We start from the raw sequence: 243,964 nt of genomic DNA, 5'->3' as shown, positions 1-243,964 counted from the left end.
TTTATCTCTACGAAGCCATTATAAAACTAGTGAACAAGAGGATATTTTAAAATAGGCAGTCCAGGATAAAGACAGAAGTAGGTAAAGAAGAGGGGAGGGCAAAATTCCAGGGGGGTGAGGAAGGGGAGGGGGGGAGGTGAACAGGTACAGTTTTAGGCAGACCTGGCATACGCCTCGGTTATAGCAAATAAATGACTCGTTATTCACTCTTTTTATACTTTATTTTAAAGTATTTGCCTTAGCACAGATTTACCTTGCTTTGCAGCTGGTCAATAAAACAAAAAAAGTTAACATTATGCAGGATTGCATCAAGTGCGGGCTAATATTTGCCACTGGAGAAGCTCAACAGATTATTGAGCCATGCTCTTCAGAGGCTGGGTAAATTTTGCAAGACTGTCTCTAGAGCTGTATGTTTCAAATATAGTTCAAGGGGTTTTTCTTTTAACTCATCTGTTGTTTCCGTTATTTCATCTTCAGCAGTGACCTCAAGAAAGTGTGAAAAACATAACACAGCTCTTTCCTCATACATGTCAGGAGCTGCTTAACTCAAAGACAGGTCTGCTGCTATACTGTGGAAAACCCTTGAGTTTGGGGCACATAGATCTGATATCTAATTTCTTTTGGGGTGGTAGTACATATTGCACACCCTTACATCTCAGCCCAACATCATAACTAGGATTTTGCAGTTAGAGAGTTACCATGCAGGGAGGCCCAGGTCAATTTCCACTTGGACTACAAATTGTGAATGTGAACCCAGTCAAGTCACTTAGGGCCTGTGAATAGGCTCCTACAACTGACGACAAAGATAGCAATTGTCAGGTAATCTTTTAAACACCTTTATAAATTAGGCTTCTGTAGTGACCTTTGATAGGTGCTAGGAGCAGGCATTAGGGTAGAGGTCTAAAGAAGAAATCATTTCCCTTTTTATGTTCCACCTCCACTGTCCTTTCATTATTTTGAAGTTAAGCTATGGGAGGGAGATCTTCATTGTATGTTCACTGTTTTTAAAGCACCTGGCTCCACTATTTGGAAGAGTTTTGCTTTCCAAATGACCAACAAGAACTGAATTTAGAGGAAAATAGCCTACCCCTCTTCCCTGCAGACTTGCACATCTGGTTCAGACTTGTAGTAAGAAGAGAAATTAGATGACTAATAGAGGTCTATGAATGAAGCAGATGTGTGCTTGTGCCTGCACACACGTGTACGTTGGATACAGAAGAACTGAACCTTTTGGATTCAGTTAAATGAGGCAGAAGGCTAGCAAGAAGTACCTGACTATTTGTTATAGTGGTTTCCGTGTCACTTGTAAAGAACCCGTATTTATGAAGCCCACTGTGAGAAGTCTGATAATGAGGAGTGCCTTGTTGCATGCAGTAAGTCAAGAAAGACAGCTCAGCACTTACTCTTCCATTGTCCTTTTTTTCCTCAGATGGAATCTGTCAGAAAATCAATTTAGAAATTAGTGGTTTGGAAGTGGAATCCCATAGATCTGTAGTGCTGTGTTAAAAGTTGTCAAAATTTATTAGTATCTTTAAAACATTTAGTGGAAAGGCTAAAACCTTTTAAAGGCCAAATAGAGAAAAACAGAGTAAGCCAATCTTTTCAGACACAGGAACAGATAAGTATTAATGTACAGGCATTTTAAAATTCTGAGGGGAGATAACTCCCCACAATATTTGCATTTTATAGTTTAAAATTGTCAATATTAGTGCACGTTAAGTAAGTTAAAATTTATTCTATTTCCAATAACTTCTTTGTGATTAGTTGAATAGAAAGATCAGTGAAATGCCTCAGGCTCCCAGTCGTTATGAATCTGTTTTTCTATATTGATTACTGCAATGTACATGAGCAACAATGGTCAGAACAGAACATTTAGCAGTGTGGTCTGTGGGGGCAGCAAGTTTACAAAGCCATTGAAAGTGGTTTTGAAGAGAGCTGACAGATTACTACAAAGATTATCATTGTTACAGTCTCAGTGGGAGTCTGGTTTAATCTAATTAACATGACAGTGGCAACACAATGACAATAAAAATTAGAAGGACTAAAGAACTCTTCTATTATGTAGCCAGGGTCTGACTGGAAAAGAGAGATGTGATGAATGCAGAACAGGAGAATGCTTGAGAATGACTAATAGATCAGAGAAGCTTTTTTTTTTTTTTTTTTTTTTTGTACTCATAAAATATGGGATTTTTTTTTCTCACAGTGTGCTCTAAGCACCAATTTAAGGTATTCTGAATTGGCCTCTCTCTATTTACATGCCTTTGAATTGACTGAACTAGCAAAATAGCTTTGGTCCTCTGAATCATACCTAAGTTAAATGTATAGAATCAGCTAAAGCTGAAGTTTCTGTTCAGGTTCAAACACGTAAAAATAAACTCCAATACAATTTGAAGTTGAGCTTAGGAAGTTAAGCAAGAGAAATCGCAGAAGGTATGATTCACAGATTCCATCATGAAAACAAAAATCCAACTAAGTTCTTAAAAGCAGATTTCATTAGTGTTTTTTTGTTGTTGTTATTTGATTGGTTTTAAAAAAATCTGTCGTGTGTTTCCACCACAGCTTTGGAATATAATAATTGAAGGGAAAGGAAGGAAGGAAGGAGGAAAAGAGGAAGGAGTGATTCTCTTCAAATAATGATTCCTACACATCTACAGGACTAGGGTACATTAAGTCATACCTATTTTTAAAAAGAACTTGTGTTGATTTGAGAACTTTACATTTTCTCAAGGGTCAAAGCTAGAGGTTCTGAAATACCTTGAAGTTAGTGGAAGCAGGTGGGAGAAAATTGATTTTTTTTTTTCCATGAACCACAAAAATCAGGCTTTTCTTTTGTAATAATTTGTCAGCAAAAGGAGAACACTTTATGAAGAAAAGTTAGAACAAGTCTACTTCAAACCCTGGAAACAATTTAATGAATTGGCTTCAAACAGAATGCTGTTTGAAAGGAGTTCTAGACATCACTAATGATAAAGTATGTTTTCATGGAAGGAAACTGTCAATAAATACCAAAATATTTGCTTCCATAAAAAAGTAAGCATTATTGGAAGCTTTGTTACGTTCTTTTGTATTCTTTACTGAAGTGACTACTGTGTTTCAGGAACAGATTTACTGAAGTATATCAGAGAGTAGATGGTTTCAATTTCTAAAGTTTTTGTGGCTTCCTTTTCCATTAATTTCAATAATTTATTTTGCAGAATTCAAGTGGGTTGGTGTGCATCAGGAGGTCTTGAGGGGAGGGATGACCTAAATCCACAACACAATTATAGAAATAGCTTTCACAAATTTCCATGCTCAGCATATATCCTGGCCTTAAACGCTTAAGTCCAGAAGGAACATTTGGAGCCACATTCTCCTCTTCCCCTAGGAGATATAATGTAACATTACACCATAGGTTAGTCAGACAAACAGAAATTGCAAGTGCCTTTTTAGGAGACTTCATTCTGTCACTCACCACTGGCCCAGGAAGTTTACAGCAAAAAAAAAAAAAAGAGTCCAAAGAAGTAAGCAATGCTGAGTTCTTGAGCAATGAAACTACAGAGCAGTTTTTTCCCCAAAGCAGCTGAAAACAAGTTTTTAATATATTTTCTTGTGAAAGAATTTACTGTAGTATTGTGTAGCTATTGATCAGAGAATAATCAAACAGGCCACCCTGCAGAAATATTTTTCAGATGCCTAGAGAGAATGAACAGCCAGTACCTATGAATTTTTACTGAAGGCAGGCATATACTTCTCATCCAAAACCTACAATGAAAAGGCCTTCAAAAATGTCAAGACCTAATATAGTAAGAATTACAGCAGAACATTAGCCAGGAGTCAAAGCATTCCCTGTGTTGTTCTCAAACATGCAATTTCTCTCCTTTTTAGTTTCTTGCAGCTTTTTGTGAAAAACTAGAAAAATATGCTAAAGACAATTTTTGGAACATTGAACAGGGATGAGGAAGCAGTGCAAGCAACTTGACAGAATATGCAAAAGGCAAGGAGGAGGAAGGAAGTAGAAGAGAAAGTGATTTGGCAATCAGCCCATGAGAGGAGGATATAGAAATGTGGTGATTAACTACTACCCCCATATTGTTTCCTTTTATATGAATGCCTAAAATCTTCAGAGTTTGTGCCCTACCTTGCCTTTTGTGGGATTTGGGACCATGCATTTGCATCTCCAGATAAAGAGGTGGGTTCAGTGTCACTTACACCAGGGGCAGAGGACACATACATGGAGCAAATTTTCCACTTCAGAGCTACTGTTTCAGATAGCTATAATCTCAGCTGGATGACCTGATGGTCTGCTATTAGGAGGCAGAAGTCAAGTCACATCTCTGAACGTCTTCTACTGAAGATGCAATCATCCCTCTGTACAAATTTTCTCAGTTCAGAACAGTGACACAAAATGTCTCCTTTCATTGCTTCTGCTGAGCACAGGTTCAATCACTGCTGCTTAGCTATTGCTGCCTTGCCATGGAAATGGAGTAACAAAAAGGCTGAAGGCAGTGCAATGGTGGTGAGGATGCAGTGAGACTCAAATCGATTGGCTTCAACTTCAGATGAAGTTGACTCTGTGAGGGAAAAGGTAGAAGAGGTAAAAGAATTACGTTGAGGAGGTAAAGACACTAATACTAGTCATGGCGTTTTGTAGCAATGGTAATTATTGTCAATAAGCCAGACAACCAGCAGGGAGCTGGGCCATGGTAGGTTGATGATACTAGGTATAATTTCGCTTTGTAAAGACAACTGCCTGATAACTATACATTGACAAAGTTAAGGTTGCCTAGAAGCCTTTCAGAGTGTAATGAGAAGGCACAACTTAAGTATCTGAAAAATACGAAGGTAAGGTTTGCTGGGTTAAGAGTGACTTTTGTACTGCAGGGCTTTACCAGAGGAGTGGGAGGACGCGGGCGGATACTTTCTCCAGCCAGAACAGCCTACACAAGTAAACGAGAGAGGGCGCCAGATAGCAAGGAGTACTTTTAGCGTGCTAACATCTCAATAAAATAGGGAGGGGAACAGCTTGTTTGAAATCTAGGCATAGGTTGTATTTTCAGTGGGGTAGGGTGGATAGCCAAACATCCACACTTGGTAGCTACTGCATGCAACATTCATTGTAACAGTTAAGACATATGAGCATTGACCAAAAAGTATGATTTCTTGCATTCGTGCCAACCCCTCCAGCCTTTGTTCAACCAGAAGAATGGCCTTTGCCACTCCACTTTAAATAGAAATGTGAGAGCAAACTCGGTAGAAACTCTACAGATTCCTTTATTTTTTACTGTCACTCTGGTACCTCAGTTACAACCATGTGATACCAGTCTCTACCCTGAATTGGTTCCTTGTGAAACTAGAAAAATCCCAGAGTTTTGTTTGCAAAGACTTAAATCAGCACAGTCAGAGTTGGCTCTCCGTACTCCCAGGATATTGAATTAGGCTGTATGCAGCTAGGTTACAGCTTCAGCTCTGTTCATTTTCAGAGCTGCAACCAGCAGAAGGTGCCTGCACTCAGCAGACAGCAGAACCATTCAGGAAAGAGGACACTGGAGCACTGTCAGACAGGGTCTACCAACTCCTTTTGCAATGACAAATCCAGGATGCACGAACTGGGCTGAACAGCAATTACTTCTACCTGTCCTCAAACACAGCATGCTTCCTATAAACATCTTCATGCTTGGTGGACTTTCACAGTCCTTCAAGTGTTTATATAGGTTGCATTTGACGTAAAGCTTTTACTGGGCTATCTTTAAGTTTATATACTCAAACATCTCTCCTATTTTATTGCTCTGAAAACCTACTGTAAAGAAGTCTTTTGTGCACCACTAGTAAAAATCTTCAGAATTCATTTCTTTGAATCTTTTTCACCACTGGCTCCCTCACAGCTGCAATTACAGTCTTGCCAAGCTAATACAATACTTTTCCTCACCATTCCTTGCAGCTACACCTAAACATAGCCAGCACAGTTGTCATCTGTGCAGCTCACTCTAGTGATAACTGCCCATGATGGGGACCAGAGTTAAGGCTGCCTAGCAGGTACTTCAGTTTCTGTTTCCTCGTTTTCAGAGGATTTTCATTTTGCACAATGCAGGACTACGAATGACTCAAAATATTACCAGGAGCCCATGAAATCTCTCCTTGCCATTTGTTTTTGTCCCTGGATTAACAATGCTACCAATGCCCTCAGCTGGGAGCAAGCAGCAAAGTGGCTAGCAGTGATAACAAGAAGAAAGAGGCACAAGTGAGAGTTTGACCTCACAAGCTTTGTTTAGATGGCTGGTCCTTTTTAGTGTTTCCTCTTGTTATTCTTTCACATATTTGGGGGAATAGAAGGGGACTGTAGCCAAACCATTATACATGTTCATTCCATAATCTAAACATTTTTATCCGCTCTCTCTCTGGCAATTGTTTAAGTAGCTATAGTAATATGCCAGAGAAATGGACGCTGGAGTCTAAAATTTTGCAAGATTTTATTCTGGGCAGTGCACCAAGTACCAGGTAATTGCTGGCAGAACTACAAGATTAGATTTGCATTCTGCTTTGAGTCTACAGCAGTGCACAAAATGAGAGTCAAATAGAGTCCTTCAGGCAGCAGCTGGGGCACTTAGAGCATGATTATAATGTGTAGGAAAAGTCCTAGAAAAACTTTTAAAATGGGGTGGCCTCCTGCCTAATTCCTTCATTCCCAAGTACTTGACAGAGTACTTCAAGACTATCCAGTACTTATGGAGGCTGTGCAAAGGGGCAAGAAGAGGGTTTATGGCTGCATTTTAAGTTTTTTGTTTGTTTGTTAGTTTTTGTTTTTGACTTGGACAAAAACTAGCCTTGAGGTAGTTCAGTTACTATATATTTGGCATGACATCATCAGAAATAAAACAAGGCCACTGCTGGTTCTTTTATTGGTTATTTAGACAGGCAAGTGCTAATTTGCTTATCTGACCACATCAAGAGAAAACACATTAAGTCTAATACAAACAAGTTGCTTCTAGGAGAAATTCTGTCTGGGTATAAGTAAAACAAAGTTACATGGTGAGAACAATTAAAGATTGGAATAGGTTGCCCAGGGAATTGGTAGAATTTCCCTTACTGGAAATATTCAAGATTTGGCTTAGCAGTGCCCTGGACAACATAACACAACAGCCATCTTTCCAACAGAAGGTTGGGCCAGATGGTCTCCAGAAGTCCTGTCCAACCTAGATTCTTCTCTGATCTATGATAATACTCCGAATCATTATGTTTCAAAGTAAGTTGGAATAGCGGAAGAAGGTTTTTATTTTATCTCATGTCAGACAGTGAGGATTCCAGTGCCTACTGAAATACTAACTTTATTGTGAAATGGTAAAGGAAGGAAAAGCAATGGTTGCATTGCAATTACAAACATTATTGCAACCAACTGTGGTCATAACCAATCTGGTAAAGCTACACTGCATAGATAAACAGGAGAATGGAGGCTTCTGCAAAAAAAATCAAAAAAAGTCATTAAAAGATTTTTTTTTTTTTCCCTGAAGAGCACAGCTTTATTGCACTTAGATGTGCCAGTATGTTCAACCCTGTACAGCAAAAATACTGGAGTTGCAATGATGGATGTGTGTGTATGAAAACAAGCAAATTTTAAGTATTATTCTTTCCAATAAAAGCATAATAAATGCAGATATTTAAACTGCTTAAAAAAAAAAAAAGAAAAAAAAAGAAAAAAAAAAGAAAAAAAGAAAAAAAAAGTCTTGATAGTGATAGAGCTTTTCCGTTGTAAATAGATCATTATCATATAGAAATGCACCATTTAGACCAAAATGAAATATTAGATACTTTCTGAATTCTGCACATCAAAACTGTATGTTTCAGAGCTACTACAGCAAACCATTGTGTCTGGTACTATACAAATTAGCATTAAAAGAAACATAAACAACATTGCTAGCTTGGCCACGCGCTTTACATGTGTACATAAATTGCACAGCAGTAATACAGGAGTTGTCTTTTCTTTTTCTTTCTCTTTTCTATTTTTTTTTTAGACTTAGTTACCATAGAAGAAGGTAAAACAAAGCAAAGCTTATGTGACCCATTGTATTACAGACAGACATATGTATTTTGCAAGATACAGCAACTGCTGTAATGATGGCTAGAGCAAACACAAGCCAGATAACAAGATAAAGAAATGGATTACTTGTTACCCACATTAACAACCAGAAGAGTGACACAGTAAGTGTAAGAAAATCAGTGCAGAGGTACATAATATGCTGGTCCATTACATTTGCTCTCTTAGCTAGCAATGAAGAACTATGTGTCCAAATCTTACTACCCAAATAAATCTTGGTTATAATTATTTGCTTAGATTCTTGGTTCCTGCTTCAGCATAAGATACTAGTTACAATTAATATGCCAGTTAGCAGTACTGCAGCAGATTCTGTGCCGTTGATGAGAAAATGTACTACAGTGAGTGCTGGAATGAGGGAACTGCCCTTTAGACCTACTTCTCTTGCCTGGGCAACTTCTTGCATGACTGCAGATGAGCTGGAGAGGAGCACGAGGCTAACAGGATTACAAGGATCAGCAGGCACCTCACCCACTGACATGATTAGTACATTGTGCCCTTTGTTGTGAAGGCTTATCACTGCATGGCTTTCCCATGTCAGAAGCTAGGCTTGTACGGATAGGTTTATGAGAAAGTAAAATGCTCCGAGAATCTCACCTTCATGAGCAGAAGAACCTGTAAACATTTTGGAATCCATTTACTACAGTTAGAAACCTAGGAGTGCTAAGGTTTTCATAACTTATTTAGAGAGTAAATTAAACAGACAAGACAATAACTTCTGAGGATAGGGAGGAAAAAAAAAAAAAGAAAAAAAGCCAAACTATTCAGCTCTTCTTTGCGTATCAGCAATGCTTTTGAACTCTTGCAACACATACAGTGTGCAAGATGGTTTAGCAAATCCCTTTTCAATCACTATGTATGCTGTCTTGGATAGGCTCCCAATAAGAAGCTTCTCCATGGAAAATGGAGACTTGGAACAGGAAGAGTACATTTAAACCCCGTGCTTAGTCTTAATGAATGGTGAGGGGGGAGGGAAGGGGAGGAGGAAAGGCAACCGAAACCATCTGTGCCCAGAAGAAGCAAACCCAGATGTCATGGGGATTTAGTCCTCTCCTTCATTAATCATATCTGCAGGATCATTCAGCTTCTGCAGCACATGCCTGCTGTATTTTTGAAGGATAGTTAATAATATGCGAACATCAGCTCACTTGGGAAGAAAGTTTTGGTCACATCTTTGTTAAGCAAATGGAAACAATTTCTGTTCCAAGTAGAATCATGCTATGATTTACCTAATTAAGATGAAAAATGACAAGTCTAATTTGTAAATTTTCATGTCTTCCCTCAATAAAGGCTGTTTAAAGATAGTGGAATGCCTCTTTTGTCTGATGCATACAGTGGCACATCTTTTATTTGAACAAGAAGTATTTGGTTTTGCTCTTTAGCTCCTGTAGGACCAGTTGAGGTGTTTGGTTTGATCATGCTCTCTGCCAGCCAGGATACGGAGTAACTTGGATATAAAATTTCATACTGGCTTTTAATTTCCAAACATCCCGAACAGGGTAGAGCCACCTACATAATAGCAATAGAATGAGAAGTTTCCCTCGTCTTTACAAAGCCAGGCAGCAGTGGAAGTCACTCAGCCTGTCTCCATCTACCAAACATCACCGTACCTGAGCCTTTCCATTGCCCGTGCTGAAAAGCCTCCTGCAAATACCAGCCTGTAAATGCATTTTCACCACTTACATAGCTTTTCTTTTTGTTTTCGCAGGCAGATGTGGTTGCCCTTTTGAGGAAGTAAAGAATCCACTGGATCTACAACAGATAGATTTTATTGTGAACTTCCCACTGAGATCAACAGATTAAGCTGTGCCTTCTAGTTTGCCCTTCTACAGCTGTGAAAAGTGTAGTTAGCTGTGGTTTTATTTACTGGTTTCCATATGGCATCCCTGTTTCAAGGTGAGGGAACAAATCCATGCATTTTGTCTGACAATGAGGAAGCTTGCCTCAACAATGAATTTGCAAAGGATTCTGTGTTAGCTGTTTTGACAAGAATGTCGTAACAAATTAAAATACAGCCTCTGTTGGCAGCTGAGCAGGAAGGATCACCTCTAGCGTTGTCATTGAACAGATTTCATAACCTAGTGACTAAGAAGACAAGGAAATGGTGTTTGAATTTACCAGATATGATTTGTGTGTTTAGTAAACAAGAACATTTCAACATATAATTTATTTTAATTTGTGCATATACAAAAAATAAATAAATAAAAATTACTTGGTCACTAGGACAGGCAAATGGAGACATTTCTAGACAGCAGCCAGAGGCAATTCTCAGCTCTAGCATTCTTTAATTTATAGGAAAGAAGATTGAGAATCACATGTTAAGAATTCTGAATTTCACAGCCCTGTTCAGAGACTTCATTCCTTTCCCAGATACCCTTACTCCATTCTCATATTATCCTAACAAACTGAGTTTCCTTCTTACTGATTCCCATTTGTATTTGGTTCACTGAACCTCTTTACTTTTCCTGTTCTTCTAGATACAGCATTGCCTCTCCAGCCTTCCAAAGGCAGACTCCAGCTTCAAAGGCTGGTATCAAAAGAACAAGATTAAAATAGAGCTCTCGTTAAGTTCTTGACATGGCAGGAGAAAGGGCCAACAGCTCCTACAGTAAAAAGAGAGAGAGAAGGAGAAAAGAACAGGGGAACTGTTCACCACAAGGCTGGAGGATAAATTATTTCAAAGTTAAGGTACGGTGCAGTCTCTTGTTTTTGTGAGGTTACTGGTTTCAGAGGATTTTTCTGTTTAAGTTCACATGGTATTCAGACTGCTCTTCCATCTCCATGACCAGAGTGTCTAGAGCCATACTCAACAGAATGTTTATTTGTAATAAATCAATTTTAGAATGTGTTTTTAAAAAGCAATCTCAGTATGCAAGTTAGTAAAATGCCGTACATACTAAGAACTTGTGTATTCAGTTATAAAAAAGTATAACCTACTCAGAATATGTTCACAGGTTTCTGTTTGCATTTCAAGTGAAATGGGAACCAAGACAGTGTAGGGCCTTTACAGACACAGAAGAGCACAAACTTTCTCTTGAGTGTACACAGTTAGCAGGCTGCCACTCTCCTAATTTTGGAGAAGCAATTCTTAAGCAGCATGCTTATGTTCTGCTTACCTAGTGTCTTTAAGGCCCAGGTACTTAAGTCCTCAGGAATTTCAGGTACCAAAAAGCAGAAAGGTCCTAGCCATCATTTACAATGTACTCTATTTTACTCTTCAATGACTAAGGAGAGTTTTTTTACCCCAAGTGTTCTACCTTTCCACTAAAAGTATGTATTTCTGAGGAATAAGATGTGTGCTGTTTGGATACTAAGGCTGGAAATTTTAGATTTGTAGCAATGCAAACGTCTAGTTGAACCTCCCAGAGCAGTAGCTAAAGCACGTCCAATTCTTACCTTTTTTACAGTTATTTTATCAAAATACTACTTTTTGGATCCCCAACCAACTGTAATTCTGTTAGAGTGTCTTCCCCAGCTAAATTTTAAAATCTCCTTCTAGCCCGTTGAAAATAGCTTATAAGAGTAATATTTTTCTGTTACTTATATGGAAGGGATTCAGAATATATTTCGCCCAACAGCCTGACCTGAGAAAAGGGCTCCTTTAATGTTTCGATGTGTCTTCCTAGTATTTATTATATGCAGCCTGGTTTTGACTTTCAGACAGTAATGATTAACAATTTCCTCTAGCAATACATAATTATTACATATCCTTGATGATTTTATTATTGCTGCTCTCTTTGTCAAGAGCACATTGTTATTTTGCTTACAGCAGTCAGCATTCTTACATGGCTACTTTCTCTTGGAGAAATCTTGCAAGGTAGTTTTGGATAATTACTTCTCTCTCCCAGAGGATGTCATGTGCATTTCACTTAAATGGTTCTGATAAGGTTCTGTGCTTCTGAGACAACCAAAAAGTTGTGGGAGAGTACACACAGGATGAACCCTGCAGCTCCCTCTTAAGCAAAGGCTGCAGTCAAGTGCTGTTTTGCACCATGTCAAAGCAACTGGTTCCTTGCACGCGTTACAATTAGAAAAGAGTTGGTATGCAGGGGAAGTAACCAGAAATGGCACAGATTTTATCGGTCTCTCTGATGAGCCATCTGCAGTTAAACAGCCTTGTGGTCATGGTAAGGACTGCGTGACTAAAAACCACTCAAAGTGTCTTACTTGTATGGTGTAACTATCCGTGTTGCGATGGATCTTGTTGTCATGTTTATGTCTTAGTCACATCAGGGTTACATTACAGGTCCCCCTACAGGGAGATAATAAAGAAGTGAGAGAACAAGCACAGAGACAATCTCCTTCTGCTTCCTCTCTCAAAATAGAGCTGGAGGCTGATACAAAATAAGGCAACCTAGTAACTGTGCAGTGCATTTTTTTGAGTATGAGTGCTTCTAGTATGTTCAGTGGCTGCCTCATGGGTCCAGACCACGTAGTGAAGCCACAACAGCCACCAGAGATGGATCTTCACTCCCTTGTTTGGGAGGAGATGCCAGTAGGGTATTCTCCACCTGGTTCCGTCGTTCACTTTCTCTGTAAAATGGAAGAGCTCTACCACGTTGCCCTTTAGGATGTCACACAAAACAGCTATTTAGAGAAGTAACTATTTAGTAGATAAGTGAAACTGATTTTTCCCCCTCAAAGATCAGGATTTCACAGGGAGGGGAAAAAATCAAGGAAAATGCTTGCTTTGTTTTTGCTGGTGGTATTTTTGTTTTGGTAGTGTCACTTTATCATTGATAGTTGCTGTATGGCTGTGCTTCATCAGATTAAAATCTAACAGGGCCAATTTCTCATCTTAGAGAAAGATGGGTTTGTTATTAAACAGTAGAGAAGTAGGACCATTTATATCTGTTCCAGACCTTGCTCACATTTCTCATGGTATCTTTTGAGATGTTTAAGGTACAAACTTTGATATTAAAACACAGCATTTCCTTATCTTAAAAGGAAAAATATGGTCTTTAATTAGCTAGCATTTGTGAAATGCTTGGGGATCAGGTACTACCAAAGTGTAAAGTGTTGTAATTAAAAAAACTGTTCAGTTTTAATTTTGTTTTTACCTTCATTGTAATTAGACAGGGAGGTTTCCCATTCTGTACACATGCTGACATCTTTCTTGAGTATTAAGCTTTTGGGATTTGGCATATTTTCATCTGCTGAATGGCGAGACAGAACGATCCACTTTATGGCTCATGAATTTTCCATAGGTTCCCTCTCCACTCATGGAGCTGGCTTGCATCTTTCATGTCACTGTCCATTATGAAAGGCTTCTCAAATACATTTGATAAAAGATATGCCACACCCACTGGAGGCCAAATTCTTCTGAGTTAAAGCCTTTAAAATGCACAACAGCACATAACATGTTTCCTCTTTGTCATCTCCTCACACAGCTCAAAGATGCACGATGAGCAAACCACAGCAGCCCCCTTTCTGCTTCGAGCAGGGCGTAACGATGAAATACATTGATGAAAGACTCCACTTTACATCACACCTCTAGAAGCGCAGTTCTTTTAGTGTTAGGCTCAATTCTCAGCTGAGATATTTATAGACTTGGGAAGCACTGCTTTACTGATGCTCTGGATGAAGCCAGTCTCCTTGGGGTAGGTAAGCAGTCACTCCATCACACTGCCGTGCAACCTGCATGTGCCTAGAGAGAACATTGAATAGTGAGAACTTGCACTGAAGTTGCTTTCCATCAGCTTTAAGGAAGATGCTGTTTAGCAGAACACTGAACTTGGTATCGCATAAAGGCTTCCATGTTGTCTTCAGTATTTTAAATCCAATTGAGTTCAGTGTTTGTTTAAAAACTGTAAGCTTTTATGTGAAAGTTTTTAATCATCCTGTGATCAACTAAGTGGTAAATTTTTGAATGCACTTAATGCACAATCAGCTTAAGCAGAACTTATGTTAAAAAATTGCAGGAGGTGACAGATGTGGGCAAGTAGAATTAAAAGTGTTTATGTGTAAAACACAGAACTTGCAGTCACTACGATTCTGAGAAAGTCACGTATGGTAAAAAGCCACGCTGAAATTATCGTTCAGGGGCATGGAGATGCAGGTAGCCGAGCTGCGGTGCCCTGCACTGTGCACCACAGCTGCCTGTCTTTTGGAGACTTCCAGGGACGGCGACTCAACCGCTTTCCTGGGCAGCCTGTGCCAACGCCCCACGACCCTCTCAGCGAAGAACTTTTGCCTAGCATCCCACCGAAACCTCCCCTGGCACAACTCGAGACCGCTTCCTCTCGTCTTAGCGCTTGCGAGAAGACACCGCTCCCCGCCACGCTACCTCCTTTGGGGTAGTTGTGGCGAGCGGCGAGGCCTCCCCCGAGCCTCCCCTCCCGAGTGACTGCCAAGTAACGGCTCCCCGCGGGCTTTGCCCTCCACCAGCTCCGGCGCCTGCTCAGGCCCCGCTCCGGCACCTCCCCGACCTCACGGCACTGCTCGAGGCTCGGCCGCCCCCCGGTGCTGCCGGCCTCCCCCCCCCGAGGGGGCCGGGGGCGGCTCCGGCCGCCGGGGCCCGGCCTCCCGCTGCCGGCGGCGGGCGGAGGCGGCGCCTGCGGGAGCGGCGCGGGGCGGGCGGCGGCGGAGCTCCGAGGCCGCTGTGCCCGGCAGCCCCCGGCAGCCCCCAGCCGCTCCGCGTTCCGCCGCCAGCATGGGCGGCTCTGCCTCCAGCCCGCTGGACGACAGCAAGTGCGCCTACATCCGAGGTAGGGCCCCGGGAGCTTTAAACCCCAGGCGGCCGGCCCCCGACGGCAGCGCGGGGCCGGGGGAGCGGTGCCCGGAGCTGGGGCTGGGGCTGAGGTTTGGCCGGGGTCGGGGTCGGGGTCGGGGTGAGGTCTGGTCGAGGTCGGTGGGACTGGTCCTTTTTTTTTTTTTTTTTTTTTTTTTTGGAAAGCCCCCTGAAGGCGGTGGAAGAACGGCGAGGGTGGCGTTTGGGTGGGCAACTGAGGCTGTCAGCACAATGTTTTGTCCCAGCGAGGAGTTAGGAGAGACGAAGCGAGAACCAGGCTCGCTTTAAATGTGCGCGTGGTGCTGTTGAACTAGGAAAGGAAAGAGCGCAGTGCTCCTTTTGGGGGGTGTGTGCGTTACTCGAGCACCAGCAACTGAAAGACAAAAAGCGTTTTGCTCCCACCTGGCTACCTACACTCCCCACCAATGCGGCAGCAGGTAGGACACTGGAAAAAAAAAAAAAAAAAAAAAAAAAGCAAATCATTTTAAGGCTGGAGAGTTGCAAGCAAAGTACAAACTTTGCACGCACTGGGGCAGCCCTGTTCCAGTGCGGTGCGTGGGGATCCCAGCCACAGCCGCTTCTCTTGATATCACAGCAGATCTTTCAAGAGATTCCCAGAGCAGGCAGCACTTTCAAACGTTAGATGGCTCAGACCCAAAAAGCAATTGGCAAAGCTGAGGGCCTCACACACAGAGATTTTGCTGTGGTGTCCACTCAGTACTGTCATTTTTTCCTGCCCCGTTGAGGGTTGTCTCAGGTTCATCTGAGCCGAGCCACGAGGGAGTAATCTCTGTGGACTCCATTTTCGTTGGCACTTGCTCCCATGTTGCAGCCAAAACAGCACTTAGACGCTGGAGCCTTTCGAGTTTTCTGCTCCGTATCTGTATGAAGGCAGTTGGGAGTGCCTGAAAAGCCTTAAGTGGAATTACTGAAAAAAAAAAAAAAAAAAGAAAGAAAAAAAAAAGATTCAGGGAGCTTATTAGCTTTTCAGTTGTACAAGAGGAAATCATGCTGATCCTTGGCCTGGACATCATTCTCCACTAGAACGGAGAACTCGTGTCAGAGGGCTGTGGAGATCTTGTCTTTCAGTTGGGTGTGAGGCTGGGCTGGATGTGAATATCTCATGGCAAGCGTGCCACTGCTGTGCCGAGAGCACATTGCACACAACCGTATCTTGCCTAGCACATCTCTGCAGAGCCAAACGATAAAGCGAAATCATCGTGAAAACCACACTTAAAGTGTTGGCTCGAGCCTGCTGTCCTTGCTGGAAGTGAGAGTGCCCTGCTTATAGCTCTTGCTTTGAAAAATAATGAGGCGCTTTGTGCAGAGGCAGCCCATAAATTATTACTTCCAGAAGGAAAAGCAATCAGGAAGAGCATCTTAAGTCGAAACGTGTCTCGAGAGCGCAGCTCGCCAAGCCTACCGCTTATGTCAGGGCTGGTGTCAGTATGATGCAGACCCCACTCACCATCCCGCCGTGTTCTGGGCTGATGGGTGGCAGGAGCTGGTGCCACAGTGAGCTGTCCTCCATCAGGGAGGAAGCTCACCAAATTTCTGGTGCTGTAGCTTAAGAAAAAAAAAAAAACAGAACACATTTTTAGCTTTTTAAAGGTTAGGTGGGTTTCTCCAGGGTGCTGGGAGTTTGTTTTTTTGTTTTATTTTTCCACTCCAAATATGATGCTGGGGGGTTTGTAATAAAAAGGGAAGGGGGATACCTGCTCTTTGTCAGTAAAGCAGCTGGTCCGTAGCAAGGACAGCTCTGGTGAGGGAGCCTGTGAGACATCAGGCTCGGGGAAACACCAGCCTCATCAGACAAGTTGGAGACGTGGGTCCAGAGAACATGATGGGAGCATCCGACGCCCAGTTGTGCTTACTGCCTGCAGAGGCTGCAACTTCCCCTTAAACCTGCTCCAGCTTCTCTCTTCCTAAGGAAGAAGTGGTGGCGTTGAACCAGCCTGACTGCGAGTTGCAGAGCGCTGCCTGTGTTTGAATGGGGGGCTTGTGGGGTTTGCTGCTGGGAATGAGGTGGAGGGGATTTGGGGGAGAGTGGGATGCTGCGTAGTGCCAGCAAAGGGGCGGGCAGGCAGGCAGGCCACATGTGCTGCTGGGTTACCCATGCCGAAACCTCAGCTGCTTCAAAGATGTCCTCTGTTCTGTGCAGCCTGCTTTTCTAACCATACCTATGGTAATTTTTTCCACTTATTTAGGATCCTGAAGATATTTTAATGTGCATGTGTTATAAGCAGAAAATGTCTGATTTTTGTCTCTCTGAAATTAAAGATTCTTTGTAGGATTTTGGTGGGACTATAGTTGAATTATTCAGGATGATAAGATGCAAGCAAAATAGAGATTAAAAAATGATGGTAATAACTCACAGACTGGCAGTTGGTCATGTGAAAGGATTTTATTAAAAAAATTCATGCTCCCGGTTTGATGAGGCATGGGCTAAACCTGTGATGGGAGGTGTTTGTTGCGTGATTTGTCTAATGATGTTTAATGAGTGTTACACCCAACAGGGAGTATGGGCTGGTAGCAGGGAGTTACGGACTCAGGGTGCAATTATGAAACTGGGGAAAAAGATGAAAGTGTCAGGAGAAACAGCTCTCAGTATGCCCTGAGAGTCTGTGCTGGAGATTTCAAAGGGAGCTGATAGAAATGTTTTGATTTGGGTCTCTGCTGTTAGACAAGGCACAGCCAAGCGGGGCAGTGGCACAGCGGGGAGGAGGAGGGACAGCCCTGGGAGCTTCATGGTTTTCCATCTCTGTAATCTCAGTGGGGCGGTGGTGGGCCAAGCTCTGCTCTATCACATGTGGTCTGGTGTGACCAAACATTTTAAAGTTGGAGAGGCAGAGAGATTTCAAGGGCTCAGTGTCAGCTGGTACATCCTCAAAAAAGCGTGGCATACAAAAATTGAGGTTCTCCAAAGGTTGTTTTTTTATACTTGACCATATCTGATCTATCCATTGCTGTAAAAGTAAAGCTGTCTGGAGGACAAGGCTTTGTAGTCAATTGCTTTTGATTTGTTTGTGTGTTTAAAAGCAGTTTTTCTTCCTTCCTTTCCTTCTTTTCCGTCGTTTCTTTTCTCACCCAGGCAGATGGGGCAGCTCTGGCCAAGGGGCTCGGTGATGGTGCTGCGACTCCTGAGGGTTTCCTCATTGTTCAGGACTTTTTTCCTCGCAGACCTTCCAGCCATTCTTCTTTTCATCTGACAGTGAGAGCTATTACTTAATGTCTGCAACAGATTTCTTTCTGGTCATTTGCTTTGCCTATGAGTTTCAGCATGGTACTAATTAAGATGGGATTTTTTTTGCCCAAGGATAAAACACTTTTGGTGTGTTCCTGCAAGATGCAGCATAGCTAGAAAATGTGGATGGTCTCCTCGTGTTCTGTCGAGTTTTAGAGGCTGAAGAGGAGCCTGGCGCACCCTTTACTTAGAAAGCAAGATAAGGAAATTGGCTGCTTTGGAGGAAGCCGTGTGCACACATACCATCAGTGTTATGGAGACAAGTCCTGCCGACTCAAGGAGAGATAACCCAAGTGCCTGACACAGCTCTGGAAGCAAATCCTTGCCAGCAGCCAGCTGGTGTGCACATAGTCATAGGCAGGGGTGCTGGAGGATGGGGGAATAACTTGGAATTAATTGTGGAAAAGTTGGCCTTTTTTGGACAGGCACTCAGCCTGTATATTTGATTTTCTGCTTTAAACTGTCGTGCAGTCCTTCTGGTTTTAATTTGGTGGACGGCTGCAAGTACAACAGAATTTTGAGAAAATCTGGCTGTATTTACTGCCTTTTTTCTCAGCCTGTTCCAAGTTATGTTTTGCTGTTTTTTGGAAATCCTCTCTCTCGATTTCTACAGGTTAGCATAACTGTAAGAGCATGCACAGTAGGTGTAAATAGTCACGCAGAATGAGGAAAAGGAATGGAAATGTGTAGGAAATTCAAATTAGAATATGGATATGAGTTTCTGTTCTTCATTATGTTCACCTTGCTAAGCCTATCAACTTTTTGCAGATCTTATGAGATTTTGAAGAAAGATCCTTTTGCCTTTACTTGCTTTCTGAGAAGTTTTAGTCCTCAGAGGGGGTGTTGCCACTGGAGCCAGTGGCAGATTGTCATCCCATGGTTTTAAAAACTGGAGCCTGCCTGTATTGTAAAGGAGAGCCAGCTTCTCTTTGGTTCTTACACCCTTTAATTCTTGGGGATGGACGCTTTATCTTAGCTTTTGACTGAATACAAGCAAAGGCTGTTGAGGGGCATGAATGATGGGAGAGGTATTTGCCACCCAACTTGAAAAGAATTTACTGAACTGGGTAACTTGCTGATTTCAGCTTTGGGAGGCTAAGGCAGGAGGCACCTTTTCTATTCAGTTTCCATTGCTCGCATAGTCTCATTTACTAACTTCTTTGAAAAGTACTGCCAGCAGTTTTGGAAGTCTGCAGTCAGGTTCTTTTGCAACCAGCATGGTACAAATGAGAATTTCCCTCATTAAAGCGGGAGCTAAAATTTTGTTCTTCAATTTGCCAGTAAAAAGGTTGTCTGTGCTCACACCCCATTCCCCTTCTGCAGGCGGCCGGAGGTTTTCACAAAGCCAAAAATGTCAGGTATCCATTTTCATGGCATGGTTCCCACTCCTGCCATGGCAGGTAGAGAGCCGGCTTTGGTGCCTGCCCTGGCTGGCCTGGTTGGCACAAGCTCTCTTCCACCAAAGCAATCTGTGTTGCTTATAGGAGAATGAACCCTGTGCTATGTAACGCTTGCTGCGGAAGCTGGCTTCACAAACTGGAGGGTGGCATCTTGCTGGGAAATAAAGTCTCTTTGTGGTACTGTAGGTGAAGGTAAAACTCAGTGTGGAGAGGAAGGCATGTACATTTGTGCTCTTTGTGTAGAAGCTATGTGTGATGTTGAATTAAGCACTGGGCACTAATGGAAAGAGCTTCTTAATAGGGAAGTGAGCAACGCACTCACACTGGCCCTAAAACTGTAACTGAGAGTCGCACCATAAACGTGGTGTCTTCTTCTCTTTTGTGCTTGTTCTCCAAAATCGTGAAGATTTGAGGATCTTTAATTGGCACAGCTTGGCCAGAAATTATAAGACAGTCTTTGCATTTGATAGAAATTTTACAGATATTGAGAGGAGAAAAAGAAAACTACAAGATAGCCTTTCAGATGATTAAAGCAGCTTTGTTGTTGATGCCCTTAGGCAGTAACAGCTGAAAAGCCAGTGTCTGGATCAAGAACGATGATATTCATAAGCAATGTGGTCATGGCTGCTTGTAAAGTACAGCAGCATTTCTTTTTCCAGCTTTTCCCCTTGCATATAATAAACATGCTGTTCTCTTCTCACTTAATGAACAATAAAAAGTAGCTTCAAGCTTATGAACATGCATGCAAGCATTTTAGTTGCTTTTGCACTTGAAAGACAGTGATGAAACACGAGACTGACTCCTATATAAAAGCATGATTAAAGCTTGTTGAAATGGCTGAGACTTGTATGAAGAAAGGATTAGCACGTTTGGGTTTTCTAAAGATTTATTGTGTACTTTATGATTAGTCTTACACGTTAGAAAACCATGGTGATGATTCTGTGCTAGTGCTTAACTTGATACACCTAACCTAAGATATTGATGAATTAATTTCTCCAGGTATTTAACATGATTTTAATTTTTGAAATCCTGAGCATTGTTTGAAACTGTGCTTCTCAGATATTAGTTACAATATTAGGCACTGTCAGGTGCTCTCCTATTTCAGATAACAGTAAAGCTTTAAGCTTACGGAGTAGGCCAGTGTAGTGCTAGCAATCCTACTATTCTGTTATTGCACCTTTTTTTTTAAACTAGATAAATGTCTGAGTTAGCGATATCGGGAATTAGAAAGCAAATGCAAGGCTGCCTCTTATTTTTTTTCTTTTTTTTTTTTTTTTTTTTTACTCCTCATTAGTTGGTTAAAAAGTTAAAACACATTTAAGTTTTAAAAATCTGTAGGTTACTTTTGTATGGTTTAGTTCTTCCAAGACACAAGAGAAATAAGAAACAAGCTAGTCCAACTTATTTTCAGAATACATTTACTAATCCAAAACCACTTGTTAGAAACAACTCTCTGAACCCTCAGATGTCTAAATCCTAATCCTGTTCTTCTGCCTTGCCCTGAGCATCATGTTTCCCAGGGAGGATGCAGGTGCCACGGAGGCTGCTGTGGATGCTCTTGGGTGTTAACATAGTTCCTGCTCACCTCCAGATCAGCCCTGTGGATGCTGAACAGGGGAGGCATCGCCTTGTGTGTCACAGCCTGGCCACGGTGGCTGGTAGATGTTGGCTGCTGGCTGTTGCAGGTGCCCGGGCATGCTCTGGGGTCTGCAGGGGTGCCCATGTGCCAGCCCGTGGGGCTGCAGCAGCTTTGCTGCCGGCCCGTGCCACGTGACACAGCAGGATGGCCGCAGCAGTGGGGCGCAGCATCGCCGTGATGCCTGGGTGCGCAGCAGCAGCAGAGGTTTCTGGCTCACTACCCAAATCATTCATCTTCCCAGGTGCGAACTGCATGCTGTCCTTCAGGGTCAACTGTGCTTTTGAAATGTATGTGGTCAATATGTTTAGCTGAGCTTCAGGCTGTGAAGTTCTATGCTCTCTGCTGACACCACCAGTGGCAGCGATGCCTTTGCAAATGACAGCAGGCTCATAAGGATACCATTGGCAATGGTGTAAGGCAATCAATTCCTATTCCCCCTGAAAATGCCTGTTTTTGGAGGTTCATTCTGTGTCATGATTCTGAGGTCATTACTCAGGTTGAATGCAGATCCCGTGCATTAGAATCACAGAATCATTAAGGTTGGAAAAGACCTTCAACAGCATCTGGTCCAACCATCCCCCTACTACCAATGTCATCCACTAAGCCATGTCCCTAAGCACCACGTCCAACCTTTCCTTAAACACCCCCAGGGACGGTGACTCCACCACCTCCCTGGGCAACCCGTCCCAATGCCTGACTGCTCCTTCTGAGAAGAAATGTCTCCTCATTGCCAACCTGAACCTCCCCTGGCACAACTTGAGGCCATTCCCTCTAGTCCAATCACTAGATAACTGTGAGAAGAGGCTGACACCCAGCTCACCACACCTTCCTTTCAGGTACTTGTAGAGAGCAATGAGGTCTCCCCCAAGCGTCCTCTTCCCCAGACTAAACAACCCCAGTTCCCTCAGCCGGTCCTCACAGGACTTGTGCTCCAGGCCCTTCTCTGGACACATTCCAGGGCCTCGATGTCCTTCTTGTAGTGAGGGGCCCAAAGCTGAACACAGCACTCAAGGTGCGGCCTCACCAGAGCTGAGTACAGGGGGACGATCACCTCCCTGGTCCTCCTGGCTGCACTATTCCTGATACAAGCCAGGATGCCACTGGCCTTCCTGGCCACCTGGGCACACTGCTGGCTCATGTTAAGGTGAGCATCAACCAACACCCCCAGATCCTTTTCCTATGCACAGCTTTCCAGCCACTCTCCCCCAAGCCTGTAGCACTGCTGCATGGGTTTCTTGTGGCCAAAGTGCAGGACCCGGCACTTAGCCATGTTGAACCTCATCCCATTGGCATCGACCCATCCTGTCCAGGTCCCTCTGCAGGGCCTTCCTACCCTCCAGCAGATCTGTGCCCAAATTTAATGTTCACTGTTGTATGTGGGATGTCTTGATCCTCACAAAGAGCATTCATGGTACAACACGTAAGACAATCCTTGTTCCTGGTTGCTTATTGCTTACACAGGCAAAATATGCAATGCAGAAATAAAGGCGTGAGAGCAGGCAGTGCCAGAACGAGGAGGAACCTGGTGCAGGGTCAGGCCCCTGCAGGGTTACGTCTGCAACATGAGGCAGGGATCGGCTGGACCATCAGGCACTAGTGTACTTCCACAGTCAGCGATAGGAAGAACTGGCAGTGACTTCTTTTTGTTATAAAAACATCTGAGGTTTCCCAGTGAGGTTTGTTTTGCTCACGCCAATGAAGTGGCAGGTTTTGCGGAGCTCTGTCTGTGCCTGCTGTTTCTGAACACCCCCTGCTCACAGTTGGGGACGGCTCATTTGCAGGACCCGTGCCTGGAGCTGCTGTTGGTTTGAGCTTTGAGATCCCAGCTGAAAAAATTGGCCTCCTGTGATGAATCTGGAAACCTGCTGTTACCAGAGAGCTTTTCCCTACTCTTCAGAGACATTTGGGCACCATTTCTTCAAGTTTACAAAAGGTGCCACCATCAGCCTGGCACTCAGCATGCAGCTACTGAGTAGCACTCACCTTTAGCCCCTTTCGTTTGTTATCCAGTGGGGTAATCTTTAAAGCTTTATGGAATACTTGCCTTCCTTTTCACCAAACCACAGCTGCTGTTTGTGCTTTGGTTCTCCTCTGCAGAGGTTTTTGGTGGTGTTGATGAACCAAAACCAGCTTCTTGAAGAAGCACTGGGGACATGAAATATATTAGATGAACATTGTCTAAAGACAGACCTGCGTTTGCTGGATGTGATACAGTGGATCCTTGAATATTTCCATGTATTTTCTAGTGGTCACAGTAGAGGGAAAGCAAGCTATTATCATCCCTGCGCAAAAATTTAATGGCAGGGTCTGTGCAAATGAAAAAAACAAAAGGCTTTTTTGCTCTTAGGAGTATTCTATAAAGTAATATGAGTGTCCGTCATTTAGTCTGCCAGACACTTTCCACTGTTTTCAATTGCAAATGAGGCTTTGCCAGTCTTCAGCTGTTCAGACTGAAGTTTCCGTGCTGAGTGTCTGCCTCCAGTTGCAATTTTGAGAGAACCTCAGCTAAAGGTTTTTTTTTTTTTTTTTTTTTTTTTTTAGGATTAAGCTAAATAAAACATGTTTTTCCTCAATTTGGATGCTCCATTGAGCATCTCAGGCGTATCCTGGGCTAGGAAGGAAGGTGTTGGGGCTGCAGACATGGAAAAGGGACAGCTCTTACTTCTCAGAAAGAAGTATTTCTGAGCACTGCCAATGTTTACCTGCCCACCTAAACCCCATTGTTTCTAAATTTGCCCTCTGTGCAGTCTAGCAAATAGCTGCAAAACCCACACCTAACAGCTTGTTTACCCTTGTAGACAAAAGCGAAGCCACAAAGCAAACACAGCTTTCTGCTGTTTATTGTATTAGCAGAAAAGGTCCAGGGATCTGAAGTCCTCACCTCACCATGGATGCCTGAGGGAGACCAGGATTCGAAGGCAGCTGTTTGGTATTTTTTTTTTTCTATTGGCATTATTCAGTAGAAGGCCCCAGATTTGGTAGTTTAATTCGATTTTTTTTTTCTTTTTTCTTCTGAGGTTCCCTGCAACATACCTGATGCACTGCATAGCATGCTGCAGGCACTGGTCCACTGCTTATCCCCCTGAGATGCTCTGTTGGCTGGTGGCAGGAACTGTGGCTGTTCATTTTGGGCAGGCAGCTTGACAAGCCTAGTCCTTCACTTTTTAGGGAATTGTCCATTTTAAAGCTCTCCCTGGATTACCGTGGTGCTCAGCTGTGGCACTTCGGTAAATCAGAACAAGGAAGCAGCAGGGGCCACCTGGGAGTGTCTGCCCTAAGTGACACCCACCTTGTCCAGCCTCATGTCTTGCAGCAGACAGAGAGGTAGGATCTAGTCCTCAAGGGTGGTATTTACTTACCTTAAATATAAACCAAGTCCCTGCGATTTCCAGCTCTCCACAAACTTAAAGAGCTCCATGATGATAGGGGCAACCGTATCAAGATGATGATAGGATGTGATTTTAGATGCAATTGTGAAGAAAAGCAGCTTCAGCCACTGTTGCTTGTGCTCCCTTAGTCTGTACCCAGGAAGCAGCAGCAAAATAAGTGGCACAAGGAGTGTCTGAGGTTGTGGTGATTCACAAGCACACCTGGAAGGAGATACCCAGATGTGAGAGTTGCGTTTGATGTGTCCCCAGGGATCAACCCCCAAATTGTCCAGGTTGTCAACTGATCCAATCTTATGGTGGTTTTCACAGTGCTTTAGTTGGGGAAAAGATGCCTGGTTGTAGTCAGTATTTTATGGTACGGCTGACCTGATTTTTGCTCACACACCTGATTTATTCCCAAAGCACCTTTCATCCTTTGCACTTAGAGAGGCAGCACTATATTTAAAAAAAAGAAAAAAAAAAAGAGAGAGAGAGAAATATTTAATGATGCGTTTAAAAGTGTTTCAAATTCACATAGAAAAGGGGACTGAGTGAATTAAGGGCACAGAGGAGACGCAAGTTCTTGATTTTCACGTGTCCTTTAAAATACAGTCATGAGCCAGAAGTGGAGATCATTTATTACAGTCAACAGGCTGGAGGTATTTCTCCGTGGCACTGTGGCCCACAGAGCCGTGGAGACCCTCAGTTGCAGAAGACAAAACAACCAAGTTATAAAGCAGTGCCAAGTGGAGGTCTGTTACACTGCCCCACTTTTAACAGAGCAGGGAAGGCAGAGACTATACCATCTATACCATCTCCAATGGAGTGATGTTGAAAAAGTCATTCCAAAACCAAAACTGAAAGCAGCAAATGTCAGCCAGCCTGGGGAAGGCGCATCCACCTCCTGTGCTGGTTGGGGTTAGCAGACCAGTCGTGTGTGGAGGAAGGGATGATGTGCAATTGAAAACAAAGGTGTAAATCCCTGGAAAAGCCTACATGCAAAAGTAACACAGCTGCTGGATTGCTGATGAGGATTTGTGTTTTATACAGCCCACAAAAGAAAGCTGGCATTTCATGGAGCAGACCTTCGAGACATTGTGCTGAAGCATACCAAAATGAGTGCTATGTGGGTGCACACATGGTGTATCTTCCTATGCCCTCTACGGGAGCCTTGCGAGACTGGAGCCAAGGGTTGTTCAAGCATGTTTTGGTTTAAAAAAAGGTAAACAGTCAGAGATTCCATGAAGTGACCTTATATGTGCTGCCTAGAGGATTAGATCCAGGAGAATTGAACAGATGAAGCCAAGTGTGCATTCTGTGAAGGATGGACGTGTCTGTTTGAATATCAAACGTAAGGAATGTTCTGTTTATCTCAAATATAAAAAAAAATACTCTATCCAAGCAGGCTGGCAAGCTAGGATAGCCTCCTTGTCCATTTGCTCAGCTTGTGGTATAAATTAAGCATCACAATTTGGGAAGGGCTCTGGAGTCTACTGGTGGAAGGCCACAGGATAGGCATTGCTCCCAGTATCCATGAGTTTTCTTGCATTTGACCTCTATGTGGAAGGTATTCAATGTTTGTATCTCATGCCAAAGTCTCAAGTCAGCCATCACAGCGTATTTAATAGAATAAATTGATCTCTAAAAAATTCAAAAGCATTTTGAGCCATAGAAGCAAATCATGTGCTAGGTAGAAAGTGGTGTTAATGGCTGCTTCTGTCAGCCTGTTGCTCAAAAACAGACTGAAGGAGTGTGGAAGGCCATGGGAGTCAGTGTGGACTGGCATGGGATTTGATGCAGTTTGGCATCCAAAAATCAAGGCATCATGAAAACTTGAATTCTAATTTCACTTCAAGATGCATAATGCTTTTTAGAAATTGCGGTCATTAGGATACCTCAGGTCAAAATGCCCATCAGTCCCAACTATTAAAATTGTTGGAACTTAATACATTATTTCAGTTTAAAAAGGTATTTATTTTAGGGAAGTATGTCCTTTTTGATATAATAGTAATGAATACAAGAAGTGTTTTAAGTTGTAAGTGCCTACAAATAGAGTAGGGAAGGAAATACAAAGCCATTTCAGATGTCTCAGTTCCTGCTGTGCATTCAGAAGCATAAACACTCCCAGCGCTTTGCAGTCTGTTACGTTGGCCACACTGCATTTTTTTGGCCACTGTTAGGATTTGTCTCTCATTTCTTTCATTCCTTTTGAGATAAGTATTTTAATTATGTGGTGTATGTTTTCCTTATGGAATGGCTGCAGCATGCACGCGTGGTTTCGTGGTAATGTAGCTGCTGAGCAGCCTGAGCAATGACCATGGTATTATGTTAGGACTGCAGTTCCTTTTGCAAATTCACTTGTCCTTATTACCGGCTTTCTTAGAAGCTGTAGAAGAAATCCATCCTTGCTGTCAGGTGTAGTTCATCGTTCTCTACCACTAACCCAGTTCCTTCCTGCTGGCATCAGGGTCCAGCTGCTGAGACCTGATGTCCAACTGGGTACTGCCACATCCCACCAAACCCAGGGGGAGTGCCCCAAACCCGCAGCTGAGGCTGCATTGCAGTGAAACACTCCCAAGATCTGCAACGAAACAAGGAAGGCCCTGATGTGAGTTTGTCACTGGCTTCCCGCACACGTGGAAACCACAAAGTTGCCCAGCACGTCTTGTACCAGAGTGGGGACGTCTAAAGCTGACAATGCTCAGAGATGCAGGGGAGTTACCAACGTAAGCAAACATACAAAGTGAGTGTGCTGGTAAGGGTGTAAGATACCATGTGGTAATGAGCAAGAGCTTGTGGTTTGTTAGTTATTAATCTTGCTACATGGCTTTTTCTTAGGCTTCCTTAAATATTTAGGCAGCAGGAAGTGTGGTCAACTGAAAAGCTGCTGCACTGCTGTGCCTGTTCCCTAGCGCCTGGCATTAGCAGGTGCTGGTTTCATGAACACAAACTGAAATCAGACTTTGCCTGGGAGGCTGCTCTTGCATATCGGGTGGTATAGCTGAACACTGTCAGGGGTTTCATGGTTGCTAGCTGCAAAAGAGCATTTTTAAAATAAAATCCAGCCCCTCTAATCACTGAGGTGTCTGGAGTTCTGCTGTTGGAAGAGACACACAATTTTCTGAGAGACCAAACAAAATGTAAATCAAATGCTGAATTTGAAGATACTATACAAAATGTCAGGGTGACTTTCTGTGATCATTGCATGCAATAGCATAGACTGAATTAATGCCAGAGATGTGAGCGTGCACAGTCTTGGAAGGATGTGAAATCCATATTTCAGATGGGGCCCATCTCTCTATTCATAGTTTAAACTTCTTTTGGATGATGAGAATGGAGACATCTGTAAAAAGTAATGTCCCCTTTCCTTCCAGAGTAAGACTATGAGTTTTCCAGCTGTTGGCTAAGACAGGTTTTCCTGTTGAAATAGCTTTTGTCTGATGTAAGGCTAAAACAATATGGTTATGGTAACTGAAAATATTTCTTTGTTGGTTCTGTCCCATCTTAGTTTTACTTGTAAATCCAAGTATTTTTGTTCATTGTTGCTTCTCATAGCAACTGTTCAACTGTTTGATTTTTAAAATCTTATATAGTTTTTATCAGCAGCATGCACTTTACTGGAAATGGGAGTATTGCTTATATTCTCTTGTATACTATTTTCTTTGCCATATAGTGTGGCTAATTTTCTTTTATCTTTAGAGTGGATTCTCATGATCTTAGAACATGCTCTTACTTTCCTTCAGAAGTCCTGTCATCGTGAATAATGCAAAAACCAGGCCATAACATTGATTCATGTGGTTGTTGGTTGCAACCACAGTAATATGGACTGTGCCATGTATTTGTCAGCTGACGCTATTCTATATTCACATAACATGCCTAGAGATCTTTTTTTAGATCTGTAGAGTTTAAAGATTAGCTTATTTAGGCATCTCTCAGATGTGTAATTATTCTGGACTGAATAATACGTTAACCAAAAGATATGTAATTTATATGCAGTAGACAAGCAAAGAAGACTGTATGTTTAAAAAATGAGCTTTCCAGAGCAGTTTTGCAAAAATGATAGTTCTAATGCATTTAAAAGACTTTTATTTTTATTTAAATAACTTAAGAAAAAAGAAAACACAGTGAAGTGCAGGTTAGTGAAACAGTTTTACTTTTTTGTATCTTTTGTGTTTCTTTACTTCCTATAATTCTTTTTCTTTGTTTGTTTGATTTCAAGATACAGCATTCTACAAATAAGAGGAGCCCTAGGAAGTGAAGAATGGAAAAGGCATGTTAGCTATCTGTTCAGTTTAATGCCAGGGCTGGATTATCTACTCCAACTTTGTTCCCATTGCTCTGTACTAGTTGTTCTTGAATGAGACAAAATTTGATGCATTAACTTTTTGTCACAGAAAGTTCTTCTGAAAAACACTAAGCAGATATTTTTAATAGATCCATGCAAAATTTAAAATTTTAGAACTTCCTTTGGCATTTAAACATTTGGTATGGTTCTGGAGGTGCTAAGCACCCACCTCTCAGGAGGTTGCTGGTATCCAGCAGTTCTGAAAACATGAGGAGTTGCTTCACACTAGTGGCACCAGAAGTAATTTTCCAGAAATATCTTTGAATCTTCAATCAAATATAGTAGTATCCTGTTAGTGACAGAGATAATTCTAAAAACGAGGTAATTATATGGACCTGAACTTGTTACTGATTCAAAGGAACTTGTAAGAAGACTTGCATCTCCTAGACTGTAGTTAGTGGTTGTTAGCTGGGGCACACGTTTTGTGAGGGACATCCTGCATGCAAAAGCGGAAACGTTTATGTTAAATCTGAGGCTTGTGTTGTCCTGACCTCTGAATTTCTGAAACAGGAAAGTAAAAATCGTTGACCCACTGTAAAAGCAAATTTTTGAAGCCAGAAGATTCAGCCTGACTTTGCTCATCAAGCTCCATTTAAAGTAGAGACCATAACATGCACTTTTTCAACACTGTCTTTCCTAACAGCCATGTTTTTGCATTGGAAATTACGAAGAATTCATGAGTCATATTGGTGATCTTTTCATTAAAAAGCTTTCCAAAATTCTTGGCTTGTTACTCTTATTCAGTATTCCTTTTCACTGTTCGGCTTTTTAGTTAACCGAGAGCTGGCTCATTTGCATGAAGCTGCTGGCTTTATGTAAAACCTGTGGTGAAGCTGTTGGTGGAATAATCACGCAGCAGGGCCTGAAAGGGTAAAGAGTGAAGAAGTAATGTCCTGGTGTACAAAGATTTGCTAGTACATGACTGATCAGAAGAGAGGATTGCACTGTCTAGTAGAGAAACGAAGAGATTTTTAGGAGTAGTGGTAAGGAATAGGAGAGTCTTCCAGAGGTGTTTTTTTTTGTTGTTTGTTTGTTTGTTTTTGTTTTTGTTTTTGTTTTTTCCCCTTAGTCCCCTAAGTAAAACACTTTACAAAGCACAGAAAGATTGATGTGGACAAACAAAACAGAAGACAATGTTCCCCTCCAAGAGGAGAAGTATCCATGTTGATAATAACTCAGATAGGGTCGACGGGGGAGCACTTAACAGAGACATGATGGGAGAACTGCAACTTAAAAAGCCAGAGCTGTAAAATTGATCATACAAAGGCAAGAACACCAAAAGTAGACTGCTAGTGCGCTAACTGAGGTATCACCACCGAAGACACCTGTAGGTATGAAAGCAGGCCATTTTAACACGTTCTAGTTTTGCTGCCTGGCCTGAAAATGTTGAACATTTAGATATATGTGTTGCTCCAGGCTGTGGCATGTGGGCAAGTACTTTGGTATGTCTGTGCATGGAGGTCCCGCTGAAGATCTCAAGGGGTGCAGGGTTACTGTGAACCTGCAGGAGAGCACTCACCTGCCAGACCATTTCCAATTATCTCCTTGGGAATGAATTTCCTCTTCCTAATAATAACCTGACCGGCTGTTTTTCTAAGCCTAGAAGCTCACGTGGTCCTACTATACAAACACAGTGCTGGAAGAAGTTGGTTTTGATTTGTTTTTTTCCTTTCAAGTTGTGTTGAGTTGTCACAAACACTTCTGAATGTGAAAGATAAATGGAGAGGAAATGAGGAAACTTTTTTTAAATTAAAAAAAAAAAAAAAGGAAGGAGCATTGAAACTTTGAGGCGAAAGAACTGAGCAGCCAAGGAGACTTAAACACATGTGAAGTGAGAGATACAATAGCTGACTGTTGATTCTTCCCAGGAAGTCTTCTTAGAAATGGAAAAAGAAACCAAACAAACACCAGCACTAACCCCATTGTCTTCCCAGCGATCCTTTCATGAACACGTGAGAAACTGAAACGTGTCCAGGTGGAAGAAGAAGTATGTATACCACTTGGCAGAATGTCAAGTGGCTGGGCTGTAACCCCTCCAAGCTTGCTTCCACATCTGTAAGTGGGGATTTTGTGAAATCAGCTGCACGGAGGAGAAGAGATGACTTGGAGACACTACCTGTGGAGCTGCATGCCACCACCATCCCTTCACAGCCAGCAACACCAGAGCAATGTCCTCCTGTGAGTCGCAGTCACACACTCTGTGGGGTTCTGCTGTTTCTCTGAATCACAGCTAAAAAAAGAAGTCTGAGAAAGAAAATAAATACTCTTCAACAGTTTGCTGGGGCAAGGAGTAATTAGACCTTAAAGCCCAACATTTGCACAAGAGTGACTCTAAGATAAAGGTTTGGCTTTGTATTTGTCCTCTGTTATTTTTCCATCAAAATCTTTCTGAACACAGTCCTTTTCCTTTTTTGTTACATTCCCTTAATGTATGGCCTTGTAATCTGGGAGCATTTCTTCTACCTGTGATGCTCTGGATTGCTGGCAGTGGCTGGTTATAGGAAGAACAGATCTGGTGAACATGAAGGCAATCTTTTATCTTTGATACTTCTGCAACTGTGGAAAGTTGAGTGTTGCTTTGGTTTTTACTCGAATCATTCTTCTGGAATTAATTCTGAATTTGACAGCAGGTGTATGTTTATTAATTGGATACCAGTTTTAATCCAGAAGAATCAGAGGCATAAACTCTGCCAAGTAAGGAACGATAGATTAAATTTAATGGGTCCTTTGAGCTTTGGGAAAAAAAAAAAAAACACAAAAAAACAAACAAACAAACAAACAAACAAAACCCACTAAATATTTCGATCATTTTGATACCTTCTCTTACAGTGCTTTGGAAATACTGGAATCTTGCATAACTTTGTGTGGGAGAATAAAGGCAAAAGGAGGCCACTGACAGGTCTCCCATGTTCAGAAGCCCCAGACAGCCAGAGGGCTATCTCCTGTCTTCTCTTTGCTTGTTCTCTTATTTTCTTTTCAAATCCTTTTGTCTTATTTTGTCTGCTTCTGCCAATGGATTGTCCCTGGACTTTATTTAGCAGGGGCTTTTAGAGCAGCTGTATTGGTTTTGAAGGGAAAACTTGCTTGGCTCTATTGCAGCCAATTCTGTTGCTTTTGCACCCATTTCACAGATGGACCTAACCCAAACTGAGACTGGAGCAGTGAGCAGCTGCTGCAGCTGAGCAGAGCCTGATGAGTAAAATGAGAGCAAAAGAGAAAAACAGAAATACTCATTCACACAGAGGTTGTTTTGAAGTGTAAGAGGACATTGTTCATGGTCTCCATTTTTAGCTGAGCATCAACACAAGCTCACAACTAACCAGACATTTCCTTAGCTCTGAAGAACCCTGAGTCTGGGCGGTTAATGTTCTGGTACCACAGTAATAAATAGTATTCTTGGTGTTTCTAAACTAACTTGAACTGTAAAGCTTGTTTGGAAGCCTTTTAGTATAACAGAACTGTAATTTCCCTCTCATGTCTGTAATATGCAGAGAAAAAGAGGCTGTTGTACATGGGGTTTGGTGAGCAGGTTTGTGTAGTAATTGCACACCTTTTTCCTAGACTCTTAACCTGAACTGATGCTATCTTACGGCAGTGGGAAGGAGCCTCCTTCCCTCTGAGCACCAGACGAGGCTCCAACACTTCTTCCCGTCTCTTTTGCAGAAATAAAAATGCAGTGAATCATGTGGTTGACCTGGCTGGACAATATTATCTTCTGCAGAGGAGCAGAGAAGGGTTTGTTTGTAAAAGGGCAGGCTATTAGTTGCATGAAAGGTGCTTGCTATAATACTTGGAAGTTTTTCTTTCAGAGTGAATGCAATATTTTTCATGGCATCAGTTTTTTATCCATTTATTTCTCAGGATTTAGCAAATGTGTTTAAGGACATTGTTTTTCTAAACATGACAACAGACTATCAGCAAGGAGAATTTGTCTAGTTTGGGTTAGATGAGGCACAGAAAGATTAATCAGATATTGGGGAAAATCACTTAGAAGTGCCAGAACTAAGAAACATTTCTCTGCTGATTCATTTCTCCAGCTGAAAACCACCAGTCCACACTGGTCACTATTCTGCAGTGCTGAGTGTGCATATGTACGTATGGTATAATGAAAATACCTTTCTCAATATGTTTAATGCAGATACAAAACAGATTACTCAGAGTAAGTAATTCCGGCAAGCACACAGAATATTTTCTGGGATCACATAACTGCACCTTACAGCGTAGTGCTGTGAAGCATTTGTTTTTTTGTGTAGGTTGTGCTAGCCATGGACAATTCCTGCTGTAGCATCTTTATTGCCAGCACAATCATGGTGTCATGATTGAGATTATATATATATATACATATATGTATATATATGTGTGTGTGTGTGTGTATATATATATATATATATATATTAGTTTGTCCATTTTAAGAAAGGGAGCAGAGCACTAAGTTGATTCTTGCTTTTCACAGGAAGTTGCCTTTTTTTCCATATAACAGCCTACGTTGTCAGCTAGGGATGACTACTTCTATCTCCCTTGCTGTTTGAAATACACATCTGTTATTTTTCCCCTCTCTGGTTAATAAAGTCTGCAGCACAGCTATCACTGTGGTTTCGACTTAGAAGAACTTCCTGGAGAGCTCTAGCAGAGATCCAATTTTAAAAATACGCATTTACTGAGAAAGCAATGTGTTGAAAGACCACAAGAGGAGGATGCTCGAGAGCTTGCTGCAAAAAGACTTCTGCAAGCCTCTACACTGGAAGTGGGAAGGAGGCAGTCTGCGGCACCCGCTCTGCACCACGAAGGTGCCTTCTCCTGGTGCACATCCTCACTTTTTGCTGACCATCCTGTGCATCGTGGGGCTGCTTGCTATGGAGGTCATCCCCTGGGCAGGTTTCAGTAATGGGGCATCCTTCTGGTTCACGCCTGAAGCTTGAGCCATCACCAGTTCACATCCCATCTTCTCTCTGAGGGGAAGGGCCCACTGGCAAGCTGTTGGCACAAGCTAAGGACACCACACAAAGCTGGAAACGGGCCCCAGCTGGTGCACCACTGACCTAAAATGTATGTGGCTTGGGCTGTAGGTCAGTGGCTTCAGGAACCTGTGTGTTGAACCTGTTGGTCTTTTGGGGTTTGGAATGGCAAGGAGCTGCTCTATGGCTGCAGTTATTTCCTGTGGTAAAATTAAGAGACTGGGCTGTGACATTTCAAAAGCTGTCAAAAAATAAATGCCTCTACTTTGAGCCCTGTGTGTAATTTAGTTCAGAGGTGAATCCTGATATATTTTTACTTTTTTTTTTTTTTTTTTTTTTTTTTTGCATGTAGGCTTAGATACAGTTCTTTGCAATCCATGACATTTATTCATTTTCAGTGTACATGGAAGCAAAAGAGAACAAAATGCCTTACAATTCAGTGAGAAAAACTGCAAGGAGATGGGAACCACTGGTACCATGATTCTTCTCTTAAAATCCACGTGTAATGGAACAAAATATTAATTTGGGATAATGGCCTTTCGCTACAGCACTTAAAAAGTGATGCACAAATGGAAGAGCCAGTATCCTGAGAAGGCCGTTTGGGTTGACTCAGACTGGACTAGTGGTGAGCAGAGCTACGGTGAATAGAGGGAATAAAGGGAACTTTAAGAGTCACATAGGGCAATCTCAGCATAAACAAGAAGCTGCATGGTAAGACTTGTTTGTGCACTCAGAGTATCCTATAGGCCTTTGAATGACTTTGAATAGAGCTGGCTGCTATGGCACAATTTTGGCAAAATCATGAAGACGTAAGCACTAGCATCTCCTTGATCTGTATGAGCATGTTGCATTGCACAGGATTAACCTTGTGCAGGCCTGCATGTCTACAGCAGCGTCCATATATTTGGAAAACTCTTCAATTAGTATTTTGTGAAGATGGTTGCTTCTGTTATCTGTATCTCTGACATGAGCAAGTTTTCCATTATTTTATCTTGTGGATGGCTGGGCAGTGAAGTAAGTGGCTGCAACGCCTGTCACCCGCAGGGGAGGGAAGAGGGGATACAGCATCCTGATTTAAAGGGTGATGTGGCACTGGCTTATGTTTTCGGAAAGCTGTTTAAACGTTCCCAAAAAATGTTCTTGTACAACTGCTGTAACATGTACTGTGATGCTGCGATCCAGGCTGAAGAAAGCTGTTTAAGATGCCTTTGGTGTCCATTTAGTGGTTCGGCCTGTGGCTCATGGAGGTTAAAAACACACACACAAACAAACAAAACAAAACTTTAAAATCATTGACCTTCACCAAATTAGCTTAATACAGAGCATATTTTAGCTTCTCGTGGCCCCCAAGAACTAGATTAGGTTCATTTGTTTTGTTAAATCCCTAGTTCTTCTGGTGTCTGCGAAATAAGCCTCTAAATAAAGGAGTGTCAGATCTTGCTCCTGTTGAATTTGACCATGCGTAACTGTTTCTAGACATAGCTGTGCTGCTTCTAACCTCATTACCAATAAAGTATAAATTTCAGCAACTTTAATGATAAGCTCCTCTGACACGGTGTTAATCAAACTTTGGTTCACGTTGAGCTCATTTCTGCCTGATTAACCACAAGCCTTGGCCTTTATGTAATTTATGCCTATTGTGGTTTTTTTCTCAATCTGACAGAAATGCAAGGGCAGCTCGTGAAATGTCGTCTATCCCCTAAATGATGATTTGATGGTAGGGGTGATGCAGAGCTCCCAGACCACCCCACCACTTGCTGTTCAGCAGTTCTGGAGAAACTGATGTCCGTATCGTGTACGCCTCACGGAAACAGCCAGTTGCTCTGCCATTACAGATTGATGCTAAAATCTATTTCTCTGGGCATTTCCATCTTACAGCAGCTGGCCTCAAAGAAAATACACTTGCAGCATGTGAAGGAGGGACTTGTGTGCTTCTTGAGAAAGGCATAGTGTGGAAACAATGTGATTGCAATGGAAATACCTTCAAGAGAATTTCAGGTTTTAGCAGAAGCTTGTGAAGGCGTGGAAGGCGGGCTGTTAATGATGGGTAGCAGCAGATCAAAGGTGTGATTTGCTGTCTGTCTGTGTCCTTTCTGTGAATTTCCCAAGAAGAATTTTCTTGATCCAGGTCCGGGAGGGAAATGTGTCTGTAGGAATCAACCTTTCAGTGTGACTTCGTAGATGAAACACCTTTAAGCAGGATTAGTGCTCTGTATTTTTTTCTGTATTTTTAACAACGAGGAGACAGTATTCAGAAATGGGAGAATCCGTAATTAAATCACAAGCTGCTCTTGCTATTGGGAAAAAGAGCCTTTTTTGTAGAGTCTGTGGGGTCTGACTCACTCAGCTCTGTCTCTCTGGAATACAAGATGCTCATGAAGTTGCATAAGAAGAACATTACAGGTGTATAAACCTATTGAAATCTGTCGTCATTATGCAACTCAGTATAAAATCCAGCCTTGCTTTACAGAGCACTCAGTAAAGAGCTATGTACTCAAGCTGTAGAAAGGGAGATCAGCGAGGCTGGAACAGAGCCTGTTATGTTTGGCTCTTCCTTTGCTGTGGATCATGAACTCACAAATGTGTTTGTTTAGCTTGCCCAGAGAGAGGAGCTTAACTTTTGGTGGAGCACAAATTCCACACCCACAGCCTCAACAGGCAGAGCTGCAAAGAAATATTTTTTGTTTGTTTGTTTGTTTGTTTTGTTGTTTTGTTTTGTAACACATAGAGAACATGGGCTAAGCACCCAAAGAGTGCTTATGTAGTGCTTATGTGCTGAGATTTAGGAAGAGGATGATCTGGGGTATTATTCTATCCTATGGCTTTAGTTTTGGGTGACTAGCTGGAATTTTACCATTGCAATTCAGCATCTGCATTCCAGGTGGACAGTTCGGGGATCTGTGTGCACACTGATGTGGTTGCAGCATTATACATTTTTTACGAGAGTAGTCTCCATAAATACAAAACAAGGCTGACCATAAATATTGGGTTTCAATATTTTATCAGGTGCGAACAGCACTTTACAGTGTGTCTGCATCGGGGAAGGGGTGGCTCCGCTAGGGAGCTTCTTGGTTTGGCTGAACAGGCACAAACAAACCTGCAGAGTTGTGATTCACCCAAAGCAGAACATGGTGTTTGTGTCTGTCATCTCTTTTTTCATAACAGATATTAAATGGCTCACGACTAATCGGAATGCTATTTCTATAAATAAAGATCAAACCAAGGTATGCTTTCAGCAACAAAGAGAATATTTTGTGTTGCCTCCCTTTACATGTAGGACGAAGCCTAGGAGCGCTTGGAGTTAGTCAGATGTAACTTCTAGGTGGTGCCATCAGTACTGCATGAGAAAGACCACAGAAAAGAGGGAATCCGTGGTAATTTCCATGACACTATTACAAGTCCCAGAGCACTGGAAGCTGGTAGGCACTGTTAAAGAAGATATCTCGATCACTTTCATGGCTTTTGTGGTTCACAGATGTATTTAACAGGTGATGGTGAGTATGGTATTGCAGGGGCAGGAGAAGCGGAGGCTGTTTCTTCCTCTACACAGCAAGGATCTGACATGTTTCAGAGCTGCTAATACTGAAATCTAGCTTTGCCAAGTCACAGAGCTCAAGTAAAAGCATCACAGATTTTAGACATTATCTCAGTCAAAGGTTGTATTTATCTTGGATGTAGGATGGAATTGTCCCTTGAGGTGAAGTCAGAAATTATTTTCTAAACTCATTTCACTGCTACCCTGATGGGCTAGGAAAAGATTTTCTGTTTTCTTATATAGGTGTGTATATGTATGTATAGCAGTAATTTTTAAGCTCACTACTGAACTCACTGAGTATCGTTAAGGTACGTGGTAGGAAGAGCCAGCACATCCCTGGCTGTGGTTTGCACGCCTGGATGGTGAATGTTTGTATGGTCACCTCATCCTTTTAGGTTTTCTTCTGGCAGCTCTGCTTGCAAGCTTGTGGAAGAAGCACAAGGAGAGTGTCGGTCGTTCCCAGTCTGTCTCAGCACTTCACAGTAGTTTGAAGTGCTGGGCACTCACCAAGTACAGTAGTTATTGTTTCTTTTATGTTTTATTTTGTCTAGGCTTTGCTTTTATACAGCAAATAATCTAAGGATTTTTAAAGTTGCTGTCCCATGGGGCACAAAGTATATTTTCCAGAGGGCTTAAATGGTTTAAGAAGATAAATCTCCCCACCCTCCAGAGGGACTTGTTTTTTGAAAGCCCCTCTCAGAAGCAGTCATGCTGCAAAGAAGGGTCCTGGCAGCACCCTGGTGCCAGATGCTGGTGCTGAGGGGCAGTGGCAGCCCTGGCGGCCAGCTCTCGTCTCTGCCCCTTCCTGGCTCCCACATGGCCACAGCCCTGTGGCTGGGAGTGACTCAGGGGGCAACCAGCAATGCTTCGTGCTTCCGAGTGCAACAACATCTGTTTCTGTGCTTCAAAGACGCAATGTAATGTGGGCTAGATTACTGGACTGAGTGCAGGAATGGTGCTGTAAAGCAGGAGGTGCAGCGTGAAGCGATAGGAGGGTTCGTTCTCTAGCAAGATCTGAACCCTCAGCAGAGGGTGAGCATCCGCAAGCACAGGCCCTTTGACAGAAGTCCTTCACCCCCTATCGCTGTTGTCTTCTGCTCATAGTTCTGGTTGCATGCAGGCTTCTACTGGCGGTGATCTAATTTTGTATTCTCTGAGGAGAAATGCCCATTTTGCTGCTGGATACAGAGCGCGTTTACACGGGCTGGAGTTGTGCCGTTGCCAGCCCAGCCAACTGGGAAAGTTGGCCTTGCTTCATATAAACAGCTCAGACTAAGAAAGCCACACTAAATTTGGAAAAGAATGAGGGGAACTCATTTTTCAGCAGTCCTAGAGTATTTTATCTTGAGTTGCCCCATGTTATCATCTCATGGGAAGAGATTCTAGTACTCATTGCTGTTTCCATCATGTTTATTTTCAGATAGCATATTTTTATCTTCTGTAAACCAGAACATTTAAAGATCCACTGGCAAACAATGGATCAAGGGTCTGCTGCTCTTCCCGCCTGCAGCTTGTGTTGCAGTTCCTGTGGATCCAAATGCTGTAGGGTCAGGTCCTCAACAGTTCAAGTGGCATTCACAAGCTCATCGAAAAAACTTTCCATGTAGTCTCAAAAGCATTTTTAATACTATGATCCTTTGCAAATAGTGGTGCCAGGACTAGAAGAAACAGCATGAAACATTTGCTCCTTGCGTCATTATTTTGATTGATAATATTCTGCACAGAAAAATTGCATTAATGTCATACTTCTTAGTATATATATTGTGAATTGCTTAGTTCCTTTCTTTTGGTCCATGATACTTTAAGCTAATCTAAGACATATTTATGCTGAGGAATCACCCTTCTGCATCGATTTAGCCATAATTGAAAGCCTTTGCCAAAATTACAGGTATTTCCTGTGATTGTTGGGTGTTATTCTAACACCAGAATTTTGTCCTTGTCTCATTTCCTCTAAAAATTTTTACTGCAGGATGCAGGCAGTAGGGACTTACAGAGTCAAGTGATGTCCAGCGTCCCAGAGCCCTCTGTAACAGATTAAGAGGCCACTAAAAGCTGGAGAAGAAAAAGCCAGGGTGGAAAACAGGGGCAAACCCTGCCAGTGGCCTGAGCAGGAAACTCCACTGGGGCTGGGGCCAGCAACATCCTACAACATCCTACTGCTGGCAGGGACTGTCCACTTTGTGAATTAAAAAAAGTATGCTGTAAAGAAGGTTTTGGGAAGCCTTGTCCTTATTTGGAGAATAAGTTTGTGCGTCTGCCCAAAGCAGGCTGGTTTTAAAAGGCTGTCAGATGGGCAGGGATGTTGTGCTTCAGCAGCACTGATATCCTGCTATTATATGTGAGCACATCCTATAATTACTAATCTCAACAAATCTGGTCGCGTAAAGCTGGAGGGTTGGAGTCTAGATGCTGATTTAGGTCTGTCCCACAGCTGAATTTGTGAGAAACTCACATACCTGACAACTTAGCACGTCCCTGCGGAAGCCTCCTCAAAGGCTGCAGGCAGGAGAGCTGTGGGGCTTGGAGATAACCTGGAGATAACACGGATGCAATTGCAACTATTTGGAAGTTACGGAATGGGCAGACTTTATAAGAGACTCCCTTACCGGGTTATACTTCCCTAAATCTTTTGTTATTGCCTGTCTCTGTGAACTCCTTAGCAAACTAGCTATTTTCCCTCGGCAGTCTCAGCCACTCAGGTTGGATTTGTAAATGGAAATAATGGAGCCAGAACTGTTAGGTCTTGGACCATAACACCCAGTACACCAGAACATTCCACGCACTTACAGTCATCCACAGCTTTCCTTTCTTTAACCGTATTTGTTTTGATCTTTAAAATTATTTGAGATGACAAAATGCATGGACATCCTGGGAACTGTGAGGGTATATAAACTCCCTTTAGGTGTATGTGTTTGTGTGTGTGAGAAATGGCAATAAAATCCATAGTAACACTGGAAATTTTTCACGATTACTTTAGAAGGACTGTGGTTATGTGCTTGAAACAGCGAATATGACAAGACCTTTCTATGAGTTCGTCATAGCTGCTCCATACTTACAGCCTGTTGTATAAAATACAGGAACATCATGAACAAGGAATCCTTTTAGGTGGCTGCCTGGTGGGTGGCTGGGAGCGTTTGTCTGTCTGGGTACATCACCACAGGGGGCAGGTGGTCCAGACCCTGAGCACTGCCTTGCTTCTTGCTGGTTCCCGTTTTACCCTTCAGGAGTGCTGAATGTCGGTCATGGTTTGGAAACGCATGCATATAGAAGGCTTCAAAAAATCACAGTTTGGAAACTACCTATTTTTGTCTTACTTTTTTTTTTTTTTCCCCCAAGTGGGATAAGATGTAATTTTGAAAGTGTCAAAATCGTTTGAGGTGTGAAATTATGTTTCTGTGTCCTGTGCTCAGAAGAAACCTTTGTCACAGGGCTCCTTAAAACAAAGAAAAATGGGCTGTCTCCAGTATCCAGGCTGGTCTCCTGTATCCAGGATGTGCTTCCAGAAATCTAGATCATAGTCCAGGTTTGGGATTTTGCATTGCTTTAGAGTCACATAAGGACACGTGACTTTAACTTTTAGCTTCATTTCCCTGTCTGTAAAGCATTATTATTTCTTTGATAGGGTTAATGAGTTAATTACTTGTAAATTTCTGTAAGATTTCCTGAAATTAGACCCTCAATGTGTTTACTGCTGCTACTGCTGCTGCTGAGATCTTGATCTTAGCAAGACAATACAAGATTAATGTTTCATGCGATGTGACTGAGTATCTGTTTACATTAAAACAAAGAAGGGGCTGCAGTGCCCAAGCCTAGAAACCATACTTTGTCAGAGCTATGAGTTGGCTTTAAAACCTGATTATGTGATAAATTTGGGTAACATATCTAAGCACTATCCAGTACCAATTGTGTGTGTTTCTTTGGAAACCTTATCAGCTATCAAACATCTGACTCTGTGGCAGTATGTTCCTGGGAGAGACATAGAGCATCTTTACTTAAAGTAATGGATTTGGGGTATGTTTTGCCCACTTCTGTCACTCCTAGAATTAAAAAAAAAATATATCAAAAAATCTGTGCTTGTGTTATCACAACAGCTGAATGCAATGAACCCTCCGTGAGGGTTTCCTGACCTGCTGTGCAAAAAGTGGCCATTGGTACAGTTGAACAATATTTTAGGTTGGTGGTGATAACTGCTTTGGTTCTGTGTTACAGTTCCTGAGCTAATGTATATTAAATGTAGTTAATCTTTATTTCTGCTTCAGGAAAAACAGAAGCTGTCATAAAAAACTTCAGCCCACACTACAAACGCCAGTACACCGTGGCTTTCTGCAAGCACGTGCAGGATGAGCTGGAGCAGCACCGTGACTCCCAGTCACAGTTCCTCAAAACCAAGGTAGGAGGACATGTGGGCTTGGCCCCATCCAGAAGCTGCCATACAGCTCTGCCCTCTTGCATGAAATAATTAATGCATTAACTATTTAAATAACCCATTTAGTAGTTGTAAGGTATGGAAAGTGTGATCTGGAAGAATATTAGCTACCAACTGGGCTCGGTTTTCTTGTTTCCCCAGTGTTGAATGCCCTCAAGTAATGTTAATAGGCGGTACAGATACTCAAAGCTTCTAAAAATCAAGTCCATAATTCTTGCAAAGTTATTTAGATGTTTCTCTATGTAAATACACAGAATTTAAATACCTAATAAATGGGTATCTAGGACATTTTGTATGTGTACTTTTGTTTGTATCACCCAAGTTTACGCAATAAATTTGCAAGTGTGGATGCTGGATTTGGTTTGGTTCAGTTTTAGGTGGAAAAGATGTACTTGGGTGTGGGTTTAAAGTTTATTTCTGAAAATTTTTCTTAGTTTTGGCTGTTTTACAATGTACATCTTTTGGGAGGACATCATAGGAGAAAAACCTTAACGTGTTTCTGGTACAAAGTATGCATTTCATAAATGTAGAGTTGTACACTTGGGCAAAACTAGTTGTTTCCCGATGATTGCAAGGTTTTGCAAGGATGTTGGGAGAGCTATTGTATGTTTAGGGCAGAAATTTAGGTAGGAAACTCAATTAATCCTTTCAGCCATGGTTAAAGGATTCTTTAAAGAAGATGATCATAATCCCCTCTGTGAAATAAGCTACAGAGAGCTGATTTTTTATTAGAGCACAAGAGAAAAAGAGAGACAAAAGTCTCCTTATTAGAGGAAAATGTGGAGTACCAACCTTTAATATAAAGAAGGTTTAAATCTAATTTTTTGGCTGTGTTCAAAATCATGGATTTCTGATGCTCTAGAAATGAGTAGGGAAAAGATGTGATGTAGAGGGTACGGTGATAGAAAAGCAGTATCTTTCAAAAACGTGTGCCAATTATAAGAGCACAGGTGTAAAAGTATTACAAAGAAATGTGAAATAATTGACTGTTTTGTAACAAAACTTTGCTGCATCAAAGAAATATTTTAGTGCATATTGGAAAGTAGGCAATAGTGATCTATGTCATTTTACATTCAGCATATCAACTGAAAGGTACATAAGAACATCTCTGCCTCAGAAATCTGAAGGTAGTGCTGAAAGGCAGAGCTTCTCTGCTGCCTCATCACCACAAACTACAAGAATTTGATTGTTTGTGTAGGATCTGCCTGGTTCAAACTGATGTGCATTACTCCAGATTTCATTTGAAGATTGAAAAGCCCTCGTAGCAGTCTTACAGAAATAAAAGCTTCAAAATGTCCAGTAGTACAGAGTCATTTCAAATCTAGAAAATTGTCTTTGCAGCCAAAGGCAGAAGCTGGGACAGTCTTATATGAAACAGAGTTGCTGCATTTTGCTGAGGACCTGAAGAAGTGGAAGGACAGATATGTTGTTATCAAAAATGACTACACTGTGGATTGCTTTGAGACCAAAGAGGTAAACTCTCCTTCCTGTTATGTTCTTCTACACTCCCAAAAAGACCAAGGTCTGATGAATTTGTTGCTGCTACTGTCTTTGTTTTAAGCAGTAATAGATGAGATGCTGTCTCCAGAAAGGCTGCTTCAGCCTTGTGGAATTGGCTGGAACTTGATAGGGATGCCTGAGGGTACAACGAAGTACCTTTCATTGGCCATAGACATTTGCATAAATTCACAAATCACACAGCACTTTGAACCTTCCTTTGAATATCACAGAACACTTTTTTGTATGTCATTATAATAGGTCACCAGGTTGGGTTTTAAGTAGAAATTTTTGGGTTGCTTCAAGCCTTAGTATAGTGAGGCTTTTTGTTATGTGGCTGCTGTAGTCAAACTAGCCCTGGCTGACAAATCAAACAAATAAAGCTTAGCAGAAAATCCCATCCTTTTCCCCTCCTTTCAGTCCCTGACTCTTCACCATGGCTGATAAGCATTGAGAGAATATTTTTAAATACATTTTTTACTTAAAGATGTTTTAGACTTGACACGTGCGATGAATATATCTGAAATTCAGTCTGACAAAACCTCCTTCATTTGGGGAATGCATGCATTAGCTTTGAAATGGTATGGTTATTTTGTGTTTTCCCTCTCCTTAAATCTCAGTTTTGACTCCCTCTGTCTTGATTTTCCAGGCCTACCTGAAAGGACTCAGCCCTAAATATCATATTGTTCCTGCAGGGGGCAAAGTGCTGACTTCAGAAGAAGATTACAATTTACTGTCTGATAAACATTTTCCAGATCCTGTTGGTAAGCCCTGGTAAAAGTTTAACTGCCAAACCTCAGGCTCTTTTTCTTACACAAGCCACTTCTGGGCAGACATTGAGGCTAGACTTTAAAGTAGATTAACAAAAGATGCACAGAGTCAAATCCTAATTTCAAAGTGGACAAGCATAGAAGATGCCACAAACTAAAGTTCAAAGAAACGCTGGCTGTGTTTTTTTCCAGTATCCCTACACAAACCCTTTGGAAGCTGTGCAGAAGCGGAGCAGGAACCACACTACCATTGTTTGCAGGCTTTGTTCATATTCCTGGTTTATTTGTTCCATTTTTAGATGCCAGCTGCCTGTGTTGATTCACAGTTGATAATATGTCCCACAGAGACGGCAGGAAGGTTGCTGTTGCTGGATTTGTTGTTTCTGTGACAGGAACTGCTGGGATTCTGCCTGCCCCCACTCCAGTCCTTGAAGATGAAGAAAGTTCAGTGTTTGAGGGACCAGGTCTCTCCATGTTGTAGAGTCAAATTTGGAAAGGGATAGGGGCAAAAAGTAGATAAGTTTTTTGTTTTGTTTTGTTTTGTTTTGATGTCCTGTCTCATACTACTTGACTTATGAGTGCTGGGAGGTGTCCCCAGTACACCTTTTCCCAAGATGGTACCACTGGCATAGGATGGTCAGAGGCTGGCATGGGGCAGCAGAGCCCAGAGGTGTCCTTAGCATGTCACCACAGCTCCAGAGGAGTCAGGGATGAGCAATGTGGAGCAGCCCAAAGCCACTTTGGCCTTCCCATGGCTCTCCCTCTGCAAAGAGTGGCTCAGTTACTCTTTTACAGCCTCTCTGCCCTTTTGTGCAATGCTGAGATGAACGTCTTTTGGCTCTTGATGCACAGCACTGAGACAAGATTAGTTATATTTGTTCATCTCTAAATGGTGTTGTACAGTATCCCCTGCACACAGTGACTCAGGTCAGGCTGCAACTGCAGATACTTTATGCTTTCTTTGCTTCACCATCAAGGGCTTGAAGTGACAGTCCGTCAGGCCATGTTGCAGCTCTGTTTGAAAATCTTGGACACAGGGAAACTGCTGATGTTCCTTCACAATTTAATGCAGTTTGTTTCTACATGGACTGTAGAACTGTACGCTCCTTTATGGTCTCTGTGTGAAGACACAGAGTTGCCCAGTATCTTACTTACTTGCCATGAAAACCTTTTCCCTAACAGTTACAGTCCAGTGATATAGTTTTCCTTGAAATTTTACCAAAAATATGTAGCTTCTGTCTACCTTGAATATAAAAACAAGAGGACATCAAGCTGCTACAGTATAACAGGGAGGTAGGTGGCTGATGCCAGCTGAGTTTGCTGGTCCTAGCTGTGTCCCACTGAAACCTCCCAAACCACTTGGATCAAGACAGGACCTCTGATTCTAAATTTTGATTTTGACATGTCACATTCATTGTTCAACTCTAGCAAAGGTCTCTTGTTTTAACAGTTCTGTCTGTGCTGTCATAGAAAAGAGCCAGCCCCCAAGAGAGCAGAAAATTCTAAGCTGAGATGTGTTTTGTGTAGGGTCAAGCGAGAAGGAGGTTGCTCAACCCTTCGTTCAGCTGCCTAGAGAGTTCCCAGTGTACCTGTGGCAGCCATTCGCCCGACACAGCTACTATTGCTTCCAGGAGCCAGAGGCTCAGAGGCAGTTCAGCGCGGTGCTGAATGACTGCGTGAGACACTCAAATCATGGTGAGTACAAAAAGGATTTCTGCCTGTACATCATTTACACCAGTGAAAATTTAAGTAGCTTATAATAGTTAAAAAAAAAAAAAAAAAAAAAAAAGAAAAAAAGGTATGAAAATGAAAGTCACTTATGAAAGCTGTTCAATTTTCACTGCCTGAGAGAATGCATTAACATACCCCTTTTTCTTGCTTTGCTGAGAGCTGTTGGGTTGGATTTGAGCTGCAATGTAGTAAGCATGGAATAGAAGACATGGGAATGACTTTGAAAGTGGCACTCTCCTTTCTGTCAGTTCATGTGAAGCCAGTATCTTGATGCAAAATTATACGAGTTGTTTACTAAACATTGCAAGTCAAACTCTCACCTGTGTTTGCAAGCTTAGCAAATGCAGCATAAATCTAGTAGACCATGTGTGTACAGCATTGAGGGAATGCAGTCCTCCAGTACACATTTGAAGTCTTGTCTTGTACATATATCTCCAATGGCCAAACATTTTCTGTTTTTGTTGGGTGTTGAGATGGCAGCTCAAGTCCTCAGCCAGGGTAGAGCCTTGTGAGTGGAACTTGAAACCTATGTAAGACATGGTATTGATTGTTTGCACAAGGGCACATTTTAAATATGACTTTCTGAGCACATTAGACTATAAAATTTGAAAAAACACACAAACTTGTGACTTGCTAGGAATATAAAAATAACCTTGCTTTCATGAAAGTGGAAGAGCTTTGGATCCTTTATGAGTTGGATCCTTCAGAAAAAGAAGTGCTTTTCACTTTTTCAGATGAGTGAGTTGATGTGATTTTTCTTTTTTTCATCAAGCTGACCTGATTCCCCCATTGATGTCCAGGCTCTTCCATGCCTTTAGTGTTGCTTTCAAGTCCCATTTACTCCTACTGCCCTCCATGGGAGATGGAAACAGAGAAACTTCTCCAACAATTTCATCTACTTGGGCCTGAAGCCCATGCTTGTAGATAGATGAATTGAGAGTGCAATGTGTAGACGGTCTGTTTTGCTTACAGCAGTTGCTGCCAGTGTTTTTTCAGCTGTTGCTTTTGTCTGCTGGTCATCAGTTTCACCCTATTACCCTCAGACAGTTGTCTCACGCTGTCCTCCCCAGATTCTTCCCATTTGCCACCTCTTCTGTCTTGTCTCCACTGCCAAAGAAAGATATTCCTGGTCCCCTCTAAGACTCCATTCCCTGATGACAACACACATAATTCTATTTCTAGGCAGTCCCCTAAGATGCACAGTTATGTGCCTAGGGCTGGGTGGTGGCTGGTGGCAGGCACCTTATTTGCAGGACGTGCGGGACTCCCAGTCCTGATGCTCATTCTGAAGGTGGAGAGACTCAGCGTGCTGTTCTAGCACTACCAGTGTCGTACAAACCAGACAAAGCATCTCTGATACAAATCTGTGTAGGCGTGGGGAGGCTGAGGGCTAAAACACTGTGGTAAGCAAATACCCAGTCATGGGGACCATAAAGACTGTTTCATTACTAGATTAGCATATGCTAGAGGCAACAGTCTAGAAGGAACACACCTTCACTTGGCACTTCCAAATAGTTCAAGTCTATAGTCTCAATAAATATTCCTTTTATAGCTCGCAGAGGAACCCACGTTCCCATAGTGTGCCTGAAGGCAAAGCCAGCCTCTGTGATTTACAGTTCTGATTAGCCTGCTTTTAGCTGTGGTCATCCAGTATGAAAATGCGCCAGACTTTGGAAAGCTAACCCTTTTTTCCTCACCAGGGTTTGGTAAGGAGATGGGGATACAATCAAGTTTTCCTGGCACTGTGAGTCCTCCATGACTCGAAGCCTGTTCATTAGGTTTGGGTTTTTTGTTTCCCTATTCTGGAGCAAGTGTAATAGGCTTGAAAAGATTTTGGCAGCCTTTGTGTGTTTTTTTTTTTTTTTTTTTTTTTCCTTAAAGTTCAGCACATCACTCTAGGGCACAATTCTGAATTGGCAAAAGCTAGGACTAGATGACCTAACAGGTCTTTTCCATCTTCAGTGCCTGCAAGTCTGTGTTTTATTATATTTCATATGGCTCAGCTGTTGCTCATTTATGCATCTGTTCTAGGATTTATTCCTCTCAGCTTTTTTTGTGGTCAAGTTATTATCGAACAGAAGATTTTTAGTGACACCAGAGTACCTTTATCAAGGCTCATCCTTTCTGTCACATTATTTCTGCTTGACAGACTGGGAGATAAAGACAGTCTGTATTAAGACCTACTGTTACAATGGTAAACACGAACAGGTTTTTATAGCTAAGTAAATGGGACCCAGTATTTTCTTGATTTCTTGCAGTTGTACCATCTCCTAGAAACCAAAGTGTCATCAGTGGAAAAATTATCACTGTCCTGCACCTCAGTAACCTTAGCTCTGCCCTTGAAGTAAACTTCTTCAGTGTTCTTTTTTTTTTTTTTTTTAAAGGACTTCATATTGATTTATATTAGTTCCTGTGTGACTGATATATTACTTTATTAATACTTTTTTTTAAGCTTTATTTACAACCAGTTCCATCCACAAAAGACGGGCATCTGAACAACTTGACAATGTTATATATACGTGCAGCAATACTACAGATTAATAAAGCTTGTGATACAAATGTAAGCTGTGTTCTTATATTAAAGAAAAAGTGAAAAGTGAGAAGAAATGTGAAAAATCCTTAAAGTTTGATTATGGAATAGAATTTAGTGGGATGAGGAGCACTGGCCAAGGCAGCACTCTCCCCATCTCTTCATTGCCAGGGCAGATTTGGCAAGGGCAGGAGAAAAGCAGATGTAATGTCTGATCGGAGGCTGCCTTTCTGTCTTTTCTATAAAATAACACCAGGAGTTCTGGAAAGGAGTGTATCTTACTGGGTTTCAGCCAAAAATTCAGAGGAGTTTTTAGTTAAAACCGGTTTTCTCCCAGGAAGCAGAATTAAATACCGTCTCTCACTGAACACAAACCTCGAGTGAATCAGCGTGTGGTTTTGACATGGGAGCTACTCTGGGATTCAGCTATTTACTCTCTTTAGAGTCTCTCATCTTAAATAACTGGTCCGTCCTGTGTTTCTGGGTTTTTATGTCGGAACTCCTGGTCAGAAGAATAATTACAAACGTGTTTGGATTTAGGGATTAGTGCTTGCAGCTATGATTCAGGTGTGTGGACTGTGGGGTTTTCATTCCCCCTCAAATTTTCTATTGTGTTCACCTTTCCTTTATATTAATTGATGAGGGTTTGTAGTTTAAGGAGCAATGTTATACACCCTTCTTGAGTGCAATTCAGATAAAGCATATTAAAAACCTTTAAAATGTGGCTAAACCAACCAGGACCAGATTGGCCATGGTACCGTAAATATTCTAGCTGAACAGGATGTGTACACCGAGATTCTGTGAATTAGCCTGATTTTGAAAGTTGAGCGATGGATTAATCTAAGTACAGAAATCATCCAAGTTCAGTGATTCATCTGGGGAACTCCCCTTTTGCTCTTTGCAAGTTGGCTTTTGTGATGCCTCAGGATTTGGAGAGGAGATCCAAATACTTTGGGGGTTTTCAGCTGTGAGGATGTGTGATTAAGGGCTCATTGCTGAAAACACAAATACCCAGGGAGCAGCAGAGGAACCCTGACAGAATAACAGAGGAAAAAGGAGATGAAGGGGGCCAATTAGGTGTAAACAGGAGGGTGGTGAGTCCAGTCAAGCCCCACACTGCTATTTGCTTGCGAGTGAAGCCTGTGTACATGTATACCAAGTGGAATTAAGGATTTCAGTGGGCTGCATTAATGACCATTGCATGCAACTCTGAAGTGCCATGATTCATGGAATTTTACCTGCTGTGCACGTATATAGTCTTCACTCACCAGCAAAAATCAATCCAGAATATTTGGCAAGTAGGAGAGGAGGTGTGCGAGGCAGCAACCGGACAGACCTGGGAGAGGGACTAAGCCAGCTAGTGAAGAGAAGTAGGGGCCTGAGAGTTACTGTCGTGGGACTAAAGCATGGACCTATCTGTGGGGCAGGTAGGGAAGGATGTCACAAGAGCTGCAGCTACTGGTGCTGCCAGATTTGGCAACCCTAACATAAGCTATGTTTGCGTTTGATACTCTTTTCCAGCAGAGTTCGAGTCAAATAAATTTCAAAATTTGTTTTTACCATTCAGTGTGTGGCCCTTCTCCTGTTAAAATTAATAGTTATGAAACTTTGCTTCTAGGGAAGAAAAAAAAAAAGCTAACTGTAAATTTGCACACTCAGTACAGAGGTGCTGCTATCTAATCTTGGCAGTTATCTCAAAACTTCTTTACAAAAGCTCCATCAGAAAGCTTCCTTCCCTCCACATTGTCCAGTTCTCTACCAACACCTTCATAATTAAGGATTTCAGTGGGCTGCTTTAAGGAACATTGCATGCAGCTCTGAAATGCCATGATTCATTGCTCATTGAATTTATCCTAAGGCATAGGATATAAAACATAATGGGCATATTTGCTGCTTTCTAAGCTTTTTGACTATTATGAATGAAAGGGTGAGCTAAATTAGTTAAATGACTTGAATGTGCATATATAAAGATAATTTTCAGGGGAAGTCTCTAAACAGGGAACTTGGGGAGCCAAAAAATACTCATGGCAGAAGAGGCTTTTTCTAAGCCAGCAAATACAGAGGAGTCAATCATAAAATGTGGTGAAGAGTAATAGGATTTAGTGATGACTCTTCCTAGAGATAATTCCACATACAAAGAAGAAAGCACAGTTCTCTGGGCACAGTGCTACACAATTAAGCTTTCAACATTTGTTTATCTGTCCTTGTGCTGTGCAAGACTTGCAGTATTTTCCCAGGGTGATCATAAAGCCTTCAGTGTTTCAGCAAAACTGAAAAATAAATGTTTAAAATGGCAAATGTGTCAAGACAAAAGAGAGCTCTCAGAAGAAGATGCAGGTTCAAGGGCTACTAGAAAACATGTTCTGATCTTAGTTGGGACACATTCACAATGTAGCCACTGTGGGGTTATTGATTTTAGTAAATAATTCGCATTGTTCACCACAGTAGAATTTTTTTTATTTTTAAAGACCCTTTACTGCATTGTGTCAAATATTTTGATATATTTGTTTCAGTTTTCATGATCCCTTCCCTTCCCTTCCCTTCCCTTCCCTTCCCTTCCCTTCCCTTCCCTTCCCTTCCCTTCCCTTCCCTTCCCTTCCCTTCCCTTCCCTTCCCTTCCCTTCCCTTCCCTTCCCTTCCCTTCCCTTCCCTTCCCTTCCCTTCCCTTCCCTTCCCTTCCCTTCCCTTCCCTTCCCTTCCCTTCCCTTCCCTTCCCTTCTCCCCTTTCCTTCTTTCATTAGGTAGGCTTCTCCTTTCCTATACAAGATTACCAGCTATTGTGTTTCACTTGGTATTTGCTGTTAAAAGAGAGGGCCAACCAGTTGGTGTTGGGATGTAGGGAAGTCTGCGTAATGGGAAGGAAAATATAACTAGCTAATTCTGGGAGATGCAGAGTTTCACTTCTTGTTTTTATATTCTTTCATCTGGTTTGATTTCACATCCGTATCTTGATAAACGCCCTCATGACACAGGAAGCTAGGGGACTTTCAAAACCATATCCTGCCATCTCCAATTTCACCATAACTAAAAAAGTAGAGAAAAGATACATTAAAGAAGTACAACAAGGAAATGTATTAGGCAAGAGAGAAATACAAAATGTCATTTTTATCCTTATGCAGGACATTCTGGCACAGCTTGGCTATGATAGGAGAGCTGAGACAGCATCAGGTTTACTATCTCTGTAATGTTTTGGATTGCCACCAGCTCTGTCCATATTTCCTATTTCAACTCTAAGTTTAGCTCGCAGTTGTTTTTCTCATAATTATTTGTAGCTTTCCTACATGGACGTGTGTATAGTACATACAGGACTTACCAACTCTTGGACTGTAATTCAAAATAATTACTGAAGTGTTGGTAAAGGTTGAGAAAAGGACATTTAATATTCAAGCTGAAGGAAAGGTTGGCTGTATCAGGAGAAATACTGTCTTTGTTAGACACTTCCTTCTCCTTGTCATCCTCTTTACTAGCTATGTGCAAATCCCTGCCTCTGAACCTGGTTCTGTACTGCTTGTCTTTATCCCTGTACAGAGCAAGGCATCTGTCATGAGTCCAAATAGGACTTTGGAAAGATTTTTGAGTCTTCATGTTACAGCCAGGTTGGCTTTTCTTCTCTGGGGAGGGCAGCTGAAGGAAAGAATTTTCTTGTTCAGGTATCTTTATCAGGATTATCTTTCTCAGAAACTGTGCAGAATGACCAATTAAAGTAGAAAGGAGTAGGAAATTGCAATTGCTTTGATACCCTGCAGGTTGTTTTTTTGTTGTTGTTGTTTTGTTTTGTTTTGTTTTTTAATGTTAAAGGAAAATAGCTTTTCTCTAGGATGAAAGCGAGATCTTTCTGAAGGTTTGCATGATATTTTGGGTCTGGGCAAAGGTATAACATAAGCAGTGTTCAGCCTTCCACCTGTATGTCCCCAAGCTGGGACTTGCATCTTGACTTCTCTCATTGCAGCTGCTGTACTTTAATTAATTAAATCACTCTATGGTTAACAAGATCAGATCTCCTGTACTCCACATGAGTAGCTGAGGTGATGGCTGGTTTGTGCTATGTCTCTCACCTTATCCACAAATCTAAATATGCATTCAAAAGACGTGTGTAAACTGCCACAGAAGTATTAACACTGTCTTAACATTCAAAACCATTTTCCTATAAATATGTTTGACATGGCTTGTGGGGTGCTACAAAACCCATGAAATGTTTTAGAATGCAATATAGAATTTTATGTATAATTTGCTTAAAGTGAGACTATTTTTCCTACTTGTGGTATGCTTTTACTCTGCACATTATTTCCTTTGTTGAGTGATTGACTTTTCCAGTAAGCCCCTCTGGCTTGTACTGTAGTTGGGATTTTCAGTCTGTGGGAGGTGTATTCATTCTGAAATGACAAGATGATTAACGTGTGTAAAATCCTAATTGTGACCGTGTTCTTCCTACCTCTGTCACCTCCACACCCTGTTTTTATCTTTCTTCTCTTGTATGTTACAAAGCAGGGGGTGGTGCAGAGGAGACACTGCCTTGTGCCCACCACCTGAGCTTGGTTTAGTAGCTGTGAAGATACCCATTTGTGCAGGTGTAAGGCTGTATTTGGGCTGCGGCTTCAAAGGTCAGTGGCAACAGAATGCTCATCTTTACCAGGAATACAGGAGATGGTTTGTAAAGCACTTGGAGATTATCAGAGATGAATGAATCTGTGGTTTAGACTATAAAACACCAGCCTGATGTTCCCGGCAGAGGGAGGTGCCATGTAATCTGTCTTGTGCTGCTTTGAACAGCTTTAATACAGGCATTGCATGCTGCAAAGCAATCATCTGAAATGCTGCTTTAATGTTTAGGAGGGAACTTGCACTGCAAAACTTTATTTGCTATAAATACTGTGTATTATTGCAGGGTTGTATCCTGCTTGGAAATGACCTCATTTAGCTTCTGTTAGTGGTTAGCAGTTTTATACCACATGGTCTGTGAATCATACGGTACTACATTGCTCTCAGGAAAACATCAGAGCTGTGAGGTTGATGCTTCTCAGACCCAGGACATTATACTTCACTTCGATCTCAATTTGGGGTAATAATATGACAGGACTCCATTTTGTAAATTTAAACGATATGTCCTTTTATTCATATAACTTTTTTCTGGAGGGGCCGTAGCTGCATTACAAGCCCTAGGCAAGCCATCTTTTCCTGACATCCAGTGCCTTAGCTCTTCTCATCTCTCCTTGTTCAGACAGATGGATTCACTTCAGTTTTCTCTTTGGGTTGGGACCATGTTTGTTTCTTGGGAGACAGAATTTTTCGTAACTTCAGCCTTTTGGAGATGTTGGCCACTAGCTTTCTTACCATTTTTTGGTAATATCTTACAAGCAACAACTCTTGAAATGTGCTGAGAACTTGGATGGTTGCTTTTTGCCATCTGATAACAGGATGATAGGCTGGTCTTGCTTACTTGTGCATAACAGACTCAGGGTCTGGGCTCTCTCTTTGGCAATTCTCTGCGTCTTGTCTGTCGTTGTCTGTGTGATGGTATCACTCACACACCTCCTAGTAGAAAACTGCTCATCGTTAACAGAAACTGCATGAGCAACAGACATTAACCACTGCAGTCGCTACCCACAGCAAATAAACCCCAGGCAGGTATTACCAGAAAAATGCTGTTATAGGAAACCTGGGCTAAATAGATCACTCTTAGAAAGGGAAACTGTTCTTTGTCATGTTCATTTACTTTCTTTTGATGGGCGTCCCCTAATTGTGGTGGTGGGAAGTTGGCAGAATGATTCTTTAACTGCAGGAACATCTCTTATTCCCTAATGTTCTCCAGATGCCTTCACCCAAATCTGTTGGTGTTTGGCACTGTGCAATAGCTTTTCTTCAAGTACCAATACAAGAGATAGAAATGTCCTGTGTAGTGAGATGGCTAAGACACCACACTTTCTGAAAATAAAGCCTTTTTTTTTTTTTCAGCAGCCTCCTTCTAGTTTTGGGCCGTGTGTTTTCTTTTTTACTAGTCTTTGTTTAAAAAGAGCTGAATTTTAAAAGAAACTCAATTAGATTTTTTGTTTTTAATTGAAGAGCATGTTTAATGCAAAACAGAGGAAACACAATAATCTAAATGTATTTTAAAGAAACAGATGCCAGGGGAGAGGGGGATGACTCGGAAGGGCAAGAGAACTGAGAAAAGTTTAATTTGCATTTCTTAGCGTAAAATCTGTCCTGTTGAGGGTAATGTCCAGTGGAAATAGTAAGTGGTGGAAGCACCATCTTTTGAGACTGCTAAAACCAAAGGTAGAACACTGAAAATCACAAATATTTTTGAGCTTTATTCACCTCCTACTATTCTGTTCATAGCATCACAAGAAGCACAGCCCTTCGCCATCACTGTACAACTGGAGATACTTCTTGTCCCAGAAAAATGCTACATAACAGGATCAGGAAGAAACAGCTACAAATAGATGTTTTGGCACTACCTTCATCTAAGCCAGGCTTTGACCAAATAGATGAGGAAGCAAGAATATGTTACTGTAAGGTCATATAAAATTAAACACAATTTCTACTAATTCTCATATCCCCAAAATTATAGTAAGTGCCGAATACTCTCCCAGTCAGCGAAAATCCACCAAGCTCAACTTCGCTGCCATCTTTACGACCTTCCAGTGTGCATCCTCCTGCCTTGACTTCCCCACTCCTTAGCTGAGGTCAGTCTGTCACTTTGAAGATTTGAGGTGGTATTCATGGGTCCTGTGGTGTTATGAGAGGGAAATAAGAATAACAGGTTGTTAGCACTTCCCATATGTGAGGAAGAGACATCTGACCAAAGCTGCAGTTACTGAGGGTAGTAGGGAGGAGCCAGGCAAGGCAACCTTCCTACCTGTGGGCCTACATGTGATCATCATGTATAAATACTGCCATTGCTAGATGCCAGATTGCTCCTATTATCAAACAGAGTTACCTGCAGGTAGAATTCAGGAACCATATGGAAAGTAATGCTCTCTGAATACAGATTCTCACATTAAACTGTACACAGCTCTCCAGCTCGGGAACATATACATCGATGTCATCGATGCTGCAGGAAGCAGAGGAAGCCAGGGTGAATTTCTTCTGAGTTCTGGTAGTCAGATGATGGGCATTATGTCAGAATCAGCTTTTCTTTAATTAAAACCTTTGCTCTGTGCGCTGAAGCTTCTGGATTCTGTTTTAGCATTGGTTCATCTATGTCTTGTTTGGACCTCAGCTTTTTGCAAAATGCCAGCTGTAAAGCTTAGATTACTCTCAGTGGTTTAGTGAGATTTGGTGAAGCACTTTGTCCACAGTCAATATCCCCCTGCATTATTATTAACAATAAAAGTAATAAATTTACTGTAAGAGAAACCTGTAAGGGAGAAGGGCATTTGCAGGATTGCAATATGGGCACTGCATTTGTTTTGAAGGATGACATACTCAGTTTTTACACATCATAAAATATCCTGACTGCAGCTCCTTGGCTCTCTGAACAGCTTCATGCTGTAATGCTGCTGCTGCGTCCAAAAATGAGCGAGTCCCAGTTTGCAGGATTAGTCAGGATGCAGAAGGGAACTGTGAACTCTCGTTGTCCCAGCAGAGCAAACCACCCCATAAATTGTGGGAGGTGGAAAATTCTTGCTGTCTGGTTATAACATCTGACTGCAGTCCCACCAGGAGCTGCAGAAGTGTTGCCTGAGCTTCCCAAACACAGCCTTTTCCATGCGGTTGTATGAGAGGTACAGAAATGAGCTGTGCTGCTGCTTATCGGAAGACTTTATTTGTTGACTTCATGTTTGTTAAGTGAGTAGATGATATGCCATGTGTCTTCAGACACTTATTCCCATTCTGATTGTTGCATGACCATTTTAGTCTACTTTTTCATGCTGCAGTAATGAGTTTTAATAGTTTTACTAGTAACTATTACTTTGCAAATAAAACTGGGTATTGAAACACTTTTTAACAGCTAGCCTGGCAAGTTAGGATATGTAATGTTAAAGAGGCACCTCCCCTCATCCATAACTAAGAAAACGAGCATCTGAGTGATTAATCATCAGCGAGAGACCTGATGCAGCAGCCTGTAATACATACAGGTAACAAATTTGAAAGGAATGGTCGAACACAGATTTCCTATTGTCCAGATTTGCTGAAAATCCACAACTTTATCTAGAGGCAGTGAGATCTAAGGTACTCATCTCTGATAACAAGGTCTATTTCTAGAAGTTTTTGCACACAGTGTTTTGACCGGTGGTACAAGACCTATGGCTGTCGATGAGACTGAATCCACCAGGGCAATTAATTCTCACTGCTGTCTTTAGACACATGAGAAGTGTTTGTAAGCCACAAAAATTGTTCTGGTAGCCCATCCTCTGTCCCAAAGGGCTTGTAAATGATGTGCCAGCAAGATGTGTATCTTCAAACAGAGGCGCAGTTGGCCTGTCATGGGAGAGCACATAGTAACTTGAGACTGAAGATTTCCTCTGTTACTTGACCATACAACCAGACATCTGCCAAATGATGAACAGGACCTGAAGTGTATAGCCTGGAGATCCTCACTAAGAGACAGCAAATCCAACAGTGGCAGAAGCATCAGATGCAGCTAAAATTGGGCATGGGGCCTTCTAAGTTAAGGGTTCGGCACCAAGAATTCATCAGTGCCCACTGCACTCTTTAGTGGGTGTTGAGGAGCCCGGTCTTTTGTGCATTGTTTTGATGAATTAAACTTTGAGATTTTTTTTGGTGGGGGGAGAAGGTTTTAATGTACTTACACACTGCAGGGAAGTTCATGTCTACAAGACTCCTTAGACACCTTTCTGCAGTACTGAACAAACTCAGCTGTGTCTTCGTGAGACATGCCAATGTGGGGAGATTTATGAAGCCAGTGTGTTTCCAGTTGTCCTTCCATCTTTTCAATAGGAACTTTACAGCAGTTACTCTATGAATGAACTGCCTGTATTCTATGTTTATAAAAGGAATGTATTGTTAGTGGTATCTTATCTGTGTATGTTATTTAAATTAAGCTCCACACTTGGGTATTAAAAGACAGTCTCTATGTGGCTTTTCTTGTTTTAAAATCAAATAGACCAAAGAGAATTTTGTTTTGCTCTCCACAAATGTGCAGATGTTATATCCATTAGCAGCTGGAGAAGCTGTTTGGGTAACTTTCCAAGTGCAGACGAGCCTGGATTAAGCACGTAGCATGAGTCTGGTACCCGTAAAGCCTCTCCAGCCTTGTGCTGGCGGACATGCAGTAAACTTTATGGCTTGCAGTGTTGTTGTGGAAGATTTGCTTGCTAACTGCTTCTTGTCCAATGACAATTAAATGTTTCTGCCCCTGGCTTTTCCTTTCATAATGAGATGTAACAGGAAGGTGGAGCAAGAAGGCTATACATGTGCACTTGAGAAATGAGACTAAGTATTCAGTCTTGCCCAGGCTACCCAAAAGAAAAGTACATTTTTCCATTTTGAGGGAGGCAGCAGCTGGCCTGAGCAGAGGAGAATAAGGTACATCACACATGTGGAGCAGATGTTTCCAGCTTTTTCTGGTTTTGAAAGCTGTATAGATGGCACAAGGAAGAAAGTGGATTGTGATAGTCCTGTACTGCTCCATGGAAAGAATAGTGATGTGTGTTACCGTATGCCTTTACCTGTGAAACACATAATGCGGCACTGTATCTCAGATTAGCTTCTAAGGAGCCTGGAACCAATGGAAATAAAACACTACACCACCAGATGACTCCCATGCGTTTTGTGGGAGTCAGACATGGATGATCCACAACCGCCTCTGCACCCAGCTCCCCTGGCATGCTCCTCTTTCTGCAAGCAGCGGGGGCAGACCCATTACTGGCAATAGGTGCCAGCCAGATCACTTGAAGGGGAAGCCTCACAGTGAAGCACTCGTCGTCCTTTCTGCTGATGAACAATTGTTCCTGATACCACAAGGGTTTACCACCTGCCCTGTTCACAGCTGCAGTTTCTGCTTCCATCTCCCACGCGCCTTCCTCTCTCTTGCACGTAAGCAAGGCTACCCCAACAGCTTCTTCATTGTTTTCCTTACTTTGCTGTTGTATAATGGAGCTGGCTGCCAATCCATCTTCAGTCCTCTAGCCTTGTCATAAACTGCTAGATCTGATTTACAGAAGCCCTGGTTCTTCCCTGCTGAAATCTCCAAGAATGTGCTCTGCAGCTCCTTTCAGCTTGGGTACAATTCCCTTTTCTCAAGCCATCTCCCATGAATGCGCCTCTGTCTTGTCTCCATTGCCAACAGCTTCTGCACGGGCCAATGCTGGATGGATGTAGTTGTTCAGTGTCTTATCTCTGATGCAATCCTTTCCTCCTATAGAAAGTGAGAAAAAAATGCTTAAAGCAATTACAGTAGGCCTTGAAGGATAAAGCTGCCTTTCTACTTCGAGCTGTTTTTATAGTAAGACTACCATAATTGTGATGTTCTCCTGTGTTTACTGGTATAGGAAAGAATTTATGATTTGAGATTTTATGCAATTTACAGTTTGATATTGTTCCCAAGAACTATTCAAATGAATTGCTCTTGTTCTTTTAGCATCTTCCTTCCACTTTTCTATGGGTCAGGGACAGTCATAATAGAGAAAATACTCCCTTGAGTACACAGTTCAAAACTTGATGATCTTAGAGGGGAGACTTGTCAGCCCTGGCAAATCGTCACCTCAGCAGGTCCAAGATTCAGCCCTTTGGATGGTCTGTTGTCCCTTTTGGTTAGGAGGGAGCACAGCTGCGAAGAAGGAAAACATGTGAGTCATGATGGGAGGACTGCAGGAGTTGCAATCTCCCCAGCCAGGCCTGGCTCTCTTCTGGTCAGAATATCCAGAGTTTAGTTCTGGGAGGACAAAAGTTTTTAGATGCAATACAGTTCTTCAGGTGGAGTGCTCTTCTTTCATCAAAGCTGCTGTCAGAGGACATTCTTCTCGTGGCAGTGAACAGGCTGATTCTACAACTCCTAAACTGGTATTTTAACATCCTGGTTTGTGATTTGCTTTTAAAAATGCTACAAATCATGGAGATAGCAGTGAGTAAATGGTTGGGATTTTACGTGCCTGCTGTTCTTGATTGATCAGCGTGTGGGGGTGAAGAAATTGATCTCTCGGGACCTCCAAATACCTGCTAAACAGGAATGGTATCTACGAAGTGGCAGCATGAGAATGTTCACTGTGCCTCAGTTTGTATAGCATACCTTCCCGTAGCAGTGACTGCTTTCAGGGAAAACTCTGAAAGAGCAAATTCTGACACTGATCTTAAACCTCATTGCCCACCATGCAGATGTAGCTGATACAGTGCTGTTTTCAAGTAATGAAGCATTGGTAAAATAGTTGTACATTTCTCCTGCTTTCCTTTTTGTGTAAAATGCATGGAGGAGACATTTGGGGAATTACTGTAGAGTTAATCTTCTGTGTTCCCCATAATGTATAAGCTCTGCATAAGCCCTGTATTGCTCTTGGTGTGCATACAAGCCTTCTATAAAGCTTTTGTCATTAGAAGGTTTCACAAACAAGTCAAAGATATGTCTTGCTTGACAGGCAAGGCTTGAGAATTTATTCTCTGACTTCACATAACAATTGCTTATACATATCAGTATCTTGAAAAGCAGTATACTTACCTTTGAATTAACATTCCCCTTCCCTTCTAACATGCACACAATAGGACTTGAGCTGATCAAGGCTGTAAGTAGTTAACCTTGAAGAGGTGACAATAAACTGCTATCAGTTTGTTTTTCCCTTAAGATAATAATCCTTACAGTAGTCCTGAAGCTCTGACTCAGCAAAGGCAGTGCTCAAATTCCTGAAGTATTTCAGCTGTGGTTTCTCAGCCTGAAATTCTTACTCAGGTTTGCCAAATGGCCTCATGGCTCTAAGGAGCTTTTCCACATTTTGAGACAGAGGGACTGTTTCTCCCCAGATTATGGCAAACTAGTTCTAATGTGTGACTGCTATTGCAGCCTTCATTAGATGTGGTTTAATGTGCTGTAATGTGAAGGAGACTATTGACTGCAACTATCTCAAATGTCTTGCGGATTGGAAAGAAGAAATTGCCTGAGATATAATTACTGCTGCATGGCTGGTTATCCGGTATTTATAAGAGCAAACTAGTTTAGCCACTTGTTTTCATTTTTTTCCATGCTGTAGTCCCATTTGTACAGCATAGTGCCCCCAGGCTATCTTCATTTCATGTTCTTGGGACAAGCTGCCATCTAGCAGTAGTAGCTGTGGATGGTAACTTGACCTGTGGTTAAACATGCCTGAAATATCGGGGAAAAGCAACGCAGTTTTGTCAGAAATGTTGTTCTTAATTGGTAAGAGCACAGAGCTTACTTTGTCCTGGTCTGTGTTTTTGTATGCCCATGAAAAAATCATGCTGATCATCGATTCCATAATAAAACAATGAAATAGAAGATTACTGGGAAGCAGTAAGTCAGGGTTTAGCAATTTCTCAAGGGCATGCAGCATGCTGTAATGCGCTGCTTCTCAGATGATTATCACTACCTTAAATTCATAAAATTTTATTTTAAATGTAAGAAGCGGAAACTCCCAACTTTAGGACCTGCTGTCAAAGTCTGCCCATGTACCATCATACGTAGCTTATAGGTATAAAAGTAAGGGATGAGCTTTCATGTGTTAATGACTGCCTTTTCAAAATCTCTCGCATAAGAAGCTTGCTGTAAAACTGTTATCTTTTACTGTGTGGTCTATGTTATTACCTGCTGATACTGGTTTTACTTATCAGCTTAAATGGGCTGGCTTATGATAGTTTATATGTGGCAAAATTAAGCTTCTGAATCTTAATGAAACCCCAATGGTCTTCAAACACTCAGGCTTAGTAAATGATTGGAAAATATTTCTGCTGGATGCACATGGAATAAGAAAATGGATTTAAAAAGGATGTTTATTTTAAAGGTTATTTATGGGTAAATCCTTTGTACTACCTTTTTTCTTTCCCTTCAGATTTCCTCAAGCAGACCACGTATGAAGTTGAGGCATTCTTGGAAGCCGTTCAGTTCTTCCGGCAGGAGAAAGGCCACTATGGGACGTGGGAAATGATAACTGGCAATGAAAAAGAGGTAAAAGAATATCATCCTAATTTGGGGACGCTTTGGCTATAGCAACTCTGAGGGTAGTGAAGGTTGTAAAGACTCTTGGGGAAAAAAATTACATTCCAAAAAAATTCTAGTAGGTAGAAGTTCCCAAAATTTCAAGGCACTTCTTATTGATATGTAAGAAACATTTATATGTTAATAAACTGTTCCATATTTTTTTAAACTAAAAAGTGAAAGAAAGTGTGCAGTGAACTAAAGTTGTGGTGCTCATGCTGGAATATTGGGATGGCCACATTTCCACAAAAGGTTCTACCTTCATCTACTTTATTTATATGAGCTGTATTTACCACATTGTCAGTGGGTGAATAAATGCTGTCTCTAAAACAAGGTACTTTCTACCCTTTCTGTATTTTCTGTATTTTCTATACTTTCTGTATCTTACTCCCACATTTGGTATGTTTATAGTTCTGGTAAATCAGCGAGACCAAAAGTGCTATACTCCAAACTCAGAACACACGGTTTGCATGCAGCAAACAATTGCTGTCTGCTGCATTGGACTGTGCTCTGCTTTTCTGCCTTCTGAGATCTTCTGTAGATAAGAAACGTATGTTCTTCTGTTGCTATTACCTTTGATACTAAACACAGCAGTTTCCAGTAACTTGTGGTCCAATGCCTCCAGATACCATTGCAGGAGATGAGGCTTTATGGAGAACAGAAAGGCACCAATGCATGTGTTATGAAGAATTTCATCATTTTGTTTTTCCCTGTTCTTTGAGAGTGAAGCTTTTAGATCTGAGCAGACAAACTGATAGACCTACTTCTCGTGCTAGCCTTCTGAAATGGAGTATTGGATAGCAACAATTACACTGGGAACACCAAAAATTTGTGTGTTTCAGTACTTCAGAAATGAGATGTGAAGCTTAGGGTCGAGATCCATACTGAGTGAGTGATCCATACCTGAGCGAGCAGCTTTGAAGCACTGATGGCAGATGAAGTAACTCTGCTGGTCCTTCTGGCATCACTCCAGGTGTATTTTAGTGCAATTAAGACATTATTTGTGCCCTGACTTATACATATGTTTTTTTTCCAAAGCACTGAGCGCTCAGTAATAAATATTACTTTAGTACCAGCTGCTGGGTGTTTTCCTTGATGAAGCCTGGCATCCCTTTGGGAAAATGGAGAAAAGTCTGATAGTGTTCATGATACAAAACAAAACGGGTTTTGTTTTGAGAAACCAGATTATTTATTTAGGAAAAGTATACTTTGGAAATGCTGAAAAATGTGGAAACTGGAAAAGAATTTATAAGCAGTGTCTTTCGTGGTGCTGTCATGTCAGGGACTGAAGTTTTCTGCTAACATCTGATAATAAATACCACAAAATAAAGAGTTCCATCATTCCAGTGGAGGGACTGAGGGTTTTTCTCTTTTTCCCTCCTCCAAAAAGTTACGGAGCTATTATAGAGCTAGTTTCATTTTGTGTTTTATTTTGTCTGCTTCTTGCCAACTCCTTATTCATAACCCATACACCTCAAGAGAACTGTAATCAGAAGACATCCAGAGTAGTTACACCACTATCTTCTTAACAGTAATTCATTCTTTACGTAGAGCATGTTGTCATGCCCATTTCGATCCAGTATAATAATTGTTTTAGGCAAATATCCAAGCTAAGTGAATGGTTTGGAACAAGCAGGCTACAATTTGTTGCTTTAAAGATTTCTGCAGAATGCCAATAAATATATCTACTGACATTCATTAATAAAGGTAGACTCTCCACAGTATTTTCTGAAGCAGTCATTTCATTAGCTCATGCAATTCTGCCTTGGTACTGCAACATGAAGGTAGCAAAGCAAGGATGCAGTAACTCAGCTGAAGACCTATTATGTTTTTGGGGGGTTGTAAGCATTTCTTTCCCTTGTTTTGGTTCTTTTTCATTTTTAATATTTTATTACTAACAAAGGATATATTGAATTACAGGTGCTGTTTCTGTAGGTAAGTGCTGAAAGAGAGGGTTAAAACTGGGGATTTTTTGACAACACTTGTTACAAGCCACAGAACAGCCACACAGTGAGAGCACTACAACACTGTTACTTTATTCTAGCATAACTCCATTGATCAATACTACATCAATGTAGAATAACTTATTGGTGAATCAAATAAAGATGGATAAGGCATTAAAAAAACTAAAACCCCTATGGTGTACCTTTCAGTAGAGCAATATAAACCCAGTCCAGCACTTCCTAAAAATGTTGCTGTAGAGCTCAGATTCTTCAGAATGTGTTTGATCAGTTGTCACATTTATTATTCTGTCCGTGGTGCTCCAGTTTGGGTTATTCAGGAGATTATCTCTTTTAAGTGACTCAGTAGTTTAGGACCTGAATTAGTCCATTGGTTTTGATAGGTATATTTGAGTCAGGGTAGCTGAATCCAAATGATGCTGTAGCATAATCTATAAGTACTTGAGTACAATAGGATATTGCATACTGTAGATATAGGCGTATTAATAAGTAGGCCATTGTGTTAAATTTCTGTAGGGATTGCTTTATGCTAATGAAATACTTTGTGTTATGCTATGTGGCATCCAGTCAGAGCCCCTTCTTATTACTCTTGCTGTCTACATTTCTTCCATTTCCCTATCGTGTTCTTGGTGCATCATTGAACTCTTTATAGCAGTAAAGGAGGAGCATGTCACCACAAAGGGAGTTGTTCTTGCATCCAGAGAGCCCTTTGGTATAACAGCTGGAGGAAGCAGTGTTGCTCACTGACTGCAGTATCAACTACGTCTAAAACCTGCTCGAGCAGATATAATATGTGAGGTTGCATGTCAAGAAACACTGGCACTCTACTCTCTCACTTTTTCTGCTTTTTTTTGGTAGGGTTACTATGTCTCTCTTTGATTTACAAGATTTCCACTGCACTTCAAAGCATTCAGCGTGCTGTGAACAACCTTATATGTGCTGTACTGTCAGGACAAATGAAAAACCTTGATTAAAGGTTTATGTGCCATTCTGTATAGCATGTGCACAATAGTACTGCCTCTGTCATCATAAATGAGCAGGTGTGCCTCTGTAACTAAGAAACTGTACAAATATACCTGGGCAACATCTATGAACAGGAAATAAATGTGTCCATAAAAAACAAGATGCCCCTCCTCTGAATCATGAGTACAAGTAATGACTGAAACAAACATGGGACTGAAGTCTTGAGGTCAAAATTAAGACACCTTACTTAGAGAAATTCAAGAATCCAGCATATCCCCAGCACCACTAGATGCCCCAAAAGGAAATGCATTCAGAGACCCGAGATCACAAAGAAATAGAAATGGGGCAGATCCCCAAATGAACTTCCTCCCTCTGCAACCCCAGTGGATTGCCTTGTTGGCCAACAAGAGGAAAACGCAGAAGGAAGAGAGGTCTCCCAGCTTTCTCAGGCCACGGATAAAGTGTCATGTCCCCCCCTCCCACTCCTGTCCCCCCACCCCAAAAAAAAAATAAATAAGAGGGGGGGGAGGACACACTAGACAAGTACAAAAGACTTGTGTTTGTTGTAACTCTGTGTATGTATTGCTAGTTTGGGGTGTCAAGCAGTATGAGCAAGAAATAAGTTGTAGCTCAGACCTAGGCAGAAGAGGTGCAAAGCCTGATGGAAGTGAGTGATTCTGGACAAAGCTTGGTGAGAGAAAGAAATTCTGAAATGAGTGTGGTGAATGAAGCCAGGAAGCTGTCTCGCACTGTTTGATTATTTCTGCATCAAAGGCGGCAGACTTTGAAGTTTCTTCTGTACAAAGTTAGGTGAGGCTATCCAGAGAGCTATAGGACCAGAGAATAATTTAGTTAAAAGGGGATCTCTGGAGGTTATCCAGTCAGTCCCACACTCAAAGCAGAGCCAACTTAGGGGCCTTGTGCAGTTGAGTTCTGAAGATGCCCAAGGCAGGAGATGGCACAGCTTGTTCCTATAACCACCCTTATGGGAAAATCTTTTTTTAATAACCAATAGGTTGTAAATTAGGAGACATTACATTTAGGTTGGACATTAGGAGACCTTTCTCCTCAAAAAGAGTCATCAGGCATTGGGACGGGTTGCCCAGGGAGGTGGTGCAGTCACCATCCCTGGGGGTATTCAAGTAAAGTTTGGACATGGTGCCTAGGGACGTGGTTTAGTGGGTGACATTGGTAGTAGGGTGATGGTTGGACCGGATGATGTTGAAGGTCTTTTCCAACCTCAATGATTCTATGATTCTAATTAAATTTTCTCTTGTTTCTGCTTGTGGCTGTCATCTTCATCCTTTCCCTGTGCACCTCCCAGCAGAGTCTGGGTCTGTCTGCACGGTGTCTCCCCATATGTGCTGTGGACAGCAGTAAGGCCTCCCCTGAGCCTTCTATTCTTAAGGCAGAGCAACTCCACCTCTACCCATGTCATGCGCTCCATCCACTGACTGTCTTGGTGGTCTCCGCTGGACTCATTCCTGTGTGTCACATCTTGTAATGGGAGCCCAACACTGGACACTGCTCCAGATGTGGTGTGACAAGTACTGAACAAAGGGTAATGTTCTCCTCCATTGACCTGCTGTTGCCCTTTGCTGCAAGAACACCGTGCAGACAGATGCTGAATTTGCTGTCTGCAAGGATGCTCAAATCCTTTTCTGCAAAGCTGCTTTCCAGCCAGTTGTTGCCAGCCTGTACTGGTGCCTGGGATTGTTCCATCTCAAATGTTGGACTGTGCATTTGCTTTTCCTGAACTTTATGAGGTTTTTGGCCCACCTCTTTCTTCAGCCTGTCTAGGTCTCTGAATAGCAGCCTTGCCCGCCAGCGTATTGACCGCTCCCCCAAATTGTGAGCATCTGTATTCCCAGTCTGATGTCTTTTATTTCTGATTGGAACCAGCTGCAAGCCTGAGTTGCCACTTAGTAGCTGGGTTCAGAAAGGGTGATGCATCTCTTCTACAGCTGAACCCTGCTGCAAACTGAGAAAGTTACTGAAAGGGAAAAGTACTCAGTGTTGATTTAGAAAAATACAGCAATGAAAAACAGACAATATACTTAAATAATAAAAAGTGGGGCAACGATAACTTTTCCTTAGTTTTTCTACATGCCAGCACAAATACTTGAATGGAGATTTTAATGTATGTAAATTCTACAATGTGAAAATTTTACTGTATTTGTACCAGTTTTACTGACAGAAGTAATTATTTGAAAAGTTTTTCACGAACTCCATCAGCTATTCATTTTATCCCTTTTTCCTCTGGATAGCCTTGGAGCTAATGAATCTCTTGTATTATGCTACACTTCTTGAAAAAAAAAAAATCAGAGTAGAATTATTTGATCTACAGATTACCCCAATTTCTGTATTCCCTTTCCAGGGGATACCAGGTTTTACTGGGACCTCCCATCCTTGTGTGAATTGTGAAATTGGTGTTCACAAGAAATACTCCTAAAGATCCACATCAGTATCATTCTATCTTGCTTTTTTTTGGGTCAAGAGTCATAGAATCATAGAATGGATTGAAAGGGTTGGAAATGTGTTGGAAGGGACCCTAAAGATCAATTTGTTCCAACCCTCCCATGCCACCCACTGCATCAGGTTGCCCAGGGCCTCATCCAACCTGGTCTAGAACACCTCCAGGGATGGGGCATCTACAGCCTCTCTGGTCAACCTGTTCCAGTGCCTCACCTCCCTCTGAGTGAAGAATTTCCTCCTAACCTCTAATTTAAATCTGCCCTCTTTTAGTTTAAAGCCATTATCCCTTGTCCTATTGTCATCTGCCCAAGCAAAAAGTTGCTCTCCATCTTTTTTATGAGCCTTCTTTAAGTATTGAAAAGATGCGGTGAGGTCTCCCCAGAATCTTCTCCAGGCCAAACATCCCCAGCTCTCTCAGCCTTTCTTCCTAAGAGAGGTGCTCCAGCTTCTGAGCATCCTTGTGGCCTCCTCTGTACCCACTCTAACAGCCCCACATCCTTCTGGTGCTGGGGGCCCCAGACCTGGATGCAGAACTCCAGTTCTGCACAAGGGCACAAGGGCAGAGCGAGGGGCACAGTCACCTCCCTAGGCCTGCTGGTCACACCTCTGTTGGTGCAGCCCAGGATGCAGTTGCCCTTCTGGGCTGCAGGCACGCACTGCTGGCTTGTGATCCGCATTTGATGTCAAAGGCCTTGCAGAAGTCCAGGTAGATGACATTCGTCATTTTTCCCTTGTCAACTGATGCGGTCACTCCATCAGAGAAGGCCACCAGACTGGTCAGGCATAATTTGCTCTTGGTGAAGCCATGCTGACTGCCTTGGACCACCTCCTGCATGTGCCCTGACATTGCTTCCAGGAGAATCTGTTCCATGATCTTTCCAAGCACAGAGGGGAGTCTCACCAATCTGTAGTTCTGTAAGTCTTCCTTTCTACCCTTCTTAAAAACAGGAAAAAGTCACTGTTTTGCCCCAGCAATTGCTTAGAAGTTCAGGGAACAGCTGCAGAACTTACTTGCACCAGCTAGGAATCGAATGCAGGTAACAAGAATGGGAATTTTGCATGATACCACTACACCACTGTTGCTGCAAGGTATTTTCCTATTAGAAGTGTCCTTTGGGTGATGAATCTTCAGAACAACTTCTCCTCAATGATGCTTCTGGGAAGGGCATCAGTGTCTCAGAACAAGGTCAGCCTTGAGAAACAACAGTCATTATAACAGTTTTTCAAACGTTTTTGATACAGCTGACGTAAATCATTTTAGCTCCATTGTTTTTCACATGGCAATCTTTCTAACAGCATACAGTAAATTTTGATAGACATCTTTGTTTGTCATCTTGGTTCATGTTGTTAGTTGATGGTCTTTCAAAACCTGTCAGAGGAAGATTCTTCAGATGGAATTCATACCTGATATTTTAAAAACAGTCCTCCTGGCAACCTGGGACAGCTAAGCTGTTGTGTGTTTGGGGTTGCCTATATTTACATGTCATTCTGTGATGCAAGTGCTCAGTTTTTAGATGGCAAACAATGTATGAACAGGTCATTTTAATCTCATAACCATATAGATCTTGAGCAACCTTGTGATGGAGGAACTCCTTCCTAACCTTCAGACGATGATCCTGCCTAAAATGAAAGGAAAGAGGAATGACAGGAAGCGGGCCTGGTTTGGTGTAAGTATGAATATTTCCAGAGTAGTTGCTTCTCATACTAATTGTCTGAATGTGCTGATCCTAGTCTTTGCTTATTAATTTAATTTGAATTTAGTTTGTAGAAGAAACATATGGCTTAGTCCAGCAGCAGGTTTCAGAAGGACTGAGTACCTTGAAAGAAGAGTGCAGAGAGTTTGCAAAATCTCTCGAAGGAACCATTCGCTCAGACATGGATCAGATTCTGAACTCCAAGAACTTTTTAGCTGGAAAAATCAAAGGTTAGTAGGAAAACAAATGTGTTTTGGAGCAATCCTTAATGTTTCCCATTGTGCTGCTCAAATTACCAGATGTCTTTGTTTTGAAATCCTTATGTGTTTTGAAACTCCATCCAGAGATGCTCATTTTCAGAAAACAAATGCTTTGAGCCCCTGCTACCCTTGATGGGAACTGACACCTGGGGCAGCTGCATCTGTGAAAATACAAAGTCTTCTCAAGTTGGAGCTAGAGCTGGCAGGTTATGAGTATCCTGATTAGAGTTGCGTATTCTGCTTTAATTTTTGCTTGGACAGCTTTGTGAAATGAAGGTAGAGATTACATGAGCATAATTTAAAGTGTGGTGGTTTTGACCTTATGTCAAGAAATGCTCCACACAAATAGGTTCTGGTTAAGTGACAAGTTCATAGGATACCAAAGCATGATTAAAACAAAGAGCTTTTTAAATGATGTCAAACTAATATGGAAAAATATATATTTGCTATCAATGTAAAAATTAGTGTTAAAAGTAGGCAAACATCAATTGATGTTGCTTAAGTTAACAAATAAATAAATAGCTGATCACTTAGGAGCTGTTTTGATAAATCTCAGAATGTTACATTGATATTCTCAGATAACAGCCTAGGATGCTTTCAGTGAACTGTGGAGTACCAAGGTCAGATAAAACCATGTCCAAGCTTTGTGCAAACTCCCCAGTATTTACCAATACTTACAGCTTCCCTTTCCTCTCCTCTCACAGTGCTCCCGTGCTTCTAGTTTGCTTAGGTGGGGCATAGGAAAAGATGTTTCATTGCCACTCGAAAAACTAAACTCTCCTTTCATCACCCATGTCATCTCTGAGAAGGTGTGACTCAAGAAAAAAATACGGGGACATTTAATCCATTGCAAAGTATATCAGTTCAGATTACATTTTTCCCTGTATATCTTAGTGGCCTAAAATGTATCCACTGTATTGTCTTATGCTCCAGCCACTGTTTCTGAGCCTGCTCAGAAATGCTGCACAGAAAATATCCAGCCATTTCTCACATCCATATTGGAGGAGCTTATGGGTCCCGTGAGTTCTGGATTCACTGAAGTTCGTTCACTTTTCGATAAAGAAGTTAATGAAATCATCCAGAACTTCCAGAAGACAAAAGATACCACAAAGCTAAAGGAGGTAAGACAAAAATATAACTAGAGCCTTTTATATTAACACTTTTCTACCTAGAACTTGAGTGACAGCAGTACTTGCTTCCCAGAGTGGTAGTATATTACTGCTTTGTTCGTGGTCTAGAAAGTCTTGTGGCAGTTGTGCAACCAGACTGTAGATAGCAGAATTTGTTTTAGGGCCACTCTTATATTCTCTACTTAAAATTGGTTTCCAGCTGCTTTTTCTCAAAGCCTGTTTTTCCTCCACTGGAATGCAGAACGTGGATCAGCTGATGAACCTGCCATTCGATTCTGTGAAGATGGAGCCTTGCTATCTCAAAGTGAACCTCCTCCAGGAGCTCCTTCAAGACCTCAAGAGTCGCTTCAAGGTCTACCACATTGACTTTGTGGTTCAGAGGACACAGAACTTCATGCAAGAGGTACTGTAAAATCCAGTTTTTCCTCTTGAGAGAACAGGTTAGGTTTGTTCTTCTAAGCTGCTTCAAAGTAATCTTGATAAAGAGCTGTGCAAGAGGCCCCAGATATATACCAAGAAAAATGCAGATTAAAAAAAAATGAAATAAGAGAATTGCAGCTAGAAGCTCATTTTCACATTTATATTTGTGACATTGGATGCGTGAGAGACTTTCAGTAAATTACAAGAACTTTGGATGAATCAACACTTCCCATGAACCTTGACATTCTGAATTCTTGGTGTCTTAGCACCCGGGAAGGTTGCGCTTATGCCAACAGGGTAGCTAAAATCCACCTGATTTTCATTCTCAAGTGTTTATTTTTCAGGAAGAGTCCTGAATAATTTTAACAAAATAGAGTGTCTCCTTCTCCTTCTTGATAGTTTATTTTTTCATGAATATAAAATAAGGCAATTAATGTTAAAAATTGCCAATTTCTTTGACACAAATGATGTCTCAGGATGAAGCTATTTTAACCAATTTCACTTCTCATGGGAATAGTTGAAGTGAAATCATTTCATCATTTGAGATGAAAAAGGAATGTTGCCTTTTTTTCCCCTCCAGTGTGTACTGGTATAAGCTGTAATTTTGCTTTGCTTTTATTTCTTCTGGATCCCTGACCAGAAATCTATTAAGACCTGGCCAATAGACTTGCCATTGCCAGAATGCAGGGCAGATTTGGCCTTATAACAATATGTTGAATCCTGTGATTATAATCCATAGTTAAGAAATTAGGTAATCTAGTTGGTCATTTTGTGAAATGGAGGTCATCTTGTGAAATGGAACTGGTTCCCTCCCGTGAAGTGGGAGTTATGAACATGGAAAGTAAGTTTCTAGCACAGTGTTTGGATAGGGTTTTCCTAAAAGCAGTTTTTCTAATTACAGCAATGATCAGCAGCCAACGATTTAATCAGAAATAAAATCCTGATTTCATGTCTCAGTCTTTCAAGGAAACCATTCCAAAATGCTGCTCAAATAAAATGTCTTTCAGTAAGTGAAGACCATGAATCAAGACAAAGAATTAGACAGAAAATACATCCTGTACAAACCAAGTTTTTATTTTTAATGTAAGGAAACAAAATTCACAATAAATAAGTTAAACAAGAAATAAATAAGTTAAACGAGAGCAAAAGTTATTCTGAAAATGCTGTTATTGTTGCTCTTTAAAAGAGGCTATTATTTTTCTCATAAAAATAATAAGTAGCTTCACTTTGTGACATTTTCACATGGACATTTATTTTATCAACAAGTAAGGTCAAACATGTCTGTGCTCATGTATTTTTAATATAAAAGAATCATTCGGCTTAAGTCTAACTTGGGTGGAGTATTCCTTCTTTCAGTGCACAGTTACAGGCTTGGGAGCTTGGCATCCTCTAGTGGTCAAGTTTAGGGAATTTAGGAGAGAAACACTCAACTAGTGTAAATAAACCAGTTCCAGTATCTTCAGCAAAGCGATGCCAGTTTATGATTTGCTCCAAATAATAACACAAATAAAAAGTGAGTCATTCATCTTGGAATTAGTCTCAAACTTAACTATACATTGTTCCTGTCTTTGTATTGTATAGGAGGTCTTGCAGTGCCTTTAACGTATGGCCTCCTGATACATGCACAGATTGAGTAGACCTCCATCTTCTCCATTTTTATCTAAAATATAGTCTATATAGTCTAATTTCAAGTTTTCTGCAAAGTCAGTTGTAAAGATGACCCCTTCAACATGAAAATGTTACTAGTCTAGGAGGAATTGAAAGGGTGATAAACTCTTATCCATAAGTATCTACATACTCATTTACAAACTACCTCTTTACTACAAAGTCCTCTTTACTATATGATGAAAATCAACTGGTACATTCCCATGAGATGTGAAGGAAGACCCAGCAGTAACGATGGCTTCCCTATGGATGTCCCCATCCCCGTCCAATAAGAGTAAATTAAAAATTGAATGGAAACACTACTTAAAAGAGGCAAAGCCTCTCTAAGTAGAAGTAATTACCACTTGCAGAACATTTTTTTTTCTGAAATATCTTCCTGTAGTAAGGGTTTTAATGTTTTTAATGAATCTTTGGATAACTTGAAAAGATGAAAGATGGCAAGTAGCAGCCTAACATAATTCTTGAGAAAATATTGCTCTATCTGAGATTTTTGCTGATAACTATTTGTGTTATAAGAAAAGCTACTCATTAATGACTTTTTTAAAAAGTCTCATCTACAGTATTACATAGTAAGACCAATAGGATCTGATAGCAGCCAATGATAGTCTTATTAGGGATGAATTTTGTCTGTGGCCTGTATATATAGCCACTTGATTCTACTTCTTGTCTTTGTCACCATCTGCTTGGATAGTACAATTTGTACTATCCAGTACTAATCTGTACAGGAAAGCTATTATATTCGATTAAAGATACTAAGGCTTAATTTCTTTATTTACTGCAACATTTCTATGCATGTTAGCCTTTAGAGTACTAAAATAGAGAGTAACAAGAGAAACACAATTTTGGGACAATATAACTGAACCTATTCTGAATAAGTTTGCGAATACAACTTTTTATCAGACTTTCTGGTATTGACCCTGCTTTATGCTCAAGGTAGAAGTTGAGGTAGTTTCATTTTCCTGTGCTCTTGCATTAATGTAAGAGATTATTCTTTTTGTTTTCCAATTACAAAGCTGAGTGTTGCAATCTAAACTGGGCAAGGCTTTTCTTCCCCTTCCACGATCGTTTGAAGCACTTGAAAATATGTATTGATTTTGATTTGTTGATTATTCTTTCTCCGTTTCACCTCTCAGAAATACAATTTAAGTTAATGGTTACATTTATCAGGTTTCTTTATGTATGTAGACATTTTGTGCTCGTTGTCTTTAAAATATATTTCTTATTATTATTCTTAGCTGATGGAAAATGCAGTTTATACTTTTGAGCAGTTGTTCTCTCCAAGTCACCAAGCAGACTCAGCGAAAGTTGCAACAACCATTGAAAAAGTCAAACTGAGAGTACTGAAGGTAAATGCTACAGCTTTTGTGCAGTAAGATCTTGTGTTCTGCCTTTTAAGAAACCTAAAGAGAGCATCTCTTACGTGAATTTACCTGAGTATTTGAAAGAAGATACCTCTTACTGTCTGGTGGGAAATGCTGATTTGGTGGCACTTAGCAAAGCTGCTCATTTTGGGGGTAAAACCAAGTTCTGGGCAAACAATTATGAGTATTTACATGTGCAGTCGTTTTAATTACTATTAAATCAACTGGAAATGATGCTGTGGATGGGAGTAAATAATTTTATATTAGTTTACAATCAGCCTGCCCCTAGAATTCATTTCCCATCAGTGCTAAAATACCTGGAGAGAGCAAGTATGAGGCTGTGACAAAAAAAAAAAAAAAAAAAAAAAAAAAGAGAGAGAGAGAGACAGAGAAAGAGATACCAGAAATCTCTCTGATCTCAGAGTATTTTTCCAAAAGCTGGAATAACCTGCATTGGAATTGAAACCCCTGAATGTACCAATGATACAGTATCCCTTGGTATTTCCCTGTCACCAGTTACAGGTTAACAAGAGCCAGTTTCTTCTGTGAATGATTAATAACACCAAACATGTGTGGACTTGCTTCTCTTCTTGTCTGTCTTTAACAGCAATATGATTATGACAGCAGCACTATCCGGAAGAAGATATTTCAAGAAGCACTAGTACAGATTACTTTGCCCACAATGCAGAGGACACTGGCTTCAACATGCAAACCAGTAGGTTACATTACTGCTCTGTGAGTAAAACAAGAAACACAAAACAACAGTAGTAAAAGGCAAGAAAGGATTAACACCTTGACTATAAATCTTAAACTGTGTAAAGCTGTTTTCTCTCATGCCTATTTGGACAAAATATGTTTATATTTGCCAGTTTGTGGATTGATGTAGTAGCATGGTACAAGATGTGGAATGGAGTGAAGATTTTGGGACACATGGAAGTTGCATATACAGCTTGCTTCCTCAGAGATAGCTGCAGACCATTGCCCATCCCCATTTTGCTTCTTCCCTAGTGATCTGAAGTCCCTTCAAACTGAACTCCTCTCTCTATCTGACAGTTGCCAGTTTAGGTTCTGAGTTTGTCCCTGTGTTTGGCATCCCTGCTACAAGCTGAAATTTGATCATTTGGAGAGGGCAGCACCCAGAGGCACCACTGTGACTGTACACAGACTCTGCTCACAACCTCCTTCAAAACCAAGAACTTGCTTGGGCAGCAGGAGCACCAAGCAGACAGGCCATGGGCTGGTATTCAGTGATTTTAAATTGAAGTAATTGTGTCAGCAGTCAGGAAACAAACATACAGGGACTGTCTCTGTTGTCCTTAATCATTCTGGTAGGGTAGTACTCTGCAAACACCAGCTGCAGATGTTATCAGTGTGGCACATGAGGGGCCAGCTGGAATGCTGTTCACCTTGGCTCAAATTGATTAGTCCTTACTTTTCTTGCAGACCACGCACATTCACTTGCATTTTCATTGTAGCTGATGGAAGATGACTACCCTAACCCATCCCTGCCCTTTTGTTTCCCTGATGTTCATCAGTTCCCTGAGGCTCTTGCTGAGCCTCTCTAGCTTGTTTTGGTTTAAAAAGCAAGTGTAAAACCAAGTGTTTATTCAAGTTATGCTTGTAAATCTTTGAGTACAGATCATTCAAACTCAGGACTTTGAAAAATGTATTTAAAATCACTCTCCTCTCTATGTCATGCTACATACTACCATATCTCCCCAGAGTAACAGTTGCAGTAACTCTTTGCTGAGTGTCAGCAGTGCCTTCAAGACATGGTGTTCATGCACAGGGGTGAGCAAGGAAACAAAACTACTTCATCCCCTTAAATATAGAGTGTGGAGTCCTATCTAGTGTCTCTGCCATACAGGGCCAGAGGAAGCAGTGGTGGTGCAAACATCCCAGAAAACTTTTGTATTTGTACCTATGCAGAAGTGAGCAGCTGGCTCTGGAAGCAGATGTGTGTAACACAGCTGACAGGCCCAGTCAAGTCTTGACCTTCTAATAGAGCCTTAAAGAACATCTAAGGCCACCACCCCCCCCCACCATGGGCAAGGACACCTTTCACTGGACCAGGTTTCTTAAAGCCCCACCCAACCTGGCCTTAAACACTTGACTTTAAAGACTTAAATCCACCAGATGTTAGTCTGTAGGTATCCCTTTTAGAAATGGGCAGCAGTCACTTCATTTTCTTTTTATGGACCACCAAGCTACTTCCTAGTGATCGTGACTCACTTATTGCATAGATATAGCCTACTACATATAATTCGGTAAGCTGAATATGTTACACACCTATTACAAAAAACAAAACCAAACCCTGGATCTCCCATGCTCACTGTGGATTTGCCTCCTTGGACAAACAGTGAGTGAGGCATTTCCTCACCAACTCTTTATTTCAGAATTGTTTATTACAGTGCAGATGACAATGATCTATAGTGCTTCTAAATGTAATTGTAGTGTAAGAACAGTGTTTGGTAAGTGCATAATGAATTGTGAAAATATATACTTCGTTTACTCATAGTTCAAAAGAAGCATTGCAAGACCTGGTAGATGCAGGTGCTCTACTGAAGTAGGACATTCAAAAATCTCTGAAATTGCTGTGTTTTTATGCATCTGTTCCTTTCTTCTGTGTCTGCACAGGAGCTGCAGAAATACGAGCAGTTCATTTTTGCTGATTACACTAGCGTGATCCAAGTAGAGAATGTGTATGAAGAGATTTTATATCAGACACTGCTTGAAGAAACCCTGAAAGGTGAGGATACACTAGAAGTGACAGTAATAGCATTTTGGCCATTGGCCGGTGGTGAGCTATTGGTCCTGGCAGTTCTGAGCCAGGTCCCAGCTTTGCCAAAGACCAGGGATTACAGTGCTACTGTTTGGATTCAGCTCACTGAAGATGTGTGGTGAGCCCTAAAATTTAAATTCATGTAGTGACATTACTAAGCTTGGGAAAGTCAAAATTACAGCATGGCATCAGCATATTTCTGACAAAATGTAACCTTCATTTTATCTTGATTTCCTGGGCCCAGGAGTGAAATTATGCTCTTATTTGTAAAGGCCTGGTGACATCTAATGGCAGTGAAAATGAATTTCCCCAAATGAAATGTACTGCCAGGTGCAGTTTCCCATATATTCTTGATGCAAGTGCAGTACACCGGGCAGATGTCTCTGCTTGTGTGCCAGAAAATGAAACCATGCCAGATGGTATATAAAGATACATAAAATATTTGTATCTCTCTGGATCTGTCTGCCTATCTATATGCTAGATAAAGACAAGCTTCTGTGTTACCCAGTGGTCTTTTGTGGCACAACTGTTCCAAAATATCAGTATAATAATTAATGTAATAAGCACACTTTTGTTCATGTATCCAGTGTAATCACTTCTGCATTTAAACATTACCTTTGTGCACTGCAGGCCCTCTGGTACTTTTGTATTACTGCAATTACAAGTTTAGGTCAATACTGAAGTCCCATTAATGAAAAGAGAGAAAATTCTCCCCCCTCCACAATAAAGATAAACTGAAAACAAGTTGAAAATGAAAATTACTATTGTTTGTAATATCAATATATATGACATTAGAAACTCAGGGAAATAGTGTACCTTCCTTGGTGTACTTCTGTCAGTCTTTCCAAACCGTTTTCTGTTTTATTTAGTGATAAAAGAAGCTGCCATTCTGAAGAAGCACAACCTCTTTGAAGATAATTTGAACTTGCCCTGTGAAAGTGTGTCCAGTTTAACTGACCTGAAGACCCCTTCAGGATCAGCACAAACCACTCCCGCTAAGAAGCCTTCCACTGCCAGAGTGGAGATGTCAGATACTGACACTCAAAGTGAGGAGACACTCATTGTGACCGAAAAGATTTCCTGGGAGAAGGATCACGATGATAGCAAACCATCAGACAAAGAGGCAGTCATTTCTGTTAATATGGCTGGTAATCAGGCAAGCAAAAATGAAGAAGTGATCATTACAGATATCAGTGAGAAACAGGAGTCCCTTGCAGCTACCGTTACGAAACAAAAAGTTCCAGAGGAAAATACTGCTTTGGAGAAGGAAGACATGGTGAAAAAAGACTTTGTAGGGGACACTAAGACAGAGCTTACTACAAAACAAGAAGTTGTGGAGGAAAAAGTAGCTTTGGAGACTGAAAATGCATTCAGAGATTTTGGAGTCAGCCCTGAAAAAGAACTTAAGGTACATGAAGAAGCAGTAGAGGAGAAGGCAACTTCTGAGAACAAAACAGCAACGGATGCAGCGTTTGATGGTGGCACTGAAAAAGAAAGCAAAGTACAGGAAGAAGTTGTTGAGATCAAGCTGACTTCCCCACATGATAATGTAGTAGAAGCAGAGATTTTAGGAAATGACGAAATGAAAATCAAGGTAGAAAAAGGGATTATAGAAGAATTATCACAGAGTGAAAATGCAGTAGGAACAGGGCTTGAAGAGGAAAGTAAAAAAGAAAATAAAGGCCAAGGAGTGAGTATTGACATGAGGGTTACTTGTCAGGATGAAAACACAGGGAAAGGAGGTTTTGAGGAGGATTCTGAGAAAGAAAGCAAGTCAGAAGAAAAGAGTTGTAAATCCCCTGATGATGTGAATGAGATAAGGAATTTGCTGATGGCAGTAGTTGAATTACCAGCAGATACTCCACCTGAGAATATAAAAGAGATTTGTGAAGGTGAGATTTTAAAGTTGCAAGAGCATGAAGGGAATGAGATAAGCAAAATAGCTGCGGCAGAAACAGAAGTAAGACAGATGATGATGAATAAAGATGCAGCGGAAAGCACGGAGTTCAACGAGGACCGACCGCCTTCATCTAGTTTGGGGACAGGTGGTAAGAATTTAGTGAATGTGTCCAAGGCGGGCTGCAGTACAGCACAAGTAGAATGGCTGGTGGAAATCTCAGATACACCTCAAGCGGTAAAATCAGAAGTCGAGATGAAGCAAAGTGTTTGGTACACGGGTGCAGAAAGCTGTGACAGTAACAGATTGCAGCCAGAAGAACACACTGAAAATGCATCTGAAGACAAAAGATTAGATGGGAAGGGAGGAGGAGCAGGGGATACTCATGCTGTCCCAGTGGAGGTAGGGACTGAGAGCTTTTTTCATAATCCTGCTGAAAATCCAGACACAGCACAAGTGCCTATTTTGAATACAGAAAAGCCAAGAACGGGACTGATAGATGTGCCGGTTTCTTTGGTGGTGGATCAGGGAGAGGTTAGTGCCATACAAGTCACAGGAGGTGTTGAGCCTGGTGAGGGCAAAGGGAAGCCAGAAGATGAATCATCTTCACATACGGAAATAACAAGCTCAGAAGTACAAGATATTTTCACAGAAGAAAACAGGGAAGGTAGTTATGTACAGCAAAACCCTGAAGAGTAAGAAGTGTTTTTCAGCCCAGCCCTTTAGGATTTATTTGCTTCAGTAATCCCTGTTTAATCATGAATACTTACTTGAATTGGAGCTAGAGGAAACGGGCTGTACTGTGGTATTGCCAGCTTGCAGTTTTGTCACAGATCTCTTCCTGAGTGATAGGTGATAGGTTTCCTTTCAGTTAAAGCCCTCACTGCTTAAAATCGGATCGCTGTTGGGAAACCTCATCTTTCACTTAAAATTTGCTGCCTATTATGGTTATAGAAAAGTTTGAAAATGTCACCACTGAATGCTTCAAAAGCAATTCACCCCTGTCTATAAAGTTATTTTAACAACTTAAGACTAACTTCTTAGGTGTTTTAACTGGGGAGTGGCTCATGATTTTGAAATGCATGGATTTGACAGTACTGTTATCAGTCTTAGATGGTTGGTACATACGTTGCTATTCACAGATGCTTTTAGTATTTGCATGCAGTATATGGGAAATATATAAAACCATTAGTAGATAAACAGAACATGATAGTTAATTTAGTAGGTTGCTCCAAAGCCACACTTTGAGCAAACTCTGCAAACTGATAACATAATTATTATTAAGTTTTGACAGGTATTAAAGACAAGTGACTTTTCTGATTTTTTTCTTATTGCTATATTTAAAAAGGGGGAAAAAATGGGAGCAGGTTTCTCAGTCCAACTCTGTACTTCTCGGTTATTTAGCCTTCCAGAGCACTTTACGGTTATTTTATTTTATTTTATAGACGGGAAAGATGAGAATGTTTACAATAACTATAACCATAAGGCAGCATCCTTATGTTTTACTTCCCACCATAAAATATATTCACTTACAGCTATCTAATACCGAATATTAGGAGTCCTGCCATTCACATTCTTACTGACTTGAGTTACTCACTTTTGTAGGGCTTTCTAGGTGTGTAAATTACATCATAAATTGCAATAATTGTGAAATATTATGATGATTGCATATAATTTCTAATAGAGAAGATAAGTGAAGCAAAAATCAGCTAAGGGCTATTCACTTGTGCTTAGATTTTGGAAGGCAGAATCAAGTTTCAAAAGCAGTAATTAAAATGAGACTTGTTGCTTTCATAGCCAGCATACTATCATCCACATCAAATTGTGATCTATGCACAAAGTGGCTTGCAAGCATTATTTGCACACACAATATAAAGATTGTGCACAGAAAAGCTTGGAAATGAAAAACAGCATTGTAACAAATTGGGCTTTAGAGATAAAGACTACACTTCAGAGGTCACTGTAGGGCACCTTACACATTTGATCTGGGGTTTCTGACTCTTTCTGAATAAATATAAGGCTGTACAGGACAGCGAGATTAATAATAATCACAGTAAGCAAAGGACTGAGGGATCTGCATTCATGAAGACACGGGAAGAAATAACAAACTTCAGAGAGCATAATATTTGTTGGCATTTAACAACCTGTGTAAAGTCTGTTATTTAATGCAATCAAAATCTGCTATAATACTAACAGAGAATGGATACTGGAGGAACAGGCAAATATTACTGCCTGAGTGTGGAACATGTTGAGTAACTTGACAGAGTGGAGTGTCACTGTTGTAAAATAAATGCAACTCCTATTTATTCCAGAAGCTGTAGTGCGGTGTACAAACATTAATGTCACGTATGTTTTCCTTGCAAAAGTACTTTCGAATAGTTTCCTCCTTCATGCAAAATTACTTAGTTATTTCACTGTCACCTTTTTATTTCTTTTGTTTTTCTTCGTGTTTTTTTTTTTTTTTAATTATTATTATTTTTATTTAACAAATCATTAGCTACTTCTAATTGGTACTAAACATTAAGTGACTTCAAGTTTATAACGTGTGTTAGAGTTGGGCAGTGGCAGTCTCTTTTAGCAATATCACGGAACAGGGGACATGACTTTTGTATGAAGATGTGTCCACAAGAGGATGGCAGGACAGTGACGGTTGCTCTGCAAAAGCAGCTGTGCTCTACACAAGCTGTTCATGACCAACGTGAATTAGGGACATCTGTACATCCACAGTACAAGAAATATTCAGTATGAACACTCCCATCACGGCCGTTTTTGAGTTATTCCTACGGCAGGCCCGGATCAGGGTGATGGCCTTGGGCTAACAGCGGGTGTGGGATGGGGTCGGGGTGACAGCAACGCCGAGGCCAGCGACCGGCACGGCTCCACCGGGAGGCTGCGGGTACAAACAGCCAGCGGCCGGTAACCCGGGCCCGTGTGTGGAAGGAGCTCCTGCCCGGGCCGGCTGTGGGGGGCCCTGCAGGGGCACGGGGCAGGGCGGCGGGCAGGCGGCTTCGCAAGGCGCTGCTGAGGGGAACAACGCCCGCTCCACCGCCAGCGGGGCGGCGCTGAACTACATCTCCCGGCGACCGCGGGGCAGCCGCCCGCTGCGGAGCGGCGGCAGGGCGCGCGCGAAGCACGCCGGGAGTCGTAGTCCGGCCCCGCCTCTCCCCACCCTTTTGTCCACGTCGCCTCTCGCGCCTGCCGCGGTCACGTGGCCCCCGGCGCCCTCACGCCGCCGCGGCCCGCTCCCATTGGCCCGCTGGGGCGGGGCCGAACCCGGAAGCGGCGGCGCGAGGCCGTTCCCTTGGCTACGCCGCGGGAGGGCCGGGCCGGGCCGGGCCCCGCCGCCGGGAGCCGCGGCCGCCGCGCCGCCAGGGGCGGGATGGGCCGGGGCCGGGTCTGGGCCTAGCGGCAGCGGGCGGGCGGCCGCGGCCATGAGCGGAGCTGCGGGCTGCCAGGGCGGCGGCGGCGGCGAGCGGGGGCCTCGTTGGAGGCGGCCGTGGAGGCTGCTGGCGCTCGGCCTCCTCTCCGCCTCCTCTGTGCTGGCGGCCGCGCCGGGAGCCGGGGCCATGAGCAAGGAGGAGAAGCGGCGGCTGGGGTGAGCGCGGCCGGCACGGGGCGGGGAGGGGACGGGGCCGCGGGCGCTGCCGGCGGGCCCTGGCCGGCTCCGGCCCTCCGCCGGGCGCTGCGGCTGCGGCCTCGGGGGTTGCCGCTGCCGCTCGGGGCCCTGCGGCTGGCAGCGGGCGGAGGTGAGCGTCCCCCCGTGTGCCGGCCGGGCGCCTCGCGGCCGCACCTGGAGCCGCGGGGGGTGGGAGCGATAAAGAGGGGAGTTTGGTGTGGTTCTGCCCGCTTCCTTGGCTGAGGGCAGATTGCAGCCGTCCCTGGTCCGCAGCGGAGCCCAGGTTGGGGAGGACCCGCGAGGGGGGTCGCCGAGCCCAACTCCTGGCTGCGCACAGGGCCCCTCACAAGCAGACCCCGTGTCTGAGAGCGGTGTCCGAACGCGTCCTCAGCTCCTGCGGGCCCGGGGCTGTGACCAGGACTCTGGGCAGCCTGTGTCAGCGCCCAGCTGGCCTCAGGTTGTGCTGCAAAACAATCTTAATAAAATTCTGTGCAAGAGGCCCAGAATATGTCTCAATCAAAGCACAGATAATGAAACCAAGGAAAATCACAACTGGGAGCTTGTTTATGTTTGTATGAATCATTCAGTAAGGTACAGCAGTTTTAGATGGGTTATCTCTTCCTGTGAGCCTTGACATTCTACATTAAAACCATAGGTTCTTTTTGTGTATGTGTAGAAAGCTGATTGGTTTTTAATATGGCTTTTAGTTGCATGATGAAGACTACAATGTAGGTGGCAATGTATTGCACTGCATGAAGTAGTTTGGTTTTTTAGACAGACCTTTAATCAAGCTTAGCATGATCTTCGTTTATTGCCAGAGCAGCTTCACTGTCATTGTGTTCACATCAACTGGTCATTTGCAGAGAATAATGATGCAATGTGTGTAGGGAAAGCACTGTGGAGACTTTCAGTTATTTTAATATCACTGGACCTAAGCAGATATTTAACTTTGGTAATGCTTACAGTTAGTTGGCCTCTGCATCTTGGGTTCTCAGGGTACATATGTTGTGTGCTTTCCTCGTGTCACTACTTAATGAGTTTAGACTTCCCCCTTTGGTTTAAATTTTTTGTGTTCATAAATTCAACTTTATGCACCTGATGCCCCTGGTGTGTGCAAGCAGTCTTGCCACTGATTGTGTCTGGGGGCTCTCAGCTGGGTCATTGACTGCAGGTAAGCCATGCCTCTGCTCCAGGACAAGGTTATGTCAGTCACAGAAGTCCTTTCAGAAAGTGTCCTGTAAAAGCAAGTTGCATGTAGAGAGCTAAAAGCTGTGAGAAGTTTTGTGTGTGCTAAATTGCAGTTCAGCCTGGTGTGCTTGGTGGAGCTGGTACTTGAATGCCGCAGCAGGTGCCAGCACTGCAGGCCGGGTGAAGCCTCCGAAGTACCAGGAAAAGGCATCCTGTCCTTTCTTTTGATGGCTTGTCTCACTGGAGGAGTGCAAACCACTGCTTTGTTTCAAGTCATTGAACTAGACCCAAGACATTGAACCAAACCCAAGTTTCTTGGGTCTGGTTTTATCAGCGGAGACTGAGTTATATAGCTGTTAGCTTAGAAACTAGCATGGGTAGGTACTCAGTAAAGCACTTAGGTACAAATGGAAGTGGTGCACTCTGGGGAAGGCAGCCCTGTTCTCTATGGCAGTGCTCCTCACCTTGACTGCTTCTCAAAAACATGCAATAAATGTATCTTTGAGGATTTTCTTTACTGTGTGCTTGCCAAGACTCCTAATGCAAGGAAGATGTGTATCTCATCACTTATCTGAATCACAGATCGGAATTTAATGCTCTGTCAGTTGGTTTTAGTGTGGGTGATTACAGGATGAGCATAACTCTATGCTGGCTTTTGCTGAGCAAGGAGCGTGTCCCGTCTCTGCCTGTAACGTGTTAGTGACATCTACAGCTATTGAAGAGGAAGCACAGGAGGCTGAGAGTCCCCACATGCCAAATACTTAATTTTGTGTTAGGCAAAGGAAAAGCCAAATAGCAGCCAGATTAGGGAAAACTGTTTTGCTTTATTTCATTTACTTGAATAGAGTACACTAGTAGAGGAGCTGTTACTTACTGAGACTGAGATTATGGTAGCACATCTTGCTGTTCTAAGATAGCATGGTAAAGGACATTGTGATGCAGACCACCAATGCTGTTCTCTTTACTTTTTGTTTTGTTTTTTAGAAACCAAGTGCTGGAAATGTTTGATCATGCGTACAGCAATTATATGGTAAGGAAAATACCTGTTTGTTGAATTGTTTTTGGAATTGTTATTGCTGACCTGGAAGAGAAAGCAGGGTACAGTACTTGATGTTCTAGAGAAATAGCAGGAAGGTATTGGGGAAAATAACACTAAAATAAATAAGAGCATCCATATACCCTTTAAACGGAATTGAACAAATCTTTCAGGAGGAGCAGTGTCAGGAGAGTTACAATGGATTTCAGAATGCTGGCTAGGAATTGCTAGCTGTAACTGTTAATCTCTGCCTGATGCTTCCTCAGACTGGTTTCTCTCCCATCAGGTTATGAGCAGTTTTCGTCTTCATTAAACTCTTGGGTCTGTAATTCCAGACTCTTAAAAACAGTGAAAACAGGAAGGTTGAGAGAACCTGTTATCATCTGATTCTGGAGAATACAAAACGATCCTATTTTATGGCTAAAATTAAGTATTTTTGTTGTAGGAAGACATGCTAGATACAATTTGGTAGGTTTTGCTTTTTACAAATGAGTATGGTTTGAAGAACATAGTAGAACAAAAAGAGGATTAGGTGTCTTGTTTGTGCATTGTACCCTCTTCTGGGTATGTGATTGTCATATGGCAGCAAGCCACACTTACCAAGGTTTCTTCTAATATGGTTTGTAACTTTTCTGTTTAGGTGTCCTCACGTTCTGGGTACGTGAAGCCATTTTGCAATCTAATCAACTTCGAAATAGGTTAGCTTAGGCTTGATGTGCTACAGTATAAAGAATTATTCAGTGGAATGACTCCTCAAGTGATAGTTACTTTCATATATACTCTAAATAATACATTTCTGAGTAGAAGCTGTAAATGTCAGTAATATCAAATATGTATTCTTGCATAGTTTTACGAAACAATCTTTTTTTGTATATTCTTTATGGCTGTTACAGAAACCTCTCTTTTAAGTTGCGCCAGTTCCTGCAGGACAAACTCAACAGTTTTTTTGACAGTATCTTGTCACGTGTCCCAACTTCTGTATCACGATTTTGTCATTTAAAACAAAGGGGGGGGGGAAAGCTTGTGAGTTACACATTTATACACTGCATGAGTGGTACAGAATTAATAAACGCCAAGAGTATTTTCAAAATGGGTACAGTTTCCTTCTGAACTCCTGAGCTCCTGCTTTTGGCACCTTAGCAGGTAAACATCTGGCATTTTGGTGTTGATTTGTAACTAGTTACTTGAGCCCTGGTTCTGTTAAAATCACTTGGCTTGGTTTTCTCATGACATTCAGAAGTAAAAACTCTTAAGGATTTGGCAAAATTGTATAAAAAGTTGGCTGTAGAAAGGATCTGTGCTCCTACTGTTCATTGTGATCGACTAGAAACAGGTAGGTGTCTTGCTACATCTGACGCAAGAAAATTCTGGATTCAGGAGAATGACTTTGGCTATCCTGGAAACTGTGAAGCCAGAAGGATATTTATTTGCCACGTATGCTGGAACACTGAACAAACAGAGATGTGGCTTGTTTGTTCAATGCTGAAGAAAAGATTAGGGTATCAGGCTTGATTCTGACAGCAAGAAAATAAAGTGGTTTTGCAGCTGCTTTTGAAACAGCCAGGTGAAAAGTTCTGATTTTCTGTTTCTATTAATACTTATTTTAGAATTGAATAGCTGAAAGACTGAAAATCTGTCCTTATGTGCAAAGGGGAAACCCCTTTGCCCAGATGTTTTTTGTTTTTTTTTTTTTTTCCAGATATTAACAGGAGCTTTGAATAAAAAGCTGTTGTTATTTTCGGTCCTTCGACAATATTTATAATAATTTGGATGTTTTATTCTTGCCTGTCAGAAAGAAAATGTGAAAATGTCAGTCACTTCAGGTGTGGAGGCATTTCTTGCTTTGCAGCACTAGCAGCAGTGTGTCTTTTTGCTTTGTTCAAGTACCGTGCTGCACTGAATTTACAGCCCAGATACTGGGAAATCTGATCAGTGCTTCTATCAGAATGTGTAGAAATTCCAGAGTATCTCTCAAGCTACATTTGTGTAATATTTTTCTGAGGTATGTTTACGGTATGTAACATGTGCCGTATTTTATATTAAATGTGTCTTTCTGCTCCCTTTGAGGTTACCTGAAAGGGAGAAGTTAAAAGTTGGGAAACCACTTGTTGTAGTAGCCTTTCCTGCTCTAGATAGACTACACAAGCTTTTATTTTTTCAAAACTCTTCTTGTCCGTTATGATACTGTAAGATAAAAAGTCTGTTTTCTTCTTTTAGTGCCACCTTTTTTCTCCATAATTTAAGCCAGAGATCTTAGTTTTGACATGGCTCTTGTCATGTACTTCTTTAATCTGTTTTTCTGAATACTTTGCACAGATATTCAGAAACATCTGAGCTGTATTAAAATGATCCAAATTCTGGCTTTTGCAGTTGAACTTGAGAACAAAGTCATGCAAAAACCGAAATACCCGGGTGGTAGATGGGGAAACAAGTCATCAGTTTCAAAAGAAGTTGCTGTAAGAGCTGTTTATTTATAGAAGAATGTTCCTTATTTGCCTGTCTATTTTGTGTTTGAATATAGATTATTTTTTGTTCTGTATACTTGGAAAGATTTATAATGTGTTTACTTGCAGTTTCAGCTGCAGTAATTGAACTTTTTTTAACCTGCCACATGTCAGTTAGCCGTGCTGAAAGTAAAGTAGCAGAGCACGGTACCCCAGCCGGCTTCCTGATGCAATCAAGAGGTAGAAGCTCTGTCCCAATTCGCTGGTGTTGGGCTTCTAATGGAGAAGCATTTCCATGTATATTTTTGGATTTAGAGATATTTAAGTTTCATCTTTCTGAATGTCATTGTCCACTTCTGTGATTTTTCAGTAAACATCTATTGCACAATGATGAGTTACGCATTTGTGTGTATTTCAGCTGATACCCCATTTTGATGGTAGTTTAAACCTACAAAACTTACACTGACTTGACTGAAAGTAGAAATAGGTTTTGTTTGGTGGGCTTGACTTTGGCAACAGTGCCGCTGCTGTTATTTCTGCCTTAGTGACAAGAAATCGAGTTACGATACAGCTTGCTTGTGCTTTTCTAAAAGTATGAGGGTAACCATTGCTTCTCCCAAAAATCTAGTAATGCTTCACTCTTAAACTTTGTTGAATTTGTAAATGGGTTAGTTTTGTTGATCTTTTTGTGAATGTCATCTCTTGTTCTGATTTGTGTAGTGATTCACCAAATTCCTGTTTTACCTTCCAAGTGAGTTCTTGTATCAGGTACTGATTGTGACCCTGAATCACTTGTGTTCACTTGGCAAAGTTTCCAAAGTGACTTTAAGGTCTAATTCCCCTGATTTTTCCATGAAATACCAGTCACTCAATAACATCTGCATTAGTACTCGTTCTTCAGCTCATCTTTGAGGTGACTTCCACCTAAGGAACATTATAGGAAGCGTCATATGAACCTTGCTTTAGAAAGTAGAACTACTTTTCAAGGTAATTGGTGGGGTTATGGCTTTTGGGGTTGGTTGTTGTTGTTGTTTTTTTTTTTTTTTTTTGATGTGCCATTATCTGTTCCAGACTTCTGTGGGAGATTGTAGAGAGGTCCTATCACACTGTTCAGTTTAATTGGTTTTGGCTAGTCATGCAGGTTTTACTGAAGCACAGCAGCATTGGGCTTCCTTTTAACAAGCTCTGAGAATTTCCTGGAATGGCTGTAACAGTTATAACTTAATTTGTTTGTTTTGTTTCCCTTCAGGAGCATGCATATCCAGCTGATGAACTCATGCCTTTAACTTGTCGTGGACGAGTACGGGGTCAGGAACCAAGTCGAGGGGACGTGGATGATGCCTTGGGAAAGTCAGTATTTGAAACACAGTCATATGTAAACAGCTAGGAATCTATGTACAATTTGCAGCTTGTAAAACTTGTCTCTTCAGTCAACACATCCAGAAGCTTAATATTGAAAACAATTCTGTGGGTGCACATAAATCAGCAATTCGTCTCAAAAGTTCTGCTTTGAAGGAGAGAAAAAAAAACTATTAGAAAACTGTGATTGTTTAACTTTCTTCCCAGTTAGGCAGAAATAATTGCATTTTTTTATTTCCTCCCATGATGTTAACTGATGTGAAGCATTACCTTAATCAGGAAGAGAGCATTGACAGGTGAACAAGATACAAAGATAACTTTTTAAATTCATTCTGCAAGTATTTTCTGTAGCAGAGCCTTCCAAAGTGAGCTCCCATCTATGGTGTTAGTAAATTTGAGCCTTAAATAGGGTTTATAAGGTTTAATTATCAGCTGCACAGAGCGGTAGAGTGTTATCCACTATGCTGGCCTTATAAGCGATGTATAAAATGCTTTTTTTTAAGTAGAAAGCTCTCTGAAAACTTAATTAGTCAAATGATTATCACATGCATGGTAGCCTGAGGCCCTGGCCTGAGTGTAAACCATTATTTCAGACCTAGAAATTCCTCACAATTTTTCTCTTCAGATAACTTGAAATATAAATTACTAATCCTTTATCAAACAACATGTGGATTTAAGGTACAGTTTTTCTCCAAGTTAAATTGAGCAAAGCCAAATTGAATTACTCTGAATGTAATTTTTTCTACAAATGTCTGTATGTGCATGCTTTATGTTCCTAGCACAAATAATTTAAAAAAAAAAAAAAAGCAGACACTGATTTTATTGATGTCACTACTTAGTCTCTCTGAGCAGAATAGCATTAATCAAAGGTGAAGTGCTTGTCTTAAGTACCTCATCTAATACATTATATGATATTGAGCATGTTGTTTTGGTTATTTCTGGTAATGTAGAAAACTTCATTAATCTAGAGATTCCTATATAATCTCGCCATCTGTTTAAAATTGGACGGATTGACCTTGGAGGTATTGAGAGAGATGACTGATAAGAAAGAAATGTCAAGAAATTGTATTTTTAATCTGGTCATCCATTTTTTTAATGACCTTTACTTATATAGTAACATACTATTGTTTGAGTGAAAATACCTTTCCGCCTCACAGGTGCATTGAATAGTTTGGGTATTTATTTTTCTGTATGCGTGCTTTTTATGGTCCTAATAATCAGCAGTGTTTGTATTTCAGATTTGATATATAACACTTTTTCTTGCCAGCTGGCTCATCAGTCGTGTTCTACACTGTTCTTTGCAGTCAGAATGTAGTTTAAAAAAAAATCACAGGATGAGACAGCTAGGTCAGTTGTACTTTGCTGTAGGGCTGGGGAGTGTACCTGTACAGCAGGCTTCTCTACAGCTGTGTAATACACAACTTTCCCCTTTTTTTTTTTGTGGAAAAAGTTGCATATTTGTTACTCAGCTATGCATAGCCCACTAGTTAGTCTCCTTCTCTTGTAGAATGACACCCATGCAATGCCATTATATCTGTATGAATTAAATTTAAAAAGTGACAGTATATGACCACTTAGCTGCAATGCTAATTATCCTCATGCACAGTCATGTGTTGCCTACAGTACCCAAAATCTGAGGCACTGTGCTTAAGTTCTTTACACGTGTTCTTCAATAGGCAGTTGTGATTGTTTCCCAAGTTTTCACCTTTAGTGCTTCTTACTGTGCATATTCTTTTCCATGCATGTTACAAGTTAGTTAACGTAAGAGCACTTTTATTGGGTTATGCCAAGTGCTCATCCATCTTAGTATGCACTAAAATAGTTGTAGAGAAGGATATTGGGACAACCCTTACTGCAATACTACTGTTCAAACAGTATGCATCCAACTGTAGCTGGGCACCAGGTGTTGTCTTTTAATGACATGTGTAGGTATTTATCCCACAGAAGAGCCCTTGCTGCTCTGTTTTGTACCTTTTCCTGTTCCATTACATCCCATGCAGAAGTTTCATAACAAAATAACAGCACTTCCTTTATTCTTTCTCCAGTAAGTTGTAACACTGAATTTGATTGGAATAAATTGCAGCTTTTCCTGAAATACATATTTGGAACAATTTCTGATAGGAGAAATTTAGCTTGGTCCTGCTTTTTGATTTTCCTAAATAAATAAACTCTATTATTGCATTTAATAAGTCAACATTCTTCATTTAAAAAAAGGAGGGGTGGGGAGTTGAGAGTTGAATGTTCTGTTGGGTCTCTTCTCAGTACATTTGATTGGAGACGAGAAATAAAAACTTAATTTGCTTACAATACCTTTAAAAGTTTTTCAGTAAATAAAAGAATCTTTATAATCATAGTTTTGTTTCAACCATTCTGGTCACTGAAAAGGAAAGAAACTTAGTATCAGCAGGATATTAATTTTGATATTAAACATGCACAGTTTTTCAGTAGCTGGTGACAATTCAGTTTCTTCCATGGTCTTAGTTACTATGAAATATGATTATATGATTTAATTTTGAAACATACAGGTCTATAATAAATCTGTTTTAAATTTTATTTCATAGGTTTTCACTGACCTTAATTGATACCTTGGACACTCTTGTGGTAGGTTTAATTTATTGGTAAACTTATAAAACAAAAAATGATCTTCAGCTGTTCAGACTTACATTTTTTTTAAGCAAAAAAGGAATCTAAAAATGTATATCATTCATCACCTTTAATCTTTAGGCATCTGTTGGAAATGGCTATTGCTTCTAAGAACTTCTAAGTGTTGTGGTGATGTTGTTCAGAATTCATTGCAAGAAGAATACTGGAACACTTCTGTATTTCACTGTTGCTTTGTCTTTTCTTGTGCTAAAATTTAACAAAAATGTATGCAGGATTTTTTTCAATTATAATCTATGGCAACATGCTGACATATAAGTGAACACCTCTTAGTATCTACTGAATTATTTATTTTTAAATTGCATGTGCTTGTTTCGTGGATGAATTTGCAGGTATTTAAATGTATATTTAAGAAATTCAGCCCTTAATGTATTTGCTAGGAAATGTTGCCAGAATCTCTTTAAGAGATGCTGGTTGTTAATAAACTACTTTCCATTAGTTTTCAATCCCTTTTTGGAATATATTGCCATGATAAAATACATTTTGGGAATTAGAAATTCAGCCATTCATATCTCCTTGTAAACAGCGCTTAAGCTTTGAAAATCTTAACTGCACTTCTTTGTTGTGTGAATCATATAATGTTCTTCCTCTGACAGCTGTTCTCTTCTTATAATGTGCTGTGGCATGACCCTTGACTGGTTTTGAATCACAAATGTTAAAAATGTGGAATCTGTTACTTCCGGTCCCTACATGAACACTCAGATGTATTGTTAGGGTTTGTTTATTATTTGCTTGTCTTAGGGCAGGATTAATACATGTGGGGTTTAAAGGTACTTATGGTAACAAATTGGAAAAGTCACAGAAGTTCTGGAAGGTTGATTAAAACAAAGTCAGTGTGAAAAAAATCTGTAGGAAATGCTGGGACTGTTCTTCAGGCAAAAGAAGAAAACTGCTGGGAGGAGGAAGGCTGCTGGGGCTGTTCACTGGGCTCAGGGCATGGCTCCTTACACCATGGGTAGGAGACTTCTGTGAAATCAGAGGCACTGCAGCAGTCCAGCCAATGCTCACCCTGCTAGTGCAGAACCAGCCCGCTGAGTCTCTTGCACTGAAGTTGTGGGGTGGGAGTAGGGGAAGGAACAAACAAATCCCTGGGTGTTTGTTGACTTTTTCTTAACATAGAGCTTCGATTGTCTTCCATGCATCTCACGAGAAAAACAATACTAATGCCTGTTCACAGTGTATCAGAGTATGTCCTGCAGGACCCTAGTATCAGTCTAAGACATGGGAAACTTTGATTTTTAAACTGTTGCTCTTGTTCTTCCACACCTGAGTGTGACTGTATTAACTGTGGTGGAACCTAAATGTTTGGTTACATTTGTATTCCAGGTGTTAAATAAAACCAAAGAGTTTGAAGAGGCTGTAAAAAAAGTAATAAAGGATGTTAACTTAGATAATGACATAGTTGTATCTGTCTTTGAAACCAACATACGAGTCCTTGGGTGAGTAACTTTCATGTCTTCAAAATTCTTTAAAACTCCATTTTAGCTCAATGTCCTGAAGGTGTACCTTCATGTGTTATTTCACGTCATTTAAAAACATTTGTTCCTTTGGCAGTTAGCATAATTCAACATACTTTGCCCTAAAAAAGGTTTTAAAATTCTAGGCAGAAATTGATGCAGTGGTGCTGAATCAAGTTGACACCATCTGACTTCTGCAGATGCAGCTTCTGTAATTAAAAAAAAAAGCCTGTGTGTGCTGAGGTAGCAGTGTTTTTTAATGGAAATAGTCTTAAAGGTTGCACTGCTCAATACTTGATTTAAGAGGGAGAATATTTCAAAACTTAAGAGTTGTAAATTATTTCAGGTTGGAAGGGAACTCTGGAGTTCTCCAGTCCAACTTCCTGCTCATAGCAGCATCAGAGCAGGTTAATTTTAAGCTATTTATATGCAGTTTTAGAAGTGCTATTTGTTTCTCTTAACGAATTTTGTTGGTCAAGAAAGCTGTTTTTCTTTATGAATCCATGATTTGTCTGTAGCTTGGGGCTGAGTCCTAGCAATAAGAATTGCTTCCAAATTACCAACACCTCATCTTGATTGTGGTTGGAGTTGCATCTGCTAAGCATTTCTGAAAACTATAGCCATGTGAGCATAGCACAGTTATTTACATATGGTTCTTTCTTTACACGATAGAAATTCTTGCATTGCTGGTAGATGGATATACCTGTTGAGCTGTGGATATCTTCTCTTGTGTTTAGAGGTCTCCTAGGTGGGCATTCGGTGGCAATTATGCTGAAAGAAAAAGGTGAACATATGCAGTGGTACAATGGTGAACTTCTGCACATGGCGAAGGAACTAGGCTACAAGCTTTTACCTGCTTTTAACACCACTAGTGGTCTCCCTTATCCAAGAGTAAGTTCTGTGGTTTCTGCAACTGAGAAGTATTTCCATAAGGAAAATTTTTGTTGTTTCATTTTAATCTATTTTCTGACTTCACTTGTATATTTAAGTGTACTGAAAAACAGAAACTTGTAAATTTCTTGTTTTCAATACATGCTACCTACTATTTTTAAAATACAGCTTTTGATGCTCTGAATCCCTGCATTTCCGGCTCTGCCAACTCTTATACACGTTGTCATGGGTAAATAATAACAGCAGAAATCTTGTCTAATCACTGTCTGCTGATCTCTTGCTCCTACAGGCACTATCAAGTATCTGAGAGTAATTTTTGTTTTGGTACATATCTCTCAGTCAGTAAAAGATCAACTTGCAAGCACATGCAACTTAGCACAGAACTAATTAGTCTTCATGGTCTACATCTGATTTTTTTTTAAAGAGGGCAAATTAACTGGAAAGCTGTAATCTAAAAATACTCATTTAATATAAAATCTGTTGTTGTATTCAAAGTGTGGTACATATTCTCTGAATGACAGAAAAATATTCTATGTATATCATCCATTCCGTATGTAGCTTTGACACTACGTACTCCTGCTACACTGTGGGATGTAGCTTTGATTGGAAACCTTCCTGTGAGTTAAAGACTCAGGCTCTACTGAAAATGTCCAATTCAAAATGTTCAGTGTTTCTCAAAATTCTGGTGAGATGGCCCTCTCTAGAGTGTAGAAAGCTATGTTGTGCCTGGTACAAAAGCGGGTCCATCAGCCTGGTATATTCCCTGGAGCCAGGAATATTGAGATGTCTACAAAGCTTAATTTCCACGAGCACTTCCAATGTTGTTGAGTTTCTGGTTTGAAGGTTTGAAGGTGCTAGAATTTTATTTTTGGGGTGGTATTCTTTTTATTCAAATGTCTAGTGAACCAAGCAACAGGCTTTGGGGCCAGTCCTGGTTTTGCTGTAGGTAATTCTGGAAATTTTATATGCATGTTTGAGGTGACAGTATATGGTGAAGCAGAGCAAAACTGAATTGGTTGAGGAGGGGAGGGAGTGATATTTCTGTCTTGGAAAAAGCATAGATGATCTAGTTGCTGTACAGATGGCAGTATGAATTTTCTCTACACGGGAGTATAAGTTCTTACAGCTAGTGAAAATAAAGGTAATAATCTCTACTTTTCTCTAGGTCAACTTAAAATTTGGTGTAAGACATCCAGAAGCAAGAACAGGAACAGAAACCGACACCTGTACAGCTTGTGCAGGTACCTTGATCCTTGAGTTTGCTGCATTAAGCCGATTCACAGGAACATCTATATTTGAGGTTTGTTTTTTACCATTGCTTTCATAATAGGTATTCATTAGTTTTCTGCAATTTTGAAAAAATAATTTTGAATGGATGCATATAATAACTGTTTTGCATTAGAAGTTTGCATGTGTTCAGATTCGTTTGTGCGCTTCTTCCAAAAGCATTCCTTTTTTTTTTTTTCTTGAACATACAGGAACCGATTTTGTTTGAAAGCAATTTCAGTAATGCAGAAGTAAACAAATATATTGAAGACTCTAGCTAAAGTATATCATTTGCATAGTTTTTGAGTAGAGGGTTCAGGACTAGAAAAAGGAAAAGTGGTCCTTTTCCTTGAGGTCTAAGAGATATTTATACCTCAATATGCAACTTAAGGAAGGAAAATAAATCATGCTTGTAATTATTTTGCCATGTATCTCTGGTAGTAATAAATATCCCACTGGCCCTCTTAAAACTGTCTCCTAGTGCCTGTATAGATAGTGTGCTCACTGATTTTAATTTTTTGCCATTTTTTGAGATTTACTATCTACTACTTACCATCTCTTGCTCAGTTTAGTCTGTAGTCTCTTTAGATATTCAGTGAGTTGAAGAATACAAAGCAGTGACAATATATAGCAGTCGCTATTAGATAATATCAAAGTTTTTAATATGGTAAGAATTCTACTTTGAATTTTTTAGGGCAAACCTGATCTTCATGACTTTTTTTTCCATCTTCTTTGTCACAAAGCAGGAAAGATTAAAATAGTAAAACAATTATAACTCCCTTTTATAAAGAAAGAAAATCATAAAACTATCAGTACTATGTTGTTCTGCTGTACATTAAAGAGTATATTTTCAGAAGTCCCTCAATTATTGTAGCCCCACTGAAGTTGCACAACACCTATCCAGGAGTATAAGGACAACAGAAAGATGAATGAAAATGTTTGAGTATATATGCACATATATGTATATATATGTGTGTGTGCGTGTGTATATATATATATATATATAAAAAAAGATACTAAATAAAGCAAGCTCTTTCAGATTATAATTTTTTTTGATCTTTCAATATGGCGTTTGATTTCATGAAAGCAAAGTTGAGCCTCTGTTTAGTGTTTTGGTCAAGTTACTTTGCATGTATGTAAAGAATGCATACAATTTGTGTACTAATAAACAGGGGTTGCTGCTCCACCTTGAGATGTCTGAAAAGACATAACAATTTTGCTTAGAAGGCCATTATGTTTCTTGAAACATTTTTGAATGAGGTTACACTGTCCTGTCTGTAGGCACCATTTCACGGTAGTAAACATGTAGAAGGATGTTTATGACTTTCCTAAGAACATACTGGCAAATAGTTGCTTACACAAGCACTGCTCTTTCTAATCTGCAGTAGAATAATTATTTATGTGAAGTGTGGACTAAACATTCTTCTACTTAAGTGTGTGTAATCTAATACAGAGTTTTACAGTTTTGTTAGACATGAAACTACTTCATAGCATCTTAATTTTAATAGACAAAAGAATAAACAGTCTTTATAGTTTCCTTTAATGAGTTACAATTTCCTTTAATGAGTTTCCTTGTTTTTACAGGAGTATGCACGGAAAGCGCTTGACTTCATTTGGGAAAAGAGGCAGCGCAGTAGTAATTTAGTGGGCGTTACTATTAATATTCACACTGGAGACTGGGTTCGCAAAGGTGTGTGATATTCTGACTCCAGAATCAGTGATTACAGGTGGTTTGGGGCAAGGAAAAAATCTTAACGTTTCTTTCCCCCCCCTCTGCCTTTCTGTAGACTATTTTAAAATGTTAATAGGATAGGCAAGTTGTATTACGTACTTGAGAGCTGGAGAAACAAACAAAGCCTGGCTTTCCTCTAAAAGAGTATTTTTGTTGAGAAACTATTATTTTTCAATGTAAAGAAAGCATTCTCTGAATCACTTTAATACCAAGAGTGGAATGCCTTGGGATAAATTCTGAGAGATTCTACTATAAATACAAAGTGAAAATATAAATAAGACTGTGTTTGTATATGGCTGTCAGTAGGAATATTTTCATATGAGAAAAGTGCAGCTGGCTTAGATGCATGTTTGTTCATGTTATGTGCATTGATATTGCAAAACCTTTAGTATAGCTGAACAGTATTGTGCATCTGCATCCATCTGTGCTTTAATTCTAGTTAGAGCCCGTTTTTCCTTTTACTGAAAGAGCCTTTGAAATCAAAATGAAGTCATGTGAAAACACCTATGTAGTTACTTAAACTGAAAAACACCTTTTCATTTTCTGTTGTTTCTAGATAGTGGAGTTGGAGCAGGAATAGATTCATATTATGAATATTTATTAAAAGCCTATGTCTTGCTGGGAGATGACAGTTTCCTGGAAAGATTTAACACAGTAAGTTAACACCTTGCTCGGATTTCTTCCTCCTGTAAGACTAATGTAGGACTAATTGTATTGTCAGTCAGCTGTTAGCCTGTGAAGCTTAGGAAGAGATCTTTAGCAGAATCTGAGATTTTGGATGTCTGCAATGCAAGTTCTTTTTGATACAAATTTTTGCTGAACTTGGGTGAACATCACATCACATCAGCAGCTATTTTAACCCCATCCAGTGCAGGCTGGAATCTTCTCCTGGACCTTTTACTGTGTTTCTAGTAGAGGAGAACTGTAATTCAAGATAACCTTGAGAGTGTAGTGCTGCAAAGATTTCTGAAAAACAACAAAAGAGCTTCTCATTAAGAACTGTCCTGAAGCAACGGAGAGCTGAAAATCAAGACCTGGATATTGCATTGCATTTGCAGATCCCAAGGCCTAGTATACATTTATGTATACATACAAACTGAAGATTAGATTACATTATTTTGTAAGATTACTAAGTAATTTTGTCAGCATTGTTATTCTTTCTTTTGAAAATAGCAATGTCCAATAAAAACATTTTTATAAAATGATTTATATAGCATGACTTTTATATCATACACAGTACTTAAATTGGATAAAATCAGTAGCTAAAGGCCTGGTGCAAAACTTGGTGTAATGTTTATTTTATATATGCTCACCTTTTAAAGCCACCATTATTATATTTATCTTCAATTATATCTGTTAACTGTGCTTCCTATTGTTTCGGCTCATGCTCATGATTTACCTTCTCTGCTTCTGAAAACAAGACAGCTATCTTGAAAAGAATAGGATTGGAAATCAGCTGTCAAATGAGCTAGAGGTTTTTAAATTGTTTTCAGTAATTAAGTCCAGTTGCTTTAGGTTTGTTTTTTTTTTTAAGCCCACTTTTCCTCTTCTCCTCCTGAGTTGTACTTGCCTTAGAATTCTCTTTTATTCAGAGAAAGCAATTTCAGCTTTGCTTAGCGTGCACTTAAGGTACGGTTGTTCAGACTGAATCTTTAACTGTGATAGTTGCTTGTTGAGTATACTCATGGCTTTTGTGTATACCTTTGTATGTGTGTTACTTGGAAAATGTGACTTGTATAGCATGTACAGTACTGTGGAGCATTGCAATAGCTGGTACCCTTTTGGTTTGCCAAGCTAGAAACTACTCTGTATTGCAAAATGCAGTAACAATTGGTTGGGTAGTACTGGTTCTTCCATTGAAATAGAATGCCATAGGCTCATGATCTAAATCTGTCACGTAAAACATAATTGATAACAGAAAAATAACAAATTTATTTTATTTGTCAGCACTACGATGCCATAATGAGATACATTAGCCAACCACCTCTCCTTCTTGATGTTCATATTCATAAACCAATGCTAAATGCTAGGACCTGGATGGATTCTTTGCTAGCTTTCTTTCCAGGATTGCAGGTAAGGCTTAAAACCCATGTGCAGATTAATTTTTATAAGTAATAAGCAGTTAAATAGACTGGATATGTAATTGACAAGTCAAGCTTAGTAACCTGGTTTTCAAAAAAATTTATTTGGAATTGCTGCACTCACTCCTTTTATTTATATGCTATGATGCAGGTTGACTTGCATCCAGAAAAGTATGTTCATATGATTCACTTCCTTCACTCCTAGTCATGAAAACACTTGAATTAAGCTGCCTTTTTAATAATCTAGAGACAAGTTTTCTAGCTTGTGTGCAAGTTACATCTTTAAGGTTAAATAAATCAAGTTTCCACCACGCCTATCTGTAAATGGTAGTAATTGTTTCTCTACACAGGCAGTCTTAATGACCCCACTGATTTTGCTTAAAAAGCTCTTATGAAATATCTGTGATGTACTCTGAAATAGGGTAATACAGTGTGTATCTGCTGGGAATGTAGAAATTCGTGTGTGGCTTTACACAGCAAGCATGCCTAACTTTGAATATTATTTGCACGTGTGGTAAGTTTGTGCTAATTTTATTATTGAATTTTAGGTGTTGAAGGGTGATATTCGACCTGCTATTGAAACTCATGAAATGCTGTATCAGGTTATAAAAAAACATAACTTTCTTCCTGAGGTAAGGTAGTTTTTTTTTTTATCATGTAAATTGATTCTTACCTTACATTGAGCAGTATCAGACATACATTTGAAAAAATAGTAGGTTACGTGTCATTAAAACCAAAGGCACACTTCTACAGCATTCTTACGCAGTTTACAGTTCTACATGTATGACAATAGGGATACTAAATATTTTTCCTTCAGTTAGGCTGTAGTTAGTACAGTAATAATAATTAACAGTTGCTTAGACTTTATATTTCAGCCTTTCAAAATTGATTTTGACTTATTTCAATATGCAAAGCTTATATAAACACATGTGGTTGTAGCTGCTTAGTAACATAATAGCATTAATGCTAAAAATCAGTCATCTTCGTTAACCCAAGACAGGAAAATGAAGGCTGACTGTTCAGAGAATGTTCTGAAATCTCGTATAATGTTCCTGAACGCAGTAACAAGAACTTGCCTGTAGATACTGCAGATGCAGTGTTTGAGCGAGTTAATTCTGCACAGAAAATCTTGCTTACCTGTTGAAGTATGTCATTCTGTGATGACCCAGAAGGTTTGAGAGAGCTTCTGACTCTTTTAGTAATTTTGACTTTCATCTGGTGCTAGTTTGTTTCTTTTAGAGGATATTTTAGTTAATGTTACTGTGGAAACAGACCAGAAAATGCTCTCCAGTCACTGGAATGATTTTTTGAGTACTTTTGAAATGATATGACTTTCTTCCTTAAGCTTTTGTGTTGTTTTTTAGTGCTTTGTATTAACAAGGGGGATTTTGCAAGATCTGCTAGTGGAATTTAAGCCAATATTGTATCCCCTTTAGCAAAGACTTGGTTTAGACCCTAGCAGAGACAAGTAGTGTGTGTAAGTCATCACAGAAGCGACTTTTGCCAGTGCATGTTGAGAGTGAATATACAGAGTAGGAAATTTTTAGATAACTGACTTCTGGTCTCTGGTATTTCTTACGTCAAACAGCTGCTTACAATCTGTCAGTCTGAGAGGACAATTTAATGCACTGGAAGTGTCAGGTGGTATGTATGTTTGCAGAAATGGTATTTCTTGAAGCTCTGGTTGGTCTCTCTGTAGCAACCCTGCACCAAGCTACTGTGGATGGCTTGTAGCAGTGTGCTGGTGCAGGTGGGAGCAATGGGTGGCTGTGTGCTCCCTCCTGGGGCTGGAGCACGAATCCTCATCCGGGACCTTTTGTCTCCTGAAAGCCCTGCGGGGCTCCCCTCGTTGGCTGGATGATGTCAGGTCTTCTTTGCTGACACAGCTTAAATCTTTCTTATACTCAATGTGCTACAGCACTGTTTTAGGTTTTGGTCTCAGGTGAACTAACTAAAAGGAGGTTCCTGTGGCCTCCTAAGATTGGCGTTGGGCATCAGTCCTCCACTGGTGTACTTCAGCTGTTGTAATATGGTTAACACAGAATTCGAAGTAAACCCATGTTTGTTTTTATCTTGCATGGTTTTTCTCTTCTTCCTCAGGCTTTCACAACAGACTTCAGAGTTCATTGGGCTCAGCATCCTTTAAGGCCTGAATTTGCTGAAAGTACTTATTTCTTGTATAAGGTAAGATCAGTTTCATTCCTCTTTTGGTTGCTTTTTCTTGCACCTAGAATTGTAACTGAATTACAACACCAACACAAAATAAGTAGCCTATCCAGCTTATTTTATCTACTGGAACCAGTTCTGTATATAGACAGGACAGAAGTATTATTAGTATTAAAAATTGTTCTAGGAATTTTATATGCCTAGCATTAAAAAAAAAAGTCATTAAGTGACAAAAGCCCGTATTTTTAAAGACATTTAGGATTTGCTGATCTCTTAGATCTTGTAGAGACTTAAGAACAAAAGCTACTTGTACCTTGCAGCGTAACACCAAATGTCTTGGGTGTCTGTAAATACTTTCATGTGCTTATCTGTGTTTCTGCAAAAGGTGACAGTGTTGTACCTCAGAGGTCCTATTTGTAACTGGTTAGCTCCTATTGATAAATTAGGCCTTACTGGTATCTAATAAGGTACGAAAACAATATATTACAACAGAGCAATTAAAGCAGCTAATTGTGAAGTCTGTGTATGCCTGAAGGTTGTTTTTTGTTGTTGTTTTTAATAGGCTACTGGAGACCCTTATTATCTAGAAGTAGGAAAAACACTCATTGAAAACTTAAACAAGTATGCAAGAGTACCTTGTGGGTTTGCTGCGATGAAGGACGTTCGTACAGGAAGCCATGAAGACAGGTGAAAGCTTTTGCAGTTTTTTTTTTTTTCTTATGAAATTGTATGGGGAAAATAAGTCTATTTACCCTGTTGATAAGATTGAATTAATTGACTTTTGAGTAGCTGTCTGTCTTAAGGTTGGTAACCAGTTCTGAAATTATCAATACTTGTCATAGTCTGTAAACTATTTCCATATTTTTACAGATTGTTTTACATAAGAATATTTTTAGTTTAATAACCTTTAATTTTATAGCACACTTTCATTAGATTCAGAGCAATAGACTAATGACTTTCAAACAAAATATACTTCAAATCTAGAAGTTTCAAAAAAATAAAATAAAATTTTTTTAGTGTAATGCTGCTTTGTATTGAATATGCTGAATTGTTTCGTTCCAAACGTTTTCTTCTAATGGAGTAAAGTTCAATAACAATAGTCATGAAGACTTCAGAGGTGGAGCAATATGAGTATTTCTTTTACTGACATTTTAGAACGATGCGTATCTTAAAGGGCATCTGTTTTTTTCCATAGAATGGACTCTTTCTTTCTGGCTGAAATGTTTAAATACCTTTACCTGCTGTTTGCTGATAAGGAAGACATGATTTTTGACATAGAAGATTATATATTCACTACAGAAGCTCATCTATTACCACTTTGGCTTTCCACTACAAACCAAACCATCTCTAAAAAAAATACAGTAAGTAACCTCAGGTTTAATGGTGCTGTAGATCAGTTCCTTTTTTGAGAGGAAGTGGAAGAAAAATCATAGTTCATAGTATGCTAGTTTTGACAGTCTGTTTTGTCTGAACCATTTCATCATATTAACAGTGACAGTCACATGCATCTGAATGTTTCCGTAATCAGATTCTGCATCATTCAGTCTTGAGAAAAAAGTTGTGGCTATTAGCGATATTTAAAAAGAATCATTCTCTGTCTCGGGTTGTATAAATCTTAAAATCACGTGCTTTGATATTTTTATCTTCACATTTATTTTCTCTTATTTTTCTACAACACTTACAACAACATTCTTAAGTCTTTTTGTTGCTTATTTTACTACACAGACCCTTTGCAGATTTTCAAAGATTCTTGAAACTTCTGCAAGGTTAATTTGACAAGATAGTTATAGCTTTTGAGATGTTTAATTGTTCTAGTTTGTGTGATATGCATCTGTTATGTAAATTTAGGACTATAAACGTGTTTATAAATTATCTTCACCTTCCAAAATACCTTATGTTACTACAGCTGTGTCTTGAAGCATAGAAACGCTTCTCTTATTTATGTTCAATAATGTGGTATAGTTTATTTATAAATAAGTGTCATGAGGTTGATTTTGTTTGTTTGTTTCCTGATGGTGGATATCCTGCACTCTTTGAAGTGTTCTTTTCTGGAATATCATCTCTTGTCTTTGAGTTTAGGAAACAGGGCTTGTGAAGGAATTGCGAATGGATTTAAAAGGGACAGCATATACTACCAAACTTTTTCAACACCTGTGATGTAACTGGGTTTTTTGCTGCTTTTTTGTCGCTGGTGTGATCAGCATTTTTCAAATTATGCATGAAGTTCTTCAAAGGTTTTTAAAGATTGTTTTATATAATTTTCATTTCCAATATGAGAAGGTGATTACTTTTGAGATGCTCAAGATTCTCACAGGTGATGCTTTCGTGAAGTGCTCGCCTAAGTATGTAGTCTTCTTGAGAATATCAAATGTTCAGTAAAAAGCCAAAGAAAAGGACAGAGTAATTTATTTGAATGTAATTATCTTAAGCTTTAAGTCTGAATTACAAATGTGCTTAACGCAAACCTAAGAAAGTTTCCGTTTAGTATGTTATTGACAACATGCATGAAATGTACCCTTGGTGGGAGAGGATCAGGTCAGGGAATTCTTAAGCAAACTGAATATTCATAAAGTTCATGGGCCCTGATGGGATGTACCCATGAGCACTGAGGGAGCTGGTAGATGTGATTGCAAGGCCACTCTGTATAATCCTGGATTGATCCTGGCAACTGGGAAAACTGCACAAAGACTGGAGGAAAGCAATTGTCACTCTTGTCTTCCAGAGGGGCAGGAAGGAGGACCCAGGGAACTATATGCTGATCATGATCAGCCTCACTTTGAACCCTGAGGAGGTGATAGAACAGCTCATCCTGGAAACTATTTACAGGCACATGAAGGAAAAAATCCTTGGGAGCCAGCATGGATTCACCAAGAGGAAGTCATGCTTGACCAACCTGATAAGCTTTTATAATGAAATCATCAATCTGATGAGGGTCAGGCTTGAAATCACCAGCCTGAGGAGAGAGCAGTGGGTATTGTTTTCCTGGACTTAGTAAGGCCTTTGATACTGTCCCCCATAAGATCCTCATAGAGAAGCAGTTGAAGTATGGGCTAGATAAGCAGACCAGGATCAAAAATTGTCTGGCTGGACCTGGAGGGTGGTACAATCTAGTTGGAGGTCACTGCAAGCAGAGTACACCATGGGTCCAGTCCCGTTGAACGTTTTCATTAACGATCTGGATGATGGTTGGGGTGCATCCTCATCAAACCTGCAGATGATGTGAAACTGGGGAGAGTGTCTGACTCGCCAGGGGCTGTGCTGCCATCCAGAGGGACCATAACAGGCTGGAAAGGTGAGCTGTCAAGAACCTTCTGAAGTTCAGCAAGGAGAACTGCAGTGTCTTGCACCTGGGGAGGAACAGCCCTAGGTACCAGGACGTGCTGTGGCCACCAAGCTGGAAGGTAGTGCTGCAGAAATGGACCTAGGGGTCCCAGCTGTGACACCAGGTTGAACGACTCAGCAGTGTACCCTTGCTGCCAAGCGAGCTAACAGTATCCTTGGCTGTATTAGGCAGAATATTGCCAGCAGGTTAAGAGAGGTGATCTTCTGCTCTGCACAGCACTGGTGAGGCTGCACCTGGAGTACCCTGCTCAGTTCCATGCAAGAGAGACTTGGACACTCTGTGAAGAGTCATATGTAGGGCCACCAAGATGATGAAGACTGTCCAGTGAGGAGACAGAGGTAGATGGGACTGCCCAGCGTACAGAAGAGGAGGCTCTGGGGGAGTTCATCCATAGAATCATAGAATATCCCAAGTTGGAAGGGACCCATAAGGATCATTGAGTCCAACTCCAGGCACCACATAGGCCTACCCAGAAATTTAGACCATATGACCGAGAGCACAGTCCAAACTCTTCTTGAACTCTGACAGGCTTGGTGCTGTGTCTGTGTCCCTGGGAAGCCTGTTCCAGTGTGCAACCACCCTCTCAGTGAAGAACCTTTTCCTGATGCCCATGTCACTAACTACCCACCGGGAGCTGCGGAGAGGATGGAGCCAGGCTGCTGCCAGCGGTGCCCAGAGGCAGGGCCCAGCCTGGAGCCCCTCAGGCAGCATATCAGGGCTGGGTGGGTGCCAGAGCCCTGTTACAGGCTGCCCACAGGGGCTGTGGAGACTCCTCCTTGGGGGGCTTCCAGAGCCACCTGGACGTGGGGCTGGGCACCAACTGGGGGGGCCCTGCTGGCCTCAACAACTCTGTGAAAGGGCTAAAAGGCTGTGAAGCTGTGTCACTATTTAATGGAATTCAGCTGATGTGGAAAAAATGGATAGAAAAAATAGTGTGTAAACATATTTTTAATGTAAACACAGTGAGCTGAAATGTCTGTGAGATAGTTGGTAGTAGCAAGCCAACATCCTGTTTGTATTTATTCTTGTAAACAGGAAAGGTCGTACTGTACTGTGCTGGAACACGCAATGTACTGTAGACCTTTCTGAAGTGACGTGACTACCATTGGTCACACCAAAAGCAAAGATACTTGAAAGTGTTGATTCAAGTAAGCTAATAGCCTTTTAGTGTTTTCTTTTTAATTTTTGGGAGCCTTTAAATAAATGTTTTTAATTAGCTAATACATTGTAAACAGTGTTGTTTTTTATGTAAATAAATACTACCTTAATTTTTATAGGCGGCAAAATTAACTTGCCAGTTATTCAATGTGTTACTTGCAAACAGTGCAAAGAATCAAAGTGGAGACTAAATATGGCTCCACTTTTTTCCACTGTACACACGCTCCACGTGATTTCATGTAATAAAACAGTGATTTGTGCAGATGTTAACTATCTTTTCTGAAAATATAGAATATTATAATTATATATAGGTACAGCCTTGCCCCTTCACAAGCTTACAGGTCAGTATAATTACTGATGAGGAGAATCTTTTATTCATAAAGTTTCAAGAAGCCTCTGGTTTTCCTTTTATAATATTCTTTATAAACGTGTGTTTAACTTTACGATGTATGGCTATTGTGGTATTTTATGAATGAAGTTGATCTCCTACAATATTTTGTAGATTTTTTTTGCCCAAAGGAAAGATGTGGCATTATTAGTAACCTCAAATAAGAATTGCTTAAAGCCTGCAGCTGCTTCAGACAGCATCAAGGCAATTACAAAGAAATTGTAATTCCTTCCTCAAGTTGTCAAGCGTGTGAAGGCACGGGGACACTAGGTATGTTATGAGCAAGCTTGAGAAATACTGTGTGCTGGTAGACAATTAACTGTGCAAAACAGTTCTAGAAACTGAATGCAAGATTGGCAAATTACAAATTGCAAACAATGTGTTTATGCCTAAAAAGGTGTTGTGGTGCACTGATTTCTTGTTATCATTGCGTGGTGAGGCACAGAAGAATTATGCATTTCTCACTTGTGGAAACTGTGGTTGTAGGACATTCATTCCATTCAACTGCTGCATGTCCTGAGCACACTGATGACTTAGGGTAGGCCTGTTTGTTAATTTTATTATACAAATGTAACCTGAGTTTTTAATAAGTGATCTGTATCTTTCATTTTAGACTACAGAATACACAGAGCTGGACGACAGTAATTTTGACTGGACCTGTCCGAACACCCAGATCCTTTTCCCAAATGACCCAATGTTTGCTCAGAGTATTCGTGAACCTTTGAAAAATGTGGTGGATAAGAGCTGTCCTAGGGGTATTTCCAGAGCGTAAGATGAATATCTTCTGTCTTTTGTTACTGTAGGGATGTCAGGAATAGTGTCTGTTATGCATGGGAGGAGAAATAGGAGGTCTACTTGGAGCTTCTTGACCTTGAGGTTGTAGTGGGAAAAATTAGTTTTGTCTGGCCTCATTGGCAATGCTTTGTTCATTTCCATCAGGAATTGGTGAATGTTTCATAGCAAAAGGAGTTTAATGAGCTATATACTCCAAATGGAAATTGTAGCCCACGTATTACAGGAGATACATCTTCTGAATTTGTAACATTAATTCCAGTGGTTTCTTGAACAGTTCTGCAACTCTTTTCTGTAGTAAGAAAAGAATATTGCTGTACATAATTTCAGATATTTTGAAGAGCTTAGGTCAGTCGGAAATTGAAGTTTATCCTTCTGACCATCTCTGATATTTGTGCTTCATGAGTAAAAGACTGAGTAGCAATTGTTAGGGGAAATGTTCTGAATCGGTCTTACAATTACACAGACTACTTAGAAATGAGAGGCAGCATATGATAGGTTCACATTATCAACACTTTTGTGTTCTTTGTCGCAGTACAAAATCATCAAGAATATAGGCAGCTTCTAAAAAAGGCTGAGAAGTTCTCTGTTGAAATGTGTGCTCAACTTTATTCCAAAAAATTGTTATCTTGTGGTGATAGGAATAACCTGTGGAAGCTGTGAGTTATGTTTCAAGAATAATCTTTTTTCTTTTTATAAAGCTTTGATTTCTAATATCTTTTGTCAGAGAGGAGAGTTTGGGAAGTGGACCAAAACCACCATTGAGAGCCAGAGATTTCATGGCCAGTAACCCTGAGCATTTGGAGATACTGAAGAAGATGGGAGTCAGTTTGATTCATCTCAAAGATGGAAGAGTACAATTAGTACAGCATGCAGTGCAAGTAAGACCCAACAGTACCTCTTCTGAAAACTTCTAGTAAAATCGTACTAGCTATGATATTTAGCATTTTGAGGTTCAGGAGGGACAGTGACTGGAAAGGGGAGGGAGCGCATGAGGTGGATGTGCAGCTGTATTTAGCAGGTTTATATGTTGTCAATATTTTGTCAGTAACACTTTTAGCTAATCTTCCATTAAATTAGATGGAGGCTTTTCATGTCCAGGTAATGCAGTTAATAGGGTCTCATCTGAAAATACTAAGTTCTCAATGTGAGATATTTCTATTCATTTTGGAGTTCTAATTATTTACAGATTTTTAGTCTGCAGTGTGGTGAAATTGCTAAAAAGTTAAATTCCGCTTTTGAAATGGTGAATGAGTGCCAAGAGCAGTCCACTCTGTATCTTACAATCTTTGTAACATTGAATGTTTGCCAACAGTATTGTTTTGTGAGGAAACTGATATAAAAACAGAGCATTATTCTGAACCATTAAAGTACTAATGTATGTGATGTAAATGGTGGCCCAAGCAAAGCTAACTTCATTTTTTTCTCCAAGTTTGTCAAACATTAAAGATGAAACTTTATTATTTCTTTACTCTCTAGGCAGCAAGTTCACTTGATGCTGAAGATGGCTTACGGTTCATGCAGGAAATGATTGAACTCTCCAGTCAGCAACAGAAAGAGCAACAGCTACCTCCTCGTGCTGTTCAGATTGTTTCCCATCCGTTCTTTGGCAGGGTGGTCTTGACTGCGGGACCAGCACAATTTGGGATGGATTTATCCAAACACAAATCAGGGGTGTGTAAGATGTATCTGGGATCTGTTCTTAGCTTTCTGTTACTTTCCATATTGCTGAAGCCTAAATTTTGTAATATTGATACTGTTTCAGGGTAGCTAGGTAGTGTGATTAATTAATTACAGGGGTTAAAATGACACAGGTGCAGCAAGACAGAACACAGTCTTCTTAGATGAGTGGCTTATTGGTCTGTAGCCCATGCTCTGATCTTGAGCCATCAGTCATGACTGAGGACTTAATATACATACATAGTGACTTTGAAACAAATTCATATAATTCATGGTGCATTTCTCAAGAGGTGTTCAGTAATAAGGGATGGTTTTCCTACTATGTCAGCCGGGAATTCACAGAAGCCCTTTTAGAGTTGGCTATTGTTTTGTAAGCTTTCATAAAGGCCTGTATCTAGATGGAAGAAGAAAATATCAGAGGCAGTGGTTCATATTAGAAGCAGCAAGAAAACTGCATGACTTTGTTGGGCAAGATACAGCCCAACAGTTAAGTCCCAGACTGCCAGTTCACAGAGGATAATTTTCCAGAGACCTGTTCACTGGTACAGACAAAATATGAATAGAAGAATTAGGTTTTCACATGGTAATTCTTTGCTGGTTCAAGGTCCAGGGTGTAAAGATTACCTGTGCTGACAGAAGATACTAAATGCATTATATTAACTGATAGAAACAAAACTAAAATGCTCAGGAATCTTTTGCAAGCTTGAACATACTGCTCTAATTCTCTCTTGCTTTGGTTTTGGTTTTGTTTTTCCACACAGACAAGAGGATTTGTTGTGACCATTAAGCCATATAATGGTTGTTCAGAGATCACTAATCCTGAGGCAGTGAAAGAAAAAATTGCCTTGATGCAAAGAGGCCAATGTATGTTTGCTGAAAAAGCACGAAACATTCAAAAAGCTGGAGCAATAGGAGGCATTGTTATTGGTAAATAGGATTTTAATTCACTTGTATAAATGTAACCTGTATTTTACGGATTTGATTATATTGGAAAGCTGACAAGAAGCTGCTAAGCTCACTGAAATGATGGTATTCTAACACAAGTTATACTTTCAGAAGACAAAGAAACATTTTGCTTATGTATGTCTGTGCATGAAGTGTAACCAAACAAAGCATAGTGGGTGATTTGTCTCTGGTTTTACAGAGTAAAGTTGTTATTTTAAGGATCACTGAGTATTGGAATAATGCTATCTAGTAACTATTGAGGCAGACTTAAGGTACAAAGTAAATGAAAAGATTGTAAGGTGTACAAGTACACAAGTTTTTTTCTTTTTGCACCTGATTTACTATTATCTGCAAGCAGTCCTTAACTGACTGGACAGTAGAAAGCTGCTCAAAAAGTCTGCTGAAGTTTGAAGTTGTAGTCTGTTTATCTAACAGAATGGTTTGCTAACTTTTTCTTTTGTGTGTCTGGCTAGATGACAATGAAGGAAGCAGCAGTGACACAGCTCCTCTCTTCCAAATGGCTGGTGATGGAAAGAATACAGATGATATCACAATCCCCATGCTCTTCCTCTTCAACAAGGAAGGAAATATTATACTGGATGCAATCCGGGAATACGAGGCAGTGGAGGTGCTCCTTTCTGACAAAGCAAAAGACAGAGGTAAGTTGAAAGGTGGTTTTATACAGGAGTAATTTCTATCTGTGCTATGGCATGATGTGAAATGTCCAAGAGTGATTTCTGTTGCTACCCAGAGGTGCAATATTAAAGGCGCAAAGGTTATTTGGTAATGTTAGTTTTCTGCTTGACCTTAGTATTAGTTTTATTATATGAAAGCCATTATTTGAGAGCCTCCCTCCCTGCACCCCCAAGTTAACATTAACATCCAGAAATGCTGTTCGTAAGTTAGATGACAGTTTAACTGATGAGACAATAATGAGACAATACAGTCCTTTGGATTCCTTTTGAACCCTTTTTGTCATGATACGCTTTGAAGTAGTATCAGAAATAGCACAAGCGTTTTCAGTGCCCTACACTGTAAGTGTAGCTCCCCAGTGACATTCTTGGTACCCAGAAGGAAAGACAGCTATTATAACTGCTTTGCCTGTCAAAGGAAAAGTGGTTATCATGTGAAAGAAATAAGGTTGCTGACCTCAGGTGCTTTTCAGTTTTTCCATTTATAATACAATAAAATTGCAAGCTAGTACTTATCAAATTAAAACGTTTGTGTATGGCAGAAATTTCTAGGTTTTCCTTTTTGCAAGCTTTCCTGGTAGCATTGCTTTATCTGAGCAGAGTATGAGAAGAATTAGTATCTCTAGTAAACCAATGACAGCATTTATTTTCTGCCCATTTGCAAAGGTGATATTCTTAAAGCTCTAATACTATTTTTTCATGGCTGTTTATAAATTCTTCTTGTCTGTAACTATGGTTAAGTTGGTCTAACAAACTACTAAACACAGAAGATAGTTCTGCATTTGAGAATTTGTAATGCATGTGTGTTTCTTCCCTCCTCCTTGTGCTTTCATTTGGAATCCCAGCAACAATCTTTAAAGGTAAAACGATTCCAAACTACATTATTGATAGCAGTAAGTATCCTGTATTAAAAATGGCATATACAGTTAAACTCCCTAGAGGTCTTGAAACAATAGCATCTTGTACACTAGTTACAAGAAATTTGTGTGGTTAAATTCAGACAGCTGCTGGAAATTTATAAGCTAAATCAGTGCTAGACACAAGTGTTGTTTTGAGTGGAACTATGAGGAGGGAGGCTTCGACTCTCTTTAATTCATAGGTTAGTAAGCTGGTATAACTCTGCATCTCCCAGTTCCTCACATGTGGCATCGTGGTGGATCTGGGAGTGCTTTAAAACCCATCATTAAAGTTCAGTGCACACAGTAGATGCTGAAGTGTTTGCTGGTCTGAAACGGAACTACGAAGTGCTAGTCTAGGCAACAAGCACTGGCCCAGAAATCACGATTCAGGTTTTGGAAACCAAAACTAATCTCACTAGACTGCTTGCCCTTTCTAATGATTAAATATTTTCCCTCACTTCCCTCTTTAAAATACATTCCTTAGTAGCATGAAGTTTTCATATCAACTGAAAGTTTGTGCTTCCTTAAGTAATAAAGTCAAAGGAAGTGATCTTGCTTTTGAGTTATATGATAAAATGCTACTTTTCTGTTTCTTTCAAAATACCTTTTTCTTTCTCTTCCCCTCTCAAAGACTTGGAAATGGAAAATATGGACCAGAAACTATCTGAAAATGATTCACATAAACAAAATTCTGAAGAAGCTTCTTCAGCATCTCAGGATGTTGCAGCGGTCAGTGAGGAACCGGAAGGAGAAAGCTCCGATGTTACTGACCCTGATTCTTTGTCTCCTGCTCATGCAGACAGTGACAGCGTTTCTATTTCAGATCAGGACTCCTACACCCCTGGAACTGATGAGGCTAGTACTCCAGAGCCAGCATGTATGCAAGGGGATAACCAGCCTCAGGAACAAAAAACCGAGACAGAGTCAAACTCCAAAGTTAACTGGGATAATAAAGTCCAACCTATGGAATCCATATTAGCAGACTGGAATGAAGATATAGAAGCATTTGAAATGATGGAAAAGGATGAACTATGACTTGTAATAATGACTTGTTAGTAAACAAATGGAGAACTCTTTGGGTAGAAGTGAGGCCCTGATATCTGAGAACTAGAAAACATTCAGTATTGTGATGAGCAACCAGGTGTCACCTGGAAATTATCATATAAATCCAGCACACACTCTTGTTTTGATTTTTTCCTGTTTAAAAATGGGAATGTGCAATTGAAGCATTCATATGGCTCCACTGCGTGGTGCTGTTACCCTGGGAGGCTCGTCAGGGAATGAGCCCATCTTCTGCCTTCCAGGTGCCAAGGAGTCACACTCTTTGGCCTCTGGAAAGCAAAAGTTAAACGCAGTGGGGCTAACATACCACAGTAACGGTTTGGGCAAGAGCACTTGCCATAGGCCAGCTGCTGTTCTGGTTGGAGTGAAGGTGCGGTTCCACTGATCTCTACTCAGTTGAAAGCCTTCATCGCTAGCAGCGGGTGAAATCATTTCTGGTTGTTATCTTTAAGACACTGGTAGAAGCAGTTTGATTTTGTTCTGACATATCATACTGAGACACAGTAGTGTTGCTCATCGCTTCTTCCATCTGTTACCATGAAGAATGACCAAGATGACTTGGGAGTTTTTCCTTCTGCTTTACTCTCAACTAGCGAAACTATAAACTGAAGGCAGTGTGTGCTTTGTGAGCAGGTTCCATCAGGGAAAAAAAGACAGCCCTGCTCATTGAGATCTAACAGGTAAGGGTTCGAAGTGTGCTATGAAAAAAGCTATGTTTGAGGTGGAGGTAAGGTGGATGGGGCAGATGTTTGAGTACAGGCATTTCCTTTGGCCTTTCAGGTTGAAAAACCCAATCTACCCTGAGACAGTTTAAACTGACAATAGTCTCTGAAAGGATACTAAACAGAATTAGATCAGCTATAACAAAAACTTCCTTTTTTTCTACAGTTTTTATTCTAACAGCTTGACTTCATTGTCATTTTTATATGCAACTTCGATATGTGTGATACTTAAGGCAATGAGGCCAGTACCAGTGGTGAAGTGCAACAGTTCTGGCTGTTGGGTCCATAGTTCAAAGTACAGTGGTGTGAATTGTGAGAATGACTGGTGTGTTACTCTGGGCTTTGGGAGTTTGTTACAGATAAGTGTGGGTCTTAATTTGTTATCCCTATTATGAAAAGCGTTATTTAAATAAAAATGGGGATGCTTAAACAGCTGAGATGTTTTGACTGCGTCCAAAGAAACTGCCAAAAGCTAATTAAGTTGATTTAGATAAACTGCTTGTTAGAAAATCATGGCTCAAAGAATTGTTTTATATCAAAGAATAAATTAACACTGCCTGTATGCTGCACCAGGCTAGAAATGAAGTTTATATTAACCTTTACAATGGATTTTTTTTTTTAAATGCCCAAATCTGAAGTGCGCGTTTCATTTAGTTGGTGAAATTACACGTGCTGAATATGCAACTGTTAATTAGTACAGCCATACTGTATTTATTTATGTATACTCGTGTACAGTATGAATGGAGAAATCCCAGGCAAATGTTGTATACATGTATACTTGACACTTGCTTTCAACAGGTTCGAGATGCACAGGCACCTTTTGAGAGCATGACAGTCAGCTGGAATACTATCTGTAAATTGAACAATAACTTTAAATTACTAGAGTAGGAGGTAATTTGGAGGAGGAAATGAAGCAGTAGCAGAGTAGTGAATAAGTGTCCTTTTAAAATAAATTAGCTTTCAAATGTAGTTATTCCTTTGCACAGCTAACTGTATGGAGGCTTGAACTGAGTGAGCAGGGCTTGCAGCAGCTGAGTTTTTTTTTTTTTTTTTTTTTTTTTTTTTTTTTTTTTTTTTTTTTTTTTTTTTTTTTTTTATGTGGGTATCTTCATATAGGGAGTTCGACCATGGGAGCCTGTTAAGTGTCCTTTGTTACTCAGAGCCCCGCTCTGCGCCAGACGCAGCGCTCCCCTGGCAGTGCTGGGGCTCGACATCACATGGCCCAGGGCAGGCGGCTCTGGCACCGAGACCACCTGGTGCCGGTCCTCCTTCGGTCTGCCAGTGCTAGGTGCCACAAAGGAGCACTTGAGTTCTCGTGCTCTTCGGTGTGGACTATGTCCTCATTAGTTATTTTGGTGAAAATAAAATTATTTTTCATAGGCGTAGAGGTCCTCTAGTCATTATGTTAAGACTGCCAATATTGCAACTGAAGCTTATCTTTTTTTTTTTTTTTAACCTGCAGTAAATTTAGGTGTAGTTGTAAAATTTTACTAAAAGATTAACTTCTCCTTGCCACCACAAGCTTGTGGTTAATCACAGATGTGGATGAAGCAGTTAAGGAAGGAAACATCTCTTGTTTTCAAGGGATTCTGCGTAATCCTGGAGCTCAGTATGGGTTTGAAGCATGGGTTTGGTGGTGGCCTACCTCAGATAACTGTTGCCCCCTTCCTTCTGGATTGATTTTCATCGTTGTTTAAGTTCGTTTTAGTTTCACTTGGAAATGATCATGAGAGCCATAGCCATGTTTCACAGGTGGGGTTCATGCTTGGTTTACAGAACTGAATTGGGTAAAGTTGTTGGCCTTTTGGGAAAGATGAGTAAATTGGGGGGAGGAAGGGGGACAGTTTTATTCAGGTTATTTTTACTTTGTTTCCTTATGAGGAAATAAGCTGTATTAAACCTTTTCGTATCATGCTGAAAGTAGTTCAATTTCCTGTCACTGTCATCTTAAAAAGCAAAAAGAATGTATTAATCTTTTTTTTAATCTTTTGGAGATGGGAAGTAAGTGTTCTTTCCAAATTTTTAATTCTGCTCCATGTGGAATATTGTTTGTGCATCACTAATGGATTATTTGTCTGGTATTGTACGTTAATTTGTATAGTATTGAATACTGAAGAATTCAGGAATCTGAGATGGAACTAGCACTTGCTCCATGCCATGTAATTCAGATTAGCCAATTAATTTCTCATTTGATATTAGAGGAATATTCGCAATTGTTTACATTTATTGTTTGTTAATGAAGTTCTAAAACAAGCCCAGCTTTGTTTCTCCTCCTCCTGCCAGCATACCCGAAGGCGTTAGCATCAGTCATGAGTATGTTGAGAAGTTGAAAATGGGTCATCTTATGCAAAAGGCATCACTCAGAACATAGGAAAAAAAAAAAAAAAACATTCTGTGAATGAAATATTGTATGTTCAGATTTTATAAGATTTTTTTTTAGCCAGCCCAATTTACAGCCGTATATTTTCTTATGAAAGATGTCTAATAACAGGTGCTGTAACACTATTGTTGGGTTTTACTGTCTGGTGGTTAATGTATACAATATTTCTAAGGGCAACTATGTACTGTGATGTAAAAGTCTGGGCTAAAGTGTATATAATCTGTGTACATAATTGTGTACTTATTATAATTGCTGATTGTAAAGATTTAATAAAATGTAAATATTCTGGTCAAGCTGTTCCCAATGACACTAGCTTCTGAATGGCCTGGCCAGCTGTGTTTACCTTGATTTTTTTTAATTATCCTTTTTAGAAAAGCCTGTGGTAGGGACACCATTGCTGCTTGGGTTCTTCATTAATAATGCCCCTTAATGAGGGGCTGGTGCTGACTCCTGGCATGGACAGGGCCAGATGGGGCATAGGGAGGGTGGGATGGAGGAAGCAGCAGGCACCTCACCCTGCCAGGAACTTGGAAAGGGGCTGGTGTGTCATGAGGGTGGCCAAGCACAGGGACAGGTCCATGGCACTGTTATGTATAAATGATACATCAACTTCTATACTTTAAATTTGTTGTTCAGAGGGTCTGGTCTGGTCTGGTAAGTCTCAAAGGAGAGATTTTTCCGTTGCTGTTCTGTGACACCTCAGGGTCCGGAGGAGGGTGAAGGGCCTAGAGGGGAAGACACATGAGGAGCGGCTGAGGTCACTTGGCCTGTTCAGCCTGGAGAAGAGGAAGCTGAGGGGAGACCTCATGTTGGCCTACAGCTTTGTCATGAGGGGGAAGAGAGGGGCAGGTGCTGATCTATTTAGCGACCAGTGACAGGACCCAAGGGAATGGAATCAAGCTGTGAACAGGGGAGGTTCAGGCTGGATATCAGGAAAAGTTTCTTCACCAAGGAGGTAGTCACACACTGGAACAGACTCCCCAGTCACTGCACCAAGCCTGTCGGAGTTTAATAAGGATTTGGACTGTGCTCTCAGTCTTATGGTCTGAATTCTTGGGTAGACCTGTGTGGTGCCAGGAGTTGGGCCCAACTCAGGATGTTCTATGATTCTATGACCTCTGCTCTTGTGAGGCTTTGCATCAGGACTTCAGGCCTCAGAGCGTTTCAGAGCAAGGCACCTTCTGCCTTCCTCATCCCTTGAAGGCTCCTTAGAGCAGGGTGTTCAAAAAGCGTTTTGGTTTAATTCCCCTTGTCCCACAGTTATCCTCCTTGGGGCGCACATGGCAGGGCTGCATGGAGAAGGAGGTGGGGAGAAGCCTGCACTGGAGGAAGGTAAGTGTAGAAGGAGAAAGGGTCTGAAAACCAAGGAATGAGGGGAATTAAGGGAAATTGGTTTGTAAAGTGAGGAGTTGCCTTTCCAGGGCTGGTGGTGGGTGCACAGGAAATGCTGCAATGGGGACAGCACAGGGGTATTTGGGGTCAGCACACCAAGGGCACAGGTGTGCAGAGGCAGAGAAAGCCATGAGGAAGGCTTTTCACAATCCCATTCTTTGAAGCAACTTATCACCTACTTAATGAAATGACATGACCAGTGCTAGTCTCTCTTCTGATGTGTGCTAAGTAAGAGAAAATGTAGCAGGGGTAAGGCTAGAGCTGTGAAGTGATGCTGATATCCCTCCTGCACACCCCAGAGTAAAATCAGCTTTAATAATTACTTTATGGCAGTGTTTGTACTGGTGGGATGTAATGTGCAGGTCTGTAATTGGCTTCTCATGGGACTTTCTCAGGCACGAGAGATTCAGTGTTGCCAACCAATTTTTACATTTCAACTTTTCACATCACCCAGCTCTGGGGGAACTTGGTGGCTCTGCCAAAAAATTCATAGCTACTGCTCATCCTAAAAAAACATCATTCACGGTGGCCAGAAGGTGCCTGGACTAGGAGTCCTGCTTTCTTTCTAAGTGCTCCATAAAAAGATAGTATTAATCAACATTTCTAGCATATAAAAAAGGTACCATTTGCCTGGGACTTTAAAACACCAGCACCAAGTGAGTCCATCTTTAGCAATCAAGTCCATCTTTAGCAGGTGCAGGGGAGGAGGGATGGGTGCTGAGCACCAGCCCTTGCAGCTGGGCAGCACCAGGACCATCCCGATCCCCTTCAGAACCCCACTGGCTGCGAAACCTGGACAGACCTGAGGGCAGCAGTGCAAGAGGAAATGCAGAAAAATGGTGTCACCGTTCCTTAAAAACCCTACCCAGCTATTTCTCTGCCTTCAGGACCTTTACTGGGTTCAGCCATCACCTTTGTTTTGCTCCAGGCTATGAGTGCTGGGGTTTGTGCTCCAGCAGAGATGAAACACTGAGAAATTCAGAGATGGACGTACTGAACTTGATGTGTTTAACGATTTCCTCTACGGACCTCTTCCGTGGTAATGACGGAGTAAATGTTGATGGTTTATGTACGTGCATCATCCCTGCTTACATAGCAAAAGCCACTTTCTCTGCTCCTCACATTCCAAAGAAAATTTGTGAACAAGTCTTAGCAAGGCATAAAGGAAAAAAAAGGAACAGGATCTGCAGGAAATGTGAAAAAGGCATTTCCCACAAGTGATGGCTTCCACGGCTGTTTTATGTAACGAAGCACGTGGCTCTCATGTTTATTTTAAGGCTCGACACAGGCAAGCTGATTGCCAGCCAGAGAGCATCTCTGTTAAATGATGTCAATCTTCACTGCACCGGCATTACAGCATCATAAAAAATTACATAGCTGCTATTTTGGGTAGCAGCTCTCTCCGACTCAGTGAATAAATACGTCTCCATATGACTCACTCTGGGGGTTTATTAATAGACACAAACTCAGAATGCCAAAACCCGAGAATATCTCTCTGTTCCCACACCTATCTTTCTAGTTCCTTGCAGCACTTGAGAACTTTTTGTCTCAGGATTATTATTATTATTTGTAGAGAAAGAAGGAACACATTTCCTGCCTTCTGAAGGCTGGGGGAGAGCCCACAGCAATGCAGGGAGCTTGGTGCCTCAGCCCCATGCCTGCAGGGCAGCATGCACCACCCACACTGCGTGCTGAGCTAATGCCTGTCAGGAAAAGCCACCTCTCCAGCGGGACATTAAGGTGAGGTGCTGCTCTCTTCAAATCCTGAAATGAAAGCTTGAGTCTCCTTCTGTGCCTGATTTGAGCAGAAAGCATTCAGGATTGCAGGGCAGCACTTTGCTGTGCAGCAGCCCACGAGCAGCAGCCGCCTGATACAGGCTTAGCTTTGGAGCTTGCAGCCCTAGAGAGAGCTTGCACATTCAAATGGCTTTTCAGCAATTGGGGTGAAGCTCATCAGTGGGGGTCTCCCACACGGTAGGATGCATCATCCCAGCCCCACCACGTTGAATGGCCATGCTCCAAGGGCGTTGTCTTTGACAGCACTGGCAACCCTTAAAAAAAAAAAAAAAAAAAAAAAAAAAAAGACAGGTTTTTAGTCCCTAAAAGATTCTGTCAGCATTCACATCCCTGCTAGGGATGCAGGGAGTGCATCCATGCAGGTATCTTGTGCTGGCCTTTACAAAGCACGTAACAGGTTCCCAGTTCCATGCTTGTTTCTGATGATGCTGAAGAAGAGGAAAATGCTGATGATGACTGTGCCAATATCAAGATCAAAGAGAGTATGTACCTGTTTGGTGGGTAGAGGTATGCACCATTTTTTTAATAATAAAAAAAAAAAAGAAGAAAAAAAAGAGGACTTTAAAAAAAAAATTCTACCACAGAATCACAGAATGGCCAAGGTTGGAAGGGACCTCTGCTGATCAGCTGGTCCATCCACCTGCAGAGCAGGATCACCTAGAGCACATTGAGCAGGATGGCACCTGGGGGGGGGGGTTGAGTACCTGGAGAAGGAGACTGCACAACCCTCCTCTCCGCTCTGTCACCCCTCTCACAGTAAAGAAGTGTCCCCTCATATTGAACCTCCTATGCTTCAGTTTGTGCCCATTGCCTCTCGTCCTGTCACTGGGCACAACCGAAAAGGGACTGATTCCATTCTCTCAACGCCTTCCCCTCAGGTATTTATATACATTAATGAGGTCTCCCCTCAGCCTTCTCTTGTCCAGGCTAAACAGGCCCAGCTCTCTCAGCCTGTCCTCGTACAACAGGTGCTCCAGGCCTCTGACCATCTTAGGAGCTCTCCTCTGACCTCACTCTGGTACTTCTACGTCTGACTTTTATTTTACCATATTCCACATTTTAAAGTTTCCCTAAGCTGGGATTCAGCTCCCTTCACTGAAAACTCTGCCTGAAGCAGCACAATAACATATATGAATGTTTTCACTCTGCACCTACCCAACTTCTTAGGTAATGTTTGACCTCCAGGTCTCCTCCCCAACAGCAAAGTGAACAGCCTGTCTCTCTGAAACACCCCTACGCCTCGTCTCCCCCCAACGCACTGCCACAGGGCCTTCTTGCTGCACATACACTTGTGTTCACACAGCTCAGTAGATAGCATTGGCTTAACAGGTTAAATGGCTCTATAGCACCAAGACCCCAGGAGCCCTACCTAAGGATGATTTGATGGGAGGAAGGCAGTGAAAAATCATCTCCACTGAGGTCAAGATCTCCGGGAAAGCTGCATTGCCAAAGCTGCTGCCAAAATGGAGCAAAGATTCAGGATCTGGCCAGCAATCTTTGACCATTAACAAGTTAAAGATGCATGTGGTGAAATCTGCCAATGAGGACCCTGATGCTGAGCATCTACATGGAAAACTACTGACACTACGGAGCACTTGAGTTGGCCCTGTCCTGTGAGGGACCACTCAGCTCAAACTGAGGTTGACATGTCCTCCCTACCACGCTGCCTCATCTGTGGCCAAAAGCAAAAGGAAAGCCCAGTGTGGGGAAGGAAGCATAAGCAAACTATGGTTTTTGACAGGCTCTAGGTGTGGGACAGCACTAATGGCATTGCCGGGGGGAACTCTCACAAAATCTTTTGCTGTGGACTGCCCAAACCCACTCAGAGTGAATGATGGAGGAAATTCTTTAGAGACGAAACTCCCTAATATTTATGAGATTTTCAGAAGTCAGAAGGGATCTTTGAGGGACTCAGTTGAAAAACTTTAAGAGAATCTGGTTTGCAAAAGGCCCTGAGAACTAGGCCAGTGAAAAATGGAGTATTTTAAAAGGTTTTGGATTGCGTGCCCAAAGCTGACATCTGTCACATCAGAAATGACACTGTAAATGCAGTCTCTGGTCTGTTTGACATACACAGTCCCACACAGTGCACTGACATCAACACACTACTGAAACCTACATCCTGAAGATTCACTGCTTGGGATGCAGGGCAGACCTGGCACTCACATGGTATCATAGTGTGGAGAATAAACATCAGCACAGGTAACAATCTCTTCTTGAAGAATAAATACAAAAAGTGTCTTTTTTCCTTGAGTGTTTTTTTTTTTTTTTTTTACTCATGACAGTATTTGTTAAAAATATTACATCTGCTTTTGAGAAGATAGCATCCTCTCTGTATAATATGGAAAAATAAACTCTACAGGACATGCAACAGACACCCCCAATTGACACAGAGCTGCTTTAAAAGATCAGATCCACAGAGTCAGAAATGTGAAGAGTTGGTTTTGCCTTCCCTGTTCCCAGGCTCTTAGAACAGTGTGTTGCATGAATGGTAAAAGACAAGAATACATAAAAACAGTAAAATGTTTATTTTCTTAGAAAAAAAGAGATTCAAAATGATTGTGATCACACTCCCATTCGTGCTCAGCAAAGCCAATACTGCAAGCTTAGTCCTTGATTAAGATACCTATTAAATGAAACTCTTTTCCTCTTAAAATACAAATTCCCGCTCCTGTATCACTTCCAGTATTTCAGTGATAACATGCTTTTAATGGATAATAGTTTCTCAGCTTTCTTCTGAGCAGAGAAACAAGGCCTGCCATGGCAAAACATCCCATCTCCAAAGCTTGAAATCACCAGCATTAATAAGCACTCCAGCCCGTACACGGACTGACAGACAGCTGTAGGGTGTTCTCAGATGCTTGAATGTTCACTTATGGAAGCTTTGTATAACACTACCTTATTAGATAGAAAACAGGCCAGAAGCCTTAATAAAATCAACAATGTCTTTCAGATTAACTTTAAGGATTTGCTGCGTATCTGGACACAGAGAAAGTGAAAAGTTGCAACAAGTTTTAACTAGCAGCAACAAAAACAGTTCCTTACGAGTTCTTAGCAATATTCCTCATCTGTTCATTAAGAAACACTGTAACTGAATGGAGCATATAATGTGGAAATGATCTTCTTCTGTTATGTAGTGCTGTTCGCTCTAGAAGACTTCCAAAAGGTGTCAACTGGGTTGTAATCTATTTACACAGTAGTATTCCTGGTTTGATTGGCAGAATTGGCACTATGTGACATCTTCCTCTTCTGAACAATAATCACGACCCTGGAAGGAAAAAAGCCAGGTATTTTGTAAATCACTAACTGAAGATACAAATAGCAAATAATACTTACAAATAACGTACTTCAGGTCTGTGAAACAAGGACACTTAAGTTCAGAGGTAGGGAGAAACTGAAAAACAGGCAATGGAGTTTGCGGAACTCCTACAACCATTTCTGGAAGATCTGCACAAAACCAGGACAGGAAGTCACTCCCTTTCTGTCACTGTGAATCTCATAATTTTAATTCTTCCTTTTCTTCCTTCCCATTCCTCCCGCTGTTCTGCTCTCTGGTTCAATACCTGACAATGGAGCATGCTGCTCCAGACAAGGAAGGAAAGAAGCTGAAGCCCAGGGTGCTGAGCAAGGCCCCGCCGCGCCGCAGAGATGCTGCGAAAGTAAAGTCCATGACTACACTCACAGCAACATGAGTTTCAGACAACATGAAAACCCCAGGAGGCTTTGATGCAGCTCCTGGCAGATGCTGGCAGCATTCCTACGTGAGCCAGCTTTCACCCTAGGTCCCAGCTCTGGTGCTGCTCACAGGTGACCTGTTAATTCCTTCTCCTCTTCTCTCCTGATGCTTTGCACACCCAGCTTTTGGTCAAGCAGAAGCTGCGTTCACCATTTGCCACCAGACCCTCACCATGTCTGTTGGCTGAAAACACAGAGCCGCACAGCCCCTCGCCATTTATTCATTCAGCTTTTTAATTGCCTGTTTGGATGCATGTTGCTATGCCACTGGAACACTGCCACAAGAAGCGCTCCGTGGTCTGTCGGGGATTAAATGAATTCCAGAACTCCTGTTTCCTGTGCTGTCAGCTCCTTAACTCTACCCAGCTACTCCGATCCTCCCACTTTATAATTCTGCCTTTCTCATCAGGCCTTCTTCCTTTTTTTTTTTTTTTTCAAATTCTGGGACCCTGAGATTATCGGAGAGTCCAGTTGACTCAAGCAGAACCAAAATGTAGCTGAATGCATTCATAGCTCAGCATTCAGCATCAAGCTTTATTTTAGGATTTCTTTTTTCCCCACAAATCCTACGTCTTTAATTATCATAATTGCATAAAGTTCCATAATGCAAGTTCAGTCCTCGCTCTTCTCTCAAGGATAGACACTCGAACAGAGATACTAACAGATGTCTCCCCATGAATGTTTCACGGTGTTTTGACATGGAATTTTGGTAGGCAGAAGCTTCATGCACTGGGTGTAACAGTCTGATTTTTACCTTTGGGCTACGTTTGCAGAAGTTTATTCAGCTTTGCCATTCCAATACATGCAGCCAGGAAAACAGTACATGTGGAGTATCGACAGGCGATGAACTTTGTCTCAGAGAAGTTCTTCAGATCATTTATTTAAGGATATTTTGACCTCCAGGACTCATAAACACTTTGTTTTCAGTTGCTAAAACATCGGCTTATGTCCTTTAGAATTTACACTTGGATTAAAGAAATTTTATTTCAGCCAGGCTTCCCTTTGCTAAATCCAAAACACACTTTTAATCTTCCTTATAATTCTTATTGTGCATGTTACAATTGTTGTAACTCATTCCTATTAAATGACCCAGCACCCCTCAGGTTTTCAATGCAATTTGAGGGATATCTCCCCTCTGACTGTAAGGTTTCTCCAGGTAGCCTGCAGAGTCAGCGACTGACAGCGTGTCTCTGTTACGAATAGTGCTACACATGGCCACGGTTACCAAATTACTATTACAACATGGTCTGGGCCCTCGTCAACCACGGGCAGCCCCCCCCTTCTGCTGCCTATTTCAGCTGAAATTAGTGAGTTGCTCAGTGATTTAATTCTTTTAATTGTTCCACTGCTCCTTCATTTCCACAGAGAAGGGGCTCAGAAAGCTGTTTAGGAATCAAACAAAACTAGTATTTTCTGATATTTTTGGCACTTGTGGCAGATACCTACAAAAACAATATATTGCTGGCAAAGACTAATTAGAAAGCAAACTTCTCTTATGAAGACAATTTTCTCAGGCACAGGAGGATCCCATACACAGCAGATCCCATGTTCAGCTGTGCATTAACCCCTGCCAATCTCATCAGATGTCAGCAGCTTGAAATTCAAAGGAGCTGTCTTGTCTCTTTCATGGATAAAACTACGTATTTCATCTTAATAGACAGTCTCTGGATCCATATGATAAATCAGTATAAGAGCCCTGGAGAACACCTGCAAGGATCTGAGAGCATGATCCAAACAGCAAGGAGACATGGTCAACTGTTTCTCAAAGTGGCAGCTGGCAAATGAATGGTATTACTGCCCTGAAACAAAACTAGAAAACAAAACTAACCTGAATTCATAATTAGATACAGTCATTAGATGGGCTGGTCTGTAGATAAGATACATCTTTGGAAAACCCATTTCACTGGACATTCTGTGTTTGACATTATGGAAGGCGATGATGTCCAGAAAAAGCAGCTAAGTATTTATAGGGTGAATGCATTTGTTCAAAGGAGATGTAGCTCTATTGCAGATATGTATAAGCTCTATTTTTAAGCGCATTTATAGAGATGTCACAGGTTAAGCAAAATCCTTCTCCTGTGAAATACTGGTATATATATTTATACTAGTATATACTTCTCCCAGGAATATACAAACTCCCAACTTCTCATCACATACTCTTCCTTTTTAATCTCATTTTTTACTTTTGTAAGTATTTTTTATTAGAGTAGCATAACAAATTAGTTGCTTGAGACAAAGAAGGGATTCACCCACCGTAGCACTCCAGCTCCTAAGATCAGGAGTGTGGGCAAAAATGACAGAAATTCAGAGTCATCCAAGTAAAAATCTCCCTCCTTCTTTACAATTCAGTAGTACAGATTACTTCAGTCAAACTGGGGAATCAAATATTTCATACCACATATTAAATAATGTATGCCACTCCAAAATACGAAGCATAAAGAGTACAACATCAGCTCAAGGTGTAAACAAGAGTTGAAATATCGCTTCTGACTTCTGTTGTAGACAGGCAACATGATCCAAATAGCCCATTTCGTTCCTAAAGTCTCGGTTTCTCATCTGTGTTGTGGTATAATGATTCTTTAACAGTAAATAAAGAAGCCGGGATTTTAATTTAAAAGACTTAGAACTTTATAAACAACGAGTGGTGGGGGGGGGGTGTCTCAGACCAGGGTCTCTTCAAGTACTGGAGGGTGTGGATGCTGTCCACTTCTCCTCCCCATGGAGCTGGGAAACCTGCCTGTCCACTGCCTGGGACAGCAAGCAAGAAAATGGATGTTTACTGTATTGTTCCTTACCTTTTCAATTTTTTCATCAAGCATTCTGAAGAATTCTTGTTGGCTTTCAGAGATGTGCATGCTGAAAGGCAAAGGCAGAGTATCAATACCAACAGGACTTTTCCCAATTTAAAATGCTGACACTGCTGTAGTCCAGAACTGTCAAGGAACCTCACTGTAAGCTTTTACCACTGTGGAAAATAAATCACTTTATACTTTGGTCTACAATGACAATTTTTTAATCTTCCCCTCCCCCCCTCCTCTTTTCTTGGGTTAATCTAAGGTTTGCCCACAGAAGAATTACTGCATTTGGTTCTGTGTACATGTGCTAGACTTGGGATGGTAACTAGGACCTGTGTGCTTCCAGAGGAAACGATTCCCTTTGTCAGGCTGATTAGAGGAACTTACCAGCCTGCTACCTTTCCTTGGGCTTGTCCCTTTGTGTCAAGACAAGGTTTTGCAGACCACCAGCTTTGACAGCACAAAATTAGACATCTGCAATGTGAAATTAAGGTCTAAATTACAGCCTTGCTCTTGAAGACTGTTACACTGTTACAAGAGCACTGCTACATCTGAGCTCTTGCTTCAAGTACCCATGTATGGCTTCAAGCTCAGGCTGGGTGACCCTGCAGACCCAGCAGATCACTCACTTTGATTACATGTAATTTTGCAGCATCAAGAGGTTTAGGGGTTAGTGATGGGGTTTTGCATTAGTGATTGGCTGCAAAAGACTATTTCTGGTGGTTTCTAAAATGCTGATGGTGGCACAAGACAATAAACCCTTCCCCAAGGGGGACCTGCAATCCCAAAATAGAAGAAGGTCAGACACAAAGGAAAGAATGAGAAAGACAAAGATAAGGATGTTGAACAGATGGGATTTGGTGTGTGTCTGCTCTGTTTAAGTTACAGGGTGATAAGGGCCTCTTGCCTGAAATAACGATATCCCTTCTGCAATGTGAAGGTGGAGCATCCTCTGTAAACACAGCAAAGAGAGTCTGGGGAGCCTGGCACATAGGGTCTGCAGAGAAATGCCAGGTACTGAATGCAGGATGAAAAAGGAGGAGAAAAAAGGAAGGATGGGACACTGGTGCCAGTGATAACAGCGTGCTGCCAAATGGTCAGAAAGACGCACAGCTTTTGGAGCTTTTCTTCAACACTAAAAGCTGGTTCACCTTGCTCAAGTCCCATCTCAGACTCCTCTCCTTTGGTACAATCCTTTCAGCTGTAATGAGTTAATACTTCTCCCAGATAACCAACAGCTCACTGCACTTTCCTACAAAGCTCAGCATTCACACTTCACTTGATATTGGGATGAACATATACAATGATACACCTATGCTGGACATAAACAGAGGCTCAGTTCACAAGAGAAGTTCTCAGAAGTTGCATTAAAACCAAAAGCTGCTGATTCAGGTGAGGGAACAATTCACCTTTCAGTGGCTCTTGGAGTTTTTGTCTCCAGCTATCTGCATTTCCCTCCACCTGAGATACGGAAAAAGTGCTTGTATGGGGCAGGATTGCCTGTCACTTGCACATTTGGGTGACTCAGAGAGGGGCAGTCCACCTCTCCCTGGGTAGGCAAGCTCTCAGCCCTGGAGACCCATTCACTTCATAGATGATAAAATAATTCTCAGAAGCAGTTGAAAAAAACCCTACACTTAGAAAACCCAGCAGACTGCAGAATTCAGTCCTCCAAGCATTACCACTGGACAGAAACCGCTGTTGGCAAAGGCTGCTGCCCTGTAGCGACTTCTTGGTCTGACAACTGAAACACAAAGACTTCTAAGCAGATAGAAGGCAGCGTTAGCATGAGCCCAGGTGTGACTCTGGTATATCCAATTTATAAGATGCAGGAATTTAGCCCCAGCAGAGACCCTGCAGAACCTGAATAGTATGGCGGGGAGGGAAAGGACCCACCTCGTAGCACAGCACTTCACGAGATGGAGAGAGCACTGGAAACATACTCTTCCCTTTGCAACAGCACAGACCCAGTTTCTAGTGAAATGAGATGATACTGTCGCAACTCACATCAACCACCATTTGTAAGGAAATTAAATAGAGGGGGCAAAAAAAGCGTTGCACTGCCATATACATCAGAAATCCAATTGGGGGTAGGCCATGATCTTCTGAAAAGTTTAGCTGGGCAGTAAGACTGACGTGCTATTTTAGAGATGCAACACACAAATGCTGACAGCGTGTTGGTTTTGAGGAGCTGTGTGAAATTATAAAAACGTTAGCAGGGAACTGACAGTGTTAATGAATACGAGACAGAAAACCACTGAATCTAAGCAGAATTTTTGGGCATTCCTTCAGAAGAAAATAATTTCCCCAAATAGAAATGTGGAAATCATTATTTTCTAACATGCACATCAGAAGGCATGTGAATGCTTTTTCAGATGTTTCATGGCAGGCTGATGGAACACATTTTACGAAAACATGGGATTCCTAGCAGGATAAAAATGGTATGAAATACCACTTCTTTCATTTTATGCTTCAGGCACCGTTACTCCATGAGTTTCTAACATGTCTCAGGAGTCCTCAATGGAACGTACTTTATCATGTAGCTTGCCAAAGATGTCAGCACAGTCGTTTTTGAGGATGAGCAAGTGCCTGAGAGCTCAAGGCATGGTGCAGGGATGAAGGAGGATCCGGCAGGTATTGGCACCCATCACGAAGAGTGAGGACCAGCTCCTTGGCCTTGGTCTATGGGCTCCTTACACACGTTGCTTTTTGAGTCCAGGGCTCTAGATATAGAAATCTGAATCCTCCTATGTATGGGAAGAGCCCTCGCAATCTTACTTTGGTACATAGTTTACTTTTCGTTTTGAAATAACACCCATTCTGCAAGAAGGGTCCTCCAAGAAACATCATTTCTGCGTTTATTTCTGCTCTTTTAGCTAAGTAGCCCTTTCCCACACAATGCTACCTTCCCCTTTGCAGTCCGAATTTTCCTGGTTTTCAGATTATAAACCTAAAAAAACAAATGTGCACATGGTAACCAGATATTTGCTGACTTGGTGATTAGGAATTCAAACACATGTACCTACTTCACAAAGAGAAATCCACTGGTACACATCAACAGTGTATTGTGTAAACAGCAGAGGCTTAGGCAAACAGTGAGTGTTTTACCCAACAACCTAATGTTACATTCTGCAATTCTCCTAGCAGCTTCCTTTGTTTTTGCGGGAATGTTACGGATTATTTACCTTTGCCAAACTATTATTTTTAGGAAGGTGCTTTTTGGTGAATGAAAGTCAGTTCTGATTTCTACAGGAACTTTTAATATTGGAGTCTGAGGATAGACTGGTGTCCCTGAACCCACACAATCCTTCTGTCCTGGGTGCATCAGAGAAGGTGACCCATGAAAAGGGATGTCTCTTCTTTTGGCCCAGGCTGATTTACACTGGCAGTCACAGAGGAAGGTGACTGTGCCTCAGTATCAAAGCACTTAAATGCACCTCTGACCCTGTTGGGAAGAACCAGGTGACAGTAATGAAACACAGTTTTGCTGAAGGGTGATTTTACCTCCACCTCCTTGCTGTGAACTTCTTTGCAATTACAACTGAAGCACTGATTTCTTCTGTTTGAAAGGAGGCTGAATTACACTGTCAGTTCAGTAGGAAATTATTGAAGTTTCCAGATTTGAAACTGCACACAATGCACTTGGTATGCAGCAAGTTAAAGTTAATAAGTGCCCTGAAGGCAGAGCATAAAGAACAGCACTTCTGCTATTGTTCAAAACTCAACAGCAAAGCTTTATCACCTCTTCGTTAAGAACGTGATATATGGCTCCACGTAATGTTATTTTCAACCCAATTAGTGATTAAAATGTAACAGTGATTTAGATAAGAAAGGAGCTACTACTAGCCCAGGAGCTAAATATTTCATGGCATATGCGATGTGTACTGATCTCAGCCATGGCACAGCACAGAACTCTGGCTAGGGACTGGATAAACCCTCAGCTGCACATCAACCCTAATTTTAGAGAAACAACTTCACTATTTTAAATGGAAAAGTTTGCCGTTACTTATCCCAGGCGTTTGTGAGGCTGTACATCTGATAACCAAAGCCAAGAGACAGCAAAAACTTCCCTGGGAACTTAACTGCTAGTATTTAGGAACATTAATGCATATATAATTTTGTTTATGCTTAAGTTGCATGGAAAGCTGAGAAGTAACACTGTATGGCACATCTTGGCCGTGCAAAGGACAGGACGGACACTGCAGGGATGTCAGCACCAATGCTACCCAGCTGTGTTCTTGTTCTTACCTGTTTTATTTAAAGTGGGTATGGATTTCAGGCTGTTGGAACCACCAATTGGTTTGTGCTTGGCAATAACTGGGAATTTCACAGATACTTCTTTAATCTTGCACATATTTGTACTAAATTGAAAATAAAAATAGAACTTACTTTGCTCTGGGTTGATGTACTAATCCTGGGATCTCTTTATTAGATTTAAGTCTTACATTTGAACTGGCACTTTTTTCCTGAAATACACAGAAAACACAGTAGAGGTACCATCAGTATTTATCAAGCAGCAAAGCACGACAGGCATTTGGCATCACTGCATCACATGCTGCTGGGTCCAGCCACCTGTGCAACCGAATGCGAAAAGCTCAGCAAAAAAAACAAAATTAAAGGCAAAACCATTGATGCTACAACCCTGTGAAACATGGGGCCATCACCCTGGGTGGGAAATTGTTAAATGTTACCAGTTCAGTGGCTGGGGGCTTGCTGCTGCACAGCCCCGGGTCATGGGGCAAGTCCCTGGGGGATTTGCAGCCATCGAATGCTGCGCTGGCTAATGGCCCTCCTGCAGTCCAAGTGCACCGGGGGCTGCTCCTCACAGAGCTGTATGAACACCGCCACTAATTAGCACCTGAAGGTAACGAGGCAGAGCCCCAGAGTCACCCAGACCTGTAGGTTTGTTCACAATGAAGGTGAGACACGAGCATTGCGGGGAGAACGATGTACGGGAGAAAACATATATTAAATATGGGAGAAACCACACGTTAAATGTTCCAGCGAAGAGGAGAACATCAGTGGCAGATTTTACTGGCTTAGCCATGAAACTGGACACAAGGGGCCCAAGCAAGGCCACCAGAACATGTTTATCAACAAGCACACAATCGAGTCCTTTGTGGAGAACCAGAACCACTAAAAACACAACAAAACATAACACAACGATGGGGAGGGAAAAGAGTTGAGTCCAGAGCCAGCATTTCAAGGTACCCCTTGCTCTTGTGCCAAAAGTTGCTGTGAACCCAAGTGCATATGCTTCTGTTGTCTGAGAAGACTTGGAGCAGGATATAGCCCCTTTCACATCAGCACAGTGTGTTAGGGAAAGCTGATGGTACAGATGGAAGAGAGCTGAGTTAAATTTTATAGCCCACCCGCCACACAAATCCTTCTCTGTTTCTTCAGTGCATCAAGCCCGTGACAATTTAAGAAATGTAAAAGCAAGAATTAGTGCTTTTGTGGGTAATTTTGACAGTTTTGTTTTGTCTTATTTAGTCTTTGAATGTCTGAATGACACAACATGATTTATAAGAGGGCTACTAAATCACTGAATTAAAAAAAAAAAAAAAGATAGACTGTCTAGCAGTTAATATTTTAATGAATAATTCTACAAGGAATGTAAACATCAACTACCTCAGCATATTTAACACTGTTCAATGGATATCTTCTAATCCTCCCAAACAGAAAAGTGTCTTGCATGAAAATAACAGTGAGAGAGAAACAAGCCTTCCTTCCCAGCCCTACCAAGCACCCCTGCTTCCCTCAGCCACTGCCTTCCCAGCATTCTATGACAGAAAGTCAACACAGCAGAACAGAAGATGAATCCATTTGCTTTCAAAGCATCTTTGAATTTTAGCTGTGAATGACTCTCTATCTGCACGGTGAACTCATTGTCAAGCAAAATAAGAGAAGTAGGTTGCACAGGGAAGAGGACATGAAACCCAGGAGCCAGATGAACTCCAGCCTCATGCACCAGGCAAGCCCAGCCTTTATCCGCAAGTCTGCTCGGCCAGCTCATTTGTTCTCCACCAAAAGACTACTGTGAATCCATTGCTCCCATTAAAAGGCAAGGAAAGCTCTGATTTACAGCTCCCGCGTCTGGAGCTGCGATAAATCAGGGTGACACAAACCCAGCTTTCCGCACCTCCACTTGTGGTTTGGCGTCAGCGCAGCTCTATCAGTAGCTGGCATCAGCACAAATCCCAGTATATAGAAACTTCTGTCACTTAGGAACAAATAGACAGACACAAGAAAAATACATATTGCCTTCTCTATGTGGAGCCCAGAATATTATTTACCATATTATCAGACTTACAAATGGAGATAGAAATAAAATTTAGGTTTACTTGACTTCAAGAGTGCAAAGTTTATTCTTTCCCCTCCTATTGCTTCTGATAATTAACAGACCTCAATTATTTATTTCTTACAATTCTTCTGTTTAATCAGAGAACATGTCACCTTTTCCATCTGCTCCTCAGCAGGAGTAAACAGAAGAGGAATTAGGAGAAAAATGAAATCCAACCAGCCCCCGAATTGGCTCAGTACTTTGCTCATACCTCTTATTTACAGCACTGATACATCATTACGTTGACCAAAATATGGGCTTTGACAAAAACAGATATTCAAAAATAATTCTTCAAAATACAAATAAATGGAATATTTTTTCCCATCGCTGTTGAAGAGACACTGATTCATCAGAAACTAATGGTTTGGATTCTAATTTCAAGCAAAACCAGATGGTTTGTTAGCCACAAGCCATGGCTGGGCTAGCTCACACATTCACAGTTACTACCAAAGACTTCCTCATCCCCCCATATTTCCAGGCCCAACCCACTGCTTAATTCAAAATACTTTTTGAAGTAATTCACCTGCACAAGTAAGTTGTTTAATGGCAGCATCAGGCAGCGATGAATTTTAGCAACATCAACCACAGGTTACATCTGACAGACAACACGATGACACCCAGCTGACAAACCCGAAATAGTTTAAGGCAGTTGGATTGCTCTTTGAGGCTGACCAGACCTGGGCTGAAGTGTCACTTCTCTCAGTTCAAACTCATTTTCTCTGTCTTTGAGGCACATGAGTCAGTGATTAACACTGAGTAAGTTACCATGCATCTGCAGAACTGCAAGTGTTTTCAGAGTCCTAATCTGCTGCAAGTAGAAATTAATATGTAAAATTTAGCTTTTAATCTAGCTCTGCTTATACGGATTATTTGAAGGAAACACATTAAATATTGCCTCTCACCACAACTTTAAAAATAAGCTATGCAGAATGCTGTACTTGGATAGAGGCATTAGCTAGTCTGTGGTAAGAAGGCATTTTACTGGTAAGTGGGCATTTTACTCCCCATTATTTTGCAATTAATCATTATCAGGGTAAAGCTGTCATCAAATCAAGGTGATTTCATCTGATAGATTCGTTAATTATTGTTAATCTCTACATAAAGAATGTGCCATTTCAGAATTTCAGGGTGTTAACAGATGGCAGTGATTCCACTGCCAGATGCTATTAACACAGCAACAGCCACTACTGCCATTATAATTATGTATCTGTCAGCATTCCCCTTGATGCTTCCCCTCTTACAAAGCCATGGGAGCTTCATTTTAGGCATTTTCTTTTCTTCCTCAGATTACCACAGATGGACACAAGTAAGCTGCAAACAGTCTTTCTGCTTGACTCAAACGCTCATGACCAAAAGCTTAATAACATAGGGCCAATACAGAGATGCTTTCAGATATTTAGTGAAGAGACTACATATCATTTTATGTTTGTTTTTTTTTTTTTTTTTTTCTTAATTGATGAGATTGTCCAGAGAGAAATATTAAAGGTGCAATTAGCAATTCTGCCACCTAATGGCTAATTTTCATTAACCGGCAATCACATTTTGGTCTTCAGGTGTTTTTCTCCAGTGTTGCAATAACTGAGCAAATATGCAACCAAATGGGAAAAAAACACAGAATAGTAAAACTTAGTGCAAGAAAAATGAGCTTTTTTGTTTCAACACTATTATTTTTGCAACTCAGAAAAGGTTCAAGTATCCAACTTGCAGCTGTACCATGGAGTCACCAATGTCTGTAAATGGCACATGCACCAAAATTAGTACTGCTTTTAAGATACATTTACATCTGTAAACTTATGTTTTGCTACTAAAACACGGTCCACAGAAACATAAAGGGTACGGACAGTGATCATATTTTACTCAATATTGGTAGTTTACAACTATTCAAACACTTATAAACAACATTCCTCATTTGTATCAAGATTATGTTTTCCTTCAAAGCAGCCTGCAGCACCTTTCAAACTGGTTTCTGGGGCTATTTGATTTACTGTTAAAATCACTCAGGGAAAAAATGATATATTTTTTTCTATTTTTATAACGTACCATTCTTTAAAATAATAGTAGTTGAAAAGAAAGAACAAATGGCTCAGTTAGAAAGTCTGAAAAATTAGATGTAAAATTTCAGTCTGACAGCTCAGCACTTTTTGTGCCCCTCAGTTATGAGAACCAGCCTCAGGTAGTGATATTTTACATGGATTATCTTGATAAATGAGGGGGAACATGGGAGAAAGACAGACTTTACTGATTGTACAAAGAGTTTCCTTGCTCTCTACATATGCAAGCACTGACTTTTTATATCCCTATTTGCAGGAAGTCTGTACAGGCCTAACAGAGCCTCCTCCTTCTTTCTCCTGTTACTTGGAAGCAAAACCGTCTGAAAATGTTATTTAGGATAACTTGCTAACTTTATAGTGCAGGGGCAAATTGAACATTGAAAAATCTCTGACGCTGGTGAAGGGGGAAGAGAATTATTCTTTAATCCCATTCACCAGATGAATCACATTATCCCTACCATAATGTGTATACATACATACACTGTGTGGTCCAGAAGGGAGTCCTGGGGACACTCTCAGTAAGTCAGAGCATGGCATGGAGTGTGTACATCACATAGTGCTAACACACAAAGCCCACCCTGCTCCTCCTCTCGGGATCCTATCCAAGTCATAAGGGACAATGTTCATGTTGAGGAGATGCTTCAAAAAGCTGTTATCATCCCCATCATTAGAAGGACCTTATACCTTTCCATGGTAAGTCTATCAACATTGGTTATGAGAAAAGCAAACATTGGCACAAACTCCCCTGATCTCCCAAACACATCCCAGATACCTGTGACTACTGATATTTCACAACGTGGACTCAGTCACGTAGACTCCTGAAGGCACAACCATGACACAAGTCAACGGGTGCTGGCACTACTCCACTACTGACGCACGTCTTGCCCCAGGCTCCTAGAAAATGCTGTCTGCCAAGGGAGCCCCGTTTTGGGGAGCACCTTGCACTGAGCGTTAGGCCAAAATTTCCCCAACTAAGAATGAGGGACCTGCCCATGATGCCTTACTCTTGTAAAAGGTCTTTCTTAATAAACTGGACATTGGAACAATTTTATTTTTTTTTTTGAGTAGGTTTGTTAAATTTTATTCCCAATTAACAAAATGGGAGAAAGTGAAGGCTGAAGACTTCTGGCTGAAATTGTGGCCATTCAAGCATGGACAGGGGAGGGAGAAACAGACACACAGCTGGGCATTTATTTTGGAAAAGAATATGATTCCACGAGCCCAGCCAACAACACGCTGGGAGCCTGCACAGATGCCAGGAGCACAACTCGTATTTGGCAGAGAGAAATCCTGTGCTTTTATCAGCAGTCCATGGTTTCCTCAAATTCATTCCAGAGGCCTCATCCTGAAACATGCTGCTCCTTGCCAGGTACTATGGGGAATTTTTACTGTAGTGACTCTAGCTCCTGAAATGTAAAATGGAAGAAAGGGATTCTGAAAACACACACACAAAAAAAAAAAAAAAAAATTACTTGAAAAGTGATAAAAGCAGGTCAAAATGGGGTGAATCCTGAGCGGCTTTCTACAGCCCACCAGAAAGTCATCCATATGCTGTAATCTGAGAAATGCTTCTTTTAGTGTTTATTTACCAGTCAGTGATACCCTATAAGCACGCATACACCTATTCATCTTGCTCAGCAAGGTCTGATTTAAAGTCAACAAGAGTTGTTCCATTGAGTGCTGGTGGCTTTCAGCCCAGGCCTTCAAAGCACAGAAGAGAAACAGTTGTTGTGCCTGTACAAAATAAACACAATCCACATGGAGATACTATCACCAGATAACCTACTGCAGAAGCCAACACAGCAATTCAAGGCAAGCACGACTTGGAAGAATAAAATGAGGCTGCAGAAGCGTATTGGGTACAAGGGCTGGATGAATCTGGAGACCAGACAGAAGAAAGAAAAAAATGAAGTAAATAAAAGACTACCTGAGAACTTGCTCCAACCTCTGAGAGCAGTTTGAACAAAGCCTAATTTAACCCTCCAAGAGAGTAAGCAAACAAAGCGCTTGCAGAGTGTGGTTCTGGCTGGAGGCAGGGTAACAAACATGCTCTATCTGCAGGTTTGGTCTCATTTCAGTTCTCACCCTGCTGGCTCCCCTGCATTAATCTCCCTCTTCAAGGATAACTTACCTGCCGTTGCCTGCTTTCTGCTCTGGCTGCCACCCTCCTGCTTTTTTTCTTGGATCAGTTGTTTGCATATTGAAAGCAAGATCAACTAGTGAGGTAAGTAATTTGTAGTTGCTTTTTTAAATCCTACAGAGGTTAAAACCAGGGGGTGATTATTAGAGAAAAGCCTACTGTGCCTCTTACGCTTAGTTCAGGTTGCAGGATAGCAACAAATCTGAAAAGTCCAACCAGAAATGTGAAGTTAAAAAGAATAAATAAATAAATAATAATTAAAAAAATAATTAAAAAACAACAACAAACAAACAAAACAGCAAAGAGGTCTCTCCGGAGAAAAATGAAGGACTTCTCCTGCAATATCTCAATACAGTTCACTCTCAGCCAAAGTTACTGGTCTTTGAACTTTGATGAATAGCATCACTGAAGAGCAGGAACAAAAAAAAAGAAAGAAAAAAAAAAGGGGAAAAACTACCACTAAAGGGTTTTCAAAGGGCATTAATATTTACCACATCTAACAGCTAAAAGTTTTTAAACTTACCCATCAGCTTTTCAACTCCTCCTCCCCCACTATGAACATGAGGCTATTTGGTCATGGGAATTCCAATGAATTTTGTAGAGTAACCATATACCAGGAAGGCTAAAGACAAACTGAAATGCAGACATGGGAAGAGCTGGCATGAAGACAGGAAATGAAAAGAGGTAAACAGATGAAATTAATGATAAGGAACATAAATACATATGACCTTTATTTCTATCTCAAAGTTCTTTTCTGCAGATAGATTGCCAAACTTCAAGGTGTCCCTTACAGAAGATCAGAAGTGTGATTACTTGAGAAGTGCCTCTGTTCTGTAACAGGAGGTTTGCACCACCCTAAACTTCAGGGTTTCCTGGTTCTCAGTTTCCAGAGGGCAACAGTCTGCAAAATGAAGTTGAGGAACACCCCCTGTTAAGCTTTGCAAGGGAAAAAACTGACTGAATACTGGCCCTCACAATTGCGTACAACAGATACCAAGGTGATATGGGATTGCTCCAGGGCATCAAGAACATTTGCTTTCATTGAAACATATCCAGAATTATTGTGAAAAAAATGCTGTAGGCAGAAAGGAGACCTGCTCACCAGCTCTCCTAATGGATCAGACCTTTAATGGCTTTGGTACATCAGTATGGCTCAAAGTTTTATCTAGCAAATTAAAAATAGATGGATAAAAGTTAAAAACTACATTGTCGACAAATTACAAGATTAGATTGACTCCTGAGAAAACTTCAGAGGTTTTTAGGGTACTTAGCAACAAAAAGCACAATCAACCTTGCTCTTTTCTGGGTATGTCAGTCTTCTGGATTGTACGGCCACCCTGGATAACAAAAACTGGCTCAAAATTAACTTACTGCTTATTAAGCCTATGTCATTAATTATTCTCTCTCTCAACAAGCTTTCACAGAAATACACTCATTTACAGTAAATGTATATATTACTCATACCCTCGTATTTCTCACGTATGTCTCCCAAAAGTAGTTTGCCATCAAATGTAGTAACGTGGAAAGAGCTGGCATTAACTATGAAACAAGGGTATGGCGTGAAGTCTGTAAAACATTTATAGCCAGGAATAAACAGTGTAGATGGTCTTAGAAGTAACCTGGAGTATTATGCAGCCTGTCTGCAGCAGGGTATGTATCCAGTATTTCCTGAATAAAGCACTTTGCTGGCATGGCAAGCAGGTTATTGCTACTACAATTTTTGCAGAGCTTTTTATTGGGATGGCTTTGAAGAGCTTTATGCCCTTCAAAGATATACAAGAGAAATATCTAGAGAACTAGATGTGCTGTTCATGGATTTTTAAATAGCTGGACCTAAAATTTCATCAGGGGCAAGACTGAGCTTCAACAGCCTGCTTGCAGAATATGCTCTGCACCCACCCCCCACTGGAGAAGCAGTTCCCTGAGAGGTGCCTCCAAGTCAGGCACACACAAGCACAGCACCCTGAGATCTTCCTGCACTGCCAAAGCCAGCCAAGACTGCTGACAAACACAGCTCCTAAACATGTGAAAACTATGCTGCATGTGGCAGGCTGATGCCGAATGGACACTGCTGCTAACATCTTCCACTTGCTGTGTGTCTGACAAAGGAAATAAAATCATATTAATGTATGTTTCAAAACAGCAAGAGTTCCCTACAATAAGCTCTCATACTACCAGCACTGTCCAAAGTGAAAATTTTAAAATTTTTGGTAGATTGCAGTTACGTAAATGCCATCACTGGAGCACATTTTCAATGTCTGCATTGTGCTCCTCTCAGTGTCTGTTTTATTTGCATTAATTCTAAAATTTGTAAGTGGTGCAAAATTTAAGGCCCAAGAGAGCAGAGTTACAGTTCTCGCTACATAGGCATAACAGTGTGAATATTATTAAGTGTGACAAATGTACCATGACGTACATGTGAAGTATTATGGCTGCAGGAGGAACCTTAAACTGCTGTATATGTTTTGTACAATCTTTTAATTGCTTTGTTTAGCTGTTGCTTCTGAATAATAGAAAAAAAATATTATAATTTCCCAATGAATACAGCAGCCTGCTCAATTACTGAGCTTCCGGTCCTCAGGTGTATAGGAATGGATTTTCCCCGGATTTTCCAAACAAATTTATCTCAGACTAATAATGAGAACAGGTATGGTATACAGCAGAATGAAAGAAATCAAAAGCCGTTTAAAAATGTTATAAGCTATTTCATTCAGTTACAGAAGGTGGGTTTTTAAGTGTTTGTCTCCTCTAAGTTTCCTTCGAAAAAGAACAGATAAATAAGTGTGTCTCCTCAGTGTTAGCAAAATAGGGCACCAACAAAGTCAACACATTCCATCCAGGATGAACAGAAATAGCTTTGGATGCTTGGGATATTGCAGATTAGAGGAAGATAACCAAACCAATACTGGGTGAAAAGCTACCTTAAAATTGAATTGCAGGCCTGAAAATACTGATGTCCAACATATATTTAAGAGTCACTATGTGACTGTGTGCCTGATAAGCCCATCATTATCCACTTTGATTTTACAGTGCCCGTCAGCTCACCTTCTGTACTGCCTCTTCCCAAATCCTCACAGGTAGGGGAGGGCACAGAAAAGACTCAAAATGAGCTCTGCCCGCTTTTGCCGGAAAGCAGCAAATCTTCTTTTGTCTAGTAAAACATTAGTGCTGACACTGCAGCTGCCATGCATCAGTCCCAGCAGTGGCATTGCCATGGAATGGCATCTGCTCCCTCAGGAGAGACTGGCAGCAGGAGAGGAGGTCTGATACACCACACGAGATCAGCATGGCCAGGGATGGGTCCACCACGCACCCACTGAATGCCAGCAGTCCCTTGATCAAAATGTGAGATAGCATTGTGAAACGGGGAGATCAGTCACCTGAAAGCCTCCCATGGTACTAAATAGCACTAAAGGAAGACATTTCAGAGTACGAACAACCCGAGGGCATCTAAACCACGTGGTATCTAAACCACATCAAAGGATTTCTGTCTAACTCGTTCTCCAAACCCCAGTACTGCAGGTTTTCTCAACAGCCTGTCATTGTGCCACTTCCCTGAAAGTTCAGACATTTTCCTTCTACCTAGCTTAAATCTTTGTCCAATGTCTTCCCGCATTCCTGCGATCACAGAGGAAAGATGACTGTTATGCCTTTTAAAGTAACCTTTTATATATCGGGTGACTTGCATTTCCTTCTGTATTTTAGGCTAAACACATCAATTGATTCCATCTTCCATTACAGCTTACGTTTGCTAAACCTCCTATTCTTGTCACTCCCCTCTGGGCTCTTTCCCTTCTGCCTATATCTTTCCTACAGAGTGTGCTTCCAATTTCAGTCACAGTATTTAAAGCCTTACTGAAGTCAGGCCGTATCACGTGTTTTGCCACATGTGAGAGCAAGACAAGCTCCTGTTTGTCTTGCATCTCACAAGATGCAAGATGTGGCATCTCAAACCAGTGAGGTTAACCCAGCACATCCAGAGATGGCATATCTCTGCTAACAGCAGCCCTATCTGAGACTCTTGAACAAACGGACGGAAGCTACATGTGGCTCCACCAACTATTTTTACTTTCGAGGTTTCCCTAAAAATAGAAAATATGCTTAGCTTTGAGAAACAGGGTAGATCACATATTTTGGGGTTGCAAGCCTAACTCTTTCAAAAACAGAGGCAGCACTGGTTCAAGCCTCTTTGACTTCTGTAAGTGTACTCAGCATGTACTCATTTTGTTACTGGAAAGCATGGTTTACAGCTGACATGTCCCTAAGTTTTATTACCACATATGCAGGCGACACCTATACGCTGTGCATTCATACCTCAGAAAAAAATGAGGCAAATAAAAGCTGCAGGAGAAATAAACAGATCTCAGCTTCTCTAATGGGTACCTAAAATTTGTGGTATGGTGCTCTCTCAAGCCAAAGAGCTGTAAGGGATGATCTGTCTTCCTGCCTCAACCATCGGATTACTAAAACAAACAAACAAATAAACAAACAAAAGGCCACAATGCTTTAGTACAAACACATGATAATAATGTAAAATATCTGTTTGTTCCATGACTCACAGTCCAACAGGTCTTCCAAAAATTAACAAAAATCCCATGCAATCAAACCATGCACTCTTACATCATCTTCAATTTTCCTATTTCTAATCAAAACCAGCTTTCAATTCTGCAATTTGGCTTTCAGCCATTTGCAGATGCCAAGTTTTAACACAAACTCTATTTTCTTTTCAAGCCAGGAAAGTACAATAATAAAAGCACCTCTAAAATTTAATAGGGTTTTCCCATCCCAGGAATGTTCAAAAAATTATGTGCTGTCACGTTACTACCGTGAGATGCAATATTGCCAAACATGAAAGCTATCTGCCTGAGTCAGAAGCATACTCCAATGCACATTTCACAGGAATGGTACTGAAAAGTAGGAGAAAACAAGAGTTTAGTAAGAAAATAGTCCCATTTTTCACTACAGTTGTTGCGGTATTATCAATTGCTTCCCTACACTTAATTAACTACTTGCTTAATCTCAATGTGATGAGAACTTTAATTCAAGCCATATACTACATCAGTGATCCTAACAGCAAAAATAGATTTTATTAAAGTCACCGAAGCCCCACAATCCCTCTGCCTTTTTATAACAGTATGAGCCACATAAAAGCAGAGCAGCTGCAACAGGCGAAGAACCTTCTCCGATTGCTGCTAAGAGCATTAAAAACCAACATCTACCTTGAAATCACAATGTGAGTATGCTGTAATCAATATTTCTTGCTTGTTCATGTCTCTGGCAAAGCGAAAAGCAGCCAAGACATGGCTATCAGGGCTCTACAGAACCTATACAAGCGTTCTGCCAAACACCGCAGTAGGTTTTCTGTTCTGTGCGATGAACTCGCAACTTCTGAACAACCCTCAGCAGAAATGATGTATAACCCTTCCTTGGCCTTTCTTTAGGAAGGGAAGCCCTGGAAAAAGGCACATGCTGCAAACTGCCAATAACAGACAAGAATTCATACCTCAAGACCCAGCAAGCAGCACACTTGGCCTTCAAGAGGCAGGCTTATCAGTCCCGGTGAATGGATCATGCAACTTTTACTAAGACATTTAAAACGCCGCCCTTTCTAAGCTTGGTGCTTAGCCAATTCTGACAACATTCGCCCCAAACTTCTCAACCTGAAGGACTGCAGGAGCAGTTTTGAAACGCAGAGACGTGACCCTCGTGTCAGGATCACCTTCCTCCCTGCCAGAGCAATGTGGGGTGGCTCTCACTGTCTGCTGGTGGAGAGCGCAGCCTCTCCCACTGCTGAGGCTACTGCACGCAATGAAGCAGGTCCCTGAGGAATCAAATGGATTTGTTGGAATCTTTGCTAACAGTTTTTTGGGCTCTTTGTAATACTGCTCTGTTTGTTCCAAACATCTGGGAAAGGCAAGCAGGGAAAGAGAGCCAAGAGAGAAGGTGGGCAAACAACCAGCCACAGGATGGGCATGGAGGCCAGCACAAGGAGCCACAGCTGCGTATGGGCAGAATTTCCAAAATAACCTTCAGAGGAGAAAGGAAGGGCATACAGTAGATGGGGGAGCACAAGAGGCCCATTTTGTGATGTTTAAGCCCCACGTAAGCATCAGAGATCAGCTGAGTGCAACGAACAGAAGGAAACGCTCCTTTCAGCCAAGGCTCCTCTATCCACATCTTCCAAATGAAACGCGGGCAGTCACACACTGCCTCAAACTTTCAGCTATAAATAAGTGGGTAGTAACATGGTACTGTCCTATTAACGCTCCAGGATCATTAAAGCCTTTCTGGTACTATGAATATTTGATGCCTCAGTCTTGCCAGGGCTGGCTCTTCTGCCTCGGAGCGGCCTCCTGTAACAGTACCTGTACGGAGGTGCTTGCATCAAACGTGCAAGCTGCTGTGCCATGGGACTTCCACGGTCTCTCTCCTCCAGCCCATCAACATGCTTTCCTCCTGCTCAGGCAGCGCCAAGGGCTGTGACTACTCCAGCCTCTCACCTTGGACCCAGTACACAGCTATAACCCTTGTCTGTGCTTCCAGAAGGGCACGTTGACTTGTTAATTCAATATGAGTTATATGAAGGCTCACCATGTTATCAAGGATTATCTGGGAAGACAAACACTTAGATGATTAGGTGGTCTTCTCCTAATCCTCAAATCCAGAGTTTAGTTTAAGCCCCAAATTCCTGAGGCTTAAAATCACATCCAATTAATTTTAGCTGCATCACTGCGAGCTTGCTGGGTAAGCAAATTTTTGTCTCCACGGGCTCCCAAGGGACCCAGGGTAGCTGCACTGACACTAGGCATATGCTCTCTTGGACCAAGCAGAAACTCTGGCCAACATTAATAGGCTAATAATACTCGTGCAGAGACTTTTTTCAGTGCAGAAAGGCATTTACCTCTTGGTAGGTCCTTCTCTCCTTAAGACTGCAGTTGCACACTCAGTTTATGGCCATTTTACTGAGGTCTGCCACCAGGAGGGTCCCAGACATGTGCTTTCGGTATGCTCCTGCAGGTATAGGACCTGTCTGGCCCTGTAAGGAGTCCTTTCAACTCACTGATCTGCCTGAAAGTGAACTTTTGCCAAAGCCAAACACACCAGGGAAGCGATATATCCAAGGGAAACATTTTCTCTCTTGGTTCCCACCTCAAAGCTTGCTTCTGTGAAAAGCTGCAGCACATTAGCAGCTCTCCTCTGTACCCACTCCCACCTCATCAGCTGTCATTTACTTATGTACAAATGCTACCGTGAGAAGAACAACGATGCCTCTACAGTAACTAGTTCATGGGTTTGCATTCACATTATTTCCTTTGCTTTACTCACATCCACTAGCTACCTTTGCAAAGTCTTTATACAACTCATGTCTCTGCACGTTATGAACAGTGCCCATGACCATGGCTGCAAGGAAGGTTCCAGAAGAGAACCCATACATTCCAGGAGTAAGTCCTGCCTGCCAAGCACTCCGTCAACCCGACTTCCCAAATGACTTCTGAAAGCAAGTTTCACAGCACAATTATCTTGCTAAAAGACAAAAGGATCTTTCAGATATTTTGTTTAAAATTATTTAGTATCTAAGTAGCGATTAAAACATTTTAGAATGACTGCTTATTTAGCACAAAACCCAGAATACAGCAAAGAATTTTAAGACAAGAAAAATAATATAACAAATACCATAATTAAATTCTACATGCCGTACTCTCCCTCTTGTTATATTTGGTCTAAGCTATCAGCCTACTGTAAAAGCCAGCCAAGAATTCTTCAAACCCTGCCAGAGTCAGAAATACTGGCCAAGAAATATTTGTCATATCACAGCTTAGTTTCCAAAAAGTAAGAAGCTGGACTTCCACAGCCAGGAAAATATAAGGTGCAAAAGGACAATAAAAAATGGACTTACTTAATATTGTTGGAATGCATCAGATCAAATGAATCCAAGTGCTCATAATCCTGTAGGACTGTGGCATGACAAATATACTTCATTTAGAGTCTTTGGTCCCCATGAGTCAAATTAGTCTGAAAGATTCAGCCACGCAACTGCTGGATGTTATTCAATTAGCATGAGGCAATCATTTCCAGCACTGAGCAAACAAGGCAGCCTTCTCCTTTAGAGAGCTAGACTGTTTTACCTTGGATTAAATTTATTGATTTTTCTATTTCGTATATAGAACAGCGTTGTCAGGCAATTTCAGATGAATTCACTGACTACAATATTAGTGGATTTTGCTAATTTTTTCAAAGCACTCATAAAATACAAAACAGCGTCTTACTATTAGGTGTCACAACACAGGCAGCTTCTGAAATAAATACATCTCTGAGATAAATGTATTGTCACAGATATGTCCCGAAGAAGTTTGGTTTTTGTATTTACTTACTGCAGATCAGAGTATCTGCAGGCACAGACAGTCCTACTCATCTCAGCGAGCCTACGTAATGCAGCAAGCCCCACTCCCAGTAAAAGGGTACCAGGAGGAGCGAGCATCTCTCAGAAAGACCATACATACCTCTGCTGTTCAGCAGACCTTCGCTAATCATAGTCATCATGGTCAAGGTGAGATATTGTGTACACTAGGAACAAAAACTAATTCTTTATCTTGGATTAGTGGCAGGTGTGCATTTGCCCAGTCTAAAAGCCAGTATGCCTGCTGTAAGTTCGTGTTTTTCACCCACCTTGCTTCCAAGCTGCCGTAATGCTCACCCATCTAGCGTATTTACCTATTCACAGTGAAAAAACACACAGAAGACACTCTCTGATTGGAATCAGGAGGATCCTTCAGAGGAGATCAAGTATAAATACTTGATTCTGAAAGGTTAAGCAGGAGTTTTATGTTATCTTAAAGAAGACAAGGAAACACTTTTTAAGCTCAGTTTTGACATAATCTAATGATAAAGTACACTACTTACACATCTGTGCTAATTGATCATACTGACTGAATGTGAGCTTTGACTAATAGTGAAGTGTTGTGTAATGAAAGCAGTCAGCGCCCTTCATGTCACAGCAATAAACTCGCTCCCAAAATTCACCCTTGGGCTTTCCATTATGCTTCACAATCTGAGCTTCTATTTTAAAGCAAACATCCATCTTGTGGTATTACCATTTTTAGACAAAATATAATGGCAAGACATTGTAAAGTAACAATACTTGAAGCCTATTAAAAAAAACAACACAACAACTCATATTTATGTAAATACTCTATTTCAGTTATATTGGTTGCAACAAACATGTGATACCCCTTGATTTTCATAAGGCTTTTGTCACCATCTCTCCTGACACTTTCATAAACAAGTTTGGAAAAGCGGGTCTGTTTTTCTAGACCTGCTAGATGAAAACACTGCAGGATAAGTGCACTGCTGGCTGGGAAGCCACACGCCAGGTAGTTTGCAGTTGAACACTGTCAAAATGGAGGAATGTATTGAGCAGGCTTTTGTTGGTATCTGTCCAGGAGCTGAATTTTCATTAGGGACTGGGATGATGAATAACAATGAACTAGAGACTACGTCAGCTTTCCAAAACCACAAAGAGCATCAAGCCAGGAAGGACTGAATTTTGCAGGTTTCCAAGTTATGCTGACAACTTGGAGGGATGTACTGAAAGAGACAGGAGATGATGCAAACAGGGGCCTAAGTGCAAGGTATTACATTTCTGCAGGAATAATCAACTGGACATATAGAAAATGGAAGCCCCAACTTATACAGTAGTTTGCTGAATGGGATCCAGAAGCCTGCCGGACACAAGCTATCTTTATCTTGCTCTTTTAAAAAGGACCAGCATTGTACTGATGGATGTAAAGGCTACAATAGGCTGCAGAACACATCACCTCCTTCAGCTCAATGCTCTGAAGTCTACGAGAATCACAAAACGACTGGAGCTCCACAAAATGGGACCATCAGGAAAACTCTGCATGAACAACAGCTGCCCAACCTAAAGGATGACGGAAGCAAGACACACCAAACTTCAAGAACATCGTGCTGCTCTGAAGCAGGCCATTCTCCACAGCCCGAAGGCTCCCGCCAACCATGATGCACAAATTGCCCATCGATGTGGAGGCTGGGATGGCAGTGCTGTTAGCAATTGCCCGATGTTTGCTAGAGGTATTCTGCTGCAGCCCTTGCTTTGCAGCCCCCTGCCTGCCCAGTCCTTGCAGCTACCAGGCCTCTCCACAAGCCCCTGTGTGCTCCCCAGTGACTGTTCCTGACAACTCCTCTTCTTGCACGAGGCACTGGGCTTGAAGCAAGAGCAGAAAAACTATTCACTATCCCCCACCCCAGTGTTAAGTTCCTCTAAGCTCAATTAATCACAAGAACCTCTGGCAGCCCACAATTTGCTAGTAAGATGCGCCACGGTAATAAGTGATTTCACATTCTGCTTTTGAAGACAAGCTGTTAAATTCACATACTGTACGACTTTAATCAAGAACAGTTAATTAAGCTGTTCCCTTGATACAAATTTTTATCATTCTGCACCAGCCATACATCGCTTTTATAGAACTCAGACTGTGGCCACGATGTGCGTTTGCAATCTGTCTTTCCAAATTAATCTGTCCGCGTTTGTAAACTCAGAGCTGATCCAATGCATTTTGTCTCACTTGCAGCTGGGCCAGAAGTTCAGGGAGACCGAGGGCTGGAGCACCGCTTCACAAAAGGGTTTCAGTGAAAAGCTGAATGAAAAATACCACTGCAGTTCATCACCCAACATGATGCCAAAGGCTTCGTTATTACTTTAGTGCTTTGCATTTGCATGGCTTTTACTTCCTTAAGTTACCTCAGCTTTATGGCCTATGCCACCATGTTAAAACCAAGTTCAATAACTTACATGCACATAGTAATCTTCATACATAATCCATGACTCCTAAGTATGGGCCTTAAGACCAGGGAGATCTATAGTGTCAGATTATTAAAAACATGAACATCTGAGAAGAACCTGTAGTCTAAATTTAAAGCAAAATTAAGAGCTAAATTAAGCAAAAATCCCCAATGATCTTCTATTGCATTTCCTGAACTCAATTTCCTGAACAGGCTAGCACAATGCTTTTCTAGAAAAAAAAAAAAAAAAAAAAAAGTCAAAACCAGCAGCCACAGAAACTAGATTTGAATCTTTTCTGTTTTCAGGCACTCACAGAAGTAGGGTTTGAAAAAAATGACATCACTATTTGGCTGCATGACTTAATCATAAGAAAATAGCTTTTTAAAGTAAAAAAGAAAACAAAATGGAAACTTGGCCAAGCTTTCCAAACTGGTACAGGGATTCCCAACAGGGAACACTCAGATATCATACTCTGAGAACCTGTTAAAATTTACCCCCAGGAAAATAAACAGCACAGAAGACAGAGAAGACATAGAGAAGACATGTTGTTTCATCTGGACTTTTGTGATTGTATACCAAGCCAAAACAAGCCTTTCGTATACCCATTTAACCATTTTTACGTTGGTTTTCTCAAAATTGAACAAATGAGGTTGATGTAAATCGGGTATTTTCACTCTGAGACTACTTTATGGACCCTGATCAAGATCTACTTCCTTCCTCCTCTAAGGAAATGCAGCCATGGCATTAACAACACTTAGATTTAGCAGGTGCTCAAGCCAAAGTTCAGGCTACAGGCTCTGAGCCAGGAGTGGCACAGCAAACAGGATGGTCTAACAGGGGGCCCACTGGATCCACATCTCCATTTGGACTCCACTGAGCTGACCTGGAAGAGACATATGGAGACAAAAGGAGGAACACATAAGGACACCTTGTTAGACCACTTATTATTTAAACGAAGATAGAAAAATAATCCACAATGTGTTTCCTTTAAGAGAGAAAACAAGTACAGCCAGAAGAACAGCTTCCAAAATGCTACTGAGCCCACGAGGAATATGTGAGTCCACTTGGTTGAGCCTTTGAATGGGCTGGCAGTGCACGGGCCTTTTATGTGTTTTTCCCATTTAACAGTTAGATTTGTTTAAATAAACTCATAAATGTGGTTATTTACATATAAAGATAGAATGGTATTTTAAGGATTTGAAGTAGAGAAAAATTCTTTCATGGTAATCGTAAAATGAAAGCATGCCAATCTTTAAAGAAACATGTTCTAACACTGTGAAACTTTTATAATTAATCCTTGCCTTAGATCATCTCAGAAAGAGTTATGAGTCTAATTAACATGAGCTGAGAAATTGCTCATGTTCCTGAAACTGTTGAAACTAGACGCTCGCTAACAGACAATCCGCATCCCTGCTGCCCCATGACCAAGTTACAGCTGAGCCCTGACTCACCCCACTAAGTTCAAAAATATTTCTCAGTGTTAGCAATGGCTCGCTGCAGACACAACCTAACGAAGGGACTGTCAAGAGGAAAAGCTCCACATTTATAGCACAGACAATTGCTAAAACATTTATTTACTTTTTTTTTTTTTTTGTAGTTAAAAAAAAGAGCACTGGGGCTATTCTTAGAGGACCTGTCATGGGCAGGCTGCAGCTAGCAACTGCTTGGCCAGCGGCCAGCCCTGGCTGGGATTGCTGCAAGGCTGAGCAATGCTAGCTGATGTGGTGCCACAGCATAAGCTCAGTAAAAGATCTCTGCTTGTTTTGTTTTGTTGCTTTTGTGTGTTTTTTTTTTTTGTTTGTTTTTTTTTTTTTTTGTTTTTTAAAAGAAGATGCAGAAAAGCAGCTCAATGCACAACATGCTGCGAACAAACCGTGCTGTGGAAAGAGGTGCCGCCATCTCGTCACATCTGCCGGCAGCAATTCCCTGGTGCGGCTGAAGTCCTGTTTCCTTGCTAAATGTTTTCACCAGTAAGGAAATCAGTGTAAGCATTACTTCAGTGTTCCCATGCAGATGTTAATCTTTTGGCCGGGCAGGATGGAGTGACTTACAGGGATGGGAGCACCAAATCCCATCAATACACAAGCTGCTAAATTTCTGCATCCAGTCAAGGCCTTATAAAAAATAAAGCATGAGTTGCCTTTGGCTCCTAAAAACTATGAAATGACTCCAGTAAAGCCAGTCATTTCAGAGCCCAGTCACCTGAAAGGTCTGAGGATTTTCCATGTGTAACTCAGGTGGACCTGATCAAACAACAAAGCACTGCATGCTCCCCAGGTCTAAGAAGAGGAAGATCTAGAAAACAGGCAGCATTTTACTGGCAGAAGGATATTCCAAGCATCTCTCAAATCCTGAAACCATCCTCCTGCTGCCACTACCTGTCCCTTTGATGGTCTCCTCTCCATCACAGCAGCCTCCTTCCTCCAAATGGCTAAAGGAAAGAAAAGCAAAGCAAAAGAGTAGCTTGACAGTTGTGTTCCTTCCCATGCTCCTCCAAATCGTCCCCCATGTTGCAGGGTTGTACCTCCAGACACCGGGGAAAGGAGGGCAGTGCACCAAGCTCTGCTGTATTTATGCCCTCACTCTCTTCAGTGTTTGCCTTTAATTTTTTACTTTGGGAATTGGAAACTCACCCCCGAGTTGCTTCCCTGGAAGCACATGCAAACCTGCACTTTTATTACATTTTGAAATTGTTTGGCAGAACTGGTCATGTATGGGCTTTTAGGGGTCAGGCTCCTTCATGCTGTGTTCACAGACAGAGAAGCTGATTCTGATTCCTGACTACTGCCTTCAGGTGCTGCTGCAATACAAACTGCATTTGCTATTTAAACATATACATACACACAAATAGAATATTATTATATTATTAAAACTCATTGGTTTTGCGTTCCCATGCCTAGACTATCAGGCAGCTTGTTTATTTACTTAAAGCTGCCTGCCTTTGATGGTATCCCGTGGAAAGATTACGTCTCCGATAAAGCAGTGAGAAGAAGCACGCAGCAAGCACGGTGAGCGCAGAGTGAGGGTGATGAAAACAGAGCACTGTAGAGCTGTATTTGAACTTGGATATGTTGCAGGAACAATGAGCAAATACTTTTAAGCCAAAAAAGATTTTATGCCCGGTGAGAACAAACTTGGTAAGCTGTGTATTAGCTCAGTTCACTGTTGCTTTGCTAAGTTAGTAACTTACACTAGGAAGTACTCGTGTAGGAGTACTCATAGCAGCTTCATTTTATAATGTGCCTATGTATAATCGAAACTGCATCATCCTCCCTACACACAACAGCCTGAATTATCTGCCCAGCATTTCCTTAATATCAAAAGTGTTTGCTTTTACAAGAATGTATTTCATCATTTTTTTCTCGTCTTTTTTTTTGTTCCTTTTTATTGAAAAAACCCTAAGCCCTTGAAGGTTATCATCTATAGTGATTCCCCTCCTCCCAATCCAGTCCTTTTCTCCTCTGTCATGCAGTGCCACCCTGCCCACTGCTTGAAAGGCAGAACCCCCCCAACACATATCTTCGTAAGCCTGTGCCCCAGCAGCAGTACAGCTAGCTTGGTTTGGTTACCCACAAAAGCAAAGGGGTGCAACTGAAGGTAAACAGCATAACTGTAGTGAAAAACTCAGGCTGAGCCCCTTCCATTGTGAGTATAAGCATGAATGGTACGGTACAGATGGAGACGCTCTTCATTTAATTCCCATGTGTGGCTGAAGCTTTTGTAGTTCGACTTGAGACAGAGACCCGACACAGGAAGTTTTGCTCCAGCTGGTGCCAGCAGCTAGGAGACCGGTGCCAGTCCCCTGAAAAGAGGATCACAAGCCCACACCTTCGGCCATGGAAGGCTGAAGATTCCCCCCTTGCAACTGCCCTCCTCCCCATTCCCTGCTCCCCAACTCTCTACCTGAAGCTTCACGCAGCCCTGGCAGCCTCCATGGTGATGGTCTCGGTGTGAGCATCAGCACAGCTTTGAGCAAACCCTGAGCATGGGGCGTACCAAAGCAGGTTGAGGAACGTTTTTACCTTCCCTGTGGCCCCCAAAAGCACTGTGTTCCTGCTGCAGTCGGGGGAGCAAGTCACAACTTCGCTCCCAGTTTCAGGGAGACCTGGACTTACCACAGTGTCAGCCTGGGCATGCAGGACTTACGGTGAAAGACCTAAAGCTAACCGGAGCGATGCCATACAGCCAACGAGCTTCCCCAACAGCTCTCACCAGTTCCCCTTCACTTTCTGTAGAAAAGGCATCATTAAATCAGGGTGTTTTAGTGTCAGGGTGTTTTCTGCCCACTGTTGGCGCTAACACCCCTCCACTGCAGCACCATTCCAGCAAGCCTACGCTGACAAAATGCCTGGGCAGGCCGTTATCCACATGGTCTCCACATTACTGCCAAAGAATACAAGACAAACCCCCACCCAACACTAAAAAATGTCCCCTATGGTTTTAAATAATTTAATCTAAAATACCATCAGTTTCTCCTCTGCAAAACTCCTATTTAGATTTTAAAGATTTGCCAATGTCACACACGTATCATGATGGAGCACAACCAAAATATCAAGCAAGACAACACAAAACGATGGCTGAAGCAGTGCAAAATGTTCCTGCTCAGCGTGAGTGTACATTTGCGTGTCAGGTGCAGTGGGAAACATTGCTCTCTCAGTGGCAAAAGCTGTGAATGTTTAAAATATACACAATATCAGTTCATTCTCATTCAGCGCAATAGGCATTATCTTTTTGAAGATTAGTTGAATAATTAGTGCTCTCCTGCCACAATTTGTATTCCTGCAAGCACTCCTCACTCTTGGATCTTCCACTGTAGACTGCTTTTCTTACTAAATAACCCAGATGAGTGGAAAGGGAACAAACCAACAATAATTTGGGTGATGAAGGAAGTCTCGTGCGGACTGGATATTGGAAAACACTTGCATCATTTTCCTAAAAAAGCAGACAAAACACAAGTGTTCCAAAACTATCGTGATGCAAGGCGGATGGGGACCTTCTGCTGTTCTAGTCTCTTAACACAGCAGCAGCGGCATTGTTACAGAAAGCACAAATTCCAAACTGAAAATGCTCATTTGAAAAAAAGATGTTAGATTTATTTTTTTTTCCAAATAACTGCTCTCTAGCTTATGGATCTCATTGCTGTAACATACTGTTAGTGACAAAAGCTCTGACTTGCCTGGCTGACGGCTCTACTTTGCTAGGGCCAACAGGGCCATCCCAAGGGAGAAGCCGAGCACGGACTCCTGAGAACAGCCCCGTCCCTGATGGGTGCAGACAAACAGGCTCTCAATGACGCCAAAGGAACCACAACAAAACTGGTTTTCAAGGCCCTCAAGAGGACGAGTGTGGTTGGCTATGCCGTGCAGATTTACTGCTGAACACAACGCCGACTTGTGGCACGCTGCCTTTGCTGGATGAAACCCTCACATGTTCCTACCATGACTGTTACAGTGCACGTCCCACAGTCACATGCCATCTTTCTACCTCCGGGTGCCTTGCTGCTTATGGGAAGGGTGCTTCTGCTCATCCACTGCCAGCAGAAGCTCTCTGCGAAGCCACCATAATTGACTGTGAACAACCCTGAGCTCCCAGCTACTGGAAAACACTTTAAAGATGCATTCCAGGCCAGAAGATCCAGGTGATGACACTGGTCAGAGAAATACAGGATAAAAGGAAGAGGAGGAAAAACACAGATAGAAGGAAAGCTCTGTCAAAATTCAAAAGTGGACATTTTTGCTTCAAAGCAAGATTAATATATTCAATTTCAAGTTTGAGTCTAAAAGCCCATGTCATCTCTCAGCCCCCTGAAACTTCCTTTTCTGGGTGAGGTATGGCATTCAAACCAAAATTTTAATATTACTAAGGTTGCACGGTTAAGTATCTAATGAAGCATCGATGGATACATTTCCCCATTGTCTCCACGTACTTAAACAGCATTAAATCAGCGTCTCACCAGATATAGAAGTCCTGGGCCTATATTTTCCTCCACAACTGCCTCAACTGAAGGGGTTCTGTGCCTGAACAGAAGGTCTGAGCAAACCTGCATAACACCTATATGCGAATGTGCCATGTGTCTTGGGCTAGCTGAAGGCACAGCTGGCTAACGATGCCTCAGTGCCTGGACTTGCCGGCTTTATTCCCCACTAGTGACTTCTTATGATTTTAGGCATTTTTGTGTATTTGTTTCTGCCTGGTCTTGTCTTACCCGCTGTTGCAAAACAGCAGAATTAGCAATTAATGCTTATCTGGCAAACACTGAAAAACTAGTACCAAAACAGAGGCTGTGGAGAACTCCTATTGCTGACAGCTTTCAAAATCTTATTGCTCATCTCTCTTAAAGCTTCAGTGCTTCAAGTTATGTTTAGAGACTTTCAAGCTTTCAAAGAAAAAGAACCTCAGCTCTAAAAAAAAAAACACAACACAAAAAAAAACAGAAAAAAGGTGTGGGGGGGTAGCTCTTACAATCATGGAAGACACACTGGAACCAAAGGCTTCCAGAGTTTTTTATGATGCTTTTAAATAGCAAACTTCATACATAACCTATATATTTTGGTCAGCTGACTCATCTCGAAATGACTGGTGTTGGCAGCACTGAGATGCAGGCAGGCTTGCCACAAAGTGCACAGCAAGCTGCTGCAGAGCAGTATGCATTTCTACACCTCCTCCTGGAGATTATCATTAAATTTGTGTGTTCAAAACATACACGCTATATCCACAGCCTTGATATAGTAGATTATCTCCAGCACAAGGACAATGATGAAAGGACAGGAGAAACAGTCACATCCTTGGTGTTGCTGGTGGGCCAGGATGCTCCAGACTACAGATAAATGTTGCCGTGCCCACCTGCTGCCACTGCCAGAGCTCACCACAGCAGACATCCAGTTTGGGCTTCAGGCACTGTTGTATACAAGTCCTGGATAAGGTGGTCATCCACACAGACGTGGAGAGCTGCAGCTCTTCAGCCCTTCAGCTGAGCTTCCAGGTCAGACTCCCACGAGAAGGGACTTCCTTGGCCAAGATGATTTCTGATGAGTGCAGCCAATTGCTCCAGCCAGCAAACAGCTTTGTGCCCATCTGCCCTCACAAAGACATCGCCTTCCCCAGAGCAGAAAAACCCATCCTTGGCAGGAACCCACCCACTGAAATAATGCAAATATGGAAGAATACAACCCACAAAAAAATAATCAACTCCCACAACTGATGTGAATGTTTCTATTCACACTCCTCCACGGCTGGTCCTGAAACCATGCTCCTTCCTGACACCTGCCCAGGGCTGCACATAATGGCCAGGGCACCTTGGGCACCTAGACTGTTTGTGTTTAGAACAAGCCTTTCACAAGTGATTTTTGATTTTCAAAGCATTATAAAATAAAAAGAAGATAAAAGTTTCACTAAGTAAGTATTTCCTCTCTTCTTACCTAGATGTTTGAACTAAAATGCTGAAAATATGAAGTGGATTGTAGCCATTAGTTGTTTGGTTTCTGTTGCTGTCTTTTACTTTATTTTTTTTTAAACTACTTTATTTTCGAATGGCTATGGAAAACATTGCAGGAAATAATGGCGTATGGATCACAAACACAGAGCTGGAGATTTATATTTGACCCAGCTAGAGCAAAACATACACTTGGGCATTAGACCTTGACTAACACGTTTTTTTTTCCTGGCAAACATTAGTAAGACTGCAATTACATGTTGCTTCTGGACACTGTTATTTTAATATACTTAGAAAGAAATACCATTACATTTTTTAAGCTTTCTACTTTAAAATCACATTCTGGATATGTTTCATTCTACCTCTCAACAGAGCACTCTGCAGGTTTACTTACTGGAGGGTGAAGACTGAAGTAGAATAGTCTGAAGCAACATATCTGGATCATATTTAGCATTTATATTATTTCTGACTTGCTAAAATATTAACAGTATCCACTTGCTTTCTAGATTTTCAGAAGTTAGGTATTAGAGGAAAAATTAATACTTCTTACATCAAATTTGTTATGGGATCCAGAGGAAAAAGAATATTAATACTTAGTGCAATCATTTACTTTGATCTCCATATAATATGCAGTGACCCGTAAGTGAAATGAGCTAAGTGACATAAATTCATTATGAGAAACCATTCTTTGAAGGATATCACTGCAAATTTTAACTGAAATAGGCATTATGGAAAAAAGCTAATTGCATGGTGTTTAAAATAACAGACTCAAGTAACAATATCCTTTCTGTGCACTTCTAAATCAGCTTCAAATGCATTTCTTCCAAAAATATTGGGAGAGGCTGACTCATTAAAATTGAAATGTGTAATTACTTTCTTCTTTAGTACCGATAGGGCAGCACTCATTTAGAGTTCCAAACTCTGAAAAAGTCTGAAGGGTGATTTCAAGATTTTAATTTCCCTGGGGAAAATAGAAGGCAGACTGGGAGCACGTGCAGCACAAAATGCCCCAGTCCAGACTCTACCAATGAAGACTGCAGAAAAACATATCCAATAAGCAACTATGTACTCTCACAGGAATTTAGGGGGTATCACCTCATAAAAGTGAAAAGGAAAATTCCTCTTGGTGGCTTGGTGGTGCAAAGCACTTGCTTTGTCCAGGTACCACTCAGAGCAGCTCTGCCTGGAGGAAAGGACACTTTGCTTGGTGGATGCTGGGATGCTGCCTCCTTTATCCTAGTGTGAACCCTGCCACCTACAACAGAAAGGAGCTTGGATTTATTTATTTATTACTCTGTCATTTAGTTACTTTTAAATTTTAATCCATGCCTTTCATTTACTGATTTTGTAGTTGCTTCTTTTGTTCTGTTTTTTTTTTTTTTTGTTTGTTTGTTTTCTTTTGTTTGTTTGTTTGTTTGTTTTTTCTTTTTTCTTTTTTTTCCCCTTAAACTCAAGGCAGGAAGAGTCCAGATGGGAGCATCTCCAAGCAGCCTGCTTGACCTGTTTGCACAGACCTCCCTTGGGATAGGAGGATTTGGCTGCAGCCAGGCAAAGTGGATGTCTCTACTTGTGGGAAAATGGGTTGAGGTGGGGTGGGTGAGTATCCCTGTTTTGTACCCCGCAACTTCCCTGCTCCTGTAGCCAAATAACCTGGGGCTTAACACAGGGCAGATGAAATTTAAAAACAAACAAACAAAAAATCCTGTTCTTGCTAAGGATGGAGGGGTATGGTCCTGGGCATTTCTGGTTTCCTTCCCCTGACAGGCAGAGTGTGAGCAAATTCCACCCTGAAATAGCATACTTTGAACTGCTCTTGTTGTAAAGCGGTTTAAAATAAATAATTAGGGAACTCACAGCTTGAAATCTTTATACTACAGTATACATTTATATGATACTTTCATTTCTACAAAGCTCTTTACCCATGTACTAAAACAGCACCATGATTAACATATACACTTAGACATTTAAAACACAGCAGTTCAAAGCTTATCTAGAAACAATAAGTAGCAGTGGATTTAAACACTTTAAAATACAAAATTAATTGTATTACCGTGCTTAAGTTTCCAGAGCCACTTGTGGTATTTTACTTTTGTAGAAAGGAAAACACCAGAAATATCTGCAGTAAATTTAACCACAGGGAGTCATAGTTAGCTTCTTTCTTTTACGTACATAGACCAGTGATCTTGGTAATAGAATTAAAAACTTATTTTCCTAAATCAATCAGAAGTTCAGGCATCTGTCCAGATTTGCACCAAACATCACAAAATGTTTATCTGATTGATGGATCTATACTATATATTTTGCGTACCTATTTAAATATTGATATTAGACACAGTATTTCATGTGTTACATTTTATATAGTTATTAAAGTTGCTTCATTTATCCTTTTCTGCCAGGCTTTTAATTTCATACACTTCATCTATCAGTTACTACTGTCTACTTCTAATGTATCACTGCAGAAAATGACAACTGCTGTTGAATACAAAACGATGGCTACTGAGGTTGTGCAATATTAAGCACTACCAAGCTGAATGATAAATGCAGAACAGCAGCTGGTTGGAGAAGCTCGAGACATAGGAAATAACAGCGCACGCAAAGCTGACAAAAATGACATTTGCAGGTAAGTGGAGTGGAAATTTATACTTATTGGAAAAGAAAACTCAAAATATTGTTCATATTATTAAAGGCGGAGTGAGAGATAGCAAGAAAAACACAAGGAGGTAATTTTCTTCCAGCTCCAGCAGGAATTCATCTCAAGCTCCAACATGCAATTTCACTACTGAGCTCCAGGACAAAACAGAGGATTGTGCCCAACTGTTTTGAGGGTTTGGATAACAAAGCATAAAAATTCCAATTGGTAGCCTTTTGCAGCATTGCAGACCAGAAAATGATCTCCATTAGCAAAAGTTACAAAAACATCCAAGAACTGAGCTACAATACAATTCTTTACTGAAAGGGTTGTTAGGCACTGGAATGGGCTGCCCAGGGAAGTGGGCATCCATGGAGGTCTTTAAAAGACGTTTAGATGTAGAGCTCAGTGATACAGTTTAGTGGAGGACTTGTTAGTGTTAGGTCAGAGGTTGGACTCGGTGATCTTGGAGGTCTCTTCCAACCTAGATGATTCTGTGATTCTGTAAATAAATATTAAGTTAACCATCTAACAAAAAAATGTTATATTCTATTTTTTTCAGAGGTGCTGATTCACCGTCCAATTGTCTGGAACGGCGAACACTAGAAAAGGTGGGGGAGGAACTTTGGGCAGCGGCTTGTAATGGGAATAAGGAGGCTCTGGGGTTGATTCCTGCTTTTGGGAAGATCCTCAAGACCTTTAAGCAGGCGAGGGAGCAGCTCTCCATATAGCAGTTGGTGGCGGGAATGTTGCAAGGCTCAGAGGAATATAGGCAGGGTCAGAAGGTGAAGGTGGAGTCATTGAGTGCTCTGTTGGAAAACACAGTGGTGGCAGTCGATAAAATGGCGGCAGCCAAGATGGGGGGGGAAGGGACGCAGACAGAGGACACTAGTGATAGGGAGAAGGGAGCAGGGAAGGACTCAGGGGAAGACGGGTTCCCTGTAGGGGACTGTGGGGCACCTTGGTGCGCCCCCATCTTTAAGGTTTCCCCACCTGCGAGTAAAACCACGGAGGAAGGTCAAGGCAGGTGGTGGACGATGGTGGGGGACACGATGATCAGATGCCCGGTGCAGAATATGATGATAAGAGGTGGGCGACTATCGTGGTATTTGACAGTCCCTCGATACCTCTGCATTTGCCGTGGGGAATCTTCTTGCTTTGTGGGGGTGGTCAGGTTTACCTGACTATTCCCCCTAATGCTTATGGCGGACCTTGCGCGCTTGGTATTTTGGCAGTTAGTCCGCTTGCACCCATCAGGAACACCACAGGGAAGGAGGTGAGCCATCACAGGTACTCGTTGAAAGACCCCACTCTAGACTAGACTATGATGACGGATGGTATTTGACTACCTGAGCACAAACAATTGTTGAGATGCTTTTTATATTCCCACAGCTCGTTCGAAATACTAAGATGATTGAGCGGTTAGCTTGTTGGGCACTGAAGAATGCTAACCGCACAGCAAAGGCTTTGACAAATCCCATCGGCGGCATGGAAGCTCTTAAAGAAGGATTGTCCTCGACAAGGCTGGCTGTGGACTACTTGCTTGCTCGAACCGGCATCGGTTGCTCTGAGTTGGAGGATGCTGGCGTCGAAGTTTTTCGTTGTATCGATTGGACAAAGAACGCAACAACGGTAATTGAGCGAGCCAAGGGCGCAGTTGAGGAGTTGTTGAAGAGCTCTTATGGAGATCGAATTTACTGAGACTGGTGGGGGAAGGGCTGGCTAGATTGGCTGGGAACATCAGATTCATGGATAACCTCTCTTTTATCGGCAGTTTTGTCAGTGGTATTGGATTGGATTGGATGTCGGCGTGCTCTTCTTGCCCCTGCTCTTTTGACTATTGCGACAGAAAAAATCCTTGAAAAGCTAGTCCTGTGAACAGTGAATATTAACCTGCTTCTTAATAATGGATGGCAGTGCTTGCCACAAGAAGAAGAGAATGATCGCCTTCAGCTAACACTGTACTATGCTAATACCTTTTGTAACGGGAAAAGGGGGTGCGACAAAAAGAGGCGTGATATATAGTATATATCACGGGGGGAGATGTGGGGGGAGGATTGGGAGGGACCATGGGTGGAACAGAGGGTCATGGGGATCTGGGCGATCGCGTGTACGGGTATAAGAAGCTATGCTACGCAGCAATAAATTGGCACTTGAGCTAGACACAGTGTGTCCATCTCTGGTGTCCCTGCTTGGGGAGCAGACGTCCAGGCAGCCAATCGATGTTGTCTCTTGGGCTGGGGTAGCACGGAGAGCGGCAACAAGAGGCATCTGTATTATTGCAAACCATCTCAAAGGAAAATTGATACAGCTCATCGAGTTTCCAGCACTGCATGAATACAACACACCTTACCTTACCTTTTTCGGCAATAACGTTTTACAGTGGAAAACCAACAGTGTTCTGAGGGGATGGAAATAAGGACAATGAAATTAGTCCTGTGATGAATGTTAAATAGGCTGTTGTGATTGTGCTTTATACACTTACCATGACATTGAAGAGCTAAACAGTAAGTCCCTTCTACACAAAAATTAACAGGTCTTTAGAGAAGGTAAAAATTTATTACTTATTCCTGCTTGTAGCAGGTATCTTTTAGAATGGATTGAGCCTTTTAAAATATTAATATTACTGATTTTTTGCATTTTAGTTCTTCAAAGTGTTTTTCTTCAAAATGTTCTTCACCCAAGCATGCAAGGTATATTACTAGCCATGATCAGCTTTTCTTGCTGGTAAAGAAAAAAAAAAAACAAAACCATCCCAGATCTGCCGAGTAAGACACTCATCAGTTGGTAAAACCCTTCGGTTTGGATTACAGCAATCCTAAAAGCCTGCAACCATCCTCAGTACTGCCTAAGCAAGCCATCGGGGCCTCCAGTGGGGAAATGCATGCAGGTCAGGGACGATGCTGGATCTGGAGCTTGCCTCTGGTACGTGGAGAGACAGCAACCATCTCCTGGCCCCAGTCGTCCTTGGCCCCATGAAGCACCACGGGCAGCCCTCCTGTGTCTGGAGACACCAGCACTGAAACCAGGAGCTGCAACATTTGACAGCAAGCACAGAACAACAAAACCAACCTGGGTAAAGCAGTGAATCATTGTTTGACAGAATATGAAACAAGTCTGGCTTTTCTTATTCTTTTTTTTTTTTTTTTTTCCTGCCAAGAGCCTACATTTAAATTCCATGAGGCCTTTCATTCTGCCAGAGAATTTCTTCACATGGAGCATCTTCTGCTTCACCTGGCACACAGCCCTAGCACAGCCATTCCTGCTGTCGGTATGTTTTTGGAGCATTTCTGCTTTAGTGTCAGCTTTGCGCCAGTTTTGAGCCCTGATTAACCTCAGGTGGACGCTGGAAAGACAGGGACCAGTGATGGGGCTTCATTTCTCCCAGCGATACCCACAGCGGTGCCAGCTCCCCACAGGACAGCAACTCAAAGAGCCTCGGGTGTAAGGGAAGCAGTTTTGTTTTTGCCTAAGCACATTTTTTTTTTCAAGCCAGCCTTTAAAACACTTCAAAAAGGAGGATTGGTAATTCTGAGACATGCTTGTAACAGGACCAAAAATTTTCTCTCATCCGAGTAACAGTTGGATTCAAGGACATTCAAGGACAAAGTACCAGAGGGTATGATAGCCCTGAGACAAGCAGTTCCCAGGGAACTGACTAAAGACTGTAATGACACGTGGGTTATGCATCTTATCCTGGCCCCATCTCTGAAGGAGATGTGAATTAGCAGCCCTGCGACAATAAACAAAATGTGGGATTAAGGAACAAGGGAGGAGGGAAAAGGGCTGGATGATTCTCCCACCGCCTTTTCTTTTTCTGACAATTTCTGTTGCCTGGAAATGTCTGATGAGAAGACAGGATTATGTAAGTGCTTGCCAACTTTTCACGTTAAGAAAAGTAAAGCCTGAGTGATGGGTAGCTTAACCCATCCTCTAAGCAGTGCGCTAAACATGCTTACTTGGGAGAACTCAAGCAGCGAAACCCACTTAAAAATCCAGGAATGACGAGGACCTGACAATTCCCAGGATTAAGCTGCGTGCATTTACAGTCACTGTAATCTCCTTATAGTAAGATGAGGAAAAGGAAAATAAAATCTTTTTGGCATGCAAGAGGGTTTTTGTTTTAAAGTACATGCAACCAGTCTGATTGAAGGCTTTCTTGCATTACTGTTGCTTTTTCTCCCAACAGATATGACAGACAAGAGAGCTATATTAGCCCTCCAGCCCCACATTAAGATATACTTTCCACCAACCCCCTGCTCCCATCAAGCATGACCCATCAATAACAAAACAATAAGCACTGTGCTGTAGCAATGTCTCTTGCTAAATTGAATCAGACTAACACTTAAGTCCTGCAAAAATGCAGAAACCAATCAAAGTGCAAAATATCTGTATCTGCTGTGTCACTTCTGCAGACCTATGCTTTCCTGAACTCTTCCTGGTTCTCATGCAAGTGGCATTTTACCTTCTGCCAGTACTTTAAGTGCAGCAGAAAGTAAAAAAAATAAAAATAAATAAAATGAAAAAAATAAGTTAAATTGCTAGGCTTTTTCTACTTTTATCAAAAATACATATTTGGATCATTTTTCCTTTTTTTTTTTTTTTTTTTTTTTTTTTTAATTCTCTCCTGTTTACCAACAAAGTACTGGGGTCTCTAAAATGAGCAAAAATTCTTGCAGTCCCACTTCTCCCAGTTCAAAACAAACATGCTTAAACTGCAGTAATGCCGGGGGCACTGCGGATGCTGCTAGAAAAGGCGATGTTCTCAGCAGTGTTGCACTAAAATATCCCCAGCATCCTGCTGCAAGCTGAAGGTGTGTCCTCACTGGAGCATCAGCAATGCAAAACTGCAAGTAGCCAAGGCACATGGAAAGCAAAGCAGAAACAGCTCTGTGTGCTGCTCAACCTTCACTCCAGCACCTAGGCTGGGACAGCACACAGCAAACTAACTGCTGTTTAGAGCAGGAAGGCATGTGTGGTTGTTCTGTTCTGCAAGCACATGCATCTAGAAGAGGGAAGGAAAGCACATGCAGGTTTCCCGCAGCTCTGTTACGCTCCTCCACACATCTTCAACAAAAGACAAATTCACGGTGTATTTTTGTACAGCTGCCCAGTCATAGCAAGAGCAAATCTTGAGCTGGTGATAATGGTCATAGGACCACTGAATTATGTTCAGTGGATGTTAATTACATTCCCCCTTTGGTCCTACTGACGGGGGGAAGAAGAAAAACAATCCTATATGAAGAAAGCTGTGATGAGTGAAGGGAACCAGATCTGAAACTTCACACACAACTATTATCACTGTGAAATGTCCTCAAAAAATTAAACTGGGTGAAGCCCCAGCTAACCAATTACAAAATGTACATTTCTTCAGTTTTAGAACAGAGGTGGCATTTCTCAGAAGTCCGTTCATGTGACTCGGCCACAATTTGAGCCACCTCAACAGCACCCCAGCTATTTCTAGCAGCACTGAGAGTTTACCTGAGATTTCCTCCCTGACGGCAGAACTGTGAGCCAACAAGTTGCTTGAGTCAGGGAAAATACAAAATGTGAAAAATGATTTTTGCGACTGCTCTGTTATGAATATATTGCTTTTGCTATCATGAACTGTGAATTTTAAAATATGTAAAACCACGAGGCACAGAGCAAATAATGTCTACTTAAGTGGGTCTTAAGTAGACATTATTTAATGTCTACTAGTAGACATCATTAATGTCTACTTAAGTGTCTACTTATTAATGGCAGGGCACTGCTGTTTTACTACCAGCTCGTTTGCAATATAGACACAGACATTTCAAACCATGTATATTTATATCTGCAAAGGAGATGAGTATAATCATGGAAGCACTCCCTCCAAGATCAAGTAGAGCCTAATTCATAAAGACAAGCACAAGAAAAAGTAGTATTTTGCACTGTCTATGTGAGCTTCACAGACAGGTATGACATTTTCAGGAAAATCCTCTTGCTGTGTGTAAGCTGCAGTCTCAATGTGCTGCATGTTGCATATTTCATTACAAAAGCAGAGCCATGTTATTTCATTAAAGAAGTGATAAGTTCAATCCTTACCAAGTTTTCTTGGTTCCTGGCTGCTATTTTCTGATCATCTTCTCCCCCATTTTTCATGTATTTGACCTCTTCCACTGGTTTGATCCTATACTCATCTGAACACCAAGAAAAAAAAAAAAAAAAGAAAAAAAAAGTTTTGAACCACTGTAGTTCAGCAGCTGGGGAAAAATAAAAAATAAAAAACTAAACCCAAAACAGCTGACTAGAAAAGATCCTAATTCAACACGGCAACAAAAAACCACAGGTATATAGTTTCAAAGACTTAAATGGGACTGATACCAAGAAAGTTGTTCTGGCCTCCTGAAATGGGTGGGCAGCTCTCTCGGCTGGAATAGCCTCAGTACTGTGAACAGTGGGTACAGGGAATGTGGCAGGACAAGCCCTTTTCAACCTCCCTAGTTTTCTGTATGATTTGTCTTAATACAAGCAAACTCCCTGCTACTGCAGCCTCCCTAGTCTTTTACTATCAGTGGGCAAGCAAGCAATGTAAGGTAGTGACTATGCAGAGGAGGCTGCTCATGTACGTACTTTGCATTGATAAATCAAGCAACGCTAATGAAGGCAATTTAAAAAATAGGCTATAATCTGAAAAAAAAAAAAGAAAGAAAAAAAGAAAGAAAGAAAAAACACCCCCAAACACAGCGTCTTTTTTCATTCTTTTTCCTGCACTGTTTTAATAGAGTTAAACCAAAAGGTACCCAGTGCCAGTCACATGAGGATTTCTGGAGAAGAGGCAGCATGCTGACCATCCTCGTCTCCCCAGTCCCTACCACAACCATTTCTTCTGCACATGAGCATTACCCAGAGAGAAATCCAGCATGAAAATAAGGAATAAGAACAGTAAAACTCCCGGCCTGCCCTTACTATTTATCAGCTAGATATTGCAGCTTTTCGAATACTGACTTCCAGCTCTGGTGTCAGTCCTGTAACGCTATTTTATGTATGGATGCTATGCCATAAGATGCAAACAGCATCACTTAAAGCTGGAACCATGGTTTTTTCCTTAGTAGGACATGACATTCCCAAATTCCCAAGGATCTGGGGAAAAGAAATTCTTCTCTTCCTTTCCCTCGATGCAAAATGAAATGAGAATACACTGGGAATAAAAAGTGAAACCTGGGCAAATGAAAAGAAACCATCCAAACTTTATTATTTTTCTTTGGGTTTTCAAGCAATTTATCTTGCTAAGGGAAAAGCAAAACACAAATGGATTTTCCTGGGTCTATTGTATTTAAACAAACAAACAAACACAAAAATGAAATAATTTAGAAGGAAGCTTGTTTTGAGGAAACTATTAATCAGGTAGTATATGTTATATAAGCCTTTTTTTATTTGTTTTTTAAAGATATAAGCTGCATTTGGACTAGTACATATCTATTTTTTTTAAGATTATTACAGAGTTTAAATAAAATTGTAAATTTATTACATAGTAGCAACTCAGATGCAGAGACTCAAAACAGGCAAGAACTTAAAACATATTAATAATATTAAACATATTAAAAATATTAAGAACGAAGAATTAAGAAATCATTAGACTGGTAGATGTGAACTTGCTTGCTGAACTTTTTTTCTCTTTTTAAATGGAATTTAGGTAGTCAGGAGATGACAATTCATAAAACCTAAAAGGCTGAACACAATAAAGCCCGAGAATTAGAAGTACTTGATTGACTGCAATATCTAACTTACATTCTCCTCACTCTTTCAGTGATCTCTGTTGCGATTAGCAATGAAACCCACACGTAGAAAAAGCACACAGCTCCCACAGTGGCATTTATGGATTTGAATAAGGGACCAGATGAGACAGAGAAAATGGAACAAAGGAAGTTTGCACAACCTGCGGCTCGTCCACATCAACTCAACAAGACATGCTGAGAGGAACGAGCAACCCAGCCTTGTAAAGAATAAGCAAGGCATGGAGGTTCTGATGTTCAGGGGCAAAAATAACTTCTGCAAGGTGTCTCCGGCCTATCCCCAGTGACTTACTGTAACTGAACATTGAGCGCCTGCCCGGGCAGCAGACCTCCCTGCGTGGACTGCAGGTATGGGGCCACATGAAGCATGTTCTTTCTTGGTGCATGCAGCAAGGGCACTGATGAGGCCATGTTTGATAATTGGTATAATCAGCTTTTTGTATGAAAGTTTGATGCAGTTCTATAGGATGGAGGTAAGATGGGAAGGAAGCTCTAGCTGGCAGCTTAATTCTGGATTTCTCCTCTAGCTGACTGCCACCAGTCCCGAGGGGCACTGCTGTTCAGGTACCTGAGCAGTAGGCATGCTGGAACCTGGCCTCCAAATATTCATCCCCACCATCTTGGCCACACTTGTAATTACTGCAGTATTGCTACTTACAAATCCAGACTGCTTTTAATAGGCTAATGAAGTTCTTCAGCAAAGAACTTCCTGAATCGTCTAGGGTTTGTAAAGAGGCCAGATGTTAGAGAAACTGTGGACAGAGTTAGGCCAGGCAAGGGAGAGGATTATGAGGTGGACACAGGACATTTAAAGAATTTCTTGTATAAGTTCCACAGCTGACTAACAGCGTTAGTGAGTAAAAGTGTTTTTCCCCAGTACTTTACTTATAATACAACAGCTACTCAGTTATCTGTGTGGTGCAGTGCAGACAGCGTGACTCTTCCTCTATCCTTGGGACTGGCAGAAGTGCATATGCCTGGTACAATTAAGGCCTGACACACTCAGCAGCAAGAAAGCTTCCAAAAATAAAAGTCGTTTTTCATTACATTTTTTGGGACAAGTTGAAAAAAACATGTAAACTAGGAAGTCTTACTTGAGAGAAATCTGCCTTCCTGTTAGGAGGATCACAGACTGGCTTGGGTTGGAAGGGACCTTAAAGACCATCTGGTTCCAACCCCATGGGCAGGAACATCTCCCACTAGACCAGGTTGCTCCAAGCCCCGGTTGAAATAGAAATAATCAGGAGGTCAAAGTGGAAGACATCTGCCTCTGTGAATTAGTAAAGTTAGTCTTTTAATAGGAAGTGTCTTACAAACTTAATGCCATAGCTCTATTATGTAGTATGGATTGGGGCATTAGAAATCTCTACCTGTATCTCCAAAAGCAATGGCAATGTTAATTTGCCAAAATCTAAGCTGACAACCTACCTTAAAAGCCAAGAGGCAGTCTCTGGAGGGATGAGGCACATGAAGGAAGCGGCAGTCTGAATGGCCAACACTCATACCTCAGTGCCTAAATAAATGATTAACAGGCAGGAGTGCCAAACAGCCAGCAACTCCATCAAACCCATGAGTTTTGAGCAAGAGATGCACACACCAATGACAAGCAAACACAACAGTGGCCTGCAGAAAGCAAGCGATCAACTTAACTTCAGGAATAACGCAAGAAGCAAGGCCAGGACCATGCACAAGTGCTGCATCAAGAACACATGAAATGATCAGCAATGTTACATTTGAAGCAGTATCATTACTCATAAGCTATCGTAATTTCCTATCACAGGCAAAATATTTTCCTCAAAATAGTGAGCATAAATACAATATATTGGCATCATTTTCTCATACTGAGTAGTCACTTGTTGGAGATAGGTATAAATAGCTATGATTCCACTTTCAAAGGGAAAAAACAGCTAAGTAATTATATTGTCAATGAAAGAAAAAGGACTATCCAGCTGACTATAAACCCTACAGCTTCCTAGGTATGGTGAGGGACTGCTAGAAACAGCCACTTGCCAAACCACCCAATTCACCAAGGAAAAACATTTAGGGATATGGTTTACTGGGTGATATTGGTGGCAGGGGGACGGTTGGACCAGATGATCTTGGAGGTCTTTTCCAACTTTAATGATTCCATGAAAATACCCATCTCTAATGAATTCCAATGGCCTTTGAACTAAGCTGCTTCAGTGCCAGAACTGCCTGAATCCCAGCTAATATGCTGATGCCTATATCTGAAACCTTCCTGCTATCTGATGAGAAACACTAAATTTTGCTTGCAGGCCTCTCTTTGGCATTTATAGAGCTCACTAACAGAAGCTTCGTCCTTCGTGTTCATGTTGAACTTCCTTCTTTTTCCTGGATCAAGCTAACCCATAAAACCTCTTCATTTTTATGAGCCCTTCACAAATCTATTCAAGCAAGGATCTGACATGGGAAATGCAGAACAAGCCCTGAAACCAAGGGGACTGGTCAATATTTTGCACTCTCCCAGCCCTTTAACACTGATTGCAATGAGTCTTTTGGCAGCCAAAGAGGTGCAGAGGAGGAGGAGAAGGTGGTACTAAGTGGCTTAGCTAGGTGGGACATCACTACGTGGTGAAACAGAGAAGAAATGAGTCTGACGCCTAACACTGTGGATGGGACAACATCCGTTACTTCACATACACTGAATAGACCAACAAAATTCAATTACGCAGGTGGAGAAGACAAGTCTTACATCATATTATTATTAGGAGGGCAGAGCTACGCATAAACTTTTTGATGAGGTGATGATTACATTTATCTTCTCTAGATAAGATATACGTATGTAAGATGGGGTGTTCAGAAGCCATGAATCCTGATGTATTTAAGAGACTGTTCATGCTCTGAAATTACTGTCAGGATGAAAGCAGAGTACATGCAAAAGATGGGACATTTCAGCAACCGACAAACCACCCAGAAGTGTCACAGGGTATACATCATTAATGGCTTTAATGTGGCTAAGAAGTACAATGGGATCCTAGCCTGCATCAGGAGGAGTGTGGACAGCAAGTCAAGTGAGGTGATCCTCTCCCTCTACTCAGCTCTGGTGAGGCCACACCTGGAGTACTGTGTGCAGTCCTGGGCTCCCCAGTACAAGAAGGACGCAGAACTTCTAGAGAGCATCCATCGTAGAACCACAAAGATGATTAAGGGATTGGAGCATCTGTCCTATGAGGAAAGACTAAGTGAGCTGGGCCTGTTTAGCCTAGAGGAGATTGAGAGGGGATCTTATTAGCCTCTGTAGACACCTGAGGGGACAATGTAAAGAGGATGGGCCCAATTTCTTCTCAGTGGTGGCCAGTCATAGGACAAGGTGAAATGGGTATAAACTGAACCACAGGAGGTTTCAATGCCATATGAGGAAGAACTACATTATGATTTGGGTGACAGAGCACTGTTACAGGCTGCCCAGAGAGAGGTTGTGGAGTCTCCTTCTTTGGAGATATTCAAAAAACCTGCCTGCATGCCATCCTATATCTCTAGGTGACCCTGCTTGAGCAGGGGGGTTGGACTAGATGATCTTTGGAGGTCCCTTCCAAACTCAAGCATTCTGTGATTCTGTGAAAACTGCTCAGCAGGTTTTGCTTCATCAGGTAAGGGTGCATCTGCAACTGAAGAAGTAAAGGACGCTAAATTCACCTTCTGATTTTTTACTTTTTGACTTCTGCTACAGTAAATACAGCATTTTGAGATACGTTGGTTTGAGTGATCAGAAGCCAATGCAGAGACATCCTGAAACGTTAATTAGGCCCTACCTGATCTCAATCAAATCTGACAATGAACAAGACCTTTAAAATTGTATGAAGTTCACAATAAATAAAATTATAGAGGTCTGTGCATATTTACCTTGCTTTATCTTTCTAAACAGCCGTATCTTTTTATTTTTCCTAAATACAGTTTTACATCAAAATGGACAAAATGCAGTATCTTTATGCTTCTTTCATGTTCAAAACTAAACATCAAGCAGTGAACATGAATAAAAATTTAGGACACTATCATTCAGAGTGTAGTACATCACGTATAAAGGGAAATAAATCTTTATGCTTCTTTCATGTACAGAAGTAAAAAATCAAGTACTGTCTTCCAGTGTGTGCTTTTTTATACAAAAAAGCGGAGTTGCAATAATTCAAATAGTAGAGGAATGGGCTTACAGGGCTGCCATGGCAAATACTGCATTGAAGAAATGCAGCCCAAAAATAAAACCAACATAAATGAACCACAAATTAAAACCAGAAATATTTTCCAGCATAATGTCCACCATAAAAACCATCACAGGATATAAACTAGAAAGCAGCAACACCTCTGACACAACTCTTTAGAAGGGTGATGAAAGAAGAATTTTTAAGTTGAATGTGCTGTAAAAATTCTCAGTAAGCAAATCTTATGAATGAAGATTTCCATCTGGAAACAGATAATTCTACTCAAACATGTCACCCAGTTGCCATGGAGATGCGACGAAGAAAAACAGCACTCATTAATAATGATTTCAGTGATAAATGAGCATAGCAACATATAATATTGAAACAATTACTAGAGGGGAGAGGAAAAAAAAAAAAAAGAAATAAACCTTGTGGTTGTTCCAATGAAAAACATTTCTTCAGCACCTCCAGACATTGCTGTAAGTGCCATTACCACAGCAACATCAGTTATGATGTTATTTCTGGCCCAGTTAAAAAAATAAAAACCAGAACATGAACCTCAAAACCACAAAAAACAAGCACAACTGCAACACATATCTGGACTCACTGAGACCTTTGGAGCAATCTTTGGAGGAATGTAGTCTTAAAAAAAGAGGAAGGCTGATTTACATTCATATCCATTCCCATTCCCATTTCATCTCAGAGGGACAGATCTGTCCGTGCTGTTGTCAAAACAAATGACAGGTGAGCCCCTCTTCTCAGTGACATACCAAGTAGCACAGGAGATATGTGGTACTTCAGTCACACCACCAAGAAGAAAGTTTCTAACTACCCCTTCGTGATCCTGTGCTTCATAGTGTTCATCAGCACCTCTTGCCTTTGAAATGAAGGATGTACCAAGATTCATCCTTCATCCATAATGAAACATGACCGTTCTGTAAAATACAAACTTTTTGTCCAACAAATTTCTCTGCCCTGTGCAGTAAGCAAGACACTTAGATGCTAAATGCAAACCATGCCAAACATCACCTACAATGCCGCTGCAAAGGAGGAGGAGGAATACTGCTACACTGGTTGGACAAGCAGCTATGGCTTAAAAACAGACATTAGGAAAGATCATTAGCTGGAAGGAGAACAAAGCACTGGAATTAGGTAGCTTGGATGGTTGCAGTTTCCATATTCAGAGGTTTTTAAAGACCTTTTAGGTCACCAGCCTTGACTGCTACAGGTAGAATTTTGTTCAGTTTGGGAGCATGAGATGGATGAGATGGGCTCAACGGAATATTCCAGCTCTATTACTGTATGTGGATATCAGCTGCATGAATGTCAGCTAAAGTAATGTCAAAGATCAAAAACAAGTCAACAGTTAGAGAAAAGTTACAAAAATCCTATAAATGAATGTTTCTCAAATTAACTTCTAGATAATGTAGGATATCCCAGTTACCTACCTAGCTTCAGCTTCACCGAACTTAAAGAAAGAAGGATCTAAATGGTTATTTCAACTCGACATTGTTAATTTGGTTCTGACTTAGTTGCTGAGATTTGCAGCTGTGGGGGAGGATTTTTGATCCACCTGCACGTGGGCTGAGAGTGAAACTTCACTGGAGATAGAGCAGCAGTGGGCGAGTGGCCCGTTGTTGTCCTCTGTCGTCAGCCCTCAGATCTATCTACTCCTGGGCAATTCGTCATCCTGGTGATTGAGCTGTTTGTACTAATGTGAACTAAATGGAAAAAATAGCTTAGGAAGTACGCCAATCCAGTTCTCTCAAAGGTCTATCTGAAAATGCTAATTCGGATTTCCCAAATGAAGTTACCTGTACCTTAATCCGACCTGAAATAAGCAACTGCAGGAAGCTGGGGTGGTGGACACCAGATACTAAACACAGTCCAGGTGCACAAGCAACACACCAATATTGCCAGCAAGGTATTAATCATCAGATAGAAAAGCTGCTTAAAAACCTGAATATACAGCACAGATTTCAGCATGTCTGAAATGATCACCATAAAAGTATTTTCTTCATCTTACACCATCCTAATATGGACCTGAGGAATACCGAATGCTGCTTCTGCACAAAGCAGATGTGGCTGCTAGGGTTATTTTGGGGGGAGAGAAAAAGGGGACCAAGGCAAACAATCAGAAAAGCAGACCACTCCCTGTGTGCAGGAAGGACATTTGCCCTGAAGCAAGGCAAGACAGGGGCCACTCCTTACTAAGCTTTTTTGAGCAGTTCCTTCTACAGCCCCACTTCATGATGCTTCATGGAATATCAGCTCCCTCAAGGGCAGAAACCACCTTCAAACCTGCTTGAAAAAAAACTGCTTGAAACTACAAGGGAAAACTTCTGCGAATTCCCTTCTGCTTTATCAGACTATCCTTTTCCAGGCCCCAATCATGACTGCTTTCAACACATTCCTCCTGGGCCAACAAGTTTGACAGTAGCACAGTTCCATTAACTCAAATGACTTCATCTAGATTTTTGCTTGTGTAAAAGCACAAAAAACTTCACTGCCATATCAACCCACCCTTCATTATAATGCTGTCAGGAGTTCCTAGTGCTGCAAACTGCTTGCACCTCTTGATCCTTTTGTTATCTCTGTGCTCTGACACGAACAGCATAGGCTGACTCCTGCCTGGGGAGAACATGATGTCCTGCCGCCCGTGATGCTGGTGCTTGTACCTTGGGTTTTCTGGTTTCTTTTCTCCCCTGATCTAATAGAGTGACAGCTAATGATGAAGCCATAATTTAGCTCCCTTGTTTCCATCAGGCTAATTTTCGAATTCAGTACACGACTTGCAAAGAGAAACATTGCTGTATGCCGAACACGTGCAGCTGAACCAAGAAACCATAGAATCATAGAACATCCTGAGTTGGAAGGGACCCATAAGGATCACCTCTACTGGGTTTATCATGGCAAGGTTTTTGTAGCAGGGGGCCATAGGGGTGGCTTCTGTGAGAAGGATCTAGAAGCTGCCCCATGTTTGGGAAGGGCCCCACTGCTGACCAGAGCCGAGCCAATAAGCGATGTTGTTTTGCGCCTCCGTGAGAGCATATTTAAGACAGGGAAAAAAACGCTGCGCCACACAGCAGCTGGGAGAGTGAGAGGAGTGAGGAACAGCCTTGTAGGCGCCAAGGTCAGTGAAGAAGGAGGGGGAAAGGTGTTCCAGGTGCTGGAGCATAAGTCCCCTGCAGCCTGTGGTGAGGACCATGGTGAAGCAGGCTGTCCCCCTGCAGCCCATGGAGTACCACAGTGGAGCAGGGTTCCACGCTGCGGCCCGTGGAGGAGACCACAGTAGAGCAGGTGGACCTGCACCAATGGAGGCTGCCACCTGTGGAAGACCCCTGCCGGAGCAGATTCTGGGCCGGACCTGTAGCCCATGGAGAGGAGACCACACAGGAGCAGGTGACCTGGCAGGAGCTGCTGCCCATGGGGGACCCAGGTTGGAGCAGTTTGCTCCTGAGGGATGGACCCCGTGCTACGGACCCATATCTGGAGCAGTTCTGGAAGAGCTGCTGCCTGTGGGAAGCCCACGCCAGATCAGTTCATCAAGGACTGCATCCCATGGGAGGTACCCCTTAGCACATTGGATGAGAGTGACCAAGAAGGAGCGGCAGAGAAGAAGTGCTGTAGACTGACCATAACCCCATTCCCCCGTTCCCCTGCACCGCTCGGGGGGAGGAGGTGGAAGAGGGTGAATGGGGGGGGGGAAGGTGCTTTTGGTTTCTTTCCTTTGTTTCTCACTTCTCTAGCTTGTTAGTAATAAGCAATAAATCTTACTGTCTCCCTATGCCGAGTCTGTTTTGCCCGTTACAATAATTACTGCATGATCTCCTTGTCCTTCCTCATCTCAACCTTTGAGCTCTTTTCATTGTATTTTCTCCCTGTTCCTCTTTGAGGAGGTTGTGGTGGAGCTCGGCTGCCCGTTCAAGCAGAACCACCACATCACCAAGTCCAACTCCTGGCACCACACAGGTCTACCCAAAATTTTTCACCATGTGACTAAGTGCACAGTCCAATCGCTTCTTAAATTCAGACAGGCTTGGTGCAGTGACTGCGTCCCTGGGGAGCCTGTTCCGGTGTGCAACAACTCTCTCAGTGAAGACCCTCTTCCTGATGTCTAGCTTGAACCTCCCTTGCCTCAGCTTGACACCATTCCCGCGGGTCCTGTCACTGGTCACTAAAGAGAAGAGATCGGCGCCTGCCCCTCCACTCCTCCTCGTGAGGAAGCTGCAGGCCGCAATGAGGTCTCCCCTCAGCCTCCTCTTCTCCAGGCTGAACAGGCCAAGTGACCGCAGCCCCTCCTCATGTGTCTTCCCCTGTAGGCCCTTCGCCATCTTTGTAGCCCTTCTCTGGACACTCTCCAGCAGTTTCACATCCTTTTTTACTGTGGTGTTGTGGTGGTTTTACTCAGGTGGGCAGCTGAGCTCCACCACAACCGCTCTCTCACTCCCCCTCTTCAAGAGGAAGGGGGAGAAAATACAACACAGAGAACTCAAGGTTTGAGATGAGAAAGGTTTAATTAAAGAGAAAGGGAATAGGGAGAAAAAGAAACAAAAGAAACAGTAAGTCCGCATGGAAGCACAGAGAGAGGGGGGAAAAAAAATTATTCTCTACTTCCCATCAACGAGCGATGTTCGGCCACGTCCTGGGAAGCAGGGCCTCAGAACGCGTAGTGGTTGTTCAGGAGGAACAGCCCCTCCCCCATGAGAGCCCCCCCTTTTATTGCTGAGTGTGACATCAGGTGTTATGGAATATCCCTTTGGTTGGTTTAGGTCAGCTGCCCTGGCAATGTCCCCTCCCCATCACTTGCCCACCCCCAGCCTGCTGGCTCCTGGGGGCTTGGAAGGAGTCCTGACGTTGTGCCAGCACTACATGTATGCAGCAAGAGACATAACACCTGAGTGATATCAGTGCTGTTCCAGCTACAAGTGCAGAGCACAGCACTGTGTGGGCTGCTACAGGGAAAAGGTGACTCCAGCTCAGACAGACCCAACACAGGTGTCCATAACTGCACACAGTACTCGAGGTGAGGCCGCACCAGCGCAGAGCAGAGCGGGACAATCACTTCCCTCGACTGACTAGTGATACTGTGCTTGATGCACCCTAGCATACAGTAGGCTCTCCTGGCTGCCAGGGCACACTGCTGGCTCATATTCAGCTTATCAACCACAAGCCCCAGATCCCTCTCTGCGGGGCTGCTCTCCAGTGTCTCGTCCCCCAGTCTGTACATATAGCCAGGGTTGCCCTGTCCCAGGTGCAGGACCTGGCACTTGCTCTTGTTAAGCTTCATGTGGTTGGTGATCGCCCAGCTCTCCAATCTGTCCAGGATTCTCTTCAAGGGCTTTCCACCCTCAACAGAGTTCACAACTTCTCCAAGGAATTCATCACTTGTTTTTTTTTCTACCACTTCGGTTTCTTCTTGGCCAAAAAGCTCCTAGGCTTACTCTCTATTTGGACTAACACGCAATCCAAGTACTATAAACATCTACAGTGGTATGCATAACTTTCTATCACATCATGCATAAAGGATCGTGCTAAGCAATCTTTTACCAAGGGCACTGGCCCACTGCAGTGCCTCATGCCAGCTAGGTCTCTGTCACCAGCAGGTCAGACAAGAACTTTGGCAGGGAAAAAAATAATATATATATGCATTGGTATGCAAGCAATTGAGTTTTTTTTGTGAGAAGTAATGCAATCTCAATATTAACATCCCATGGAAGACAAGTGCCAACCACCCATGATCTGCATGGCTGGCCTCCATGCATGTCAGTCATCCGCCCCACATTCACAGGATGAGAGGGACGACAATCAGCGGTCAGGGTATGACAAACTGCTCTAGCTCAGCCTTCCTCCATGCTCCTCAGGGTTAACTCTCCTTACACCACAGACCGCTAGCTCAAAAGTATCTTTTGCTGCTTCACAGGGCTGCTGGGAAAATGCACAGACAAGAAGACGACAGTGAGTACTCCAAAACTAGGTGAAAACCAAGTCCTGGGGACAAGTGATCTCGAGGAGGGGGGGGGGGGGGGGGGTGGCCAGGGGAGGATAAGACATCTGAACATCTCCTGGACCCTGTGGAGGAAAGAAACACTGCTTCTGCTCTGCTTCATGAAGGCTCCCAGGTGCAAATGTCAGAGATGCTCCTGACCAGTTCCCCCAGAGAGACAAACAACTTCCAGAAGCCAGCTCCCTGCATCTTTTTAACAATTTCTAGGACATATTTTTTTCTAGGAAGCTAAACTTGCACAAACGGCCAACAGCAGAACTTGTCCAATTACCAAACAAGCAATTTCCAGTCTTTAATTACACAATCTCCAAATCTTTTAAATACCCATTTCAGTTTTAGATCTGAGGAAGCTCTATACATACGATGGCATTGAATAAACAGCCATGTGATAATATAATTAAAGATTTTCATGCACTTGAGCATAATTAAACAGCCAAAAAACAGCTCTGATGTTCTGCATGCATAACTATCTAGCAGCTATGCAGTTTTTGTATGCTTAAACTGTACAACTCATATATATATATATACATACATACATATATATATGTACATTCACACAGATTTTTGTTGGGTTGTTTGTTTTTGTTTTTATATTTAATTCATTTTAACATGATGCCAGATGCAAGGTTGTTCAAAGGAAACCATTTTTCAGGTGAAACAGATTATAACTATGGTGCTCTGCAGGAAGGATAAGCAGTAAATGCAATTATCTAGCCCACTAAAAAGATCAAATTGAGAAATGAAAGCAGAAGAGGAAACAAGAAGCGGAAAGATGTTAAAGGAACAGCCGTCTGGAAAACAAAGGGTTGGTGCCTTGAAAAACACCGCTATTCAGGTGAAATCAGTAGACAGGTTTTCAGACACAGGTTGCAACTTTCTGCTAGGGCACCACCAGACCACAGCCCTGTTGCTGCGCAGGGACAACCCAGAAAAGGTCTTGTGCATCTTATGGGAACTGAAAGTTCAGCAATTCACTTCCAATCACCCATTACATTTAAAAACCATAAATGGATTTGGTGGTTGGCAAGACCAAGTAAATTGTGTGGCCCTGCCCTGAAGAAAAAACTCTGCACCACTCATACTGCAGAAGATTAAGGAATTGGCTTCACTTTGAGAAGCCTCTCAGTTATGGAGCAGTGGAAGGGAGAGAAAAAAGGGAATATGAGTGGGCAACAAGTAAACTTTGCCTTGGAATATAACAAACTACAATACAAGAAGGGCTAAAACTTCCTACCATTATATTGAGACCCACAGCTCAGACGTACAGAGCACAGAGAAACCCTCGAATCTGTCAACAGGTTTTCCAGAGCACCTCTCATAGGAGGTTTTCAAAGCCCTTTGTGAACACTAAGCCAGGTGGGCACGGCCTTCATTTTGTAGGTGGAAAAAAAAAACAAAACAAACAAACAAACAAACAAAAAAAAAAAAAAAAAAACACTCTTGGTGATTAAACAACTCAGAGGTCACAGCAATTCAGAAACAAGGAGACATAACTGGGCAACTTCCACACATCACAAATTTAATTGTGCTACAGTAACTACTGTAAGCCTTGGGAAAGTTTCTGAGTTCACAATATACTTAGTGAGCAGCAATTCAACCATGAGACACAAGACAAGCAAACCTGTAGGTGGCAGTGACAAAACCTGTGTCTTGGAGGAGATGCAGATGCTGGACAGCAATGGAGGTACTGGCTCCTTACAGCCCTCCTGGAGTCTCCACTGTTGCATACCAAAAACCTTCCCTGAACTGAGTGGCCCCAAGACTTCCTTGAAAAAATAGGAATAAAACCATGCAAAATTACACATTTCCTGTCATTGCAAATACATGACAACGTGTCTTCAGTTTCCTTGTCAATAAAGTGTTGGTTTGTCTTTTCTTAAGAAGTAATGTCATTCCCAATCAGTCAGCTATTAAACGAGATTGTTGTCCCACAACGTATGGCTTAGAATCTATTTTCACATCTATCCTGGCTTAGAGCTTTCTTCTATTAATATTAGTCTATCGTATTCTCACAGCTCATGTACCTCAGAAAGAGTATTTGTAAATCCTCAGCTATTTAATTTTACAAATTGCATTATGGAAAGGCCAGAATGATTATACAAGACCAGCCACGTCCTGAAGATTCACGAGGAGCACCAATGTCTCCTCATGCTGGTACTTCTGTAAACCAAAAGGGGAGGGGGGACCAATGAAAACTGAATTTATAAAATACAGCACACATTTCCAGATGCAATAGATACAAAAGTTAATTACATTACTTTATTGCAGGCCACCTGATGAGCTACAAAATTAACCCGTCGCAGAGATTAATATTTTATCCTTGTTGCAGCATTCAGAGATAACAGATTATCTCTGAAAGATGTCCACTCTCCCCAGCAGCATCCACCTTGCAAGGTTTTATCCAAAGCCCCAAGAGCAGTCATGTACCACCACCCAAGGAGGTGCAACCTTCAACAGGTGATGACAACAAAGGGGCCACCCTAAGGAAGCTACAGCAGCACAAGGGACCAACTGTGCAGTCACAAGAGACATACAGTCCCACGGGCTTGTGTAACACCACATGTGCCAAGTCACAAATCAGCTCTCAGTTCTCCATAGCAAGCCACATGTGCTCTTCCGCACCACCTTGTGCTGTTACTCATCTCCTCCGTTGTCCTTACTGCCATCGCTTGCACGTAACCTGCTTTTGAGACTGGAAGCACTGGTCCCATTCGCTGCCCCACTGCCCGCTTCCTTGAAATCAAATTAAAGCTGCTACATGCCAATAATACATGAGCACATACATTTAGGGGATGCTGGAAGTGCAAATGATTGGGTGGGAAATAAAAAAAAAAGTGTAAGAAAAGGCAGTTTTTAAATAATAGCTAAAAAAAAATCAAAATAGGAAATGTGTGCTTAGAGTGCTCATATTAGTCAAACATTTTCATCCTAAAAATATCTCAAGATCCTCCCAATTCCTACAGTTAGAAATTCAATATATATTTGAAGTAAAAAAAAAAAAAAAAAAAAAAAAAAAAAAAAAAAAAAAAGATCAAATGCATGTAATTTCAATGAATACAACCATGAATACAGCTTAGGAGACTTTCACACAATAAACTAAAAAAACTTCCCCCAAGTAGCCCCTTGCAGAGCTCCCACTGGAAGAGTGGAAGGGAAATACAGAATTTAAGTGCACCCTAAACCCGATCCTTTTTGCCAGAGCCCTGCCTCGTACAAATGAGAACAAAAGACGCATGGCAGGGCATGCCAAAACCCACTGGTTTTGTTCGCTGACTGCTCACCAGACAGCAATCAGAACATTTCCCATGGTTTTTGGACAAAGGGGCCTCAGACCAGGATGATGTACTGGGTTACACGATTTATCTGAAATACCCAGGAGGGTTCACTGCTTTGGAGAATCACCCAGTGGAAAAACGTCTTCTCCTTCAGGAAGCAGATGCTTCACAGTAGTCTGAGCCCACCAGGCAATGCAAGATTTCGGCAGCTTCTGGAGAAACTAAATTTTCACAGCAACTAACCTGTGTCTGTGTATGCTGGAGTACACAAATATTCACCTATTCCTTATCTTTTTCTTGCATTTGGTAGTTATTTCTGTTAGTTGACACTCCTACTGTAAAATTAGGGTCTCAAGTTGCTGAAGTGCATACACATTCATGCAGCTTCACCAGGCCTGAGCCTTACCCGGAAAACTTGAGGATTTTCTCCCAGACTGGGGTTTTCCTGGACAAATTTCAGTCTTTGGTTTTTATTTTCTTTGTGGCCAAGAATTACAGTGCTTGGAAAATGACAAAAGGAAGGCTGCAAGAACAGTGGCCTTTTTACTGTGATTTTTCTCATTTCTACCTACTGGTAGGCAATAAATACTAAGAGTTTTGTCTTAAAAGATAAAGTAAAAAATAAGTTTGTCTGTAACAGAAAATAAAACGTTTTCCTTCTGCACCAAGGCTGCCAGAAAATGCATCGCAGGTTCTTCCTAGCAAATATTAAAGGTGAATGTATGTCCCTATTTATAGTACACTAATGCAATTGTGAAATGCATATGCCATACACTCTGTGTCTATTCAACTTTGACCACAGTCTTTGTGGAGCTAAACAGCTTGTGGGATGGGTCATTTCCAAGACTAAAACTCTGTCCATGTATCCACTGCTTGCAGAGCCTCACGGGCACTCCTTCAGGTGCTGTGACACTAGCATGCAGATTGCAGAAGGTGAAAGCTTACATTAAATTAAGAAGTGGGGAAGTTACGACCTGCCTGTGATTCATCCCTCCCTCAAAATGGGGATAACAACTGTTTCTCCACCTTTTGGTCATCTCCTCTCTTTATATAATAAATCCCTGCCAAAGGTGCCAGGCATGATTACGTGCGTGCCATACCAATGCCACGGGTACTCAGACTTCAGCCTGGAAACCCAGGCATTGCTGCAAAATAGGTAAGAAACAGTAACTGTACCAGAGAAGGTCTGCATAAAAAGTGTGATACAGCTTTAACCAGTCAGACAACCAGTCATGCCCAGTCCTGCCTGACCCCGGTGTCCCATCAAAACAGAAGTTACCTACCACCTCGTGCACAGCCCTGTAGGGTGGGGACAGGTTTCTTAACCCTTCCTGGAGGGGAACCCCACTGCTACCACTAATGTTGGGTTGCACAGGAATTACTGCACCTGCCCAAGGAATGCCTTCGACTACTGCCAATGTCTTCACTGAAGTGGTTTACAGCAGCAGAATGCAGTACAACTGAGTCATTTTCCAACAGCTGGGTATTTAAGGAGCTACTCTACTGTGACTTCTGAGCCAATTTTCATCACAGCTGGATGAGGGAAGCTAGAAGCTGAAAACCAACCCTGGTAGAAGTGGCAAGGTATCATCCTGGAGCCTACAGGACCCACTGCCTTGGATCTCACCCCTGAGGACCTCCAGACCAACACTGCTCCACTCACAAGCAAAAACAGAAGGGGAAGGTGTAGGAGGAGAGCTAGTTCAACCACACTCATCGTGTAAAGCTGTTCGATGCTGTCAGGGCCATAAGTGTGTTTAGGAGACCACGGCCAGCCTCCCCTAAAGACCTTGCTTGCACCTTCTGCCCTCAGATCTAAGAACATCATTTTTGGCTCAAGCTGTGGCCTTCAGTACTCGAGCGGTACACCTGTCTCCTGTCCTGCCTCTGCTTCTGTCTGCTGGAGGGACCTCAACCCCCCATCGGAGGTACCTTACCTCCTGGACAGACCCTAGCTTGTCCTCAGCCCTGTCTCCAGCCTTGCCTCCTGCTGCTCCTCACTGTGCTCCCCAGCTGGTCCCCAGCCCTGCTTCACTGCCTGGGACTGCCAACAAAACCTGCACCCAGCTCTGCACTGTGCACAAGCCCCACAGGACTTCACCCCACCAGTGAGGACACTGGGAGCACTGGGGTCACCCTCAACTCCCAGCTCATCAACCCTTGTTGGAGAAACCCAATGCTGCTCCCAGGGAGATGTTGGCCCATTACACCTTCCACGGAAGGCTCTTTATATACTCTTTACACATTTCTCTCTACCTGTACTAGCTGGAGCATGATGAAGAGCTTGTTTTGATGCTAGCCATTGTGGTACCCAAAGCCCAGAACTTCCTCCTCACGTTGCAAAACAGAGCCTATTACAAAAGGGCTATAAAGATGAGCCAGCTTTATTCACAAAAGAAGAAAACACAGAGATTGAATTGATGGGAAAAATGCTTTCTTTGCAAGTGCTGATTGCTAATAGGTCTCTAGAAAAAAACGATGGCAGGATTTGGTTTTGTATTGAAATTTTTTTTAAACCTTGTTGCTTCCTTGTAGAAATAAAATAGTAAATTATTCACTTGTTAAGGGTGTTGTCCTAGTTAAACAAATACACCATAAGTCTAGATAAATATGTTATTACATTTCCCACTGAAAGATTTTTTTGTTTTATTTTTCTCGCTCACTTCCTGAAACAGATGCGTTTAATACTGACCCATGTTTACTTAGATAAGAAACCAGACTGTCATGAAATCAGGCTAGAACATTGCAGATAAAAACAAAGTTGTTGTTAAACTAATAAATACAATTTTATTCAAAAGGGACACTCTACCTTACCACGTTTGGGATTTGTTCTTCAGCAACAGTTCTTTTAAAATTAATTAAAAAAAGAGTGAGGAAAACCAGAGTCCAGTGTAATGTGGAAGATGCTCACATACCGCGATGTAGCTCTGCCCTACAATGCAACACACTCAGTTCCTTTTCCTGGTCTTTTAAACATTTAAGCAAAAACTACTTCACAACACAAGCTGCTGAAATCACAAACAACATGAGAGCTACCCTTTCGGGAGCTCAGCTGGAATTTGCATTTATGCAATGAAAAACTCCTCCTTAAAAATGCACTGTGATATTTAAAGTTTTGCACCTCTGCCCCCTGAGACCAGGTTTTCAGAGAAAGTGCCACTCATCTCCATGCAGGGCAGAATTCAGCGCCACTGGAGTGAGCACCCGTGGTTGTACCAGATGTATTTGTTCATGTTTGAAAATGTCTTTAGAAGTTATTGTCTCAAAATACCGGCTTTGGTATTAGAACACTGCATGATGCTGGTCCCTTTATGTATAATCACTACTGTTCCTAAAACAAGTAAGGTGTGACACTGCAGAAGCATGGCAAGACAGACATATGAGCTGCAGCAATTACTCACTGAGTGCTCATCAGCTGATCAAGATAGTCAATAAAATAAACGCTGCCAGGCAGAGTGAGCTGAGGGTTTGTGTGAAGCCTAGTGCAGAAGGACCTCATGATCATGGCATGCATTCAGGGCGAAAATGACGGAAGTTATGTCCTTAAGCTACTTCTTTCTAGGCAGTTTCAGTTCAGTATGGGCGGCCACAATAAAAGACAGCTTGGCCAGAAAAAAAGAATCTCATTCTCATCTTTACCACTTATTTCTGACAGTCAAGGGAAAAAAAGAGGTAATAGGAAGGTATTATTCACTGAAAATGCTTTCAATACATTTTTCTTACTGCAGTTTTTATCTAAAAGCTTCACTACTTAAGAGCTTCCAATGTGTGGAAGACCATCTGCAGAACTGTATGCACAAGAGCTGGATGGAGAAAGACAGGCATGGGAAGTTATCTCTCATTATTTAAGGATATCTGAATAGTCTGCTGGGCTCACAGGCCAGCAAACAACAAGCGCCCCAAACAATCTGAGACTAAGCTTTGAATAAGATGATGCTTCTGGTCCTGCCAGTCAAGGAAAGAGCCTTCAAAGCAAACTCATCTCCACAGAAGTTCAGGCACAGGATTTTGGGGGGAAATTATGCATATTTAGGAAAGGTAGGTCCAGCCTCAAATTTCTCTTCCTGTATACAGTGGGTATGTTTTAAAAGTTTCAGTTATTTTATCACCTTTCAGCACTCCATTTAAACTTAATTATTAAGTCGGAGCTCTGCTGTATGCAGCAGTGGGCAGATGCCCACACGGATGAGACAGGGCAGACACGAAGGTGGAAACAAGCAAAGCAGAGGTTATCCGGAGTGCGACAAAGCTGTAAAACACACAGGTAGCAAGAAAAACTCATGATGACTTGAAAAAGTCTTTGGGTTTTAAACTGTGGCATAGGTGAACAAGAACCTAAGCAGAGATACCTGCTTCCCGCTCAGTTAGAGCAGCTCCAGAGCAGCACCTCTGGGTGGCTCAGATGAACTCCTCCATCTGGGGAGAGAAGGGAGCCCTCCCTGCCAGGGGGGTCTCTGCTTTCCTGACACTGCAGACTGGCTGCCACCATTCAGGGCAAATGTTCATCAATCAGTTTTTCAATCTCATTATCATACCTCAATGCTAAAGATTTCCTGTTCTTGCAATGTCCCTGTTGTTCTGAGATAAATTGGTTTAAATACTATTGTGCTTTGCATTCAGCTTTATTTAGACTGGCTTAGCAATTGGAGCTGCTGCTAGTAATATACATGTAAATCCTATCTGGCAATTGCAGCTCTGATATTACCAATTTGCCATAAGAGTTTTTCTCTTAGAAAAAAAAAACTCTTACAAGAAAAAAAAGTGTCCAGGAGCTCCATATAAACATCTGGATTAGAATCCCAGATTAATGAACAGATTCTAAAGTAGTTTTTACCACAACACATTACCAATTTTTTTCTTACACAAAAATTACGTCAATAATTACTGCTCCCCTAATGAACATCACATGATTTTTTTTTTTTTAAGGAGCAAATATAATCTAATCTAACAGAGATGTTACATTATTAAAACATATCCTGAAATCAACAACACTCAAAGCTCTATCATGACATTTTGTTCTTCACTGGTATTTACAGTATTACAGTTCTTACGTATTGCTCTGGAAATCATCTTTGAAGTAAAATGATGAAGATTTATTATTACTATCCTTATTAGAGGGATTTTAAAGTCATTAGAGACCAACAAGGCATAATAATCATATTATATTCAATCTTCTCTAGAACATCTCCTTAGATAGGCCTGCTAACTCAATTATTTAAATATACATTACAACAAAATGCAGGGTGCCTTCTACAGTTTGGGATGAAACAGAAATTTTAATGTTTTGTTTGCAGTAACCAGAATTTGTTCCTACAGAATCCATGGGTCTCATGGTGAGTTTCTTGGTTTTAAACATGAGGGATTCAAACAGACAGTGCACACCTGGCTCAATGTGTCTCCTCAATTGAAAAGAACATTAAAATCTGGGGAAGAAATAAGGCGCTAGAGCATAATCATAACCTGCAGTGACTTTCGGAAGTCCAAAAAAAGCTCTCACAGAAGTGTTGATCTCTCCAATAGTCATTAGACTTGGCTACAACCAACCACCAGCAGTAAAAAAAAGGAAAAAGCATTCAGAGGCTCTGAGGAAGAGCAAAAGCTGTGAACTGCACCACTCTGAGCAGCTCAGAAAGTGTTCCCTGGATCCAGTGTCACCTACAGTCAAGCAAAACCCACTGGCCAGGAAAAAATGAAAATCCAGACATAGTACACCTGATAACTGTCTCCTTTTCTTCTGCAGAAGGTTGGGTTAACCATAAAACAAACATTCCAACCCCTAAGGACAGCTTTGGAAACGTTAAGTGATCTTCAGACAGGCCACCTTTGGAGGGCTCAGAGGGAGGGCTCCAGAGCAAATACAAGGCTCACGGCGTGTAAGATGAGTGGCAACAAAAAGGCAGAGGGCAAAGCTGCAGCCTCACTGGCACTAGTAATGCCTGCAGGGCTTCTCTGCCTGCTTCTGCCCTGTAAGGAAGAGGAGAAAGTATGGAAGGACTGCAAGGATGTTCACAGCAAAGGAAGGCAAAACTGACGACAGTAACGATGCTCTTCGGGGAAGTTCTGTGATGTGAGGAGAGGACTGTTATCAAAGGCACAGAGGGCAAAAAGCTGCATAGCAGTTACTGATGTCCTTTCCACCCTTCCTTTCCCATGAAATCCTGTTCCATGACTTAGAGCTTACCTAAAATGAGAAGCCTGGAGACATCACCACGTACACAGTTCTGAGACTGCCTCAATGCCTTCTTTGGTTCAGACAATGAAGGATATTTCCCAGACTCTGCTACACGTACAACAGACCTTGTTCTCAGCAAGAATCCATCTTTAGCTACAGCCACACAGGTCTGCTCCACTTACCCCAGCAAACATCCTCATTCTAGCTACATCTCTTTTCCATCAGTAACAAGCTGCAACCTACTAACCCCAGGCTATGACTAACCCCCTTCTTCTCTGACCTCTGAAACTTCCATCATATCCAACCTTGGCAGCAAGGATGGTATGGAGCAGCCACACGCTTGGCATTGCTGTAGGCAGGCACCAGCAATTCTCATTTCCTACCTGAAAAACAGCTGCGATGGCAGTGATGGCTATCTCCTTCATCCCTTGGTAGGTAGGTCTTCTTGCTATCATGAAGCCACAGTTACAGCAGTGCAGCCAAGTGAAAAAGCTCTTGAGAACTAGAGGAGACAGAGCTCACAGAAGATCACAGGAACATCTGCTTGTCAGAGCACCCACTTGTGGAAAAGGATGGTGTGTGTAAAAGCTAGAAGTTATTCCAGCTTTGTGGCTCTTGCTTTCTTTCAACCATGCGTTACAAAAATCCTTAAGTGGCAAAAACACTCCCAGCAGCCTAAGGCAAAGGTACGAGCAGAACTAGTGAGAACCAAGTCAAGTATTTTCACCTCTCTCCTCATTCAAAACAACCTACTTAATGCAAAAGCAGGGTGGAAAACACAGTCCTTACTACTGATTCCTTTGGGAACTTGTCTGCAGATGATGTTCAAAGAAGAAAGAAGAGTGCCAGTTCCATCTCAGACGCGAGGCAAGCAGTGAGGGGCAACACATTGTACACCACGTCTTTCAGGTGAGGGAAGGTAGCACCAGCACCAAGGTGTTTTCTTTGAATCCCATCCTTGCTGTTCCAAGTGCTTCAGGATTTCTTCCAGTTACAAGTCCTCTGAGGCAAACTCCTACCACAAAACTACCTTTCTTAGCAACTGACTCTAATTAATTCCCTTTCTATTACCTTCTTGTTTCATCTGATTTCTCTGCCACTCACCTTGGTCTTGCTTAGTTCCACAGTTAAAATTCAATCCCTACAGGCTGTAGAGATGCTCTGCTCTTGGCCACTGGCTGGATGAGACACTTCTGTCACTTCCAAGCAGTAAGCAAGGAAACATTCAGTATGTCTTGGCACCTGGCAGTGGATGGGGAAAAGCATGATGGAAGTATTGCAGTGTTCTCTATCCTTTGTTGACTCTCTGCATCCACCCCTATATCTGGGAGCTTATTCTGCTACGCTCCATCATCCTAGCTGCAATTACCATTCAAATCCAGCACGACTACGCTCTCTCCTTGCAGGGAGTTGGTTGTGAGAGCCTTCTGACACAGCGCAGAGTGACTTCCTCCTTGATGACTTACAGAATAACTGCAGATACGTTACATAGAATTTAGGTCTCACGCCAGGAAAGTTTGATAGAAAATGAAGCAGGCAGAATACTCTGGGCTGTCAGACCTACCTTGTACCAAATAATGCAATCAGCCACTACAATTTACAGCACGGAAGAAGGGGGATTAGGAACAGTACTCTCTCGTTTGATAAATGTCTAGGCATTTGGCAAGTCCAGAAGACTGTTAACAAGGATGATAAATATAATCTTAAGGTGTAATTTTCTTGCCTCTATCTTCACATCAAAAATCCTGTTCAGGAACTACGCAAGGCATGCTACACATGAAACATGCCACTTCCAGCCAGGCATCTAAGCTTCCTGGCGATCATTTATAGGTCCCAAAAGGATAGCAGTAAAGCCAGGCACCTCCAGCTCACCTTTCTCATTCACCCAGTTCCTGAGCTGGAGCCTGTCCCTCAGCAGCAAGGAAGAAACGCACCTTCTGTGCCCATTCCAGCTGTCACTCAACAAATCAACAAGTCCCAGACACCAGTGGTAAGTAAACTCTGCTAAAAGAGGATCCGTCGCTCAACTGGATTTTTAACTATCACAAACAGCGTACCTGAACTAAAACACGTACCAGAAAATAGATGACTGCAGGTAGTATTTCTGATATTGGAAGATTTCTGTAAAATAGGGAATATTAACAGTCCTCAGAAGGATCCCAGAAAAGCTAAATGATACCACTGACACCAGTCCAGCTCTGCAAAGTGGCAATTCTTCAAAATCCCTTCAGTATTCTTGATCTTCTGCCTCCAGAAGTTACTTTAATTTTCTTGTCATTAAAGTTAGAATCTTTTGGCAGTTTAAAAATACTACTAAAAATGCGGAGACACGTATTGCCAAAACTGCTCCATTGCTAAACGTTAGCTAAAAGATCAACTCAAATTCCTTTCAGAAACTAAGAGAGCTTTTTGTTCATGACAGCACTTAAAGCCTGTTTTAAATAAAACTAATATACTGAACTCAGCTCCAAAACTGGCATCTTTCAGGCTCATGAAGAAGTACACGTGGGAAAATAACATGCAGTTTAGGCTTGAAGCTTCCTGAACAATTTGTTTCTTTTCAGAATAATACTTCGGGTATTCTTACTTTGGGATCAATTGCTGGGAGCCAGCCCCCAGAAAGGTTGAAAAAGTAAAATATCATTGCTTTTGAAATTAAGGGGAGGTATTTTTTGCTGCTAGATGTGTCATACCCACTTCTGCACAAACAATTGCTATAAAAAACACCAGAGAAGAGAAGTTTGGCATACTCAGTAGCAATGCACCTATTTTAAGAACAGTACCAAGTTGCTGTAGTCACAGTGAGGAGTTTTCAGATAAATATCTGGGCAGAACTAGAACTCTCATTTCTGAATAATCTTCCAGACAGTTCCTAATATTTTAAAAACTACATTACCATTTAGATCATTATCTAAAAACTACTGAGCCTGTATTGTCAGAATCTGGAGAAATAATCCTGCAGTTGGCCATACATTTTATCTACAGACAACTTTTCCTTTCCCGAAGCCTAAGTGCCTGTGATCAGACCCTGACTCGAGACCTCTGCCCACACAGTGCTGGGCAGTTTCCATGCCATGCTCCCAGCCTTGCAGTACCACCAACTCCTTTCCAGAAGGGTATTTCCAGTCTCACTGTACCTTCAACCCTTGTTTGCTACAGGATTCCAGCATTAGTGTTTTATTGCTTTACAGAACAATAGTACTAGGGAATTCTCTTTCTTACTAATTTTTTTTTTTTTTACTTTGTTTTTAGTAAATGAGTCAAGCATTTTGGCACCTAATGACAAATATATACACACAGACATATATATATAAACATAGGGGGGTTGTGCAATTGGCTGTCTTTGAACTATCCTAGTACTTGAGAAGTTAAAGACAGGGCAGTACTGTACGTCGTTCAGAAAGTTAATCTGCCGCTAAGGATTTCACCTCAACCTCTACTTCAGCTACCATGGCACTATCCCTAGAAGGGTCCAAGTGCATTATTATTGTGATGTAGTCTAACACTTCCCTTTCTATTTTGTGAAAGGTTAAGGCTCCCAAAAATACCTTCCAGACCATTTGTGATGTTGGAAAAAGGTAAAATCCCACACCACTTACCACCAAACACATCGCCGTTCTGATAGTTTTTCCCCTTCTGAGTTTCCTCTTCATTTTGAACAGTAGAAACATGCTTGGCTGACGCACAGCCCATAGCTTCATTCAGACAGCTCCAGCTGGACTGAACCACAAATCATGTCTAGAGACGCATGCTCATTGTTTTAAAAATAATCCACCTTCCTGCGTGGTTGTCAAGAGGCTTTTACCTAAAAGACAGCATAAGAGAGAAAAATATTGAACTACACGTATTGACAACGTGGAACCGCTAAATGCAGTGCTTCCAGAAAGCAAAATAACGGGGTTTGAGGAATACGAAAGCACAGGCTGTCTCCACTCTATTACATTTTTAAAATATATTCAGTAATACCTATCAGTACCGTATGGGTGGAGTCAATCCTGAAGTCCCTTCCAGCCCTTCTCTTTAACCTGGGGCTAGAAGAAAGCGAGCCACACACAGATATGTTTCCCACCCACCCATCTATTCCCACAGAGTGCTTTTCTTGTTTTCTTTTTTTTTTCTTTTTTTTTTTTTTTTTGAAAGAAGATGATAAGAAACTGGCAATATCTGCTTCTCCCACCCCTTTAAACAATCTACCCATTAAGCCGGATTCCTAAGAAAGTGTTTTGGTGATTAAGAGCTGCTAACTGCAATTGTTCAGAGAAAATAACCCCCTAAATCAATTAAAGATCTTATGTTAATAGATGTGAAAGAGGAGAGCCAGCTCTATTATCTTTTTCCTATGTGATCATTACTCTACCAGATCTGTAAAAGCTCTGCCTCTCAAAAAGGCAGCGATGCCCATTTTAAGACAGAATAACGCTCCCTAAAGAACCCAGATGTCACATAAAATAAAAGGGAGGAGAAAAAAAGCTAGCTTACAGCTGCCCTGACGCACCCAGTCCCTGTCCTCTGCAGCCCTCCACGCATTTGCTCTGTGTGACAGCATCCTTTTTTTCCACCCTTCCTCCCAGATACATGCCCTGAGCACAGCCTTCCCCTTCTCCCATCCTTCTCTCCTCCCTCAGCTCCCAGTGCTCAGCGGCACCCCGCTGCCATGCGTGGGAGGGAGTGAGCAGACCCTGAGCTGCCTTCCCTCCTCCAAGAAATATATGTATTGTTTTGCCCTATAAGGTTATGTATGTTTTTTCAGTGCAAACCTAGGTTTTGCAGGAGAGGCCAGGATTAGGCCAGGGAAGCTCTCTGCTTGCTCAAGCAGTGGCCGAGGCCCTTCTCCAAGCTGCCTGCAGTCTGCTTGGCAGGGGCACAGACAGAGCCGTGGCCCTGCTGAGAGCCAGCTAGTTCTCAGTACCGCTCCACGTGTCCGGGAGCAGGCTGTCAAACTGCACTGCCACGTGTGCCTCCTCTGTCTGTAAACCCCCGTGGTCCTGACATCCACCAGGGCGAGAAGCCGCTCAGCGACACAAAACACATGTACTGCATCACGTGGTGCTGGTTTTGGGGAGGGGATGTTTTGGGGGGGCTACACAAGCACCAAGCTTGCAGAAAATTAAAGGGTTCAAAGCAAGCTGCAGCACCGTGTAGACATCTCAGTTGCAGCAGGGATTATTCAACTCCAGGGCTTTGCCACTGCAAAAGGGCAGATAAGGGAAAACGATGAAAAATGTTAGAAAAGGGTTCACCTTAATCACTGATTAGTGCCCTGTGATGGCCCTGTCACCCACGACCAGTTGCTGCAGAAGGGAACAGGAGCAAAGCAGCGCAGAACAAGAACACCTCAGGCTAAAGCTCTTTGGGGAAGGAAGGAAAAACCATCCCCAGCCACATCTCCTGCGGTACCTTGGTAGCATGCACCAGCCTTCCTAAAAATATGGCCCCGTCGGAAGGCAGGCTGTGATGGAAGAGAAGCATCACAAATACGGGAACTAAACATTTTTATCCTTTGCATTAGCAGTGTCTGAAAAGAAATACACACAACTAACACTTGGATACTGGGCGGCAACTTCCGGTGCCAGTAAACAGGGCTAAGAAAGCTCTTCCGAAACGATCTCCCACACACATATCCAGGTGCATTGCTGGGACAAGCGTTAATACAGAGCAGCAAAATAGATGACACTGCAAAGAAAATCAGCATTAATTCTGCAGAAGGGAGAAAATCCGTGACGCTCCAGCTCTCTTCAGCCTTTCCTGTCCCAGCAGTGGCAAGGTTCAGGAATTGCTCCAAAATGAGGGGCTGGTCCTCATCCAGTGGGCTGCCTGCTGATCGTTTTGGCGATGCAGCACTTGAAACGGCAGTGGAATAACGTGTCCACGTGGCCTGCTCCCCCACTTCTTCTCAAATATAATTTTCCCTTTTGTCTTCCTAAACATTTTAGGGGCATACAGATTTCAGAATAAAAAGCGTAAGAAAACCTCCAACCATTTGCTACTCATGTTCACCACCCACCATCATTAATTATCAAGATTTGAGAGGCAATTTACAAGCTCTGATCTGCAAAACGCTAGTGAGAAAAACCTCTTCAACAGATCAAAAGTGTCTACACCACCCCCAAATAAAATGTGGCAGCTTTACTATTAACATCTTCGGTGCAGGTCAAGAGAAGATGGCTGTACCAGCTCTCAGATGCTGCATTTGGTCCCCCAAGTTTCATCTGAGTGCTTTCAAAAGGGGAGCTCGTTATTACGGTAGATATTGCCATTGGAAACCTTAAGCAATTCCCTGATATCAGATGGAGCACGTCCAGTGTTTTGCAGTAAATGAATGTTTATTCTTCTATTACCAGAGGTGTATTTGTTTTCTTTTTTTTTTTTTTTTTTCCACTGAGATAACCAATCTTTCATCTTCTTCATGTTGCAGATACATCTACAAGCTTCTTTCTGTGCTGACCACACAGGAAATTGGGTAAAAATTTCACAGAGCCAAAGAGATCAAAGCAATGAGCTTTCTGCACCTGTGAAAAAAAAAAAAAACCTAAGCTACACAAGAAAACCACCCTATCTTTTCCTGTAACACAGCGTAGTCCAGACAGAACCCAAGGATTTAACTTACTGCTCTTAATTATATGTACTTCTTATAAGAAATAGGTCTACTTGGCTTTCAAGTTATTTTTTCTAATCAAAGAGAGCAGCACCATCTTCTGAATTTGCATTCCACAAGGGTCATCGGAGGTTAGCACCACAGTCCCTCCACTACGATATCCTTCCTCTTCAGCTACCCTCACCCACCTGTGCCACAAACAATGGCTTTTTTTATTGTTTTTCAACTGCCAAAAGACATTTTTGAGCCAAAAAGAGAGAACTTTTGCCTTTGAAGTGCACCAATGGCCTAAGGGAATAAGGAGAAGAAAAAAAACCACACAGCTCTCTTCCTCCTTCTTCAAATTATTCAAGCCAGTATTGCTGGTGGATAGCAAAGCAATATTGAAAATTAAGCCATGAATTACTAAATGAGAGGGGTAAGGTTACAGGAGAACAAGGGTGGCAGATGCTGGAGCAACACCTTGCAGAGGCAGGAGGGGAAAAATAAAAGTCAGGAAAAAAGGAAGAGTGAGTAGTGATGCTCTGTTCCTTTGAGCACACGGCCACAAAGTACTCCTTCTGCCTGCTGATATTACTAGCCATGATATTAAACCTTTTCTCCCTTCCATGAACCGTTTGCCCCATGATGCAAAATTCCTGTGCTTATTCCTGCATTTTATTATCCAACTGGAAACATGCTGTTCTGGCCAGCTGGGCAAATGCAGTGGCAATCTTGATGAAGAGAAAAAGAATGAGTGCAGTGCTATAAAATTAATAATGCACAAGGAAGCAAAGAGAAAGCACACCATGTTTGTATAGCATTTTACTCGACCTGCACTAAAAATACCATCAACAAACTAACCAAACCCAGCCAGTCAGTCGGACGGAGGTGGAATTGACATCTGAAACACAATTTGCGTGCATCCTCCTTGCAAAGCCATGCTCAGCAGAACTGGTAGCTTAACCAGTCACATTGCAAAGGACAAACAAGAAGACTCTGATTTGACAGCTAAGAGATTGGGCAGAAAAGGCACATAAGCTCACTTACCTGGCTTTCCCTAGCAGGGAGGGCCTGGCTTGAATGAATGCTAATAATTAGCATTACCAGGTTATTATAAGAGAGACTTTGTCCCACTGAGGCTAATATTACCACTTCTGTGTGAAAAATTAGTGGTTTTTTTTTGTTTGTTTGTTTGTTTTTTTGTGTCTTTTTTTTTTTTTTTTTTTTTTGGGCAGTCAGCATTTCTCCAGTGCATAGTTTTGATGTATGAAAGCAACAAGTGTTTTCTGTACAGAACAGCTCTCGACAGCAGCATGGTACTTGTGGGAGTGTTTGCTCCCCATTCAGTCTCATAAGGGCAAAGAGTAGTAGTGAGCCCCTGGGATGAGATTTCATGCACAGTAAATTAGAAACGAGAAAGGAAAGGGGAATTGCATTTCAATCTTGCTCTGAATTCATACAGGGTGGGTTCAAGTGGCAGCAACTGGAAAAGACCTGCTACCCAGGAGCAAGTCACAGGACCTACAACTTTTGCTTTTTCTAGATAAAGTTAATTAATTTTTTCCTGTTATTTTTCAAAACCCCAAACACCTTAGGAGAAGCAACAGGAAGACTACCACCACCATTACAAAATGCAGTTCAAACATCTAAATAATTCTCCTAGAAAGAGGGGGAAAAAATAACACACAAAATATTGAAGACACATGAGACTTTGCAAGACTATGGGCTGGCAAAATCACGCAGGAGACAGTATGTTTCTGGTGAGAAAGCAAGCGTGTTGTACAGTGTATTTCACCTGTACAGCTGTTTCCTTTTCCACATGTGTCCCAGTGCTACAGCTCTCTTTACCGTAGTAGATGCTGTTACTCTCCCAGGATTTCCAAAGAATCAGGACTTTCATCCTACGTTCTTGTCCTTCACAGAAAACAAGCCCTTTTCATTAAAAGAAAGAGGACATGGAAATTAAGCTGCATTTCCCACTTCTCTGTGAGCAATTGCTACATCTGCTACAAAGACATTACAGAATCACAGTGGAGACCCTTCACAACAGAGAAAGCATTCAGGTATGGCGTTTTGCTATCAAACACATTTCAGAGCCTATTTCAGAGCTGGTGGGTTTCTGCAGTATCTCAGTCCATTACACAGTACTTCGTTCAGGTTACAGTCAGAGCTAACTGATTGAAAATCCAATACAACACAGCTTGAGGGACCTGATTAAAGGCAACAAGACCTTTTCCATTGACAGTTGATGGCCTGAGGTCACTTTCTAAAACTCAAGTTTCAGGGAAGAAAGGTTGTTTTGTAATTTACTTCCAAAGGGGTTTCAGAAACAGCCTGCTAGTGATCTCATTCCAGCTAAGCGCGCACGTGCAATGGGAGATACTAAGCAGGACGACGGAAAAAACAGCTTCAATTCTTATTACAGGAGTTTCCTGATATCTAAGCATCATCTCCACTGTAATGGGTAGGGTGCCCAAGTGCCTCTAAAGTATAAAGAAAACCAAGAATAAGCTCAGCTCTCCTATTTAATTTAATTTCTGTCTTCATGGCTTAAAAGCAAGATACGGTTTACTGAGCAAGATATAAGAGAAAGCCCTGAGGTATGGGAACTGTGATTTATGTGATGTTCTGTACACATCCAAGCACGGGTCTGAACATTATTTCACTTTTGAAAATTCCTCTTGCTTTGCCTAATTAAAAACAATTTAAAGATGCAACTATTACACCTCACCAATCAACCACATCATTTAGGATTAAACTTAAATAAAATGATACTATACCTGTAGCAGCAGCAGCAGCAACAAGAATGCTTGATTTGGAAAAAAAACTTGAGGGATAGTAACCACCCAGGGAAAAAGCCACTTTGCCCTCCTGAATTCCCCCTGCCCTCTTCCCATCAGTTGCTGGGGATGCACATCCAGCTGCACACATTGCTGACAAGCCTTGGTTAATGCTGCAGCGCTCTCCAGCACAATGTCAGAGGAATCTTGCCATTAACTGGTAATGGCAGATTTGTTACTTGTATGCATTCTTGCTTTAGATAAAAAAGTAGTTCCCATGGACCAGCATGCATTTTTTTAAGCACAAGGATTTCTGATTCAATTAGCTGTAACTGCACGCTTTCAGGGTCTTGCCCTCCTTTGGACCCCTTGATCTGTTGGTATCCTAACAGCTCCACAAGAAAAAGTCCCCTTGACTCAGTTAGCTGGTGTTCCAATTGGTGTTCAGTAACGGGGTGTTCCCTGAAAAATCCCCTAAAATGCATGTAAAATCATTAAGGCTAGAAGAGACCTTCAAGATCATCTGGTCCAACCATCACCCTACTACCAGTGTCACCTGCTAAGCCATGTCCCTAAGCACCACGTCCAACCTTTCCTTAAACACCCCCAGGGACGGTGACTCCACCACCTCCCTGGGCAACCCGTTCCAGCGCCTGACTGCTCTTTCTGAGAAGAAATGTCTCCTCATTGCCAACCTGAACCTCCCCTGGCACAACTTGAGGCCATTCCCTCTAGTCCTATCACTAGATAATTGCGAGAAGAGGCCGACCCCCAGCTCCCCACACCTTCCTTTCAGGTACTTGTAGAGAGCAATGAGGTCTCCCCCGAGCGTCCTCTTCCCCAGACTAAACAACCCCAGTTCCCTCAGCCGGTCCTCACAGGACTTGTGCTCCAGGCCCTTCTCTGGACACGTTCCAGGGCCTCGATGTCCTTCTTGTAGTGAGGGGCCAAAAGCTGAACACAGCACTCGAGGTGCGGCCTCACCAGAGCTGAGTACAGGGGGACGATCACCTCCCTGCTCCTGCTGGCTGCACTATTCCTGATACAAGCCAGGATGCCACTGGCCTTCTTGGCCACCTGGGCACACTGCTGGGCCATGTTCAGGCGAGCATCAACCAACACCCCCAGATCCTTTTCCTCTGCACAGCTTTCCAGCCACTCTGCCCCAGCTTGCATGTTATTCAGGTTGCTGGCAACCTACCCTGTACTTTGGTCTGATGTTATGTTCCTGCTAATGTGACTGCTTTAAATTTCCACGTATGGGCAGCTGTCTCCTACTCAGCGCTCCTGTGCCTTTATCCCTTCACCCCCAGCCTAGGGATCTATTTTACCTCAGAAAAATTGTGTTTCAAACAAATTCAATTCTTCCCATTTGAAATTTTAGGGAAAACACCACACATAATTTTCTACTTAGTCAGGTAAACATTCTCTAGATGTTGCTTGTACTTCCTTAAACCAAAGCCCATGCAGAATACTACTTACGGAGCAGTGCTGGCTACAGAGGAGGTTTAGGAACGACTGTGCCAGCATTTACACTTTGCCCATGAACGCCAGCTTGGCAAAACACCTGTAGCCCTGAGGAGAAGGGCAGCAAGGGCAAGGACACCATACCCCTTGGAGAAAGTCTGGTTTGGGTTGGGTGCTGTCGCCCAGCAGCTTCCAACTCCTAACGCACGTCTGCTCCCAGCCACTCACGTTGTCCCCTCTTTAATGGATGCTTGGTCCCAGCAGTGTGAGCAGAATGTCTGCCACTCCACCCTACCAGGACATCAAGGTCACATCACGCTGCGCCCAGACTCCTCTTTGCAATGGCTTGTTTTGGCTGAATTCAAAGCTATTTGCAGTCAATCCAATCAAAAGTTTTTAAAAGCAACCGATCTGGCTGCTGCTCTGAAACGCAGCCAGGCAGGATTTAGGATTAACCAGCAGCTGATGCACAGCTGGCCTGAAACCACTTCTGTGTAAGTGTTGCAACCCCTCCAGGTCAGCAGATCTTCAGGGAAGCATCAATGCATGCATATGCCATGGCAGTGACTCCTGCACGCACACAGCAGCAACTCTGCGATTTTGATTTTTAAATAAATTAATCACTGCTATTCACTACTGAAAACTAAAGCTGGAAATGACTCGAGGACCAAGACCCATTCAGAGGCATTTCGAGTAATGCTCCTGACCCCCTCCGCATGGCAGATGGAGCACAGTGCATCTAAGGAGGAGCAGCAGTAGCCGTCTGGCTGCGAGACCATGAAGTTTTCAAAGGCAGGGAGCTGAATTGCTGGCATGATTCCTGTAGTTGTGAAAGGTATATAACAGAGCATGAACAAATTAGAGGAAATAATCCTGAAAGCAAATGGCGAATGAAGTGTTCTCCCACGCCCCCTCACACTCACCCGGCCACACATTTGAGCTCTTAGAGTGATTTTTCTGCCAAACTTGTGTATGAATAGGAAGGAAAAAAAACAGCTGAAAACATTAGAGCCTCACAGGAGTTGAAGCAAGAAGAGAAAGTCATACAGACTGTACAACATCATACATTCTGCTGACCTGCAGGAGCAGAGAAGTGTGTAATAAATTATTGAACAAGGTTCCCTATACCATAAATGCAATCAGTAGGAACTGATGCGTAAGAGTTTTTTGTATGAATTGAGCTGTCAGAACAATACAGGACTGTAACGCTGGTGGATAACCCATGCCAAAATATTGCAGCGGGTTACACCTGAGGGCACTGAAGGTCTGCAGAGTGCCAGAAAGCACTCACCCAGGCAGAGAAAGTTGATGAGAAGAAAGGGCAAAGCAGTGCCTTCCGTTCACATCCAAGACATGGGGAAATCTCACCTGCTGCCCCTCTTTCTCCATCTCGACACCACAAAGACAACCCTGATTCAGGAATATTTTCTGATTTCTTCTGCCACCCTCCTGGCAGGCGTCCCTTCTCACGGGGCTATCTGGGCTCCTTTTCCTTTGGCCCGTACTGAGCTTTGCTTTCAATTCCTTTATTATACAAATGCTCAACTACTGCTCCTCTTCCAACTCAATGGCCAATGCATCAGGACCTGCAGGACATTAGTTATTATACACTGCAGCCACCATGAGGAACGTGTGCTCTCCACATGAGCCCCAAAGAACTTCTAACACTGCCTTAGCAGATGTCAACTTCACAAAAAGGATTTTGACTTAGTGTTGATACTGGTGCAGAAACTGCAGAAAACTGTTGCATTTAAACAGTGCTTGAACTCAAAAGCATAGCGTTGCTTTGGGATTATTTTGATATCCGCTCTAAAAGGGTGCTGTATAGCCCTACCCAAAGCTGTCTTACCTTCCTTAGGGACTCATCTCAAAGCATTTAGCCCTGGCAGCTTTACTATGTTGCAGAAGTCACGTCATGTTGGTTAAATTTCATTTATATCTTTGCTCATTTTTCCTTTTGTTGTTATTTCCCTCTTTATGCCCATAAAGGATTAAGGGCAATCACTCAGCAGGCTGATTCTCCTCCACCTTCACCGTGCCCAGCGGGTTTCAGTGCAGGACCACATTGTGGGGCCAGGCTCTGCAGCTCCCCACCACAGTGAAACTTCAAAGCAGTTGGAGCCAGCATTAAAATGTAGCCAACCAACAGCTGTAAAATGTTAAGCTCATTGGCCCTTTACTCCTCCACTTAGCTTTTTTTGCACATGAAAATAGCAGCTGCTTTCCTGGGAATAAATCCTGCAATATCATTATAGTCTTCCTCTCTCCCTTTTAGCTTCCTGGGTGAGAAGGATTTCTTTTTAAAATTAGAAAAAGAAACAAGTTTGTGAATTCTCACAGCAGGCAGGCTCTCTTAGATATGTTTTTATTATGTTAGGAAAGCAATTTTGAATCTAAATTCAAAATGCATTGAATTTGGATATTTTATTTTATAAGACAAGTGGCAGTGGTATGGGAGAAGGGTGGGGGGAGGGAATTCAAACTACTGCCCCCTGCTCCGCTGCTCCAACAGCGGATCGTGCACCTTCCTGACAAGCAAGCGAACATGGATGGTCATGGCTGAGCAAGGAGCTTGCAACTGGAAGTTAATTTGATGCCATGTGTAAGAAACACCATATAACTGAGTCTAGTTTCCTAGCGTGGCATTAACTTCTGGCAGATCCTGTCCTCAAAACAAGGGAATTGTAAATGCTGGCGTCATTTATAGTACCTGTAAATTATACAATGCCAGACAACCCATAAACAGTCTCATGACAATCAGCTTCAAGAGCTATGTGCACCAATCACCATAAAGTCTTCAGTCAGTGTTACTGTATTTTTCCATCACCACATTACATGCGTGTTCTGAGCAGCTGAATTGCAATAATGTAGGTGAGCACTTCCAATTGTTATTTTAAACAGACTAATTCAAAGTGCCTACTGCTGAAGTGTCATTAGGATAGACAACAGAAAACCCCAGAAGCTAACAAACAAGATTCTTCTCTTTTCACCTTGTTTATCTTCAATCATGCTTTTGATGATTAGGAAATTATATAAAGAATAGCCACTGTTTTGTCATGTACAGTGAATCATCCAGCATGTGCTGGCTGCTCATAAATAAACCCTACTTCATCACAGTGAAATTCAGATCTTTGAAACTTGAAAGACTAAATCCAGAACATCAACACGAGGGCTAAAAAAGAGCAGGGACGGACACAGTATTTGTTTCATTGAGGCTTGGTGAAGGATGACCTGGAGAGAGGTGCCATTCCGCACACAAAGGGCTGCTGTGAACACACAGCTGCACCTTATCCTACAGCAGGATGAGAAGATATCAGCACCACTGAACAAAGTGTGGAGCATCTTCCCAGAGACCATCGTCTGGTTGTAAGATTAACGCTATATGGATAAAAATCAACTCTGGAATTGACAGGGTATCTATTTTTCATCCCTTTGCTAAAAGGGAAGCAGCCTCCATGTACAGGCTTCAAAAATATACTGTAAAGCATAAAACCAAAAAAGGTTACCATGTTCTGCCTTGAAATTTCAGCTTCCTTCCTAATAAATACTGTACCATAAAATGACACTCCCTTACCACATTCTTTTGTCGTGCAATAAACATTAGGCTTTCCCATTTACGACACGGCCATCCCCATTCCCATCAGAGTTCCCCTGTAACACCGGCCAGCCCCGGGATCACTGCACACAGCTCCTGGCAGGGACTCTGCACCTGCATGGTCCGAGCAGAGCCGCCTGGCTGGAAACCACACACACACGCTGCTGGAAAAGCAGCTTTCCTGTCAGCCAGCACCTCTGGCCAAACTGGAACATCATCTAAGTACGTGAAAGAACTTTGGTTAGAGCAATATACAATTTACATGTGTGTATTTTCAGTATAAAACAAGATAACTTCAACTTCGCGTAAGCTTATCAGCAACGCTGACTGCTGCTAAGGCCATCAAGGGTGCCCCTCATCAAGGACACCCCCCCCTGCTCCCCGCCAAGGTAAGAGATTTGTGTAAGAGGTTGTACCGAAATGTACACCATTCTGGTCCGGAATCAGAAGGCTTTGTGTCACCAACGCCACCCTGGCCCCCGTAGCGGCAACTGCATGTGGCAAGGCAATGGAAAGGCTGACAGCTTGCCGGGACAGAAGAGACCCGAAAGCAGAGGGGAAGGAGAGAAACGTCACCACGCCAGTCAGAGAGGTGCAGAAGGTGCTAAGCAGCTCTGTTATTCCCCCAACTGAGCTGGGTGAAAGAAATTGAAAGTATACGGGCAAAGGGATTATACAAACATTATGTGTACTTATACATTGCAAACTTCTTACACAAACCAGCCACTTGGATTTCATTAACCCAATGCCAACAGCTGCCCCAACCTCCCTGAAATGCATTTCTGAGCCAGTACCAGGGATCTAACTATAAATACTGCCAAGATACCCCAACAGGGACAACAACTCCTCAGGTGCTTGCTAGCCTGTACTTGCTAGAACAGGAGCTGAAACCCTACCAGCTTGGCTTCTCTTCTCTTTTTAGGCAATACAAGGATCTTACACAGACATCTGAATTCAAAGAACAGGTGATAACATTATACTAAAATGGGATGCGAGGAGTGATGTGGATTCTCCGCAGAGTTTAAGGCTAACTTAACATATTCACTTTGGACAATCCACCTGTGCGCACAGATCCCCAAGAGAGACTCAATAAAACAAGGGTTTACTTGATTCAAATATGCACTTTTGCAGCTGGACTAGTAAAAAGTAACCCATTTTTCCTATTATTTGACATAGGAGATCAATATGCCTGTGGCTAAAGCATTTCTATCTCTAACATAACTGATAAAAGTCTAATGGAGCACTAACCTTCATTTAAGGTTACTTAAGTGCCTCGTTAGAGAAAAAGGATCTGATTTTGTGCAAGCCTACGGTCAGGTTCATGGAAGGACATTTCTATGTCCTTCCACAAAATGGATCTTCTACTTGTTTTTGTTTTTTTTTAATTACTTCAGAGCACAGCAGCCCTTTTCATGAGGAAGGGTGCAGGTAATCTAATTTTTACGTTCAGCTCGTGCTAAAATGCAGCACTTTTGTGCTGGCTCTCGCCTCTTCCGGGAGGCCTGAGTCCTGCGGCTGGCATTCCCTGCGAGCGGCCACACACCCCTGTGGAATATCAATGAAAAGGGACGACACATCTGGGAACCCGGACAAGGGACTCCGAAACACACCAGCAGCTTGCAGGCAGGAACCTCGCTTTCAAAAGGAACAAATCCCATTTGTTCAAAAGGAACAAATCCCAAACTGAGCATACAAAAATAAATTCACTGCCCCAATAACTTCTCACCCGCTGTGCAGCTGGTAGCTAATGGGGCTATTACAGGCAGTATGATCTGGGCTCAGCACTCAAGATGCATAGGTTGTCTCTGCTGTTTTCCAGACCTTGAGTATGCAAGAACATTCGATCTTTGAGTTATTCAAAATTTACCAGGCAAAAATACTCAATTTTCCATCCAAGCCAGCTAAAGGGAGGAGTGGGAAATGCTCAGACACGATCTTGAAAATTACAGCTCAATCCGCCTTACAAGCTGTTTGAAATCAGAATTAATGAAAGTTCTTCAAAAGAGCCAGAGAAACATATCGAATTGAAAAGATTTAATGTGGCTTCAGTCACTGGAGTTAATGCATTTGCTGTCTTTGTCCAGGCGAAGAAAAAAATCACTGTTACATGAACGCCCCAGAGGCAGTGACAGTATCTCAGAGGGGCAATGCTACAGGAGCCTGGAGAGGCAGCTTGGAAGGCACCCTAAAAAGCCATCCAGTCTGCTGTGATGGTGAAAAGAGGGCAAATTTACCCTCAGCAGGTTTCTGGTAATGCCAGCAGAAGGAAATGGGTCCTCCATGGATGCATCAGAGCCAGAGCCTGAGGAGAGCTGAGTGCTCCTAGAGCCCATCTTCCTTCATTTACTCCCCACTAACCTCCCTCCAAGTACTAAAAAAATTCAGTACTGAAGAAACCCGCCCAAACCCCCATCAGTGCCCTTTATTACGCAGAGACAAGAGCTAAATCACACCTCCAGAAGAGAGCAGCCAGGGAAGAGCCCTACACAACGGGTGGCACCAAACGATGCAAGTTAATCAAGACTGGAGGAAAGCGACAAACCCCAAAGTGCCAGAGAAAAGCCAGACAATTAAGCTGACGGTGGAATAAACTTATCTTGACAAGCGCAAGGTAACCCAGATTAGAAGGAATAATGCACAACTGCAACCCGGGCTCCACCGCAGACAGCTCAGTGACAACGTACAGTTGGGATTAAGCAAGCAAAACCCTGCAAAAGTGTGACAGAAAATAATACCCAAAGGCATGGCGAATCCATAATATTTTATTTCTTGCCTTCACCTCGTTACTTCCCACAGGAATTTCTGTATACCGAAGGGAAAAAAAAAAAAAAAAAAAAAACAACGAATCAAAACAGCAGAAAGATTCATCTGTGTTGATTTGTATTGCAAGAAGAGAGTGAGGGGGGTGTAATAGACACACACATTTTTTAGTGATCAGGCTTATATCTCATAATCATCCTCACACACATTTTGTTTACACACATGAACAGCCAGACAGTTTTACTACTGGAAGGCTTCACCCCAATGCACTGCCATTCAGATCTCACAGTTTCTGAACTCTTCAAGGCACAGCACCGTTTTGGAGCAAGTTTCAGTCGGTGTGAGACATCTGGAAGAGCTGTCATGATGCACCTTAATAACATGCATGAGTGCTCCCGCACACTGTTCTGGCCTGTTGTATAAGCCCTGATTAAAGCCCCAAAACACCTCGCTGCCATGCACAGTGCCTACCTCTGAGCTATTCCCCAAGCTCCACAGGCTGGAGCAACCCAGCTGGATGAATCCTTCATGTTTAGCATGAGAAACTCCATGTGCACCATCGAATTTATTCCTTCAAAGAGGGGAGAATTTTGTACTCCTCAACAGTAATGCAGCAGCTTATGCTACCAGGCAGCTCCTCTCCACCACCCATTCGTTAAGTGTTTATCTCGAAGCTAAGCTTCCCATTCCATGAGATGCCCTGTTAGTAGGCATTTTCCCTGTAAACAAGCATCACATTGTGGATGAAGATGCTCAGTGAAAGCAATGCAGCAAGGAAACACCACTGCTTGTGCAGCACACCAGCACGTGTTGGTGTTCTCATCTACACCCTTCCCTCTGACGTGAAACTCCGTGTGTGCGTGCATCTCTTACAGAGCCAAACAAAACATTCCAAAGGCACAAGAACCCATCTTTGTATTTCAAGAATGAGACTCCTCAAAACGCCTGTCTTCACCCCATTTCCTCCTCCTCTTGTGGTGCCAGACTCTCCCAGTTCTACCAGGCTGGGAAGAAATATCCCCAAACAGCAAGACAGAATTTCAACACTGATGCAAGCTTTAAAAACACTTTTCTGTTAATTTCTGTATAAAGAAAAAAATGCAACAACCTTGAAAATTATTTCTTATGATTATAAAAAGCTACTTGTATTTATTACCCTTAACTTCACCTTCAAGTGACCTTGATTAAACGTTAATCCAAATGAGACCACTCTCAATAATAATACTGTAAGGCACTTTGAAATTCAAGCAAGCAGCCTATTCTACTATTCCGCAGTTTTCCTCTCAGGATGTGTGAATAGGTGTCAAACTGTCTAATCTAAAGTGACTCAGGATAAATTTTCAGTAAATCCGGGACACTTCATTTTTGATAGGAACAACCCAAGCCTTTGGATTTATGTAAATTCTTGATGCCAGGCAACAGCCAGCAGCCTCTGCCAAGTTTTGTTCTGATGTTTGGGGTTAAGAGGAAAGGAAATCACAGCAAAATTCCAGATGCACAATGAGAAGCAAAGAAATAGCTGTACCCTGCTCGGGTTATGCTTGCAACACTGTTTTCAAACATCAAATTAAACATATAAAGCATTGTTAATATATTTAACAGGCTGTGTGAGTATCAGATTCAAGCGACAAGACATGTCTTGCAACAGGGCAAGTATCTTTGGCTGCAACTAATAACAATACAGGTTTTAATTAAAACACAGTTGTCCAGGAGCATCAGTTGGGTATCTGCTACAAAGAGCACTATTTTTAGCTTGGAAAGTTTTTCATTAAAAGCTAAGCATTTGTTATGCACTGACAATATGCTCATTATGCAAAGCAGAACTTTTCACACTGAACACTATTAAGGAGTTTAAAGGAAGAGATGAGCACAAAGTATACATGCTGAGAAACTTATAGCAAAGAACTATTTTACAGACATTTTCAGTTACTATTAATATCTTTACATAATTGTAGGCTTCTACTGTTACAGCCTCACATTACAATGGGTGGAAAAAACATAAATTAAAAAAAAAATGTGCCCACGCCATTCATAAATATTATCTACCCTGTTCCCTGCAGAAAATAAACCACCAAGCAATTACCTCAAGCCAAACAGTGGGAGAGCTGTTCCACTTGAAATCATAAAGAAGGCATTACAAGTTTTTGCCTGTTTATTTTTACCACCACTTTAAATGTTGCTGTTATCTGCTTAGCAGAATCTGGTTCTTTTGCTTTAGAGAATAACAGAATGAGCGGAGTCTGAAGGGAAGCATTCGCATGGCTTCTCGCTGCAGGTTAAGCTGTGTGTCACAGAGCACTTGTATATTTCACAACCTTGAGTTTCTTTGCCAAGCATCTCTGGTCCCTACCGGGGACAGCCCTTCTGAAAGACGCTCATTAGCAAAGCAGCATTCATCAAGGACCTTCGTGGCTCCTACCTGCAGATGGGGAACTGCAGCTGCTCAGACGTTAACAGCCTACTGGGAGCAGATTAATTACAAAATTGGGTTTTAACAACCACCAGTGTACCTTGTCTTGTTTCACCAAGTACAATACCAACTACTTTCTAACAGTCCCACCGACTCGGGGCCGTACAGCTGAGAACACCGCTGGCAGTCAATGAGATAAATCTAACCCCAACTCCTGTGCCTGCCCTGCCTCAGTGGAGCACAAGAGATCAGCCGGGGCAGCAGATACACACAGATAGTGTCAGCTTACAGAATACTTATCTGATATTCTTCTAAATACCACCATCCTTTATCGCTTCTTATTTTGCACATGATTTTCTTCCTTGCACAGGAAAATCCCCTTCTTGGGGTTTCAGCAGCCTTTCCCACCATAGCCAATGGTCCTCCTCGAAGCCTCCTTGTAAGAAGGTGCCTCACGGAGACCAACCACGCTCAGCATGGGTTAGAGCATGGTAGACTTTTCCCATAAAATGTTATACCATGTAAAAGTCATCTCACTTCCTTAATTGATCAAAACATAAAAAGATGGGTTTGATACAAGCCAGCTCTAGTGCTGCTTCTTATACAGCCAATCCCATGCCTACCCCTTCCCTCTTCTAACACAGCATGGGCAAGAGGGCAACTCTGTAAGGACCTAAGGATTCCCCTTAGAGAGATTTCTACTACATCAGCCAGAAATACTGTAAATATTTCACTGAAGGTGAAGAAAAACATTGCCTTCATCAGGGAGCTTCCAATCCAACTTGTGATGCGAGACATGTTTTCCTGCAGTGCCACCTGCCCATTTGACCAGCGCAGACCCCTATAAATGCTGCCTCATAAATCCTCCACGTTAATGAAGCTGCTTCAAAGCTTAGCTCGCTTTGCAGGTGACAGCCTGGGTCATCAAACAGATGGGCTTTTATCTCCTTCGGCAACTAAATAACGAAAGGACCCTGCTCGGGTTCAAGAGCAATGTTCAGACCAAGAGTTCACGCAAACCAGTGTGGAGCAAGCAGGGTTGGAGCAGCACACCCCTCTGTAACATCGCTTCCACCCAAACATGGTTCTTCTGGGCAGCCTTAACAGTCCCCAAATTTGCCATGCAAAAATGGAAATCTCCACTAATCCCATGGATCAAAAAGAGGCTTAAAGCTTTAGGGATTTGGCTCTCCTATGAGTGATTTTCTTACAGGATTGTGTGTATGGGAGACCTTTTTGCTTATCACTTTTTTTTAAATGGCATTTTAAAACTTAGTTCACTGGCTTTATCCTTTAAAGTGGCACTATGTGAAGTGTGATGTTTTCATACAAATTAACTCATTAGCAATTGCACAGGAGGGTAAAGAAAAACTTGCTTTTTTTCATTGTATAGGAGATCTCATTTTTAAGGAGCAGCTGATTTTCTGCCAAGCAACAGCTGGTAGTAGGAATTCTTCAGGGAAAGTATCATGTCCCGGTCAGCTTGTAAAATCCCAACTATTCTTGAAGGTGAGCAAAGAGGTGAGGAGCAATAGTTAGAGGTGTTAGACTAAGTAAAACACGGTTTAACATAGCATCTTCAAAAATGATACCTACCAGGCATTCCAGGACAGTTTATTCACCATGCTTTATAAATAACTGGACAGGAGCCAGAAAGCACAACATAATTTAGGATTCCCCTTATTTCAATTACCAGGAATATAATAAGCAAGGCAGTTAGTAAGAAAATAGTTCTACTGAAAATAATGATTTCAGAGAACACAGAGACAGAGCTGTGAATCTGCAAAGACACTAGCCTGCCCCCACAAACATGTATAATTGTATATGAGGTGCACAGAAGAATTTTTCAGCATATTATCCACTTTCTAAAATAGTTTGTATTTCAGAAAAAATAAAATAAAATTAAAAATCACCCCCCAAACGGCTGTAAAGTCTAACCAGACAGCCAGAGGCACTGAAGTTAGGAAAAGCAAACATACCAGGAAGAGAGACCAAAGAATAAAAGCTTTGCATAGGCAATGGCAAATTGAAATTGCAAATTGAAAGAGTCCTGAAATTCCTGCAGCCATCTCAAGGGCCAGGGCAGGAGCCCATTCAGGCTCCGCAACGGCCGCATTTGGATTCCATGCACAAGCCCGGCGCGCTCGCTGCGAGCAGTAATGGCGCTTGGTGAACAAAAAGGCAGGGAGTGAAATGCTACCGAATTCCTAACTTTTTTTATTTTATTTTATCATTCTGGGGTTTAGTATTTCCTCATCCCAAATGCTCACAGAAGCACAAGACTCAGACTAACTTGAAAATGGAGGTCTTGAAGTACCAAAGATTACAAAATTCAGAAAACTGGATAATAACGATGAAGATTAACCAATTTAATAGCTTCTTTAATGTTTATTTGGCAAAGAAAACTGTAAGAAATGCAAAGCAAAACAGAATCACCTTCATTTTTTTTTCAAACTTCTTTAAAAAAAAAAAAAAAAAAAAAAGGAAAAACAAGCTATGGTCTGGACTATGTAAGCACCCATTACTGTACTTTCATTTACCTGATCAAGGATTACCTTAGTTTTCTGCCTTAGTCCAAACTTTCCTATATGAGTGAATGCCTATTCAAAAAATCCTAAAAGCTTTACACTCTTTTCAGCATCCTCCCTTAGCATTACAGCCTGCAGGGCTGCCTTTTTGATAGATATGTTTTAATTCTTACAAGTCAACCAACTTGCTCACTGAAGTGGCATTCCCTTGGGAGAACATTCAGATGAACTCTTCTTTAAAGTTAAAAAAAAAAAAAAAAAAAACATCTGCCTGAACAAGCACTTGAGTTTCTGTTACAACAGGGCTTCCCTCAGTATTTACAGGGAGCATATTCCCATGCACTTCAGTTCAATGCTAGGGAAACATCAGACCTCTGAAATGAAGGTTAAGCATTTTTGAAATATTGAAATACAAAAACAGCGCACAAAGGTATTTAGGAGACCACTCGTATCATTAATGTCAATAGTGCATTTATATGTTTTCTAGAAGTACAGAATTCAGTGATGCAAAATGACCATAGGCTACAGTATCTAAATGAGGAAAACAAAACCTTATCTCTACAGTCTGCCTCTTCCTATCAGAAGCAACTACAAAGCCATGGATCAGGAAAACCACAGCCAAGGCTGTTGGGAAAGGCAGCACAGGATAGGGAAAAGAAGGAAAGCACCCAACAACGGGGAAACAAGGAGGGAAGAGAAAGGTAGCAGAATTTAGCAGAGCAAAATAACCTGAACACAAGCAAAGGAAAAAAATGGAAAAAAAAAAATAGCCAATAAACCAATTATTACTGCTTTGGTAGGCTTTCGATCCCATCAAACAAATAAACACCCTCTCCTTCCATGCGCATGTGCATACATTTTATTTATAAGCAAGGGATGAGCGACTCTTACTTATACACCCCCCCCACACACACACACAGTCCTTGCTGGCAGCCTTCACATTCAGCCAGTCATAAAAAGCAGCACCTTGTGCAATTCAGATGCCCTGCCAATATGAGATTTCCTTGCAGTACTACAGGCTGCTGTCTGAAGAGCACTTTCAGACAGGTCAATGATATCTGAAATTAAGCAAGTGCTTTCTCGAGCCTCGACAGGGATGCACAGGTTCACACACCACATTTCACAGGGCTTAGTCCCAGGAGGACAGGCAAGGCACCTGTATGATTATTAAGAAACCAGCTGCGGTTTTCAGCCTTTTAATACTGTGAAAGCTGCATTCACAAACATCCACAGAAACAAGACCTCTGGTGTTTGCTTAATTCTTGTATCTTAAAGGAAGAGGTTCAGATGACAGCAGAAGAAAAGCAAATGATAGTGGGAAGCAAGAATTTCTTGTGGAATAATTCAAATGTTGAAGTGTTAATTAAATATGCAAAGTGCTTACAGAAGAAGCAACAGACAGACAAAAACCAAATGCTGTAATCTGTTGTAAACAGTGTGAACACAGAGAATAAATACATCTACCTTCCAAACTGGGATTTGACTTCCTAATCCCTTGCCTACAGATCTTGTATTCACCTCTTTCTTAAACACATGTTCTGTGAGGAATGTCTCTGCAAGATTAAGACTAGAAGTAAATATTTCAGTGTTTAGAAAAGGGGAAAATTGTTTGTTGTTCAAGTTTTCTTGAAGCCCTCAGAACACAGAAACAGCTTCTGCTGCTGTTTAATACACAGGATTTACCGGCACGTAAGTAAACACTGCTGCTTGTTACCAAACAGGCAGCAGAAAGCTCTGACAAGCTCAGTACAATTCTAGTCACAAATCACAGGGTTTCAAATGAGACAGGCAAAAGAACGGGCTGAATGGTTTAAAGCAGTGTGGGCAGGAGAGGAGAGATAGCTGCCTGCAATTTCATTATTACTTAAGTATCTGTAGTACGTAGGAGTAGCATGGAAAAGATTCCCAATGTGCTGGACACTGCAAACAGAGCAAGAGCAGCCTCCTCCAAAAAGCCTGTGTTTAAGTGTAAGATAGAAGACAAACATTAGCACAAAGTCAAACAGAAGACAAATTAAAATTCCTATTAAAAATCATTTTGCTTTGGTTGAACCCACCAGAAAACTAGAAATAAATAAATGAAAATAAAGCTTAACAATAAACATTACTATTGCTATCATCCAGTCCTTACAAAACACTGCTCATAGCAGGCACTGGGGCTGTTTTCCAGAAGATGGAGAGCACTACACATCCCATTTTGCATCCAGGCATGCTGACAACAACCTGTAACTGCACCAGGCCTATAAGTGCAGCAGGTTCCAGATTAAAATAGACCGAGCTTCAGTCCCAGCACGCAATGAATTATTCTGGGCTCAGAAGATGGGTGTATAAACTCTGACCCAGCAGCCCAAGCTCTGTGCAGCATGCCTGCAGAGCTGGAGACACCCTGCCATAAGAGGCAAAGCTGCTGCTCACGATGCTGGATCCCAGCACAAGCACCTTTGTGGGGCCAAGGGGAGAGGCAATGAACAGTGAGGGAGATGAAAAAAGATCAGAATAAATCCTCTATGCACAAACTGACACAGGCAGACACGCGGTGATAGACACTGCACACCATAAACGCTACTGGTGAGAGTCCAGACAGGTTTTCAGTATGTAAATATCAAATTGCATGAAACATGCTGGAGGGGATGTGCCGCAACCTCTAATTCCGAGACTCTAATAAAAGTGAGGCTCAGATACCCTCCCTGGCTCCTTCCCCAAATAGATTCTGCTGATTTGCCTAACCAGACAGAGCAGATAAACACAGTGGCTTATAATAACTTTTGAAGTCATTTTAAGTTATTATTTATTCAATTCTCAGGTAAAGAGAGATTTTTTTTTTCCTAAATTAAAAGCAGGCAAGGGAGAAAAGAGTCCCCTTCCCCACGTAGCCTATTCATCCTCTTCACACTCACGGCAAGCTTCAAAACCAAAGTTGTGCGCAGTGCTATCACTGTACAGCCCAGTGCACACTGGATGGCTGTTTTTTTCCCCTGAAAACACAGGAATAATCTCCCACTGTGTTGTTTCCAAACATTTTTGCCTGAACTATTAGAATGCATTGCTAACTGCTCCTGCTTCTGCTGCGTAAACACTTCACACAAAGCAAATCTGAAACATCAATTTATTACAATCTGTTTACTTACAGAAATATTTTGCGATTATCAGAATTGCACTACAACTCCTCACATGCTTTTGCAATGGACAGCAAAACCAGAAAGGCATACATGCCATGTGAACTCTTGATGAAGGCTACCCAAAAGATTTGGGGATCTGAATCCAGGGGGAAGAATTTTGTTGATATGATTCTGGTCGTTTCCCTAAATGTACAATTGGAAGAACAAGGAAGAGATGCTTCCTCTAAGGCATGGAGATAAATCACCACATTTTTTTGGCTTGACACGAAGCCATCAGGCAGAACTCACCGGGCTCATCACAAGCTTCCTCTTTGTGCCTGCACATCTGTGATAGCCCAGCCATGGAAGCAAGTCAAGAATTTGAATGAAATGAAACGCTTCTCTGCCCTTTGGGTTTACTCACTCAGAAAATTTGCTCTTTTCACTCTCTCTCCTTTCTCTCTTTCTTAAGAGAAAACACGGACAATGAAGGTGTTAACAGAGCCGTCTGGAGATGCTGGAAGTGCTTCAGGAGGTTCCTAATGGAGAAATACTGGCAGGATAGTGAGTTTTGAATAATAGGAAACAGTGAACCTGAGCCCCACTATGGAAGGCTAGCACTTAAAGCAATTTATTACTTTCAATCTCCTTATCATTTGGGCTCAAAACAGTCCTGATTTTCTCTTCAGCTAAAGCACTTAAACACACTTCAGTCGCTATCAACTGAACAGTCAGTTACAGGTACGCCAGGAGGTTTGGGTCAGAGATAAATAATCAAAACCCATAGCAAAGGCTTTTGGGCCAGACACAAAAACTGACGACTTGCTGTGAGTGCTTCCGTGCAGTTTGCCCACTTTGGGCCAGAAGCAGCACTGTGTGTTTATTTTATTAAGTTTACCTTAAGTACGTCTGACACAGCCATCAGTCAACGTAAGACGCCATTCTCCAGCTCTGGCCTCCTCCTGTCCTTCAGGCTTCCAGTAAAATTAGACCTTGAATTAAGCTTCCAGTAAGATAATTACAGCTGGCAGGTATTTTTCAATGCTGATTTGGAAGCCAAAGAAGCAAAGAAAAGCAAAACAAAATCAAATAAAGTATTGCTTAACTTTTCTCCAAAACAACTTGTTTCTTAACAATATCTTCTCACAGGTGGCTTTTTACTCCACTGCTATTTTATTGGCATTATAAACTTCACAAAAAGCACTGGGCAGGCATCTCTATACATTTTCCTAAGTCCCTTGTAAATAACATAGGGAAAAAAAAAAAAAAAAGATCTTAAGTCCCTCAGAACAAAAAACACACACCAGCTGACACAGAGAAAAGAACCTGCTCATAAACAATGAACGTTCTTTGTGGAGGAAAAAGCAAAGAGAGAGGGAAAAAAGTAACAATGACCTAATCCTTCTCCAAAGCATAACTTCCACTGACATCTGGGGAAGACTGGCTTTGGAGCTTTTCTCTATGTCCACAATTGGATGAGCAGAAGGGGTGCACTGTTCTGCTCTCCTGGCCAGGAAAAGCACACCTGGGGCCAGAAAGGAAAGCACCGAATCTGCCTCCAACTGCTCAGGCAATCTGCTCCACTGCTGGTGGCGGGGCATGGCACAAATTATTACTTGCACCTTCTGCAAGAAGGAGGATACACTTATTTAAATTCAGGTAATGTAAATCCTCCATGAGGCAATCCTAATCTTCTGCATTTTCACTGGCAGCTCTTTTATTAAGGAAAGATCCTGGTAATCAGTTAGTTACCATTGAATCACATTGATCTTAATGTAAACATAACTTTCTCCTGCTAAAAGCAGAGCCTTTTTGCAAACCCAGAGGATATGCTGCTCCTAATAAATAATTTCAAAGCTTCCCAAATGTTTACTATAATTCCTGACAGTTCATTTCCTTTTCTTAGAAAACTATTCTTAGTCAGGACATATTTTCTTTGATACATGACGAACTGTAGTCAAATACAACGCTTCACCCCATTTCTTCCATGTTGCTTGGAAAGTAAGCCCTGCCCGTACCACCATGCAGACCTCCAGGAAATCTTCTGCACAGGACCAGGCCAACATTGAAAGGCAGAACAGGTACACACAGAGCAGTTTCCTTTCAAAGTCTTTTGCTTAAAAACCGCTGTCCTCAGGAGCACGCTGCCCATTGCTCCATTGCAAGCTCTGAACTTTGAGGACTTTGAGATGCAAGCGTCCATGCCTCAGAATAGGTCTCTCCTTGCTTGGAACAAGCTTGTAAAACTACTGCACTGTCTGTGCCCAATCGCTGGTACTCACTGAGCCTGGACAGAAATGGAAAAAAACTGCATCTTGCAAGACTCCCTCCTGCCCTCAAAACTCATTAACGGTGGTGCTGCTGAGCAGACTCAACCAATTCCAGATGAAGAGCCGACGGACACCACTCCTCCGTGGCATCACGCTCTTCTTGAGGAGAGAAACGTCAGTGCCACATGGAAGTGCCAAAAGCGCATCTGTGCTGGCCGCCACGAGCAGGATCGGGGCCCAGGTGTGAGGGGTGATGGATGCAGCCAGCCCCACCAGACCCTCGGGGCAGGTCTGCAGCTCCAGCAGGGCAGAAAAGCCATAACGTGCCTTCCCGGCCTGCAGTATGTTTTGCCATATGATGCTCTACTGGTTTCCTAGCAATTCCAGGGGGGGAAGAACATTAGGGCAAAAATCAATTTGCAAAATATCTGGGGAATGAAAAACAGGAAAAAACAAGGCTGAAGGCAAAAGTAGTAGCTCCTGCATGTAGAAGTAAAATATACAGGATCCAAGTCCACTCTGCTCTTAAGAAACCTCCCTCCCAATCATCACTTTCTTTTGCATGCAGACAAGGCATTACCAAGTCCTTTAGCTAATGCAGTCCACATACACTGCCTAAGCATTCACTAACATGCCAGCACCAGCATCCATTCAAGACAACAGGAATCCTTTCCACTACACAGCCTTACAGAACTGTAAAAGAAGTCACAGGGGAAAAAAAAAAAAAAAAGAAAAAAAAAAAAAAAAAGAACTCACTTTTCCTAAGTTTTTGCAGTCAGTTCATCCCCACTGCCACCAGAAAGCTGTTTCCTTCTGGCAGCCCTAGCTCAGCACTTCCATGATCCCACACTTTATCATCCCCATTTCCTGTTTTTGTGCTTGCTGCTGCCTTCAGAGGAGTGGAGGCAGGAGAAGGATTCAGACAGAGCGCTCGGCTTTCTGAACAGCCGTGTCAGGAAGCATAGTAACACACATACTGACTGCTAAGCTTTAATTTTCAGGTCAGATAGCCAAAGCCGTGATGCACAGAAAGGAAAAAGTGATGTCCTAACAACCACAGCTTCAAAACCAATCCTGTCCACAGGCAGAAAAATTAGTGGCTGAATGAGAACAGAAAAAGAAAGCCATGCATACTGTTTCTTCCTCTGTTCTGTCCCCCACGCTCTTAAAAATATAGGATACACTGCACGAAAGTGAACAAGGTTTGACTGTAAACACCTTTTGCCAGTACAACTCGCAAAATTGCCCAAAGGCTTAAGATGCTCAGTTGCTTTAAGTAATAATTGAAGGAGGACGTTGGATTTCGTAGGTGGCTCCAAGACCTTTGCCAGATTTCTTTTCCCACATATACATGCAAAGAGGGAAACGGATGGATCATTCTGGAGATGAGTCACTACTGAAACAACCGAATAAACTCTCATCAAATGCTGTGGGGTTTGTGTTGAACATTCTGCAGCTCCTTTTTTGGAGCATTTGGCAAGGCTTTGGCAAACACTCCTCCCGCAGAAATCAAGCAGTGAGTTTATCTGTCAGTGAAATAAATCTAGAAGTGCTTAAATATTCATTTCAGCCCCCACTTATCTGTTCATTCTGCCTCGAGTTTGCTCCCCCCCAAAGCTGGCAAAGGAGAAATGAAAGTGGATAGCCACCAAGAGCTGTGCAGCTGCTGACACCAAAAACACAACTCAGACAGGTTTCCAAAAACCCAACGCACACAAGATGCTCAGGCAGATCTGCTGCTGTAGCTACTTCACACTTCTTAAGATCACCCAAAGTGCTGCATAACTATACGCAATGCTTGAATGTTTAGATTGGCTTTCACTTCTGAAGCCTTCAGCAGCAACATCTTTTCACTAAAGGCCAATTAACAAATTTGAAGGGGGGAAGAGTGAGTTAAGGGAAAGGGAGTCTTTGGCACACATGGCAAAACAAAAGGAGCCAACAGAGGAACAAACGCAAAGCCTGGTTTGCACTGCTTCCACGGTCTGGGTGTGTAGCGCTGCCGTGCTCTATTTGCACTTTATTGATCTGTTTCTCCAAAAATCTTTACTTGTACACCATTCCTTACAGACATATATCACAGTAACTATTGTGATCCAACCCAACTGCACGTACATGGCTAGCTATCGCACAAGATGCAGAGGGCACCAAAGCTGGAACCCCAGGCCGTGGCTCCGCCGGCCGCCACCGTTGACCTCCGGGAAGCCTGGGGACGCTGGCTGTTTGTCTGGGCAGCGGGCCGGTTCCGCAGCCTGTCCTTCTGCATTGTCGTGCCTCCTGCTGGGTATTTAAAAGCTACAATAAACGAAGTTACGCGTGTTGTAAATACACTTCCAGTTACCACATATACCTTATGCAGGGACACGTGCCTTTCCTTAGCGTTATTTTTCAGAAGTGCACGCATTTATATTATCACTGCTTTCATGCCTGCACAGAGTATGGAATTTCTTTTGCGTCAGCGGATACCATGACTAAGTAAAGTAAGAGAGAAATTGGTATTGCAGCAATCGATGCTTTGTGCAAGTCTTCTTACCCGCACAGTCCCGCGGCACCGGGTGAGCAGTGAGATGGCTGGAAGCCGCAGATGGGAGCCTGCAGCCACCAGCCTGCATCTACTAAGTGGTGCACAACAGATGGCCCTCCACTGCTGCCTTCTATACCCTGTCAAATACCATGGTGTATCACTACCAAACAATATGGGATAGTTTCTGAGATGCAAAAAATATATGTGTCCACACACAGACACACACATACAGAAAATGAGTGTTATCAATTCACTTAAGAACAATTCTTGTAAGAAGAACCTTTATTATAGTTATTTTCTTAAATGTTTGCATTTGTCTTTTGTTCTGTATTTTTGCTCGTATCCACACTGAATTAATAAAAAGACATTTACTTAGCTTACAAAGCATTAACTCACTAAAAAAAAAAAAAAAAGTTGATGTGAACTTGCTTGAAAAACAGAAAAACACAGAGAAGAAACAGCACAGCCCTAATGCTGTTCAACCACGCACCCAATACAAAGGCACAACCCCAAATCTGCAAATCCTACGTACATTTTTGTCATATAAACTGAAATAAAACCTCAGCCAGGCCTAGTAGCAATTACAGCTTATGAGGAGACACCGAAAGATGAAATGCAGTAACCGCCTGTGGTGCCCTCACTCATCTGCAGAACAGAGGCATTTCAGCTGGCTGGGCATTACAAACTTGGGTGCTTGAAGTGCTGCTGGCTGATCACTTCTGTCCCTGCATGCTGTCCTCAGCTAAGGGAAAAGAGTCTGATGGAGAACTGAAGAATACGGTGCAAGTTTATGGTAAAAGTTTAAATGCAGAAAAAAAGACACAACAACTATATCCTGATTTCATAAGGTAGGGAGGCAGAAAACCTGGGGAAAAGTGTTTTATGAAGACTTCTGGGGGAGGAAGTGCAATCTTAAACAAAAATGACCAACTCCACAGGCTCATTTTTCTGCTGGCTTAAGAGAATCTAAAAATAAGTTTGTTACCAAAATAAACCATTGAGTGTATAAACACAAGAAAGAGCTTTTACACAAGCATGCATTCATATGCCACAGTCACTGAACAACATGCAGGGAGTCAGAGCACTCTCACCGTGCTCAAAATTCACCCTTTAAATTGGACATTCAACTCCTTATCGGATGATAATCCATCATCCCTTTGGAGAATGAAGACATGCAAGCACTTCTTTTAGTACCCATCCGAGAGGAAGACTAGAAAACCCTGTAAAAAATGAGAGACAAGTAACACCCCCTCCACACCCCACAACACAACTGAGCAGTTTCTTCTGGTTACGGACAGGGGAAATACCCTGCAATTTCTCTGAGCTTTTACTCCTCAACCACCCTGTGCTCTGTACAGGTAGTTTGCATTTTTATATTATCTCACATACATGAAACCAAAGGACAAGCAGAACAGCACAGGCAAAAGAAGACTTCACCTTTCCAGACCTCTGGTCTTACCTGTGCCACATAAATAAACCTTTTTTTTTTTTTTTTAAAAAAAAAAAAAAAGTTAACAGCAACCTTTCACTATGATCCTGAGCTTTCCAGAATCATTGTTCTCCCATAAGCTCAGCTGGGGACATATGGAAACAGATATGCAGCAGGAGGTGATCGCCCATGACCCAGCTTCAGGACGTGACACCACTGCCCTTGGCTGCAGCCCACCACCTGGGAACAGCCTCTGTCCTCGTCGTTTTGGCAGGCTCGTTTCTTGCATTGCCACTTTGACAAGGAGAAGTAACGTAAAAGCCAGCATCCTGCCATCACAGCCTACCAAAAACTCTTCTGGTTCTGAGCCTCTCACTCAGAAAAGTTTTATTCACACTACACACTGTATAAAGAACAGAAAAGGAAGCCTTTTATCATCTTCTCCTTTCCACATTTCCAGCCTTGTGCCATCAGCTGTTTAGCTCTTCACATTTCATCTCCAGATGTCCACCTTGTCACCTCCTTCTTTAACATGTTTATGCACAATTGCAGAGTTCCCCCTCTCCACACCATTTCTCTGCTCATTGATATTGACTCCTGATGATGACAACCCAGAAACAACAGGCCCAAGCTCTGCTCCTACCCCAAAAATGAAGATAAACCAACCTTTCAGACGTCCTTTCATATGCCTGCAGTTATGGCTTTCATAGTAGTAGCCACAAAAAAAAAAAAAAAAAAAAAAAAAAAACACACCAAAAATCCTTCTTCTAAAGCACTTAACAGTATTAAAAACTATTGTATCTCTAACTGCTCAGAAGCTAAATCCCATACTTACTAAGCTCAGTAGTAAAATTCTCCGTGACTTCAGCAGCACCGGGTTTTGGCTCCAGGGTACTGAATGCAAGCAAACAAAAGGCCTAAACCTAATCTGCATTGATATTTACATAATTTCACTATATGTAAACAAATCAATCTAGCCACAGTATTTGATTGTACTCCTGTCTTCCATGACCAATGAGTCAGATTTTCTCAGTTACAGTTAGCAGCAGCATTAACCCTCCCAGCACTGCCTTTGCCCTGCAGAGCACAGCTCCAGGAGCCCCCAGGAAACAGCAGCAGCCACCCCAGCCCCAGGGCAGCGTCAGGAGCATCAACGTTGGTCACGGTAGGAACAGAAAATGCTCTTCATAACTGGACTTAGGAATAGTATTTGGAAAGCAAATCTGTTAGGAGAACTGAATTAAGATACTGAGGTTCAAGCTCATCATGGGATCTAGAAATATAATCCACAGCTCACTCCATTTAAAAAAAGAAATGTCTCCACACTAGGCAAAGGGACCTGTTTTTGTTCTTCTGACATCCTCAAGGCACAAACCAGGGCAGAGTCCTACCATGCTGGGCACCACACAGGCACCCAGAGGGCCCCGAGCACAGCAGCTCTGGCAAAGTTCCTCAGCTCCCAGCCTGCAGCACCACTTGCTACCACACCACCCCTCCGGCTGTGTCCGTAAGCGTGCCCATTTCTGCCTTCTTACTGCATACTTTTAAACTGATTTTTTGGTGCGTGCTTGTTCTCCTTTATATTTCTTCCCAACATTCTCTAACACTTTCTTTGCAGGCACTCATTTCATCCAAGCCTTTCTGGAACAGATCTGTGACCAAGTAGCAAATGGGATAAAACCCAGGCAAATCACTAAAGGCAGCTGCACGCAGCACCAGGGGGGTGACATTGCCAGGTAAGTACACCAAAAACAGCACTCTAATTTTAACCAGTATTAAACTTTGTCCCAGAGTATCTCCGGTGACCAGCCAAACCTACCAGACGTGCTGGCTGATCCCTGGGAGGCAATGAGGAGACAGAGGCGGGTAATCCAGCCCACAACCCCTAGCGCCAGGAGGCACACGCTACCTCACGGGCAAAAGTAACCCCTGCCTCCTGTTTTACATCTCCTCCTCGGCATTCAAATGGAGTTACAAAACCAGTCAGGCAGTCTGATGCTACAGCAGGGTGCTGGTGGCTCCTTGGATCTGAGGCCAGGCTGGCGTTCCCACAGGCAGCGTGCCTCAGCTCACCCAGCGTTCTCCGATACCCACGCTGCTCTGGCGGTCCTGGCACAGAGCAGCACACCATGAAGCTCACAGGTGACTTTTTCATACCCAGGCACCCTCAGCATTGTCAGAGCAAAGAGAAGATGCCTGGGAAAGCACAGAGGTCACTGATCTGCTCGTTCCTGTTGACTGCCAGCTTCTCTGACACTGCAATTCACCTGGTAGGAACCATTAAATGAAAAACAAAGAGTCTTCAGGGCCACCTCCTTCCTTACATGTGTCTCTATTCCTCAGGATATTCAGAGTCACAACCAAGATCAAAAGCAGAACTCATCTCACACGCTCAGAAAACCTGCAGCAGATATGGTCTTGGATAGCTTCCTCGGCACGGCTAATCCGCCCGTGACCTTCAGCCCTAGCCCTGCCACACAAAAAACGTACCGCCTCCTTGCGAAAGGTCACGTCTTGGAAAGTGGGCAACACTGACCACCACTGGCACCACTCAAACGCGCCTTTTCCAAGCACACGCTGAAAGCAAGAAAAACCAACAAGAGATTTGTTTCAGGAAAAAAATACAAGAACACAACAGTTATTCCAGTCTTTGCCTTCCTCTAAAAGAAAAGGGCTGCAATGGCAAGAAACAGCAAGTGGGTTCTTTATGTGCTTTCCCCAGGGTGGAAGTGAGAGGATGAGATGTGCCCGTTACGATGCTGTCCTCCAGCACAATCCTTACCCTTGATATGCACAATATCGCCCCTATACCCAACACCAGGTGCTGTATTTCACAGCCAGGCGTAAGGACTGGCAGTGTTGTACCTGTCTTTGGAGGGGGAAGGCAGGAGGAGAAAGATAGCAATACAACTAACTGCCTCACTCCAACTAATCATCAGATAACACCAGGAGCTAAGAAATTCCTCCTCCTTTAGGTTGGCTACTGCAAGCCAACATAAAACCCCAAAAAACACGAGCCCTCAAACTGCAGCACGTAGTGAACGTCCTCAGCAAGCTCCACCTTCTGCTTTGCGTCTCGCCCGGTGCCCTGCTGCTGCCCAACCTGTTCTGCCTACAAAGGAAGGGCCTGGCTGGGTCTGGACGCGCTTCCCACCCAGCAGCAAGGGCACTCTGTGATGATCTGGCCACGTTTGCTCTTGCTTCAACCTCGGCACCCACGGCATGGGAGGGAAGGGAGCTGGGAAGGCCGCGATGGGCAGAGACCGGGTGTGCAGCCTTACCCAGCTTTGGGAGCTGAATCAGCACCGGGCGGGCGGCTGCTTAGTGCTGACACAGACTGCAATAAATCGCCACCTTTCTGGAGCAACAAGGAAGCTGCAGGGCTGACTGAGTCATCCTCCAGCCTGACGCCGCTCCAGGAGCGGAGCCGCGGCCGTCCCCCTGCTCTGGGCTGTGCCTTTGGCCCGAAAATAGCTTTCAAGCCAGTCCTGCAGTCATCACTCCAAGCTGAAACGCTTTATTTACACTCAGTCAGAATTACTGTATGTTTTTGACACTGCTGAGAGTCAGCCGGTGCTTAAATCATTTGGTTAACAAAGGAGGCCGTTTAACTACAAGAGTTACGCTAAGTATGCAATGCTTTCTGACCCACATAGAAGCTAATAATTTGCATTTTATGGAGCCACTTTGCATAGCCAACCAATCCTAATGGCCAAAACAGGCTGTACGAAAACTAATAACTGAAAAGCAGCCGTCAGCACTCTTGTGCCACAGGTGACTCGCAAACCTCGTTACATTGCAGCATTAAGCTCCTAACAACTTTCTGGGAAGCCGTTCACCTCACGAGGTTCTCTTAAGGCACTGGCTCACAGCAGAAGCATGGCAAGAAGCACAGGCCAACACCATCACCGGGACATTGGCCTGATCCCTGGGCTCCAGGCGGAGAAGGGACTGCAGTGCCACCAACGCCACAGAGCGGGACACGGCGCGCAGCCCTCCCTGCAGCCAGCCGCTCAAATGGTTCCTGCCCCAGACTGCTCCCTCAGGCCAAACCAAGCCCGCCCCAGTCCCCGCTCACCTGCTAGGAAGCTCTGACTTGTTTGCTCTCTATCCATTCTTCTTTAAGCTCTTTCCCTGATAGCACCCAGCCATCTCTTGCAGAAGAAAAAAGGCTCGGAGACTAGCACAGAAACATAAATGCAAATAAAAACTGCACCACAAAGCTTGGGATTTTAAAAGTCTTAGGGAAATTACATCCTCCAAATCCCATCGCAACTCAGTGAAGCATCAAGCACGTAATTTTCCATTATGCTGGTAAAGATGCCCAACTAAATGCACAATGAAACACTGCTCGACAAGGCCGAGCATTTGTTGTTCTCCTAAATGCTGTTACTAAGTCTGAGGCCTCTTATTCCTTTTTTTTTTTTTTCCCTCTCTTTAGGAAACACTCTCACTCTTGCCAAAACATCAGAGATGCAGAACGCTAGCCATAGGAAAATCCACCTCAGAGTCAGCTCCTGTCGTTGGGGGAGAACAACAAACAAACCCCATGCTCTCAGCTGACAGCCATCAGGATGTGTCCATTAGGGTTGCGCCACTCCTCTCCGCTCTGTCAGGCTGACGGAGTCTGGCTGTTTGTGCTGGGGACGCCAGCCGCTGCTGACGTCCTTGCTCAGGGCTGTGCCGTGGTCCCCGGTACACAATCTGCTCCACAGCACGCAGACAGGCTGCTGCCATTTCAAAAAGCCTTCCTGGCAGATTTCTGCCAACTGAAACAGCAAGATTTGGGGCAGCCAGGGGCTAATTTATCTCTATATGAACGCCTGCAGGCATAATTCTCACAGCTCTTCCAAACAAATGATTTTCATTGTGAGGGCAAAGGAAGACTACCCCCTCAACCCAGTTTGTTTGGATTTTAATTAGCATCCACCACTGCAGCATTTGAGACAAAAGAAAGAAATTCTCCCTCTCCCACAAGCATCAGGGAAGTTTCAACTTCAAAGATACTCATATGATGCAACCAAAGTAGAAAGGTTACGTGTTTTTTGTTTGTTTGTTTTGTTTGTTTGTTTTTTTAAACAGAGAAAACCCGACAGAAATTATTTCAGAAGCTTGTTCACTGGGAAGTTTTGATTTTCGTTTGGGTAGTACAGGCCAGCCACTTTTAAATGATAGGGCCCCATACCTGACAACTAGGGAGTAATTAAAAACATTTATCATAAGGAAAAACTATCTTCATAAGAACCCTGAATGGAAAAAATAACAGAGACAACATTAGACCGGCTGCCTTTTCTTTCACCCCCGAAATACTCATACCAGTTGCTCCTCTGTGCGTTTCTGCAGTAGGTGGAGGGGACAGCAGCCATATCTGCTCCCCTGGCTTATTCAGCGGCTCCAGTTCTGCTATTTCAGATTTGCGCAAAAATAAAAGCTCAGGAGAGAAAGCTGAGCCTCCGGGCATCCACCAGACCACAGCTGCCACGTGCATACGTAACGAGCGCAACTGCCCTGGAAGGCAAAGAGCAGCCCCCCGTCCGTCAGCATCACAAGCGCACCTTCAAGCACCACTCGCACCGGCTCCAGCGGGCACACAGCCGCTGCGGGCGGCTTCACCACACACATCCAGCCCCACAGAGAGACCCTCACCACGCTGACTGTGTGTCAGCTGCCTCCACACAACGGCGTGGCTGAGATGAGGAGGCCCGTTGGCAAAATGAAGCAGCAGGGCCCAAGCTGGGTATCGCCGGAAGAGAGAAACATCTTAGTCATCCCTCAAAGTGAAAGATGAAATGGGCTTACAGCCCACTCCCAGCCTTAAAAAGGCAGCCTTGGCTTGCTTTTACCAAGCGGTTCTTTCCTCTGACTGCTCCAAGTAAAGACGTGCAAATACTTAGAACTTTATTTAACCGTTCAGAGAAACGTACTGGGCAAATGTACTGTACTCCACATAGGCCACTTCAGCCCCTTTTCCCCAGGATCTGGGCATCAACACCGGCATGCCATCGAGAAACCTGCCAAGGTCACGGGAAGTGCTGCGCCACCGTAAGAAAGGCAAGAATAATAACTTGCTCCCAGCTCTGCCTTCCTGCTAAAACAATCTGCCCACCCAACATCCTGAACTGCACAGGCTCCACAAATCTAATTAGCCATGAGTCGAAAACATAGAGATCTGTTTGTCAAATATGCATAATTACATTAAAGTTGTCGTGCTTTTATTAATAAAAACTTGGAAAGAGATGAGATACAAATACAAAGGAGAAAAGTTTAAAAGGTAAGTGCCTCCCCTTCACCGAATAAAAAGCTGTCTTTGTGCGGACAATGCACATATTGGGCAACTTGGATACATTTTTCCTTGTTTGTTATAAAAGCACACGATGACCAAGGTCCTTTTATGTTCTGACGTATGACTGGGTTCCAGCTAAATATCGTTTCACGGAGTCCAAGGGGTGAGGCGATGGTATTTATAGACATGCTCAGAGCTAGAATTTTGGTTAGCGGCAACATAGCTATGGCCCTAACCACCCAACACACCCTGCTGGGAAAATGCCCACCTGTATATATAGATCCTGCCACGCTCTTCCTATTAAACACGCATTTCAAGCAAACTTGCTTTTTACCCATCGGTTTTGGAAAAAGATCACATCTACAGCTTCCTCTTAAAGATACAGAGATAGAAGAAAAACAGAGGCCACTTTAAGAGCTCAACTAGTTTAGAAGAGCCCTGTCCAGAGGCTGCCCAATATTCCAGTGAAGCCGTTGGGCACTGGCATCTCTTCACTCCACAGCTACCTCCCTTAGAGGCACGCTACGGCTGACAGCCATGCAGGCGATGCTGCTGGATTAATGCTCTGTTGTGGAGATCTTAACCATGTGCATGCCCAGTTGTTTCATATAGCATCACTATGTAAGAGTCTCTATTTTTAAAACAAACAGAAAGTGTTTGTCAGGTCACTCTCTACTATTATCCCATCCGTAAACCAGTAAACTGAAATGCCACCCACTTTAATCCTAAATTCACCGGCTTGAGGGTGCAACAGCAGTATAAAGTGACAAGACAAACACTTTCTGTTTGCTTTAAAAAGTGGAAGTTTGACCCACTTTAAACAACAGGATCTCAGGAACTGCCAGAATAATAAAACACAAATGAACGAACCGCTGGAGGGCCTCTTATAATAAACCAAACCTAACTGCCATTACTGCTATAACCCACGCAGACGCCTGGACCACCACGACAAAAGCAGTTACCATAGGTTGGTTCACAGTCCAAAGACCCCACTTGCCTGCTACACACAGAAATTGGGGATTTAAAAGGCAACTTCTTAACACCCACCCATTCCCTAAGTGGTCTGGGATGGTGTGGTGAAAGCTAACCAGAAGACCAATGTAGGGAGCCAGTCCTTGGTTTTGCTGTGTGATGCCACGCTTCTTGGAAGCCCTATTTCTTAACTTCAAGCTCTTTACTACTATTTTTCAGTGCTGCTTCCCTCATCCTTCCACATCCCCTAAACTGCTGCACCAAATACCTTGCACAGATTTACTTTGGCAGGAACTTCAAACAACACTGCTGAAGTCACTGCTTGGCATACAGCAACTCTTTTGTAGTCTGCATGGGTCTGAACCGAGACTTACTGAAATCTATGTACAGGATGTATAGCTACAGAAATCTCATTACTTCTTGGGTTTTAACTTTTTTTTTTTTTTTGCATACAGTCACCTAAATGTGACAGCTGCAATGGTACATAACTAGGAAAGGTGACTGAAAGTGTTGCTGGGAGCATACCTTACTGCAAACATATGGCAGTTATCTTTGCATACATTCTAAGGCTTGTCAACTTCTCCAAACATAGCATTTTCCATGTAAAAATCTAAAAAGGAAGATAATGTCCCCAAACACAGATGAAAATCACAAGACAGGTGCTTCAAATGGCAGGCCGTAAAACAAACAAACAAAAAGATTTTAAATACTTTTCGGAGTACACAGCTGCACTGTAAGTTCACCAACACTGAACACTAATGCTGTGAACACTAACGGGTTTTCAAAATACACTCAACAATTCCAGAGAAGCCCGTCCATCAGCAGCTCTTACACACAACTGGAACTGCCAGCCCAAAGTCCTCGCAGAGCGGGGACTGCTGGAAGACTGCACCAGGACAGCGACAGCACTGCAGCTAGGCAGCCCCATCAGAGGACAGACGCTGAGCTAGACAGAGCTCTGGTCTCCCCAAGAGCAACTGATCTTGTTCAGCTCACAAAGCTAAAGAAGACACTGACCTGTCAATAAACTGGAGTTGAAGTAGACTAGTACCAGTAGAAGACATGGTCTTAAAGTTACTGACTGCTCATCCCATTACACACCGCCTCTTCTCTGAGCATCTTGCAATAATACGGCCTGAACAGTATTTCCAATTGCCAAAAGTACCTTTTTAGATTCCAGTACACCCAAAATGTGCTTGCATACATTTAGTTGCATGTATTTTATATAGCGCAAGGATAAGCCAGTAGCATAGCAATATCTGTTTGCAAGTGCCTATGAAATCCCTTTGCAATTAGATGCCTGCTTAAACAGAGGCAACAAGGAAATAAGTAACAACAATTAAGAACAAAAAAAACTTTCCAGAATATTTTTTGAATGATTATAAAAAATAAAGTGCTGTTCTATCATCTTCTGCAGAAAGATGGAGGAGAAACATTAAGGTCTTCCTTACCTTTCCCTGAACAAGAGACAGATTGGAAGGGCTCAAGTTCCACATCAATGTAAAAGGACTCCGGCCATCTGCCTGACATGAGTCAGTTACTCCTTCTTGCCCCCAAACGCCTCACGCCGGTGCACACCGTCATACCGGTGGGCATATGTCACACTGCAGTATTTTTGGAGTGAGGTGCACTTCCACGGCACCAGAGCCCACACGAGATGGCTGCGCTATGAGCTGCGACCACAGATAGGTCCCCAGCTAGACCCTGCACAGAGAGACTCGGACAAGCGGTCCTTGCCGTAACACGGATAAACGCCTCCCTCCTCTCCAGCTTCTTCCCCAACATCACAGGCTTCCCTCTCCTGCCTCCCAGCTCTCAGCCCTGCCGGCACGGTCTCACCTTCGCTGTGCCGGCATTGCTGATGCCTACGTCACACAGCCCATCCCACCCCAGCCATGCCCCATCGCCTCCTCTCTGAGTAGATTCAGGGAGACGAGCCTTAAAATCGCTCCTGCCGCAACGCTGCTTCCACGACAACAAGGAGAAACAGCCAACTAATAATGGACTGGTTGAGGGGCTTGCCAGCTTCAGCAAACACGTCTGGAATGACTTTTTTCTTCTAAAGCTTCCAGTTGAGCATTGGTCATCTTGGACGCAACACCTGTGCTGCAACAAGCAGAGCCCACGCAGCACCCCAGGCTGGGCACAAAGACATTTGCTCATCAACTAAATGAGGCTGCAAGCAACTTTGCCCATGCACGCGGGCTGTGCCTAATGTACTGCAGAAGCCCATGGAATACAGACAATCAATAGTAAGCACATTATAATACTGAGAAGTTTAGCGAGATATATTTACTATGTCAATGTGTCCATCCCTTGAGTTTTGGTCAAATATTTGTAATGCGCTACCTGCAGCGCCTCTCTCAGCTGCTGTCAACCTAACCTATGATGTTATAAATACCATTTGTTTACCTGAAGTTGAATGATCGTTTCAACTTTGTTAATCTGATTGCATAACAACCTACAGCAGCCTTAAGTAACTAGGCTGCAGTCTCCAGATTAGTTGACAACTAACAGATCAGTCATTTCAGCACCCTGTTTTTTGGAAAAAACAAAAACCAAAGTGAAATAGATAATGCAGAAAGAAGAAAATCCAAGCACCTGGCTACTGCTTTTGGAGCTGGCTACAGCATGAGACGTATCGCAGCATGCAGATGCGGCGTAATAACTTCACACCTGGTCCACGCTGCTAGCACAAGCTAATGTGAAAGGTCTGCAACCAGAACACAACATTGCGCAATTAAAGCGCACTCTGTCACATCTTATTCGCAGCTATCACATAGGCTATTAGGCAAACTACACTGCATGTATACAGCGGATTTCCAAAACAAGCGATCGCATGTGTACAAACAAAGGGCATCATTTCCATGGCGGGTCCCACAAAAGCCTCTCTGCTGCCTAGATGGGAGATCTCCAGTCAGTAGTGCCAAGCTGGCCCTGCCCTCCCTAGACCTTGTACCCCTCTGGAAACACCCACAGACAAGGCACCTCCCAAGACAGAGTAACATTTAAAGGTTCTGTAGATGACGGGAAGATTTCTAGTTGCGTTTTATTACATTACCACCAAGCCTTACACAAACCCAGCTGCCCCATTATACAACGCGAGGGCTAACGTAAGGTTAAGGAGCGTCAGTGCCACTGTGCTCGGCTTGCACTGAAGGGCACAAACCTCCGGCCCCTGTATGTGGCGGACATTCAGAAACCTGCTGGTTAAACCTGCTGGTTGGCAAGTTCAGAAAGCAACACCCAGCCGCACGGATCGCTCCCAGCAGGCTGGGGCCAGGAGCCTTGCATCAGGAGCCAAGCAAACGGGGCACGGGGATGGCAAAGGCCGGGCGCAAGGGAAAGCGAAGAGGGCAAGGGGCGCGTTTGGGCACCTCACTTCCCACCGGCCCCGAGCAACCAAGAGCCAGCACGAACAAAACCCACCCGCAGGCCTCACCCGCAGGCCCCCTCACCCCGCCGGGCGGCGGCCACCGGCGACCCTGCCCTGCCCCGCGGCCCCCCACGGCCCCGGCCGCCCCAGGGGCACGGGGGGCCGGCAGGGCAGGACCGGGGCGAGCGGGGGGCGAGCGGGGAGTCGCCGCCCCCGGGCTCAGCCGCACCGCCAGCCTGACACCTACCGGGCAGCGGCGGTCGTGCCGCCCGGCTCCGGCCGCCCGGCGCTAGCCCCTTCAAAGAGAACGTGGCGTTTCTTTTTTTTTTTTTTTTTTTTTTTTGACACGAAAAACGCGCTGCTCCCCCCGCCGGGAAGCCCTGCGGGCCGAGAGGCTGCAGGGAGGGCCCCGGCCCCGCTCCGTGCCCGGCGCCGCTGCCCGCACAAAGCCCGGCCGCGAATAAAGGCTCGCCCGCAGAGCCTGGGCGGCCGGCCCCCGGCGGAACGAGGCGAGCCGAGGCCGCGCGGCACGGGCACGGACACGGCTCCCGCCCCGGGGGGCGACGCCGGGCCCCGCTCCCGGCAGCCCAGGCCCGGGCCTCCGCCGGGGAAGCGGCGCCCCCCTCCCGCGGCCGCCCCGGGGGCGCTCACCTCAGGCGCCGCTGCCGCCCCGCAGCGGCTCCCCCGCCGTCAGCGGGCGCCGGCCGCGGGCTGGAGAAGGACGGGGAGGCGCGGGGCGAAGAGGGCGGCTCCGGCGAAGCGTGCGAGCGCGAAGGCGGCGGCAGCCGGGCGCGGAGCGGCCTCTCCGGGCAGCCGGGGCGGGCCGAGGCGGGGCCGGGGCGGTGCGGAGCGGAGCGGGGGGCGGATGGAGCCGAGGAGGAGCCGCCCGCCCGCTCCTCCCGCTGCTGGGGCCGGCCCCCGGCCCCCCCGGGTGACGCCGGGCTCCAGGGTCGCCCAGCCCTGCCCCGCCCAGCCCTGCCCTGCGCCGGCCGCTCGCGGTTGCCCTCGAGGCTCCGAGGAGGAGCCGGGGCAGCGGCTCCCTCCTGCCCGGCACCGCCGCCTGTTCCCCCCCCACCCCCCGGAGGCTGCGTTGCGGGCGAGCCGCGGGGCTGGCGGCAGCCTCCCACCGGCACCGTCCTGCCTGCGTTGGGGGCCCCGCGGGGCTCTGGCGGAGGCGGCTACCCGCACCTCGGGACTGGCTGGCCGCCGCCGGGCCCGCCGACGTTAAGGGCAGAGGGGTAGCGGGGTGCGAGGCCTCCCGCGGCCGCACCGCCTCCTGCAGCGCCTCACATGCCCCCGAATGCGAAGTGTGGATTTGTCGCGCCTCGGCGAAAATCCCTGACTCGGAGTTGCCCCAACTCTGCTGGGCTGAGGAGGGCAGATGCGGTGGCGTAACCTGTCCTCCCAGTTCCGCTGGTAAGCTCCCAGCAGAGCGGCAGTGCCTGAATGTGCTGAGTAGGGTCGGACCGGGCCCTGACTCACACAGGGGCGGTTTGCTGCACGGGCTGGGGCTCAGCGCTTCGTGCTTTTAAGAGTAATGAGAATTTGTGCGTGGGCTGTCGCTACAGAAGTGCTGAACCGGCGGTGACCTGGCCTCACCTTCTGCCCTGGCAGGGGGGAGCTGGAGGGCTGATGGCCGTCTCTGTCTCTCTGATGTTGGGTAAGGACACACCAGGGCCACGTAAATATGCAGAAATATGTCCCCTTTTCTGCTTAAACAGAGGCAACTGGGTTAGACTGGGCAAAGATTTCTCAGTAAGGCTGAACCCTGGGAATCTTTTCCCACCCCTCTAAGCTCAAGTCCTTTTGGCTTTAAGTTTAAACCCCATTCCCTTCTGTGACTATCCCCGCCATTCTTTCTTCCTTATTTTGTAGGATTAACGATAACATTAGCTAAATATCTCATTACACTTTCTCTACTTCACGCTATGGCTTTGAGACATTTCTGCGTAGCTTCCTGCCTCCAAAGATCTCACAGATAAATCACCTGGTGATGGGTATTACTGACACTGCGTACGAGTACGGGTTTGTTTGCAGAAGTAGCCTAACCCGAAGGCTTATGAATGCTGCACAGACTCGTCTGCTCTGTCTTGGCCATATTGTACTTTTGAAACAGATGCATCACACTTAAGGTTCTGAAGATGTTTAAAATAAGAACATGTCCTTAATTAAAGTGAAGAGCCTCATAAGGGCCCATTTAACAGTAGTAAGTTAGTATTAAAAATGCCCACTTTCTAATGCTTTGTTTCAAACACAAATAATCAGACAGGGTAATGTAAAGTACTTGTGTCATTTTTATAGTCATTTTGAAAATCCTTTAAAAATTTTCCCTACTAGCCAGTTTGTTCTGTTCCATTGACTGTTACAAATACAATTACAGTTATTATCTACTTTCTGCTTTTTAATTACTACACTGAAATCTTGTTTGCACACCGGGGGTGGCAGTCATGCAGTGATAGGACTTTATCAGGTCAAGCTGTCGTTACATGCTCTCTGATTCTATGTGCAGTATTTGTGTGAGCAGTTCAATACTTGGTGTCTGTGAGCGAAAGGGCAGGGATTTGTTTCATTCTCACTCCTTGACCTAAAAGTCTTGTGACAGAGAAGAAACCTCTGTGGATGGACTTCTCAGCATGCTCTGGAGAACTTCCCAGCACCCAGAGCATCTCAGGGTAGAAGTCTAAGTGTGTTGGGGTGAGAATACACCAGACATCTAGATAGGGTAAGAGATGCAGAAACAGATTCCTCTGCCTTTGGTGTCCTTCTCCCGCTCAGCAATGGGGCAGCAGAGTGGTTCTCTACCTTATTGTGATTTTTTTTCCCCTGAAATTCAATCCTTTTTAGCTTTATTGCAGCATGTGCTCAAAATTTCACAGGCAAAACCTTTTTTGTATCCACAGAAGCAGTCTGTGGGTATGGAGGCATAGTTTTTCATGAAAAGGACTGTTGACAGAAAAAATGGAGGCTGGGGTGAGGCTTGTGTAGCTTTTTCAGGTTGTTTTTTTTGCCAACAAGTGCTACCATGTGAACTAGAAAGACTTTAGTAAGCATACTTTTTCTTATCATTTACAGTTTTAGCATCTTCCAGTAAACCAGGCAGAGATGTTTATATCTAAGGACATTTCTCTTTCACCATTATGAAAATGTTAAGATAAATAACAGTTTGTTTGCCAAATCATTGGCAAGATCCCATTTGCAGTCACTGCTACCTTCCTCTTTCTAGCAATCTAATTATTTTTCTCAGAATTGGAAATCACTAGGAGAAAGGTGGACATAAACAACATCAAGAGATTCCAGAAGAGGGAATATTTTCAACTCTAGGTTGACAAGTTTGAAGTTGGCCAACTGAGCTTTTTACCCTGTTTGCTACAGAGTGCCTGATAGTGTTTCCTAAGACACATGGATCTTTCACAGTGAAAAATACATGATTGCTATGCTGCTGTAACTGTGATTCCAATAAAAATGACCAAAAAAGAGCAGCATAAAGCAAACATATTTTGTTTAGCTTCCATGAACAAAACTCTCTGATGTTTTCCTTGTGATGCATGCTGCTAGTTAACGTTCATAATGGAATTACTTACATGTATATATACTTCTCCATGCACAAATTTGTCGATCAACTCTTTGTATACTGCTGTAGTATAGTCAACGTTACTTCTAAAAGAAGAAAATACTTATTTCCCTGTTTTCTCATGCTTGATTTACTCATTTTTTGAGACAGCATACTTGGCAGTTGTTTTTGGAAGCTGGAAGATGATAAGTAGTGTAAACAATTTCTGATCTCCAGAACCTATTTGGTACCAAGTGTCCGCTGAACCTGATTCTCTGCCCCTGCCTAGTGATGCCTGAACCTGAGTATTAGCGCATTGCCCTGAGAACAAATTATGATTTTAATATCAAAACCAAGGGCAGCGGGTTGTTTCTGCGAGAAGACAACAGCTTTCATCATGAAAGAAAAAGAAACCAGCTTTCTCAATTCGGTGCTCCTGGTGCTGTGGGAATGAAATGACTTCGAGTGCGGTATCCAGGGACTTAAAGGGTAGCCAGAGATAAAATTTGCAAAGACAAAACTCTTTCCAGCCTTTTCTGGTCAGAGGATTAATGTAAGAAAAAGTAAAAAAAAAAAAAAAAAAAAAAAAACTTGCAAGACACTCAAAAATCTTTGAAAGGAGAACGAGGGTAGAAATCAATACCAAGAGAGTCGGTAGCTCCAGACTACAACTGATCATCTTCTTTTGAAGGAAGCTCCAACTCCAGGCTAAATTCTCCCATGCTAGATTTTAGAATCCTTTCTTCTCTAAGATAATAGCTTGTGTTCCACTGAAATCAATAGGTTTGTAATCGGGAAGCTGTTACCAAGTGAGGCTGCGTCTGACGTAAGTGGGAGGTTTGTTCATATTGACCCTGACACAGCAATGAGCTAGCTGGAGCAGACAGGGACGTGTGTAATTTAATTCCCAACAAAGTCAGCAGGCTTTAAAGTTGTGCACAAGGTGGTGAATTGGTGTCTCAGATTGAAAATTTACGCTATGATAGATTATTTATTGGCTTGATCGACATGTTTTTTCTATTCTGATAAATCTGCTTTAGTAGAGTATGGTTTTTACCCTGGCTGCTATGTATTATCTCCAGTGTGGATCCAGTTGTGGCAGGATTGTGTGCCTGTTTTCTTATGCTCATACTCACATTATAGCATGCTTACATTCACTAAAGAGCATTTTCAGTACACTGTCACTAAGTATGTAGGGAGATTTAAAAGTGTTGCAGCTGGTATATGTGCTGAACAAGCCTCAAAGACGTAAAATGTAAAAGGGAGTGTTGGAAAAGGCAAGAGGGTAATTAAAACGGTGGCTTAGAAACACTGCTTTAAGCCATTTATAGAAAAAAAAAAAAGTATTTGGCATCAAAGTGTCAGTATTTCCTGACACTTTAATGAAGCTCTGTATTTCAGAAACAGGAAAAATTAGAGAAGTCATGGCCCAGCTTACAGATAAATAGGTGAAATTGCTACACATTTTTCCCAGTCAATGCTAGTTGAGAGGAAAACTAAAATGTGTGTAAGTTGTTGTTGGGCCAATAGACACCAATAGGTGTCTAGAACCTGCCTGGGAGATGCTAATGTAAACCTCAACAACAGCACGCTCATTTTCCCTTTAAGAATAATAGTTCCAAAACATGGAACTCTTACCTAAACATGCTGATATTCAAAGGTCTTTGTAAACATAATCTTTAGGGTTGGAAAACACAATTACTGTGAAAGGATTATGACATCCAGGATGATTAAGCCATTCCTCTGTCCCTAAGGACAGGAGGAGAATCAGAGCCAGGCTCGCTTGGATGAGATTGCTGGTGCTGCTTGATAATGAAGAGAGGACAGAAATGCACAGGCTATCTAGATTTAGTCTCCTTTCATGGATTTTCCATGCCCTGTAAAATTTACAGATGTCACTTACAAAAATTTGTACTTGCTGAAGTGGGTTTGATGCTGTAAATCAAGGAGCTGCTCTTTGAGCTGTTCTGCTGCTTGACAAGCAATACAGGAACAGATGCGTGAACTCCCTGGCTTCTTTTTAATGGTGCATTAACATCAAAGTCTAGCTTTACATATTTAAATGATTACAAATTAGTGCATGTTTGTTTTGCACAATCCGGCCCTGCTCATTGCATTCACTGTTGTTATTAAAATGGAAAAAGTGTTAATCTGCTATAAAGAAAAAAAAATGGATTGCAAATTCTCAGCATATTAGAGAATGCATTTTAAGAAATAATTATTTTAGAGTAAATAATGCCCTTGGAAATGTGGATTGCTCTTATTCACCTCACTGGGCAGTACACCTGTTCAGATGGCAGGGTGGTGATGGAAATATTTTAAAAAAGTCAAAGATTAATCTGCATTACTTAAAGCTGAGTAATACTCCTGAAGATTCTTGTTTACGTTTTTGTCATCACAGAATAGGGCCTACATTAAAAACTTGGGACCGAAAGCAAGCCCAGCTGTAGAAGATACCTATAGGTACTTCAGGGAATTTTCAGAAAAGCTTTACTGATCACAGTTTTACATGCAATGTTTGTTTCTTTACTCTTCAGATTAAATTATTCTGTCTATACCTGGCCTTGCAATTAGGCAAGATAAGACAAAATAGGTAGATAAGTCCTCAGATAAGCCATGAATATTTTGGATGCTGTATAAATGAAAATAAAGGTCAGTGTCAGAGCATCCAATTCTGAGGTCCTAATTCCAGATTAATATATTAGGAAAGCTGTCCTCTAACAAGGTAGTACATGATCTGAAGATACAGGAATTTAGTGACAACCAAGCACTGGATACTGTGCTCCTGCTTAAGACACCAACAGAAAAGCCATTTGATTTTATTGTGCAGAACTGGATTCAAAGCTCATGCTGAGTAATGCTAGTTCCTGAGTTAGCACCAAAAGTGGAGAACATTTTCTTCTAGTCTACACTTGCTTCTCCCTTCTGCTTTGACAGGCTAGCATGTCTTCTGTTTATTCCTCCTAAGCTAACATAGCTCATTTTGACACTAAATTCTTAAATAGCACTTATGTGAGCAGCTGCATGTCCTGATCTGGAAAGGTGGCACTCTCCTGTTGGGAGCATTGAAGGACACTGCTCACCAGTGAGTTCTCCTTCTGGCATAGGTTTTTGCAAAGCACACATCCACTCCCACTCCTCCCCTTTCCATCAGAAATGTATGGTTTTGTCTGCATTAGAAATCAGACCCCATTCGTTAGAAAAAGGGAAATTGTCCCACAAGGAGACCCCATCCAGAATTGCTTTGGGATCTGCACTGCCTGCTCATACAGACTATACATGCTATATACATACATACATATATACATACATATATACATACAGACTATAGCATTCAGATGTGCTGTTGTGGCAAATGTCATGGAGGAGGCTCCCAAAACTGTGGCTTAAATTAGAAGGGTTATTTGGAAGCCATCCTTCATACAGGGTACTTTATTTTGAGTTTGCTGTCTGAGTATTTGGAAAATAGTTGGGTTGGTATGATGGGAGATAAGAGTTGCTATGTAATGATTCCTTGGTGGGACAACTGTAATACAACAGTAGCAGTTTACTTGTTATGATAAGATCTTAGCTGTTGATGTTGAATATTGAGACTGCTATTTTAGGAGATATGCATTGTTAAGATTTACGCAAATCAATCTTTCAGGGCCCATAAAGATAATCTTAGCAAGAACATAAAAAAAAACCTGGAGGTTATAATAATAATGTAGAATTAGAGGATTTTTCATGTATTTTAATGTGCCAGACAAAAAAAAAAATCCATGTTTTTAACCAGATGAAGGATTGCTTCAAACAGTAAAAGGCAAGATGGGTGAAGTTATCATTTGTGTATTACCCCAGACATTTATCAGCATTTCAGTAAGGAACTGTGCACCATGTGCAAAGTTAAACATGTACACAACTTTTATTAGATCAGGGTCTCAGGTTCCGACATCTCTTACACAGATGGAAAAGCAGGGACAAACAGTGATTCAATAAGTAGCCTACAGAACACAGACTCAGAGAAGAAAAGCTACCAGCTGTGGCTAATACAACATGTTTTAAGAGCTAGCATGAGTTCCTCCTTTTTATGCACTGAAGGTGGGTATTGTAAAGCAATATATAAATAAATGGATTTATCTGTTTATTTTTTGTACCAAAAGGAAACCATACTGATGTTAGAATAGTGCTGTCCATATGGGAGAGAAGGTCTACTTCACTGTGCAACATTGCATGTTATTCTTTTTTTAATTTCCAAGCCAAGGAAATAAAGAAAAATATTCTATGCCATTATGCTGCTATTATGGCAGAGAATTTAATTGAATTCAAATCAAGGCAAAGTTATGATTCCCTTAGAAATAGTAACTTGGTCCAAAACACTGAGCTGTTTTGGAATTACTGTTACTATGCACCTTTACAGAAAATATTAAGCTGATGGAATATATGTATTATAATCAATAAGGGAACTATTACTTTGAATTTCACAACTTATAAGGATATATGATTAATCACAGTTGTGTTTTGATTATAATTTTTACATATAAGTTACGATACAGAGCTATAGTGTAGTATTTGTCTCCCTCATCTTAGGCATCTCAAAGTTAAATGTCCATGTTACAGCTAGTCATCCATGGCTCCTTTAATAGCCAATGGAGAGAAATAGTAAGGGACAGAAATAAAGACCTCCAAAGGCTTGTTTGTCTGACCTTCTTGTGTGAGTATCCTAAGATGAAGTGCATGACCTCATGGAGGCTTGCATTGTGTTCAGGTACCTAGCTTGAGCACGGGCAACTAACTTGTGATGTCTTACCTGAATGAGGTGAATCCCATCCTCAGGGAGCAACTCTTATTAAGGCAATCATTCCATTGTCATTTTAGGCAGCTTTCTCTAAATAAACATGTAAACTGTTTTGCTGTTTTTGCTTGCCTGCTTTATTAGAGTTTGTTTTTCCTCCTCCAGAGGAAGAATATGTTCAACTCAGAAATACATGGAAATGCTACCCCCTCAGCATTAATTACTAGAAAAAGTGCTTTCAATTCCTTATCAAAACACACTTGTTTGCTCCCTAGGCTGCTCAAAAGTTTCTCTCCTGGAGAAAGAAGAAAAACAGTCAGTAGTAAGAAGGATATTCTTTCCAAAAAAAGACAGGGAGAGTGTTGCCAGCAGTCTTTTCTTAGTGATCTTTGTAGCTTCGAGGCAGGGAGAGGAATTGGAGCAGTGGGTTATTGCCAACTTTACACGGTATCTGTTGTGGAACAGAGAGGTATTAGCGTACTTCCTAACAGAACCAATTAATCATATAGCTTAGTAGAAATAATGCTTTGTGTATGTCATGTTTGAAGGGTTGTAAAAAGTGACATAAAGGACTTGGTTTATTCGTGGAGTCCCATTAATCAGCATGTTCTGTACCTGGTTCTGCTCTAATAGATTATGGTAGGAAAAGGGGGAATTAAAAGGCAGGTATCTGAGACTACACTTCAAAAAAATCTGCAACAAAGTCATAATAGAACATTGTCGTGCTTAAAAATAGAAAATTGCTACAGAGTTCACTCTAGATAAGTTGAGTTTGGTTTGAGGCCAAATCAGAATTAGTGGTTCCATTGAACTGTGTTAAGATGTGACACATAGTTTGGCTGTTATTTACTCATGTTTAACCATAACGAAAAACTGGTCTCTCCATCATTTTGAGCTAATGTCCAAACAATGGGGACTGGATTGGATATAGAAATTCGAATTCAATGTTCAGCTAAAAAATTGTACATCCCAATGTAAGGCCACAAGAATGTCTGTCACTGATGGCCTTGGGGCTGGAAGGCAATCTGACCTGAGGGGTAAAAAAAAAAAAGAGAGACATTTCTTCTACAAACAGACGTTGCTGGATGTTGTTACAGTTTTGCAAAACTAGCTGAAGTTCACGAGCAGCTTCTGTAGATTGTGAAGCCACAGCAGAGGCAGAAGACAGGCACATTACTGTGTGAAATATGTGGTATTAATACCCACCCAGTTGATCAAGCTAATTATAGGTAGAGATAATGCAGCCTTTTCTGAGCTGGAGGCAAGAAGGTCTTACCCCCGTAATACAGGAAAAGAAGGGAAAGCTGCAGCCTTTCTACATCAGCTATAAGATCTGTAGCCTGCTGTTTGTAGGATGGGGTGATCCAGGCTTCCAAAAACAATTAGCAATCTCCCCTAAGGTGGGTTCTGTTCCCTGAAGAAACTATAAGCGAAACTAAATATTAACCTACCTCCAAGCATCATAGCAGTGTAATTTTTTTTTATGACATACTGTGCCTGACATGTTGCAAACATCTGTTACTTGGTTTGCTTTTTGTTTTGTGTACGTGTCTGTGTGTATATGTGCTCTTCTGAGAAGGGTGAGGAGAGGTAGAAGGGAATACCTGCCAGTCTCTGAAGTTCAATGCAACTCAGAGTTCCAGGTGCAAAGCTAAAGGAAAGTTTGATTTAGACAGATTTAAAGATAGATAGCTCTTTAAAGCTACTTAAAGATAAGCAAGTGTCTGTTAGTATTCAGAAGTAGACCTCTCTTCACTTTGCACTGCAACCATAAAGAAATAGAAAGTGTTATTTCCTCCCTCAGTTACAGTGGGATGTGTTCTCCTTCCCATGAGCTGCTATTGGTAGCTAAAAGGTATGGAGCAAACCCAAACCTCTGTGTTACCTGTGACTTCTACCATTGACCAAAAAGGGGGCTGTAGTTTTCATTATCAGATCAGTCAGGAAGTTTTACCCTGCTGAACTCAAGTGGATTAGCTGTAGATGTGATTTCCTCCTAATTGTCTACTTCTTGAAACTTGAAAGTGAGTGGTCTGGTGTTTTAAAGGAATTTGTGTCTTGAAGAGAAGTGACTCTTTGTCAGCCTAGCAAAACATTTAAAAAATAAACAAAAATTGTGGCATCAGTTTTGTTCAGTACTTTTCATCTTGTCCCTGTACATCTCCGTAACTCGATTCCCTAGATAATCTTTGAAAGGCCTGAAAAATCTGATTAAATCTGAAGCTTGACCGTTAACTGAAAGCAGTGTGTCTGAAGGTATACTTTAGTAGCAGGCCTTGTTCACCTCTCATTTGTGTTGCCATGTGATCTGTATGGATGTCATCCCAGTTCCTTCTTTTTGTTGCTCTGTCTTCAAATATATATAATTACGTTGACCTGCTCCACAGCAGGCTTTGAGGTATCTGGATGAGCAGGACTAGATATTTTATTAGCTCATTTAATGTGACGAAGGTGAAGGGAAAAGACTGACCAATTTGTACTCTCTTCAGCGGACACCTCTATCTGGAGGTGGAACAATTAAGTGAACAAAAAACAGTAAACAAGAAACTGAGCAAATCCTAGTTATCAAGGAGAGGATCGTAATATAAAATGAGTGTTTTTTCTGTTTCAGTGAGGACCAAGTCAGGCTCCTAAATGTCTCAATGTACATCACAATATCTGGGGAACAGGAATATTCATCTTAGTTTCGTAGCCACCACCTGTGTTCCTTCCAGAAAACAGCTACCTCCATTAATCTTACCCATTTTACTATATTAAGCGTTACCTATTCTTGTTATCTTGTGACCAGAAGGGAGACTGAAAGCTGTACATAAGCCTGTTAGATATTTGCCTGTACAGCTGAAGAAGTGCTGGAGGAGGTTCCCTCTCGGCCAAACTCCGTGGTGTTGGATGAAGAGCAATCTAACCTGGTAACTGCGAGACTGAGTGGGAATACCCCCTCCCCTGCCAAGCACCAAGGTCCTATGGCTCAAAAGAGGTTTAAGGCTTCTTTCATTGTGTCTATTTGCAAAGAACAAGGAGCCTTCTCTTCGCTTGGCATGATCAGGACAGTTAGATGAGAATCAGCTTTGGATGGAGAGCTGGGAACCCAGCCTGAGCTCTGCGCTGGGCTTGGTTGTGCGTGGCATCAACTTCAGTGCCTCCGTTTCTCAGTTGTCATTGAAAGAGAAAGAATACTTCTTGGTTCCTAACCTGAGCAGTGCAAAGTTTTATTATGCTGTGTTGGAACAGTACTTGAAGATACAAATCCCTAGCATTACAATTTGTTTCAACATGCATGTCCTGCTAGTAAATTGCAGTATAAAAGCCAAACTCTCATCTCAGTCATGATGGTATTAAGAATAATGCAAGTGATTCAGAAATGTGAGTGGTCCAAAGCCCATAAAAGATACCAGATGTAAGTGAAGCAAATCAAACCAAACCAAACAAAAAAACCCACTGTGTACTACAAAGCAGTATTACGAAGGACTCTCTTAACAATATATGCAGAATATTATTTCTGTTGTAGGAGAAGTGCTGTATATCCTCTCCAGCAGCAGGTAAATTACAAAATCTTTTCCAGGATGCTCTATAAACGTATAAACCTTCTGGGCTAAGAGATGAGTCGGAGACTGTTACCCAATCTGCCCTGGAGCAAGCCAGGAAAGTAGATCTGATGCTGAAAGAGACAGCTATTTCCCAAGATTTATAGACTACAAGTATTTTATTTACTATCCGAGGAAGGAGTCCACACTTGTTGCAAAGAATGAACATAAAATGGGCAGGGTTGGATCCTCCTTGGTTTTGTGTGACTGTGAAAATAAATTAAAGCATCCCTGGAAGCTGAGTGTTCAGGTGTCTTTTGGTCCTGTGAGGTTTCTCAGAAAAGGCTGTCCTGAGAGCTCTGCAGTATGCTCACACGCTTGTGATGTGTGGGGAGCTTGTTAGACCTTAACTCTGAGCTGAAAAAATACAGATGAAGCATGAATAAAAAATATTTAGGTATCATTTTCAACTCACAAGCCAGTGTCCAGCATAGACTGCAAGCTGTTCCTGCTTTTAGCTTTCTTATCATTGAGTCTAATCTGTCTGAGCTGTAGTAGTACATCATCCCCAAACGCTTTGTACAATTTAAGCAGTATGGAGGGGTAATGAACGTTTTTATTTTGGTATGTGCATTCTCAAAGTCTCATTAGAGGTTGCACTAGTATTTACTTGTTTGCATTTCAAATGAAAGGGAGTCTATTTAACAACATCAGCAATTTGGTCAGTATTGGCACAGTTCCAGCGCCGAGTGGAAAGTTGGCTGATGTTTTCATTAGCCTCAGCACTGTATATACTGCTGCAGTTTTTCTTGGGAGAGTGTGTTTTCTGTCACTGTAGTGAGACCAGGGCTGCAGAGGAAGAGCACTCAGTAGGTCTGCCTGCTAAAACCTCAGGTTAATTCCTGAATTAGGTGCTGGAAGTGCCTCCAAGCTTTATGCTTATCATGGTTGTCTCTGCCCCAGAAACCAGCTTGCCTGTCCTTTGTCCATTAAGTGTCTTCTCTTCCTCCTTCTTCTCCACCTTTAAATCCGCAGCTCCATGTGGGAAACCCCAGTTTTTGCCCCTTACCTTCCATACCAGCCCTGTCTGTTGAACAGCTCCTATTTGGCAGCATCTGCTTGCTGTGACTACTATTTTCTGTTCCAAAGATGTGGTTAGCTGAAAAAAGAAGCACGTTTATTCATTCACTGATACTCCTGTGAAAGCACACCATGGGTCATACTGCTTACATAGTTTCTGTGGTAGTTATCACAGTATCTTGCTGATAGAAGAGGATTTTTTCTTAAAAGAGCTTTGAGGAAGGGAAGTGTACTGATTGCTGTGTTAGAGGTGGAAAAACTAAGGCAGGGAAGCAAGATGACTTGCTCAAAGCGTTTGTGGAAGAAGAGTGGGAGGGGAAATCCCATATGCCAAAGAAGGAACTGATCCAGACTGCGGAAGACATGGAGGATGACTCAGTTGCAGATGATAAAAAAATAAAATAAAAAAAAAAGTCAGAAGGCAAGTGAAAGCTTCCCAGAACTCTGGATGAATGCAAGAGAGAGAGGAACTGCATTTGCTGAAATGACTCACAGGAAGTTATCAGCCCATATGCAGCCAGAAGGCTAACCAGTACCTGAGCTGGGCTGGGACATATCTGTGAGAAAACAGACTGTGTGTTACAGGGTCATCTCTACTTGGCTTGAGTGCACTGCTGGGCAGCACACTTGGAGGAGAGCTGCATGCTTACAGGAATCTGAATTCAAACCTCAGAGCAAAACAACCTCTCCTGGATCAATAGTTCTGTTCACAGCAGGGGTTGCAAGACAGGGTCACTGGAAAGTAGTAGATGCTTTGCTACTGAAAAATCTCAATTTCTAGCTAGTAACCATTGCTGTTTTCCACCATTGCTGTACTCAAAGTTACTACTCTGCTTAAACTATAGCTATTTCATGTATTACTGTACATTATTTAATATTTTTTATCTTTAAAAGTGATGGCAAAATAGTCCTCCCAGCATGCTCCTAAGAGTTCTTATTATTCAGTGTTCTGCATAGTGATGCTATAGCAGAGGTTTAGGTGCTCAGAACTACAAAGGAATTAGACTATTCCTATGAATTTAGTAAAGTTAATCTGTACTGGATCAAGTCCATAATTCATCTAAGATAGTTTTTCACGTGTTGAGAGTAGCAAGTAAGTCCCAACATGATGATTTAACGCCAAACCTTGTATTCAGTCACCAAAACGCACATGTGCCTCTGCATCAGTTGATGCTTACTCTCAGTTTTTCAGGGGATACACGTGTTGGTGTTGCTAGTGGGAAAACTATGTGTAAACCAAGAACATAGTGTGTCTTAGTGAAAGGAAGAAAATTCCCTGTTAGCAGCAATTTAACTGAGCAACTCTTATCTCACTGGGACTGGGGTTTCATGGTATACTTGGTAAAGAAATATTGCACCGTATGAGTAAAGCTCCAGGCATTTATCTTCCAGTATCCAAGGAAGTTACCCATGTCTTCCTTTCTGCCACTGGTTGAGCTACAGTACATTGGTGCAGATAAGTACCCAAAAGCACAATGGCTCAATAGGAATGAGTAAAGCCAAGTGAAATTTGAACCAGTATGTTTTTCCTTGGGACGTTTCGGATAGCTCCTATTTCTGTGTGGGCTCCAGATTGTGAGAAGAGATATAGTTACACAGCATCTTTTCTGCTCTTTGCCTGAATCCCAGAGCAAAGACAAAGGGAAGTGTAATAATCATATGGAAAGGGAACTCAGTGATTCTGTTTGGAAAGTATTTCTTACTCATTTTCAGGTTGTGTTGTGCAGGGAAGGTTGCTTGACTTAAAGAACTTCCTTGTCAACCTTGCATTAAATCTGAACCAGGTTATTTTTGTGCATAAGGTAGGCATGTGTGGTTTTGGAACTTGTGCTTCTATGTGTTTTAGTCCATAGTGCAGGTCTTGGTGCAGCAGATTGCTGCTGTTCTTCCTTATCTTCTGCTAAAAGCGAAGAGGAGAATTGCTTGCTTCCCTCATCTTCATGAAGCTGTACCTCTTCTGTGCAAGCCAGACCATTTCCTGAGCACTCTCAGTGCCCTGTTTGTGCCCTGGCATCTTTGATGACCACTGCCCAGAATGTGGATTGAAATGTGCTATCTAAATAAATATGTGTAACATGCTATTTCTATTTGACATGAATACCTTTCTGGTATTCATAACTTTCTGACAGAGACGTTTACTGATTTTATTAACAAAAATAACCCTCCCCTTTAAGAGTCAGTTAATTTACCTTAGCTCTGCCACAAAATTTCCTCTTGATGCCAGTGGGAGGTGAAATAAACTTTTAGAAATAAAGACCCTTAATGTAGCTAGTCCAATAAAATGTAGGTTAAATGTAGTGTTAAAGGACAGAATATTTTAAATGAAAGGCATCCTTCAAAGCAGTCTGATATACAGCAAACTTGATGCCTTTCAAGCTGGCAAATACCCAAGCTAGCTTCAGCTAGTTTCAGGGAGAAACTGATGATCTGCATAGATTTTAAAAAAAAAAAAAAAAAAAAAAAAAAGGAAGGAAGGACTGGCAGTCATAAATATTTTGAGAGCTGAAGAAAGAATCTCTTCAGAAAAATGCATGATGAATTAGCTTTATTGCTTCAGCATGCAAAAAGGTCTTGAATGATATTGTAAATGTCAGTGTGTATTTGTTGCAATTCCTCACTAAACTACATATTGGGTTAATTACAAGTCTGTCACCAAAATTAAATGTTTTAATACAGTTTAGATCCTCAGACAACAGAAAGTAAAAGTCCATAATGTCATTTTTGTCCTAAGAAGTTGTTAGCAGTACTGTGATGTTGGTTTACAACAACCCAGCAGTTGTGTTCATCTCGAGCTTGATGAAGTTCTGTACTTCCCTACGTGTGGATGAGCTGTAATTCCCACGTCATCACACTGAGGTTTGTATCAAAGCCAAATGGCAAACTTGGAATGAGTGCTGAACAGGTGATGGAAATTCATTAGAGTGACGGTGCAAGCGGTCACTTCCCAATTTAAATGTGCACATTAGAAAGCTGACTTACCTTGGCTTTACTTACAGTCACTGGAGACTCGTTCAGGCCATCTGAGTTATGCTCTCCGGTGAAGACTCCTCCCTCTCCCTTTTTAATGTCTCCTTAGGCACCAAAGTTGGATGCTTGAAACCAGACGGCATGACAAACCTCCCGAAGGAAGACAGGTGCTTTGCATCAAGAACAAAGCTATGACACCAGGCTCTCCTGAAAGGGACATGGGACTGGAGTTCTGCTCTTCAGGTGAGTACAGACTTGGGACAGTCCCACAGGAGTGAGACATGAGAATGGAGAAGTCAGTGAGCACAGAGGAGGAGGTTTTAGAAGAAAGCAGTTATCCAGGAATGGGGTAAGGGCTGAAGGCAGCTGAAAAGGAGCTTGCTAACTGGGAATTAACTAGGTTTTAAAATAAAAAGTCCTGTGGATTTGGTATTCAGCCCTTACTATTGGTACACTGTGCTTCTATGTGAGACCAAGAGTTTCTCTCACAACAGCCTGGAGTAACCGTTGCAAATTTGGCGAGGCGGGTTGAAAACATACCTGTCAGCTATAGCTTTTTAACCAAATGCTGCGGCAATTTGCAAGAGTAAGTAGGTGAGTAAAAATGCCCTTTTTCTGTAATTTTACTTTCTGAAGCATGTTATAAATAGAAGAATCATCTGGGAGTGGAAGAGAAAATGCAACTAGTAGCTTGAACTTTATTGGATATAATGGAGAGGTGATACGGGAAGTGATATTTTAGAAGAGCAAAACAACGCACTAGACATCAAAGGAGATAACACTGAAAGTACCTCTAATGCAGCTGAGAGGGTGAGTTCAGGCAGTGTACAAATAAGGACGAAGGGGTCGCAGTCTGCTCTGGGGACATGCAGCAAATACATAACAGGGACAGTTTGCATGAGGTTTCATAGATAACTGAAAACTCTGATCATGGAGAGAGCAGTACGATGACTAAATTTCCCACCATTTTGTAGACAATCTGAGAAGTGATTGTGCTTTGGGCTCTCTCTGTGCCCAGGGGAGGTAAGGCTGGCTGGCTGGCTGGCTGAGAAGTGTGCAGTGGTGTCTGCACCTCCCGGTAAACACAGGTGGGATTTTTTGCTTTCTGAGAGCAAAAATACACATAAAGTTATGACCTAGTAGGAAGTCAAGTGAAAATAGATCCAACCATAAACAAGAAAATCAGTTCTGGGAAGAAAGTGTGTTGAAGGTCAAAGCAGAAGGATGTTAAATAAATTCATAATGCACATATTCAGTTCTTTCAGTTCTAAAGCTGTAAAAGAGTAAACTGCTTTGGGGCAAATGAGGTTTTGCCATTTATAAATCTTCTCTTGATACCCAGAAAAGAATTCTGGCTTGTGTGTATTCCACTGTTGCATTTTCAAACTTCCTATCTGACAATGTGTAAAGGAATAGATACTCTAGACAAATACCTTGTTAGAACACAAATTTGTTTCGTAGAAAGCCAGATGTTTTCAATGACTTGTAAGAATGCAGTCGCTAAAAACCATTAAAATAGTTGCAGTTTGTGGTGCATGTTAACACAGAGGGAGCCTAAATGAATACACTGTGCAAATAGCTGCACTTCCTTCCAATGGGCTGAAAATGATTTCTTTAGTTTCACTGTTAAATTAAAAATGTGCTATGTTAAAGGTAGGTCTTTACATTTTTCCTAATTTTTGTTTTCCTGATTAGAAAACTGAAGACTAAACTCCACCATTTTCAATAACATTTCCACATTCTTTCTGAAATCTGAATCCTCCTTATTGCCATCCCACCATAGCTTTTTGGAGCATGGCTGGTGGGGTTTGGTGTGGGGAAGGGATTAATCAAAACTCCCTCACAATGTCAAGAGTAATTGAAAAAAAATATTTTTAAATCTCATAAAATAATAGTGTTTTTTTTTTCTGATTTAATTCTAAATTTTTTAATATGTATTAATTTACAAACTTCTAGATGTCTCCTGCTGCAGAGCTACAGGTTCTCATGAGATGATAAGCAGCAACTCTTTGACATCATAGAGCAACATTTCAGAAGTGTTTCGTTTTGTTAGTGGAAAAATCTTTCCAATTATGGATATCAATTTTCTGATTAATACTCTGTGGTTAGGTATGTATCAGTAAATGATGAAGAGAGGGAAAAGCTGAAGCATCCCCAGTGTAAGGCAAACATACAAGTACCTTGCATTATATTGTATCATCCAAGGACATCAAAAAAAACAATATTGTGGCAAAGAGCAGCTAGTCAAACGTATGTGACAGTCAGGAGCTTGTCAAAAGCCTCACAGAGACATGTTTAGTATTGTTAATTCTTATGATCACATCAAGTTGTTCATCTTTTATCAGTTCGAATGGCTCTCCTGGGGACAGCCCATATCTCAGCTGACATTTCATGTGTAATGTATTAGCATTGCTGTATCTCAGACAGCGAAGGAAAGGTGCAGTAGATCAGATGAAGCATCAGAAAGATGTTGCTGCAGTGCTGCGTGTCAGCAGTGAGGGATAGTCTGGTGAATGCAACCAAAAAAATCAAAGAGATTTTTGCCAGGAGCATCAGGCTGAGCTGAGGCTCCCTTTCACATGCGGTTCTGCAGCACAGTGCTGGCTGTTGGCATGTTGCAGCAGCCAGAGTCCCAGTCCCATTAATAATGAGACATGCATCTCCAAATTAAAGATATGCAAAATATGAAATATGCCATCACATAAGGAGTATGCTCTGTTGTTCCTAGTTAGCAGGGGCATTAGCTGAACTCATTTCCTCCCTGCTTTCACAGGAGATCAGCAAAAGAGAAATAGCAGTGACTTCTTGGGGCCAGGGGGCAATGCATCTCTGGGAGGGCAGTGATCTTTGCAGTGTGCTGTGTTCCAGACACTTAAAAAGACAACTCTGTTGATTGCAGCTGCTATTGCTGCAGCCATTTAAATCTTTAGTAATGAATCCAAAGAAGCTGTCTGGAAGTCTTCAGTAACTGTGTAATTTTCTGTAATTAATTTTTTAAGTATACTGGACTTCCATACAGTGACAGCAGGCCTTTGAGCAAGGCCATCAGGGAATTAAAATGAGATGTGGCCTTGGCAGCTTCTAGAACACAAATGCAGTATATAGACAATTGAGTAGATTGGTGAGAAATGTAATTTTATTTGCAGCTCAAAAATGCTAAGGAGGAAGGAAAAATTTTGAGAGCTGAAAAAACCATGCTGGAAATGTGTGTGCCTTCTTGAACCAGCTGGCGCTGAACTTCTTTTCCTTTTGATTGTGTAAGACTTTCCTATAATTGCAATTCAATAGAAGAAAATAAATTTCTGCCATGATGGTGGAGAAACACTGTCATAGATTGCCCAAAGAGATGGACCGGCCTTCAGCAGGAGGTTGGAGTAGAGGACCTCTGGAGTTCCCTTCCAACCTGTGTGATTCTGTACCAGCAATCATGTTTGGGGTTTGTTTTTTTCATTTCTGTATCAAATACTAGTAGAGGTTGTTCTGTACAATGTTTAGTGATGTTACCTATTAATGTAATCATAGAAACATAGAATGGTTCAGGTTGGAAAGGACCTTAAAAATCATCCAACTGCAAACCCCCTATTATAGATCCCACCCACCAGGTTGGCCAAGGC

The 243,964-nt window shown here is 42.1% G+C and overlaps 3 protein-coding genes across 3 annotated transcripts; 2 read left to right on the top strand and 1 right to left on the bottom strand.

Annotated features, from left to right (window-relative positions):
• The first annotated feature begins 14,647 nt into the window (after window positions 1-14,647).
• NIBAN1 (niban apoptosis regulator 1) lies at window positions 14,648-80,210 on the top strand. The gene is made up of 14 exons (XM_084290943.1): window positions 14,648-14,772; window positions 41,541-41,671; window positions 43,049-43,180; window positions 43,854-43,968; window positions 45,502-45,669; window positions 61,192-61,307; window positions 68,299-68,403; window positions 68,498-68,660; window positions 69,624-69,811; window positions 70,062-70,223; window positions 73,141-73,251; window positions 73,874-73,981; window positions 75,904-76,015; window positions 76,918-80,210. The coding sequence occupies exons 1-14, from the start codon at window positions 14,718-14,720 to the stop codon at window positions 78,642-78,644; spliced, it is 3,393 nt and encodes a 1,130-aa protein (XP_084147069.1). The 5' UTR covers window positions 14,648-14,717; the 3' UTR covers window positions 78,645-80,210.
• Window positions 80,211-81,280: 1,070 nt separating this feature from the next.
• On the top strand, window positions 81,281-112,551 carry EDEM3 (ER degradation enhancing alpha-mannosidase like protein 3). The gene is made up of 20 exons (XM_084290843.1): window positions 81,281-81,540; window positions 83,734-83,779; window positions 87,479-87,579; window positions 90,150-90,189; window positions 91,576-91,688; window positions 92,444-92,597; window positions 93,763-93,897; window positions 95,448-95,553; window positions 96,152-96,249; window positions 97,543-97,668; window positions 98,225-98,308; window positions 99,777-99,860; window positions 100,405-100,529; window positions 101,038-101,203; window positions 105,345-105,499; window positions 106,251-106,404; window positions 107,003-107,197; window positions 107,965-108,130; window positions 108,622-108,807; window positions 110,371-112,551. The coding sequence occupies exons 1-20, from the start codon at window positions 81,377-81,379 to the stop codon at window positions 110,772-110,774; spliced, it is 2,802 nt and encodes a 933-aa protein (XP_084146969.1). The 5' UTR covers window positions 81,281-81,376; the 3' UTR covers window positions 110,775-112,551.
• Window positions 112,552-119,631: 7,080 nt separating this feature from the next.
• Window positions 119,632-225,273, bottom strand: LOC311211808 (uncharacterized protein C1orf21). Its single transcript, XM_084290752.1, has 6 exons — window positions 225,107-225,273; window positions 185,986-186,191; window positions 161,085-161,179; window positions 128,012-128,088; window positions 123,623-123,683; window positions 119,632-120,360 (listed from the first exon to the last, which is right to left on the bottom strand). The coding sequence occupies exons 2-6, from the start codon at window positions 186,077-186,079 to the stop codon at window positions 120,322-120,324; spliced, it is 366 nt and encodes a 121-aa protein (XP_084146878.1). The 5' UTR covers window positions 186,080-186,191; window positions 225,107-225,273; the 3' UTR covers window positions 119,632-120,321.
• Window positions 225,274-243,964: the final 18,691 nt, after the last annotated feature.

The sequence above is a fragment of the Netta rufina genome, assembly GCF_964035555.1.
Source record: "Netta rufina genome assembly, chromosome: 8".
NCBI lineage: Eukaryota > Metazoa > Chordata > Aves > Anseriformes > Anatidae > Netta > Netta rufina.
This window is presented reverse-complemented; position numbering and strand designations above follow the sequence as displayed.

Coding starts and splice junctions, on each gene's coding strand:
- NIBAN1 (XM_084290943.1), top strand. CDS start 14,718: ATGGGCGGCTCTGCCTCCAGCCCGCTGGACGACAGCAAGTGCGCCTAC. Junction 68,404..68,497: donor GGAAGCGGGCCTGGTTTGGT/GTAAGTATGAAT, acceptor ATTTGAATTTAG/TTTGTAGAAGAAACATATGG. Junction 73,982..75,903: donor TGGCTTCAACATGCAAACCA/GTAGGTTACATT, acceptor GTGTCTGCACAG/GAGCTGCAGAAATACGAGCA.
- LOC311211808 (XM_084290752.1), bottom strand. CDS start 186,079: ATGGGCTGTGCGTCAGCCAAGCATGTTTCTACTGTTCAAAATGAAGAG. Junction 161,180..185,985: donor GAACGGCGATGTGTTTGGTG/GTAAGTGGTGTG, acceptor CTTGGTGTTCAG/ATGAGTATAGGATCAAACCA. Junction 128,089..161,084: donor CCAGGAACCAAGAAAACTTG/GTAAGGATTGAA, acceptor TGTGTATTTCAG/GAAAAAAGTGCCAGTTCAAA.
- EDEM3 (XM_084290843.1), top strand. CDS start 81,377: ATGAGCGGAGCTGCGGGCTGCCAGGGCGGCGGCGGCGGCGAGCGGGGG. Junction 95,554..96,151: donor TGGAGACTGGGTTCGCAAAG/GTGTGTGATATT, acceptor TGTTGTTTCTAG/ATAGTGGAGTTGGAGCAGGA. Junction 107,198..107,964: donor TATCCAAACACAAATCAGGG/GTGTGTAAGATG, acceptor TTTTCCACACAG/ACAAGAGGATTTGTTGTGAC.